Source organism: Cricetulus griseus, assembly GCF_003668045.3.
Source record: "Cricetulus griseus strain 17A/GY chromosome 1 unlocalized genomic scaffold, alternate assembly CriGri-PICRH-1.0 chr1_1, whole genome shotgun sequence".
Classification (NCBI taxonomy): Eukaryota; Metazoa; Chordata; class Mammalia; order Rodentia; family Cricetidae; genus Cricetulus; species Cricetulus griseus.
The window spans coordinates 103,940,334-104,227,956 of record NW_023276807.1 but is presented as its reverse complement, the minus strand read 5'-3'; the positions used below and the strand labels follow the sequence as shown (position 1 = coordinate 104,227,956).

Here is a 287,623-nt window from a genome sequence, read left to right as displayed (position 1 = left end):
GCTGTGCACACTGTAGAAGATGTGCAAGCAAGCAGGAGTCTGAGAAGCTCTTCCATCTGCCCAACCTCCACTAGGCACAGGGCCTTCTGGGAGGCGTCTCCTGCAAAGGTTTATTTTCACCCATGATGGGATAATTACAGGGAAGAGGGGAAGAATCAAGTGTCAGGAATCACAGACTAGAGAAAACTCAGCCTGCTTCCTCAGGTTCCTCTGAAATCATGAGCGTCTTCTTGAATGTGACTGCAGTCACAGGCCCTGGACCAGGAGATGCTTTCCATGACACTAGCTCACAGACAGAGCAACTTCCAACCAGAAGTGCTCTCCATGGCCTTGACTGGCCAACAGTCCACATGCCCAAGATGACTCTTTCCACTGAGCTGTGGCTACATGGAGGCCTCCTCTCCAGGGCCCAGTGAGCTGTGACCTCTGCTATGAGAGTCTACTGCATGACCATCCCATCACCTTACTACCCTGGTCCCCACGTGGAAGGATTTGTCTTCTTTTCCTGTACCCCCATCTCTTGTTCCAGGGACAGAATTCTCCCCCTCCCCACCCTTCTTCTGGCTATAGGCCTGGAGGGGTCATCTGGAGAGCTGAGGGGACCTAAGACTGAGAAGAATGTTCTGGAAAGCAGCTATCCCTATCCTGCCACCACTGTTGCTGCTGCTAAGTTGGGGATATCCTTTTATTGCTCTCAGGTGCCCAGAGATGAGCCTCAAAGGACCCTGGGGTAGGCATGAGTCCCAAGACCAGCTGGCTCCCGTCTAACTCCTTGACCTCTTTTCCCCTAACAAAATGTAGTGTTCGCCAGTTTTAGTTTAGGTCTACAGACAAATTTGGCTGAGCCCTCCTCAGACAGGCCATTCCCCATTCATGACATCTTACAGTGGTGTGGCTGTCTGCTATACCAGTAATGTCATATGGAGGCCCTGGCACTGGCTGACGCCTGATGTTGATATGGGGGTCCTTCTCTGTGTGGAACACTAGGGCTTGGAAAAGTGTCCTACCCCCAGTGCTATGTCATGCAAATCAGCCTCTAGACCTGCCCCAGGCTCCTCCTAGCCATGCCTTCCCAATTTGAGGACCAGCTTGCCAAGCCCAAGTGGAGGTAGCCCAAGCAAGCCTTGGGATGGGGAGAGAAACGTGGTGGAGCTAAGGCCACATGACTGGGCTAGTTGTCAGAGGAAGGTTCCAGAGTCTGCAGGAAGAAGGGGAGTCATGCCTTCCTAGTCAACTAGCCAACCACACCCTTTCTAGAGCAGTGACAACCCTAACTCTTCTCCCCTATATCTCCCAATGGACCAAACCTGTCCCTTCTGTCCCAGGGCCCTCTGTTCTCTCTGGTGGATACTGACCACTCTCTGCTGGGCCCTGCCTCAGAGTGCTGCTCCCACACTGCCTGAAGCCCTTGTTCAATCTTGGTATTGGGTAGCTGTCCCCAAGGAGGCACAGGCCTCTCTGGATGGGCAAGATCAGCCTCCTGGGGACAGCTTGGCCTCCTGCAGTGCTCTTTCAAATTGACACAGGTCCTGGTCACCTCCTGGGCTCTTCAACAATCTCTCTACCCCTGCTCTTCAGTATCTGTCCTTCCTGAGACTTCACTGAGCTTCCTGCAGGAGATGAGACACAAGGACATAGTGCCACCTCCAGAAGGAACAGAACAGAACCTGGTGCTGCAGAAGGAAAGAGAGTGTGTTGGGATGTGCCTTTGAACCTGAGTGTTACCATGGAAACCACTCCACCATAGATAGGGGCAGTTCTCACTTTGTAAATTGGGGCACTGAGGTTCAAACTGAGCAAGGGTCATTCAAGGTCAGTGCAATAGTCTCTGTTGATTGTCATCTTGACAGGACATATACTCACTTGGGCTTGCCTGTGAGGAATTGTCTTGATGGTGTTGACTGAAAAGGATTCGTCCCTAATGTGGATGACACCATTCTATGATCTGAGTCCTGGGCTGAGTGAGGAGAAAGGGGCTGAGCAGCAGTGTTCACATCCTGCTACCTGACTGACTGCAGTGTGAGCAGTCCTACAGCCCTACAGGCTTCCATGATGTAGCCCGCTGTGCCCTCAAACTGTGAGCTGAACTGAACCCTTCCTTTCTTGAGTTGCTTTTGGCATGGTATTTTGTCACAGCAAAGGAAAAGTAGCTAATACTATCACACGACTAGTCAGGATGCAGAGAGGCAACCCCTGTACCCAAACATCAGTCATGTCAGATTCCCAACCCCTAAGTGGCACCCTCGGTCATGACTTAGAGAATGAGGCCAACGAGACAGAGACGGGAGCTAGACACTGACCTGACTCAAGAAGCTGTGTGGCTTTGTGCTGGTGGGTTTCCCTCTCTGGGCCTGCTTCTTTTGTGCTTGGGCCTCCTAACTATATGAGGATGATGCTGACCAGGTGGCATGAATTTAGAGCCAGTACCTAGTGCCCAAAGGTACCCACCCACGTGGCCTCCTCCCCTAAGGGGCCACCCAAGACTCCATGTGGGAGGACAGGCAGCTGAGCAAGGAGTGGGGAGTGCCAGAGGCATTATTGTTTCTATAGCAACCCAAGCTGCTACTCACCTTCTGCAGCAGGAGCTGGGGGCACACAGGGAGGAAGAGAACCAGTACCTTCTCATTCCCTCCTAGAGAGACGGGCCTGTGGCCAGAGCAGCCACTGCATGGACATGTGGTGGGGTGGCCTGGGTGCCTGTGGAGGAATTACCTTGACTTACCCAGCATCCTTTGCCTACTGAGCACAGAACAGTTGATCTAGCTTCCACCCTCCTTACAAGCTTCCCAAGTGCCTCCTCTCCCACATATTTATCCTAAATTTTTAAGGTGGAATTGGACCTCATGAGAGCCCAGATGACTTACTGGGCACAGCCACAGGGACCCACCCAAGCACCTGCCATCTGGGGCTCCCAGGGCCACGTGCACCCTAAGGAAAGGTCCAGCAGAGTAGAGCCAGCCCCTCCTAAACCCCACTCGGGTGGATGAGTGGACAGGTCCATAGGAGCTGAGGCTATGAACCAGGGCAGAGAAATGGCAGGAAATAGCTGGCTGAGAGGCAGTGAGCTCCTACTCCATGGGAGCATTCAACGATGCTGACTGTGGCTGCACATAGCAATGTCACTTAGTGACTGCAGGGACAAGCACCTTCTTCACCAGCCTCCATGGGGGAGGTCACACTTTCAAAGGGCTAGTAGCAAGAGTCCAGGCCCTAGGTAACAGTGGCTCACAGAGCAAGGCCAGAGGGAGATCCATAGTACTTTCCTTACCAGTGCAGAGTCTCTTGTTCCTGCTCCAGGGACCAAGGCTCCCAGCCCCTGCTGGCTTGCAAATGGCACATAAGTGTGCAGGCACCTAGCCCAGTATAGACACACCATGCATGTCCTTGGCAGATGTTCCCCCATGCCTACAGAGCTGGAGGGTCCCCCATGGCAAGTCAGGCAAAGCCCATAGGAGATGCTGAGGAGCAGGGGTGCTTCAACTCCAGGCTTGAATCTGAGGCTCCCATCTCAGCAGACTCCATCCAGCCTGATGGAACTCGAATTCACTGTAGTTCAGCTCAGTTCAGTTCAGCTCAGTCCAAATTCAACTAGACAGCGATCTGAATTTATTTCAGTTCATTTTAGTTCAACCCGATCAGAATTCAGCTCACTGCTAACGTATGTGCCAGACCTCAAGAACTGATACTTGTCGAGAGGTATCAGGCAAGAACCCCCAAACCTGGACAGATCACTGGCTCCTCCATCCACCTGTCTGGACACCTGTCTGCCTGCCTGTCTGCCTTCTGTCTACCCCCCTACCTGCCTGTCCATCTGCCTGAGAAGTTCATGGACTCCAGCCCACTTGTCTGTCCCTCCCTGAAGCTTCTTTACTGCTCCCCAGTCATCTCTTCCTCCATCCCTCCTCCTCCATTCCCTCCACAATTCCCTCCCTTTTCTGTTCAAACCTCCTCCACTTTCCCTCCTCCTCCATTCCTTATCCTCCCTCTTCTTTCCCCCTTCCACTCCTCCTCCTCCCCAGAGGCAGCACCTTTTTATCTTTTTGTTTGTTTGGTTGGTTTGTTGTTGTTGTTGTTGTTTTTCAGACAGAGTTTCTCTTTGTAGCCCTGGCTACAAAATGAGTCCTGAAACTCATTTTGTAGACCACCATCTGGTGTCATCCTTCTTTCTTGAGACAGGGTGTCTCACCTGCCTGGAATTCACCAATTAGGCTAGACTGACTGGCCAGGAACCGTTCTTTCTCGGCCTTCCCACTCTGGATGACAAGCAGGAGACACCAAACCTGGTTTTTGAAAATGTGGATTCTGGGGTCAGGGTGTAGTGGCACATACCTTTAATCCCAACCCTCAGGAGGAAGAGGCAGGCAGAGCTCTGTAGTTTGAGGCCATCCTGGTCTACATAGTGAATTCTAGGTCATCCAGGGCTATGTGGAAAGATCCTATCTCAAAATAAATAAATATATAAGCAAACAAAATAAAATTTAATAAAACGTGTTCTGGGGAATTCAACTCAGGTCTTACAGACAAAGCTGTCTCCCCAGGCCCAATAGTTCCCCTATTTCTCATGAGTTGTTTTTTGTTTTGTTTTGTTTTGTTTTATGTTTGTTTGTTTTTGTCTTCTTCAATAACAACAGAGAGTGTCGTTATTTGTTTTTCTTTTTTGATGGATTCTTCAGAGCCTAAGACCAGACCAGGCACTTTGGAAGATCTCGGTAAATATTTCCTAAACTAACCAGTTAACAAACAAAGAACAAGTTAGAAGGGCTTGCTCTGCCAGACCACAGCCATTAAACAGTTATGGTCTCACTATGTAGCCCTGGCTGTCCTGGAGCTTATGTTGACCAGGTGTGTGCCACCACATCAGGTCCAATGCAGGTAGCTTTGAGCAGGACTAGAGAACAGAATGTCCAGAAGGGGACCCTGCCACTGCAGAGTAACTATGAAGGTGGGGGCAGCTGCTGTGCCTGGAAAGGGCTCCCTTGACAAATGATGGGACAACCAACAGGCTCTCTTTACTCAAACACAAAGCTCGAATCTCACCAGACTGAATTTAAATTTAAAAAGGCAAAAGTTTAGAATGTAAAAGCAATAGAGGAAACCATAATCTCAGAATGGGCAAGGATTCCATAGCAAACCACAAAACCACTAACCCTGGCAAAATGATTAATCAATTCAGCTCCATTATGGCAATAACTTAAGTTCATTATTGCCCATTATACATTCTTGTTTTTAAATGCATACTGAAATATTTACAAATAAATGCAAAGGAATTGACATTTTAATGCAAAAGGGATCAAAGTTACGGTGATAAAAACATGGCACTGAAAAGAAGGTGAAAAGAGAATTACTACCCTCTTCTTATTATAACTCAAATAACTACCACATGTACAGCAAGAGGATTGCTACCCTAAATATATAAAGAATTCTCACAAATCATCAAGAAGGATGAGAACAGAAATAGGAGTTATAGAGTGGAAAATATAAAAAATAAATGGTTACCCAATATTAACTAAAACACCATACAAATTGACATCAGGATGAACTGTCTTGTGAAGCTTGCCAGGCTGCAAAGATATATATATATATATATATATATATATATATATATATATATATATATATATATATATCCCAGCCAGTTTCCCCTCTTCTCTCCTGCCAACCCCTCCCTCCACCCCATCCCTGTCCCCACCCCCCCCAATCCACTTATCCTCAGTTTCTGTTCAGAAAGGGACAGGCCTACCATGGATATCAACAAAATATGGCATATTAAGTTGCTGTTAGACTAAGCACCTCCCGATGTATTAAGGCTGGGCAAGGAGACCCAGTATGAGGACTGGCATTGCAAAAGCCAGTAAAAGAATTGGAGACAGCCCTGTTCCCACTGTTGGGAGTCCCATAAGAAGACAAAGCTACACAACTGTCACATATATGCAGAGGGCCTAGGTCAGCACCATGCAGGCTCCCTGGTTGTCCAGTCTCTGTGAGCTCCTGTGAGCCCAGGTTAGTTGATTCTGTGGGTTTTCTGGTGGTGTCCTTCACCTCTCTGGTTCCTATAATCCTTTCTTCCCCTCTTTTGCAGGATTCTCCAAGCTCTGCCTAATGTTTGACTGTGGATCTCTGCATCTGTTTCCATCAGTTTCTGTATGAAGCCTCCCTGATGACAATTGGACTAGGCACCAATCTTTGAGTATAAGAGTATCGTTAGGCATCATTACATTTGTTAGTATAAAGCGTGTGGAGAACCTTGGTGAATTCCCAATGTTGACTGAGGCGAAGAGACAAACATACCAGGCAGACAGAGCTTAAGTGAGAAGTTTTATTAGAAAGGGGAGGGAAGGGGGAAGGAAAGAGAAAAGAAGTAAAGAGACATAGAAGACAGAAGAGAAGAGGGAGACAGGAAAAGTGCTGTCTGCCCCAGAGGAACAGCAGGAAGGAAAGCAGGAAAGAGAGCAGAAAGAGAGCATAGGTGGCTGAGGTCTTTCTTTTAAAGGCGTCCGGCTGACCAGGGTCCTGCCTGAGTGCATTCTGCCAGATGACAGAGGTAGGCCAGCATAATGCCTGAATCCTTACAACACTGACATTTTTTTTCTTCTGTTGTGTTTGATTCTATACTAGGTCTCTGGATCATCCAGCCTGTAGGTCCTGGTGCTCCAGGCAGTGTCGAGAGTGGACTTACTCTCCTTGCATGGGTTTTAGGTTAGACCAGTCATTAGCTGGCCACTCCCTCAATCTCTAGGCCACCCTTACCCCAATCTAACCATTGCTCATGTTCCCATCCCCACCTGCCCACAGTCCACTCACCAAATCTATTTCTCTTTTCCAGAGAGATCTGGGAAGGCCCCCCTGAACCTTCTTTATTACCTAGTCTCTCTGGGTTGTGGCATAGTTATCCTCATTTTACAGCTAACATCCACTTATGAGTGAGTACATACCATGTTTGTCTTTCTGGGAAAGGTAAGCCATCTTAAGGAGGGGGAGGGCTGTGAGCTTGACGTACATTGGGGGACTTATATACAGTTCTGGGAGTGTGGATTACACAACAGTACACCTCCAGGGCCCCACAACCCCAATTATTGAGCAGTGAGCTGAATCTTTCTAATAGGATTTGCTGAACAGCCACCAAGTGCAGGACACTTTCAGGATAGCCTCTTGCTTAACCATCAGAGCCATTTTTACAAGCAGAGGAACAGGGCCATGCGGAAGCAGAGTGGCCAGCAGAGATCAGCCTGCAAAAAAAAAAAAAAAAAAAAAAAAAAAAAAAAAAAAGTTTGAATTCATAGCAAGGCTGAATTCCTGGCCAGGCTGTCTTCACACAGGCACAGTGGTGGTGGCTGCAGATGCCTTGATGGGTAGGTGCTGAGGGAGCCAGGCTTCAGGGCTCCAGAGAAAAAGCTGGCTAGTTATTCATTCCAGAAGCAGTGTGTAAATACATCACTCAAACATTCAACTCTTTCTCAAGTGGGTCTCACACCTGTCCCTTTGTCCCCATGAGCAATAATCAGCCTAAGTGGAAGCTTGTAAGAGGCTTGCTAAGCCTCACAGGAGCCTGTGCTGCAGCTCGTCTCCTTGTGCTGGAGACTTCCCTTGCAAAAAGCAGAGAGGCCACTGGCATTATTAACTGTCAGAGCTGGAGAATGACCCCACACACAGCACTGAGACTCTACAAGAGAAAGAATGCAGCGCCACCCAGAACTGGGCCCACAGGAAATGGGGTATAATACCCCCATCTTCCTCCTGAATCTGCATAAGCTGCGCCCAGTGGGTGAGACTCTCCCTGCACTTGGGCTGCACTGTCAGAGCAACAAGCCTCCATGGTGACCCTGCTGTGGAGCACCTCACATGGCCCTGAATGCTGGGTGTAATGTCGCCTGTTACCTCAGCACTCCAGACTTGGGGCTACATAGATAGAGCTTGAGCTCACAAATGCCTGTGAGTTTGGAGGTTGCCAACTTCATGGCACATCCCCTAGCTGGGGAATGGCCCCGTCAGTAAAGAACTTGCCAAGAAAGCATGAGGACCTGAGTTAAATCCTCAGCACCCACATGAAAGATATGTACCTAAAATTATAGCCCTGAGGAGGTAGGGACAAGCAGATCCCTGGGCTCCCTGGCCAGCCAATCTAGCCTAAGAGCAACCACCACCACCCCAGGTGCCAATGGGAGGCTCTGGCTCAAAAAGCAGAGAGACAGCATCTGAGAACAGCCCAGCCTCCTACACACACACACACACACACACACACACACACACACACACACACACACAGAGAGAAGAGAGAGAGAGAGAGAGAGAGAGAGAGAGAGAGAGAGAGAGAATCGTAAAAGAGAGCTGGGACAGTTTCCAGGCTTCCCCATGCCAGAAGGCCAGTGATCTCTGTTTTTGAGCAGTAATGAAACTCTGACATCCAGTTTGTTGTGTGAAGTTTTTAGACTAGAATCACAGAGCACTAACCATTCTTCACAGCATCCAATGTTTCTAGAACCAAAGCTTGCAATCTGAATAGTGCAACTGTACCCATTCAGATGCAACTTGGTGACTTGATGTATGGTAGGTTCCCTGTTAGGGACTATGTCTCAGCCAGAAGTGGGAAGTGTGAGGATAGGAACCTTTCAGGTGTGGTGTTCTCTAATGGTTCCACTCACTGGGCCAACTTCATTGACACGCTGTCATCTCCCAGCCTAGCAGGCCATGCTCAGGCAGCCAGCCCTTCCTTTCAAGATGGGAACCCCCCACCCTGCCTCTGCTTTCTCTACAAGCCTCAGGCATTGGGTCAGAAGACACACTCCTCACCTGCATCCCTCAGTCACAGCATCAGGTACCCTCTCTGCCTCGGCTGCTCTGGCTGCTCCGGCTGTTCCACTTCCACCCTGACCTTCTGTAGCCATGTCCCCAGGGCCCAAGGCACTCACTGCCTTGAGTGTGTGCTCAGGTCAGAGGATAAGTTTGGCTGTCATTCCTCAGGAGTCATCCCCTGGAGTTTTTGAGACAGAGTCTCTCACTGGAACTGGAGCTTGACAGTTAGGTGAAGTTGGCTAGCCAGGGAGCCTCCCTCTTCAATGCATACCATCAAGTCCAGCTTTTATGCAGGTTCTGGGGATCTGAACACAGGACCTCATGCTTGTACACACGGTTTTCCACCAGAGCTATCTCCGCAGCCCCTTATTTCCCTGTTATACACTCCATGCCCTGTAACATCATTTATAGTCACTGACTTTCCAGTGTATTCCCGTTTGTTATGGAGGTGACTCTTCTCCTGTGGAATGAGGCTGAGTTTCTGGCTTGTGTTTGGGATCCACATCTGTACCCACAGAGGCGGGTTCTGAGGTTTGCTGACAGATTTTGATATGACTCTAGCTTCATGAAAATGTATTGGGTAGTTTTCCATATCCTTCTCTCTGGAAAAAATTTACAGAGCCCTGATGTTTACAGCATTCTCTGAAAAACCACTGCCCTCTCCCGCCCAAAGCTGTGGGAGGAAAGAACTGGGGTCAAGATTTTTTTTTTTCTTGCCTTGAGACAATCTTGATGTGGCACACTTTCCAAGGAAACCTTCAGTCTGTCTGAATTCTCTTTATTATAACCATTTTGTGCCTGGTTTTTGTTGTCCCTTTTCTGTTTGCTAGCTTAGAATTTGCTTTTCTTTGTTTAAATTAGGTGTGTGTGTGTGTGTGTGTGTGTGTGTGTGTGTGTGTGTGTGTGTGTGTGTGTGTGTGTGTGTATGTATTCACATACATAACCCTACATGAATTCTGCTCTTAAGCCTAAGATAACTCCACTGACTTCTGGTCTGACCCTCATTACCTCCTGGCCTTTACTTTCCAGGCATCTTCTGGCATTTGTGGCTGAGAACAACTTTCCACTCCTCTCTGCAGGGTGCAAAGATTCAACTTCAGCTCCAGCACAACCTTCCTGAGTCTTTCCAACTGACGTTGAGTAGCCTTGTCCTCTAGGACAGTTCTAGCTCTAGATCATATACCAGTAGTTGGTTGCCCCAGAACTTGAAAAGAGCAAATTTGAAGACAAGGACCAGGCCTGCCTGGAAAAGGGCACTGTGGCTCCCTAAGAGTACACTCAAGTGCTGGGGTGTCTGTGTTCCATGTACATACTCACTGTGGGGTATTCAACAGAAGTCAGTCAACTTCCTCTCAGTCCCTAGGGATTAGATTCCATGTGAAACTGTGTGTGAGAGCAGCTACATAAGGGTTCGACAACCTAGGCCTCTGCCTAGGCCTAATTGGCCTAATTGTGTCACCATTACCCAACTCTGACTGTCCTGTGTGGCTTGATTGCTGGGCAACCGTATTGGAAGGCTGATCCTGCCAGTCTCCTTCCACCACAGAGGGCTCACTGGAAAGGGAAGGGTAAAACTGAAGTTGTAACATTCCAGTCACAGAGATACAAGATCTAGTGGAGACAAATTCATGCTCAGGATGTGTACTGCCTGCTCTAGGCCAACCCTGTTGCTATCATGGTTCTCTGTGGTCCCACAGATGATGTGTTCACAGTAGTGGCAACCCACTCAGCATCATTTGTGAAGGAACCTCACTTGACCCAGAAAGCAATGTGGCTCTGGTTCTGCCCGTGGATTCCCCTGTGCCAATGTCTGCCTGAACTCCAGCTAGCATAGAAAGGGCCCTCTTAGACTGGTCTGGAGCCCTTCCCCTAGTCCCTGGATACTAGGGCAGGTGTGAGCACTTCCCTATTAAGGATGCTTGCAGGCAGTCATTACCTACCAAGGGTTGTAGGTCTGATGATCTGAGCTCTTCCTGCAGGAAGCACTGCCAGGTTCCTTCTGGCTTTTAGTACCATCCAGCTCCAAACCCAAGCAGAGGACTTGCCAGTTTTTATATCACGAAAGAAACACTGAGAGTTCACAGTGAACTGTGGTCAGGAAGGACAAGGGAAAGTAGCAGACACTCATAGCAAGTACCCACAACAGCTTGGGTCTGCAGGATAAAGAAGCCAGTGATTGGTGTCTGTATTGGCTGGTTTTGTGTGTCAATATGGCACAAACTAGAGATCAGGGACAAAGGAGCCTCATCTGAGGAGATGTCTCCATGAGATCCAGCTGTAAGGCATTTCCTCAATCAGTGATCAATGGTGGAGGGCCCAGCCCATGGTGGGTGGTGCCATCCCTGGACTGGTGGTCTTGGGTTCTATAAGAAAACAGGCTGAGCAAGCCAAGGGAAGCAGCACCCCTCCAAGGGCTCTGCATCAGCTCCCGCCTCCAGGACCCTGCCCTGCTTGAGTTGCTGTCCTGGCTTCCTTTGGTGATGAACAACAATGTGGAAGTGTAAGCTGAATAAACCCTTTCCTTCCGATGTATTTTTGGTCATGGTATTTTGTTGCAGCAATAGAAACCCTAACTAAGACGGTGTCCAAGGGTAAGATGGGGAGAGGGGTGACAGGAGGTAACTTTACTGTGCTCAATACCACAAATGGGATTTGAAGTGCTGGGCATTTATTCTGGAATGATTCTAGAGGGGAGGGGAGCAGAGAAGAAAATGAAGGAGTGAGCAGAGCATTGGCCTTTACTGCTCCTTCCAGTTTCCAGGAACTGTTGGTCACAATCCTACCTGCAGTGTCGTCTCCACACAGCCTCCTGCACAGCCTTCTCCTCTATCACAGCCCTTCTCAGAGGTCACAGCTTTCTGCCCCATGCTATCTCCACACCGACTGTGAAGCACAGGAGCACAGTGTCACAGCGATGAAAAGCAGCAGATTCAGCCCCTCTGGGACAGAAAGGAGTCTTGCAACAGTGTGCAGCCTTGAGGTCCTAAATAGAGGGAACCATGGACCCCACCTCTGTTCTCCTTCTAGGAACTGAAGCCAGACAGAAAGACAGGGAAAATTAAGGGGATGTGGCAGGAAAGAGGTACCCATTCCAGAATCCAGCAAAGAGTTGGAACACCAACTCAATTGTCTATACAGAGTGCGTTTTTCTAAAGAAAATGAGGCTGTTAAAAACAAGTAAACTGTGCTTAGTCAGAGTCAGAATGTCCATGACCTTGGGTTTAATCCTAAAACCTCTCCTCTTAGCCCAAAACCCTATTGATGTACCTCATTAAACCACCTTACAATTTATGAAAACAAAATTTCATAAAGAAATAGTGTAACCAGCTCATATTTTCAAACTTTGCTTTGTCTTTAAATGGTGGCTATCACATCCTTTGAGTAATGTAACATTAAAAGCCACAAAGTATCTTTAGCTGTTGCTAGGACACACAGGGGCACCTCTACTGAGGAAGTCCAAGGTCTGTCTTGGGTGCATACCGTTGTCCTTCCTTTAAGGGCCCGCTCTCATGCTCTGTCTCTCTCTAGCTCTGTGCGTGCATGTGTGCCTGCTTGGGTGTGTGCTCGTACACATGCTTAAATTTCAAGTGCTGAGACCGAAAAGGTGGCCAGGTGGTTAAGAGGATTTGAGTTCAGTTCCCAGCATCCTTCTCAGATAGCTCACCACAACTCCATGGGGATCCAACACCTCTGGTGTCCATAGACACCAGCTCTTGTGTGCACATACACACATACCAACCTACACAGAGAATTTAAAATAAAATAAATATTTTTTGAAAAGAAAACCTGAAGTGTGTACTATGATGATTAATACTTATTGTCAACTGGGATCTAGAATCCCAGACGAGACAAGCCTAGCATGTCTGTGAAGGAGTTTCCAGGTTAGGGTTAACTCAAGTGGGACGACCCACCCTAAATGTGAGTGGTACCTTCTCCTGGGCTGGAGTCCTAGACTGAATAAAAGGGAGAAGGTGAGCATTCCTCTCTCTACTTCCTAAGTGCAGATACAATGTGGCAGGGGTGCCACTCCTTCCTCACCATGGTGGACTGTGTCCTTGAACTCTGAGACAAAACAAACTCTTTTTCCCTTAAGCAGCTTCTGTCACACATTTTGTCTTAGTATGGGGCACGGTGACTAATACATGGGCAGTCCTTTGCCTCTCCTTAGACCTGCAACTTTGCCTCATTCTGACTCACACTGAGGAAGTGAGAAAGGCAGCTTTACCTGGGGGACAATCCCAAGGGGGATCTCCTTAGGCTACCAGCAGCAATGATGGGTAGCATCTCCTTGCCATTGTTGACATACCCATGATGCCAGTCCAGCTAGGAGAAGCATGACAGGCAAGCCCCTGACCAGCACTTCACAGGCTGTAATTGATATCAGAGAGACTGGAACCCCAGGCACAATAACTAAGTGCCATGTGGGGTCCTGGGACAGAAGAAGGACAGCCAGAGTGTAAACACTAAGGGACTACAGTTATTCACACCAACACCAAGACTTTGGCACATGTATCACACTGTGTCATCACAGGGTACTGGGTGTGGGTACATGAGAACTTTCTAGATTCTTCTCAATTTCTCTTTAACCTAAAACCAATTTAAAGTAGCCTATTCAGAAAGCAACATAGCCATACTCAAGCCATTCTAAAAAGGTAGTGGGCATACATCAAAATGAGAAAGCCATTTCCCCCTTAGTGTTAAAAAGTGAATGTAGGAGCCCAAGCCAGGATGAATGCAAAGGCACTCCTGACCCCAAGCAAGAATCAGGCCAGGGAGAACAGAGACCTGCGAGGGTGAAGGACAGTGAACAAGGTCTAGCTGGCAGGGAGGGTTGTGGGTGGGCACTAGAGGAACAGAGAGGGGATCTCAGAGAAACCGTGATATGAGTCACAGGAGCCAGGAAGGAACCGACCTCTTTGAAATGGCATTGGGAGTTCATGCCACACTACTATCAGATATCAAATACGTTCTGTTGACTCCATAAATGAAAAGTGCCGCTTTGGAAAACATGTTTCCCAGCTGGTTACACTCACAGAGTGATGGGTGGAACATCAGGATACTCTACACCAGCACAGACCAGGTTAGAGATGGGAAAGGGGACATCAAAAGTGTGACAGGGCCAAGGAACAGACAGTGCAGGGTGAGGAAAGAGAACAGGGTTATTCTTGAAGAATGATAGTGAGAATGTTACAGAAAAGCAGGAACAAGTCTTCCAATAGCTGGACTGAATGGGTGAAATGTTAAAGCTCCCAAACAGAGACATGGACAAAGAACCAAAATGCCTTGCTATTAGCTGGGAGAAGCCAGGAAACAACAAATGATTAAATGTTAGGGAAAGCCAGGACCATCTCATATTTTGTGCTCAATCAAAAAACTGGGAGATGGCCCCTGAGATGTGTGAACACAGTCCTTTCATTATTGATGATCCACTGAACTGGAGTAAGAAGACCCCTATCCCCACCCTAGTGACCATCTCTGGCTTGATGCCACTGGTCCCTGAGAATTACACAGTGTCTCAGCATCCCCTGCTCTCTAGGGGAAGCTCTACATTGGTGAGATCTCAGGTGGCCATGGACCTTCAGCATAGTTCAGACCTAGAGTGTCTGATAGAAATATTGTTCTAAAACAACCCAAAGTGAGAAACTGCTACAGGGTGGAACCAGGGTCCTCAAAACACCAATTGATTGTAGCTACCTACACACATACACACACACACACACACACACACACACACACACACACACACACACCACACACATACACAAACACACAAACACACACATACACACACAGACACAGACACACACACACACACACAAGCGCACACACACACACATACACATACACACACACACATACACATACACACACACACATACACAAACACATACACACACAGGCACACACACACAGACACACACACACACACACACAAGAGAGAGAGAGAGAGAGAGAGAGAGAGAGAGAGAGAGGAAGACAGAGAGAGAGATACGTCCAGGTCTAAGGCAGAGCCACATACATACATATACACACATACTGAGTGAAGTGTTGAAGTGTCCAGGTATGTGCACACACATGTACAGACACACACACACAGAGAAAGGTGTCCAGATCTGAGGCTGACACACATACACACATATACAGCAAGGCATCCAGATGAACCACACACACTCACTCCCGAGGTGTCTAGGTCTGAGGCTTACACACACACACACACACACACACACACACACACAGGTGTCCAGGTCTCTAAGGCTGAGTCACATACATATACACACATACACAGAACAAGGTGTCCAGGTCTGAGGCTGACACATACATAGCAAGGTATCCAGATCTGAGGCTAAACCACACACGCACGCGCGCACACACACACACTCGCTCCCGAGGTGTCTAGGTCTGAGGCTGAGCCACCATGCCCTCCTGGCGCCAGGGTGCTCCTCCTCCCCTCATGCATTATTCATCTTCCCTACATCAAAATGGCTCATGGCAAACTCCTGTTCTCAGAAAACATTGTTCAAAAGGCTGGATTAGATAAAAAGTCTCCGGGCAGCCACTGTGAAAGTGATGTGTGTTTGTCTAAATTATTTAGAGGGAAGGATACAGACTTGAGGGCAGGAGGCCAGGATGTTCAGCTCTTGTTCCATCAGCTGAGAGCTGCAAGTGAGAAAGCCCATGTTCAGGCTTAAGGGGGGATCACCATTCAAAGATGCTTGTAACTACAGAGGAAGAGCCATCAAGGCCCGGCAGCAGGAGCATAGCCGGGAAGTTCTCCAGGAAGCCACACTCAGTGAAGACCCAGCCCTGTAGGAGGAGACCAGAGCTGCCTGTGAGACACCTTCCTGGGTCCAGGGAGCTGAGCTTGGTCATGCCGTGAGGTAAGGGAAGTGCCCTAGAGCTCTTGCGGGAAGACCATCTAGAAGACAGGCTCTTCATGCTACGGATGCTATGGTGAAGTACAGCCAAAATCCCTGGGGCTCCTGTCATAGGCCTTAATGTTCCACATGGTCCTTTTACAGATGGGGACGTTGTGACCCAGAGGGCAAGCCTGGGCACTAGAAGAGAAGCACCAGCCTCTTCAGTTCATACACACATCTGGGGGAGAGCAGATTTTATCTTGTATCTGTACCACCTCTGCCCTGGGGTATTCCAACACCCGATACACAGAGTGACTGCAGGCCAAGCCAAGCCAGACCTGGAGCCAGGAAGTGAGACTGGGGCTTCACCAGGAGTTGTCACCAGGGGCCTGTGTGCTGAATCTGACTAAGGAAGGCTTTTCAGTATCCTACAAAGCCCAGGACTCTGAGGCACTCATTTAAGCATCCTGAGGTTCCCAACCCAAAGGACATGAACTCTGTCATCTAGAGCCCTGGGACAGGGTTGGGATGTTGGCTGAGCCTGCCTACTCGGTGGACAGAACCATGGTGAAAATTGTTCCATGAAGCAATAGGGAAATGGTGGCAGAACCGAATCTCCTTCCAGCTCATCAAAAGCACAGGCAGGGAGCTGGGAGCACAGATCAGTGGCAGAGCTCTCACTAACATGTGTAAGACCCTGAGTTTAATTCCTGGAACTGGGAGTTTGGGGGGCTGTGATCAGAGAGAGTTGGGTGTGGGGTACACACCCACAATCCCAGAACTCAGAAGGCCAGGGTGCAATGATCGTGAGTGCAAGGCTAGCTTGGGTTACCTAGCAAGATTCTGTCTCAAACAAACAGCAAACAAATGGACCACCATCCCCACCTAAAACAAAGACACCAAAATAACAAAACTAAACAAAATAACCAGGAAACAACAGGGAGAAAAGCAGGTATGGACGTGGAGTAGGTCCAACCTCAGCACGGACTCGGCTATCTGGAAGAAGACACCAGGGTGAAAGGACAGACTCATAGATCCTGGTAGGCGCCAGTTGATGAGAACTCAGGTCCCTCACCTCCCTCCTCACCCCCTTACCTCCTCATCCCCTCGCCTCTTTACACCCTCATCTCCTTGCCGCCCTCACCTGATGCCTCTGAAGAGGGAAACAGAGCTTCAGGATCCTCATTACGACCTCTGTACAAATAAGAATCCGAGTCTCCAGTGGTTGGCTGAGGTCCTGGAGCATGAGGGTGACACCATAGCCTCTGTGGCTTCACAGTGAATTTTATTTATTGATGTATTTATGTTTGAGGAAACATCTCGCTACTTGATTCCAACTGCCCTGCTATGTAGACCAAAGTGGCCTTTAACTCACAGAGATTTTGCTTGCCTCTGCCTCCTGGGTGCAAGGATTCCAGGCATGCACTGCCACACCTGGCCCACAGTGGATTTTATATGCCCTCCCTCCCCTTGCTTCCTGGGCCCTGCCTCCATAGCTCCCTGCTTCCTCAGTCCCCAGGTAAGCAAGAATATGTCCTCAGCTCCTTCTGAAGCTGAGGGGGTCACCATGGGTTCACCATCCTGAGCCAATGTCACACATAGTGAATGAGACAGCAGCTTCCCCCCTGTGCCATACTGGGCTGAGTCTGTTCACAGTCACTCAGCAGTGTGGTCTGTGTGCCAGTTCAGCATGCCTTCCATGGGGCCACTGCATCTCTACCACATGTCCTTAATGCCTCAATATAGTAGGGAGGCTGGTTTGAACCTGTTCAGCATCCTGATTACATACTGACCTGGCATAATCCACAGATTCCTGTTTCTTCACCTATGGACTAAGTCACAGGGACAAAGTAGAGCTCCACTTTGCATCCTGTTACTCAGCCCAGACCTCTCCCTCAAGTGTCCTGTGCCCAGCCCCTAGTCTCCTCCAACTGTGTATGAGGTCTTCCAGAACACACAAGCTGAACTGCACTTAAGTGCCAACAGCACTACACTTTCTTCACATCAGAGGGGACCCAGGTGCCCTTTCTGAGTTGTATGCACATGAGACACAGGAGCAGGCCACCCGGTGAAGGTCAGGTGAAGAGCCCTTTATTTTGTGGTAATCATGAGCAGGCTCTCCACCCAGGAGAGAGGTAGGGTAAGGTTTATAAAGCTAGAAACCACAATCCATCACTCCAGAAGCAACCCAGGAGTAGAAGTTTCAACAGTTCAGTTGATTAAAACAATTTGTTTTATGTTGTAAACAATGGGCCTCCTAAAGCTGGAGGTGGAGCTGTATGAGAACAGCCTAGCTAAAACTAGGACAAAATGGAGTTACTTGGGGCAGTTCAGTCAACCACTCTAAAGAAGAGGATAAAGGAGTCGATGCCATCTAAAGCCCTTCTCTGGGAATAAATCCCTTCCTAGGAGACAACATGGAGCATTCAGGAGGCCCCAGGTCAGTGCCACATGGTAAGACAAACATCCTGGCATTCTTCTCAGAGCCAAATCCCTCTTCCTTCAGCAGATGAAAGGAGAAAATGCTCGACAATGAGCAATCTGAAAGATTAATGCTGCTGACTACACAGCCTGCACCGGAACCAGCTGTCACTGTCTCATCTTTAAGCAAAGAGGTCTAGACGCCAAGGTCTAGAGAGAATGTCAGGGACCTCACCCCACCCCACCTGGGCTTCTCTCCACAGAGGCATTCCTTGTAGTATCCACCTGGCTTCTACTAATGCCTGGGGGCTCACAACATTGCAGCAGCTTAACCCTGAATCATACTAAGATTGTCCTCAGGATGGTGAAACCCAGTGGCTCCCACTCCCCAAGAAGTTTCTAGAGGTGAGGTTCAGGGTACCTTGCTCCCCACTTCTTTGGGAACATTCACCTATAGAAGTGAAACTCTAAAACCTAATAATTACATAGCAGAAATGGCAGCCACAGGACTCAGAGCCAGCTAGTCCTCCCTGCCCCATGCTTGTGTAAAATCTCCAGTCCAATTCTTACCCTGAGTTCACACCGTACTATACCATCCCCATCTCACAGATTAGGAACACCCAGGCTCAGAGTAGCCATGATGTTATGCCTTCTCTTATAATCAGCATGAAATGTGGCTCAGGTTCCCTGGCTGGCTTGATGCCAGAGCTCATGACTCTTTAAATCTTAGGACCACTCACCATTCTTTAGTCCTCCTGAGAGAGCCACAAGCAATACTCCTGCATGTATGTGCAAGTGTATTTCTCCCACACGAGGGGTCTATTGAAATCAGGTTGTGTCCTGCTCTGAGTTATCCCATATCTTGTAAAACAGTGGGTTTTCAGACTATGCCTTGTCTGTGAAACTACATTTTACAAGTAGTTTTTTACTCCATTTTAAAGATGGAGGATGACTGTATGCCTAAGTGGATACATGGATGGCAACATCATCTACCTGCACAAACTGATAAATGACTATTCCTGGGAGTTGAAAGGAAGTAACCCTACAAGTTCATTGAGGTGAATTAAGACTGTGGGGACACATGAGTGTATTAAGATCACACCAGGGAAACCAAGTCCAAGAATATATCAGATATCCATGAGGTGGTGGCACACACCTTTAATCCTAGCATTCAGGAAGCAGAGGCAGGCGAAACTCTGTGAGTTCGAGTCCAGGCTCCAGAGTTACACAGGTCTCCAGAGCAAGTTTCAGGACAGGCTCCAGAGTTACACAGAAAAACCCTGTCTCAAAAAAACAGAAAGCAAAACAAGACAAAAACACATCAGAGAAAACCAAAGAAAGGCTTAACTTCCTCTCCTGGACCTCATGAAGAGGCAGACACCTGGCACTATGGTGGTTATATAGGGAAGGGCTTCTGCCACAGATGCCAGACAGGCCATCTTATAGGAGGGAGCTACAGAGATCTTGGGTCATTCATGCAAATGGGAGGCCAGGGATAAGGTGGGTCACTGCATGCTCCTGGCTCCTTGCTGGAAGATGACAGGGCCTTGGAAGATCAGTGTGGTTCAGAAAATGGCTAAGGTATTTGGACATGGTGGTAGTACATACCTATAATCCCAAGACTTCAGAGACTGAGTCTAGGAGACCATGAGTTCAGGCTAGTAGGAGCTACATGGTGAGACCTTGTCTCAAAAGCAAAATACCAGAAACAACCAAACAAAACACAGGTGGCCTGGGACTTGCAGGATAAGAAAGGAGAGTGGAAGCCAGCCTGCCAGCCTCACTCCTTCATTGCTTCCCTCTCCTGCTTACTGACCCAAAGCACACGAGGGCTCAGGCTCCCCATTGGACCTCACTGGGGCTGCCCAGCCCTGGGGAAATGACCATGACTCTGTGGAGGCAGACTACATTAAATCTCCATAGTGTTACTTTCTTGCTAGACCTAGGACTGGCAGCTTCCCCACTCCCACCCCAGCTCCCTCCTAGGTACTACGGGATGCTAACTAGTAAATGTCAGTCAGTCATGGAGCAAGCACCAGATGTTTGCTGATCTGTGTACCTACCAGGATCCCAAGCTGGTGAGAAGATGCTTCCTGCTCAAGCTAGATTTTAATATTTAGATGGAAAGCTGGGCTTTAATTTTTATTGGGGAAGAGATTTAATTCCCAGCCTTTTAGAAGTGTTCAAGAAAGCAGAAAATGCCTCTTTTTACAGAGAATATTGTACTTTGAATCAAAATGAGTGTCAATTATCTTAATGGCTGTTACATAAAGTGCCTGCTTAGTCATTTCTTCAACTATTTGTCTGAAATAGGGAATTTCTCCAGCTCATGGGGAAGACTGAAATGAACTGAAAGGCATTTTCACTCTCAGAAAATCTACAGTGGGTGGCTAGGAGTCCTGACACCCCAGTAACCACAGGAGTAGCACTGATCACAGTGTGGTGGAACCATCCAAATGTTGTCCCTGTCTCACTACTAAGCCTGAGAGTTTAGAGAATGGCCGTCCACAGCAGGCAGTCCAAACACATTAGGGAAGGAGATACCACAGCCTAAGGCTGACCAGGTCCTGACCCCAAATTTAGCACCATGATCATGCTGAATCCCCTGGAATCTCAGCCCTACTAAAGTGGGACAGCCTCCATTACCAGGGCCTGTGCTTGCTTCGTACATGGAATTTCATCACAGAGCATGGTTTGGTTTTGAATTCCATGCACGGAGACAGATGTGGGGCTGCAGTGATGAGGCTGTTTTGTGTGTGATGCCCTGATGGACTGGGATGCGGTTTAACTGGTATTTTGGCCAGCAGGATGAATAGCCAATTTGGTTCCCCTGCAGCTGTAGCAGCTGCCAGGAAGTTGGACAATGAAGAACCCAAGTTTAAAACGGATGGAGCCATGGTTAGAGGGACAGTAGTCACACAGGCAGCTACCACAAGCTCCCAGGGTGACTTGAAGTTCAAAAACACACATCCTTATCTCAGAGCACCTGGAGTCTCTCAAGCTCAAGGAAAGTGACAGCTCTATATCTGTCCTTCATTTGGTCAAGGTCTGCCATGTGTCTGTTGCTCATGCTGGGTTGTTCCATAGCCCCAGCTGGGCCTTGAGGCTACTCCACCCAGCCCACCCCAGAGCCTCTACTGCTCTGTGGACATACGCTGCCCAAGATGCCTGCTTGGAGAACAGAGTCAGTAACCCCAGAGCTATCAGTACAGAGGGACAGGGCACAGAAGCTCTCCACAAATGGGATTCCACTCTCCACACACAGCCTTTACCTAACAGTCTGGTAGGAGGTTGGGAAAGAATGTAAACCACAAATCAAGCTCTGTGGTAGACCACCACAAGCAGAGCCACAGAAGGGCTGGGTATCCAGGCTGAGGGCCAGCCTCCAAGGAGGAGTGAGGAGGCCTGGAGGATTGGAGTCTGATCTGCTGGGATGCAGGGAGTGAATTTCAAGTGAAACACTCAGTGCAAGCAGGAATGGCAGAACTGAAAATCTCCAGAGCTCCGTTCAGATCCTGGAGGAGAGGGTGTCCTGGTGAGTATCACAGAATAATAACAATAACATGGGGAAGCCTCAAGAAGAGGTAGAGTATGCCAGGCCTTACTGGCAGCCTGTACCTTCAGGCTGCAAACTGAAGGCAATGGAGGCCATGGGAGAAGTTTGAGTGGTGTGTTGTCCTGGTGTGTCTTAGGGTTAGCCAGGGCAGCTGGACTATCCCACCAACAGCCACCAGAGGGAGAGGATGAACTCCAAGTTAGACTCAAGAACACAAGACTGAATTCAGCTAGGCATAATGGTGCATGCCTTCCCAGGAGGATCTCTGTGAGTTCAAGGCTAGCCTGATTTGATAGTGAGTTTCAGGAGAGTCAGAGCTAATAGGAAGATCCTGTCTCAAAAAAAAAAAAAAGAAACAAACAAAAAATAAAAATATGAGACTTCACGGGTGGACAGTCTTTTATTATTAAACTATTCCCACCTTGGCGGTTTGTCAGAACTCTGCCTTCCAACATATTCGAGGCACTGTCTTCTAGAGGTTAGCAGGGGTAGCCAAGAGCACCCTCTTCCTTGTGCATATTTTCAACTTGGTCTTTTAACAGATGCTATGGGGTTGAATCAGAAGGCTCGCAAGGACCCTGGCTTCCTGGCCTGGAACCCAAGATCCTGGACTCTTCAGCCACCCACAGATGGCATCCAGGTTACAAGACATAGGGTCGGAGTGTTGAAATGTAAAACAGAGATTATCTTCCCTGAGTCCCCAAAACAGCGTGACTTCTGGACTCAAAACAGTACAAACTGTGGGTTTGTGTACAGGTACACACTAAAGTGTCATGTGAGATGTGACCTAAGCATGAGAACCTGGTATCCTCAGGTCTAGGAAGCCAGTGTATAAAGTTCATCCCTGATTTCTTACCTCCAGCCTCTTGCTGTCCCTTTCCTCTCTCACAGAGATCCCCTCTATCCTCTGTTTTTCCAACCTCTAGCTCTTCACAGTCCCATGGCCTTCTTTCCCTCTCTCTGTCCATCACACCTTCCTTTCCTACATCACCTCTTTCAGTCTTAGTCAGCTACTGCTGTATAACAAATACCTCACAGCTTAAAATGCTAACCCTTTATTCAGGAAAGATGGCCAGATAAGAAGTCAGGGCCCAGGAAGGGATGGCCACCACATCCCTATGGCATCAAACGGCTTGCATCTCAGTTTTCTGTGAGAATTTTTCCTGTGGCTGTAACTGGAGTCTCTTGCCACACTCTCACACCTAGGCTGCCTCAGGTCCTGCTTAGCAGTAGACTGGGGAAATGGCCTCAGCAGACCCTGTATCTGATTGTCATTCCCCAGGCCACTGTCTGCCCATGAATGAGTTAAGCTGGGTGGTGAGAGCAGAGAAGAGCCATGTGATCAGCCTCACTAAGTTCCTGAGAAGAGAAGAAACTCAAGTGAAATAACAAAAGCTATTTCTCTACATTAGATGGCAGACACCTAAGGAACCCACCTAAGGAAAGACAGACGGCTAAGCCCATCACTAAAATAAACAGATGGATGGTTGATGATGCATCACTGGGATGAGTGGAAGGATGAATAATGGATGTATGGATGAATGGATGGGTACTTGGTGAGTGGATAGATGATGAGAGTAGGAATGGATGGATGGTGGTTGAGTAAATGGATAGACAGCAAGATGATAAGTTGTTGGGATGAATGACTGGTTGGTTGGTAGATTAATGGATGATAACCAAATGAGTGAGTGGATTGATGGGTGATGACTAGGTAGATGTAATGGTGGATGGATGATGGGTTGGTGGGATGGGTTAAATGATGATTGATAGATGTGTAGATAGATAGATGGGTAGGTGTATGTATAGATCATAAATGTGGATGGGTGAATGGAGGAGTGTTTGTGGGTGGGTAGATGATGGATGATGGATGATGGATGGGTGGATAATAGGTGGATGAGGGGGTCAATAGGTAAGGAGATGGATGGATGGATGGATGGATGGATGGATGGATGGTGAGTGGGTAGGATGGATGGAAAGATACATGATGGACCTATGAATGGGTAATTGTTGGGGAACTGATGAATCAAGGTTAGATGGATGACAGTAGGTGGGTAGCTGGATGGTAACCAGATGTATGGTGTGAGAGGTAGATAGGTATGGGAAAAGGGGGACTGGTGATCAACCATGTTAGATTCCAGAGAATGTCAACACTTGAAGTTGCATTTCTCCTCTAAACCCTGCCTGAGCCAGCTTTCCTCCAGCAGCCACACTGTCGCATGTCCTCACGATGCATTATTTTGTCTTTTCATTAGAGTGTGGAGGCACAAATACTGATTAGGGCCTGCTTCTCAGGTCTGTCTTCTGTCAGAGGCTGCAGGGAGCCCAGCCTTGGTGGCTGTTTCTCCCTCCCTTCCCTAGCAGACGCATTTGGCAGGAGTGGATTTTGTCATTTTTCTTCACTTGGGTCTGTATCCCTGGGTAATAACCAATGCTTACAGGAAAGCTGGAGTCCTCAGTAATGATATTGAAATCAGATCTCTGTGCACAGGCTGTACAACAGGCTGTGAAGGCCTCGCATGCTGATGAGGCTGCTGGCCTGACCTGTTCATCTGGGCAGAGGGGTTCCTGTTCAGCATCCCCAGGGCCTCTGTCCTCCACCTTGTCTTATAGCCACAGTCTAACTAGAGTGAGAAGGTGTCCCTTCTCAGGGCCTGAATGAGCCTGCCCTCATCCACATCCTGATGGCCACAGGAAGGAAGAGCCTCCATCAGCTATGGGGTGATCCCAGGAAGAGAAACCAGAGTGTGGTCCTTAGGAACACTGCCCAAGAGAAACAGAAGGTGCAGACCCAGAGGAGAGCCACCCAGGCACAGCAATCACCTTCCAGAACACTATGGTTCTGGAACTATGCTCAGGAATGACTGCGTCTGGGACTGTCTACACTCATGCTGCTGCTTTGTTTGGAGAATTTTCCAGCACATAAGAGCACTGAGTTTGCTGTCACCCTCTCCATGCCATGAGTTTCTGTTCCTCCTGTGCATTTGGTATGTTCTATTCTCTGGTCAAATCTGGCATCCCTTAGAGGTTCCCAGTGTCCCTTCAGCAGCACCCCTTGTGGGGAAGAGAATGAAGCAAGAGTGGCAGGCTGGCAGTTGAGACACTGCCCCCCATGCTAGCTAGGAAGCCCAACACCACCCCACTGCCCTCTCCCCGGCAGTCTTTGTTCCATCCCTTGCTCTCTTCCTGATTGTGTTTTCAGCTTTGTTCATTTTAGAAAATGTTTTCAAAGACCCAGCTCTGGGCTTTAATTATCATTTCCTTGGGGCTTTCATTTTTGTACTCGTTAACTTGGGTTTGGATAAACTTGCTTCCTTTGTTTCTGGGGTATGGCCACTCCCTATGTGCTGGGGCATTCTGGGCCCCTTCCTGCACTGCCTGGGGTGGGGAAGGGAGAACAAAACCTATCTTATTTCTGGTCAGCCTTGTCTCTGATCTTTTGGATGATAGCTGACACTCCCAGAATGAATCACATCAGCATTCAGTTTCAAATGTTTTCCCAAATCCTTGCTTTTAAGTTTTAAGCCTACATCATAACACATGGGTCATCAAATCTCACACTGCTTAACCACTTGGTCTCTAATGGTTTCTGTTCCTACCTCATTGGAGAGTTGGGTGGGAGCCACTTTCAGATGGGAAACTCCCAAAAGGACGATGACTGGCACCTCCCTAAACCAATGACAGCCACTCTTGGGAGTGGGCCAGAGTTCCAATGTGAGGTGAAGCCTTTGTCCACCCTGGGTGCAGAGTGAGCAGACAAGGAAAACAACAGTGAGTGGGCTCAGCTCCCTGATTTCTAAGAAGTGGTTATCTTCTACCTCCCATGTCACCTAGACCCCACTCCAAGGTGCTACCTGACCCCAGGAACAGCATCTGGGTCTGTGGTGTTGTCAGCCGCCAAGATGCACTTGCTAGGGGATGCTAGAACACACCCAAAGATGCCTCTAAGTGAAAATGCTAATTAATGCAGCCTGTCAGAATCTGCTTGGAGACCTTTTAGAAAGAAAGGTCTTTAGAAAGAAGGGTCAAGACAACCTGAGACAGACACAGTTGTCTATCCTGTGGCAGAAGTACAGGCATTATACAAGTAATTAAAAAGGAGGAATTGTGGAAGCACACAGAATTGACTTCATTCCATTGTGACTTAAGGTCAGAGAGTCTTTACCTGCCCTTGTTCAAGGAAATCTTTTGCCTTCTACCCTTCTATTGATGGGGATATAAAAGATCTTTGAACAATAAACTTGGGCTAATCCTGGTATTTACCAGGTGCCCTCCCAACTCTATCTCTTATATGTTTCTTTTTTTAAATTTTATTTTAAAGGCACTCATATTTACATATCCATTCCCTCCATTCCCTCACCCTCCCATCTCCCATGTTCCTCTCCAACCCCCCCCCAACCCATCTCCCAACTCCTCCCCAGGGATAGTGAGGCCCTCCACGGGGGACCATCAAAGTCCATCATATCATTTGGAGGAAGGCCTAGGCCCTCCTTGCTGTATCTAGGCTACAATAGTATCCCATCATAGGGAATGGACTCCCAAAGTCCATTTGTGCTCTAGGGATAATAACTGACTCCACTGTTAGAGGTCCCATAGACTGCCTTGGTCTCCTAGCTGTCACCCACATTCAGAGGGCTTGGTTTGGTCCAATGCTGTTTCTCCAGCTTTATGACTAGGGTCTCTATGCTCTCAGTAAGTCAGGTCCACTGTTTCTGTGGGTTTCTCCAGCCCCATCTTGGCTCCTTTGCTCATCCCTCCTCCCTCTCCTGGATTCCAGGAGTATGATTCAGTGCTTAGCTGTGGGTGCCTGTTTCTGCTTCGAACAGCTACTGGATGAAGGCTCTAGGAATGGTAACCAAGGTGTCATTATAGGGGAAGGGCATCGGTGGCATCCTCTCCACCACTGCCTGGCTTCTTAGTTGGGGTCATTCCTGTTGATCCTCTAACATTTTCCCTATGCCAGACCTCTCTCCAAACCAGTACTGTCTCCCTCTGTCAAGGCATCTTGCCCTCCTCTATTCCTCCCCTGTCTCAGTCCCCTTGTTCTCCTCCCTGCTCCCCTTCCTTCCTTCCCACCTCCTTCCTCTCCCCGCCCCATGCTCCCACTTTGCTCAGGGTTTCTCTCAATCCACACTACTCCTTCCAAGCATGAAACGACAGGCCTGGCTGGACTGGACAGATGACCCTGCAACATGGGTAACAGATGGCACCCAACCCTAACCATAACCATAACCATAACTGTAACCATAACCCTCCAGCTGTGCCAAGGGAAGGAGAAGCCTTAGTCATGAGATAAATGAAAAATAGGTCCTTAAAGTCCTCGAGCTGGGCATGGTAGCTCATATCTGTAATCCCAGTTGTGGGGGAGATTTACATGAGTTTCAGGCCAGCCTGGACTAGAGACCAAGACCTGTTTCAAAACAAGCAAGGAAAGGAAAAAGAAAAGGAAGCAGTCCTCACTCTAGTTTCAGGCCTCTGAGCACAGGCAGGGCAGTTCGGTCTGCTGGGATTTTCAGATCTTTGCATCTCCAGGCTGCCCGCCACAGTGTTTGACGGGACAGAAAGCACTGCTGCAGAGGGGAAGGCAGACAAAACTGCTTGCTGCTAGTGAACGCTGGATCCTGAGTTGGTGAATTTGTGGCCAAGCCCAGCAGGTTCCAAAGCCTGGCCTGGCTGATGATCCACAGGCACAGCTGGATACAAGCATCCTCCTCAACCCAGGCATCAGCTCAATATGGTCCCTCGACATTCGGGCCACACCCTCTCTGTAGCTCTTGAGACGTATGCTTGAGTTCCCCATGCTTCCAGAACAGGCTTATTTGGGCTTGCCTTTAAGAAGCTCAGGTTTATAATGTGGCAGCGTGCTGTTGCTTTGGATGTGCAGGAGGCTCAAGGGTTCATTTTGGGAGTGTTTTTCAGGTGACAGCACTATTATTATGTCAGTGCTGTGTTTTCGTGTCTGTCCTTTAAGCAACACATTTGGGCAGAAGGGCTTTGTAGGCACCTAGGGTCTCCTTTCACCTTCTCAGGGTACAACAATCTTGGAGGTATCCCTTTGGTTGATGTCTTCTGTGAGCTCAAGGTGATCCTCAGCTACAATGGAGTTTGACCAGCCTGGTCTAGTGAGATCCTATTTCAAAGAGGAGGGAGGAGAAGGGACAGGAGGGGAGGGAATAAGGGAGATTCAAACATATACAGAAAGAGGGGGAGGGGAGAAGGAGGGAAGAGAGAGAAGCTATTCTCACATACCACCTCTCTTCTAGATCTAAGAATCTAAGATCAAAGAATCCACCCAGGTCTTACCACTGAGTCTGGTAGCTATACCACTCTAGGCTCTGCCAGCCATTGTCACAGGGTCCTCTCCAATGTTTCTATGTCCTCTCTTTTCATAGGTATTAGTTATTGGATGAGGGTCCCCGCCTCGTTATAACCTCATGTTAACTTGGTAGCATCTGCAATGATTCTGTTTCCCTAAAAGGCCCATGCTCCTGGCTGAGGACTTGAGCACATCTTCTGAGCAAATGCAATTGAACCAGCTATGCTTGGAGTCAGCCAAAGAGGTGAGCACACCGCTCAAGATTATTTTTGCAAATGGTTTGGAAGATAATGGCCACCAAAGGGAGTGGCACTGTTAGGAAGTATGGCCTCATTGGAGAAAGTGTCTCACTGTGGGGGTGGGCTTTGACTGTCACTCAATGTGACAATCAGTTGACTTCCTGTTGCTTCTGAGTCAAGATGTAGAAGTCTCAGCTCCGACACCTGCATGCTGCCATACTCCCCTCCATGATAATAATGAATAGAACCTCTGAAACTGTAAGGGAGCCATCCCCATTAAATGTCTTCTTTATAAGAGTTGCCATGGTCATAGTGTCTTTTCACAGCAATTAAAAACTCACACCAAGACACAAATGATAATTGTGAATGATGTGTGTCTGTGAGTCCATCAAGCTAATTACCTCCCAGACCTCTCATTTCTGTGGCCAGGACATCTGAAATTCACTCTTTTAGTAATTTTGGACATAAGGTTCCAATATCTCTCCAAATCTTCAGGGTCCACACCAAGGGGTTAAATGGTCTTGGGTGTTAAGTACCTGAGAAGAAATCACTTCTGCACTGAACATGTAGTCTTTTTTTGTCACTATGCCTCTAATCCTAATGGAGCCCACACTACAACATCCAGAGATAGTTTTAAATCTATGGGAGGGTGTGAGGAGAGTGTCTCCAGCAATGCTTCACCGTGTTATTTAAGAGGCCTGAGCAGTTACAGATTTTGTGATCTACTGAGTCCTGGAAGTATCCCTGATAGACACCAACGGACTATGTACATTACTGACCTGTAGCTACCAGCATAATTTGCAAGGGTGACAGCACAAGGACTCAGAAACAAATGCCATGTTGGGGGAGCCTCACCCATCTCAGTGCTTCTGCCCGTGGAAATGCCGGAGTCCGGGCACAGCTCTGCAATGTTCTGTGGGTCGGCTGCTCCTCGCTGAAAGGGAAGTTGCAGGCAGAGTGAATGGATGTGAGAGAGCAGCCTGCACTGCACTGGGACATTTGTGCTCTGGGCATCGCTTGGGGCCCAGCACTCAGGGCAGCTTGCCAAGTGCATTTGTCAAGGAAGAGGATGCTTGGCTACTCAGAGGCTCTTGATGACCCAGAAGCATGCTGAGGCCTTGCCAACAATGAAGGGACAGGGAAGGAAGCCAAGGCCAACAGCCTGGCTGAGCAGAGCAGCCCTGACAGAGACTACTGTGCCTAGAGGTCTTCAGAAGGAAGACTGTCTCTCTTTCAGCAGCCCCTGGAGCATCTGGGGCCAAATGCAGCAGGAAGCTGTGTGGCTGTACAGAGCCAAGAGTGCAGGTCCCCACAGAACCTCTGGTCCCAATTCCCAGGAACTTTGCCTCCCACCACTTTCCCATGGGGTGAAGGCTCAGAGCAGAAGAGCTGCACACAACACCCTGGACACTTACTGGGTGTTATAGAAGGGATTGTGGCCCCTCTACATTTCATGTTGAAGCCCCAATTCTAGCATCAGTTGTTCACCACTCTGCTGGAGTCTGCTAGGGTCCCCTCTGCTTTCTCACTAGCTTCTTTCCACAGACATGCCCCAGGTCACAGGTTTCATCAGAACCCATGTTATGACCAGAGACAAAAGCTAGTATTACATAGTTGAGTCTCCTTGACTGGAAGTAGAGGTAACACGGGAAGACAGCGAGCATTACCACCCATAGAATAACAGTGCCTATGGCTAGCATTACCATAGAACCTTGGGCCAGGGGAACAGAGTGCAGAGGCAGGTTCAGGTGGGTCTGATAGAGGCCAGAAGCCTAGGAAACTGAGGTGTCGCCTCCAGACAGATGTCCAATTGACAGATTTAGAGGCAGATTTGGCTTCTCTGTCTGATCCTAGGTGGGAAGTAGAGACAAACATGGGATATCTGTTGAATGATATTGCAGACCACTAAGCTCCCTGCAATGGCACCTGCCCTTCTGCAAGGCTGGCAGGGGCAAGTCTCTGGCTGCTTAGAAGACTGGACTGGGTTCCCAGGAGGTGATTATAAGTCATGGTCCAGGTGCTGTCTGACTGGCAAGGCTTCTGTCCCTCAGTCCAGTTCCTGGCCTGGCTTCTTTCTCACAGGGTATGCCCCTAGGAAGATTGTGGGAAATTCAACTGAACGAGAAAGCAAATGTGAGCTCCCAAAGGGAGTTAAGGCCAGGATTCCATCCTCAGAGGTACTGTGTGGACCCAACCCTCAGACAGGCAGATCACACCCATACTGTTCTGGGACTGCCAGCCCTGGATCTCCAGCCCTAGGGAATCCACAGCACAGGTGATTCCTGGACTGGTTCACAGCTCCCCTCCTTCCCTAGGTCTCGACTCATGAAGAGGTCTGTTTGTCACTTGAGGTGAACTGGCCGATAGGGTGGTAGGTCAGAAGAGTGTTCCCCCAACCACAGGATACAGGTTAGAACAGAGAATGGAAGGAAAGGATGCAGAAGAGAAGAGCAGGTTCAGAATGGAGGAAAGGGTGCAGAACAGAGAGGTGAGCACAAGATAGAAGGATGCATATGGGAAAGCAAGTACTTTGGGGGCAGGGCAGGGGCTTCTAAGGAGCATGAAGCTAGGCTTTGGGTGCCCCTGAGGAATCACAGAAAGCAAGGACCCTCTCCCAGCATTGGGAAGGATCAGTGTGCCTAAGCAGGAGTTACGGGTCATGTCAGAAGGGTGAATGCAGGCCTATGAACTATGTAACAGAGATGGGACTGACACAGACAACAGGTGCTAAGAGCAGACCCAGGCTGGTCTGTGGAGAAAAGGGAGGCTGGGGTCAAGGATGGAAGGTTATAGAGGAGTGTTAGGGGTAGTTAACAAAAGAGGGGTGTGCTAGTGTTATTCTGTTGCTGTAACAGATACTATGACCAAAAGCAATGTGGAGTGGGGGTTATTGGACTCACACTTCCAGGTCACAGTCAATCGTTGAAGGAAGTCAGGCCAGGAGCTCACTCGCAGCCAGGGAAGTATAGCACGACAATGGACACTGCTGTTGGCTGACTTGCTCCCAGACTCATGTTTAGCTAGCTTCCTTCTACAACCCAGGACCACCAACCCAGAGAATGGTGACACCCACAGTGGTCTGGACTGTTCTACATCTATATCTAATAAAGATAATCCCCACAGACTGCCCACAGGCCAATCTAATCTAGGCAGTTCCTCAATCCAGGATTTCCTCTCAAACGACTCGGAAACCAGCAGTTCTCAAATTGTGTAGCACAACCCCTTAAGGGTCGAATGACCCTTTCACAGGGGTCCCCCTAGACCATTGGAAAACACAGATATTTACTTTACGATTCATAAGGGTAGCAAAATTACAGTTATGAAATAGCAACGAAAAAATTTTATGACTGAGGCTAACCACAACATGAGAAATTGTATTAAAGGATTGAAGCATTAGCAAAGATGAGAACCACTGTTCTAGACTACATCACCTTGACAAAACTAGCTATGACGAAGGGGTGCAGCAAGAGAGACAGCATCCCCAAGTCTAGAAAGCAGGAAGAAACATGGACCATCTACAGTGTGGTGTGAAAGTGGGGACTCCAGGGGGCTTGGGCAGAGAAGGACAGAGCAGCCTTTAGGAAAGACAGAGAGAGAGATGAGGCATGGAGAACAGGTGCCACTCTCTCACTGCCTCACACTCTGGGTGGAGTCTAAGAGGGAGCTGAATAGGCAGATGGGCAGATGGATGGGGACAGGGCTTGGGGACTGCTAAGGAAGGAGTGTCAGGCAGTTGATAAGAGAATTTCTGTGTCTCCTTGTTCCAAAAGGAGAGGAGAGGGCAGACTAGTGCTAATAAGCAAAAATCCAGCAGTATACAAAGAAAGCTAAGAGCCCAGGGAGATGGGGGAGGGAGAGCTGAGGTTGGCTAAGGGAAGTGCCCCCAATACACACTTGTGGAGTTTTCCCACACATGAACACGCACACACACACACACATACACAGAGAGAGAGAGAGAGAGAGAGAGAGAGAGAGAGAGAGAGAGAGAGATACACACACACACACCACTCATATGTGTGCACATGACTATGCATGCTTGATGGTAAATGCAGACGTGTGTCTATGTGCACCCTTAACACCATCATATACTTTGTGTCCACACACATGCACACATACATGTCTGCTGAAAGAATCCTGCTTCTGGCTTCCCAATATCAACCAATGAAGAAAGCAACACTCTACTGAAGCTCCCAGAGCCTAAGGCAGGAGAGAGGCGCCCTGAACTCCGGCTGGAGAGAAGAGGGGGTTCTCAGGAGGGAGAATGGGGGTGTCAAGGACTGAGAGTCAAACAGAAACCCAAATATACCACAACCTGAGCCAGGGAGCAGGATGCAGGTGTCAGCACCTCCCCTCCCCCTCAGAGGAGAGTTGGGTGGGGCAGGGGACTGAGGATAAGAAACTACTCTATGAGCAGCAGCTGGCAGCCTTGTGTGGGGCCCTGACTTAGGCCTATTCTGAGCTAGTCCCTCATCACCACTCGGGAATTCATGACGCACTGCCCTCCTAAGAGTGCCAGCGTGAACTTACTTGGTAGTTCAAGTGAGTTCAGCATGTTTTGGAATTTTTTTTTAAGTTTTGAAAAACATTTTAGGATGCCCAGGACAAATTCCCAAACCAGCATCCAAGGTCTCAGCTTCCCCATCAGTAAAACGGAGGGTGGATGATTTAGACTCAAAAATTGTCTTCAATGTGCCTCCTGGAAGGAGGAAAGTGAGCTTGTTCTCACTAACATGTGAGGGAATCCATTGTCAGAAACTTGGGTGTCCAGTGTTTTCAGAAATCAGTCAGGGAATCATGAGTGGACAGTGGGAGGGGGCTTAAAACTGGGAGCTACCAGGCTGGATGGTCGCACACACTTTTAATCCCAGCACTCAGGAGGCAGAGACAGGCTGATCTCTGTGAGTTCGAGGCCAGCCTGATCTACAAAGTGAGTTCCAGAATAACCAAAACTACACAGAGAAACCTTGTCTAAAACAAAACAAAAGTCAGGGAGCTACCAACAGAGGCTGGAGCTTCCCCCCAGCTCCTAGCAGCAGGAGTGCCTCATGTATGAGGCACGAGAGAGGACAGGCTCTGCCTGGCTCATTGCCTCCTAACTGTGTGTGACATCCCTCTTGGGACCTGACTTTGCTCCTCTTAAGATGGTACCAGAGAGAGTGATATCCTCATGGTGGTGGTGGTGACAAGGAGACCCACTGGAAACATCAGAGGTTCTTGGGACCTAAGCATGGTGTAATGTACATTATATTTACATTCTATTGGTCACATGCTGTTTGAGCTGAGTAGCTGACTCTGAAAGCCAATTTGCTTCCCTGCCCCTTTTCAGTCCAAAATATGTTGGTCTTCTGCCAGGTCCCTTATCTGAGGATAGGCTGCCTCCTCAACTCTGTGATGGGGCAGGGGGCAGATAACAATCAGTAGGGAGTTAAAAACATTGTCCTTGGAGTGCTCAGCTCTCAGTGGATGTCAACCCCTCACCTCAGGCTTAGGGATCTATGTAGAAAGACTGTAAGAGTCAGAGGTGGTGGATGACTCCAAAGAAATGGTGTCTTCCAGACATGCAGGACTGATGTGCATACGAACTCACAGAGACCATGGCAGCATGTACAAGGTTACAGAGGTTCAAGCCAGACAGTGTCCCACCACTGACAGGGGGACGTGGTCCTGGGGTCCCACCTCTAACTATGAAGCTATTTGCAATGGATACCTGCTCAGAAAGGAAAAATCGGTTTTCTCCAACAGGCTCCATGTCCAGGAGTAGTTGTCCAACACAAAACAAGCTTCATGTTTTTGTTTTTTGTTTTTTGTTTTTTGCAGGTTTTTGTTTCCTTTTAGAAGTTTAAGGGAGGTAAGGAATATCTGGGAAGAGCTGGGGACAAGTGAAAGCCATAGTCAAGATATAATGTATGAAAAAAGGGAAATAGGAGGCTGGAAGTGAGCACATCATGGAGAGATAGATAATCAGGATCCCTAGTTATTGCCTTAGTGTCCCCAGTTAATCTCTGCTAGATGTAGTAATCCCCCAATTTGACACTGTAACCTTTGTTTGCTCTCTTGGTCAGGCTACACCAGCCACCTGAAGGAAGCTGTCATCTCGTGACTTGATATTTCTCTCTACCTGATACTTCTGACTGTCTGCCAGTTTCTATTTGCTCTTTAACTTTTGCTTGCTAATTGCTTGATAAACTCATTTATTCAAAATTCAAAATGTGGCAACCAGAGATCACAGAGAGCATATGGCCTTAGTTTAGTGCTGGGCACTCATTCGTCATCATGTTGTTTCCATCATTCATGTGTGTTGGAGGGGAGAGGCAGTCCCCCGCAGCTCACAGCTCACACCTGCCACTCTTATTTGCATTTTTTAAAAAGGTGCTGGCTTCAGGACACACTTAAGCATACACAGTCCATCTGTTTTAATGAAACAGTACCTTAGGAGGTTTCTAACACATGTGGCTGCAAAAAGCATCAGCTTCCCACAGTCTGAAGCACTCTGCTCCTTTCTGACTATTCCATTCTTCCCATTTTGCACTGAGCTAGGATATGGGCCACTAAACATGAAGCAGAGGACTCAGCCACCACACACCATTCTAGTGTACATGAGGTCAAGCCTGGCCAGGAGCTAGGGACTCCCCCAGGGTGTCCTGCTAGGACCTCACACTGCCTGGCCAGCAGCACCAGCCTAGAGCGCCATTCTGTCATTCTGCCCAGTGAGAGCCAGGCACGTGGAAAGAGCAGTCCTGAGAGGCCAGAGATGCTTTTCATGGGTTCCTGTAGGTCCTTAGGGTGATGTTAGCACGAGGAGGGCAGGACCCAACCTTATTTACATTGTCACTCCTCTGAACCTGGAGCAGGACCCTGGATGCCCGATTCCCATGAGTGTGGCAATACAAACTGATAAATGTCAGGAAGTGTAGAATGGGGCACTTGAGAGACAAGAGACAGAGCTGTGACTTCATAGGGCATCTAAACACTCTGAACCTCACAGTTTCAGGCACGAGTGTCTGCAACTGTGACCACAGCAGGCTTCACAGGGACAGGATCACAGAAGCCACCATCTCAAGTCAAAGGGAAAGTTCTTGACAGCATGAAATAGCATTCACCACCACTTACAAGCCGGAGCTAAGCTCAGGCCCAAGGCAAACATGTGCCAGGCTCAGACTCCGGACTTCAATCCCATTTACAGAAGTGCTGGGACCCAATGGTTTTGTTGGGATCCCTGTTCTCCTGGGAATCAAAAGAAACCATGCCATAAGAGGAATTTCTGAGGGACCAGAAAATGTCAGGCACTGGCACTTTCCCAGCTGTCTTCAAATACCCCGAGGGTGGAGCAAACACCCAATGCCAAGGACAAGGACAATCAGAGGACCTGGGAGAAATGCCATGAGCAACACAAGTGATAGTGACTAGCTCGCAAGACTCCATGTTGGGAGTCCACCTGCTTCCATGTGCCCTGGACAAAATGTCCTCAAGGAAGGAAAGCCTGGAATCTTCATCCAACCCTAATGCATAGCCATCCAATTTCTGAGAGAGTGTACCCCATCCACACAGCCTGTTGGGCCCCAAGCAAGAAAAGCCATTTGGGAATGAGAGTGAAGGTGGTTAGAGGTTGTCTTGGCTATTTTTCATGTCAACTTGGCACAAGCTAGAGTCATCTGGGAAGAGAAAGACTCAGTTGAGAAAGACCTCCATCAGATTGGCTTGTGGGCAACTCTGTGGGGCATCTTCTTGATTGATGAGTGATGATGTGGGAGGACCCAGCTCACTGTGGGCAGTGCATCCACTTGACAGGTGACCATGAGCAAGCAGTAAGCAGCACTCCTTCATAGTCTCTGCTTCAGTTCCTGCCTCCAGGTTCCTGCCTTGAATTCCTGCCTTGACTTCCCTTCATGATGGACTGTAAACTGTAAATGAAGGGGAAAAAAACTTTATTTTTTGCCATGGTGTTTATCACCGCAATAGAAATCCAACTAAGACAGATGTAGAGAAGCAGGAGAGGAAGGAAAAGCCACACACCAGAGGGAGAGAAAAAAGATGGCATCAGAGGAGGCGTTTGTGAGGCACAGAAAAATGTCATCCACAGCTCTCCTCCTCGAGAAGAAACCAAAAATGCCAAAGCCTCTCCACACCACAACTTAAGGGAAGAGAGACTCAAGACATCTAAGGGTAGCATGGCCTCTTTCCATGCTGGGGCTCATGGAGAACTCAGAGACCTTGAGACAGAAGAGGATGAGTGAGCAGGAGGAAACTGGAGAGACAAGACAAAGCCACAGAGAAAGCTGCAGAGCGTGAGCAATAAGAAGGCAACAGCATCAGAGTCAGAGTGGATGAGCTGAGGCCATTCCTGAGTGACCTGTGCTTACTCCTCAGGGCGATATGGGAGAGACATGGCATCCAATGGGCATATGCTTCAGCAGAACCTGAACAAAACCTAGACCAGAAAAGAATCCCATGATATAAACAAAGAAAAGTTTTCTGAATGGATAGGTTTGTGTGGTGATATATTATTTATGATTTATTAAACTTGCCTGGGGATTCAGAAAGCAAAGTCAGCCACAAGAAGCCAGGCCCACACCTTTAATTCCAGCAGCCAGAAACTAGGAGGTGGTGGTACACGCCTTTAATCCTAGGACTCAGGATTAAGAGATAGACAGATCTCTTTGGGTTCAAGGCCACCCAGGAATACATGAGATTGAATCAGTATACAAGATTAACACACCACACACACACACACACACACACACACACACACACACACCTTTAATCCCAGCACAAGAGGGGTATAAAAGATAGAAGCAGGGTCTTCAGTTTTCAGTATGAGACATTCATTCTTCAGCCACACTGAGGAGAGATTACAGTATGAGGCTTGGTGAGAGTTTGTGGAGACAGGATCAGCCCTTTCAGTCTCAGGTAGAGGTAAGAATCTAGTGGCCGCTTGCTTTGCTTTTCTGATATTAAGCTTAAAGCTTGAACCCCAGTATCAGTCTCTGGATCCTTTTATTCTTTCATGTTACAGGCTTGAGATTGCAGAACACGAGATGGAGAATAGAAAAGGTACTGACTTCAAATGGCAGGTGTGGCCATTTCTGGATCATGGGTTTGGGGGAGACTGCTTTCTTTTTCGGTGTTCCTAATAGCTTGAGCTCTTCCAAGGAATACATTCTGATTTTAGAAAATATAAAGGAAAGAAATGAAGACAGTGATGGGGGAATCTCAGGACCAATCTTCACCAGACAGCCTGAGAGCCACAAGGTAGTACAGATGACCAGAGAAGCCAGGAGTTTTACACCATTTTGGCATGAACCCTAGGTCATCCCACCCACTCAAGTGGAGCTCTGTACTTTGGAAATAACAAGAGATGGGATCATAGCTAGTTAAGCTGCAGGTCACAAAGAGTGTAAAGAAGACAGAGAGGTCCAGAGAGGTCTAGAAAGAACTTGAGGTAATTAAGACATCTCGTTCCCGTTACAGTAAGCTTAGCCATGTACCATACTTGGGAACACTTCTGAGGCACCATTCTTTTTTCTTCTAACTGTGTCAGGGCTCATTGGCTGCACTATACCCCACCCCTGTGTGCGTTAGAGAGAATAAAGTTGTATCAAAATGCAGTCACAGTCAAGTAGGTGTTGTATATGGCTGTGTTCATGTATCTTGATAGAGTTAACTAGTGGCTACAGAGACCAACTACTCTACAAAGCCTGAAACACATATCATGTGAAGTTTACAAGTCCCTGGCCTACAGACAGACATCAATATGTCTGCCATATAATGACAGGATCAGGTAGTTTGAACAAGATCCCTAATGACCCTATGACACTGCTACAGAGTGAGCTAAGCCTTGCCAAAACTCTATTAAAGCTCATGGATCTTTAAACCCGACACTTGGCCACATTGTTCTGTTCTCTATTGATGAGAACCTAGAAGAGATAGGGGAGTCCAACTCCCCAAACCAACAGCAAGTCCCATACTTTCATGAATCACAGAGCAAGTGTCTCCACATGTCTTGTGTCTTGGGGACCTCCTTTGCACTTCCCTATTCCCAGCCCTGCTTGCACCCCAGTGTAAGCAGGCTTATAGTGAGGGATGGTGAATGGATGGTTGAACCGACAGATTGATGAATGCATGGAAGGGTAATAAGAAAGAAGGAATGAAAGAAAATAACCTAGATAGAATAGAATGAATGACTAGATGGATGAGTGGATGGGTGGGAGTAGGGTGGATAGGTAAAGGGATAGATAGATGGATGATTAGATAACTGGACAAATGACTGGATGGACAGATAGATGGACAATTGATTGATGGATTTGTAGGTGGATGGATGGATGATATAGACGGACGAGTGACTGATAGGTAGACATATGAATGACTAGACAGCTGGATGGATGATGAACAATTGAGTGGTTAGGTAGATAGACAAGTAGATGGGTGGATAGAATATTATATATGGATGAATGACAGAATGAACAACTGGATGGATGGATAGGATAATGGAGGACATGAAAGATAGAAAACAGCTGGGACTTGCTCAGCAGTTAAGGCCATTTACTGCTTTTGTGGAAGACCTTGGTTCAGTTCCCAGAACCAATGCAGTGATCCACAATCATCTGTAACTCCAGTTCCAGGGGACCCAACACCTCTGATCTCTGGATCCAGCCTCTAAGGCACACACATGGTGTACACACATACATGAAAGCAAATGCTCATATACATAAAAATTGTTTTAAAAGAGAGTGAAGAACATTTGAAACACAGATGCAGGTAGGCATTCACTCCCAGGGTCGAGTCAGCTAGCACTGGGTCCTGCTACAATTTGGATCTTAGATGCTTCCCATGTGTGAAGGACTAGTCCAAAAACCTGTGTTCCTATTGGAAGATGGTAAAACATTTAGGAAGTAAAGACTATGCAAGGAAGCTAGGTCACTGGGAGACATGTCATGGATGGGTTAATAGAAACAGACCCCTCCCTCTCTGCTTCCAGCCAGACATTAGGTAACCAGGCCCTCTACCATATGCTCTTGCCAATATGCAAAGCCCAAAATTGTAGAGGCCCAAAGCAATAACCCAACTAACTATGGACTGATGCTAAGACCCAAAATAAACCTGCCCTTCTTATGTGGTGTTCAGTCATCTCAGGTGTTTTGTCTCAGTGATGGGATGCTGAAGCAGGCCAGCCTTACATTTGGAGCCCTGGATGTCTCTCTTGCTTCACTCCACTCCTGGCAAAAAAGAGGAGGCTTTGCCTACAAAAATAAACTGCAGAGTTCAAGGAGACGGCTCAGTGGGTAAAGTGCTTACCATGCAAATATAAGGACCCAAACTTGGATCCCCAGCACCCATGTAAAAACCTAGGTTTGGTAGCACCCATCCATAACCTCAGCACTGGGTGCAGAGACAGGTGGATGACCAATCAGTCAGTCTAGCAGAAATAACAAGCTCCAGATCAAATTCAGTGAGAGACCCTGTCTTGAAAAATAATAAGGTAGAGAGCAATAGAAGAAGACACATGATGTCAACCTTTGGCTTCCAGGTACGCACCCACAGGTAAACATGACTGGAAAACACACACACACACACACACACACACACACACACACACACACACACACACACACACACACACACAGAGAGAGAGAGAGAGAGAGACAGACAGACAGACAGACAGACAGACAGACAGACAGAGACGGAGAGACAGAGACAGACAGAGACGGAGAGACAGAGAGACACACAGAGAGACAGAGACAGAGAGAGAGACAGAGAGACAGAGACAGAGAAAGACAGAGTGAGAAACACTTTCTAAAAATGGCTAATTGCTGCTGCTCCAGCAAGGCTGAGACACATCCTGGAGAGGTGTCCTGGGGACTGGAAGCAAGTCCAGCTCCAACCTTCACCCTGTGCCCTGCATAGGTTGAAGAGAAGGTCCTGGCTGGTGACTATTGTTTATTTTAGTAGATTCTTTTCTTTTTGCTGGCATGATTCACAGTAAACAATACAAACATGACACATCTCTAATCCAGCACCATAAATAAGGGGCACAGCCAAAGTGGGGAAAGCTGCCTTTGCCCTTCTCCCATTCCCTTGCCTTCAATACTCAGGACTAGGGATGAGCCATGGTGTTTAGAGGTTGGCTAGACAGAAGCTTTGACAGAAAACTAAAGGCCCTCAGGCATTCCTCCCATCAGCTGGTCCCTGACATAACATGGGCTATGCCACCTGTCTGACAGTCCTGAGCAGGGGAGGGGCCAGCCTACTTTGCTCTCATCCCCTTGCAGGCTCTATCAAGGAGACCATGGACTCCACATTGCCAAGCTGAGTCTGAGGTCTCACCACCACTCAGATTCATAATCCCACAGGTGACCAGGGCCCAGTTGGTGAGGCAGCTCATGGTACTGGAGCCCATCTCATCAGAGTCACCAGAGAGGGTAGGCCTGCCCTGAAACCCACCTCTGAGCCATAGCCCATAGAGTGTGTAGAATCCCAGGGCTGCTAAGACAGGTTAGGGCCTTTGTCCCACTCTTGCTGATGGGGTGTCTTTTGACCAAGTGTCTGGAACCACCCAGCTTTCTAAGATACAAAAGCCCTCCCAGCCTGTGCTGTGTGCATGGTCCCAATGGTTCTTCACTGGCCATGCCCTTTCTGCTTAATCCATACTTCTTACTGCTTCAGTGGTCCCAACCTCCCTGATCAGTGTGGACAGCAGCTGGTACAGACCTCATAGAACCCTGAGAAGCTCCAGTATCCCTAGAGTGGTCAGCAGCACTGGGTCTGAGTATGGAGCCAAGGGTCTCTCTTCAGGTCAGGTTCTGGAAGTGATGAAAGAAAGGCCCACATCTGGCCCATGAATAGCCCTCCAAGGGAGAGTGTAAGCTCAAGACCAAGCTGGGGTCTCTGTGCATGGAGGGAAACTGAGGCTCAGACAAGGACATAAATCTGGTCCCAGCATCCTGACTTGAGAGTCAAGCTCAAGGTTACAGATGATGTCAGGGGGGAATCTAGATACCAGGTCTGACTCAGATGTCTCATTGTTGGTCCCCAGGCAAGTGGCCTCTCCTGGTGTGATTGCCTCCTCACATCTTGTAGCGCATGCCTTGTAGGCATCATAAAAGCCATAGGGTTGGAGTTTGTGGAGAGAGCTGTGCTCCGGGAGTATGAGGGATGGCTGGGCCATTCCCTGATGACTGACTGGCAGCCTGGAGCTGGCACTGAAATCTCCATGCCATACTTAGACAAGTCACTGTCCTCAGGAATGTTCCTGTTAGTGGCTATCTCTCTAAGAGACCCTTTCTCTCCCCTACAAGCTGTAGGAAGATGCCCCTTAAGGTTACCTGGACAGCATAATGAAGACCCACACACTGGGGAGCCTCAATTAACACAAATCTTCCCATAGGAGGCAGAAACATGAGGTAGAGGTATGAGTAGCCATGCCCTGGAGGGCTTCAGAGGACAGATCTTCCTACCTCTTGCAGCTGCCAGAGGCTGCAGGCATCCTTGGCTATGGTTGAACTGCTTTCTATGAACATTTGTATGTCTGCCCTACCTCAGCATCTTTTCTGGACACCAGGATTGTGTTCGCACACACCCCACCCCTTCCCCATCTAGAATCACACTTTTTTTTCTTTTTTGGTTTTTTGAGACAGGGTTTCTCTGTATAGCTTTGGAGCCTATCCTGGCACTCGCTCTGGAGACCAGGCTGGCCTTGAACTCACAGAGATCTGCCTGCCTCTGCCTCCCGAGTGCTGGGATTAAAGATGTGTGCCACCCACGCCCGGCCGAATCACACTTTTTTTTAAAGGACCACATGCAACACAACTGCAAAGAGCCCTTTTCCAACAGGTCACACTTTCAGGCTCAGTGCTAGAACATGGCTTTTGGAGGTCAGCAGTCAGCTTGCTGCCCCACCCACAGCCCAAAGGCAAGATCCACCCCACAACTAAGGGCAGCAGGTTCTGCAATCCTACCCATTCGTATGTTTTCCTTTCTGGTGGAGTTGGTGTCACATCCCCATGATTTGACAATGTTCTTCACACTTGCAGAAGTGCAGACCAGCTAGTGCTGACAGACTGTCCCCCAACCCATGCATGTCTCTGTATTAGTACAACAATCCAAGGCCAAGATAAACTAATTAGCATTCCGCCTGCTCTGAGAAGGGTCCTTATAGTGGGAAATTACCAATAGGAGTCAGGTAGAAATATAAGGGTATTTAATAGGGAAAAGCCTTACTTACAGAGCGACCCAGCCAGCCGGCGTGGCAGCAGTCTGTACAGCAAGTCCAAAAGAGAAACCGAAAGCGAAAACGCAGTCACCCTACGTCCCCTGACCACGCCCTCGCAAGCTTGTCCCTACAGGGCCTCTCTAGGGATGCCTTACTACACTCTGGACACCTCAGCACAGTGACCATCCCACTTCACAGGTAAGAAACTGAGGCTGAGGAGGTAGCTCACAGATGCCACCTGGTGGGGACAGGTTTCAAAACCCAGTCAGTTAGTTTCTACTCCTCTGGGAGCCAGCTGCGCCCATGGAAAAATCAGCCTCTTGCAGCAGCATAGCTGATGGCTTCACAGGACCAGTGGATATTGTCCACCAGAGGAAAACAGCACTATTTCCATGTATCTCTTAACCCTGGTGAAGCACCCACAGGAATCCCACTCATTTGGAATGGACAGTGGTGGGCAGCCTGGCCCCTAACTGCCAGACCCCAGCTGCCTTCAGAGCCCCAGACTCTGGAGGGAAGGCAGAAAGGTGGTACACTCCAAGCCAGCAGAGATGGCTCCAGATGACCTTCAGCCACTACCACCCCTTCTTCGGGACAGACTAGCCCTCTTATGCTGGGCTTTGAGGTTCAGCATCCACATCGTCCAGGGGCCAGCCATCAGGACACTGGCTTCACTCTGGAAACCGATCAGCTCAAAGACAAAATGACAAAGTGAATTCTAGTTTAATGGCTGAGCAGAGCGAATGTGCCTCACAGTATTAACCTTTTATTTTGTCAGTTTGAGGGGGAAGGTGAGGAAATGCAAACAGTGTTGGCACAGTCCCAGGTGCGGGAGCCTGCATACCAGGGTGACAGCAGCAGAGCCAGGGAAAGCTTGACAACAGCTTGTGCCTTTGCTATCTTGTCTGGGGTTTGCCACCTCTCACTGAGCAGATGGAAAAACTAAGGCGCAGGTGGACATGGCCAGTCACAGTTGCAGGGCCAGGATCCAAAAACGAAGTCAGAGCTGGAAAAGGCAAAGGGCTGGAAGGCATTACACACCTCTACTACATTATGCAAATTAATGAAGATCCCTCCCCACGAGGGCCCCATGTAAAAAATAGCACATGCATGTGTGAGAAAAGATGCAATTATAAGAGGAGGCAGTGCTATGCAAATGACCTGTAAAGGGAGTTCAGGAAGGTTGAGTTGGGGGAAGAACAGAGAAGGAGAGCATGAAAGAGATACCTTAAAAGAGGGAGCCATTATGGGCTCAACGAGAAACCTGGCACTAGGGAGATCTCCAGGAATCCACAAGGATAACCCCAACTAAGAATCTAAGCATTAATGGAGAGGATACCTTAAATGCCCTTCCCCAATAATGAGATTGATGACTACCTTAAATGCCATCCTAGAGCCTTCATCTAGTAGCTGATGGAAGCAGAAGCAGGGATCCACAGATAAGCACTGAGCAGAACTCCTGGAATCCAGATGTAGAGAGGGAGGAGTGATGAGCAAAGAGTCATGGCCATGCTGGGGAAACCCACAGAAACAACTGACCTGAGCAAGTGGGAGCTCATGGATCCTAGTCTGACAACTGGGGGACCAGCATAGGACTGAACCAGGCCCCCTGAACATGGGTGTCAGTTGCTGGGCCTGGACAGTCTATGGTCTCTGGCAGTGGAACCAGTAATTATCCCTAGTGCATGAATGGGCTTTAGGAGCCCATTCCCCATGGAGCGTTACTCTCTCAGCCTAGATACATGGGGGAGAGTCTAGGTCCTGCCCCAAATGATGTGACAAACTTTGGTGATCCCTCATGGGAGGCCTCATCCTCTGCCCTGATTTTGGGGGTGGGGGGTGGGGGGATGGTGGGGAAAATGGGAGGACAGGAGAGAAAGGGAACTGGAATTGGTATGTAAAATAAGATTGTTTTTAATTTAAATAAAAATTAAAACAAAATAAATCCATTCTCAGAAGAGCCTTTCTTTTCCTTCTCTTCTTCAGATCTGTCTCCAGTCTAATTCTTTGTTCCAGACATAAGGACCCAGAAATCTCAGTAGATGTGCTTGGATGTGCTTACACCTGTAACAATGGCACCATCTTAACATCCTCTCAACATTCAGGGCCAGACTGGTGACAGGGGCCTGCCTGCCCCAGCTGCCAGCTCTACCATCCTCGACAAAAGCAAAAAAAAAAAAAAAAAAAAAAAGGAATTCAGAGGTCAGAGGTGGTGTGGAAACATTGGTCACTGTAAATCAGCTTTCTGTAATGCTACAAAACACCTGAGACAATCAACTTAGGAGGAAAGGGGGTTTGTCTGGACTCATGGTCTGTTAGCTGAGTGCTCTGGGCCTGTGAAAGTACAGTTTGCTGTGGAGGGAGCATATGGCTGAGGAGGCCACTCACACCCATTGGCCAGGAAGCAGAGAAAAGAAAGGGAGGGGCCCAGAAATCCCTTCAAGGCCAGTGACCTGATTCCCTCCCACTAGATTCCACTACCTCCCAATAGTGTCAGGAGCTGGAGGCCCTGCCTTTAGCAAATGGCCTCTGGGGACATTATCCAAAGCACACTGCTCCCCTCTGTTACAGTGGTACCAACATAGCTCTGACCACATGTGTCCAGCATGGAACTGGGAAGTTAAGGTAGAAGGAAGCTCCTCTGTCCCTCCATCTTGGCTTCAGGTCCATCTACAGTTTGATGAATATGCCAATGTGAGGCCTCATAAACCCTAACTTTTGGGAGAGAGTGATTTGAGAAAGGGAGTCTATAAATCACCCAGACTAGCCTTGAACTCACAACCCCACTACCTCAATCTTCCCCGGTGCTGGCACACATCATCATACTTGGCCAACTCCAAGCTTTGTAAGGCCATATGCGACTGGCAGATTGACAGCCTTGCTAACATCAGCCACCGTGGGTCCAGGACTCAGGATGGAGAGTGGAGGTCTCCACATCTGCATGGGTTCCCAAGCAGAGGGTACAAGGCATGGGAAGCAGAGATTTCTGGAGCATGTCAGAGAAACCACCTCAGGAGAAATGGAAAACTCAGCTTCAAAGCTACAGCCTCACATGGGACCATCCTCACAGACACTAAGCAGTGGCTCTCCAAGGGGCTATGAGCAAACACACTCAACAAACAGGATCTGACTTACAAAGAAACAAAACCCCAGCCACACTGTACAGGCCACATGGGTGGACAACAAGCACATCATGTTAGGTGAAGCCATCCAATCATGAAAGACAGATCCTGTAGGATCCCACTGATAGGAGGTCTCCAGAGTTGCTGAACTCACAGAGTCATGGTATGGGCATTTCTGAGAGAGAAACCCATTTCATTGTCTTTACAATGGTCATATATGGACTGATGGTGGTTGAAGCTGTTCCCATCAGTTATTGAGGAGCATAAGTGAGATTGTGGGAGGATCCTGAAGGGCGTTCGACAAATCAGGGCAGGTAAAGTAAGCCTCTAGCTCTCTGGGATGCCAGAAGGTATCCCACTGTAAACAATGTTAACAGTCTTGTTTGACAATCCCAGAAATGTCTAGAAAAGAAATGAGTCCTGCTCAGGGTCACATTCATTCAGACCTTAAGTCTGCTTCCTTGCTGTTTTAACATAAAATATCTATATAAGGAAAGAATGTTATGTCTTTGCCCACAGCCTTCACAGCTGTGCTGGAATTCTTGACTCTCAGATGAGGCTTCAGCCAGTCTCTGGGATGAAAGGCTCTTTTCCCTTCCCATTTCCCCATAATCTTCCCTGTCTTTCTATCCTGCCTGGAAACCGTGTGCTTCAGGAACTGGAGAGATGGCTCAGGGGTTAAGAGCATGTGCTGCTCTTGCAAGAGGACCTGAATTAGTTTCCCAGCACCCATGCCAGGCAGCTCACAACCACCAGTAACTCCAACTCCAGAGTATCCAACACCTTCTTCTGGACTCCCTAGGCACCTGTAAACACACACACACACACACACACACACACACACAGAGAGAGAGAGAGAGAGAGAGAGAGAGAGAGAGAGAGAGAGGGTCACATACACCTACTCCTAACCAAAAATTAAAAATTCTACTTTTTTAAGAACATATGAGGCCATGGTACCTGTGCATGCCTTTAATCCTAGCCTTTGGGAGGCAGAGGTAGGTAGATCTCTGAGTTTGAGGCTAATCTGGTCTATAGAGCAAGTTCCAGGGCAGCCAAAATGTGTTGGTTTGAATAAGAATGGTCCCCATAGGCTCATATATTTGAATGCTTCAGCATCAAGAAGTAACACTACTTGAGAGGGATTAGGAGGAGGATATGTGGCCTTGTTGGAGGAAGTATGTGACTGGTAGGCAATGGTGTAATTAAATTAAAATCTCAGTGTCAAGTATTGGATACCTCCTTACAATAAGGATACCTCCTTATTGGTCCCAAATGTGCCACAAAACAATGCAGGCTCTTGCCATTGCTCATGGTTACCCACCATAGCTTGATGTTAAGATCCTATTGCTAAAGACATACTTTGGTAGCAGGGCATAGGGAAGTCAGGCCAGAGCTGACCTAAAATACTCCCTCCCTACAGTCTAGCTTTCATACTGCTGGAAGCTTTCTGTGCAGGGTATTGGGTGAGAAAAGTTATCAGTGGTCTTACCCAGCAATCATCTTCTGATTTACCTGAAGCCTGTTCCACAGGAGGGAATTCATACCTGGCACTGTAAGCCATGTGAAAGCTCACGGCTGCGAAGGTCATTGGCCCTAGGGGATAATCTATTACTGTTGTTTTACTACATGGGCATGTTGTCAAACTACCTTCTAAATGTTTGTTCTTATAGCCATAGATTGCTGCTGCTCTCAACCTTGGCCAGAGAAGCCTTTATCTGCAGTAGACAGCAGTTAATGCAGAAGTTGATAACTGGTCAAGGTGCTGAGAATAAATGACTGAGCCCTAGATGGAGCATTTAGCAACTCTGCCCCAAAAGCTTGGTGAATAATATATCAGTGAGGAGCAGAAAGAATTAAGGTCCAGAGGATGGGAAGAGTGCTGTGAAATGCTGATGCTGGGACATGCATAGCCACTGCACACAAGAACTCCTTACAGCTATGATAACCTCCATGACATCAAATCAACAAGATCAGTCATCGTTCCAACCAGCAACAGGAATTAGATTCAATAGGCTACCAAGAATGGGTGGAGGACATGATGATGGGAGAGGATGTTTCAGGGGGTATCAAGGGGTGTAAGGGTGGGGTTGGAGTGGATATAATCAATGTATACATGTATGGAACTGTCAAAGAATAAATGAAAGAAGAAGAGGAGGGAGGAAAAAAAAGAGGAAGAAGAAGGAGAAGGAGGAGGAGGAGGAGAAGAAGAAGAAGCAGAAGAAGAAGAAGAAGAAGAAGAAGAAGAAGAAGAAGAAGAAGAAGAAGAAGAAGAAGAAGAAGAAGAAGAAGAAGAAGAAGAAGAAGAAGAAGAAGAAGCCTAGAGGTCTCTTCCAGGGGGCACCCAGGTTCAGTTTGCAGCACATAACTTCCTGCTTACAACCATCTGTAACTCTAGGTCCAGGGTATTCAAAGCCCTCTTTTGGCTTCTGCAGATGCTGCCTGCATAGATATGGTGCACATACATATATTCAGACAACATTCATACACATAAAATAAAAATAAATAAATCCTTAAAAAGAAGAGGAAGAGCTGGAGTAACAGAGGAAAATACCTGGTCAACCTCTGGTCACACATGTGTGGGCACACACACACACATACACACACACACACACACACACACACACACACACACACACACACACACACACACGGGGGGGGGGTGAATACTATAAACACTGCCATCATAGCCCATATTGGCCTCAAACAACTCACATTTACTGTTTCCCCCAATAGCTTCCAGAGCCCGGGCATGATGCTCACACATGATGAGACCCTTTAACCAGACAGTTCTCAGAGCAATATTCTTTCTGGTTGTTCAGCTGGCCTTGTGCCTCAGAGAGCATCCATCTCCATGCTTGCTAGTCCTCACTGCTGCACCTGTGCCAAACTCTCCCAGTCACTAAACCATTGGCAAGCTAGGGCCCACTCAGGAGCAATTACTGAACAAAATGTTTTCTTTTATTCCTTAAAAAAAAACATTATGCAGAGACATATAATGGCCATTTTTATTGCCAAGACACTTGAGCAATGGCTTTCTGCAAGCTGAGGATGACAGCTGATATTTAGTGACATGAGTCACGGGGTTGTTTTTGCATCCCAAAACCAATCGTCCTCCCAGGGACAGAGAATCCGTCAAAAACAGCATCTGACAGACAGTGTTTGTCAAAGTCTGCCTCATGTCATCTCATTATATTCTGCATCATGTCCCAAAATTGCCATATGCAAAAGATCTCAGTGGCATAGGATTAGGTATAAATACATAAAATGAGTAAAAGGCTTCCTGCCTTGTCAGCTTTTGTTGCTGTGATAGGAATATCTGAGATCAGTGACTTAGGGTAATTGCTTATGTTGGCTCACAGTTTCAGAGGCATCAGCCTGTGACTCATGGACCCACACTGTGGGTCTAAGGTTAGCAGGACAATGTTGCCAGTCATGGTGGCTAGGGAACAGAGGGAAAGACAGGCACACCTTATGCGACCCATTTCCTAACTAGGCCCCACCTGCCAATAATACCACTGTTTTATGACACCATCAAGAATTAATCCATCGACTGGCCACAGATCCCAGAATCCATTCACTTCCCCAAATGCCCTGAGCCCTAGGGAACAACTCAGATTCAAGCTGTCACAAAGGCTGTGCTGATGCTACCCAAATCTGCAGCGATTCTTCCACAGTGGAGATTGTGTGTCGTGTGTCATTTCCCTTCCTTCCTATCATCCTTCCTCTTTCTCTCACTCTCCTAGTCCCCCTCATCCCCCTATAGTTTTCATCCACATGTCTTTGTCTACTCTGGTATAATTAAAATAGCACAGTCTGGCTGGGGCTGATCAACCTCAGACACTGATTTCTCAGGGTCTGGTGTCTGGCATTAAGGCATCGGCAGATCTAGCCTCTGGTGAAGACCTTGTTGCTCCCAGCCCTCTTCCCACTGTATCCTCACTGGGTGAAGGAGTGGGCAGCTCTGGAGCTCCCTTATGAAGACACAGCTCCCATCCTGATGTTTCTACCTCATGGCCTTATTGCTCCCAAAGTTCTCCCTGGGGTGAGGATCTCACCACATGAGTCTAGGTACACTGGCTCTCAGCAGCGGTGTGTGTGTGTGTGTGTGTGTGTGTGTGTGTGTGTGTGTGTGTGTGTGTGTGTGTGTGTGATGAGAGGACTGTACCATTCAATCTGAGCTGGCCATGGTGGAGCACACCAGTAGGCAGATTACTGAATAGGATGAGTTTGGGGCCAGTCTGAGCTACATCTTGGCCTGGACACCTGTAATCAGCACTCAGCATTCAGAGGCTGAGGAATTGTTGTACTGTTTAGTTTTATGTCAGCTTGACACAGGCTAGTCACCTGGGAGAAGGAACCTCAATTGAGAAAACACCTCCATAAGATGGGGTTGTAGAAAAACCTGTTGGACATTTTCAGAATTAGTGATTGATGCAGGAAGGACCAGCCCATTGTGGGGTAATACCAACCCTGAGCTGCTGGTCCTGGATTCTGTAAGAAAGCAGCTGAGCAAGCCATGGGCAGCAAGCAGCACTCTTCCATGACCTCTGCATCAGTCCTGCCTTGAGGTTCCTGTCTGGCCCAAGTTCCTTCCACGACTTCTTTTGATGATGAACGGTGATATGGAAATACAAGTGAAATAAACCGTTTTCTCCCTAAGTTGCTTTTGGTTATGGTGTTTCATCATAGCCATAATAACACTAAGACAGGAATTACTATTGCAGTCAACCTGGTCCGCATAGTGTGTTCCAGACCAGCCAAGGAAACATGGGGAGACCCTGAAAGAGAAAAAGGAAAGCATGGCATGGTGGTGCACACCTTTAATTCCAGCACTGGTGAGACAGAGGCAGGTGGGTCTCAGAGATTTGAGGCCAGACTGGTCTATGATTTGAGTTTCAAGCCAGCCAGAGTTACATGGTGAGACCCTGGGGTGTAGCTCCCAGATGTGCTGGATCATAACTCCAGCCAGTCCTGCCCTCCAGAGACTTAGGACCACTGCCCATGGGAGGATAACTATCCCTGCCAGCCTCATCAATAGCTTTCCTGCAGAAAGGAACGGAGAAACGGTGGACATTGGCTTCAAGGTACCCCGCCCACTTCTGTGCACTGACTCCTTTTAAGTTCTGCTGGAAACAGCCTGGGCCTGACTCCAGGAGGCAGGGCACTGTCTAGGCTCTCCCACATCCCTGTTCCACTCCTCTCATTCTCTTGTTCTGAGTAAACTGTGATTTTGTGAGAATGGTATTAAGAACACAAAGATGCTGGGAGAGAAGTAAAATAGAGGCCAGAGTCAGTCTGTGGTGTGGTGTACTTAACACAAATACCAGGTGACAGGAGGCAAAAGGCATGGTGGACCCCAGCAGAGCTCCTGCCAGGCTTGGTAACAGTAACAGGAAAGCAGTGTATAGGTCTTGCAGAAAGGCAACTATGAATGTGGCCTTGGAGCCAATGAATTGGTCAAGCCTTCTGCACCCCAGGCCTTTCTGGGAGACAGGACAGAAAGTGTGTAAATAGTCCCTTCTTCTCTCAGAGACCCCCCTAGTCTCCTGGTTGGCAGCTCTGAACCCCATGTTCTGAGCCCCATGTCCCTTGCTTGTACAACACTCTGGATAAGTTCCCTGCTCCCCAGGCCCATCCTGGACTCCAAGAACATGGAACAGGTCACTGTGCCTACCCACTGTAACCCACCATCATAGCCACTGCCTTGGCCCAGGAACCCAAAGAGAAAGAGTTTGTTTTCCCCTAGAACAAGCTCTGTGCTTACATGGTAGTCATCAGACAAGGTCCCTTTGGAGAAAAGAAGTCACCTGTCATGCCTGGAGTCTAGATGTCCATGGACCTGATAAACTTCATCTCCAGTGTCTGGGCCCGCCCCACAAGCCCATCTCCAGATGGCAGTAGCTCCTAGGAGCAATGAGGCTTTCAGCATCTGGCCCCCTCTGAATGGTCTGTCTGCATCTAGCTTTGGGTTCAACAAAGGCCTTTAGTTCCAGTCTTTTCAGCGCACATTGAATCCACAGCAGAGTTAAAAGTTCCAGTGCAAATCGGACCCAAATGATTACAGCAAGGAAAGGACAGGGTTTCAAAAATAGCAGTGGGTGCGAAGACTGACAGATGCTGCACATTTGACAGGGTGAATCATTCAGTGGCAGCTTGGTCCCCTAGGATGAGTGTGAGTCACACCCATGAGGGGCTGCCTGTGCCGAGTCCCAGGGAACAAGGTGGACACAGGTTAGCTTCAGAGTGAATGAAGGCCTTGGGAACTGGAGTTGATGCCCTGGACAAAGCTGAAGTATGAATTCTGTCAGAGCTTAGGAGCCAGGCAGAGCCAAGGTGGCATCAAGGGGACCAGGTTTGTACACCATGGAAGTGAGGCTATCTGTGGAAGGATAGAGATCATCAGAGCATGGCAGGAATACAGAGCTGTCTCAGTGACTGTGGTAATACAGATACTCACTTATTCAGGGACACTAGCTTCACTGGCTCAGCAGGGAAGGTCACAGCCTCAGAGAACACAGGGTCTGAGTCCCAGGAGCCCCTGGGCCCCATCAAACTGCTGACTAGTTCCTGAGATCTGGGATGACAGACAGCAGCAGACAGGAACATCTTGTGGGAAGGCAGTGGGGACAGGCACAGGCAGGTGTTGGCCAGATCCCAGGGGCTCAGAAACTCCAGCCTATCACATCCCACATACAGCTGGACAGCAATCAGCCCCAGCTGGGCCAGTCCCAGGGTCTTGTTTATGAGATCTATGGACAGAGGCTTCAAATAATAATTCAGCCCCTTGCTGGTCAGGGAGTCCAGATTGACATGGAGGTGGCAGCCATGTCCCTTCTGAGGTTTAACAGAACTTTCCTGCCTGTCCATCTCTGGACTCCTGCTGGACCTTGTCTGAAGGCAGGTCACTTCAGAGCCTTTGACCATGACCTCACATGGCCTCCTCGACCTTCTTGCTTGTTTGTCATGGGATGGATGTAGGGCCCACCCAAGTGATCCAGGATCTCGAGACCTTTACAGGTCAGTCACATCTGCAAAGACCTTTCTTCCCCAGTGAGGTAGTGAGGCCCTGAGACCTCATTTGGACATGTCTTTGGGGTCTACAGTTCAGCCCCTTCTGAAGTCCTGGCCTTCTCAACCAGCTGAATTCCCCTAACTCCACAGATAGGTCATACTCAAGTACCATAGAGTCTGTTTTGAGCCACTACCCAGCACTTCTTTGGGCCCAAGAAAAGGGTTTGTCCATAAATGACCTTCCATGTTGGTGAGAGTCCCATGCCTCCTGAAAAAATGAGCCTTTTGCCTGCCAAGGTTTGTAGGGCTTCATGTTGCCATGACAAATGTCCAAAGAAGTGTTCAGGATTGGGCTCCTTACCAGCTAGGTGATGTTAAGGTAGTGTCTGGCCCCTCTGAGCCAGTCTGCCCCTCCATTAAGTGGTCATGTTGCCATGCAATCCCCTATGGTGGCCAAGAAGTTGAATAGTCAAAGGCATAAAATGTCTGAAGAGCAAGTGGGAAGAGACTACCACCCAGGGTAAACAGGGTCTGGGGACACCTGAGCAGATAGGCACAGCCATGGCAAGGAAGAGAGCTGTTGTTTCCTGTGAGTCAGGGAGGGGCCAAAGTGTTGGGCAGGGGTAACAGAGAAGGACGGACAGCCTCAGGAGTTAGCTCCAGTGTGCAAATGTGCATATACACACACATGCACACATAGAGTCATACACACAGAGTGAAAACACACACATACACAAATGCATGCATACACAAACATACATGCATGCATAGTACCCACAGAGATAAAGCACACAGAGAAAACACAGACTCATTAATACACACACAGTACATGCACAGAGAGGATTCACACACATACACACAGTACCTACACAGAGAGGAAACACATACACACACATGCATGCACACACACACAGAGACACACATGCATACATAGCACACACACAATTCATTCTCTCTCTCTCTCTCTCTCTCTCTCTCTCTCTCTCTCTCTTTCTCTCTCTCTCTGTGTGTGTGTGTGTGTGTGTAAAAACTCGGATCTTCTCAGGATGGCTGGTTCTCGAAACTGAGGAAAGGAAGTAGGACTGGCTTTGAGAGTCCAGTTAAGACTTGGGTGGGGTGTGTCCCAAAAGGAGTTGATGCCTGGTTCTGACAGAGACTCCTAACTCGAGGCACACATCTTGAGAGGAAGCAGAGGAGTGTGTTGAAGGCTCATCCTCAGCCACTGCAGAAAGATGTCAAACATCAGAGCAAAAGTCTCCTCCCCCCAGAGCTGATGGGATAATTGTACGGTCTAGAAACGTGCAGCTATGAAAAGTGTGGGAAGGAGGGCAGGTCAGCTGCTCCTCTCATCATTGTGACACCTGACACAAACAGCTGTGAGGAAGACGGGTTTTATTTTTGGCTCTCAGTGTGAGAAGGTCTCACACCAGCACGATGCATGACATGAAGGCAGGAGTGTGAGCTTACACGATGGCAGTCAGGAAACTGATCAGTGGAACCTGGATGGGGCCAGAACCACAACTGTAGCACGTGGGTCCTCCAGCGAGGCCCTGTGCTCACTGTTTCCCACAGCCTCCCCAAACAACACTGCCAGCTGGCAACCAATGTCTGCATATGGGGCTTGCAGGGGCATTCTACATTCAAACTATACAAAGGGATGTGGCTGTTCTGGGGATACTGTGGGTCAGGCATGAGATGCCGAGGAGCCGGCCTGCTGGCATCTTGACCTTTATTTTGAGTCATGAGTTGCTCTTGGGTAAAGCCAGAATGGTCTGTAACAGAAACACTGGCCATCCATGCCACCAGGGTTTCCTAGGACCACAAGGGGACTAGACCTTCACCCTCCCATAACTTCTGACTGCCTCCTGTAGAAGGTGAGGCCACAAGAGGACCACAACCACAGCTTAGTCAGGTGACCCCCCCTGCCTGGACCTGTTTTCTCATCAGCTCCTCTCTTATCTGCACCTCTTCTCATAGGCTGCCCTAGAGCCACTAAAACCAACTCCACAGGTCACTGTTGACCTGTGGTCCCAGCTGCCAGGGAGGATGACGCTCAGCAAAGCCATTTCAAGTATATGTGACACAATCTGGCCTGAAGGCCGTCTGGATCTGACACTATCCTATGCTGAGATTCTCAACCCCACCTCACCATCTTTGTCAGTTCCAGGCTGGTGCCATCTTCCAGCCCCTCAGCTTCTCAGGCCCTCAACTTCTTCACTACCCCCTCAGCTTCTCCCCAACTCCACAGCTTCTCCCTGGCCCCACAGCTTCTCACTATGCCCTCAGATTTTCCTCAGCTTCTCCACTGGGGCTGAAGAGGAGGGGGTGGTCCCCTCCCAAAGACTCCACTTTTACCCCTCAGCTTCCTAAACCAAAACCCCCCTGGCATCAGGCCCTACCTAAGCAGCCCCCCGGTTCCCTTCTCCCACCCCATGCATCAGTCAAGACCCTCGGGAGTCATTCTGACCACTTCCCTCTCTTTCTCAGCCTCCAACCCCTGAAATGTGTAAGTGGATCCATGCTCCCCGAAGTCTTCCCTGCCGCATCTGGTCCTCCTCCCAGGGCTCCACCTTAGAAACACCAACTATGACTCAGAGCCTCAGTGGGCTCACCATGGCCTCCTAATCCCACTGGGAACTGGGTCTGCACCCAACACCTCCTGCCATGAAGCCCTACTGACAGCACACTTCCCATTCTGTGCTCTACTGTTATATCCAGAACAACTCCCTGGGTTCCCCCACACACACTCTTGACCACTGGCCTTCCCCATATCTCCTAGGCCAACATGTCCTCTGCAAACTCCACAGCCACTGTCACAAGGAATATCCCCACAATGGCTTTAAACAGATATGATGGGAATCTTGCCTCACTACATGCTAATGGTAGTAGTGGTCTTAACTGTGGTCTTCTCACCTCTAAACTCAAGAAAAGAAAAACAAAAGACAGGCTGGCTCTGAAGACTCAGGAAGGTTCCATGAGCCTCACCAAAGGCAGAGGTTGGGACAATGTGGAGCTCATTGGAGGGAGTTCCCTAACCTTACAATCCAGTCATGCATGATTCAAGACTTCACAGGGCAGCTGTCACTTCTGCAAGAGCCTTGGCTCCCTGTCATCTTGTAAACACCTTGAGACACTATGCCTTCCCGGGACACCACTCTCAGGGTTTTATGCAGCTGATGCATGGCAGAATCCCAGGAAACCTATGAGGAGCCACATTGGAACTGCTTCTTTCTCTTTGGTTTTCTAGAAAACAGTGCGTGGACTTGATTGCTCTTCATTTGTGGAATCCCCCTGACCTGGCAGCGGCTCTGTGACCAATTTCCATCACACAACCATGGCTTCTCAGAGGCTCTGCTTCTTCATGGAGCTCTGGGAGTGTCTTTTGAGAACTGTGTCCTTGTCCTCCAAGTTGAATTTATCACCCAAACTTGTCCCGTCTTTCCTCATTAAGACACCAGTGTTTGTGGGTTTCCACAGCGGCCCCTTGTCCCTGATTCTGGCTCTTAGCCTCTCCCTCATTCCTCTTCTGATATGGATTTTGTTACACTTCCACAGAGCCATCTGATGATTTTGATGGCTTCCTCTGTTGTTTCTGTTTTCTTTTCTTTACTGTCTATTCTTGCTTCATGATTCTAGTTCTTCTGACCACACTGGACAGAACCTGTTCATCTGCCTTCCTGCTCACCAAGGTTCATGGGACCCATCTCCCTTTCTTTTTTTCCAATTTAGTTATTTATTTTAATTACATTATTTTATTCATTCATGTGTAAGAGGGGAAAGGAGAGAGAGAGCAAGCATCTGGAAGACGTGGAAGTTAGAGGACAACTTTCATGAATTCATTCTCTGCTATCACTGTGTGTGTCCTGGGAATCTAACTCAGGTCACTGGGCTTGGTGGCAATTGCTTTTACCCATTGAGCCATCTGCTGACCCTTGGTTTATCTTTTATTCATGTGTAGTGTGTACATGCATGTGTGCAAGAGAGAGCGAGAGATGATGATGTTGATGTATGCAGGTACCTTCAGAAGCCAGAAGGACTCATGTCTCCCAGAATGGGAGTTATAGGCAGTCATGAATTACCAGACTGGAGCACTGAGAACAAAATTCAGGTCTTCTGGAAGAGTAGCAAGTGCTCTTGTCCACTGAGCCATCACTCCAGCCCCCGGCTCCTTTTCTGATACAAAAGTTTTAATGCCACGGAATCCCCTGAGAATGGTGCTCAAGTTCCAGTCTTCAAATTTCTAGCTGTTACTCAGTTCAAAACCCATTCTAACTTTTCTCTCACACTCTCCCTGACTCCAGTATGGAAATGTGTTTGTTGTTTAACAAATATTTATTGATTTCCCAATACCCTGTGGTGGTAAAGCCAATTTCTCATTTAATCCTACTGAGGACACCTGAAATGACTTGAAACATTATGAATCCCTTAGTCTTGTTTTGTGACTGAGGACCTGGCCTGTTGTGGACAGGACTCTGCATAACTGCTGAGCAGAGTGCCTTCAAAGTCACCAGAACAGTCCTTGCTGATCTCCTGTCACTTGTACCCATGTTGGGAGGCAAGCATTAAAACCTCTGATTATGACTGCATTTCTTTGTCTTTCGAGCGTCTCTTGTTCCCCTGCTGCTGAAGGCTCTGGTTAAGCGAAGGCACACTGGGTCAGGACAGCTCCACTCTTAGGTAAACTGGCCTGGGTGTTATTGTGAGGTGACCCCTGTCCCTGCTGATGTTCTGTCGTCTGAGACCTTTGCTGCCCAGCCTTGAGTCACCAGTCAGCAGTCATTGGCTCACAGCTGTCCTCTGTTCCTCAGAAGCAGCTCTGGTGACTGTCGCCTCCGTTTTGACAGCTTCTCACTGCTTAGTCACACTTAACAGTGACTACTGGTTGCTTCCAGCCATGATCTTGCCAACTCTAGCCTCCATCCCTGTCTTCTTTGGGGTGAGACGAGCTTTGGTTAGGTTCTGTCCTACCTCTTCTGCTGGTCTATAAGCAAGCTCATCTTGATTGATGGTGTAAGCAGCCTCTCTGGGCAGTGACCTGGTTCTTACTAGCCCTTGCCCTCATGGAGGGTCTCCATGCTAAATGACAGTTGTGTCCTGAACACCACAGGATCATATGGCCTCCTAGAATTGCAGTTTTGTGTGATAATATATTATTGTTTATGATCTAATAAAGCTTGCCTGGAGATCAGAATGAAAAGCTAGCCACAGCCATAGAAGCCAGATGGTGGTGGTGAATGCCTTTAATCCCAGGACTCAGGAGAAGACGCAGATGGATCTCTGTGAGTTCAAGACCACCCAGGGCTACATGAGAGTGAATCAGAGATCCCTGCACTAGAAAGGAATATAAGACAGCTTAATGTCTCATGCTGGATTCACTTGGCAATTAGTCTCCAGCCATGATGAGGAGAGGATTGTCCCAGCCCTGGTAGAGGTATAAAAGCTCTCAGCTGACTTAGCTGCTTTGCTTTTCTGATCTGATCTTCAGCTTGAACCCCAATATCTTTATCTTGGTTTTTACTAGTCATATTACAGTTTTGTTAGTTATTCCCTATTTCACCATCTTGGCTGGAAGTGGAAATCCTCTTAAATCCTCTCTCTCTCTCTCTCTCTCTCTCTCTCTCTCTCTCTCTCTCTCTCTCTCGTCTTTATTGTTGGGTTTGGGGGGTTTTGGGGTTTTTTGGAGACAGGGTTTCTCTGTGGCTTTGGAGACCGTCCTGGAACTAGCTTTTGTAGACCAGGCTGGTCTTGAACTCACAGAGATCTGCCTGCCTCTGCCTCCCAAGTGCTGGGATTAAAGGTGTGCACCACCACTGCCAGGCTCTTAAAATTGAACTTGAGTGAGCTGCTTGCCACCAGCATTCTTTAAGAAACACACCACACACACACACACACACACACACACACACACACACACACACACACACACACACCCTTTAGCCACCACCTTCTTCCAGTCTCCCTTTAGACCTCAGCTGCTTGTGGGCACCTCCATGCTGCACACAAGTGTGATGTTTTCTTACTCCACAAACAGCTCACCCTCTGCTCCCATACCACACCAGACCTGGACTTCACCAAGAGTGTAACCATGCCCACCATCTGATGCAGGGCACAGTAAATGCTGAGACTCTGTGGACTTGTTTTGCCAAGTTAGCTGACCTGTGTGATCTGGGGTCTTTCCTGGTAGAAAAAACAAACCCTGTGGGAAGCAACACACCCTGGGTTAAGTAGGCTCCTATGTGAGTCCCAGGTTCACAAGGTCCCAGCTATGGGAGCAGGAGGACACAACATGAGAGCTGACACAGGGGTCAGTGTGCAGGGGCCAGCATGCAGGTGTGCAGGATAAACCACATGAGCCCCAGTCAAGTGGCCTGAGAAGCTTCTTCATCTGTATGCCATCACTAGGGGTCACCTCCCTGGGTTCCTCTGCAGACCCAATAAGCTAGTGTGTGTTGGGGTCCCTTCCCTGCTCTCCTTGGTTTCAGCTTACCCAGCTCCTCCCGAGGCCTGCTCTGGACCTGATGAACAGGCATATGGCACAAGCATTCGAGCAGTAAGTGACTGGACATGAGAAGTGACAGATTATGGAGGACTTTGGCAAGGAGTAAGGAAGCACTGTGGGAAGAATGATGGGGAGGGCCAGTCTGAGTGACTGTGTAGCCTGCTTCACAAGGGCTTGGGCACAGACTCTATGGGAGTAGCTATGGTCACACTTGCCTGTCATAAAAACTGCTTTGTGGCTTCCATTGATGAAGATGGGATGGGGGAGGGGGTTATTTGGGGTGATGGCTGGGAGGAGGGAACTTGTCCCAGAGGAACTGCAGACAGGGATGGGCACTGATTTGGTTGCAGGCAGAGACTTCTTTCATGACAGCTGTGATACTGTGAAACACACACACACACACAAACATATATACATACATACATACATACATACATACATACATACATACATATATATATATATATATATATATATATATATATAGTAAGTATACGTATATATCCTCTTCCTTGCCTTTGGCACGACACCTCTAAAATCTTTACAATTTCCAGAGATGCAAGAGTATCTTGAGTATCAGTGAGGTAACTGGTGGCTGGACTATATCTTCAGGATGTTGTTGGTCATGAGAAAGACCAAGAAAGGATCAGAGGCCTGGGCATTGAATCCTTCTTCCTCTTAGAGGCTGAGCAAATCAGTGTCAGGGGCAGGATGGGTGGATCTCCCGGTCTCTGATGTAATCACTGGGGCTTATGAAATGAAATTACAGGAAAACCCAAAGCAGTCTCCTGTGAATTTCAGGCTGTCTGAATAGCTTGGAGGTATCTGGGATGGGACCTTACTTTCTCTCTTATCTCCTTTGCAAGATCATTAGTGGCCAGGGGATAAAGATAGGTAAAATGTTTCCCTAGGGTTTGAGACCTGCTCTAGAAAATTAATCCTGGACAGGGAACCCTATTTGTCAATTATTTATGATACAGAAGGGACTGACCCTCACCCTGTAATCCTTGGCACCACCTCCAGTGGGTAGTGTTGGGACTGTAGCAGATGTGGGGCACTGCTGGGGGGTTGCTGGATACAGTGGTTTGGTGGCCAGGCAAAAAAAGGAGCAATAGCTTGGTTTTTTTTTCCTTGTCATTTGCAAGGGTTTGTGGTTCACCATTCCAGGGAAGAGGCCAGTCCATTGGTCTCCGCACCTCAGGTAGCTCCCTGGCCTCCTCCTCCACTGTGGGGTTCAGATCCTGGGAGCTGAGTTTGTTTTGTTTGTGCCTGAGTTGAACATGCCTTTTAGATTTATGGAGACAGGTTTACAGACTACAATTTCACAGCTTGTTCCTAGAAATGATTTTATTTTGTTACATAACACATAGTTGGCATCTTTAGACACAGGGAGCAGCCTGCACTCACTCTAGGCCTGCGAGCTGTGCCTCTACCTCCTAGATCTCCTCTGTCTGGACCCCATCTCCAGCTTCTAAGGTGGCTCCAGGCAGAGAGCCTGGTAGGCCCAGGCGTGTCTCAGTCAGAGCTCAGAAGTGAATGGGAAGATCCCAGGGGAAGCAGAGACCAGCCCCTCAACTCCTCAGCAGATGAGCCTGTCCCTTTGGGTGTGAGAGGGCAGGAGACTGTATAATGTGGGTAAGGGGTGTGCTCAATGGAAGGAGAGGGGCAGGAGGCAGAGGGTCTGCACACAGCTCTCAGCATCACAGTGCTCTGAAGGAGGGACACTGCCTGGCAGTAGAGGCATCTGAGTGCCCTTCAGAGTACCCTGTTGTCAGCTCCAGCCTCTGAGACCAGCTTGACTAGGTCCCCCTAGCCAGTGCAGCTCTGATGGATAACCTAGGTCCCCCAAACCAGTGTGGCTCTCTCTCTCTCTGATGACCTAGGTCCCCCAGCCAGTGTGGCTCTGATAACCTAGGTCCCCTAGTCAGTGTGGCTCTGATAATGTAGGTCCCCCAAGTCAGTGCAGCTCTAATAACCTTAGTCCCCCCAAGGCAGGGCAGCCCTGATAACTTGGGAGGCAGATAAGGCTCACAGAATAGTTTGTAGAAAGGGCCACACAGGGGGCTGGAGAGATGGCTCAGTGGTTCAGAACACTGGCTGCTCTTCCAGAGGACTGGAGTTCAATTCCCAGCATCCACATGGCGGCTCAGCTGTCTGTAACTCCAGTTCCAGCCAATCCAGCATCCACACATGTTGGGAGCCAAGACATATATGCAGTCAAAACACCAATGCACATTAAATAAAAATAAACAAATTATTTTTTAAAAAAGAAAGGGCCACACAGGGTTAAAATGATAGTGACTAAGGACATGTTTGGAAGCCTCCATTGTGCCACTAAAGTCCTGTCTCCAAGTGTCTTCTTGTCCCAGAGCATGACCCAATGGGTTTAGTCATGAGTGGACACTGTCTGTCTTCAGTAGTAAGGGAAACATGGAGATTCCAGGAGAGCAATAGAAAATGTTTCAGGCCTAACTAGTGACTATGGAATGAGCCCCAGCCTACCTGCTCTAGGCTGTCACAGTCATGGCTTCTGAGTGCCTGTCCATCCATCACCCAGCCCTACTGGAAAGACCTCAGGACACAGGGTGACAGTGCTGTGAGCTGCTAACAGAGAGGTCCTAGAAGCCCACAGGTACCAGAATAGCCATTCTGGGGAACCAGTTACCACCAAATCCCATCATCCAGGGTGGGAGATACAAATGGGTACACCAGTTACCAGCTCTTTTTAGCCCACCCCACTGGTCATTGTGGGCCCCCATCTTCAGATAGCAATAGTCCAGGGGCAAGAGCATGGGACACAAGAGCCTCCAGATGAACAGCACCCAGCAAGCCATGAGTAATATGCAAAATATCAGGGCTGGGACTATCTTAGGCTACAGTAAGCAAAACAGAGTGTTAGCAGCAGGGAGACCAGACCATCACTGCCACCAGCAACCTGAGGGGACCCCTGCTCCTCAGGAACCTCACCCAGCTGCTGGATTCTTGGCTATGCTGTAGAAAAGAACTTCAGGACAAGCCTGGCAGAGTTTACTGTGTATCTGGAGTCATCTGAGTGAAAGACCCGCTCGGAATGCTTCTGCATGCCCCCTGCCCCTCTGTCTTCCCTGCCTGTGCCGGTGCTGGGTGTTCTCTCTGGAGCAGGCGGGAGGAGCAGTTGACTGAGGGCAGCGGGGACTGAGCAGGGCAGGGCCAGGGTTCGGCCAGGGGCTGGAGAATGCAGCGCAGGCGGCACCTGGAAGGGGAACTTGAGCTGGGAGAGCAGCGGTGCTGCTTGTCCAGGAGCTGCGAGCGGGGAGCCGCCTCCAAGGCCAGGGACACGGGGGCCGCGGAGCTGCCGGGGCCTCCCAAGCCTGCACCCCGGCAGGGCTCACGCCCCCGGCCTGCCCCGCCTGGCACCGCGCCTCGGGGCTGGGGCCGAGCAACGAGCACCAGGTGCGTTGGCCCGAGGGCGAGAGCACCAGTTAGGCCGGCCCGGGGCCCCGCCCCCACACCCCCACCTGATGAGAAACACTCTGTCCCAAGGTCTCCGCCCCCAAGGTCAGCCATCTGGACGCGGAGGGGGGGGGGAATTGAGTCTGTTGTACCAAACACCAGACCTTGAGAATATGCTGATCTGGAATGGCTCTGTGTCTCATTTGAACCATCCAATAGAAATGATTCTGTATTTCGCCTCATTTGAAAGACTCTGTGTTTCACCTCATTTGAATGACTCTATACTTCGCCTCATTTGAATAACCCTGTATAGCGCCTCATTTACATTGACCAATGGGAATAGCTCTGTACAATGCCTCATTAGAATTATCCAATAGAATCCCTGCTTCTAGCTTGTGCCTTTTTCCCTATATAAGGACCCCTTTCCCTTGGCTCGGCGCGCTTGGCCTCACAGAAGCTAAGTCTCCCGGGTACCCGTATCTCCAATAAAGCCTCTTGCAGTTTGCATCCAAGTTCGTGGTCTCACTGATTCCTGGGTACGGGTCTCCTTCTACGAAAGTACCTCTTCGGGGGTCTTTCATGAGAAAAGAACCACACAGTCCCACATAGGCATGGGCTCCTTAAGAGAAAGTTATGCTTAGGGTCCTTTGTGGAAGCTAGGTAGGTGGTCTGTGGTTTTCTCAGTTATATTCCTTAAAGCACGTAATTTACAAGTTTTAAAGATGAAGCAGAGCTTAAAATTTATACACAGGTTAAAAATTAAGTGAAAATGCACATGCTGGTTTGCTTATTTTTTTCTTATCTTAAAAAATGTACTAAGCTGGTGAGATGGCTCATCCATTAAATGCACTTGTCACCAAGCAGAATGATCAGAGTTCAGTCCCCAAGATCCACGTGATAGAAGGACAGAAACAGCTACCCCAGGTGATCCTCTGACCTCTACATGTGTGATATGGCTAGTGTGTCATGGAACATCTCTGTGTGCGGGTGCATACATGCACATGTACACACACATACAAGTTAATTTAAAAATAATAATCTTTTTGTAATTAAATTACAAGGAAGTATTTATGAGGAGCAATGTTTGGACTTAGGAATGATATGGAGGTACTAATGCAGTTCAACTCTAGGCTGTAGTCACCTGGCCCTCAGTAGACAGAGCTCAAGCTGAGACCAGGTTGTGCCCTGTTCTAGGTCACTCCTTATCACATGGTACAGTGGCTTTCAGGCTGTGCCCTCCTCTGGGTGACTCCACTTTACAAAGAAACATCTGGCACCATTTTGAGAGCTAGTGCAGAGGCAGGATGGCGCTGCTCCTTATTCCCATGTGTAGCTGACATCACATGTCCAGCACTACTCACAAGACACAATCTGATGCATAACTTACTACTGTAAGCAGGAAGTATGTATCAGTTACTTTGCTGGTACTTTTCTTTTGCTATGACAAAACACCTTGACCAAAAGTTGCTTAAGAAAGAAAGAGTTCATTTTGGCTCACGGTTTCAGAGGGTGCAAGCCAGTCACATGGGGAAGGCATGGCAGCAGGAAGCTGGGCTAGGTGGCCACATTTCATCCGCACAGAGGAAGCAGAGAAACAACAGGAAGTGGGGTGAGGCTATAAACCCCCAAAGCCCACCTCCAGTGACATACTTCCTCCAGCAGGGCTGCATCTCCAGGTTCCAGGGCTGGAACCTCCCACTAACTGAGAACCAAACTTTCAAATACATAGTCCTTGGGAGGCATTTAACATCCAAGCTACCCAGAAACTCAGGAGCGTAGTGGGGATGGCATGCACACTTGAAAGTATTGCATTCATTCAGGAAAATCAAAATTAAGAGCTTATCAAACACTTCAGACCAGTGCACTCCCCTGGACCCCATAAAGAAAAGAAAATCTCACCCACCTGTCATCTACCACCAGCGAGCACATGTATCAAGGGACCAACAGGCAGAGAACTCCCGATTGTCCCAGAGACTTCATCTTATCTCGGACGTCTTCCCCACTGCAGCCTTCTTGAATTGCCACCAGTCTCTCCGTCCATCTGTGCTTCTAAACCTGGGGTTGCCCTCACTCTACCATCCTGTCCCTGCAGCTTTATTCAATGCCCAGAATCCCTGCCTCCAGCAGCTCTCAGGCCGGGCTGTTAGTGTGTTGTCCAACCCTGGCAATGGCTCTCTGCATCTATCAGCTCCCTGCCTCTGGAGCTCCTTGGACCTCCAGAAATTCTCCTGCAGTCTCTTTAACCCTTTGAGTATATTCTGTAACCTAATCATACATACATATATAGATATATTTACTGTGTGATGTGTCATGTGTGATCCGAGAGTTCATATTAGTAATTAAGATTAGACAAAAAAAAAAAAAAAAAAAAAAAACATGTTCTCCTCAGTCATCGATCAAGGAAATTGGAGACTGCTTGGCACATTGCCCCAGAGGAAACCTGGAAGCTTGTGGACTTACTGTTATTCAATTAATTTTGACACTGGGGGAACACACAGATGTCCCTTTATTTCCACCATGCGCATTCACGAAGTTTTTATAGTTCTTAGCATGCTTTCCCAGGAGGTTTTTAGAAAAAACAACCATTCCTTATATCAGCAATCTTGGCCTTAATGGGTTGTATTGAAGTTCCTTGGCTCTCCTTCAGCAGGAGAGAACTCTCCATTGCTGTGTTCCTGAAGAGCTCACCTGACTCTTATCAGGGTCACCTCGGCTCACAGAGCTGTCAATGAGGAAAAGGGCCTTGGGGGAATTGCACACTCTCATCTCCTCAACCTGGGCTGACCAACAGTGGAAGCAGCATGCTGAGCTGACTCTAACCAGGAGAGCCACCTGATGCCATGACAGCACTTGACATGGTGGTTGTTTCATGATTCTAACTTCAAGAAACGAACCCTACTCAGCAAGGACAGAGCAAATACCAAGAGCCAGGAGAGTGGGTTCCTGCCTGAGCTGCATAATGAGAGCTGTTGGGGCTTGACACAAGTTCTTCCCCTGATGTTCTAGAAGCTAGAAATTCAAATTCAAGGTGTTGACAGAGCCACTTGCCTTCTGGAGCTCTGAGGCGCCTTCCTTTTCCAGCCTCCAGGAGCTCCAGGTGTTCCTGGCTCCTGGCCACATCCCTTCTGTCTCTACCTCTGTCTGCACATGGGCTCCTGCTTCTCTGCAACACTGTTTTACTTTCCCTCCTGTGAGGACATCTGTCACTGGATCAGGGGCCAGCACAAGCCAGTTCCTCATTTTTACTCATTTCATCTGCAAAGATTCTATTTCTAAGTAAGGTCCAATGAGTTTGAGGGATACAGCGAATCTGAGCCAAACTGGCCCCCACATTTCTGTACTTCTTATGCCAGCTGAGAGCCACCGGGGGCCGCCACCATGCTCAGCTAAGCAGGAACCCTGGGCAGAGGTCCTGGCAGGACACATAGTGGCTGGAGGCAGAGACTACTTTCTCCTCTTCCTCTTCCTCCTTTCTCTGTGCCTAAGGAAAGTTGCAGATGAGTATCATTTACAGGTGAACAAGGACACCCTGGGGAAGCTGCTCCAGCAGTGGGGAGGGCAGGGAGGGAGCCATTTGCATGCCTGGTGCCCATGGAAGCCAGAAGAGGAAGTTGGATCCCCTAGATCTGGAGTTAGAGAAGGTTGTAAGTGCCATGTAGGTGCCGGGAACTGAACCCAGGCCCTGTGGAAGAACAGCTGGTGCTTTTAATCTCCTCAGCCCCCCAGCTTTTTTCTTACAGCTTAGTGGACCCTCTGTCACAACTCTGACCTCCCAGAATTGCCATGGCCATAGCATCATGCCCGCATCTGGGTCTGCTTTTCTCTCCCAGCAGACTGGGGGCTCTTGGAAAGTGGGGGTCAGGAATAGATTCTCCCTGTACTCCTGAGGAAGGCCTGGCTCAGGATGGGATCCAGGGAAAAATGCTATGGGGCTCATCTCAGAGTTGCATAGCTGAGTCAGCACAGCTGCTGGGACTCCACAGTTAAAACTCTGTCTGGGGAGTAATTCTCTTTCTGCTCTGGCCCAGTTATGTCCCAGGTTTTTGGGCGAAGCTGCTAAGTGATGTTCTGAAGATCACTGTGGTAGCAGCTGATAGCTTGCAGCAAGCAGGAACTCCCCCAGATGCTGCCTGGTAACAGCCCCATGTCACAAGGCCCCTCCTCACACCCCCTGCCTCTGCCTGTGCCACCTCTACAGCTTGGGGCAAGAGACCAGCCTGGATGAATCCTTGTGTCCTTTTCAGTAAAGACAGGACTGGTGTTGAGATCATGAGTTCATCTGTGTATTAGCACATGCCAGACTCAAGTGGGGATGCCAGAAATGGGCTCCCTGGATCCAGACAGATGGTCCTGAGGCTGCTGCTTCCACCAGCTAAGTGGTCTGTCTGGAGGCAGTCATATCCCTCAGCTGAACCTCAGTTTCCCCATAATTTACACCTTCACCAACTGAAAGGATCCAAAGACATCAGCACAAGAATAATCTAGAAACTAAGAGGGGTAGGGTAGCTGAGAGGTTATCCTGAAGCTTGGGTCATGATAAGGACAATTATCCTCCATCCTTAGACATCAAGGATTGCAAGATAGACATAAGAGGTATGTGTGTGCTCGTGCACACAGACCCATGATGCATTTGCACACATGCACACTCACACTAACCAGCTCTCTAGAGCTAATAGGTGAGAGCCAGCCTTCCACCAGCCTTGCCTGGCCAGCATGGAGGGAACCCCAGAGAGGATCCAGCATGTCTAGGAGTTAGGGGGCTCCCACCCCAGAGCACGGTCCTGGACCAGACCAGCGTACTCTAGTCAGAAGGAGGTGGGTCAGCAGATGCCCCTGCCAGAGCAAAACCCCTTCCATCCAGAGGAAGTGGCTGTCAGTGCTGGGGGAGAGAGGCAGCTCAGGGACAGCCACACACATGAGGAAAGGTCAGGAAGGCCCCAAACTCTCTCAGTGCTGGAGGGAGTCGTCCAACAGCCTCCGAGCATGGGTTCCCAACCCTTGAGCAACTATGCAGCAAAAATGACTCCAGTTTCACCCCTGAGTTCCCAGGCAGCCCAATCTCTGGCTCAGAAAGCTGAGGAACACCATTTCTGGGCAACCAACGGCCACCTAAAGTGCCCTGGCCACAGTGGTCTAAGCAGGGCCACTCCCTGGAAGTGCATGCTGGTTCCTCATTCCTTGGGTCAGGACCCCTGCCAGCAACCAGGAAGGGATAAGGAAAATGAGTAGAAAGGCAACATGTCCCATCCAGATCCTATAAGCATGAGGTATAACAACCAGGAAGACTGTATGGTGGACCTGCTCCTGCTTGGACTGTCAGCTAGGTCTCTGACTACCAATCTGCCCACCCAACAGCTACCACTACAGCCCCCAAGCCAGCTCTCCACACATCCACTTAAAACCTGCCAGGTGCCCTCCATCAGCCCTAATCAACCCAGTCCATGCTGTCACCCATTATGGCCACATTTTCCTCCAAGCATTCCCACCCACATATACACACAAACCTATCCATTCTCATGTGTCCAGACAGACACACCCCCAAATAACATGAACGTGCAATCTGTCCATACAATATTCTAAAAACTAACCAGTCACTGTCACAGTACCCACCTAGTGACAGTATGTCCATCCCACCACCAAACAGTCCACTGATGCACTCAGGTACCCACAGACTCATGCACCCCAGTTTCGACCACCAGGACAACCATCTACTGAAGAACACAGGAGCATACAATTAATGCACCTCACCATTAGCCCAGGAGGTACCCATCCTCTCACCCACACTCATTCAGACAACTGTCACCTTTTCATTCAGATAGTTATCCACCCATCAATCTATGTCTATCCCATACTGAGCCATTCATTCACCCATTCTGTTTATATACCATCGAGAACCTGCTTTTTGTTTGTTTTGTTTTGTTTTGTTTTGTTTTTCAAGACAGGGTTTCTCTGTGTAACAGCTCTAGCTGACCTGGAACTCCCTTTGTAGACCAGGCTGGCCTTGAACTCACAGAGATCTGACTGCTTCTGTCTCCTAAGTGCTGGGATTAAAGGCATGTGCCACCTTTGCCCAGATCAGAACCCACTTTTAAAGCCTCCAGGTGATTAGCAGACCTTGTCCTCACTGAGCTATCTATGAGAACAAAATGACCTGCTTTTCTCTGTGTGGCATAAGGCAAGCTCTCTCAAGCATGGACAGGGTGAAACATGACAGATCCCATGAAGTCTTTGGAATCAGTAAACATCAGACTTTAGCTGCATAAATGAAAAACTGGAAAAAAATAAAGATAGCATCCCTAACTGCAAATAAAACAAAGATGCAGCTGGGCTTGGTAGTACGTTCCCGTCAACCCAGAACTTAGAAGACCAAAGCAAGAGGATCAGGAATTTGAGTCCAGCCTGGGCTATAGAGCAAACCTTGTCAAGGAGGGAGGAAGGAGGAAGGGAGAAAGAGGAGGACAGAGGGAGGGAGGGAAGGAGAGGGAGCAGAGAAGCAGGTGAAACAGGCACTGGGCAGACAAGATGAAGTAAGAGAACAAAAAGAATAACCACAGACATAATAGAAGAAAACTTTCCAACCCTTGGAACTGAAATTCTGGGAAGATTGTAGAGAGCAATAATAGAGAACAGTGTGGGGCAGCACCTCCATCTCATGAAAAAGATCTGTGAAAAATTCAAAAGCAAAGATAAATAGATTTTCTTAAATTCAGCTAAAATTAAGCCTAAATCATGTCTTCCACTGAAAGGTACCTGGAGACTGTGGGATAATTGACCATGGTATACCAGGCCTGAAGCCTTCCAGCCATCTATAAAGATTCCAGAATGATGCCCATGACCCCATTCCACAGGAGCAGCTTGACCAAGGCACCAATTAAAGGAACCACTCAGGGCAGTCTCTAAAACAGTGCCTGCTACTGGGGATCCTGGAGCTAGAGAAAATAGAGCTACAGCAACTACTGGGAGAAAGCTTGCAGCTGACACAAATTTAAATAAAATTACAACAATGCCAGCAAAAAAAGAATGCATTACAAAAGAGTAATGGATTTAAATTTGAGGCAAGATGGTTTGTAGCTCTGTGGAAATTAATGCACCTAGAAAGGAGAGAGTGGGGAAAGAAAGGAGAGGGGTTGACTACTGTTTCTTGCAAAGTGGAACCCAAAATAGCTGCTTGGATTTTGATTATTAACTAAATAAAGATTAAGACTATTTTAAAAATAAGAGTATAATCATGAATAGGGAGGGGAAAGACAGGATCTACAAGATGAAGAAGAGAAGGGTGGGGGCTGGGAGGGAGAGAAACAGCAACTTGGGCAATTTCATCCCACAACCTCCCACCTGTGAGAGACGCCATAAAACCAAAGAACTCAGATGGTTTAATATGAAAAGATGGTGAAAATCAAGACGGTTGATCACAGAGCTCACATCACAAAATTGAACTGGCAACAAAAAAGCCTGGAATATTGAGGGTCCTTCTTTATTTTCCAAATAGAGGTGGTAATTAACATTTGTGAGCTAATTAAGCCACAAAAACACACACAGCAGAGGAGAAGGAGAAGGAAGAGAGAGGGAAAGGACAGACAGACAGACAGACAGACAGACAGACAGACAGACAGACAGACAGAATGTAATAATTATTACAAACACAGCCCCTGTCTACCCCCTTTTTATTCATATTTCTACCCTTATTTTGGGCTGAAGGCTGAGACAAATGAACCAGGCGTGTGGTAAGAAATGTGATGCACAGCAGTGCCAGTGCTGCAGAGAAGAGGCCTGGGTACTGCAGCAGCATCACACACAGTTGTTTAGATGCAAAGGAAATCTCAATAAATATTTAAAATGAAATTTTACACAGCTCCAGTTTGCCTAACACAACGAAGCTACAAATAATAAACATGAAAACAAAACCCAAAAAGATCCAGTCACTTAGAAAAGTAGGGGTTTCAAAGCAAGGCAGATATCAAATAATATATTTGTAATAAAATAAACATAAGGTTGTCCCTCAGGGAAGCATAAGAAATGGAGCCAAGACTGTAATTAGGCCCCATCCATAGCTTCAGCAGCTAATGCACTTTTTAAAAGTACGGCTTGGCATTCACCTTGAGAAACAGGGAACACTTCTGGTTTAAAGGGAGTCTGGCAAGAGACTGGCACGATCAGCTTCACAGGACCTCACAGTCCTCAGGGATATGAATGACAGGAAAAGAAACATTGAGATCGAGCAAACCCTTCCTCCTCTATGACTACATGCCACAGACAAGGGCAGAAAGCAAAATCACCTGACAGGGATGCCAATCAAAAGTTTTTAAAGGGGATGGAGAGAGGGCTCAGTGCTTAGGAACTCTTGCTGCTTTGGCAGAGGACCTGAGTTTGGTTCTCAGCACCCACATCAGGCAGCTGATAACTGTCTATCACCCCAACTCCAAGAGATCCATTGCCCTCTTCTGGCCTCCATGAGTGCCTGCACAAATGTGGTCATACCCACACTCAGACACATATGTACACATAAATAAAAAACAAGATGAATCTTTGTAAAATACCATGTCAAAGACCTGGGAGGTTCCCCGACTCCTCGACCTTGTGAGTCTCTGACAAGGGCCTGGGCTCCTTCCAGTGACAGATCCCTGCATGGGGCAACAAAATACATGACACCTTCAAAATTTTCAACATGCAGAAGGGGCAGGTGCTACAGCGGGAGGCCAGCTCTGACTGGGAGGCTGAGGAGCACTTCAACTATACTTGCCAGGCCAGCTCTTGGATGGGTGAGTTGTTGTGGAACATTTCTCTAACTATGCAAAGGTGTACTGCTTTTGCTCACATTGCAGAATATTACTTTAACTATGTAAAAGAGTGTTTGTTTTGTCTGTGCTACATTTGTTTAACTCTGTAAAGATGTGTTGCTGTTTCACTTTGCCTGCCTAAGGTACCTGATTGGTCTAATAAAAAGCTGAATGACCAGTAGCTAGGTAATAAAGGGATAGTTGAGGCTGGTGGGTAGAAAGAATAAATAGGAGGAGAAATCTAGATTGGAGAAAAAAGAACAAAGGAGAAAGAGAGGGAGATGCCCAGGGCCAACCAGCCAGACAGAAGACAGACACAGAAAAAGCAGGAAAAATAGGACAGAAAGAAAGAAAGAAAGAAAGAAAGAAAGAAAGAAAGAAAGAAAGAAAGAAAGGAAGGAAGGAAGGAAGGAAGGAAGGAAGGAAGGAAGGAAGGAAGAAAGAAAGGTAAAAAGCCCCCGAGGCAAAACATAGATGAAGTGAAACAGTTTAAATTAAGTTCTAAGAGCTAGTGGGACAAACATAAGCTAAGGCCAAACATTCATAACTAATATTAAGTGTCTGTGTCTTGATTTGGGAGCTGGTTGGTGGCTCAAAGAGAAAGCCAATCTTTGTAAAATTGACCAAATTGACCAGGACCAAAGAAAGGCCAGTGCTGCAGGAAGAGATGAGCCCAATCTCAGGCTTTACTCTTGGGAAAGTACAGGCTGCCATGGAAGCCAAAGCCTGGTGGGGGCTGAGACACAAGGCCTTTTATCAGCCTGCAACTCCTCAAACAGCACCAGCCAAAGACTGGGCTTGGCCTGAAGCCTGCTCATGCCAGCAGGTGAGGCCATGTCAGTTCCTGTGTTTCTTCTCTCAATGGACAGCAGGAAGATGATATACCTCTTTGCTCCTTGGCCCATGTTCTTCATGATTGAGCCAGTTCTGGGTTGAGGGTGCCCTCTTCTCTCAGGAATATGATGAGTTCTCTGGCAAAAGACCTGGATGCAAGAAATATAATCTGTATGTCACCTGCCACACCAGCATGGGTAAAGTTGGCATTCACCCTAGGGGCAGCAAGGATCCATTAGCAAGTGTCATGGGAAAAGGGTGGCAGAGCAGAAATCTGGGGACCAGGAGCAAGACCAGCAGTCACCATCCTGGAGGGATATGGAAGCCTGGATCAGAGTGATGGCTGAGTGAAGGACATAAGGAGAGGTGCTTAGAAGGCAGGGACCTCTGTATTAGAGAATGGCTGGAGGCCAAGTGGTGCAGGCAAGGCCAGGAATCTGGCTGTGCTATGGGCATGAGGAGATAGAGCATAGGCAAAATCAGCAGGTGATGTGAGCAGCCCTGCTCTCTGGTGGCCTGGGGCACCTGCGTCTGTAGTGGAGCCTGCACTATGTGTGTGTGTGATGGGGGACATGGGGGACAGTGGTAGTAGTGGTGGTGCCTGCCCAGGACACCATGCCAGGGCATGTGGGTCTCAAAAGAATCCTAGCCCTGACTGCCTCCTCAGAGAAATCAGCAGTGAGTTTCCACAGCAACCTGAAAGCCAGCTAGTGCTCACCCAGCAGCCTGACTGCCAGATCCTGGGTGGGCAAGGGAAGGTGCACACAGGTCCCCGTCACTAGGGAACATACAGCTTGTGTGCCTGTGTAGGCTCAGGTAACAGCAGGGTATCCACAGCTCTTCATTCAGTCTCATGGGAAAGCAGAGTCCAGAGCCAGGGGCAGTGGCACTGTCCTCTCTGCCCTTGTTACCTCTGTACACCCAAGGCCCTACCCTCCATACATGTTCCCAATCCCCAGAACCACTGCATGCATGTACACACACACACACACACACACACACACACACACACACACACACACCTTTAAAATAACTCAAATAGTTTTTATGTCTATTTATGGCCAGATAATCCCAAGTCTTGAGAGGTCTATGAGACTCTGGGGTTCCCCACTTGCAAAATATGACACAGAGAGCCCAATGTTCTCAGAGCATCCCTTTCATCAAAAAGAGTCCCCCTTTCTGCCCAGTTCACATAGACCCAATGTTCCTATAGAGTTATAGTCATTTTTTGACCATGTTTCTTGCCAGGCCTCTATCTTAGGTTGCTTTCTACTGCTGAGACTAAGCTCTGACCAAAGCCAAGTTGAAGGGGGAAAGGGTTTATTTGTCTTACATTTCCTTGTTACAATCCATCGGTGAAGGGAGTCAGGGCAGGGACACAAGCAGGAGCTTTAGAGGCAGGAACGGAAACAGGAGGAGTGCTGCTTACTGGCTTCCTCTCCACAGCTTGCACAACCTGCTTCCTTATACCTGCCCAGAGATGACACTATCCTTACTGGGTTGGGCCTTCCCACATCAATTGTTAATCAAGAAAATATCCCTGCAGACGTACCCACAGACCAATCAAAAGGAGGCTATCCCTCAGCTGAGGCGCCCTCTTCCCAAGTGACTCCAGTTTGTGTCAAGTTGGCACAACTAATGGGCACACCCCTAGCACTCTCCCAGGATTCCTTTCTCTGTCTCAGCCATCTGCACTCTAACCATCCTACCTCTTCAACCCCTGGGTCTGGTGCCTGAACCATTCTGTGAGAAGTGCCCCAACACAAAGGAAGATCCACTGCCACCCCCCTCTCTTCCTGGTCCTCATACCCTGCAGAGCTTCTGACCATAGCCACTACCCTCCTCTGTCATGCCCAACCCTTGGTGCAGTAACACAGTGCAAAGTGGGCTTTGCAGGCCAGCTCTAAACTCAGGGCAGCTCTGGTTTGGAAAGGTCATCAAGAGGAGGTTGCCACACTCACCTAAGAGCCAACAAAGCTCAACATGCTCTTTATAGATGCCTTCCAGACCCACACAGGGTCATTCCTGGTAGGAGAATTCATAGAACAGGGACTGACTGCTGTTTGGATAGGGATCAGTGTGAGGAAGAATGAAATACTCACATGGATGGGTGGAGAATGGGCAGATAGATGTATGGTGAACGGAGGTAGATGGTGAGTGGATAGGAGCAGATAGATGATGAATGGATAGAGGATGAGTGGCTAGATGGAAAGGAGGGTCGGTGGGAGGATGAATGGATCATACATAAATGATAAATGGTTCATGTGTGAGGAAACACTTGGCAGTGAGTCCATCAAAGACCCAAAATGAAGCTGAGTTCCATCTGCCCGTCTCAGTGTGGTCCATGAGTCCATGATAGCTCTGGTAGGGCTGCTGAGCTGTCAGAAACTCCTCTGAGGGAAAGCTAGGGGCTAAAGGAGTCAGGATGAATGGCTGAATTTCATCTGCTCATGTATTTCTGTATTACAACATGGCTGAGTGTGTGTGAATGTGTGTGTGCTGATGTGTCTTCGTGGGCATATGATCATATCTATGTGCCTTGCCCATGTGTGTGCCTGTATCTGCATGTGTGCATGTGCGTGTGTGTGTGTGTGTGTGTGTGTGTGTGTGTGTGTGTGTGTGTACCTGTGTCTGGATGTCTCTGTGGGAGCTCATGCATCTTGCTGGCTCTCTGTGTCTGTATGCATCTGTCTGTCTGTGTCTATTTGTGTTGGTGCCATCTTCACACCCCATAGCTGGGATACCTGCTGTGTTCCTCACAGGTTTCTACCAGTGCTCAGTGCTGGTAAATGTTTGGCAATTGGCTGTCAGAGCAAGGGCTGGAAAGCCCTATGTCTTTCGTATAGGGCTGAATTCCATGAATCAATTGCTCCCAACACTCTCCACTAATCTCAACTCACTCCACCCAGAAGGCAGAGTTGGTGGTCAGAACATGTCCCACCTGGTTCCTGGGTATTTTGGCCTCGGCTTGGCTCCTTGTCTGACAAGACTATGTCACCCCATTCTCCCTTGCTCACCCCATTCTCCATTGGCTTCCTGCCCAAGCAGCTCCTCCTGGCCTCAGAGCCTGTCCTGACTGTGCAGTCAAAACCAATCTAGACAGTTCTTTCCAGCCTGACCCATTTGGTAGGCTTCAGAATCCTAAGTGAGTGTTAAAGGGCAGAGTTGTGCCAGCATGTGCTTTAGCCCAGGTGGAAGGTGTTACCCTGGCCATCTTCCCCACTGTCTCCTAGAAGCCCCCCGCCACATATCAGACAGTAGTGCTCCCCATGAAGTAGATGGAGAAAGCAGGATCCTGAAATGGTGTCACCATCCATCCATCATCCATCATCCATCCATCCATCTATCCATCCATCCATCCATTCTAAAACCCAAGTCTATTCTCCTTCTGGATCCTGTCTGCTGTGCTAGATGCAGAGCAGCAGAAACAGTGGCCCAGCCTCACACAGAAAGACAGCCTTGACTCTGACCAGCCCATCCACATGAGAGCAGGAACACTGGGTTCTCTGTCCCTTGATCACACAGATAATGAGTGTGCCTACTCTCAGCAGGGAGGCAGGTAGACCAGGTACAAATGGAGGAGGGCCCTCTCACTGCTCCATGTCCACCTTCCTCTTTTGGGCTAGCATCTCACAATCTGCACTCACTTGGCTGCCAGCTCTGCCGCCTTAGCCTACCTAGGTGAACTTCATTCTGCCCTCCCTACCCACCCACCTTCAGTAGCCACCTTTTCCACTGGGGTGGCCTTATATTTCCTCCCATAGCCCTCCATGTCTCCTCAGACCTGGAGACCTATGCTTCTCTCCTCAGCCCAGGCTGACTCTGCCCTCCCTGCCCAGGCTCTGGAGATCTTGGCTCTTCCATTTATATGGGTCTCCTGGGCCAATGTCCTCTGGGGAAAGCAGTTGTCATTCTTGTTTTTCCACTCTTCTCCACATACTTCAAGTGCTCAGCATGTCCAGGAAATACAGGAAGAGCCAAGGACCAGGCTCCAACAACCAGGCATTGTGGAAGCAAGGCCACAAGTGAGGAAGAAGCCAGGCTGGAGGTGGCTGTGGGCACAGAGGAGGAGGGAGGGAGGAGAGGAAGGGGAAAGCCTTGAACTGTGGATCAGAGAAGGGGTGGAAGTCAACAGGAGTGGTTGAATATTACAGTAGAAGGAAACTTCACCGGGAAAATGGATATAACCAGACCTAAGAGAGAGGCAGTCAGGGAGCCAAAGGACGGGGAATCGTGTCTCAGGCAGTAAGTTCAAAGGACTGAGGCAGAACTTTTAGAAAGAAATCACCTAACAGCCAGAAACTAAGAGGTGAGTGGGTGAGGCAGAATCTATAGAGGCCATGCTGAAGAGATGATGGCCAGCTGAGAGACTTGCTGAACGCCTAAGAAAACTCAGCAGACATTTTGACTGACTGACTGGCTGGCTGGCTGGCTGGCTGGCTCACTTACTCGCTCACTCACTCACTCTCTCGCTCACTCGCTCATTCTCTCATTTATTCTCTCCTTCCCTCATCCAACCCCTTACTTGATCACTCCTCATGATCCTGGCTCCCTTCTCTGTCCCTCACAAGGCTGAACTTGGGGACATGGAGGACATGGGTATAGATGTGCTTTGACAGCATCTCTGGGGGCTGGAGAGATGGCTCAGAGGTTAAGAGCACTGACTGCTCTTCCAGAGGTCCTGAGTCCAATTCCCAGCAACCACATGGTGGCTCACAACCATCTGAATGAGATCTGGTGCCCTCTTCTGACATGAAGAACACTGCATATAAGAAGGAAAGAAAGAAAGAAAGAAAGAAAGAAAGAAAGAAAGAAAGAAAGAAAGAAAGAAAGAAGGAAGGAAGGAAGGAAGGAAGGAAGGAAGAAAGAGGGAGGGAGGGAGGGAGGGAGGAGGGAGGGAGGGAGGGGGAGGGAGGGAGGGAGGGAGGAAGGATGGGTGGAAGGAAGGATCTCCGTTCTGTGGGTGGGGTAAGGTGCCTCTGAAGCAGCTCCAGCTTCCATCACTGTGGGCCCCTGAGCACAGGACTGCTGAACTTCTGCCATGCCCAAGGAATGCTGAAGCTGGCCTTTGAGGTGTGTAGGGATGAAGGACAGGCATACCCTGCCTGCCCCAACCCAGGAGCCCCAAAGAGCACTGTGAACTGTGCAGTGTGATCAAGCATTGTCAGCTGGGATCACACTAGCAGCAGGGTGACTTTGGCCATCCAGCAAGATGCCTCACAGGAGTTGCTAGTACAAGACCTCTGGTAACCTACTGGGAGGACAAGACAAGAGGGGTTTGCTGGGATCCAAGGTCTAAGGCAGGACTGTGGGGGATAGAGACCAGGCCTGGGATCTTCAGAGAGCCTGGGATGATGGGATCTTGAGATCATAGGTAAAGACAGGTGAACTGGGAGGGGCCTGGTGCCTCCATAGCTCTCCCAGAAGGCCCATGCATGGATCCTGGCATATCCAGCTACCCTACCAGGCTACCATAGTGAAGTAGTTGGCTCCTGGTCCCCCATTATTCATTGCCCTTGGTCACATGTCCCTTGTCCCCACATGGTCCCTTGTGCTGGACCATGAGGGGTTTGGAGGTTGCTCTGAGCTGCAGTCTCAATGTATAAATCCTGCAGACATAACAGGATGAGGATGGAAGTGGCAAGTGACAATCAGGCAGCCAAGGTGCTCGGTCACCACTCCAGACACACCTTGTCACAGCACTCCTGCTGCCACCCTGAGTAGTCCTCTGCCGGGTGGGCTCCCTCTGGCTTCAGCTTCTGGCCTGCCTGGTGTCTAGAACCCTCTTGGTGAGACAAACTCAACCATGGCCCACTTGGCCACCTTTGCTTTCCTGTTGGGTGGAGGCCAGGTCATCTGGCCCCTTCCCACTTCCAATTGCCTTGGCTGTGAGACTGGCCCAGTCCCTGCCTGAAATCTGGCCTAGACAGACCCTGCCTTCAGGCATCTATCAAGGGTCTGCCAGGCTCTGCTGGGCCCACCTGTCTGACTGGTCACTTAGGCTCAGTGGTTAGCAAATATCTGGTACAGCGGGACAGGCAGGCGGGCTGAATGCCGTCACCATGTGTGTGGGGCCAGACTAGGGACACAGAGGATACATTTGGAGCAGGCCGCCTCAGACTCTCTAGTATCCCTTAGATATCTGAGGGAAGAATGGAAGGTTTGGAACTGAAGGTGGAGAGAGAACTTACCCCACCCAGGAGAGGGTGATTTTTGACCTCTGCCTAGAGGAGAGTGTTCCTCTAAGTTTAGCTACACCTGGACTTTCCTCCCAGTTGTCCTTGTCTGATGTCATCAGGCTGGGGCAAAGAATAATGTACCCCGGTGTCTTCTGCTAACCCTAGAAAATAGATTGGGCCAGGATGATCTGGGTGAGTGAAAGAAAAGCAAGTGAATGAATAAGTGAGTGAATGAATCAATGAATGAGTGAATGAACGAGTGAGTAAATACTGAGTGGATGGGGGAATGAATGAATGAATGAATGAATGAATGAATGAATGAATGAATAGTGAGTGGATGAGAGCATGAAGGGTATGTGAGAGTGAGTGAATGAGTGAGTGAGTGGTGAGTGAGTGAGTTGAGTGAGTGAATGAGTGAGTGGATAAGTGAGTGAGTGGATGAGTGGATGAGTGAATGAGTGAGTGAGTGGTGAGTGAGTGAGTGAGTGGTGAGTGAGTCAGTGAGTTGAGTGAGTGAGTGAGTGGTGAGTGAGTGAGTGAGTGAGTGAGTGGATGAGTGAGTGAGTGGATGAGTGAGTGGATGAGTGGTGAGTGAGTGAGTGGATGAGTGAGTGGATGAGTGGTGAGTGAGTGAGTGAGTGGATGAGTGAGTGAGTGGATGAGTGAGTGGATGAGTGGTGAGTGAGTGAGTGGTGAGTGAGTGAGTGAGTGGATGAGTGAGTGAGTGGATGAGTGAGTGGATGAGTGGTGAGTGAGTGAGTGGTGAGTGAGCAAGTGAGACAGCCAGTTCACATGAGATAACAAATTGTCTGTTCAGAGATGCAGAACCAGCTCTGGGTGACCCACCAGGCTCCTGGTAGGAGACTATCCATGCCCCACTCATGCAGCCTTCATCACTGACATACTGCCAACCGGAGACTTTGCCCCAGGTCCCTCTTGCTACTGTTATTTTGTACAGATCAGGGGAGAATTGGGGGTACAGGAGATTACATCTTCTGGAAGACTCAGCAGGATTGGACCAGGGGTCCCAGCCTTGGAAATAACACTTGACCTTCTGCACAAATACCCACATCCATTCTATCTCCTTCTCCCACAGAATCTTCCCTCTGCCTGGAGGGACTTCAGACTTCAGCACAGAGGGCCACCTCTCCCAGGAAGCCTTTCCTGACTGCCTCTCCACCGCCACCCCAGCAAAGTCCCTTCCAATGATAGTTGCTCGCTTGTTGGACACAACTTGTACCATGCATACCTCTGCCTACTGGTCACCCACTGTGTACAATGGGCTGGCACCCTGCTGGTGGCCCTGATGGATTTATCCTGGTCTGAATAGCTCCCATCTTTGGGTGGCTGTAAGTTTCCAAGCCCAGCCTTCAGCCAAAACCCTTTAATTAGCTCTGTTTGTTTGGGCTGTTTTTTGCCCTTTTAAAGTGAAAATAGTTTATTTTTAACATATGGATGTTGTTGCTTTCTTTTTAAGATGGTGTAAAAATAAAAAAGCTCTGGCATGCTTTTTTTTTTTTCTTGGCCTGTGTGTCTGAGCAGCCTTCTTCATCAGACACCCTGGGCTCTTTCAACCTCACCCCCACCCCACCACACCCCCACCCACAGCAACCACTGCTCCAGTGGCTTCTCAAAGAATTGCTGCTTAGGTGTAAAAGGGTGTGTGATGGAGCTCTGGAAACAAACCAAAGGGGCCCAGGGGAACCCCAGGGACAGAGGCCTATGAACAAAGCTAAATGCTCAAGCTGTCAAGTGGCTGCCACAGCACAGAGCCCAAGGGAACAGCCCTGCCTCTGCCTTCAAAACCACAGGGCAGAAGGGACAACAAAGAAGGGAACAAGGAGAGGAAACAGAAGAGACAAGAGGCCAAAGAGGGGCGGCTCCTGAGCTGAACCGTGAAGGTTGAATGGCATGGGTGGACCAGCCAGGCCCAAGATGGGGGCCACAGGGCCAGCCCAAAGTGGGAACAGTGCCCTGGCAGTACCAAGCATGGTGAAGCATGCTTGTAGTTCCAGCCTTCGGGAGGCAGAGGCTGGAGTTTGAGGCCAGCTGGGATACATACATAACAACAAAACAAAAAGACCCTGATGGAGGTAGGAGACAAAAGACAGGAACATCCAGGCCAGAGAAAGGGTCAAGGCCATGCACACACACAAGGCCCTCATAGCTAATAGGGTGACATTCACCTGGGAATACATAGGGTAGGTGCTGGAGGGAGTGACTGAAGCACAAACACAGAGGCCTCCTGATACTACGGTCTCCAATGTCCCCCGAAGATACCTGACTTCAGTAGGAAGAGCACACACCAAGGACAGCCATAGCCATGTTATTAGTGACAGCACAATGGATATGCCTCCGCTGTCCTTCAGCAGATGACCAAGATTCAGCCACACAATGAGGCTCTTAGAGCAGCAGGGACATGAGCTCTCTGTGTGCCCTCACGCTATTTTCTCTGGGATATTGTTCAGAGAAAAGCACAAGCCACAGACTGAGGTGTGCAGAATGCCACTGTGTGAGAAGGAGAACATACCTGGCATTTGACTTCTGCTATGACAGACACTGTTGGCACCGTCCAAACACAGCCATAAAATCTGACAGTATGTGACAGGGAGTAGAATATGCTCATATTCTACCATTTTCTGCCCAGAACATTTCTTAAACATTAGAAATGAAGGTGGCCCCAGGGAGACACGGTGGTACTAGTGAATAGAACAGGGGGGACTAATGAAGCTGGAACCCATGTGCAGAAGCCCTGAATAGGTTGGGGATTCTGATATGTGCATAAGGGCCCCCCAAAGTCCTCTACACAAAGCTGCCTGAGCAAGGGAACATGGAGCAGATCTCAATGTGTTCTGGGGGCAGGGAGCAGTCTGGAGGGTGCTCAGTGCTGAGACACTTGCACCCTGGCCAGTTAGCCCCCAGGTACTCATCAGGAAAGCCAGGCATGAGGAAGAGGCCACAGGCCACAGAGCAAGAAACACACCAGTTCCTCCCCCCTAAGAAGCTGCTAACAAGGCAACACTGACCCCGAGGGCAAACAGCTACCAGCAGGACTCACTGTAGCCAAACCCAGACTACAAGGCAGCATCCAGCAGCCCAGGCAGAGGAAAGACCAACTGTGAAGGCCCAGAAACCGTGAGCATGACTGGGAGGAGAGCTGCCCAAGAGGGGCACTCAGAGATGTGGGAAGTAACTTCTCTGGATAGGCTCAATGCAGAACAGTTTTTCAAAGAATTCAGAAAACCAGATGGTCACAATGAGAGAGCAGATGGAGGCTGTCAGCAGAGAAAAGCAGTGCCCCAAGAACAAAATAGGAATTCTAACCTGCAAAGTTCAGTATCTAGAATGGAAATACCACTGGGTGGGCTGCAAACAGCAGACAGTATGGCTGGACCACAGCGGCTGCAGAGGGCCCGCTCAGAGTGCGCGAAGCCACAAAGCCATGGGCTGAATCCACATCACTAAAAAACAGTTGGTGAACTCACAAGACAGAGCAGTGCAAATGATCCCATCTTAGGGATTCAGAGAATAAAGTCAAGTGTGTTGTGGACCGACCTCTGAGCAAACTGCAGCTAATCCTAGACTGGATCTATTAGCATGCTCTCATGGAAATGGGGAACTTAGCAGGTGGCAAGCAAGGCTGTATGCGAGGTATTGCTCCTCCCAGAAAACATACAAGCAGTTAGTAATTGCTGGTGGGGAGAATTTCTTAAGCAGTGTAACCTCCTGCAAGTGGACCAGCACACATGTGGAGGTCAGCAGACAAGTTCCAGGAGTTGATTTTCTCCTTCCACCATGTGGATCCTGAGGATTGAACTCAGATCATCAGGCTAACACATGTGTCACTGGTATCTCAGAAGGAGAGGAAATAGAGAAGGGATCAGAAGGAATACAAGGAATCATGACTAACATTTGCCAAGTTGGTGACAGACACCAGATCACAGAGCCAAGAAACCAGAGAACCCCAACAAAGATAAGATACCAAGAAAACAGTGGCATGCCTGCACATATTTTAAAGCTACTGAAAACCAGAGACAGAAAACCTTCAAGGCAGACAGCAAGAAAGGCCATGTTATCTACACAGAAACAAAAGCAAAACTTTGTGCAGATTTCCCATCGCCAACTGTGCAAGCAAACACAAAAGAGAAACCAGCCTTCCCCAACAAACCTGGGGAATCCACTCAAGGGAAAAATGCTTCTGCCTTCCAGACAGGGAGGACGTTGAGTGGAAACACTAGGAACTGAAGGTACTAGAGAAGGAATCATGGCAGCAAAACAGATCAATGTTTTATTTCAATTGCTTTGAAGAATACCTGAGTATTGAGGATATGTGTTTACAGCAGAGGTCAGACTCCATGCTAGCAACAGCACAAGGACAGCAGGAAGGGAGCCCTGGTGCTGCCCAAGGAGAGACATGATCTCCTTTGATTGTCTGCATGAGACCTGCACAACACAGGCCTTTTACCAGCCAGTTGAGGCCCAGGCCTTCCATGAGGGTCTATAGACAGGTAACAGTTAGTGGTAGAAAGAGACAGCTTCTTTTTTCTTTTTGAAGACAGACAGGCAAGTCACTTACATGTTTTCTACACTATAGAATACTTTATAGAGAAAGTTTACTGACCCAATATCTAGAAAAGTAGTCCTTGTTCCTAAAGGAAACTCCTTCTGATATGTTTGCTGGATTCTGGGGTTACTGACAGAGTGTGATCGAGGCCTCCCCCTCTCTGTGGATCAGAAATACCTCTGACATGGCTCTTGAGCACTTAGTAACCTGTAGTCTGATGCCCTCTACCTCCCACTGTAGCAGTGACCTGTGAGCTCCTATCCTCTCCCTTGCTCATTACAGTCCAGGCTTCAGTCATGGTCTACTGAGGTGTCCATGTGAACTCTGGGTAGCTGTAAGAAGACACTTCTATAGTGGTGTAGCTACTGGCAAGGTGCCCAGGCTCCTGTAAAGTATCTCTAATTAAACTCATGGGGGTGGGCATGAAAGTAGAAGGATATCTACTTGGGAAGAAGGAGACAAGGCTGTGTAGAGGGCGGGGGAGCCGGGTGGCAAAAAAAAAATGTATGAAAATGCCCTAATGAAAAGCATTGTTGTGGATAATTAATGTATGCTAATAAAAAACATTTTAAGCAAGCATCACTGGAGAAAAGGAACTAACTTTAATCTGAAGCTTTCCATCTGGAAGGAATAGGGGTTATTCTCACCTTAAAGACACTAAAGAGACATACCAGTGACCAGTGTGTGACTCTTGTTGAGTGCTGGTCACAGGGACATGAAGGACTTGGAGACATGGCACATTCTTGTAATCTGAAGGGTTATTACATGAGCTTGGAGAATTCGTTGTTAACCCACTTCAGTGTGAAAATGGCTCTGTGATTCTGTGGAACATGATCTAGCTTTTGGCAGAGGTGAACTGAAGGGTTAGGGGACCAAGTGCCACTGTCCCTGATTCTTATAGTGCCATGCTTTGCAAGACCCTGGGGAAGGGAAGGGTTCTTCCTTTCACTAGCTGAACCTGAGGGCGAGAGTGAGGGGAAGGTCGGTGCTGTTGTATTATTCTTCCATAGTGTTCTACCAGCATGACAATTTTCATAATTAAGAAAAATCCTCTAATTTCCCACAGATCAGATTTCCAGGAGGTGCAGCCATCTGGCGCATAGGCATATGCCCAAAAGCAAGCAAGAGGACTGCTGAGCAGCCAGCCATGCCGCCACAGAGCCCGGCAGGCTGAGAGCTGTGATGGGCACTTACTGATGGAACTAGCATCCACTCCTTTTCCATCTGCTCTGACTTCCACTAAGAGATCTGCGTGGTTTGGAGAGACTGACTCCACCCCAACTGGGACATTCTGTGCCCCCAACCAGCAACTCAAGGACACTGTGTACTCTGAGCCAGCCCGGTCATTTCAGAGTGGGCATGAATGAAACTGCCACCACTCTGCAGGTGCCGGCAAACAGCCAAGAAGCACAAGGACCTAAGACAAAGTGGAGCCCAAGGGTACAAGGTTGGTTGTTGGGCACTTTGGAAGCTCCTAGCATGCTTCACCTAAAACCTTCTTCAAGCCACTTATTAATCTGTGACAAAAGCTGACAGTCACTAAATGATGACACGAGGTCCTATGATTCTGTAGGAGGTGCCTGCCAACCCTCACTGGCAGGCTGAAAGTAGGAGACTATGTTACATGTACGTACGCACACACACACACACACACACACACAGAGAGAGAGAGAGAGAGAGAGAGAGAGAGAGAGAGAGAGACCACACACACCTTAAAAATGGCTACTCTGAAATCACCTCCTAAGATTTAGGAGTGTCGATCCTGCAAATAAAGAGTTGAAAGGGCAGCTGTAAGCAGGCACACCACCAACAGCATCTAACAGCAAGCACTGACGGCACGCGAGCAGATGGAGTCCTGGCGAGGGAGGGAGCCCAGATGCCCAGCCACATGCAGAACTGGGGAAATGCAAATTAAAGCCACAACAAGACGCCTCTTTACGCCCACTGGCTGGCAGAACCCCCAAACTAGGATAATATCAAGTGCTGGCAAAGACATCCAACACTAAGAATGCTTCCATGGAGCTGGGGTAGGGAGGGGTGTATGAAATACACTAAGACAACAACAATGCACGTGTCAGGGCATATGCATCCATGTGCGTGTGGATTACAGATCTGCGCACGTGTTTATATGCAGATGCACAAGTCTATAAATGTGTTACATATGTACATGTGTAAGCATACTAAATATGGATATGCACAGGTATGCTTATGTTGTATATATGGATGTGTCTGTATGTGTGTATTAACACATAGATATGTGTATGGATCATGAGTATGTATAAACAAGTAGATATGGGTATGTGTACATGTAAGTATACTCATAGGTATGCATATATGTTATGTGTATACGTGGATGTGTCTCTGAACAGATGTGCCAAAGCTTCAGCAGCTATGAATCCGCTTGGAGGGTGTGCAAGTGACCTCGCTGTTGTAATCTTCCCATTTTTCTGTTTGCTTGAAAATTATCAAACAGAAGCTATGGGTAAGTAATCTAAAAGAAGGCAAAAAGAGAGACGGGTTATGCACAGAATCAGCGAGGAAAGTGCAAAAGAAGGCAGAGCCATAAACTAAGCTGTGTCTGCCAGTGCACTGGATACAATGGACCAATTGCTCTTTTCAAAGCCAGCACAGGGGCCAACAAGATGTCTGGGTGGGTAAAGCCTTTGTCATATGAGCCTGATGAGCTGGGTTCAACTCCTGAAACCCATGGTAGAAAGAAAGAACTGTGTGCCATGGAATGCACACACACACACACACACACACACACACACACACACACACACACACACACGGACTAACAAAAATCATTTTTAAGGCTGTCTTAATGTGGATTCAGTGGGTAAAGGTGTTTTCAGTTCAGGCCTGATTATCTGAGTTCCATCCCAGAACCTATGTAAAAGTGGAAGGAGAGCTGGGCAGCGTGGCACAAATCTTTAATCCCAGCGCTCAGAAGGTCTCTGAATTCCCAGGCCAGCCTGGAATACAGAATGAGACAAACCCTGTCTCAAAACAAAGCGGAAGGTGAGACAACCAAACTCAACAAACTGTCCTTTAACCCCCATACATGTATTATCACATGTCCCCAGGACACACATCATGCACATACACAAGTCCTCATGGTTGCAATTTAAGAAATGCAGCACACAAGAGAAGGAGACAGGGTTCAAGCAGAGGGGTTTTTTATTAGGAAAAGGGATCATAAAAAGGGGAGGTGAGGGGGGAGACCAGCCTCCGGAGACAGGAGCGAGAGGAGAAAGGAAAGGGGGAGAGAGAGTGAAAAGGAGAGCAGAACAGAGAGAGGGAGAGAAAGAAAGAGAGAGGGATGGATGGGAAGTGGGCAGAACCCTTTTAAAAGGTACATAGTGAATATGCACAGGTGGTGCTCTTTTTTAAATTTTTTAATTAATTTGTTTCTTACAGGTGGTGCTCTTTGTGGCTGCAGCTGAAGGCGTATCCTGTCAGAACCCCAAGGACAGGCCAGTACAGATGCCTGAATACTAACACTCACAAGCATGCACACACTTACACAACATACACACTAATAAAAATAAGTAAAATAAAAGAATTTTAAGAAGAGTTGCTGTGGTCCTCTGCAGCTGTCAGAGAGAGAGGTGCACGGTGGGCAGACTCCTACCAGTTGGCATATTCAGGACAGTTTTCTCTACAGTGACTAAAACTTCAAAGCCAGTGTTCATAAGCTATGACACCTCATAAATCACTCCTCACTGACCCTGGGAAAGCATAACTTCTAAAACAGTCATCAGAGTCAAAGGAGAGATATGCATGATTTGGCCTGGTCCCTTTTGCTTGAAGTGCATCAGGGAAATCGAGTGGGGGTGCAGGTGTATCAAGGAAGTAAAGTGGGGTGCAGATGTGTCAGGGAATAACACCTGAGAGGTCAGATTACCAGGCAGTGTCAGTTGGGAGTGCAGGTGCATTAGGAATTGGCAGCTGGCAATATGGGTACAACAGGAAATCTGGAGAGCAGGTACACCTGGGAATCCCCAGGAGTCCAGCTGGCCTTCACAATAAGCAAAGTTCACCATGACTATAATGATCTTCCTGGCAAGCCCAGAGGCCAGAGGTGGTAAAACGCCATCTATTGGACACTACACAACTCAAGGCTGAGTTAGAATCTATATGGATGAATCCATCTAAGATCATACTACTAATGTATGGTACTCAGGTAGATGAATGGAGGGGGTAGATGGAAAGTAGAGAGGCAAATGGTGGATGTGTAGAGAGATATATAGGAGAGTGGATGGGTGGACTTTGTGGAGGTGGGGCTAATGGATGGATGGATGGATGGATGGATAGAAATAGGTGGATAAAGCAGTTGGTGGGTGGAGTAAGTGGAGAAATGAATGGATGGGTAGATGCACTGGTGGTAGGTAGGTTGGTGGGTGGATGGATGATGGATGTGTGGGTGGAAGATGAATGGGTAGATAAGAAGGTAGATGGATGCACAGATTGGGGGATGGATGGATGGATGGATGGATGGATGGATGGATGGATGGATGGATTGGCTGGGTGGCTGGAAAAAAGTGGCATTTACAGTTTAAAAGACTAGCATCCTCAAAGAACTCTGTCAGAGGTCCTGGGTACCCAAAGTTGCTTTATAACTCTTCTCCCTCTGTACTCAGTTTCCCCATCTGCTGCCCCAAGGTGCCAAATCATTTGGACTGGTTAACCAAGCCTGTTTCCACTCTCTACACCAAGCTTAGGTGTCTGGAGTCACTCTCAGAGACACTTGACTTGTACCACTTGATGCCAAGGTCACCAGCCTCTGGCCAGCACTGCCCTCTTGGGACAAGCTCAGACTGAGAAAAACCCTGGGTACTGCTGCTGGTTGCCATGGGAACCCTTCATCCCTTGTTTTTGTCCCCAACTGATTAAAGAAGGAGACTTGTAAAATGACAGCACGTTACTGGGCCTTGTCTCAAGCCAGCTCTGATTTATCCCTGACATTTCCCAAGAGCCAACTAACCTTTCTGCCACAAATAGACTGATGTAGGTTCCTCAAGGCAGCCTAGCAGGGACAGAGTCCTGTCTCAGAGGAATTGGGGACCCAAGGGACATAGAAAAAAGTAGCTACATAAGGATAATAACCAGGCCAGAGAACAGGCTGTCCTGTGGGGCCAGGCCACTGTCCTGCTGCACTGTTTCTGAGCAATCCCTTCTTTCTGGCTTCTCCTGGCTCAGCCCTGAGGACCCTCAGAGGCCACAGATGTCTGCCTCCATCTCTGTTTCCCTGACTGAGGGTTGGGGTCAGAGAACTGAAGCCTGTCCAACCCCATGTTGAGATCTGACGACTGCTTCATCCCCCCCACCACACACACACAGCAAATGAGGGCTCCTTCACAGGGCTCACATCCAGATACTCCTGAGGCACTGAGGAAGGACTGAGTAGGGAGGAGCCCTCCTCAGAGCCATATCCTCCAGCCCAGCTTCTCCAGCCATCATCTCTCATGACTGCACCTCAGTGAGGGGACAGAAGGCTGTTCCTCTCAGATATGAGGCAAGTTGCCCTATTGAGCTGGCTAGTTGTATGACATAAGTTAGAATCATTGGCAAGAGGGACCCTTAACTGAGAAAATGCCCCAATCAGACTAACCTGTGGACAAGACTTTGGTGCATTTTCTTGACTGATGATTGATGTATAGGGGCTCAGTTCACTGTGGGTGGTACCATCCTTGGCTGGTGGTATTAGGTGCTATTAGAAAGCAGGCTGAGCAAGCCATGAGGAGCAAGCCAGCAAGCAGCAGTATCCATTGCATCCATTGCTCCTGATTCATTTCCTGCCTCCAGGTTCCTGCCCTGATGTCTCTATGACCTGAGAGTTTTAAGATGAAATAAATCCTTCCTCCCCAATTTGCTTCCCTCCTGAGGCTGTATCAGGTTCAGAAACCAAGCCCAACAATAGCACCTTGTGCAGGTTCCCTGGGGTGGGGTGCTGGGGCAACATGGAAGGCAACAGTGCCATCTGCAAGGCAAGAACAGGCACTGGGGACTTTTTAAATGACAGCATCAAAAGGAAGCGGGTAGTACAGCATTCACAGCTGTCTCTGGGCCTGAGGACAAACAGGAGAACTGCCCAGAGATCTGGAGAGGCCCAAAGGGTGATAGGGGAAACTATGGTGACACTAGAGAGACTGCCCCATGGGACAGATGCTCTCCAATTCTGCAGCCTAATCTAGAAATTCCTCCAGAAAATGGCCCTTTTGTTTAAACAAATGTGCTTTTGTTTAAAGGGTCAGAAAATAGGGGTACGATCCCAGATAGCCCAATTTCACACTTTGACATCTTCCCTGCCTTCCCAATATAAATCAGGAATTTGTCGTGGGAAAGGCAGAGATGGACAAGTGAATCAAGCCAATCCTGCGCCTCCCTCCCAGACTCTGGCTTCAGCATCCAGATAAGAGACTGTAACCCTAAAAGGCACAGCTCACTGTCTACCAAACAGCCTTCAGCTGGGCCTGCTGAGGGAAAAGAGAGTCTGAGGTCTCAAACAGGACACCAGAGGCCTCTGCCAGAAGAGGGCAGCGCTGAGACAGAAGTCAGAACCCACCAGAAGCAGCTTGCATTGTTACCAAGGCTAGCAGAGGCTGAAGTCAGGCAGGCACTAAGGGTCTGAGGAGAGGGAGGGCTGTGGGGGCACTTCCCAAGGGGTGAGTGACTGCACAATGAAGAAAGAAAGAAAGGGTGGTTCCACAGCCCAGCCCAGCAACTCTCTTGGCTGAACCCAACCATGTTTACTCTCTCCAGGTGCAGGCTTCAGTCTTAGAGTGGGTCTTGGCCTACCTAGTCTGGGCCCTTGGTTTTGCCAGTAAGGAAGCAAGGCTCAGGGCACCCACAGAAACAGTAATGCCAAAAGGGCCTACCTTATGGTATCCTCAGCCAGAGCCACCTCTAGTGCCCAGTCAGCATCCCTCTACCCACACCCTCTAAGAGGCCCTTTCCCCAGCATCTGAGATCCTCAGCTCCCAGTCCAGGCAGGCAAGTTGATAGGCCTCTAGAAGTTTCTGTCACCCTTGCCTTCAATGATGGGGAACATCCTAGGCCCTGCCAGGTCCAAGGAAGACTCAGCAAGGCTACTGGGTGTCTGCAAATGAAGTCTGTACCAGAGGGGTCCTGAGCATCTCAGGGAAGGTCCACTTCAATGGACCTGCCATGCTAAGCATTAGGGACTTGGCCACTTAAGCTTTCTGCAGCTAGGGGGTCCACAAAGGTAGGTCTCTGGGAGTAGACTGTCTCCCCTCCAAAATGTACCCTTCCTGCTGTAGGCCTCTGTGTTGGTCAGATTTCTGCCATTATAAATAATTACCTGTGCTAGAAAGGTGGCCCAGCAAGTAAAGTGCTTGCCACACAACTATGAGGACCTGAGTTTGAATGCCCAGAATGCACATAAAACCAGACCTGTTGTGGAATATTATTTTAAGATGTGTTACATTTGTTTATGTTATGGAATATTTGTTTAATGATGCAAAGATGTGTTCTATTATTTTATGTTGCATTTGTTTAACTCTGTGAAACTGTGTTGCTTTGCCTGTTTAAAACACCTCATTGGTTTAATAAAGAACTGAACAGCCAATAGCTAGGCAGGAGAAAGGATAGGTGGGGCTGGCAGGCAGAAAGAATAAATAGAAATCTGGGAAGAAAAGAGGAGGAGTGAGAAGAGCAGGACATCAGGGGCCAGCCACCTAGCTACAGCAAGCCTCGGAGTGAGAAGTAAAGAAAGGTATATAGCCCGGCCATGGTGACACATGCCTTTAATCCCAGCACTTGGGAGGCAGAGGCAAGTGGATCTCAGTGAGTTCAAGGCCAGCCTGGTCTAAAAAAATTAGTTCCACGACAGTTACACAGAGAAACCTTGTCAAGAAAGAAAGAAAGAAAGAAAGAAAGAAAGAAAGAAAGAAAGAAAGAAAGAAAGAAAGACTAAAACAAAAAAGAAAGAAAGAAAAAGAAAAGAAAAGTAGGTTCTGGAGAAATGGCTCAGAGGTTATGAACACTGGCTGCTCTTCCCATGGTCCTGAGTTCAATTCCCAGCATCCACATGGTGACTCACAACCATTTAGAATGAAATCCGGTGCCTTCTTCTGGTGTGCACACATAACTTGTAGGCAAAACACTGTAGACATAATAAAGAAATAAAATTTCTAAAGAAAGGTATATAGAAAGATAAAAGCCCAGAGTCAAAAAGTAGACGGGATAATTTAAGAAAACTAGGAAGAAACAAGCCAAGCTAAGTCCAGGCATTAATAAGTAAGAATAAGACTCCTGTGATTTATTTGGGAGATGGATGGCAGGACCCCAAAAGAGAAAAAAACCAGAGTAAAGAGTAAAAATCCAACTACACAAGCCCAATAGCACATGCTTATAATGCCAGCATTCCTACCAGGAGATGAGAGGCAAATAGAAGAATTCTTGGGAGACCAGAGACCAGCTAGCCCAATCTTTGCAGCTTCAAACAAGAGACCCTGTCTCAAACAAGGTGGAAAGCAAGGACTAACAATGGAGAGTTAACAATGGGAAGAGCAGCCCCACATGCATGTGCTGTGATATTCAGACACATATACACAGAGAGATTTTTTTATCCCATTTTATTTTTTTGCAGATTTTTTTATTTGAATTAGAAACAAGATTGATTTACATGACAATCCCAGTTCCCTTGTCCCTCCCGTCCTCCCCTACCACCCTCCCCCAACTAAAACCCTATCTATCACATATCCTTTCTGCTTCCCCTGAATGGTGAGGCCTTCCATAGGGTGTCATCAGAGTCTATCGTATCCTTTGGGATAGGGCCTAGGCCCACCCCCATGTGTCTTGGCTCAGAGAATATTCCTCTATGTGGAATGGACTCCCAAAGTCCACAACTCACAGAGAGATTTTAACTTAAGATTTAAGAAAAAAAAAAAAACCTAGAAAAGTTTTCATCAGCTCAGCTTTAGGGTCTCTAGCCCCTGGTTTGGGTATGGAAAGGTGTGAAGGTGGGCTTGGGCTCCCCTCGTGGCCAGTATTTTAGTCACTTTTCCCATAACTATAACTAAATAGCTACAGGAGCAACCTAAGGAAGGGACCATTTATTCTGCTCATGGTTTCAGAGGGTTCAGTCCACAGACAGGTGGTTCTGTGCTTCTGAGTCTGTGTTGAGGCAGAGCATCGTGGCAGCAGGAGTGTGCAGAGGGCATCTTACAGGGGCCGGGGAAGATTCATCCACCACAGTCCTACATCCCCCAGGTAAGCCCTCCTCCTTCTCACCACCCCTCAATAACACTGCCATAGTATGAATTAATTCCCCTCAAGGAATTAACCTGTTGATTACATCAGATCCCTCACAGTCTGGTAGACTCTGAGGCTGCTCCGAGATAAACCATCACAACCAGGAAAGGAGACTGGGTCCTAGTACCACCTTCAAGGGACACCAGCCTGCACACCCACCTCTTAGAGTTTGTAGCACTGCTCTGGGGGCCATGAGCTTGTCATATGACCTCTGAGAGAGAGTCAACATTCAATAATAGCACTACACAGCCCTAGAGCCTATGACTGAGGTGGCAAGCAAGCAAGTGTTTTACAGAATAGCAAAGGTGGCCAGGAAGTCCCCCCACTTGGTGGCAGCTGCTCCACTGGGTGTGGTGATGCACACTGGTAGTCCTGGGGAGGGAAGGTCACAGGCTCCAGGCCTGAGGTACATGTTGAGGGCCTGTTTCAAAAAAATAAAAAGCAGAGTCTGGGGCCTGGGTGTAGCTCCACACAGAATGTGTGCAGCATGCATAAGGTTCTGGGTCCTATCTCTGCCACCAAACAGAAGGGAAAAGGTGTCTTTGCTTCCACCCTGGATGGAAGCTTGGCCTGAAACCACTTTAGCAGACAATGCTAACTGCGGTGCCACAAAAACATGGGAAATGCCTGTGCCTGAGGTTGGCTCTCCCTTGTTCCTACAGAGCCTGGGACACCTCTGTCTGTGTGAAGGTGCTAAGGCTGGTCCCTGCAAGGAGAGACTCCGGTCAAGCTGTCCTCTTGTCGCCAGCTAACACAGGGCCCAGAGACAAGTAGTCATGGAGAACAACCATGTCCAACTGAGCCATCAGCTGACTCTGAGCACCAGTTATTTAGACAAGCTGCCCACTTAATCTAAACCATCAAGAGGGGTATTCCAGGGTACCAAGCCTCCCGAGCATCCAACTGAGTCAAAGCCAACTAGTATAGACTCTCCCAAGCTGCCCACACAGGAGCTGGGTGGCAAAGCGTACCACTAGGAGGGACGGACACTGCAGGGTACTGGTTAAACACCCCACCACCCTCTTTATCTCCTCCCCAAACTTTTCCACCACACCTCCCTCCATGACTGCAGGACAAAGAGGCCACTCCATACCTTCCTTCCAAACTCCCCTTCCTTGTCTCCCCTCCACACCTTCCCTCCTCACCTCTCCTAAGCACTTCCCTCTTCATCTTCTTTCCGCCCCTCCCCTCCATCTCCCCTCCAGGCCTCCCCTCCATACCTTCCCTTCTCATCTTCTATTTTGCCTCCCTCCCCATCTTTCCTCACCTCCTAGCTTTCCCTCCATGCCTCCCCTTCAGGACGTAGTGGCCACCCCACACTCGGCTTCCACATCCCCTCACTGAAAGCTCAGTTGCCAAGTTACTCAGCAGAAGAGTCCCACGCTATGACATAAACATGCTGCCACTTGACGTCTGCCATGTCTTCCCAACCAAGGACAGATGGTGTAGTGATTTTTCATTTCCCAGCTCTTCAGTGAAAGCACTGGAGAGGAAGGCAGTGGGAACAGCAGGTGGAGAGGGAAGGGCACCCCACTCAGCCATGCTGGCACACTGAGCACTCAGAAGAGGTGGGAGGTAGCTGCAGCCAAGAGAAGCACACGTGGGCACAGGGTCTTGGGACAGGCAAACCTGGGCTACTGCCTGGCTTCCTAGGGTGAGGTCCTCAGCACACCCATCACTCAGGCTACCAACCCTAACTGCTGTGTCCTAGACCCTTGATCAGGTGGGGTGAGTACATAGAGACATTTGGCAGGAGGGAGCCCCCTCCCTGCACAACCGCTCACCCCAGGAGCATGCTCCCAGGCACATCCCAGCTCCTGTCTGAATCCTCACTGCAGTGCTTCTGTCCCTAGGCCTCTCAGGCTCAGGCTGCCAACTATTTCCTCAGGGCCAGGGCCTGGCCAGGACAGAGAGGGCAAATCCCAGACAGCAGGGGACAGCACAAATCCAAGGCAGCTTAGAGCTGGAGGGACAGCCCCCACGTCAGCACCAGGCCCCAGGCCTCTAGGGCTTCAAAGGTCTAGGCATTGATTCATACATTACAATCAAGACAGACACAGAGAATGGGGCTCCGAGCAACCACCCCCACCTATGCTTTGTTATACACATAATACAGCTGGCCCTCCCTGACACAGGTTCTGAGTCTGAATTCAGTCAGCTGAGACTAAAACCTTTATAGAAATAAAATGTACTCCTAAGTCAAACATCTGAGAATGTCCTGACTTAAACACTCCTTAAAATCACAGCACCGATGTTCACTCAGTGCTGGTGTCACAGTAGGTCCCCCATTGAGACAGCTTGGAATCTATGGGAAATGGATGCAGGTCAAACAAGATATTATCTCTACAGAGGTCTGAGGATTTTTGGTCTCTGTGGAGGGTCCTGGACCTTGTAACTCCTGCGGAGTGACTGTTTACATGTGTAGACACATAGGAAGCAGCTAAGTCAGTGCAACACAGATGCAAGAACACCATAATATAAAGCAGGCACTGAAGGGGCTGGAGAGATGGCTTTTCCAGAAGGACCAGTGACTGCTTTTCCAGAAGGACCAGGTTTTGATTCCCAGTGCCCACATGGCAGCTCAGAACTGACTGTGTCTCCAGTTCCAGGGGATATGAAACCCTCACAGACAACATGGAAGCAAAACACCAATGCACATAAAGGAAAAAAAAAAAAACACAAAAAAACAGGCATTCAAACTTCTCAAATATCTCTTCCAGCTACAAGTGTGTGTGCATAGTGTGTGTGTGTGTGTGTGTGTGTGTGTGTGTGTGTGTGTGTATTACACACAAGTGTATGTGCCTGTGTGTACACATTGATGAGTGTGTGCTGGTGTAAATGGCATGTGCGTGTGTGTGTGTGTGTGTGTGTGTGTGTGTAGAATACACTAATGTGTATGTGGATATTTTGATCCAAGATCCATCATAGAACACATACTGCTTGGTGGCCAGGGCCCTTGGGATCCCCCTCACTCTAGAACACCTCTTCTCCCCCAGTGGCATTGATAGCTTCAGTAGAGCCAGTTCTGGGGGGTTCTGTCCCACATGGGATTCAAGTTAGACTTCTGGAGAGCCAGCACTTGGAAGAGCCACCATGTCCCTGTCAGCTCACCACACAGGAACACTTGACATCTGTCTAGCTGTGTGCAGGTACTAAATGGATGTCTCTGGGTATGTGTATCCCCAATGTAGAGGCCCCAGTGCCCTTCATGATTCTGCCACAATTTCCTAGCCTGATGATGGCCATTGCTGAACAAACTGCCTGTCCCTTAGCTCTCACTGTGGGGTTTCTAGGTTTTCTAGATTGATTTTAATAGCTCCCACACAAGGAATAGGAGCGAAATGGAATCCCAGAAAAGCCCACAGAAAACCAATAGCTCCTCACAGAGGCATGGGAATGGGTATATCTCTTTGGCTCTGGAAGCTCTAGAAGAACAAGGAAAAAGTCACCTAGGGAGTTCTGGCCACAAGCCTGGGTCTGCAGAGTGGCACACAATTCATACTTGCTGAGTGACCCCCTAACACCAAGCCACAAAGCTTAGCTAACAGCAGCCTTGACAACACAGATTTTTGGCAGAAGGGAAAGCAAACAGTTTCCAGAGAAAAATATTTGACATTCTGATCTTTAAAGTTCCTACAGATGGAAGTCCAAGGGGTGGGATCACTGTGAGATGCCACAAGGAGAAATCTCAACATAAGCCTATAGAACCAGATCCACAGATGGGGGTTGCACAGAACAAGAAAATGAGTCTATTTGATTTGATTAAAGAAATAGTGTGTGTGTGTGTGTGTGTGTGTGTGTGTGTGTGTGTGTGTGTGTGTGTGTGTGTGTGATACAGACTGTTCAAAACTCCTAAGCATATGTAAATCAAGACTCGAAGCTGAAATTAGAAACTCAAATGGGTGAAGGAGAAGATAAAAGCTAGCTGTAGAGAGAACTCAAGAACTGGAGGACAGACTTGAAGAAATCACTCAGAAGTCAGAACAGAAAGGCAGAAGGGTGAAAAAAATGAGAGACAGACAAGAACCGATCTGAGGGACTCTCCATGACTTCTACTGGGGGTGATAGTTTATAGACTGATCTGAGGGGCTCTCCCTGAGTTCTACCAGGGGTGATGGTTTACAGAGTGATCTGAGGGGCCCTTCCTAAGGAGTTCTACTGGGGGTGATGGTTTACAACAGGCCTCTGTAAGGAGACCCTCGGGGTAGTTTGAATGTGAAATGTCTCACATGGGCTCGGTTGTTTGAACACTGGCTCCCCAGCTAATGGTGCTGTTTTGGGGTGCTGCGGAACCTTCAGGAGATGGAGCCTCACTGTGAATTACTAGGGATCACTCACTGTGAGTTACTCCTTTAGGTTTCATAGCCCAACTGCACTTTCTATTTTGCTTCCTGACTGAAGACACAATTTGACCAGCCACCTCACACTCCTGCCACCGTGTCTTCCTCACTATTACCCTTCACCAACTGTGAACAAAATAAACCCCTTTGTATGCTGTTTTGTCATGTTTGTTTGTTTGTTTTTGCCAAAGAAATGAGAAAAGAAACCAATTCACTCTCTGCGGACACTTTCCCTTCGGAGGACTCCCCAGAGAGACCCTCCTTGGAGAGCTGGTCCTGGAGAGAACTATAAAGAGAACTTTTCTGAGGAGAACCACCATGAGGAGCTTTGGGAAAAACTCCCCGGTGAGACCCATCCCAAAAGATAAGCATGAGACAAACCTCCTTGTTGTAGAATATTACTTTAACTAGGCAAAAATGTGTTATGTTTGTTTACGATGGGGAATATTACTTTAACTGTGTAAAGGTGTGCTACATTTGTGTCTGCTGCCTTTACTAAAGATGTAAAGATGTGTTAGATTTGTTTGTGCTGCATTTGTTTAATTATGCAAAGATGAACTGCATTTGTTTCACCTTGCCTGCCTGAGGCACCTGATTGGTCTAATAAAGCATAGTTGAATGGGCAATAACTAGGCGGGAGATGGATAGGCAGTGCTGGTGGGCGGAGAATAAGTAGGAAGAGGAATCTAGGCTTGGAAGTGATGAGGAGATGTCCTTCTGTATATATGTTTCTCTTATTGTTGACGAATAAAACACTGATTGGCCAGTAGCCAGGCAGGAAGTATAGGCGGGACTACCAGACTAGGAGAATACTGGGGAAGAGAGAGAACCTCGAGAGAGACCTCACATAGTTAGGGAAGATAGGATGCGCCAGGCGTTCTATGGTAAGATAAGGTCATGTAGAAATGCATAGATTAATAGTTATGGGTTAATAATTAAGAGACAACTAGCCAATAAGAAGCTGAGCCATCAGCCAAACAGTTTATAATTAATACAAGTCTTTGTGTTTATTTGGGGCTGAAGGGCAGTGGGACCAGGCAGAATAGGATCCTCTGCCTAGGGAGAGAGAAGAAGGAGAACAAGAAAGAGAAGAGAACAAGGGAGAAAGAAAGGGAGATGTCAGGGGCCAAAAACCAGGCAAGCCACCAGCCAGACAGGAGGAAGCAGGAAAGTAAGACCTACAGAAAAAGAAGGAAAGAAGGGGAAGGAAGGAAGGAAGGAAGGAAGGAAGGAAAGAAGGAAGACAGGCAAAAAGCCCCACAGCAAAATGTAGATAAACAGGCTAATTTAAGAGAGAGAGTTTGAAACAAGCCTAAGCTAGGTCAAGCATGTGTTACTAATAAGAAGTCTCTGTTAGGTTGGAGAGATGGCTCAGAGGTTAAGAGCACTGGCTGCTCTTCCAGAGGTATTGAATTCAATTCCCAGCTACCACACGGTGGCTCACAACCATCTGTAATGAGATCTGGTGCCCTCTTCTGGCCTGCAGGGATACATGCAGACAGAACGCTACATATATAACAAATCTTTTTTTTTTTTTTTTAAAGTCTCCTTGTCATGATTTGGGAGCTGGTTGGTGGCCAAAAGAAAGCCTGTATAACTCCTTAAGGAGAACCTTCTTGGAAACACCACTGTGTAGAATTCCTAACTGGGGAGAGTTCCCTGAGGCTCTCCTTCAGGAACCCCCCCCCCTTCCCGACAAACTCTCCCTCCATGGAATGGCCTCCGTCCTGGCAGACTTCCCTAATGACACTCTCTCTAAGGACACCTCACTGAAGAGATATACCTCAGGGGACCTGACTAGAATTCCCAAGATGAGACCTTCCTCAGGATACCATCCCTGAGGAGACTGTTTCTGGGGGCATCTCCTTGAGGAGACCCCCTCTGAGAATATCCTGGTAAGTACACCCAAAGAAGACAGGCCTGCTTTAGGAGACCCTTCTAGGGGAGACCAGTCTGAAATAGTTCTCCTTTGGGTATTTCCCTGAGGAAACTCCCTGAGGAGATCCTTCTGAGATCTGTCAGAAAAGACCATCTCCATGAAGTTTCCCCCAAGGAAACCTGTCTGAGAGACTTTCTAAGGTGTTCTCCTGAGGAGAACTTGTCTGTGGACAGCCTCTATAGGGAGGTTCCCTTAAGTTGTGGGAAGGAACACCTGCTCATGAGTCCTACCTGTGGATCCTTGTGAGAAGATTCTCCATAACAAGATGTCCCTGAAGAGATGGTTATGAATACTTGAATACATAATGTCCTCCCATGGCTCGTGATGAATGCTTAATGCCTAACTAGTGCCACTATTCTGAATAATTCTGGAAGCTTCACATCTCTGTCTCTGTCTCTCTCTCTGTCTCTGTCTCTCTCTCTCTCTCTCTCTCTCTCTCTCTCTCTGTGTGTGTGTGTGTGTGTGTGTGGTGTGTGTGTGTGTGTGTGTGTGTGTGGTCTCCTTCCTCTCCACTGTGAGTTAAACAGCTTTATTCTTTACACACTACATGATGTTCTGCTACAGAATAAAATCTCTGGAACATGAGACAAAATAAATCTTCCTTTTTTTAAAGTAGTTTGTCAGGTATTTGTGTTGCACGGATGAGAAAAGCTAACACAGAAAACTGATACCCAAGACTTGAGATCATTTCTGTGACTAAATCTGAAGATATGGTTTGTGAGTCTTTGGAGCTGATATTTAGAAGAATATGTCAATGTCCAAAGATGCGGGCTTGGGAAGCCCTACAATGCTGGCAGCACAGCTTCGTGGGTGATGTTAGTGGGAGCTCAGAAGAGAAGAATGCTAATAGAAATGAACAGAGCTAGAGAGATGGCCCAGTGTTTAGGAGTACTTACAGAAAATCCACATGGCAGCTCACAGCTGTCTGTGACTCCAGTTCCAGGGGATCTGATGTTCTCTTTTGGCCTCCATAGGCACAGGCTCACATGTAGTGCACATACATATATGGAGAGGCAAAGTACTCATACATAAAAATGAAAAATTGTTAAGATAAGAACTTATCTACATTTCCTTGTGTCTTGAGCTCTTGAGTGAGACATAATTCAAAAATAATCGATTCTTGGGAACAGAAAATTTCAAGACAGCATATCATAAAGCTGTTGTTTTGTTTTGTTTGTTTTTGTTTTTTTTCAGGCACCCAAAATGTATGTTTCTGGACCATGGGAGCATTTACCTAGATTTCAAAGGTCAGAGAAGCCTAGAAATGTATAGCAAGGTCAGGGTCCCTGCAGGCATCTCTTGCGGGCATTGCATGAAGTCACAAGAGTAAGTTCCTAAATTTCAGTGGGAACTCCAGGTCATTAGAAATGCCAGGAACATGGGGATGTCTTTTGAGAGCCAGGGCAACCAGTGGTGCCAGCCGAGGAGAGAGGCCCGTGGATACAAATCTCAAGGCCATAAGAACAGGGCTGCCCATGCCTGCTAGAACTGGCATCACACTACAGAAATCCTGGGCATGGATGGTCAGGGTGATGTTTACTGTGTTGGGCTTTCGTATTGCTTTGGCTCTTTTGGAACAGGGACATTTACATTACTGTGTACTTGAAGTATGCAACTTATGGGAGATATTAACACACACACACACACACACACACACAGAGAGAGAGAGAGAGAGAGAGAGAGAGAGAGAGAGAGAGAGAGAGAGATGCATTCACAGTGCCCTGGATTGGTTTTCTACTGCCATGATAAACACCATGACCAAAAGCAACTAGGGAAGGGAAGGGCTTATTTGTCTGACACATCAAGCACAATTGACCACTGAAGATAGTCATGGCAGGAACTCGAACAAGAGCAGAGGCAGGAACCATGGAGGAAAGCTGCTGAATTGCCCAGAGGAGACACCACCCACAGTGGGCCGGGCCCTCCCACATCAAACATTAATCAGTAAGATGGCCCTGCACACTTGTCTATAAGGCCGATGTGACAGAGGAAATCCTTCAGCTGATATTCCCTCTTCCTGGATGACTCACTCTAGTTTGTGTCAAGTTGAAAAAAAAAAAACTAATCCACATACACAGATTTTTTTCTGCTCAATTCTGAGAGGAAACTTTGAACTTAAACTTGTGCACAATGTTGAGAATTATTTTTTTGGTTGTGAGCCTAGCCTTTAACGGCTGAGCCATCTCTCCAGCCCAATGTTGAGAATTATTAAGACTTCAGATCTTAAGGTCTAAAGAGATGCACAGTGATCAAGAGCACTTGCTATTCTTCCAAAGGACCCAAGTTCAGTTCCCAGCACCTATGTCTGGTGGCTTACAACCTCTTGTAACTCCAGCTCCGTATGAGCTCCATCCAGACAGAACATGGCCATCATTCCAGACATGACACTCATCTGTCAGTCCTCACTCCACACGCTTCAGAGTTGCCACCATGGACAGTGTGACCTCTTCTGCAACTTCGTGCAGTGTCTCATGAGCCTGGTTTGTCCTGGCATTCAGGGGCCAGCTGACATTGTACAGTAACACACTGTAGTAGTACTTTCTCTTCCCCAAACCTGCCAAAATGAGAACAAAGACCCAATCCATCATTCATAGTTTTGGGAAAGTCCTTAAATATACTAACCTTGTCTTTTGGCTTGTGTGGCCTCACTCATTGCTAACTGTTTTTGCTAATTGGAGTGTGTCAACCAGGATATGGCTTTTGTACATAAAAATCCAGGAAAAATAAGGCGCATGGCCACACAATTTGGGCAAGTTTCCTGTGTAGCCCACTGGTCAATGAATAAAAACTTGGTATTGCCGGGCAGTGGTGGTACACACCTTTAATCCCAGCAGGTGGTTCTCTGTGAGTTAGAGGCCAGCCTGGTCTATAGAGCTAGTTCCACAACAGACTCCAAAGACACACAGAGAAACAACCCTGCTTTAAAAAAAAAAAAAAAAACTTTTTATTACCTTGCAACAGGTAGAACTCACTGTATAAACTGCAGTCCCACACTATTTTCCTGGGGTACACAAGTATGTACACACTAGGGACCTGAGGTGTTGATATAGAATGATTAATCCAGGGCATTCCGTGGCACAACTGCTGGGTTTTAAGTGCTAAAGACTTGATCCTTTGGGCACTACACCCTAAAACTGAGCATCATGTAAGGGAAGAAAGTCAAGTTAGCATCAGACTCCTGCTCAGCATCAGTCAATACTAGAAAGAAAAGAAATGATGCTTCTTTATCAGAATGGCACTTGTCTTGGGTAGAATTATGCTCTCCCACACCCCCCAAAATTATGCTTGAGTCCTAACCTCTGGGCCTGTGAATGTGACCTTATTTAGACATGGGTCACTGCAGATATAATCAAGTTAGGATGGAATCGTGTTCCATATGGATAGTCCTAGTCCCATACACCTGTTGTCCTTCCTTATGAGAAGAAAAAGGAAAGCCACAGACACAGAGAGACAGGCATGTTGATAAGCAATAGGACCCAGGAATGTGTATAGTAGCACCCAGTACCTCCAGCTAGAGAACACAGCCCTGCTGGTATTTGGTGGTGGAGCTGTGGCCTCCAGAAGGATGAGGGGATAGAGTTTTGTTGGTTTTAACCTCCCTGTTGTAAGACTAGGTTAGAAAATCAACACAGTCCTCATGGGATGAAGGTGAAGTCTTTACTCAGCTCTCCTGCTCAGCTGTCCTCAGGCACAAAGGCTGCTGTGAGGTTTCATGTTTGAGGTCATGCACATGGATTGGAGCCCATGTGCACATGTTTGAGGTCATGCACATGGATTGGAGCCCATGTGCACATGCATATCCCTGAAGAGGAACCCTCCTACTACCAGGGCATGGTAGCAAGTTTAGAAAGGGTTGGCAGCAATCACTAAATGTAATTAATTACAGACCAAAAAATGATCAAAGGTAGGGACGTGGACTGCTGATGTGGCCTGGTGATAGAGTGCTTGCCCAGCATACATGAGGCCCTGGATTTGATCTCCAGCACCAGAAAATAAAAGTAAAGATGAAATAAAAGAGCATAATAGAAATTGAATAAAACATTATATAGTCCAATGATACAGGAATCAGTAACAACAAAACACAGAAGGAGGTGGGACACATTTAGCCACTAGAGCTCCTTGATGACTGCCAAAAATTAGAGGATAACAACATGGACAAATGGAAGAAACCAGATGGCCAGTTTATAGCACAGACCGAGCACTACAGACAGAAGTGATTAATGGAGGGGAAGTGGGGGCTAAGAGTAACAACTGAACCTCCCCCAACACACATCAACACACACACACACACACACACACACACACACACACACACACACACACACACACAATGCCTAGACAGGTAAGCCTGGGACAGGATGAAATGACTGCCCAAAGAATAGTAGGGCAGGCACAGCCAAGGTGGGCGATGCACTTGGCAAACTAGGACTTTACCTACAAGTACTAAGCACACACACCCCTCTTCTCAACAGTGCATAGCATTCAGCTACATGCATACCCCTCTCTAAACAATGGGAAAAGTTTCTCTCTTTTCTAGTAACCACCAAACAAGTTTCTATTGTACGTATTCCCAGCACGTCCAGTAAGAATGTAGCAGGGCCAATCTGGCCTGAACTAGTTTTGAGCATACATAGCAAGACAAACTGGTCCTTGAAGTAAACTTTTAGGGAAAATCCCCTATTTAGCATCTTGCATTTGCCTAAAGTCAGATGAATTGAGGGAAAGAATATGTGCATCGAGCAAAATCAAAACAGAGAACTGTCCACCCTACACCCCTTAGCAAACAAACTACTCCTTCTCCTGAACCCCATAAAAGGAAGCCCTAAAACAATAATCAGTGGCCTTGAGTATTCTCTCCCATGTGGCCTGGTCCCTCTTGACAGAAATAATTCTCTTTTTTTTTAAGTTGTAGTTTATTTTTATCTATGTATCTGTGTCCGTCTGCATTGTATGCTGTGTGTGCAATGCCTGAAGAGACCAGAGAGGGCGCCAGATTCCCAGGAGCTGGAGTTAGTTACAGGGGACTGTGAGCAGCCCAGTGTTGTTGGCACTGGGAATTAGACTTCTGTCCTCTGCAAGAGTGGCAAACTCTCTTCATCACAGAGTCAGCTTTCTAGGCCAAAAATGAAGAAAAGTAGCTATCTTACTAAGCTTTTCCTTCTGGGGAGTTTCATCTGGGATGTCCGTGTGTGTGTGTGTGTGTGTGTGTGTGTGTGTGTGTGTGTGTGTGTGTGTGTGTGTGTTGCATGTGTGAATGTGTGTGATTTCTTTCTGATCTGTATTGATTTGCTGTGAGCACAGTTTCCTTGTTACTTTGTAGTCACTTATGAGCTTTTGTTCCAATTCTTTGAATAAGAGCACAAAATCCTGGAAACAGAAGCTCAGGCCCAGATCACCAGTAACATGACCATGAACAGACATGCAGCAGCGGGTGTGCTGCCCCAGCTGTAACCAATGACATTGCTCCCCAACTCAATTTAAACCCTTGACCCCCATTTCTCTATATATGATACTCAGACAAATAACATTGAGGAACCCATGGGAACTGTCTCTCTTGCATGGAACCTTTGCACCATTATACCTTCAGGGCCCAACGACTGTAGAGAGTCACAGACCTGAGAAGAACCAGGCATCATCCCTACCCCCAGACCAACTCTGCCAGGTCAGCTGGATAACCTCAGAGCCAACGCTTCCTCTCCAGGGATATGTTACAAAGGCGGAGGAGCTTAGGGTCCAAGACTCTGGGTAAAGGGTTCAGATGCAGGTAGGAGGCTGGACCCGTACCTACCAGGGCCCAGAGAATGGACTGGCACTCTGTAAGTGGAAGATGCTATGGTTTGGGTCCAGTTGACTTGCTACACTGTATCTCTCCAAGGAAAAGAGTTCCCAGCTCATTTCCAGAGTAGCCACTCAGAAAATCCTTGATGACAGAGCACTGGCTGGCAGTCTCAAAGCACCAGAAGGGATGGGAGGCAGGCAGATTCCAGATCAGTTTCCTGAGACACACCTGGTGCCCACACCCAGCTGCCTTTGTTTTAGATCAGAAGGCAGTACAGGGCACAGGCTCAGACCACAGGAAAGGCATGAGCCTCTTGAGCTACTACTCAGCCCTGGGATTAATAGATATCAAATACAGCAATTCAGAAACTTAAAAGAAACACAGGTAGGGGGCTAAAGAGATGGCTCATTAGTTAAGAGTACTGGTTGCTTTTCCAGAGGACCTAGGTTCAATTCCCAGCAGCAACATGGTGGCTAACTCTGTAATTCAAGTCCCAGTGAATCTAATACCCTCTCTGGCCTCTTCAGGTACAGTGGTGCACAGATACACATGTAGCCAAAACACTCATGCATGTGAAAAATGTTGGAAAATGAAAAGAAAAAGACACAGCTAGAATGAGGAAAAAGCCAAAAGGTTCTAATGGTGAGATGAGGGACCTGGCTTACCCACTCTTCTTGCCCAGATCCTGGGGGAGTTTGGGGGCAGATGTTTGGACTCTGCCCTTTGGAGAGGTGCCAGGGGAGGTCGGTCCCTCTGTCTTTGTCCCTGTCCCTTCTCAGATTGACTGTGCTCTACCAAAGCCATAGGGACTCTCTTGCAATCAGATCATGTGGCCTTCTCAGTAGATACAAGAGAGTATTGGATATAATTCAGGTTTTGTTCTTAAGAAAAAGCATTACCCATCTAGAAAAAAAAAAAAAGACACATTGTCCCTCTGATAAAGTCTATCTGGCAAAAGCCACAGGCAATAATCACAGTTAATGAGAAAATGTTGAAAGCTCACGGGGTGAGATTGGCAAGCAGACAAAGATGCCCGTGAGTCAGCTGCTGCCCAATGTCAGCCTGGACATGACACACAGCTCAGGGATCGAGTCAGGGAGAGCCTGTAAAGAAAGCAACAACAACAACAATAAAAACCCTTTATTCAAAGCCCATGTGGCTGTTGACAGCAAAAGACCCCAAGGAATCCACGAGAGATTAAAAGGAGAGATTAAGAACCAAGGTTGTAGACAAGGTGATGCAATTGGCTCTCTCTGCTCATTAAACTTGGTTGGCCTGACTCCACTGTGGTGCTCAGCATGTCCTATGGTGTAGGGCACTGCAGTTACCTAAAACCCCTGGCAAAAGACAAGAAGAGGGTGCAATGCAGGAAAAGAAGAGGCAGGAAAAACTGAATGGAAGGAGGGAGCATTGGCAGAAGCCAGAAGTGGCAGTCATCACAGTAGCAGGAAGTGCCAGGAAGCCTGCTTTTCTTCAGCTCCCGAGGATGAATAAAACTTTGTTATTGTGGGGAGAAGTGTGTATGTTGGGGAAGAGGTGAAAATTCATTAGGAGTTTAGCAAACTGATTGGATTTAAAATCCATATGCCTGATTCTATTTACTTCTCTGCTATTAGCAATGATGTTAGAAAAGAACCATTTGGAATCCTGAGCTGGGGAGATGGCTCCATCAGTAAGTAAAACAATAGCCCTGCAAGTATATGAAGATTTGAGTTTGACCCCCAAAATCCTGGGTTTAAAAAGCTGGGTGGTACAGCAGGAGTTTAGGGGTGCTGAGGAGGCAGAGACAAGCCCTGGGGCTCACTGTCTAGTCCAGCTACCCTATTTTATAACTCCCAGGCCAGTGAGAGACCCAGCCTCAAAGCACAAGGTGGATGAATCCTAAGGAACAACACCCTACTCTGGGCTCAGTGGGGCACATCTTAAATCCTGGCACTCAGAGGCAGAGGCAAGCAGATAGCTATGAGTTTAAGGTCATATGGTATGCATAGTAAGAATCTGTGTAAAATAAATAAATAAATAAACTTTTTTAAATGAGAAAAAATAATTGAAACACAACATACAGTAGAAGGCAATAAATATTTTGAAAATATTGGCAGAGTGGGGCAGTTTGCAGAATGAGCTGATGGCCTGGGAAGGCTGTATTGAAGGTGAGATTTAGGAGACTCAAGAACAGCTAAGACATTCTAGAAGTGGTAAAAATGATGTGTGTTTTGTGGTATATCAAGGTGTATTTACAAATCCTTCATATTGAAGACAGTGTGGAACTGGGTGGCGAAGCCTGAAACACCAGACGAGGAGAAGCCCAGCCCTTGCTCATGACAATCAAGGCAGACACATATGGGCAAAGAATAGACTCTGCAGGGAGTGACTGTGGACAGCAGGTCTCTGATATAGGGGAAAGTGAAGTTGTTCTCTGTCCTCAGAAACCAATGTCAGGGACATTGAAAGGCAAAACCATAGTGCATTTAGAAGATAGTATTTTAAAAAATGTGTTCATGACCTTGAACCTGCAGAGATTTCTTAAAGGTGCAAGAACCAGGCATGGCAGCCCATGCCTTTAACCCCAGCACCCAGTAGGCAGAGGCAAGTGGATCTCTGAGAGTTCAAGACCAACCTGGTCTACCATAGTGAGTTCTAGGACAGACAGGGCTATGTAGAGAGACACTGTATCAAAAGGCAAAAAGAAAAGAAAAGGAAAGGAAAGGAAAGAAAAGAAAAGAAAAGAAAGAAGGAAGGGAAAGGAAGAAAGGAAGGAAGGAAGGAAGGAAAGAAGGAAGGGCAAGAAACACCAACAACTAGAGGAAAATGCTGATAACATCAAGTGTATTAAAATGTCTAGGTTGGAGGTAAAGCTCTTCGCATGTGTGCTTCAGGGCTTCAGTGCTGCACTGAAGAGAGTTCGTGTTGTAATTTATTTTAAAACATGGTGAAGAGAAGTCACGTCATGCAACAAGGCTCACATAAGAGGTTTTTTGTTTGTTTTGTGGTTTGGTTAGGTTTTTCGAGACAGGGTTTCTCTATAGCTTTGGAGCCTGTCCTAGAACTCACTCTGTAGACCAGGCTGGCCTCAAACTCACAGAAATCCACCTGCCTTTGCCTCCTGAGTGCTGGGATTAAAGTCATGTGCCACTGCCACCACCAGGCAGGAGGTTTATTTGAAGAGGAGAGAGAAGGAGCAGAGAAAGGGGCTGAGAGGAGGCAGAGACTGGTCCCTGGGGACAAGCGTAGTGGGAGAGAGAAAGAAAAACTTGGGAGGTAAAGCAGAATGTATCGAATGTGCACAAGGGGTGCCTTTAGTGGCTGCAGCTGAGGACATATCCTGTAAGGACCCAAGGGCAGGCCAGTACAGATACCTGAATACTAGCAGAGAAAGACAGAGGGAGAGGCGTATCTATGCATCCAAGAGAATCATGATTAGAATGAGCTTTCTTCCAGGATGGGAAGTGAGGCTACAGCAACACTAGCGTCTACTGAGAGAACTTCCCCAAGAGGATGGCAAGAGGCAGGAAGAGGCTAAAGCACTGCCTGGGAGCCTCACAGCCCAGCTAACTTAAACAGTTGACACAGAACAGGGTCACCCTATTGTCATGGTCAATTTGAAAATCAACAGCTACAGATTAAACCTGCAGCAGATGTGACTCTGGATTACCAACCCAACAAGGACAGTCCGCTAACACCCTAGTGGATAATAGGTTATCCATGCTCCCTACACCCTGCCACAGCTGGAAGACAGTTCTGAACTATCTCCCTGTGCTGAGGAAATGCAAACTAATGACCCAGAAATTCCATTCCTAGGTCAACAAATACTATAGAGGAATGCAAACTCGTGCACACATGTCAGTCCTTCGCAGCTCTGCTGACAACTGCCAAACGGCCCAAAGGTCAGACATAAGCCCAAAGCCCACTGTGAGTAGAATGGATAAATGAATGTAGTAGGCTCACACAAAGGAATCTCATCTAGCCTGGGAATGTATGAACAGGAGCGATGTGACACAGAAGTTCCACAGACCGGACATGGACAGAAGGATACTTTTGTCAGAAAGAGTAAGTGCAGTGTAATTGTTAGTATAATGTTCAAAAGCTGTCATCAACATTGTAAAACCACAAAGAAGCAAAAGGAAGTGATTAATGCTAAGGGGAACGGAGGGAATGGAGTCAGGAGGGGCCCAAGGGGGCCAGTTATGTTGTGATGGGCTGATGCCATAGGACTAGTGACCCATCCATATGTATGTGGATTACACACTTCCTCATGTGTCAGATTTTACTTTACATGTTTTCCATGTCCTGAACATGCCTGTTATGTCCTTTGTGCTAGAAGCTGGGCTACCTCTCTAGTCCCCTACACCTGATCTTGATCTGGCAGAGGCCTGTTTGGGGCCTGGAGGATGCACCCATACCTGACCCTTGTTGAGTGAGTGAATGGCTGTGGATAGATGGAGGGTTGAGCCATGGCAGGGAAATGGGCTCTTTTATTGTGACTGTGAGAACTCCTGCCAGTGCTGCTCTTGTGCCAAATCTTGAATGAGAATTTTTTCCACATGAGCCACTGCTGCAACCTAACAAGAGGCTTTGGGTGGACTATCCCAGCCTTTACTGTACTGCTGTCCAGATGTAGAAGTAGCCCTCTGAATGTCAAGCCCAGTCTCTCTGTGAACTGAGGAGACCCCCAGTATATCTATGCATCCCTGTGGCGGGAAGCAGACTCAGACCTCTTGGTAGTTGCTTTCCATTCTCAGGGCTGACCGCTAAGTGGCCACCTGCTGAATATTCCAGCCAGATGTCCCATTACATTCCTTCTTAAGGGCTTCTGTTATGCATGAGAGTCCCAGGACAGACCACGTAGACTAAAGGGAGTCTGGCCAGGAACCTATGCCCCACTGCACCTCAGCACCTAAAGGTCCTAATTCTTGCCCCAAACTGTGAGGCATCCTAGAAATATATTCTGTTAATATTACATTGCGTCTTCTGATTTACCCAGGAGCCTTTCAGTAGAATCCTGTCTGCCTTAGAAAGGTATTAATGATGCTTCTGTTTGTAACCAAGTCACACCTGCATGCCCATCATTGTTTGTGAGCTGCTTTCACATCAGTGCCTTACAGGTGACCTCAGAGCAGAGCTGGGAGGCAGTCCCATCCATCTGAGAGTGAGGTGTGAGATGTCACAGGGCGGTCAGTGCACTGGTGGAACAGCACTTCCAGTGCCTGGTGTGGGATCCCCTGTAGGGAAGCCGGCTATAGGTCATGGAGTGATAAAATTGTCGGCGCCTAATGTCAGCCACTTAGCATTGCTTTTTGTTTTTGATACACTGGCCTTGCCTAGCACAGGACTGACCTCCTTTGTTACTTATTTTGTAACTTTTTTGTTACATTACTTTGGCTCACAGGAATCGCCAGGAATGCTTGCCTAATACCGAGCAGTGAACTGTAAAAGGGCCTCCGAAAGGCAGTCTTGGCACAGCTGGCGAAGTGCCTGCTGTGCAAGTCTGATGATGGCCTATATTCAGAGCCTGGAATCCACCAATAATTTATACAAAGTTATCTTCTGGCCTCTACAGGTGCAGCCTGGCACACAGAGGCCCACACATACACATCACACACATGTAATAATAATAAATTAAAACTTTAAACTGAAAGAAATGAGGATCCTGAGCTAGGATGTAGCTCAGTTGGTAGAGTGCTCGACCTGCACATACAAAGCCCTGGGTTCCATGCCCAGTACCACATAAAAACCAAAGGTAGTGCATGCCTGTGATCCCAGAACTCCAGAAGTTCAAGGTCATCCCCTCAGCTACATAGAGAGGTTTAGGCCAGTTCAGGCCCGAGTTCCTATCAAAAAGCAAAACAAAACAAAACATAAAAAGTTTTCAAATAAATAAATAAAGAGTGTGAGGATCCAGGTAGGAGCAGGAGGCAGGAAGAGAGGCAGGAAGGAATGAGAGAACCCACAGGGTATTCAGCCTCTAGCCTGAAGAAGATCTGCTGGGATAGGTTCAAATACTGCCTGAGCCTGGAAATGGTTTCACCTCCTCATCTTTAATTTCATCTGTGAATCTGTAAAATGGGGTGTGGGCAAGCCCTTACCAGATGTTCCTGAGCAGAGCACCCTACGCTGCTTGCTCTTTGAGCTGTTGCAGCCCCCACCTGTGCAAGCTGCAGGCCCCATCATTATACCACTATAGTATGACCTTCCTAGGGCCTCAGAGTCACTCTTGTCATCTGAAAAGGGGCCTACAGTGTCTATGTCCTTTCTTTGCTGAGCCCCTGCTTCTTGGGACAGGAAGTCAGCCCTGGTGGAGGACAAATTTCCCAAGGGAACAGTGGCAGGCCACTGGCCCCACCCACCCACCCGGGGCCCTGACAGTGGGGAGCAGTCAGAGCTAATGTAACTGCAGCTTTGGAAGTGAGACTCATACAGAAAAGACCTAAATAGCTGTCTCCTCGGGGGAGGCTGGGAGCGGGGGAGGGCGAACTCTCACAGAAACGTCAACTTTTTTAAAAATATGTTTTCAGTAATTGCTGTTCTATGTCAAGTTTCAGCCTGGTGGGAGTTTCCTGTCAGAATTACTAAGTAGGTGTTCCTAACAGACAAGATAATCACCCCTGTGTAGGGGCGAGATGCTGAGCACTGATCTGGATCCCTGTGCCCAGGTGAGGTGCCTCCTGGGTCTGCTAGAAAGGGCTGTGCAGGGACAGAGGAGGCAGTGCACACCAAAAGTGGAGGATGCAGGCCACCCCAGTCCCTTCAGGACTGTCTTGGCTGTACCCTCAACATCCTGGGGAGGAGGGATGTATGTTCTGAGAGGCCTGGAGGAGCCTTCTCTCCCCACCTCATCCAGCTCCTCTCAGCAGCAGCAGAGTTTACCTGGGTGATCTCTGGACGTTTCCTAATCTAAGGTTAAAGAAGTCACTCACAGTCTAGTTCTCTGTCTTACTGTCACTGGGGACCTTGGGATTTTGTTGTTTTGTCTTATTTAGATTTCTTTTTATGTGTATAAATGTTTTTCTTGCATGTATGTCTGTACACTAGGTGCTTGCCTAGTACCCAAAGAAGTTGGAAGAGGTCATGAACTCCTAGAATCTGAGTTACAAATGGTTTTGAGCCATTATGTGGGTGCTGGAAATTGAAACCTGATCCTTTGTAAGAACAGCCAGTGCTCTTAACCACTAAGCCATATCTCCAGCCTTGGAGACATTGGGGCAGTTGTTTGTTTTTGTTACAGGATACAGGATCTCACTAGGTAAAAACTCTGGTTGACCAGGAGCTTGCTATGTAGATCAGGCTGGCCTCAAGTTCACAGAAATCAACTCTGGCTGCCTCTGGAGTGCTGGTATTAAAGGCATGCACCACCATGTCCAGCATGGCAAGTTGTTTTTGAGAAAAGGAAGCATACACTGTGACAAACCTGGAACAAGAGAGGAATTTATCATTCATCCTGCCATCTATCCATCTATCTACCTACCCACCCAACCACCTACTGTCTATCTACCCACCCTCTCCTGGATCCACCTATGTATCTTATCTATCATCTATTCCTCTCTCTATCCACCTACCTACCATTCATCTACCCATCCATCCATCCATCCATCCATCCATCCATCTGTTCACTCCATAAATTCATCTATCTACTCATCCATCCCTCCATCTATTTCATCCATCCAGCTACTCATCTCTCAACCAGCTCTTCATCTACATGTTCATTTATCTACTCGTCCATCCACTCATCTATCCCTCATATTCCTTTTCTGAGCAACAGAAAACAGCTATAGAAACGCAAACCCTACCCTCAGAGAACACACAAGCTAGGAGAAGGACGACACAGACAGAAGTCCCAGAGGAAGATGCATAAGAAACAACCATACAGTCTACTGTGTGGTTGTGAGAGAGGAGTGGGTAGCTTGCAGTTCAAGATCATCAGAGGAGATCCCATCAGGGTTTTAGAGGCATCATCCAGGTGAGACTTGAAATCAAGGATCAAAAATGTAGGAGTGCTGGAGAGAGTAAAGCTATCTTTTGTATTTTAGGTTTTAGGTTTTTTGGTTTGTTTGGTTTTTTTAAAAATATGGAATGCTTCATGAATTTGTGTGTCATCCTTGCACAGGGGCCATGCTAATCTTCTCTTTATTCCAATTTTAGTGTATGTGCTGCAGAAATGAGCATTTGGGCTTTTTTTCCATTGTTGTTGTTGGTTTTGTTTTGATATTAGTTTCTTTGAGTCATAGTTTGACTCTTTAGTGCAAACTAGCCTGAAACCCACTTTTGTAGTCTGGGCTGCTCTCAAACTCACGATCCTACCACTTCAGTTGTTACAAATGTGCACCTCTACCCCTGGCTTGTCTTTGAAAGATGAGACAGCATCCATTTCCAGTTACAACAGGGTCAAGGGAGGGCCCAAATGTTGGTGGTGTAGGAGGTACTGCTCATGGCAGGTCATGAGGAATGTGGGAATTATAGAGTACCACACGTCACATGTCACTCATTATAAAGGGGCCTGTGGCACCCACCTGGGGTGGGATAATAAGGGGTCTGAGGAGACATACAGAACTGTGTGAGATAAGGGGTAACTTTGGGGACCTTTACTTAACCCACAGAGGGAGTAAAATCATAGAAAGATTAGTGCCAGGGTTTGGATGGTCTTATTTCCAGGATGCTCTGGGTCCTAGTGGAAGGATGGGAGCTGGAGAGAGGTGCTAAAGACCTGAGACCCATATGTCTCCAGATGACGGACTGGCAAAGGATAGGATGGTTCTGGGGTGTGTCCGATGCCTTTCTGCCTGCCAGAGTAACCACTCTCAGCTGCTCACAGCTGTCCCTCTTGGGAACTGCCTTGGCCAATGGCAATAGTCTAATCCTTCCCCATAACCCAGTGGGGCAGTGGCATGAGATACTTATGGCCTTGGTCTTGAGGTGGGCTGACTGGGAGGTATGTTTGAGTCTCCTGGGCTCCTATGTGATTAGACTGAATCCATGTGGGTCACAACTTGGAATTTCTTTTTACTTGTAGGAGTCTTCACTCTTTGCTCCTCCCTCTCCCTCTCTTTCTCCCTCCCTTACCCCCTCCTTCCCTCTCTCTTTCTTTTTGGGGAGAAATGGGTGGTGGCTATTTGGCTTTCCGGTAAGGAGCTGAAGGCTAACTTGGGCATTCTTTCTTAAAGTTTAAAAATACAGACTAATGGCAATGGCAGTGTTTGATCTGTTTGTGCCTTGAATCGACTCTATCAGCTCACCCTCCCATTACCACCCTCGGGGATTCCTCTTACCCCTCCCTTCAATACTTTCCATATTGAGTCTGGTACTTGTCTGCCTCTGATTTATTTCCCTACTTTGGTGGAGCATATGTGTCTGAAATATATTTATTAACCTTATCTCATGAAGTTCTTTCACATTTTCTTAATAGTTTGGCTGAGTATAAAATTCTAGGTCAGAAGTCATTTTTCTTCTAAATGTGAAGCTATTGAACTACTTGTCTTTCTCTTCCTTTTATTTTAAAGACAGAGTCTCATGTTGTCCAGGCTATCCTCAAATGCACTCGAGATATCCTTGAATTTATGATCCTCTTGTCTCCAATACCCAAGTGCTGGGATTACAGCTTCTGTATGCACAGTTCATGCCAAGCAAGCACTTTAACAACTAAACCCCTGCCCCTCACCTGCTGCCTTTCTATTTTAAGTATTGTTATTGAGAAACCTAAAGACAGTTTATAACCTATTTATTTTTTTTATATTTTCTCTTTTAAAAAATCGGCTTGTACAAATTTTTAGCCTCCTACATTGCAGACTTTCACAGTAACATGCCTGGCTGTGAGGTTTATTTTCATTCATTCTAAGACTCACCCCATGGTCTCTCTTCATCCCTTTGGGATCTGGATAGTGTCTTAAATTATTAATTTTGTAGTTTCCTAGTTCCCATTTTCTCTGTGCTTTCTTGGGGGTAGGTAGGTACAAACATTCTAGGGGGCACACACGTAGCCATCAGAGGACAACTTATGGATGGTTCTCTCTTTCCACCATGTGGATCCCGAGGATTTGAACTCAGGTAGCATGCCTTGGTGTCAAGCACCATTACCTCCTGGGTCATCTCACTGGCCCTCTGTGCTCTCTGAAGCTCCTGATAATCAAATAATAGGTCTCTTAGATTGGAAATCATTTTTTTCTTCCTGTTAACCATCTCCTTGTAACTTCCACCCACTTTCTCAGAGTTTTCTTCAACAATTATTTAGGTTTTAATTTCTGCTCTCAGTTTGTGGGTTGAAAGCTCTTTCTACTCTCTACTATGTTGTATACATTCCATATAATTATGTGTCATATACATCCATGACTATGTGTGTGAATTCATTCCATAGTCTAATAGTTTCTGTTGTCTCTTCAAAGATAACATTTCTTCCCATTTTCTTTCACTATGTTTCATCTCCTATTTCCTCGTGTGTTTGTGTGCTTGTTTGCCCTGCTCTGGGCCAAAGCCCAGGCATGTAAGGCTCCTGGTTTGACCTTGCTACCGCCCTACATTCGTCCTTTCTCCCAGTTGCTTATCTGAGGTTGTCTGATTCTGTCTCTCTTTCCAACTAGGAGCATCCTTCAGCTTTAGGCATCCTAACCTGACTGCACAGGGTAAAGAGTGTGACATTTAAAGGCTGACAGGAAGCTACTTCCGTGGTCCCCACCTCACTGTGGAGTCTCTGCAGACTAAGAAAAAAGCCCGAAGTGTTCCATCCTGACATCCCCTCTCCTTTGAGAACCTCGACATACCATTCCCAGCCTACAGCACAACCAGGGGTTCCTAGCAGTGAACCCTGAGCAGGGGGAACATAACTAGCCTATCAGCCAGCGGCCTCCCTCTGTGAAGGTGAGGAGCCTGGCTCCAAACCACCTGCAGTGCATCTGCCTAAGACTGGAGCAAGGGCAAGATGAACTTCTGTCCTCTGGAACATTTATGCATTGTCAGGCTTGTTACAGTTATACTAATCTAAGCAAATAAGCAAGGGTAGTTAGTACATTAAACATTAACAGCCAAGCAGCTCGAGACTGTGCTTCTTCACAAGACACAAGACAGAGGACTAGGGACTGGCTCCACGCTATTGTCTGAATCAACCAGAAAAAATAACTGAAGCAACAGCCCTTAGGATCTCAGACAACTGGGAGGTAGAGAAGGATAGATCTCTCTGAGTTCAAGGCCAGCCTGGTCTACATAGTTGAGTTCCAGGGCTACCAAGTGAGATCCTGTTTCATCTCAAAAAAACAAAAACAAAAAAGAAAAACAAACAAACAAACAAAACCCTTCTCTTATCTGAAGGGTAGATTTTTGAGGCCAGGCATAGTGATGCATACCTTTAATCCCAGCATTTGAGAGACAGATTTCTATGAGTTTGAGGCCAGCCTGGTCTACATAGTCAGTTCCAGGATAGCCAGAGCTACATAGTGAGATCTGTTCGAAAAACAAAACAAAACATCTCAGAAAACAAGTGCCAACTTCCGCAAATCACCAGGATTCCAGGCATTCTGAACCCTTGCTGAGGAAACACAAGATACAGCATAGAACTAAAAAATAATTTTTAAAAAAGCACTGACTCTCCCAAAGTCCCCTCCTTTTGTCCTCTATGTCTCTCCCCATTGGAGACCCTTTAGGGTCATAGTCACCAAATGACTCTTTTGCCTGTCCCTTCTGGGCGCTAAATGGTGCTCATGCCTGTACCAGACCCTAGGACCTTCAGCACCAGGCTGTCTCCAGGCCAGGCCACACCCTCAACAGTCTGAGCACGCCTCATTCTGTCCACTGGATTTTCTTTAGGGCTGCAGGTGGGAAGAGACAAGGCAGGTGCACAGTCTTTCAAACGGAAACCGCGCGTAGTGTCCCAAAGACTAAGCTGAGATAGCTGCTCCCGGGTTTAATGACAAAACCCTCTCCCGCCGCGCTTCTTGCGTGATTACATGAGGAGTGGGGCCGCGCAAGAGGGTGCAGATGAGACAGAGCAGCCCCAACCCCGACCGCAGGGCCCGACTTTCCCAGCTTCCCCTCCTTGGAGGAGCCCAGGAGCCCTGCTGGTGGGCTCTGCAGGCCGCGCCTCCTGGCCGAGAGCACAGAAATACATCGGCACCATTGCTCGCTGCAGGCTGTAGACGGGCGGAGCCAGTAGATGGGGTCAGAGACCGAGAGGTGGGCACAGTCGTAGGGGCGGAGCTTGGAGGCGGGAGGGATCCCGCGGAGGAGAGAGGCGGGGTCTGGAGATGGGCTTGTCTGGTGGGCGGGGCTACGGGTGGGCGGTCCTACACGACCAGGTCTGTCAATCGGCGAGCCTCAGGCTCTGCAGAGGGAAGATGGCGCCGCAAAGAGAGAGGGTCTCTATGCTGCCTCGGCTCCAGTTGTTGGTGCTGCTGTTCCTGCCGCTGCTGCTCGTGCCCCAGCCCGTCGCCGGCCATGGCGGCAAGTACTCCCGGGAGAAGAACGAGCCCGAGATGGCCGCCAAGCGCGAGACCGGGGAGGAGTTCCGCATGGAGAAGCTGAACCAGCTATGGGAGAAGGCCCAGCGGGTGAGTGGGGCCGGGAAGATGCTAGGGGCCAAGGGTGAGGAGCTGCTTGTGAGCAAGGGTCCTGGTCAAGGGTCCGGCGTGGCCTCTGGGCTGGAGGCAGCCTGCACCTTGTACTGCCTCCCGTAAGTGTCAGGTGGGCCACCCTGACCTCGCAATAAGGAGACCCAAAGGCCCAAGAGGAACTTGGTGCTGGCCTTATGGAGGGCTGTGGTTGCCTTTAGTGTAGCTGGGGACCCCAAATGGGTAATACCTACCCTTCTTCCAAAATCACTTTGTCTAGAAAGCCAATTTTCCAAAGAGCCAGTTATTTAAATGGAGTAGCCAGGTGTTTTCTGCCTGGGGTCTGGCTTACAAGCCTTTTCTTTTATCTGTATTTACCTTTATGGGAAGAAGAAAAGCAGATGACCTGAGATGTGACAGTACAGGATAAACAGAAGTCTCAGATGCTAGGGGAGCTGGTTAATTTGGCTGAAGCCTTTCCCAAGGGGGTGCAGCGGTGCAGGGGGATGACACTACACAGTTGGTAGACACTACACAAGACCAGAAGAATGCCTATCAGATTTAGCAGATAATTTTATCTGATTCTCTTCCTTTTGGAATGGAGATAGCAAGAGCCTGAGGGCTGGCCTGGAACTTGGGTCCCCTCCCTGATTGCTATCCTAAATCAGTACTTAGGCTTTTGTTTTGGTTATTTATAAATAGACCCTCCTGGCCACAGTATCTTCCTCCCTAGCCTGAAGAGGGTCACCCTTTAGCCCTCCAGCTTGAACATTCCTGAGTTTGAGAGGGTAGTAAATAATTTGCAAACTAAGTGTGTGCTTTAAAGAAAACAGTGGAGAAACTTTGGCCCTGGAGGATTAGGATGGAGAGGTAGTTGGGAGGTTGGCTTCTAGGGCAAAGGGAGTCAAAGATTGTTGGGGAAATGCAGACTGGTGCCTATAGATCCTGGGATCCTTTTTTGTTCAGAAGCTGGCCCCAAGTCCTCCACCTGCATGTCCAGGTGACTTTCTCAGACCTACTGTGGCAGGTCACCTGTCATTCTGTGCCTGTATTGTCCCTGGGTCCTTCGCTGCCATATCCACTGATTATGTCTTTCCTGATCATCCACAGTTCCTTGTCTGCCCCAAGGTTGCTCTCTTCATCCTGTCTAAGCCTTGGACTGCATGTCCTTCCAGCCCTCTATTCTTAAAGCTCTGCAATTAGGGGACTTTCTGTTAAACAGAGGGGGGCAGTCTTCCAAGGGACAGTCTTTAGGATGTCTTTTTTGTGCTCCCCACTTCCAAAGAGCCTAGGAAGGACACAGGTTGAGTATTGCTGCTTTTTCTTCAGACATGGAGGCTTCCAGCTGTGTCCTAGCTTCTAAGTCACCTCTACTTAGGGGGACTGAACCAGGTTCTTATCGTTCATGTAAACATTTGGAATTTGCCTTCTGTTCCTTCTGGATGAGTTAGTTATCAGTGCTGTCATCTCCCAACTCACCCCCACTGCTTTAGGGCTTTTAGGCCCTTCCTGGGTTGCAATCTGTTAGGGATTCTCAATGATCTTCCCTCACCATCCAGGGAGGTCTCATCTTTACATAGTTTGTGTTTCTTTGTTTTCCAAATACAAAACTACATTGTAGTGAATGGAATATAGTTTATCATATATGAAGCCAAAGAAAAGTTGTGGCAGAGCTGTTTGTCTCACCCCATTTCCAGTCCACCTTTAGAAGAACTGAGGCCTGTCTTGAGACTCCAGGGAGTGGAGTGGGCTATGGGAGGGCTCTGCAGAGGCATAGAACCCACCTCCATCTTATGCAATTTGAAGCTTGGGTAGGGGGGTCATTGCCTCATGTCAGTCTAGCCCTTCATGCCCTGCCTCTGGCATTACGCAGTTCCTGTTTCATAGACATATTTGGGATGAGCTGTGAGCCATTCAGTGGGGGACTTGGGGCACATCCGTCATGCCTCAGTGCTGTGACATGCCTAGCGTGTTGCAAGATGAAGACTCCTGGGCAATGTGGAGAGCAGAGGACTGTCCTTGGATTTGGGGGTAGGGGAAACTCTGCAGGTTGTTACACATTCCCAGAAACCCAGTTTTTCATCCTCTTAGAGCGGCCATGTATTCAGATGACAGTAGTTGACTTCTCGGATCCTCAGTCCTGATTATTTATTTATTTATTTATTTATTTATTTATTTAAGACAGTAGTATGCACAAGGCCCTGGATCTGGGTACTAGTACCTCAAAAAAATAATAATAAGATTTTATTGGGAAGTTTTTGGTAAATTCAGTCTTCTACTCTGTAGTGGTTCTTTTTCTTCTCATACTTCCTGTAAAAAAATTTCATTTCTTCACCAAGTCCAGCCCTTCACTGGTATACCCTATACCAGGTACATAGCTTCCAGTGTCAGAATGTGAAAGTGTGGTGCCCTGCTGCAGGAGGCTGCAGACAGCTGTGGGCTTCTTATTGGCCCTGGGATTTCCAGACCTTGCCTCAGCTGCATCTCTAGCTGAGATCCTGACACAGAATGTTGGTCCTTGAAGTCCTTGTGTGTCTTGTTGCCCATCTCTTATCACCTGTCACTCCTTTCTTCTTGAGCAGCTTCATCTGTCTCCTGTGAAGTTGGCCGAGCTCCATTCTGACCTGAAGATACAAGAGAGGGACGAACTCAACTGGAAGAAACTGAAGGTGGAAGGCTTGGACAAGGATGGGGAGAAAGAAGCAAAACTGGTCCACAACCTCAATGGTACCTTCCTGTTCCCATGGCGGGTGCAGGCACCAGCCCCAGGCCAAGTTGAGGGAGGGGGATATTAGGACATTAAGTGCAGCCTGCAAGGTGGCTCATCTGAGGACAGATGCCCTGGGTCATGGTCAGAGTCTCTGCTGCTTTCTGAATGTTTGGAGGCAATCAAGGCTGGGGACTTGATACATTGATTGATGCCCAGGCAACCAAAGGCTCTGGAGCTGTTTGGCCAGGAACAGGATATAGGATGCTGCCAGCCAGGTGAGGAAGCAGGTCTGATCTCAGAATGGACTGTGCTGCCAGGGCAGGGTTGTGAGCTTCTCCTTGTTGTGGACATTGAAGATGGGCAGAGCTTTCACATGCCCTATGCAACGGGCATACTTATGAAAACACACTGCTGCCCACATGACCTGGGCATGTGCTGCCTCTAATGGTAGTCCCTAACTGAGTTGAGTACCTGCCATGAGACACCACTGGAATGCAGGGTGGTTATAGTTGGCTGGCACAAGCAACTGAACTGTACCCAGGGTTCATACAGGAGGCTTCTTCAGAACTAGCCCTCAAAGTGCCCACCTTAGGCCTGATGCTGAATGTGGAGTTGGTCCCCCAGGAGAGGAGGCCAGGAGCTTCTAGAAGGAAGTAGGCAGTCAGCCAGCTCTGCAGAGATGGGGTTGGACTCAAAGATAGAGGAATGCAGACTTTTTCAAGGAAGTGGGCCAGTGACCATTCTCTGCCACTGTCCTGGGTCAGAAGTAGTTTCTTCCTGCTAGGCAGATTCTGGCCACACTCAAGTAGGGCAAGGTTGCTTGCGTGATGCTTTCTTTTCACTAGTACGGGTAGCCTGGCAGCAGACCTAACAGGACTTGGAGCTAACACCTAAAGCTGATGCTTCTAAGCAAGCACTTGGTAGATGGGTATTTACTGATGCTGGCCACCCTCTGGCTGTAGTCCATGGGGAGGGGGGGTCCCTCACTTTACTGCTCAAGTCATTGTTGGTGCTGATCCCACACCTGGAGGACCAAAGTGCAGAGTACAGACCCAGAACCTGGGGGTAAGAAGCAGACGCTGCTGGTACTCACATAAGGGATTAGGCCCCCTAGCTTTAACCAGCTCTACCCGAGGCCAGGCCAGATCCTTAAGACCTAGTCTCATGGGAGCAGCCTCAGTTCTTGTGCAAAACCCCACATGGACTCAGTCCTATGGGGCAGTGATCCTGCTGGTCTGTCCAGGGGCCTGCCAGGGCTACCTTACTCCCCCCTGGGTGGGCCTGGACATCAAAGAGAACTATGTGAGACCTCTTCCAGCTCAGCTGTCTGGGATTCTATTTCATACAGAGCACAGCACTCCAGAATCCAGGATCTTGCTAGGTTTTGCTTCTGAAAAGTCTTGAGCAATTTGTTTATAGGCCCCAAGTGTGACAGAGCTCTGCCCAAACTCCCTTTCTGCCTCTACCCAGCTCAGTTACCCAGGTTGTGGGTGACAATAGCAGCTCTTTTCCATGGTGGCAAGCAATGAGCAGACTTGGGCTGGGTGTAAAGCTGCAGAGGCAGTGCCAGGCACTGGCTCTCTGAGGCTGAGAGGTATCTGAGAATACTGATTTTACTACATTGCCCCAACTGCTCCCAAATTCCAAGGTTCAAGCAACCCTCTTGCCTAAGTCTCCCAAGTAACAGGGATTACAGGCACCAGCCGTTGTCCACTTATAAAATAGCTTTGTACAGTCTAAGAGTCCAGATTGAGTCACAGTGTATGCACCCACACTGCCTGCCCAAGGATGCTTCCTGACCTGTCAATAGAAGTGGCTTTTCATGGTCATCGAGAATGCTAAAGACACATTGTGACTGTGGAGCAAGGCCATGTGCTCACAAACTAGACAATGGAATGCATGCCTCACAGAATATTATCCCAGGTTCCAGGAATTCAAGCTTCCAGACAGAGTGAGGCACCTTAGTTCTTAAGACTGGGAAAAGGGTAGATATCCCCCAAAGACAGGTAAAGACTGAGCAACAGGGGCACTTGAAGGACTGGCCATGACTGAAAGACCACAGCAGAAAGAACGAATGGGGTAGGAGCTGGGGTCTACAGTATTAGCCATGTGGCCACTGATCCATTAGCGCATGAAGACCACAGTGCCGTATGGAACTGCCCAATGAGAGTTGTGGGATAGAGGCCCCAGGGAAATGCTGGGGATCAGTGGGACACCAGCTTGGATATGACAAGATGATACAACAGAAATTCTGTACCTTTCTAAAGAAGACAGGGTCACAGGTGAGGGGCAGACATACATGCAGGCAAAACACGGATGTACATAAAATATTAAAAATAAATAATTAAAACAAACGCCCCTTCTCTAGTCATCTTGGCCAGGTACGGACTGGATGGGAGGAAGGACACCCAGATGGTGCACAGCAACTCACTCAATGAAGACACCCAGGATGAGCTGGGGGACCCCAGGCTGGAAAAGCTGTGGCACAAGGTACCACTTGCCTTTTCCCCTTCTGAACTTGTGCCAACCTACAGAGAGTTAAGATGTGGGGCTGTGGGTGCTCTCTCTGCTATCATCTTGCTGCCAGTCCTGCGGTGAAACCTGATGCATGGGAACCAACTCAGGCTGTTGGCTTCTCCATGAGACATGATCTGTCTGTGCTGTCCTAGTTGGCCAACAGAGGCAATCACTGCTCCTAGCTGTCAGGACTGCAGGCATCAGACAGGCCCTTGACACACAGGTGTCAGGTCAGGCAGCTCTGTCTCTTTACTCTGTCTCTGGTTCTGGCCTATGATCCTGCCTGGGAAGGTGCTCCTCAGCTGTGTGCAGATGTTGGTGTGGGTTCTTGGTGCTGTGATTTGGAAGGTGGGCAGTGCTGGGTCTGGCCCATCTTTGCTTTGGAGTGCAGACCTAAGCAGAGAGCACAGGTGTGGGGTGGGCAATGGGATATGGCAGTGGTTCAGTGCTACAGGCTCACTTGGTCCTGCTCCTGGAGTAGCCTGTCTGGGTTACACTGATCTGGTCCCCACTGGACCATGGAGATGGCCCTGATGTCCTCACCATCCACAGCCAAAAGAGTTAAGCAGATGTAGGTACCTTCCTCAGAGTCCTCCCTCTCCCTTCTCTGGCCAGCCCTGTCAAATCTGGGGACATGAAGGACAAGGGACACTGCCCATCAGGAGCTTCCAATTTGAATTTTTTCCTGGTGCACCTAGTTGAGATCACAAGGCTTGCAGAGGATGAGAACAGCCTCAAGCTCTTTGCCCTGGAGCAAGGATACTGCTGATAGAACCCTGAACTCCTTAGGGTGTGCTGATGACAATACAGGGATGGTCACCCCAGGCTGTTTCCTCTTAGGCAAAGACATCAGGGAAATTCTCCAGTGAAGAACTGGACAAGCTATGGCGGGAGTTTCTGCACCACAAAGAGAAGATCCACGAGTACAATGTGCTGCTAGACACACTAAGCAGAGCTGAAGGTACGCCCATCCCTACCTGTGCTGAGCGGTGTTCCGAGGTTCCTAAGAGTTGTGGGAGGGGTGGACAATTTTCCCATGTTTCGACCCATGTTCATGAATACAAACAGGTTTTGTACCAGTTGTAATGCCAGTACATCTGCACACATGAAAGGTTGCTTCTGGGGTGACTGAGGTATCCTGATGTAGCAAGCCACCTCTTTAGCACAAGCCAGCCACTATCACTTCTGACTGGTGTGACCTTGCCAAATAGGGGTCCTGAGAAAGAACCATTGAGGGCCATGGAGGTCGCTGGGGCAAGCCTTTGGGTACAGATGCTAAGACATCCACCTTAGATGTTTGTGTGAGAGCCAGGTTGCAGAGGCATGGCCATTGGATGGACTCAGGGCCATCTTAGCCACTAAGACTCCAGGCCTGGAGAAATCCTTATCGGACATGGTGTGTCTTATTCCACAGAAGGTTATGAGAACCTTCTCAGTCCCTCTGACATGAACCACCTCAAAAGTGACGCCCTGAGCAGCAAGCACAGTGAGCTGAAGGACAGACTGCGGAGTATCAACCAGGGCCTAGACCGCCTGAGGAAGGTCAGCCACCAGGGCTACAGTCCTACCACTGGTAAGCCCTTGTCCCCATGTGCAGGTTGTGCCTGCTGATGCCTGATGGGGAACTGTCTGCTTCTATTTGTGGCGGGCAAACTGATAGACACATGCTTAGGGGACAGGTACATGGACCCAGGATTGCCCACGAAGGACACATCAAACTCAGTCCTTGTCTGTGTTAAAGAGTGGCCTGTTCTGGGCCCCACTTCCTGGAGCTGTAATATAAATGTCTGGGCTGGGGACTAGAGAGATGGCTCAGTGATTAGGAGCACTGGTCTCTTCCAAAGGACCCAGGTTCTATCCCCAGCACTGACATGGCTTTTCACAACCACCTGTAACTTCAGTCCCAGGTGATCCAGTGCCGCCTTCTGGCCTCCATAGGCATTATGTCTGTGATACATAGACATACATGCAGGCAAAACACTTATACACATAAAAATTAAAATAAAGGTTAATTATTTTTAAAATGTCTGAGCTGACCTTCAGCCCTATCACCAAAATTGGTGTGAAGTGGTACAGAGTGGCCTCCAGTTGGTTGCCCCATCCAGGCTGTCTTCAGTCTTGATAATCTCACACAAGACTGTCTCCCCACTCCCCATCCCCTTGCCAGTGCTGGCCTTTGGCCCTTATATCAAGCAGGATGGCAACTTCTGCTGCAGTGACAGTCCCACCCTCTTGGGACTTACAAAGGTGCTAGGGCCAGGCTTGCTGTCCATCCTGAGGCTCTAGGCAGTAGATGCCTAGTTTCATCCCTAAACACAGGGGCAGTAACCAGCAATGGACAAAGTCTTACTTGCACAGCCTCAGGTAGCATGGGCCCAGGCAGAACCTCCTCCACCTGGGGCAGCACCTGCAAGGCCTTACAGACATGGTATGTACTCTTGAGGGCCTGGGCTTGAGGCCTACTATGAAGTCATAGCACCCTGTCCCAAGACAGCTTGCTATGGAGGTGACCAATCTTCCTTGTACTCTTGTTGGGATAATGGGACTATATAAGGGAGTCTGGCCATGGTCAATGTGCTGGGTGTCACCCCTTTCTCTAACCACAATCCTGCCCCGTAGTTGGAATTTTTTCTTTGGGCCACTAACCAGCTCCCAAATAAAGACACAGAGACTTATTAATTATGAATGTTTGGCCTTAGCTTAGACTTGTACTAGCTCTTTTAACTTAATTTAATTTAACCCATTTCTATTAATGCACACTTTGCCTTGGGGCTTTTACCTTTCAGTCTGTATGTCATACTTTCTGCTTCCTCCATGGCTGGCTGGCCCCTGGTGTCGCTTTTTTCTTTCTTCCTTCTTCCCCATCCCACCCCCAGCCTAAATGCCTCCTCCTACTTACTCTCCCTGCCTAGAAGTCCTGCCTTTATCTTCTTCCTCACTATTGGCCATTCAGCTTTTTATTAGACCAATGAGATGTCTTAGGCAGGCAAGGTAAAACAGCAATACATCTTTACATAATTAAACAAATGCAACACATCTTTACATAGTTAAGTATTCTGCAACACCACCCTCCTAGGGAGCTGCATCCAGATAGTCCCTTCGCTTCTCCCACTGGTCTGCCCGTTCCTAACCCCTACACTCCCAGGAAAACTGGGTCCCTTGAGTCCTAGGCAGGAAGGGCCCTATGCAGGACTAGGATTTCTGTTGTGGCTCAGGGTTAGCCAGAGGCCATGGAGCCTTGCTGGATAGCTGTGTACCCCAGAGGTGGGTTGACATCAAGGGAACTAGAAGGTGAATGGCCAAACCCCATCCTCAACTCAGTGATACCTAACCCTCCCCAATTCCCAGCTGGTCTCCATGGCCCTGTCACTCACTGTCACTTCAGAGGCATGCTGATGGTCCTGGCCAGGTGTAGCAGGTGATTCTGAGTCCAGGGGCTGTGACCCCTTCACCGTGGGCAGTGAGGTTACCATCGGGCTACATCTAAGCTGGTGCTGTTAGAACAGAACAGGTACTTAGTTCTCCCAAAATGCAGCACACACACTATTCCCTCCAACTGACAGGCCATGTGGGGGCCCAGCACCAGGGTGTGTCCTGCCATGCTACCTACCCAAACTCTGCTTTCTTGCAGAGTTTGAAGAGCCCCGAGTGATAGATCTGTGGGATCTGGCCCAGACTGCCAACTTCACCGAGAAGGAACTGGAGTCATTCCGGGTAAGGAAACAGGGAGGTGAAGCTGTGTCACCTTCTATTGTGAACTCCATCTCTTTTGGGTCTCCAGTGGGATCAGGCTCTCTGTTCCTTTTCCTCATACTGCAGTGCCTTCATGGTTTTCTTCTTTTTAACTTCCTAACCCTGGCCTCTGCAGCTCTTGTCATCCCAGCTGGCAGCCAAGTGGTAGCAGGTGGGCACACACGTCCCATGCCAGCAGTCTCAGTGCCTCCTGGGTGTGGCATCTGGCTGTGAGGGGGAAGGGTGGATCCTGCCCAGCAGAGTGCTATGAGGTGCTGAGAGGGACGATGGCCAATGTGTGAGTGTTGTAATTTTAAAAACGCTGTGGAGAAGTCACGCCATACAACAGGACTCACATAGGAGATTTATTGGAAGAGGAGAGAGAAGGAGCAGAAAAGGGGTCAGAGAGGGAGGCAGGGACTAGCCTCTGGGGACGAGAGAGGTAGAAGAGAAAGAGGGAGTGAGGGAGAAAGAAAGATAGGAGGTGGGCAGGGCCCTTTTAGAAGGGAACATAGTGACTATGCACAGGTGGTGCATTTAGTGTGGCTGCAGCTGAGGGTGTATTCTGTCAAGGCCAAGGGCAGGCCAGTACAGATGCCTGAATACTAACAGTGAGGTGTAGGCAGAGCTTCAGGAGGCCTAGAATATTGTCTAAGCTGAGCAGGATTGATAGTTAGTTGCTGTTTAGGGTAGGATGGGACATCTTGGGATCTGTATAGTTTGATGAGGCCCCCAAGTTCAAGGCTCCTCCAGTGTGTCTGTGCCCAAGGAGCTCCAGGGGTAGGGGCTTGTAGAGGCTGCCACTGACCTCCTATGGGCACTGGACCTGTAGAGTAAGAGGGAGCAGGCAGGGGAGATGCCAGCAGCAGGAAGCCTTTGAGAAACAAGGGAGTCCATGGGAGGCAGGACAGTGAAGTGGACATGAGCCTTTCCTCATGGAGCTTGAGCTTTTGTGGCCCTGGGAAGAGACCTTGGATCCCAAGATCCAGGCTACCTCAGTCATGATCTCATGAAGACAGAAGATGGGGTAACCACTAGGAACTGGGGTGATGGGCCTGTTGGGGAAGGAGAGGGCAGAGGGTACAGAGCACCTGTGGTAAAGCTCATCCCTGGGCATCAGCCTGATCATGGGGCCAGGAAGGAGCTGGATGCTCAGTAGGCAGGGCTGCTGTTTGCAGAGACAGCACGCCTCAATGTGGTAGGTGGGAGCAGAGTCAGCATGGGAAAGAAAGAAGGTATCCAGGGATGAGAATACAAAGGTCCCTGCTGCCACCGGGTTCTGGTGGACAACCCCTGTTTAGAGGTTCTTAGCAGTAAGCATGTAGCAGTTCTCAGGTATTCAGCCTGGTGGTTGCCGGCAGTGGGCAAGACCATTGCTGGACAAGAGACAGGCACCTCACATCTCTGTGTTGGAGGAAACTAAGCTGTTGACACCTTCTAGGAGGAGCTGAAGCACTTTGAGGCCAAAATTGAAAAGCATAACCACTACCAGAAGCAGCTGGAGATTTCCCACCAGAAGCTGAAGCATGTGGAGAGCATCGGGGACCCCGAGCACATCAGCCGCAACAAGGAGAAATATGTGCTGCTGGAGGAGAAGACCAAGGAGCTGGGCTACAAGGTGGGCCATGCCGTCCCTTCTACCCCTCTTTGTCCTTGCACCCAGGCCTGTTAGCCCTATGCTTGGGTCTCCTGACTCAGGGAAACACAAATGCAGTTCTGGGAGCTCTGAGTGGCCAGGTGCTCAGCATGGCAGACTCTGGCACTGCCCACAAACATGATGCCTGTAGACATGAAGGGCAGCAAGCATCACAGCAGCCAGGGGCAGGGAGCTGTTTCCTGGCCTGCTGAGGTATGGGCTTGAATCCCAGGCTAGCCACACGCAGGGTGACTAAGATGTTCTGCAGAGGTGGTGGAGTCACCAGGAGCCCTTTTGGGAACAACCTCTGGGTTAGTTGAAGCTGAACAATGCAAATAAGCAGAGGCACAAACAACTACATGAACCGTCTCCACAGATTTCAGGAAGCCCCAAGGAACCATCATCTTGCCTCTAGAAGGACCTGGGGCTATAGACAGCATGGGAGAGACCCTCCTGTACCTTCTCGAGTTGAGCCATAGGGTGTGTAAGCTATGCAAAAATAAGTAAAATCTGAGAAGTTAAGTGGCATAGACACACCAAACCATGCTATATGGCTGTATATTGGCAGAATAGCAGGAGCCCAAAGCCCCAGCACTCAGAGGTCATCAAAGGTTACCATAAGGGTTTGGGGGTGTGGTTCACAAGGCTAAAATCCAAGCACATTCTCAGCTGCCTCTGGATGCCAAGGGACTTGAAGCAATGTGTGAGGGGCCCTGTGAATCTGAACAACAGACTGGGGGTGCTGGGGCCACAGGGTATGCTTGGAGACCTGCCAGAAACTGACTCCAATGGAGAAGGTAGTACTAGCAGCCTCCTCTTTGACAGAACTCATAAAAACCACAGATAAAGCCTGGCCCTGGCAAGCCACTAAGGTTCTTGGTGCCCTTGTGGTGCTAAGGTGTCAGAAATGGAGTTCTCTGTGAATCCCTGCAGGCATCCACCACTGCGAGGAAGAGTTAACTGTCTTCATGACCCATCACAGGGTCTCCTAAAAATAATAGGGCAAACAAAAGCCACAGTGTCATTGTCTTTGGGGATGATCTGCTTCCAATTTTTAGTATTCCTTGTGCTTTTGAGTCTTAATGACATGTTTTAGAAGACTATAATGGAAGATGAGCGAGCATGTTTAGTATTGGTTTTCAGCTGTCTCCTGTGATCTCATGAAATGGCAGGCTTACCATGCTGTCCCCCACTGACAGGTGAAGAAGCATCTGCAGGACCTGTCCAGCAGGGTCTCAAGAGCTCAGCACAATGAGCTCTGAGGACCAGGAACCACCAGTAGCAGTCCAGAGAGGCTCCTGAGGACACTGGGAGCTGTCAACATTTCATCTGCATGTGTAGACCTGTGGTAACCGGTGTGGCTGACCACAGTGACGTGGCAAGGAGGATCCGTGGACACACCAGTATGATACTGCCATGGTTGGCAAGGACTTCTTTTCTTTCAAGCAAGTGTGGCTGTCACCATCCTGGTTGAGAGCCTTGGTTACAGCTACCAGTGAAATATGACTGTTCTCCATGCTGCAGCAGCACAGTTTACACTGAAATTACATAAATCTGTCACTGGAAATGTTATGTCCAGAGTCCTTAAATACATGGCGGAATTTTGAGCCATCCGGTTCTTGCCTAGTATCTTGATGGATGGGTCTGCTTGAGTCAGAGCTGGCACCATGACAAAGTAAGTTACAGATGAAAGGAGGAGGGATGGGCTAATCTACCCACCTGAAATATTTCCCTCAAGCTCCTATCCTCTCTCTCTCTCCACTGCTCTCCCCATTTCACTCACCCTCTCTCCCTCCCCAGATAAGTGAGATTTCAGGAAAAAGATGACAGAGGTCAAAGCCAGCAGGTTGCAGGGAGGGGCATTTTCTGTCTCCCAAAAATATCAGACTCAGTATCTGATCCCTCACACAGGATAATAGTCAAAGTGACCTCTGACCCTGCAGCTAATCCTGGAAGATCAGGCGATTGGATCTCACCCTAGCAGGAGTACACAGTTAAACTTGTTTATAAGAATATCAACGCTGGAGAGACAGCTTAGTGAATAAAATGCTTGCTCTGCAAGCTTGGGGTCTAGAGTTCAGATCTACAGAACCATGTAAATACCTTGTGGGTGTGTTGGCCTGCCTACAATCCCAGCACTTGAGAGGCAGGAAAAGAGGACAACTAGGGCCAGCTGGCTAGCTATACCAATCAATTAACAAAAGTAGAGTATGATGGAAGAAGACACCCTCAGTTCTGATGTGTGCACACTTACATGTATACCTATACATAAGTGAACACATGCAGACATTCATACCCTGGCAAAACTTCCAGGACAGCACATAAGAAGCCTGCTGGTTAAGGACAGCAACAGCAAGGAACAGCAGGCCACAGTGGCTCCCTCACCTACACAGTGTGTGCCACTATCCAGGCCAGCTATGATGTGTCCCTTTCAGAACTAGTAAATAATATGCCCAGAGCTCTCAGCAGTGTCTGAGGCCCAGAGAAGTGCCTGTTGCTAGAGTCTCAGCTCTACCTCTCCAGTTCTGCCCAAGACACACACTCGGGTAGGTACCCAATGAGCCTCCTATGCCACACACACGCCTGGCATGATGCTGGGCCCCAGACACCAGGCTCAGAGTCAACTGCAGGGGGAATGCCTGGCTATCAGAGATGCGAGAGAAGGAGATGCTCCATCACTCAGGTTTGTTTCTGTCCCTAGAGCCAGAGGTCATGGCTGCATTCTCCTTAGAAATGAGCATGTTGAAGTAAAAGGTGTTTGTAGCAGCCCAGCGAACCATCTCAGTGTGAGTGACACAGGGCCCATAGCTGAGTCAGGAGCAGATGTGACCAGTGCAGGAGCTGCCTGCTCCTCAGAGCTAGCCTCTGGGTATAGAATCGGAAGGCTACTCCTGGATAACTCAGGAGTCAGACCCTACAAACTGCTTACTGGGTGTGACTCATATAGCAAGAAAACCTCAAGCTACAAACCTAGATGAGGTGGTTCTGGCTAGCAGTACTCTGCCACCTAGCAAAAGGGACTAAAAGACCTCAGGGTAGCAGGTTAAGGCATTTTCTACCAAGTCTGGTGACCTAAGTTCAGTCCCCAGGGACTATCTGATAGAAGAGGACAGATTCCTGCAAGTTGTCCTCTGACCACACATGTGCTTGCGCAATAAATAAAGTATTTTTCTTCAAAATGTTCTTCTGGGAAAGTGACCTGTGTTCCTATTTTTCCAACCCAAAGGTAAGGTCGCATGAGCCCAGGGTAGCTCACAGCTGAACCCAAGACAGCCAGGCCTGGGGGTGAGAGCAGAAGGGGGCCAACTGATGGGGGGAGGAGTGGCATCGATGCTGGGTGGCCTGTGGTGAGACATACAGGGATGCATGTGTCTGAATGCAACCCCTAGATTCAAGAGAGACATCTGCATTGAAAAGAGTGTCTTCACAGTAAGGGGAGATGGAGCGAGCCACTTGGCACACTGGGGGAAGACTAAAGTCACCTTGCATCATGCACAATGTAAAACGTGCCATAGCCCAGTATGCAAACCATGCTGATAGATGGCCAGGCAGTGGTGGCACACACCTTTAGCCTCATGAACCGGGGGTAATGGTGCACGCCTTAATCGCAGCACTGGAGAAGTGGAGGCAGAAGGATCAGAAGGTTGAAGTTATCCTAGGCATGTGAGACCTTCTGTCCAAAAAGGAAATATGTACAGTGCATCAGAAAGGACTCCTTGCCTAAACTGCACAGAGAATTGTCCAGCAAAAGGATCATGTAGGCTCTTTGCCAGTGAAGATGCCCATGTGGTCAGCAGCATGGGAAGGGGCGCTCAGCATGTACGGGTGATGAGGAAATGCAGATTCTTCACTGTATTCCCCTTCCCTGAAATGGCTGAGCTCAGAGTCCCCAGGCCCGTGTGTGTGTGTGTGTGTGTGTGTGTGTGTGTGTGTGTGTCTGTGTCTGTGTCTGTGTCTGTGTCTGTGTCTGTGTCTGTGCAATGGTGAAGCCTTTTTAGATTTGAACACAACCATACAACCTGAACCGGCACTAGCATGAATGCATGCTCTAAGAATGCCATAGCAAGTTTAGTCATAGTTGTCCCAGCTGTAAGCAACCTGATTGAGCAGGAGTTCAAAACACATAATGTATGGTATATTTGTGAGCTGGGAGAGTATTTAAATGAGCGACTTGATAACATGATGTGTGAATCTCAGCACTTTGCTGAGCTAACATAGCTGAATGCAAGACAAAATGAATCTCTAGAGATGGGTGCCAAAGCATCAGTTACACACCATCCATCTCTTCAGTTGCTGATGGAGGGTGTGCTCCTGAAGATGGCAGCTTAACTCAAGAAAGAAAACAAAGGGCCCAGCCCAGGAAAGGTACCTAAAGGCTGCGAGATACCAACAGCCACTAACAGTAAGCCCTTGACTGGAATGGTTCAGAAGCTTCTAGAAGAGATTCAACAACAAAAAGGGTTTTGAAAAAAACCTGTGTTGGGACATTTTGAGATGAGATTACACAACTTGAGAGTTGACCATGTGTAAATGGTGAGTCACAGAAGATTGCATTCCAAGGAGAACTGCAGTTTAGCAAGGCGGGAAGCACAGTGACGTGGGGCATCACCCTAGAGTTCTGTCACTTTGGATGAGCACGAGGGCAGGCCTGACCTAGCTGCATATGGGCAGTAAAGGATGTGTGTGTGCAGGTGGCACTGGGCACCCGCACAGTCCATGTGGAGGATGGATACGCGGGACCTGGACTGACAGGTGGCCACAAGATGGACACTTCACATAGTAACGTAAATACAAGAAATCTTAAGGCAGTTGAAAGTGGAGGCTGGACAGGGTTGCTATCTTTAATAACAAGTCTGGATCTAGGGGCTGGGCGTATGGCTTAGCAGGTGGAGTGCTTACTTAGCATGCACGAAGCCCTGGTTTGGTCCCCAGTCTCATAAACTGTGTGTGGTGTTGCAAGCCTGTAATCCTGAAACATGGGAGATTGAGGCAGGACTATCAGAAGCTCAGGTCATCCTTGGCTACACGGTGAATTCAAGGCTGCCCTGAGCTACATGAGATCCTGCCTCAACAACAACAAAAATCTGACTTGAGAATATCTGACTTGAGAAGCATCTCAGATGAAAACAATAGCAAGTGTCTGTCTATGATGTCTTAATAAGGAACCTAATGCAAGAAAAAAAAAAAAAAAGATCAAGCAGGCCATGCAGAGGGGCTGTTCTGAGGCCATGGAGCTGCTGGAGTGCCTGAGAACCTGCTGCTCCTCTGAGGGAAATGAAAATAGGACTCTGACAGCACTGAACACACCCTGATGGAAGGAAGCACCCAGTCCTCTAGACACTCATTACAACTTATGAATAAAAATCTGACAGAAGCTGGGCGTTGGTGGCACACGCCTTTAATCCCAGCACTTGGGAGGCAGAGGCAGGCCAATCTCTGTGAGTTCAAGACCAGCCTGGTCTACAAGAGCTAGTTCCAGAACAGCCTCCAAAGCCACAGAGAAACCCAAAAACCAAAAAAAAAAAAATCTGAAGAAACCAAAGATATGCACCTGCTAAGCCTGGTGGAAAGTATACCACCCACCAGGAGGCAGCATCTTGCAGCAGGACAAGCCACCTGAGCCTCCACACCCATCAATAACGCCCAATGGCTCACCAAGGTCCACATGCACAGTGTGTTAACAGATACACTGAGTCACAGTGATATCAATGGCTTCTCACAATGATTGATAGCAGATGGGCCAGGGTGGCAGTATGGCTTCTCAGTGTATTAAGAGCAGATAGGCAATGCCTATTTAGAATGCTATTTTCATAAAATAAAAATGTTGACATATGTGTATGGTGTGTATGTATGTTTACATGTGTGGGCAGATAATTAGAGGTTGCATAACCACATGTGTGTGCATATATGTAGAGGCCCAAAATTAATACTGGGTGTTTTTCAATTATTACTCAATTTTGGGTCTCTGACTGAACCTGGAATTCACCATCCGCCTTATCTAGCTAGCCAGCTCCCCCACAGGAAGCCTCCTAAGTGCTGAGATGATAGGAGGGCTGCCACACCCAGCTGCATTTTTGTGAGTCCTGGGATCTGAACTCTGGTTCTCATATTTGTTCTACAAGACTCCTGACTGTTCTAAGAAAACACACCAGTTTACCCAGGCTGGTTCAAGTTCCTGACAATCATTCGGCCACAGCTTCCCATGAGCTGGTATCACAGATGGACCCACCACACTCATTTCCTAAGCATTTAACTCCCTTGAGACAGTCATATATGAGGAGCTGTGGGTATTGGTGTCCTTGGGTTAGCCAGTGGACACATGTGGGTAGCATGGCCTACCTGCCCCTTGAGCTGGATCCTGAGTGCCTAACAGCACCAATCTTACACTCTTCTGTGGGCCTAGATGTCCTGCAGGGAAAACCTTGAAGGAAACCTTCCCATCTTCCCCACCCTGGCTGCCTCCCAGGACAACCCAGTCCTCTCCTGCCAGCTCTCCCAGGATGCTCCACACATAGACATGCCTCAGTCCGTTGCACTCAGCAGCCATGCACCCACCACATGCTCTCGAGTGTTGTCTCCAGATCCTCACTCCACTTGCACACTCAGAGTTCCATCTACAGCTCTGTGCCACACTGATAGATGAGATCCGCCTCCAAAATAAGAGTGCCCACCTGACATGTGTTCCCAGGCACAGTGGGGGGCAGGCACAGGAGTCCTGTGTGAGGTGTTGGTGCCTGATGGACTGCAGAAGTAGGTGCACTGCTCTGTCAGGATCTGTGCGTACAAGTCCTGGTCCCAGAGTCCTCCCAGGACTCACTCACATGCCAACCAGTGCTGGGCCTAGCCTAGAAATGGGTTTGGGTACACAGCCCAGAAAGGATCCAAGGCAGAGTTCCTGATCTGACCGGAGAAGTCAGGATGAGATGGCATCCAGAGATACAACATGAGGAAGGGGTACAGGAGGACAGCCGAAAAGGCAGTGAACAGGGCAGAGACAAGGGACATCTGTAAATACCAACATGGCACCACCATATTGTAGGAAGCCGGTTCCTGCATTATAATGCTGCCTGAAGACACCAAGGTGTGAATTACTTCACTGGCGCTGGGTAATCTCCATTCCTTTGATCTCTGCCTATCCCGTGGCTCATTTTAGCCTGAGGAGCTAAAGCCATTCATAGGGTAATACGTCCCAGGCGGCTGGTCAGCCTTTTATATAGGGATGGTTTTCTTGGTTCAATGTCTCTGCTCAGTCTCTGCTCAGTCTCTGCTCAGTCTAATGCATTAAAGCTTGTCTGCAGAAGGATCCGAGTGTCCTGCGTGTATTTCTTGCTGGCGAGGAATACAGAGCGGGCGCGGGACATATGGTGCCGAAACCCGGGACGCTTAACATCTCCAGCACCACAGAGACCCCTTGTCTACAGGGCGGATTCAGAACTGCAGGATGGTAAATTCGGAGAGGTATGATTTTTCTGGACTTTGGCTTGGGACAATCTTAAAGAAGTCCAAAATTACATATCAGAAACCGAATGTAATGAGAGAAATTCGGAGAGGTATGATTTTTCTAGGCTTTGGCTTGGGAATGTTGCTATTGTGGGAGGTTAATATAGAAGCTTCTATGCTTTTACTAGGAGCTATTTTGACTTTTCTCACTGTTGTAGCAATCTTAAAGAAGTCCAGAATTACATATCAGAAACCGAATGTAGTGAGAGATGGGGCGCGCCTAACAATAAAATATAAGAAAAAAGGACCTCCCGGGATGTCTAATGACATGGGAGTGTATGTAAGAAGAGAAACTACAACGTATAAGAAAAAAAGACCTCCTGGAATGTCTACTGACAAGGGAGTGTATAAAGCTTTAAATCTTGATAGCTCTAATGACTCTAAAAGCTCAAGAGATAAAGTTTTAAAAGGAACAGCTCAGCTGGATGAGGAAAAGACAGAGAAGGAGGGAGAGAGAATGGGGAATGGCCGGTCACACCCCGGTAAATTTAGGAGAGATGAGGAACCTAGCCTCTGCCCTACAACGAAACTGGAAGCCTTGGAGCTGAGCAGCTCAGACTCTGAGATTTTAGACTCTAACAAGAAAGCAGAGCTAGAGAAAGAAGCAGCACGGCCAAAAATGCCAGCGGGTGTGCTTCCATCAGCACCCCCACTATTTGGAACCGACTCCTTCTTACCATCAGAGGAGCGAAGAAAATTACAGATGGCTTTCCCAGTCTTTGATAGGGGAAAAGGCCATGCCTGCTATTCAACACTTCTTAAAGGCCTGGAATGCCTGGGGCTTTAAAGCCTCATTTACATTAACGCTGGGGGCCATACCGAGGCCAAGCGTCTCACCTCAAAAACTAAAAGGCCAAAAGGAAATGGTAAAATGGAAAGATATCTTAACTGATTTTTGGAAAGGCCCGGATCCTATTCTCATAAGATCCAGGGGAGCGATATTGTGTTTTCTCACAGGATGAAGAAAATCCTCTGTGGATCCCAGAAAGACTCACCCGAAGAGCCTCTGCAGACCTTCAAAAGTCGAAACTCCACCCTCTACCCCCGGGAGTTGAGAGCCGCTATTGTTATCCAGATTAACTCCTGTCCTTGGCGGAGAGATGGCAAGGGGTGGGGGTAATTGTTCGATGCAGCCGTTTACAGATTGCTGTTATTTTTGGCTGGTCTGTGAGAAAAGGGGTGGGTGTAATTGTTTGATGCAGCCGCTTATGGATTACTATTACTTTTGACTGGCATGTAAGCTCCAGGGCTCAAACCAAGAGATCATCCAAGCGCTTATATTTTGGCTAAGCGATAGGCCGCCGGCCAGACAGCTCTTGCACACCCGGAGCCTAGGCTCACTGCACAGGGTAGAGTGTCTGGTTTGTGCAGCCCCAATGAGGGATGCTGAGCAAAGGCATCGCACAGAGTTGCCTATTATACAGGCTTCTCTGGGAGGTACGTTGACCTGCATAAGGGTTACCTGCCCCGAGATTTCCCTTTCCCAGAAAAACGGCAGAGGACAGGTCGAGAGTACTTCGGGTCAAGCTAACAGCCTGATGGTGACTCTCGTACACAGTCTTAATGTTTGATTTTGGGAAGGTCAACCCCTGCCTCTATCCCTCAACATATGGGTGACCTATTTGCTTGTAATAATATAAAGCCTTTTCATTAATTAATAAAAAAAGGATGATATGTAGGAAGCCGGTTCCTGCATTATAATGCTGCCTGCTGCCTCTATCCCTCAACATATGGGTGACCTATTTGCTTGTAATAATATAAAGCCTTTTCATTAATTAATAAAAAAAGGATGATATGTAGGAAGCCGGTTCCTGCATTATAATGCTGCCTGAAGACACCAAGGTGTGAATTACTTCACTGGCGCTGGGTAATCTCCATTCCTTTGATCTCTGCCTATCCCGTGGCTCATTTTAGCCTGAGGAGCTAAAGCCATTCATAGGGTAATACGTCCCAGGCGGCTGGTCAGCCTTTTATATAGGGATGGTTTTCTTGGTTCAATGTCTCTGCTCAGTCTCTGCTCAGTCTCTGCTCAGTCTCTGCTCAGTCTCTGCTCAGTCTCTGCTCAGTCTAATGCATTAAAGCTTGTCTGCAGAAGGATCCGAGTGTCCTGCGTGTATTTCTTGCTGGCGAGGAATACAGAGCGGGCGCGGGACACCATATACTCCCATCCCTGAACCCCTTGACCCAGAAGCTGCAAGATATTGGTCCCACCCAGTCCAGGGCAGAAATCACAGATGAAAGGCATCACAGCTTTGGAAAATAATATGGATTGTTAAAAATATAACAGTAGAGATTTAAAACAATTTATCCGACTGGCTGGAATAGGTCCCAACAAAATGGCAAGTAAGAACGAACAGTCCTGTCCCCACCATGGTCTTCACCTCAAGGTACAGGGCCTGGCTCAGTAGCAACACCGCAGGAAGAGATGGGTAGGGGGTGCTGCAGAGCCCTAGCGGCAGAGCCAATCAGTGGTATGGCAGTTGCAAGTCTGCCCCTCTGCAGTACAGAGCTGGTTCAGAGTGCTCTACTAGTATAAGCTGTCGTCATCATGGCCACTCTTCCAGGATGGGTAGTGCAGCTTGCATTCCAGGCCAGGGAGACTGTTTCCAGTTTCCACTGGTCAGCTGTAGCTGCACTATTGTAACAGGTACTGAGGCTCCCAACACCTGGAGATAGGTGCCTTGGTACCCCCACAGCCTAGAAGAACTTGTTCAGGCCAAGAGAAGGGTCAGTCTTGGGCACCAGTGAGGCTAGAGGCCCTGATGGCAGAGAGGAGGCTGCATGACTTTCACATACTGGAATGAACTGAGATGGATGGGCCCAGAACCTTCAACGGCTCATTCCAAAGCACAAAGACCAGCCACTGCCTCCATTGCAGCAGGAGGCCAAGACTCATCCTCCATCACTGACCACCAGAGTACACAGACCGGCCAGGGACCCTAGTCACAAGGGCCGTCACCCACAAAAGGGTAAAGATGGTCCAGCTGGCCAGGTGCCCAGCAAGCTCTAACCCAAGTTGCAGCCTCAGGGCCCTTTCTTCCGCTGCTCCAACTCTGGCAACCGTTCTTCCCGGGTCTGTGCATGCCGGACCCCCACGCGATGTGCTGTCTCTGTAGCCGTGATGTCAATCTGGGCATAGCGTGAAGTGCTGGCTCCTGAAAGCAACCCACAGTGAGTGGACCCAGCAGGAATAGCTCCCAGCCCAGACGCCCCTGGCCTGGTCTGCAGGTGCATCAGGTGATAGGGCCAGTGGGCACTCTGATCCATTTTCATTCTCACCTATCCTAGTAATCATGTCAGGACCTGGGCAACAGCTCTTGGGGCAGGGGCTGAGGGTCCTGGATGTTTGGAAAGGTCACTTGCAAGCTAGGAGAAAGGGTTCCCTAGCCAGGGCTGAGGTAATGGGGCTCAGGCCCAAAGCTACAGTTACAACTCCCCTATGAGGCCTCCCTGTGGGAACTCACCTCGCACACTGCCACTGGCCCCTGGGAACTCCAGGCCCATGTAGTGCAGCTGCAGTCTAGAGGTAGGGCTGATGGGGATGTTCACATAGGTGGGCAGCTCACTACGTGGTCGTTCCAGCCCTGGGCTGTCAGCAGCCATGGGCCCTGGAGATCCTGTGGAGAGAAGGCCTCTGAATCCCTGAGATGTAGCTGGGAGCTGTACAGCTCTCCTCTCCCAAGGCCACTCAACAAAGAACTTCCCCATCCTTCCTGGCCCAGTCCCCTCCTCCCACCTTCTATCTCACCTTGGAGACATCCCCAGTTCTCCCACTTCCCATTGGCCCAGTGCTTTGATTCTAGGATTCACACACTACCCCCTCCCCATCCAGTCACTGACCCTTATGGACCCCACAACACTTGGAATAGAGGCAGCTTAGACACAGACAGGCTGGTGAAGTCCTTGCCCCATAGCACATGCCAAGCCCACAGAATCCAGTCCTGGGCTGGGGCTCAGGTTGGGGGCACTGAAAGCACCACAGGTAAGCTTGTTTCTACTCCTCATATCCAGAGACAGGCCTGGCTCTGCTTGTCTGTCCCAGGATCCCGACCACCCAGCCATGTCCCTGAAACAGCTCCATCTGAAAGATTCAGTCAGCGCCTCTCCCACTCCTCCTGCTTCCTGCCACCAACATGCCTAGTGTGGAATGTGGGTGGCAACAGTTTGCTCTTCACAGAGAGACTAAGGCAGAGAGACCCCAAGTTCCCAAGTCACACATCCATCAGCCAGTATGAGACCCAGGATTGTGTGGGGTACACCTCGGCTATTCACTGAAGCAAGCCCGAGCCCCCAGACTTGGGGACCCCACGCCAGACCCCCTACTACACAGTACATGTCCTTGGAGGTTTTAAGATCCTTGTACTGTCTAAGCTATGGTGAGACTCAGCTGCTGCACAGGGCCAAGGGGGAAGTCCATTGCTGGCCTCAGATCAGTGGCTTTGCTTGCTTGCTCACAGAACATTCTGTCTTAGCCCCTGGCAAACATAGGCAGGCTCAGGTTTTTCAATCCCCAGAAAATCTCTGATCTGAAGCAAAGGATTTCTGAGACTCATGCATTTGTAGCACAGAGAATCCATCATAGCAGAAGAAAACCTCCCCAAGGCTTAACTGGCAGGGTGGAGGGAAAGCTAGTGTCAGCCAGCACTGCCTGTCCAGGCAACAAGGCAGAGCCCACAGCAGGCCTTCCTAGGGTTGGGCTAACAGACTGGAGAAGGGGTTTGGCTAAGGGAAGGAGGAGAGGGGATGGCGCATACTGGGGTCTGGGGCCTGGAAACTGAAGAAGATGGACCTCAGCACTAAGCCTTTGAAGGCCAAAGACTGAGAGCTTCGAGCTGCGAGCTGTGGCTGGGCTGGGCTCTGTGCTTCAGTGGGCTTGAACATGCTCCCTGAGTCTCAGCACTCTGGGATTCAATCCATTTTTTTCAAGATGATCTGGACAGGTGAGTTGAGGAGGAGCAGGGAGAAGCAGGAGAAACCTGAAACCTAACTCAGAGACATAGATGAAAAGTTCAAAGCCAACTGATATCCAAAGTCAAAGGCCAGAGGGTGCTGTCAAGATGGCATGAAGTACCTCCTCTCCAGATAAACTCACTGTCCTTCCAAGCAGACATGACCAGCTGGTCAGGAAGGTGTGGGTTCACTATGCCCCATGTCCTTCCTGGTACTTTAATTCAATTTTAGCTTTGGCTGCATCATTGTAAGACTAGTAAATACTTACTAGAACAAAACAGACAATGGGATATTATTGCCTGACTTTTCCCTCCCACAGCTGCAGGACCATAACCAAGCACACCTCTGTTCCTAGTCTGGTCCAGAGCAAACCCACATGTCCTTCATCATTTAGGGTCCTACCTTTCACAACATCCCACCCTTGCCTTCAGAGGGAGAGGGACCTGTGCTACCCTCTCCATCTTTGCCTCTTTGGTCCTGGGGTAGGGTATCCATTATATCAAAGTAAAATACTGGCATCCTAGTGAGGTGGTAGAAGAGGGAGATGTCTAAACAGTGAGGGCCACCCCTGTTACTTCATGATGTCAGGGAAGACCCTGGACCATAGGCTCCACATGGACCCAGCATCCGGGCCGAGCATCCCAGACAGAAAATTCCAGCAACAGATGGGATTGGGCTCTCCTGTTGGCCAGTGTGCTGACCCTGCCTGCCTGTGGCCCCATCCACTGCTTTCTACCCCACTGTCCTTGGGTCTGATTGGATTCTATCTTACCTACAGGGTTTGGCCTTCCAAAGGCACCAGTCACCTCTGAAAAAAAAAAAAAAAGACCCAGGGATCTGTGGCACCCATACACAAGTAGACAAGGCCAGAGGTACCCTTGGCCTCCAGCCACCTGGCCCAAGGCCAGACACCCAAGACCTATAGCCTCTCCCAACCCTCCCAGGTTGGTCCAGCAACCTCGAGCCTTCATCCGCTGACAGCCAGGCTTCTTCCAAGAAGTCTTCCTTGCTTGCTGAGTTCTCTGACATTCCCACCCTTCCACAAACCTGTCCTGAGGATATGGAACCTCTGGGGGCCATTGCTTCCTTGTCCACTTGCTATCTGATACACACTTAGGTCTTGGAGCCAAACCCCTCAAATCTGATTCCTTAGCTACAGACCATGGTCCAGCTGTTCACCTGGCCACTCCTAAACAGGCCATCTAGTCATGCCCCAGAGCCATGCACCTGTCCTTAGCTTACCACCTCACCCTGCTCACCTGTTCCAGGCTCCCCAAATGCCACTGTCCATACCCCTCCCGTCCAACATTGCTACCCCTTAACTCTGAACCCTTCATCCCTGCACGGTGAGTGCTGGGGTCCAAAGCCAGGTGCCTACCTGGATATGTCACAGTGAGTCCAGAGGGTGATGTAGCCATGACCTAGACCAAAAACAACAGGGATTAGTGTGTACATCGCACTCACCCTTTGCCCTGCCCCCTGAACCACAAGAAATAGAATGGTAACTCCAAAAATGGCATAGGTCTGAAGATCTGGACAATCTACAGATTGGAGGAACATAGCTTTATCCTCCAGACCCTTTCATTCTTAGACCCCATTGCCCTGACCACCCAAGCAATGGTGGTCAATGTCAAAACATGACAGTCCAGGAGACAGCTGAGGCCAGAGGTATTCTGAAGACGTTTTTTTTACAAACAAGAGCCCCCAGGCTACTCCCTTCTAGCTTATGGTTCAGCTAGACCCTACTGTCCATCACCTGAGTATCACATGATTGCTGAACAGCATGGCTACGCGGCCCACGGTGACCAGTGTTACTCTCTGGCTCTGGCATGTTGCCCTATACCTTACAGCGCCTTCCTGGGACAAACAGTCACCCAGCCCCAGAATGAGTCCTGGGTCTATGCTTCAGGGCAGAGCCTGATCAGGGAATGTGAAAGGAAACAGTTTAGAGTAGCTGCATGGGCAGGTGGGGGAGGATGAAGGCCATAGCTGGGCGCATTTGCTGTCTCATGCGCAAACTACCCCCCTCAAGCAGGGAGAAAGTGGAGGCTGAACCTGCCAGGGCTCCAAACATTCCAGCACCCGTTGTAAAAGGGCCTTTCCTGAGCAGGTAAGTGTCCCACAATCCCAGCGACTCTAAAGGAGCAACTTGGTAGTGAGGCCTCGTGGGGGTAGGAGGGGGGCAGAAAAGGGAACATGATATCCAGCTCTGTTCAGGCCAGCTTGATAGTGATAGTCACATGCCCAGGATACAGGCAGGGTACATGGTCTGCCCTGAGTGGACCATGTGGATCTGACGGCATTACCATTTATAACAGAGCCCTGGGCAGCCTTGGGGACGGCTGGTGACCCTGGGTTCCATGTGAGACCCTAATCACTGACGCCTTTGCAAACTGCTGGGGCTTCTAGTGTCAAAAGGGATAGACTGGCACAGGAAAGCCTGGGATGGTCTTCCCCTGGAGACCTTCCACTTGATGTCCGCCTTCTCCCAGTGTACTATGGTTCTCCCTTCCTGAAGTGAGGACTTCTTGCCCACAGGCCAACCTCCATCCACCCAGGTCCAGGGCCCAGGCCAGCTTGCCTCAGGTAAGGGTGGACATCCAGGCTCCAACAGTATGGATTCAACCTTACCAGATCTGCCCACCTGCCCACTCTGCCTGCTGCAGAGAGGAGCCATAGAAACAGAGAGGACTAAGTACAGGGAACAAGGGGCTCAGGCCAGAGAAGTGCCTGCCCCTCTGGCTAGCCATCCTGCTAGCTCTCTGGTCCTGGGAATCTGCATTCTCAATCCTTTTGTAGGAAGAATGCCCGGCTCTCTCTAGTGAACACACATCTGCTGGGTGCTTACACAGGATCTCATCAGACCCTTGGGCCAGCCCATGAGGTGAGGACGGTTACCCATCAATAGAGGAGGAAACTGAGGCTCACAGAGGTAGTGACTTTCAGGGTCACCCAGTCAATGGGTATTGAATATGGCCAAGCCCCAAAGCCTGCTCTTCCCTACACAGCAGCTTGGGGGAGCCAGGCTCACAACTTTCAGCAGGGCTGCCAGCAAGGATGGAAACAGGCAGGCAGGGAGGTGCTGCTCCCTGGAGCTCTCTCTGCTTGGGTGGGGTGAGGTGTAGGGGATGAAATAGGTTGGGTTAGGTCAGGGGTTGGGTGAGACTGAGCTCAGAGCAAGCTCTTCATGGGGAGTGAAACACACGCACACTGATCATGGGCAGCCCTGGACCTGAGTCTGAATGACCACTGCTCACCTCAGTGTGGTTTTCACAAGCCATATGTGAAACACACACACTATATGCTCACCACCACACCACACACACACACACACACACAATGTCCCCAGCCCCAAGGCTATCCAAAGCCACCTGTCCTCTTCCCCACATCCAAACACCCAAACCAGGCTGAGGGCCAAGCCCCTGGAGTTTCCTCAGTCCCAGGCCTGGCGGGGAGGTTGGCCAAATGGAACAAGGCAAGGCAGTACAAAAAGATAACTTTATTTCCAGTTTGAGAATGTATTACAAACAGATTTTAAATATGCAATAGAGCAACATGATTGGCTGATAGTGCAGGTACAGATGGAGGCATTTACAGGTGAGTTGGCCTGCCAGGTCGGAACTGCAGGTGCCAATGGAGGGACTCAAAGGGTGGGCACAGCCACACCGACCCTCTGACACTGGGAAACGGAGCACCTCTGCTCTGTGCAAGGGGGCACACAGCCTGGGATGGAGACACCCGAACACAGAGCTAGGATGACCTGTGGGGTAGGGCCAGAACCCCCCAAATGCCAGTGGAGCCCTGATTTCTTCCACCTGGTCCTGGCCACCAGCTTCCTGGTCCCAACAAGGAGGCACAAGGGAACACTGCTGGGGGGGTTCTGCGAGAGACCCTCCAGCAAACTGATCTCAGGAACCCAGGGAAAACTCATGCTGCACACTCTTGTCAGGCAGCCCATTTCTCAGAGCCCTCCAGGAGCCCTGGAGCAGGCTGGAGTGCAGAGGGGGTCAAAGTCACAGACCCCTCAAGTCATGGAGCCTCCTTAGCGTCAGTTTCCTCCCCGTGGGATGGGACACCGACCCCACCTGTGGGTGCTGCAGGGTGAGATATAAAGCAGATCACATATAGACTGTGTCTAGTCTATGGGCTGCATACACAGAGCTGCTGGCTCACAGAACTAGGGAGTCCAGAGCAGCTGTGGTAGATTAGATTTTGGGTAAGAAATGTGTCTGTATACTGCAGAAATGACCAAGAATGACAGAGGGTCAGTTATCCAGGAAGAATGCAGTGGATCAGGCCAAGCATCACTGTCACTGAGAACTGACCCCAACCATGGATGTCTTCTACCCCCAGCAGTGCAATACATGGCAGGAGCCCATGTGCATAGCGCCCCCATGTCTGATCCACAAGGTGAGGACTGTGGGAGAAGCTGATCAGTGGCTCTCCTGACCCCAACCTGTCCAGCCTCCGTCACTGGCAGCCATAGCACCCACCTAGGGGAGGACAGCCCTGTGGTTGTCATCCTGCCCCTGAGGCCCTTGCCACAGGTCTAGTGGCTTCTCAAAACAGCACAGAGCACCCCCTCTACAAAGAGGCTAGTGACCCTCCTCTCCTGTCTGGAGGAGCCGTATCCAGCCTTTGGCAGCAGTGGCCAGCCTGCTATCTCAGGGAGGGGGCTTTACCTTGAGTCCGCCACAGACTGAACATGACAAAAAGAAAGCTGGAGGTGGCCCTGAATGGGGGCTGCCTGCTTCCCAGGACTCGCCAGGGGATGGGCTGGGCAGTGTGGCTTCACTGCCTGGGCCTTCTGTTGCCTGTCCCCGCCGTCGACTGGAGGGGGGTGCCTGACCACCCAAGTCCGTGGCTGAACTGTGGTCAGGGCCGCCCGGAGAGGCTGGGCTTGGGTCTCTCGGGGCCTGGCGCAGGCTTCGAGGTGTGTCATAGTGGTGTCGTAATGAGGTGGGCACCTGGTACTCAGCCACCCCAGGTGGGCAGGCACACAGTTTGGGCTCAGGTGCACTGGCTCCAGGAGGCAAGCTAAGTAGAGAACCAAACTCCTCTCCAGCCCGCCACACGTCCAGGCTGCTGCCAGCATAGGATGAGAAGCTGCCAGAGTAGGAGGAGTGGCTGCCCGTGGCAATGCCACTGTCAGAGGAGCTCTGGCGGCCAACTTCCTGTAACTGTCGAGGCCGCAGTGGCTTGAGGGGTGGCCTTGAGGCTCCCAGCATGGCTTCTCCAGGACCCTGGGCAGCCACCAGCCCTGGCCCTTCCTGTGATGTGCTGGCTGAGGACGAGGACTGTTCTGGCCATGCAGTGAGCCGGCTGCTGGCACTGATGTCTGAGTGGCTGGCCTCGGAAGAGGAACTGGATAGGCTTCGATCATCCCCTAGACAAAGCAGAAACTGAGGCTGCTGGGGGAGTCCAAGCAGGTGAGGGGGGGTCTCCAGTCAGCATGCTATGACAGTTCACTTCTTCCTAGCCCCTACACCTGGAAGCTGGAGCAGGAGGCCGGCATCCGTAAGGCAGCCCCTTCTTCATCCAACCCCTGGCCCACTTTCAGTGCTGTTTTAGAGCCCCTATTCCTTCCTTACCCCAGGCACTTCCTTGGTCCCAGTCTGACTCTCTCCATTTGGACTTCACCCTCACTTCTACAGTCCCCTTTGAGGCAGGTTCCTATTTACAGACCCTCCATGCTGTATATCTGTGACCCAGCTTCTGGGCTTCCTCTTCCTCCTCTCCCAATCCAACTGTTACGACCACCATCCTGGCCACTAAGACCTGGGGCAGCACATCCTCCTTTACCATCCCAGGTATGCTCACACACCAGCCTGCCTCATCCAGCCTGCCTCCTCTCCTCATGGGACTGTGAGCCTCTGAGGACAAGAGCCTGCCTGGGATCAAATCTTGTCCACAACCCTCCCATCCTGCCAAGACTGCTTTGTCTCACTCTGTGAGCATGGAAAAATGAAACATGCCATCTTTGCTTTTCCTCTCAGCCTGCCTGGCCTAGCTGGCAGGGCTCCCAGAGCAGATACTAGAGGCGAATCCTCCAAGGAGTTAAGAAAGCTTATTGCAAGCTTGAGAGTCCCTGCTTCCAAAGGGAAGGACTGGGAAGGGAGAGGACCACTGTCCCACTGTGCACCCCTGGGAATGATGAGAGACACTAGACGGTACTTCTCTGGCCTAGGTAGACCTGGAACAGTCTGCCTGCCAAGCCAGCCTCCATCCCTCAACCACAGCTGCTCCTGGCCAGGCTTCCAGGTTCTTCCATCCATGTTCCAACTGACAGTAGCTGTAGAGGACCATCTGCTCCTGAGAAGCCAGCTTAGTTGGCCCCTGAGCATTTTGTCAGAAAATATACAGTGAAACTAAATTGCAGAAGGCTTGGGCCTTGCCCAGGCCACATAGTTAGTGGGTGGGGAAGGGATTCAAACCCAGGTCACACTTGCCATCACAGCTGCTGTTAGCATTTGATGTGCTTAGAGGACAGTGTGTGGCTGGATGAAGGGAGAATAGATGGATAAATAGGAGAAAAAAGAAAAATGCAGGAAGAGGGGAGCAGTGAGTGGCTAAGTGGATGGGTGGCAAAGGATGAATAAGCAGCAGTAAGGATGGATGGATGGACGGACGGACGGACAAGAGGGAGAAGGCATGACTACAATGTATGGCAGCTACCTGCACTGGTCAGAAGGGTCATGAGTATGCATATATGGAGACTCCAACAGCCCATGCAGACAGATTGCTGCCCAGCCTGGAATGGAGTGGGCAGGCAAGTACTCAGAGGAAGGTCCCTGAAGCCCAGACAAAAACAACCACTGACTCTACCTCCACTGCCTGGCCGGCCGGAGTGTGAAAGCAGGCTAAGTCGCTTTTCCAGCTGCAAGGCTTCCAGTGCTTCCTGGGCAACACGCTCCTCTGAGGCTGAGGGCCCTCCAGGGCTCAGGTCTGTGCAGAGAAAAGGATCAGCGAGGCAACAACCATCCCTGCACTCCATCCTTACACCGACAGGACACCTGGTAAGTCTAGAACCTTCAGAGCCAAGGCATCCTGAGCTAACCCCTAGGAGGCTCAGCCCTGCCCTGCGCCTTGGCCCAGCTGCTGGGTATCAAACACAGGATACCCAAACCAGCCACTCAGGCCTGCTAGATGCCCAGCCTAGGTCTCTCTGTGAACAAACCCCCATCTGCCCACCCCATGTTCTTGTCCCTGTGCACACAATCCTGAACTGCCAGCCTAAGTCTGTTCCTGAAGTTGGTCCCCTCTCTGTCCAGCATAGGTACCTGTCTGTGTATAATCTGCAACTCAGGTCCTTGACCCCAAGGATAGGCACACATCTGCCTAGGTCCCTGTCCTTGTGGCCCTCTTCCCTGCCCTCGCCAGGTATGAGCCTCTCCTAGCTGATAATGACACCCGCAAGGACCACAATTCCCCTGATCTTGATAATGGTACTTCCTCAGGGAAACTTTGCCCAGCCCTAGCTCACCACACCCACTCCTCAGGAGCTCCACTTTGGTCTGAATAAAATGTCTCCACAGTCCTGTTACTGCCTGCAGCTCCCAGGGTGGGTGGGATCTCTTCCTGGCCCTTCATCATCTGCTGTCCCTGAGCCATACCACTATGGGTGACAGTGAGCAGGAAGGTTGCCACCCTGTCCTCCCCAGGCCCCCTCCCCTGCTGTCATTGCTGGGGTGCTCATGTGAGGCCCTCCTTGCCCGTATCCACACTGCCTATGTGAAGCCCTTGACAATGTCAACATTTGGCTGAAAGGCAGCCAGACCGTGAGCAGTGGGGACCTGCTCCTCTGGCCCTGTGCGTGTTGCCTGCACAGTCACTGTCATGTAGAAAATATACCCTGTAAGGAAGGCCTCTGGCCATCCCTTTCTAGCTCACAGTAGCCTCCTTCCTTCCTTCCTTCCTTCCTTCCTTCCTTCCTTCCTTCCTTCCTTCCTTCCTTCAGAAATACTTTGGAGCACAGTTGGCCCCAGAGAGCGGGGGGGGGGGTGCCCCTATGGTTGGCACCTCAGCTATGGATGCCAAGCCTCCAGCAGTGGTGCACCCCAATTATAAAGGGCCACTGAAGCATCATGAATGCTGTCCTCAGAGCAGGAGTTCCCCCCTCTAGGCTCTCTCTGGTCTTCATGTGGAGGACTGAGGCCTCAGTGGGTTTGATCCCAGTGAGAGTCCACACAATAGCACACCAGCAAACCTAGACAGTGGGGCGTGCATCCCAGGAGCCCCTCACAACACGGAACTTTAATGTCAGACCATCCACAGAGTCCTTGTCCACCCACAACCCCTCCCTACATGGGTCAATGCTGTAGGACTCCACAATTGCCCTAGCTGGATGCTGACTATGATCCACACAGTTGGCATGCTGGAGTGATCCAAGGTCCCATATACCTCAGCAGGACACCTAGGGTACAATGCTTGCAGACCCAGGCCCTGGTAGCGGCATTGTTTGAGCACACCCAGATGATCTGATAAGGACAGATGTGAAGAAGGTCTGGGTACCCCACCAGTCCAGCCAACCACCAACAGTCACCAATGGCCCTATGTAGGGACAGCCTATTCCCTGCCTGTGTTGGGGCAAAACTCACTTCCAAGATGAGCCTTTATGCCATTCTCTGCCCAGTGTTGTGTCCAGTACTCCCTTCACCAAGAACCATTTAAAACAAAAGGAGAGTGGGTATCCCTAAAGCCTAGGTCCTGCTTCCAAGCATACCAACAGTGGCACATACACCAGGGTGAGTTGCAGGGAGAATATGCTCCAAGGAACCTCTAAAAATGTGTGTCTCTGGGAGAAAAGCATGGTGTGCCTCACCCCTACTCTGATACCCAAGTGGCTCACTGTCATTTCACATTGTATATCTGCAACTGCAAGGTAAAAAAAATACCAGCAGGGGGCGCTGCAGGAGGGCTCTAACCACAGGGAAAGCCTCAGGCTCTCCAGCAGCTATCTCACTGGCTGCTGGGGGTGGGCAAGAGCAGATATGGAGGGCCTGGTGCCAGTGAGTGTGGCCCAGCATTTAAAACTGTGTTCTCTACCCTGCTAAGATGGCCATGTAAGGACCCAGCAGATGGGAGCTTTGACCATTTATGTGTAGTCACACTTGGATACTGTCTTCATTGGGAAACTTCTACATGAGGCCCCCAACTCAGGACCTGCCAGAATCTAGGGAAGTCCATCCTACTCTGGGTTCATCAGTGCCAAGGCCATGAGCCCTTTAGCTCTGGCAGCACATCTGGCCAAGGTGCCCTTGGCCACTGCAGGGACTAGAGGTTCGATAAGAGGCACATTCTTTGGAGCCTACCCCAAGTACATCTTGAAACCCCCATACAAACCAGATAACCTCAGAGTGGCTCCTAGACCAAATGCCAGGCTTAGACACCATGGTCCTGACCCCTAGCAGAGACTGATCAGCTATCCACATGCCAGTGACCTAGAGCCAAGCTCTCTCTCTGCTCCCTCCCCAGGATCTTGGGCCCCTTACTGTCCAGCCCCTGCAGCTGTGGCTTACCTGGATTAACCAGAAGGCCACAGGCCCTGGTGTCCCAGTGGTCCATATTCATGGAGGAGGGGCACCTGCTGGAGGGCCAGGCCTGAGACATGCCAGCCGACCCCCCTTAGGAACCCCAGGGTGTATAGTGGCTAGAATGCTATAGTCCCAGGACAGTGGGCTCTAGGGTTCTTAGTTGTGGCTGGCAAAGGGCAGGCTACCTCACTGGGTTGATGAAGCAGGTTACCAGGCCCTGGACCACCAAGCATACCTTTCCCTGCCACATTTCCACACACACCTGGGAGAACAGGCCGAAGCCCAAATGGGCCTTTGGTCGGGGAGATGCCTCGGACAATGCAGTCAAACAGAAAGCTGATCTGCTCTCCCTCAGCTGAGGACAAGAAGAAGACTCCAGCCCCTGCAGAGGAAGGACAGAGAGACACAGTGGTCAGCCAGCCCCTCAGGGGTTGGAGAGACACCCAGAGTAGGCCTGTGGTTCTAGGATTGGGATGCAAGAAACCCGAGCAATCTCCAACCCAAATCCAAATGATCTTATACAACTTCATGAAGCTATACCCCCAGAGCCCCAGACCTCTTGTGTCTCTTCTGCTTCCTAGGGAGATCTTAAATGCTTCACACACAAAACCAGCCAGATCTATACCACCACAGCCTGCCTGGAAATGGCCCAGGGCAGCAACCTCCTCCACCTGCAACAATGTGTCCCCGGCGTGCTGAGTTGAGTGCTGTCTCTTTAGCAATGCCTAGGGATGGGTGGGGAAACTTGTGCCAAAATGCCAGCTGGGTGCCCTTCCCAGACAGCACCACATGGCCTGAGAACAATGGTCCCATATCTCATGACGGCATCCTGTCCTAACTGCTCTATCCAAGACCCCTCTTCTCAAAGGCTCTTCATCAACACACTGCATGCACCTCCTGTGGGCAGACATGCAGGCCAGGCTACCCTCTGCCCTCCAGGCTCCCTCCAGGCTTCCCAAGGCTCTTCCACCAGCCTGTGCTAATGACAAGGGAGGCACTTCTGGGATGTTTTCTTGGGTCTCCAGGAGCTCAGGCTGTCAGTCACCTCAGACCCTCACCCAGGGCTGTGCCAAGTTACCTATGGATGTTTGTCCCATTGTGGCACAGTGTGGTACACCCACACCACAAATGATCATCTGTCACTCTGACCAGTGCAGTGTTCCCCCACACTAAGAGTAACCTCTCCTTTTTCTTGGAGGTCAAAGGGTAAAGAGCAACCCCTGAGGTAGCGTATGTCCCAGAGCTGACTCTGACCCTCCTGCCCACTCAGCAGAAGGAAGGAATGCTGTGCAATCAGCCCTGGGGTCATTTGGGCAGAGGGACCACATAGGTACTCAAAGCCCGTGTGCCCAGAGAGGCTCAGAGTGATAAGTCAGCAGGGAGGGTACCCCGAGGCCACCTGCCATCAGGCACCAGGCCCTCCTGCTGGGCCATGCCTCCACCAAGGGTGAATGAAATCCCTCCCTGGCTGAGTGAATGAGAGAGCTGCCAGGCTGGCTGCACCCACCTGCTGAGCCAAGGCCATTGGGCTGGACACTCGGTATGTCACCACACAAGAATCTCTCTCTCTGCTCCAGGCCTCTGCCATTGCCCAAAGAAAGGCAGGCAGGGTCCATGTAGGAGGACTCTCAGGGACAGAAGGCAGGGACAGCTCTAAGACTGGAGAAAGGGGTAAGATCTGAGAAGTCCCCTCACTAAAAGTTCTGCAGTTCTGCCTCTAGGTCACATTCTGTCTTTGCTGACTATGAAGCTATGGATTCCAGGGACTCAGTTAGTACCTATGCAGGCATGACCGCCCAGTACACACAGGCAATGACAGCACCTCTGATTGCTAAAGCTTTGTGTCATCTTAAACCACATGGTATAGCAATGCCATTCTTGTTTTAAAGACAGGCAAACAGAACCCAGAGCAGGCAAGAATGTCCATGACCTCAGGCAAGAGATGGACTCAAGCCTAGGGCAGAGGCCACTGGAACATTGCCCAGCACCACTATACTGGTTCTACACTGGGAAGCTGTGGACCAAAAGAAAGGTGGGACATGGAGCAGAAATGAACAGCTATCCTGAAGCCCACCCAGGAGGTCCCCTCTAGAGGCTCACTGCCTCAGAAAGGCCCTGGTGGATCTGGTAGATGGGCTCTGCAAGCCAAGAACTCTGCTGGGCCTTGGTTAAGTGAAGTATGCTCATCAGGCTGGCCACTGTCTGCTGGCCAGTTCACACAAAGCATCCCATACTTGCTCCCTGTCTCCATCTACCACCCCACCCACTGTAGGGCTCAGTCAGTCTGGCCCCAGCTCCCATGGAAGGCCAGGCCTCTAATCCTGAGCTTACAAGCAGCTGGCAGAAACTGCAGGACAATCAGTCCCCCGACTATAAAAAACCACATTACCGAAGGGAGTGGAGCCGGCCTGCATTCCACCACGGCGTTGTCGTCTGAGGAGTATCATGCTCCCCCAGGAGATGCAGTCAGCCAGACAAGGAACAAAAGTCCAGCAGCTATCAACCTAGGCCCCAAATGCCTATCTGGAATCCCTCCTAGCTCCCCATCTACAGCTCTGAAGGACAACCATCTTCAAGGGCTCAATAACCTGGGCCCTCAGAGTCCAGGGATGAGGCCTCCCTGGGGGCACATTTCTATCTCCTACCCTGTCCCTTCTGTCTTCCTATCTGCCCAAGGCTCTCAGAATCACCCAGGGCTCCCTAAACATGCCTGCCTCACCAAGCATGCCTCCGCATGATCCATGCTCCTTAGCCTGTAATGACATCCTTTAAGATGTCACCTTTTATTAAGTCGTTCCAAACTCTGACCTCACCCCCATCTACGGAAGCCAGGTGCTCATCCTAAGATTCTTTCCCTTCTGAAACAGACCTGGTGATGCTTGCTCTGCCTCACATCCTTTTCCCTGTCTGTTGCACTGAACTCCAGACCAAGCACCGTGTGACAGTGGCCCCAATGACCTCTCAGGACCTGCTGCCAGAGGAGCCACCCTTAGGTAAGAATACGAAGACACCTCTGGGGACTTACTTCTCTGTGTTGCTTACTGGCTTGTAGGTTCCAAGAATGGGTAGATCCCATTTTCCCTGTCCATGTGACTTCCCAGCCAGGAGGCTAGATCCCCTTTCCTCGCCACCCTGGGGGCCAGTCTGAGCCTCCTCTGAATAGTACAAAGTAACAAAAGCAACACTCTACTCTTCCAGTTCTGGGATAAGAGAGCCTGGCACCACCCCTCTTGTAACCATCCACCACATAGAAAAGCACAGCTATTCTGCTAGTAAAGGAGGTCCCAACAGGAACTGTGGTCCCCTACCAAGCATAGGCCCTACCACCATCCTGGTTTCTACTGTTCGTGTGACCCAATCTGAGGCCACCTCACTGAGCCCTGCCCAGAACTCCGACCCAGAACTATAGGCAGTAGAACAGACACTACACTTGGGGTGCTTACTACATACCAATGGGTAGTACAATGACCCAAAGATAAGGAGCCAGGAACTCTTGGGATGTACCAGCTTTTGCACTAGTAAAGAATATTCCTTGACATCACTATGACAATGACCTCTAGATATACACACGCTTGAAAATGTCTCAAGCTTGGCCCAGCAGGGACCAGCATCTTCCTGAGCAGAGTGAGGGACATCAGTTAAAGACCCTGTCAGCTTGTTACTGGGCACCATTGACAACACCTTCACAGACCCATAGAACACACTGCGAGCCTAGATGAGGCCACTCCTTCATGACTCCCATTCCTCTGCCTACTTCTGCTCTCTTGCACCCACTTTGGTCCCTGGAGATTCCTGCTCACCTCTGCAGCCTACACCAGTACAGGATTCCGATAGGCCCTGACTCTTCTGTTTCATGAAGACCAAGCTGAGGTCCTGGTCCTCAGGAGGAGAGTGAGCAGCCACGCTCAGGTTGGGCATGAGGGGTCCCTTCCAGATCTCAGCAAGGGGAACCCCCAAGCCCAAGATCAGGCACTCTATTTGTATACAGGGTCACCTCAGGAGGGAGTTGCATGGTGGGGTTGACAGTTGCTCTCTTATCCAGAAGAGGAAGTCAAGACGTTGGGCTCCATCACAAGTGTTCTGAAGAATTGCAGTCAGCCACACACCATCCATCACTGGCATCCCCAAAGAGTGAGGTTTCTGTCTAGGAACCTAATTTCTTTTATATAGTAGCCTGAGCTTAAGCATGAAGTCTCCATGTACCCCAGAAGGTCACATGGCCTGTTTCAGAGGTCAGAGGACACTGCCTCTCCTCTTTCTAATAGCTTGCAGCAAACCAGACCCCAGAGGATGCAGATGGTGACCGCTGACAGCTGGCAATGTCTGAATTACCTAGCAGCTGGTCCTGCTCCCTGGCTCCCAGCTTGGTTCCTACTCTGCCCAAGAAGGCCTTTTGTTCCTCAAGAGGAAGAAGGGCTGGCACGTGGCGGATGGAGGCCTGGGGTAAGAAGCCAGCCCCACCCTGCCTCGGGAACAGCTGCACAGAGAAACAGCAATACATGAGCTGGGCCATTTCTGCCACTGTCCCCACATGGCCACATGTGGCAGCCCATGCCTCAGTTCCTCTTCTTCAAAATTGAACTAGGGTGAAAGCCCCAGTGGGTGGGGCCCCATGAGCTAGAGAACATGTGAGCACTTAGATGTCCCTCTCAGTGTCCTGCAGGGCAGCTCTCAGGAAGCCCACCATGGCCGCCTGGAACTTGTATGACAGCAGATACCACATTGGTGGGGCCTGGACTCACTCTGTATGCTGGTGTCACTATATGACTACAAAGGTAGAAAGTCCACTCAAATCCAGGCCAGCAGAACCTGCAAAGCCAGTAGAGACATGACCATGGGCCTGGAGAATCGTGACAGGCAGTCCCAGGGGCCCGAATCAGTACCAGCCACTGAATGCAGAATCTTCTCTGGAGGCCACAGGAAAGTCCCTACAGATGGCCACATCTCTTGAATGTCACATCACCCTACTGAGTCAAAGGGCCTTTGTACCAAATGCCTCCTGTCTAGGACACCAGTATCACTACCCCTGCTGCCCATGAACAAAGCACTAGAAAGGCATTGGGCTCCACAGAGCCAAGGGTCCTCATCCCAGCCCTGATCCTGTCACCCCCACCTCAGCAAGAGGTCCTGCCTTTCCCACAGTTGCTATGCAGATGGCGCTCCTGAAAACCACCAGCCACCCTGCTACGGCTACTGTGCTGCTAAAGTTCTCACCAGAATCTTCTAGGACCCACTGGCCCTTCCAGTCGGTACCATAGGGCCTGGTCATTCCCAAGTACCCAGCAAACACTGCTGCAGTGGCCCAGCCTGGGTCAGCTCTCCAGTCTCTTGCCTTTCCCCAGGACTCCAAGTCTCTGTGAGGACCCATGATGTTATATTTTGCTTCTGTGTGTCAGAATCATACATGGCTATTACATGCTACTTGCTTCTAACCTATGTTTGCCAGATACCACCAAAGGGGACTACAACCTGTCTCCAGTGGCCATAATTGTAGGTGGAGGGATACTGGGGCCAGAGATGATGCCAAGAAGAAGGAACAGTCCTGAGCACTTCCTGGGGACTCTAAGGCAATCCCATTGAAGGAGGGCCAGGATAGGCACAGTACCTGAGAGAGAGCCACCAAGATGATCTGACCCAAACTGGGGAACAGCCTGGCATCTTCCTGCTGTCTGACACTGAATTCTTAGTATTAGAGGATCCTGCCACTCTGGGGGCACGGCATGGAATTAGTCCTGAAAAGCCTTGCAGTGGGAGCAGGGACTTCCTGGGTTAATTCCTTTCTCCAGAAACTTTGCTTGTCCTTAATGTCAGCTTCACCTGTTCTCCCCCACAGGCCTTTCCTTCCTAGTCTTCTAACTCCCGGGGTGTCCTTCTGCTGCTTGCCACTGAGCCTGTCCCAGAGCAAGTGGCCTCAGGACCTCTCTTCCCCACCAGGTTCCTGACATCCAGCCAAACTAACAAGTTTGAGTAGATGAAAAGCAGCCTTGGGGACAGGGTCACCTCTATGCTCTCTGGAGAGCAGGCTAAGGCAGAACCACAGGGCATGTTCTAGAGGGGCAGGGCCAGGCTGGGGTCTGTCCTCAGAAAAGAAAGAGAATGTTAATTCTTCCAAGGTCTTCTGATAATGCCCTTTAGCCATCTGTCCTCCAAGTTAGACATGGCTAAGTCATATGCACCATGACTCAATTTTATAACCATCATGGCTAAACGGTGGCTCCCAAAAGACGTGTCCACATGTATATATGGAAAGGGTCTTTGCAGGTGGGCTAGGTTGGATGTGAACACATTACTATCCTGGCCGATCCAGGAGGCCCTACAGCCAGTGATAATCCTCATGAGAGAGAGAGACATGGAGATACCATCTGGGACACCAGGAAGCAAGCAGTTAGTGAGGAAATCAGAAATAACCCCAGAGGCCCTAGAATAAGAGCCTTAGGACTGTTGACCCCAAACTGTGAAGGAGCCAACTTCTATTGCCTTAACAACTCCAGCCGGGTCTGTAGTCAACTCCAGATGCCTGCTGCTCCATGAGTCACACTGGGCTGCAGTTCCTTTCCTGGGTCTGCCCACATGTAGGGCAGATGCATGGCCTCCAGCCACTTCTTCTGCCCACCTGCCTTGTGCCCCATGTTGTGTCAGGGAGTCACAGCTTGGCTGTAGCAATTTCTATAACCAGCTGGGGCAGAGCCAAGCTTGTCCCTATTGGAGAACAGAGCTGTAGAGCACCTGTCAGGGACAGAAGAGTGGGTTTTCTTCATCCCTCCATACTGACCTTCCCAGAGAGAGAGGCATCATTCCAAGAGCCCTGTGGATACACATTCAATCAGGCCATGCTGAGTTTGACTATGCTATACAGGGGCTGAGCCCAAACTCTTAAACCTCATAGTCCAGCATAGGTCAAGTTTACACCCCTGACAAGGGGAGAATGGGTGGACAGGTTACAGAGTCACCACTGCCTGACCTAGGAATTCCACTACTCAAGTACCGGCCTCTGACAACAGGGGCTTCCAGGCCTTGATGCAGCACCCAACCATGGTCACCACACAGCCTTTTCCAGCAGCTTATGAGCCAAGTAGGATTTGGTCTGGAGGGAAAGAATTCCCAGCAGTGCCAATGCAGCAGGACCCAGACTAGCTGGCTCCAGGCACACTAGTTCCAGGCAGATTCCTGAAGTTGACAAGCTAATTCAGGACCTTGCTCAGAAGCCTCTGGTCAGCCCTGAATAGCTTACCGCAGACACAGGGAAAACACAGCAGCCCAGGTCAGATGCTTGGTTTTACTAGCACTCAGTGCCCAGGATGGTGACAAGCAGAATGGAGCCCACTGGCACCAAGAGACCAATCAGTAAACTCAGAGGGTCAGGGAAGAATGTACAGCAGGTTCTAATACACTGGAGCCCAGACAAAGTGAACAGGCCTCCACAGAAATGGGTCCTCTGGCCCAGACCACCTGAGAGGCCTGCCTGGCATAGAGGGTGTGCTGGACAGGACCATGCCTAACCTGTACCTGGGAATCCCACAGACCGAAGCAAGGATTCTGCCCTGCTCAATCGGAGTGACTTCAGGAACTCCCAAATCGAGAGGTTCCCAGAAGGGAGAGACCACTACATGACTGACTGGCCTGTAGTTCCCAGCTGTCCAATGACAGAGGGGACCCACTGGCCATCCCAACACCCAACCACAACTGGAATCCCCTATTCTTGAGACCTGACAAGGAAGAAGACTGAGCACCACAGCTGGCATGGGAAATGGCTGTACTTACCACAGCACTGTGATGTCATGCTGCCACAGTGCTGTGATGTCATTGCTGCCATCGTACTGTGATGTCATTATACCATAGTGTTGTGATGTCATGTTGCCATAGCACTGTGATGTCATGTTGTTATAGCACTGTGATGTCATGTTGTTATAGCACTGTGATGTCATGCTGCCATAGCACTGTGATGTCATGTTGCCATATCACTGTGATGTCATGCTGCCACAGCACTGTGATGTCATGCTACATCTTTGTCCTGGGAGGAATGTTGCCTTGCCTTATCTCCTCATGTATCCCTTTGCTAAGCACCTCTCAAAGGTCCCCATGAGACTGCCTCCCACTCAGAAGCCCACTGTCTGCTCCTAGTATCCAACAGAGACTGTGTGGCATGGCATTCATCTCAGCCCTTTGTAGAATATGGGGTCCAGGCAGCCAGTGACCAGCACAACACATATCTATGCCATCCCAAAGAGAGGGAGACACTACTCTCAGATCCCCGTGGATACACATCCAATCAGGCCTTACCAAGCCTGGCTATGTCAGATAGGAGCTGAGTCCAAACTCTTATATCTCACACTCTCCTCACAGCCCAGTATAGGTCAGGTTACACCCCTGACAGGGGTAGGATGGATGAACAGGTTACTGGAAGTCTCCGCTGCCTGACCTAGGTATTACACCACTCAAGGTCCAGATTTCTGGACAACAGAGGCTCCCTAGCCTTAATACAGAAATTAACTATAGTCATGTCAGCCCTATGAGGCCAGGTTGCCAGGAGAATGATCACCTTGGGCAGTCAGCACAAATGTGTAGTGCAGTTGGCCTCTAAGTGGGGAGAAGGGCTCTGTCCCCTTAGTGACTGCAAGTCTGTACTTCACCACCAAGTACACAGTCTTCAACTACAGAATCCATGGGACTTCACTCATGCATTTACTGTTTGTGTTTTTGTCATTCTCCTTGAACAGAAGGAACTCTGACACGGTGACCCCATACACAAGCCACACAGTGACACTTTGGCTGATTCCCAGGATCCCTCAAGCTCCCTCCCATCCTCAGAAACAGCCAAGGTCCAGACTCAGTGCTGAGTGCCATGCCCAGCTTGAGCGACTGCAGCCCTGTTGCTTGGGGACACAGCCCACAGCCTCCTGTCAGGTCCCCAAGCTAACATGAGTAGGCTAGTTAGCTCAAGTGTCCCCAGTATCCCACACACACAGCATACTTACAGTACCCACACCTGGTCCCGCCTTCGAAGATGAATCCATTTGGCACAGCCCCATAGCGACGGAGATCAGACAGCTTCCACTGCCCCATGACAGCTGGAGGGATGTCTCTAGCCAGGACGAGGATGTCATTGCAGAGGTGGAGAGTGGCTGGACCACTCTCCAGCTTGGTGCCAGGAGCTACCGTCACATGGAACCTATGCACTGAGGGCCAGACAGTGGACAAAAGGGCATTACCAGGGGGTGGCTGAGATGGGGGGAGGAAGAGTATTCCAGGGTCAGGCCAGTGACATGCCCTCACAGTCACTCAATCAGGAATGAAGGACAAGTGTTGGGAAGTGCCAAGGATGTTATTGGGCCCCACTTACATCCTGCCTATATTCCAGGATCTTCCTTAGTCAGAGGTAAGTCAGTCTTCTGAGGGGAATGGCCACTACCGTGCTCTCTAGTATCTTTAGGGCAGGTCCCATGCACTAAGGCCACTCCTTGAGGAGACCCTTTCCATCAAGGCAGCCAATGTGGTCCAGTTTCAGAGATGGGAAAGCAACACTCAGGAGGAGTGAAGTATGTTTCACCCTGTGTCCAGAGCAGGAGGCCATGATTGGCAGATCTGCCTGAGACTAACATGGCTCAGAGGCAGCTAGATGCTGCCATGGTCTTGTTCACTACTTCAGCTCTGCTTTTTGCCTTGAAAGCCCTTATATGCACAGCCATAAGTCAGTGCCTTCCCCCCCCACTCTCCTAAATCACCCCATATCAGAAGGCAGCCCATGCCTGTGAGCCAGTATCAGCCTGTCTGCCTGCAGGGCCTGTGGGCCAGTCCCCTGCCCACTTCATCTCCAGACCCCAGAGCCAGAGGGATCTGAGTAATGATGCCACCTGGTCCTCTTCTAAGTTGAGGCCTTGGATCTGTCCTTAGCAAACCCACCCTTGGGTCTACAGGGTTCTGTCAAACCACACCAGTTCTCTTTTGTCTTCTATGGAGAGGCCTGGGAAGCTCACCACCTTGTGGGATGACCCCTGCCTTACCTGGATGAGGGAGGGGCTGCCACCAAGGTATGAACCACCACCAGAGAACTCTCTAGAAAGATGAGGGCTTCTATACTAACACTGCCTGTCCTGTACCTTCACTACACTGTCTACACCGCAGCTCTAGGACTGTCTACCAGGCTCCATTGTTCTTGGATGGATTACAAAAAAAAAAAAAAAAAAAAAAAAGCTTCCATCTCAGCTGCCTAAAACTCAGCCTGTGTGGGCAATGTGTTTTATTTATTCATTTATCATCATCATCATCATCATGTGTTTTGTGTGTGTGTGTGTGTGTGTGTGTGTGTGTGTGTGTGTGTAGATCCACACATGCCACAGTGTGCCTGTGGAGATCAGAAGACAACTTTGGGTTGTTGGTTCTCTTCTTCCTCCCGAGCCTCTGAAGTTTGATCCTAGTGGCTGCCAGGTTCTGGGGTGATACAGAACATGTGGGACACCAAGGGTGAAGTCGGGACTACCCTGGTTAGTTAAGGGTCCCAGTTTTAACATGGTCATTTTAGCGACTTTAATGGCTATGGCACTGTCCCCTAGCCTGAGCACCCCTGGCTCTTTCACTCTGAGACATCCACCCATTTTCATATTTCTACAAGATTTCCTGGGGTCTCGTCCATCTCTGCAGCCCACTGGGGCATCAACTCAAAGCCTGAACTCATGTCACTTACCTTCACCCAATGCGTAGCGGATACGGGTGTCCCAGGCACACATGGCCTCATGGCTGTCAAAGCCCAGCATGACAGCCTGGGACAGGCAGATGATGGCCAGAGTGTGGGCCAGGCCCTCATAGGGCAGGGCAGGCTCCAGGCCACAGATGTCCTCCAGGGTGAGGCTGCTGCGCTCCCGCAGACCCTTGGAGCGTTCACACCTGTCCTTGTAGACCAGCATCAGCAGGCAGTCTGTCCAGACAGGCAAGAGGCCATTAGGGTTCTGCCTGCACTGCTCACTAACCCCACCCTTACCACTGTCCCACAGTACTGCTGGATAGAGACTAGGGTTTGAGGCTGACCCTGAACAAATGATTTACCCAGCTCAAAAGAGCAAGCCCAGCCTGCCCCTGCTCTGGGTATGAGGCCTACCAGGTATTCATCCCATCAGGACCCCAGGACCCACTCTGAGCTCCACATTTCTGGCCCCCTTTTGCCCAGCTGGTGTAGTATGGTGAGTGTGTCTAACCTGGCTACAGTGGAGAGGTCTGAGGTTCTCCAGAGCAAAGACATCTTGGAACTCGATCCCAAGATCCCATCTGCCTTGAAGTTGTCAACATTGCCATTGCACTGCATCCCAGGGGTGTCACTCCCTGTGTGGCCTCAGGCAAATCTTCCTGGAGAAGCTGGGTAGTCTGGTGCAAGCCATGCTCATACCTTCCCAGCTTCTATAGCCACCATTATCCTTAGTCAGAAGGTCCCCCAGACCCCAGGCCTCTACACCAGTAGCACCAGGACCCCAGGATGCCTACCTGTGAGGAGGGTGCAGGCTTACGGGCCTAAGGCAAACACTACATGGGAGGCAAACACCTAAACACTTTTCGTGGGAGGCAACCCTAAATAGTGTGTAGTGCCCAATGAATGGATATATTGGGCTACACGGAAGAGAAGATGGAGAATGCCCCATAAGGACCACAGAGCAAAGCCTCGAACCTCTGAAAGCCAGCAAACAGCCTCAGCAAACCTATACAACAACCCAAATCCCAACTGTGACTCCCAGAGCATCTGTGGTTTTCCTTCCTTCCCTACCCAGAGCCTGAGAGCCAGGATCATGGAGGCTGAGAGCAGCTAGCTTTCTATGAGAGCTACAAAGTCTCTTCCTCTGCTACCCAACAGGGTCCTGTAGTGGGCAAGCAGCCAGGCAGCATGTTCACCAGTAAGCACAGCTGAGTGCCATTTACCAAACCAAGGAGGTGAAGGCCAGAGTCCCAGGAGCTGGTGTCTAGCCTCAGCTGTTCAGCAAGTAGCTACAGACTACATGAGAACTATCTCTAAAAGCAGGTAGGCCCTCTGCTTCCTCCTGCTTGTGGCGCTCAGTTGTTTCTCCTGTGCCATGCCTGTGGAATATTCCTTTACATTCCTTGTGTGAATATATGTCACTGTGATTGGTTTAATAAAGAAGCTGACTAGCCTATAGCTAGGCAGAATAAGGTTAGGCCAGAGCACCAGACTAAGAGGATGCTGGGAAGTAGAGACCAGGTTCTTGGGAGTAGCAAGGAGGCATGGAGAGAAGCAAGATGAACTTGCCACTGAAAAGGGTACTGCCACATGGCAGAGCATAAATAAGAAATATGGGTTAATTTTAAAATGTACGAGCTAGTTAGTAACAAGCCTGAGCTATTGGCTGAGCTTTATAATTAACAATAAGTCTCTGTGTGGTTATTTGGGAACTGTATGGCAGGACGGAAAAGTCCTCCTACACATGCCTGCCTGCTGTCAGGATCCTCAACATGATATTATGGCAATGAACTAATGAACTCTTTTTTTTTTTTTTTTCCAGACAGGGTTTCTCTGTGTAGCTTTGGAGCCTGTCCTGGCACTCGCTCTGGAGACCAGGCTGGCCTTGAACTCACAGAGATCTGCCTGCCTCTGCCTCCAGAGTGCTGGGATTAAAGGCGTGTGCCACCAACGCCCGGCTGGCAATGAACTCTTAATCCTCTGAAACTGGGGTTACAGTTAAGAGCCTGTCTTGAGTCTCAGGTGAGACGTTAGACTTTGGACTTTTAAACAGTGTTAGAACTGAAAGTCAGGGGAGACTTTTGAAGTTGGACTAAATGCATTTTGTATTAAAATATCACAAGTCTGTGGGTGTCAGAGAGTGGAGTATGGTGTGAATGAGAATGGCCCCCATAGGCCCAGATGTTTTAATACTTCGTCTCCAGTTGGTGTGTTATGTATCAGAGAAGTGGGTGATGGGCTTTGAGGTTTCAAAAGACACTGCCATTTTGAGTTAGCCCTCTCTGGTTGCTGCTTGTGGATGCAATATGAGCTCTCAGTTTCTGCTCCAGCACCATGCCTGCCTGCCTGTTGACATGCTCTCCACCATGATGGTGATGGACTACCCTCTGAACCATAAGCCCCAAATAAACCTTTCCTTCTGCTAAAACAAACACACAGGGCAGGGTTTCCACTTACTGTTTGGGAACCTGTGCTTTGTTTATAACCATAAAAAATGGGGAATAATTCCCAATGTGTGTGTGGGGGGGGCAGACACTTGCAGAAATCCACCTGCCACCTCAGGGATTCTGGCTCAGTTTCTCTCAGATACAGGTGAGAAGGGCCTGAATGACAGCTTCACTGGCACAAAGCAAGAAACTGGGCCCAGAGGGAAGTAAACCCAACAAGGCAACAAAAACAGAATGTGCTCCTCAAAAAGCATCCCCAAACATACCTAAGAAATGAAAACCCAGGGGACATACTTGGGGGTTCACAAAGGAAATCATGAGAACAACGGGAGTGAGCACAGACAAGGCCCTATATGTTCCCAATGTCAGGATGGCTGGGGCAGAGGACACCTCTCCCTTCCAACTGTCAACTCATGTCCTGATCTGCAGGACTGCAGGACCCCACTTGTACCAATGCCCTGAGGACTGAATGTGGGCAGATGTAAAGACCCCACATGTAGTGGATGCTTAATTTGTGCCCACATATTCCCATACCACTTTCAGCCTACATGGCTGCCTGCTGAGATTTGTGAGATGTGGCCAGTGCGTACCAATGACCAGGTCCACCATGGCCAACTAGCCCTGGCTCCTTTCACCTCTCAGGTCTTGGCAGGCAGGACTCAGAGCCCCAAGTCCTTCATCCCCTGAGATAGTGGCATCTAAGCCAACATCCTGCTTCTGTTGCTGCCTGTAGAGGCTGACCTTGCTACCCACCCAACAGTCACACTGGCCACCCTGGCCTGGCCCATACACCTGGCTGTCCTTCAGGCCTCAGTGCTGTCATCCTGTTGACCTGCTCAGCCTCCTCCAGTGATTGTCTGCAGGCTACGCTCATGATAGAGACTCTGACCATTCCCTTGCATCCCACTCCACCTCTGCAATCCCAGCATCCCCCAGCATAGCTGTCAAGATAAGCATCTACGCCCTTGTTCTAATTCCTTAAGCTCAAATGGTATCTCAACCTCTACCTGTGCTAGCATAGAAGAGTGTTCAACTTTCATCCAGAAACAGTCTGCTGCTTCAGGGACAGCAGATTGTCTCCCCTTTGTTCAGAATGCTAATGTTCCCAATGATAGGATCAAGAATGGTGTCAATAAACTTTTCTTTAGAATATCAGACGTAAATATCTCAGCTTTACAGGGATGGCGGTTTCCATCACAACCACCCAACTCACTAAGCCCACAATGCAGCATGGGAAGGCTCTGGAGGCTTCTGGTGACTCCTCAGAAAAAGGCAGTGGGCTGGGTTTGGCTCATTTCTACGCTAGGGTAGAATTTGTTCACAAGTGGTGCTAAGCCTGTGTTTGATTGGTTTAAAGAGCCACTAAGAAGGACCTCATATTTGGCCCTGAGACCTTATCCATAGTGGACTGATGCTACTCTCAATCTGTCTGATCTCTGGGGACACAAGCTCTTAACCTGTGCCTCAGGACACTGAGAGTCAATGAGTCCCTTATTTCATCTACAGGGCCTGAATGGTGGCCATTTTCAGCCTGGGGGCCGTGGGGGACATCAGGGAGAAGATTAAATGAAGATTGAGAGACAAGCTCCTCAGTTATCCTGGGGACACTGATACATCCTCAAATGAGACAGAAGATAAAGCATGAGAAAGGACATAGGCAGGGGGTGGAGCCATCAGATCTTAAGACAAGGAAATCCAGAGCCACTAGGAGCAAAACAAGGCAGTGAGTATCTGGCCCTGCCATGGCTTAATCTCACTCTTCTGCCCCTAGACCTGCAGAGGGATGAACATCTGATTCTGGAAGCCAGTTTTGTGGTGCTCGGGTTTCCTAGTTGCAATTTCAGGAGGCTAACACAGGCTTCAAGACAGTGTCTGCATTTTCAACAGAAATAGGACAGGGTGACATTCAATGTTGCAGGAGGGGCTTCTGAACTGGCTGCAGAAGCCACGGCTATTGCCAGTCTTCAGCCTCTGGCAGTGGCTCCATGAGCCTGCACATGGAGGCAACTGGACAGGTAGCTGAAAAGGACTCCATTGAGGCAGGCCTGAGTGCACACCAACTGTTCCAGATGCCCCACCCCTACCTTGCTATCCCTATTCTGTCACCCTGTCCCATCTCCTATGCAATGGAAAGAGACACTGTGACAAACCAGCCAACAGCTAACTGTCAGCACGGTACTGTGTGGAGAAGAACTGGTAACATGATGGTGGTCAGGGCCCTCCTGAGTATGTGGGGGGGGGCGCTCAGGGATGAGCAAATAAATGAACCCTCAAGGACCCAGCTTAGCAGCCTTACAGGAAACAGTCAGGACAAAAGCCCAGAGGTTTCTAGAGAGACTTGAAGGACTGGGAAGATAAGAAGACCAAGTCATGGGCAGTGAGCCAGGAAGGCTTGATGTCCAGAAGCTAGTGCTAAGAGTAGTGAGCACAGAAGGCTGGCCCAGCCTTGGCTACTGCATAGAGAATAGACTCACAGTGACAACACAGATTCAGAAACTCTTGTCCCATAAAGGTACACCTCTGGCCTGGAGCATAGGAAGAAGTAGCCTCGCTGCCAGCTCTCTGAAGCTGGCCCAGTCCTCCAGGCAGGAGGCACAAGACTATCTCTAGGTCAGCAGCAGGACACTGAAGACCAGAGGATGGCTCCTGGGATGTAGTGGCAAGAGGATGCCTGGGGAGGGCTTTCGGGGATACAGCTGGGACCAGGGTCTTTCCTAGACAGATGAGGCTAAGAAGCCCATTGGGTGTTGACTGGCCATGTGGACAGGCAGTTGGAAGGCATCTAAAGATGTAAAAATAACCATGGAGTTGTCATGAGCTCACAGAGGCCTTCACAGCCAGGGCTCGGGGCCATGCAGAGGGCAGGGGGGACAGGCAAAGATGAAGCCTCTGGGAGGAGGGATACACCACAGGGAAGACAATGACCAGGCCTGGAGGCTACAAGAGACAGGGAAAGTGGAGCTAGGAGGATGTGGAAGAGAATGGCAGTGCCGTGGGGTGGATCTAGTCCTGTAGGTCACAGTGACCTTGAGACAGTACCCTCAGAAGATCTGTGGATAGGAGTAAACAGCAATCTGGGATCATCCTGAACCTGGGGATGGGGACAAGATGGAGTGTGAGGCTCCAGGTCTGAAATTTATCTTAAGAAAGATACCATGTCCACTGTGCCACATAGGTGAGGGAGACTCATAGATAAGAGTGTGTACATCATGGAGCATCTGGGGCTCAGCGCTGAGGCTCAGGTCCACCTTCTCTCCTCCCCAGCCACCCTCCAGCAGCCGTAAGAGCTGAGTAGCCAAGCAGAGATCAGCCTAGAGTGTCCAGCTAAGAATAAAGATACTTAGGGAAGATGTGCCTCTCTGGGTCACATAGTGCAAGAGCTGAATCAAGCCTTGAACCCACATATTCAATTCCCTGTGATGTTCCCACAAAGAGCAATGTCTGGCTACTGTCCTGCCCTGTCTTTGGCCTTGGGCTGAGGTGTCACTCCATCCCACTGGGAAGGAGGCAGAGGTCTAGATAACCCGAAGCCTAAGGTGCCAACTCAGGGAAAGATTGGGTCAACACCCATGGGATCTCAGTCTTACTGAAACACATCTGCAATTATCAGAGCTACCAACTTCAAGGTTAGGGTTTCCTAAGCAGGGTACTGGCTGGCATGGGATTCCATCTTCAAGACTCCCTGTCCCTATGAGTGAGCTTGAGGCCTCTGCTGTCACCATGAACATGTGAGTGGGATGGTCTCCTGCAAGTAGAGTTCATTGAACCTCTCTAGGAAAGTCATACCCTTGCTGCCTAAGGATGGTGCAGAGCTTTCAGGAATGGAACAAGGCCCTGGAGAGAGATGGGGCATGGAACCTCCCCCACCCATGTCTGGATCTTGGCTTCTCTGCCAGGTCCAGGACTTGGGTCCCTCCTGGTGGCTTTCCCAAGCTGATAGGCACCCTCTGAGGATGCTGTCCAGCTGCCTATAACCACTACCTCCATGGGTTGTCTGGAGCACTCCATCAGGAGACCATACTACTGAGAAAGAAGAGAGGCTCAGACCCAAAGTTCTGGTCTCAGTGAGCAGCTGGCCATGACAGAACTCAGAGCACCCCTCTCCTGAAGGTCCTGTCCAGTGGGGGAACCCAGATGCACACCTTTCACCAGGCACAGTCATACTCTATGACCCCACACTGAGACAGGCCTGGTGAAAAGAACTTCACAGCAGTTGGCCCGTAGGTGCACCGTGGCCCAGTGGTGGTACTGGGAGCTACAACTTTTTATTCTTTTGCTTAACCTCTTCTGTAGGGAGACACTGTAGTCCTGCTTCCTAGTAGCCCCTACAGGTGTGCCTGGCCACGCCCATGAGGGCGTGGTCAGGGGAGGTCGAAGATGATGCATAGAGAATTCTTAAGAGGCCACGAACACATGGACCCTTCTCTCTCTCTGGCCATGCTAGCTTGTGGCCTCTGGGCACACTCTGGCTTGCATTTGAGCTGGTGTTTATCTGAATAAAGAAATCTTAGCCTTACGGACTATGGATCATCTTTGAGTGAACACAGCACTCTTCCTTCCATGAACCTAACACTATGGAACACACCTCTGATAAAAATTGTTTCCCCTTTTCTGCCTGCTGAACACTTCTTACAGGACAGCTGCCAGTGTTGGCGGTATACAGAAGAGTGAGGACATGCCGACAAAGAAGTCTTTGCTCTTCAACCTCCTGGTCCCTCTCAGCTACCTCCCATGAGCCTCTACAATGGAAGTCACAATTTTAAAGTCAAGGATCCCTTGATTTCTTAGGAGAAGAAGACAGGGCCTTCCTCTGCCTTCCAAATCAGATCAGCAGAGTCCAGACCACAGGCCCTCAAGGACATAGGTGTCAACCTCCATCTAAAGGGGGGCATGGGTGGGAAAGGGAAGAGCCAGTCTCCAGTGGGACAAGACAGGGAAATGGGAGAAGAAAGCCACAGTGGGGTGGCTATGGGCTGTGTAGCTCAGGAAAGGTCACAAAACACCCAAGAGGCAATGGGAGACCAAGTAAGCTCAGGATGGACAGACCCAGAGAGGCAGGGCCACACCCTCTACTCTTGGTCACCCTCCAGTCACCTTCCACCCCTAACAAATTCCAGCCCAACTTCAGAGCCTCCTCTGGGGACAGCTTGTAATCCAGGTTCCTTTGCCAGTTCTGCCCCTGGGGCCTCTGGCCTGCTAACTGCCTGGCACAGGAAGCTCTTGGATCCCAACAGTCAGTGAGCACACCTCAGGATGCTCTTTGGGGGAGCATCTATCCTAGGAGCCTTCTCTATGACTCCTCAGCAGCTGGTCCAGTGTTTTGCACGTGCGTCAGTCTATAATGGTCCTACTCTCTGGCCACAGCTCATCAAAGCCTCTTACACTCCCTGTGGCCTTTACCACTCTACAGATCCACACTCCCAATTCTGGCAGTATACAGGGCCCCTTCCTCTACCCAGTCTCCAGTCTCCAATCTTCCTCTCCTAGACATCCTGGAATCCCATAGAGCCATAGAGGTTCCGGACTTAAAGAATTGATGAAGACACCAACAGTCTGTGGAGCCAGGGCCCTTGTGGAGCCAGGGCCCTTGAGGAACCAACTGAGGTCCAGGCAAAAGGAGACTGAGCACAAAAGCAGCTAGAGCATGGTGCCACCCCTACTGGGAGCTGACAGACACCCAGCATCCTGGAAGTCACTCAGGCTGCCTGCACATGTGTGAGGCACACATGCCCCCACCCAACTTCCGCTACAGACCCCTGGGTGCCTGGGCCAGCTCCAAGGCACCTGTCTCCTGAAACAGCTGCAGTTCCAGGCTGGAGCTGCCGAACTGCCCAGTCTCCTGCTGGCCCTCCCCATACAGAGGCCACAGATCCTGGTACCAGTCTCTCTTCCCAGAAGTGTGCCTCCCCCAAACAAAGTAAATGTCACTTTTCTGGGACACAAAAGTAGTATTCTTTCTGCCCTTGCCCTACCTGAGAGTGTGGGATTGGGGAAGGGTGGCACTGCCTGGGATGCAGCTTGGGAGCTCATGATGCTAATGTTTTCACCGGGACACCTATGCCCTCATGGCACACTCTGGGGTCTGTCTGCCTGGTGCTCCATGGGGAGGCTGCAGCCCCTCTGGGTCTCTGCTGGTCCAGGAAAGGGGTTGGCCCACCCATGAGCTGGGACCCCACAACTCCACACTCGAGACTAGATTGGGCTGTGTTGCGGGGTGGCCAGGTCCCAGGGTCCCGGCGCCGGAATGGCTGAGACTCTCCGGTTACCGCTGCGGGGCCGGGTTTCAGCGGCTCCCCCGCTGCTATTTCGGGCGAGCTGGCACCTCGGCCACGAGCAGCAGGGCCCGCAGGATCCTGCCGGCTCCCCGAGACCCGCCGCCCGCCGCCCGCCGCCCGCCACCCCCCCGCGGCCCGGCCGCTCACCTGCCACCGGCGATGGCTTGCGCAGCACCAGCCACCTACTCTTCCACTGCGGAGACAGGACAGCATGAGAGGCCGCCCGCGCGCGCCTGCCCGGCGCCCCGCCCCCACCTGCGCGCGCCCCCGCCCTGCGCCCCCGCGGCGCCCCAACCTTCTTGCCGTCCCGCAGCTTGACCTGGCCCTCCACCAGCGCTGCCTCGGTCATCTTCTGTCATGGTTCCCGCCGCCCGCCGCGCCCTCTCCACGAGCCCCGGGCGCCCGAGCCCAGGGTCACTTTCAAAATAGCTCCGGGAGGGCCCAGGGTTGCGCCAGGAGGGCGGGCCCGGCGCAGCGGGCGGGGCGCAGCGACGACATGGGGACCTGGGTGCCGGGGAGACTGGGCGGGGCGCCCCGAGGCTACAATCTCTAAGACCCTGGCAAAGCGCAAGTCTATAGGTGGCAGTGGGCTTGGGCAGCCTCTGCACTCAGCTGGCTACCAGCTATCACTGCTCCTGCCAAGCCTTCGACTACTACCTAAGACCACCCGAAGCAGTCTCTCAGGGAAAGAAATGCAGCCTGGGGCGGGGTGAGGGAGTGGGAGGGTTGGGGGTGGGAGAAGAAATTGGCAGTTTCCCAAAGAGAAGGTAACTGTCCCAAGACAAACCCACAGAAGACTTTGTGGCCATGTGCCTGCTCAGTCTCTGTTGTAGTTTGGCTTCAGTGGCTTCATCCTTTGCACCTGCCCTTCCCCCACCTCATGGAGCCAGGAGGCACCCTTGATGACAGACCAACCTAACACAGCCCTGGCTGAGGACATTCCCCAGTCCCTAGGCCTTCCCCACCCCCCAGAGGTAGACATCATCCGGGCAGATAGAGGAAACGGGTGTATCCACTTTTTTAGGTCTTGTTCCCTCTTATTCGACTGAGTATCTGGCAGAACAGACCTCTGTGCAGGTGGCCGCCAGGGCCAGAGGGGTTCACTGTCACCTCATTGCCCCATGTCTCCCTGGCTTGTCTCTCCCCTTTCTGAAAGCCAGCTTGCACCAGCCTTGCAGCCTAGGTGGCTATGCTGCATGACAACAGCCTTGCCTAGTAGCCCCTGCCCAGCCAACTGGCCTCTGAGCCTCTGGAGTTCTCTTCCTCACACTGTTGCTCAGGCTTGGGTCGATTAAGGTTTCTATGAGCTTTCTGAGGCCACCCCAAGTGACCGTGGAGGCTAAGTGCTTTGTCAGGCCTGTGTCATAGACTCCCCAGATATACGATCACCTTAAGACCCCAGGAGACAGAGAACAGCCACAGTTGGGAATTGACTGCATCCAACAAGATCAACTCAGACAAGCAATGAAGCCCTGTGTGTTTGCCCATTCCAACCCCCAACCCCAAGGAGCTCTGGACCAGGTGGAAAGGGGTTAAGGGCCAAACTATGTACTCATGCAGTGTGTGCTAGTCTTTACTCCATCCCGCACAGACTCCTCAGGCTGCTTCCTATCTGCTCCATACAGAGAAGCAGAGGGTCAGAGTAGCTTGAGGAGTCATGGCCAGGACTGATCCAAATGCACTGACCCCAGATTGGCAGTCAACCTGGGAGCCTTTGCCACAGCCCCTCCAGGGAATGTGGAGGACAAACCTCAAGTGGACCCCAGGGCTGATTTTAACGTTTTCCTGATGTCTTGCTGAGGCCTGATGCAGGGAGCGGGTACCTGGTCTAGGAAGGAGCTCTGTATGTTCCTCACCCTCCATCACCTGTGCCACACATCAGCGCCTTCCACAGAACAGTTGCTGGCCACAGAGCCCCATTCATACTCCCCACACATCAAAGGCCCCTGGGGACTGGCTCAGGACAGCCGGTATGGAGTCAGTTGGGGATTGTAGCCATGGCCACATCCTCCAGCCCAGAAGCTTGGCACTTTCTCTTCCCTGCAGGGAGGGGACACGTCCGCTGCATTCCAAGCACTGGCCTTGGCCCAAACTCCAGCCACGCCTGGCAGCTGCACCTGCTCCCACACTGGCCCCGGAAATGCGGGCGCCATGGGGATAGACAGCTTCCTTCTCCCACTCTATATGACCCAGAGGACAGCACTGTGGTCACCAAGGCTACTGAAAGGTCAGAAGAACTATTTGCCCAGTAGAGAAGGAGGTGGTCTGGCCAATAATTCTGTGACCTTGACCCTCTCTGTGCCTCAGTTTCCCCAGATGTTACAACCAGAGTTGCTGGAGCTCTACATGATGAAACTATCTCTGGCCACTGAAGCAGCTGACCAGAAGGATGTCAATCCTCTTGAAGAATCAAGATGACAGCTGGAAGGAGTGGGGAGACAGGAAGGCACAGTCATATGTGACACAGGATGACACTCAACCCCACACCCCTGCCTGGCATTACTGCACACTGGACACCACAGGGTTTTAAGAAAGCTTACAGCTGTGGTCACAGCTGCACCCCTATCTGAGCTCACAGCCACAGTGCTGCTTGCTGCTAGAGACTGTGGCCAGCTAAACGGCCACTACAACACCCCATGACCACGGGATGCCACTGTTTCATCAGGGGCTCTGCAGCCAGACCTCTGAGGTACTGTACTTGCCACTCACCAGGCAAGAGCATGCACATAATCATGTGGCTTGAACTTCCTGTTGCAACCTGGTTTGTTACCATTGCCAGGGGTGACTGCATATGCTAGAGGCTCTCTAATGATTAGTTTACACACGCGGGGGGGAGGGAGGGAGGGCAGGTGGCCTGCCTGACGTGGTATCTCTTGGTGACTGGAAATGCTGGACAGACACACTCCAGGAGGCTATGGCAGGCACCAAGCCCCATGTCCACCTATTCACAGCCCCATTATCCCCTCCACTGGGTGTATCAGTACAGATGACTCTAAGCAGTGGGAAGTGGAGAGAAGTAACTACCACTCCTAAGCCCAGCCATTAGATGCTCTATGATATCATACAAACATTTGTCACTAGTCACATGATAAGGGAAAGTGTATTATGGCCCGGTCATCCCCCCACCCCAGCTCCTCAGCCATTTGCTGACATTCTTACCCCCACGTGACCATGCAGACATGAAGCCTATAAGGGTATTTAAGGTAAATGAAGTCATACATGGGGCCCTAATCTGATAGGACAGGTGTCCTTATAAAATGACAAAGTGATCCCAAAGAGTACTTTCTCTTCTGCACATAGGAAGAGCCCCAGAAGGATCCAGCAAAAAGGCAGCTGTCTATAAGCTGGAAGGACCTGTGAGCTGGATTTGACAGCTGCTTGATCATGGAGGGGGCTCTTAAATGGCCAAACAATTTTTTTTAAGGAAATAGGCTCATTTAGTATGCTGCAAAGTAAACAGGCATGGCAGTAGCAGAAGATGAAGAGCTGCCTGCTTACATGTCTGCTGTCTATGTGCTGCACTGTCAGGGCAACTGCTATGCTTTAGACCTGAAGTGGCTCCCAAGGCCCACATGTTAAAGCCAAGCTCCCATTGCTATCGGGAAGCAGTGGAGCCTTTAATAGCAGGAGCCTGAGAAGGGTCTTCAGGCATGGAAGGGCATACCATGACGGCACCAACAGGGCCCCAAATTATTTCCCTTTCTCTTTTGTGTCTCAGCCTTCAAGAGTGGATTGCTTTGCTACGTATATCTGCTGCAAGCTCAAAGGAAATGAGGCCAGTCATGGACTTAAAGCTCCAAAACCATGAGCCCAAGAACCTCTTCCTATAAGCTGATTAGTTCAGATTGTTAATGACAGCCATTGAGGCAACTAATGCCAGAGGCAGCAGAGTAAGAAAGTAGCTGTGCTAGGGTTTGAACGTGCTGACCTATGATCATCCTTTAGAAATGCAATACTCAAATTCCTAAGTTAATAGCATTTGGAGGTAAGATGGGGTGCTAATTAGGATTAGTGTGATCATGGGAATGGGACTCCTTGGTGGAATTAGTGGCTTTATAAGAAGAGAAGGAGCTCTATCTCACTCACCCTGCAATGACCTGAAGGGGATGCTGTAGCCATGCCTGCTTAGGGGCTGGCTACAGGTGTGCCTGACCACTCCTGCAAGGGCGTGGTCAGGGTGACCTAGGGAAAGTTTAAGAGTGAGGGATGCTTACATGGCGGCCTTGCTTTCATGTTCGGCTTGCTGTACTTACTGCTGCCCCACCCACCGGCTGGCTAGATTGCTCTGTAAGTAAGGCTTTTCCCTATTAAATTCCCTTGTATTTTTATCTGACTCCATATTGGCAATTCCCACATTAATGGCCTACACCACATAGCACTGCAGCATAAGGCCTCAGCAAGCACCCAGCAGATGCCAGAGCCACCCTCTTGGACTTCCAGACTCCAGAACTGTGAGCCAAACTAACCACTTCATAAATTATCCAGTCTCAGGTATTCCATTATAACAACACAAAATGACTTAAGACATCTGCAAACAATTCCTTCCTTACACTTATACCCCTTAAAATGTGACCACAAACCACCTCCCCGCCACACACACACTAAGAGATGGACTTCTTCTCCACCCTCTAAATCTGGCTTACTTTGATTAAGCAAAAGCAAAGGAAAGCTCACATCCACTTTCCCTTTTGTAGTATTGCCAATGTCCTGTGAGCAAGCCCAAGCCAACCCGCTGGGTGATGAGATTCAATGGTCCTCCCACCCTGGGCTCCAGCCAACAGCCATCCAGATATTCCTGAGCTACAAAAGCCTGCAACCCACTGATAACTTCATAGTCTGTACCATCGAGGGACCAGTTCAGCACAGAAAACTCACCCTGCAGAGCTGAGCCCAGAGTATCAACCCTAAGAACTGTGAACTAAATAAACAGCTGTGGTTCCATATCACCAAGTTCTGAGTACCCTTGTGGTACACAAAAGGCTTTCTGAAATAATCAGTTGTCAGTGGAGGACACCAGACTTATGGATCTCAGGGACCACTGTAGAGATGAAACCCAAACCACTGAATTACCATGAAAACCCTATGTCAACAGGACCCTAGCACATAGAATCAGAATGCAATGATCTCACCTCCACATACATGTCTAGTACTTCATACCAAGGTCAGACATTATAGAAACCATTGCAGCAGGTAGTAACCTACAAAATAGCAAAAGTTACAACAGACTGCTCAGTGGGAGCAATGGAAGCCAGGAGCCAGTGGCATGGCTTCCAAATAATGACAGAAAGTAACTTCAGATTCAGAGAGTAACAGCTGCAATTCAGTGGTAAAAGAATCCCATTGCCATGGCCAAATGGGACCCTCAAAGTCCATGTGCTAGCACCTAGTCAAATTTCCATGTTTCTGATATCTGGAAGTAGAAGATAATTGGAGCTAAATTAGGTCACAAGGATGGAGCTCTTTAATGGGATTAGAGGCCTATAAGAAGAGGGGAGACTTGGGGCTGGAGAGATGGCTCAGAGGTTAAGAGCACTGACTGTTCTTCCAGAGGTCCTGAGTTCAATTCCCAGCAACCACATGGTGGCTCACAACCATCTGTTATGAGATCTGGTGCCCTCTTCTGGTGTGCAGATATACATGGAAGCAGAATGTTGTATACATAATAAATAAATAAAATCTTAAAAAAAAAAAAAAAAGAAGAAGAAGAGGGGAGACTCAAGTCAGCAGCTTGCCCTGTCTCGACATGTGATGTCCTGTTCCATGCTACAATGCAGCACAAGGCCAAATGCCAGCCTCCATTCTTCATAACTTAGCTGGTGTCATCACTAGTGTCAACTTGATACACACCTATCATCAGCTTGGAAGACAGAACCTCAACTGAAGAACTGCCCAGATTAGATTGGTTTGTGACCATTCCTTGAGGCATTTTCGTAATTAGTAATTGATGCAGGAGGCCCTAGCCCACTGTGCATGGTGCCAAACCTAGGCAGATGAGCCTGAACTCATAAGAAAGAACAAGCAAGGAGGACAAGCAAGTAAGCAGAGTTCCTTCATGGTTTCTGCTACATTCTCCTGCCTTGAGATCCTACACTGGGTCATCTCATTGATGGATGGCAACCTGAAAAAAATGAAACACATCCATTTCTTCCTATGTGGGCTTTGGCCAGTGTTTTATCACAGCAACATCAAACAACTAGGACAGCTGGTCTCGGTGTTCAGTTATAGCAACAGAAAAAGAGCCGAAGCATCCGCATTCAACTTTGTGGTAATAAAAGTGAGATTTAGACAAATTTGCTGCTGGTTTCTTCAGCTCTTAGTTGCCATGGGGTTCATCTTCACTGTTAACTGGATTTGGAATCCCTTAGGAGATGCACCTCTGGCCATGTCTGTGAGTCCATTTCCAAAGAAATTTAACTGAGGAAGACCACTGTGACAACTATTCTTGGTTGTCAACTTGACTACCTCTGGGATTAACTGGAATCCAGAACAGGAGGGCACACCCGTGAGAGATCTGTTTTCTTGGTTTGAAGTAGGTGGACCCACTTCTAGTCTGGGTCTTGAGGCAAGAAGATCCCTTTCTAATCTGGGCTACACTTTCTGCTGGAAGCCTAAGAACATGGAAGATGGAAGCTCTTTGCCTGCTTGCCCTGGCCTTGCCAGAAAGTCCATTTCCTTGCTGCCATTAGAGCCTACTTCTTTGGGATTCCAGCTTAAACTAAGACCAGCTGAGACATCCAGCCTGGCAGACTGAAAAATTACTGGACCCTTGGACTTTCTGTTCACAGCCAGCCATTGTTGGATTAGCTGGACTGCAGCCTGTAAGTCATTCCAATAAATCCCCATGAGTGTGCGTGTGTGTGTGTGTGTGTGTGTGTGTGTGTGTGTGTGTGTGTGTGTGTGTGTGTGCGTGCGTGCGCGCGCACGTGTGTAGAGGGGGGAGGAAGATTCAGTCTATAAGTTGTGTTATTCTAGAGAACCCTGACCAATACAACCACCCTGAATGTGGGCAGCATCATTCCATGGGCTGAGGACAAAGGAGGGGCCAAAAAGTGGCTCAGCAGTTAAGAGCATGGGCTGCTCTGACAGAGAATCCAGATTCAATTTCTAGCACCCACATGGTGGCCAACAAACATCTGTAACTCCAGTTTCAGGGGATCCAATGCCATCTTCTTGCCTTTCTAGGCACCAGGCATGCACATGGTGCACAGACATGCATACAGGAAAAACACTCATCACATAAAATGATAATAAAATAATTTTTAAAAGAATAAAATGAACCGAGTACCATCATTCTCTCTCTGCTTCCTGACTATGGACACAGAGCAACCCAGTTCCCTCTGCCACGCTTTCCTGCCACCATGGACTGTACAGGAACGAACCATGAGCCAGAGAGCACCCTCCCTTCTTTTCTTACTTTACTTCTTCCATTTTCTTGTCACAGCTACAAGAAAATGATACAGTTCATTTAAAGTCTAAATTTTGGAGGACACACACTCCAGGCCAAGTATGTCTACAGATGCATTCTACCAGCTCACAGAGAGCAGATCATCCCAATCACACCTAGAATCTCAGAGAATTTTGAAGAAGGAATGCTCTAGAACTTATTATGTGAGTTATTTAAAGGACATAAGAAAAATGATAAGCAGATCCCACACAAATACATAAATAAATCCAAAACAAACAACAAACAAACAAACAAACAAAAACAGAAGCAGGATGTGTCTGCCACATCACAATGGGTTGGTCCCCTGGTAGGACAAATTCAAGATATGATCAAGATGAGAGGACCAAGGATGGCTTGGCATCCCTGGATGGCTATGGAAGGGTACAGGTCCATACACCTGGGCCGTTCTCCTTGGTTTACAGGTTACTTTCTCCCCAGACCCCAAAACACTCACCCATCTGTGAGTACCTGTGCCCTAACCTTCTCTTCCTGTGCTGACTCCAGTCACGCTGGGCTAGAGCCCATCCTAATTGTCATCCAGGAAAACCTAAATCAGCCCACCAGCTCCATTGCCAGTTGACTTAAAGGTCACACAGATGGGGACTTGCTGTCCCTGTGCTTCCATAGAGCAACCTGGACCAGTAGACAAATGTCAGCAACCAGCTGGCCACTGGGCTTCTGTTGCCTGGGTAGATCACACCCATCTTGTCTGACTACACCATCCACATTTCTGGATACAGTTCTAAACTATACAGAACCCAGAGCTGAAGGCCTGGGTCCTTCTCGAAGATGCGCTGGGAGAAGGCCCTGCTGGACCAGTCCCCTCCAAGTCTCACAGGATGTCATGAGAGTGGGATGAGGGTCATCCACAGAGAACCTCCTGGTACTTCAGGTAGCAGTAGAAGGACTTACAGGTGGGTAGTGAGCCCACAAGCTGAGCACTTGAGGACTTCTGGGTGGGTTGGGGCAAAAGCATCATCCAGAGTGAACATACTCTAGGTGGGGCATGGCTGCCACAGGAATAACCGACCGACCACAGTGTGCAAAACTGCAGAGGGAGAGCAAGAAGAGCCTCAGGCCATGCAGGGAGGACAGACGTGGGAAAACCTGGTCCCAGCTAGAGACACGGAACAAGGTGCCATCTGTTTTGGGCAGACAGCTGGCCTCTGCCCCATCCTAACCTGTTTCCCTCACCTGCCCCAACTTGTATTACAGCAAGTTGCCCTTCCCCAACCGGTAATGAATTTTCATGCCAGAGACTCTGAGGAGCTTTGAGACATACCTAGCTCCCCCTACAGCCCACAGGCTCCACCATACTGCCCACTCTTTCTGACCCCAGAGAGAGAATAATCTAGTTCCATGTCCTGCCTGGATAGAGGCCAGCCTGGCTCCTACGTGTTTAGTACCAGCAGTAGCCAATTACTCTAATCCAGATGTGAGCCCTGCTCCTCTGGTCTCCTTTAGAGCTGTCACAGATAATGGGAAACTGTTGGCCAGGCTGCCATCTTGAAGCTAGGTGCACATCCTTGTTCATGGCCTGGGGAACCAGACTTGGCTTCTGTGTCCTGCCTTAGATGCTTAGGGTGCCTGGACCTGGCCTGGGATAGGGCCTAGAGGTATCTGACTTTGCTGGCCCACTGGGGCCATCTTTATGATGTGGAAGATTCCTATCCATACTCAGGAGCTACACTGGCTTCAGGCCCCACCACTGAAGCCACATCATCTACACTGAAGGTCCAAGTCATGGCTTGGGGAGGCTAGACAAAAACAGCTGCCCAGCTGGAGGCAGTGCCATTGCGAAGCCAGGTCCTTGGAAACATTTTTTTTTTTTTTTTGAGATACTTAGATTTTTATTAGCATTCTAAATAAAAGCAATCACTTGAAATAAATTAAAAATAATAAAATTCTTTCTTGGAAACATTTTTATTGTCAGTAGTAGACAGGGACTTGTGAGCAGTCCCCCCACCCACCCACTGGAGGGAGGGTCTCAGGAGGCAGCTGCTGGTCGCTTGGGTGGTCGAATTCGGTCATTAATCCAGTCCACATAATTGGATACACGAGTGTAGACTCCTGGCTTGTTGAGTCGCCCACAGCCATCACCCCAGCTGATGATGCCATACAGGTAAGCCACACCATTCTTCTCACAGGCCAAGGGCCCACCTGAATCCCCCTGGAACAGAGACTTGGCTCAGCCACACATGCACCAGCAGCCAGGAGCCCAATTCAGGAGCACATGGACTTCCAACCCTGCAAATGTCCTGAAGAAATAGACCAGCAAGAGTCTCCACTGTTCCCTGAAGACAGGATTTTCAAGGCTGACTGCCTGAGGATAGGTGACAGGCATTTCTGAAAAGCACGGCCTCTCTTCCTGACCCCAATCACTCAGGAAGTCATCTCATTCTCAAACTGTCAGAAAAACTATCTCATTTCCACACCACAGCCCTGATGCTACTTCACGAGGTTCACATGGACATTGTGGTCCCAGCATACCAATGCCACTGCCAGAAATGCCTCCTCATGGCCTGGCACACTTCTCTACATCTCTTAGACCAAGTGCAACAGCCTCTTCCCCAGGAAGCCCTCCCTGATTACCCCAGAGTCAAGCCCCACCCACTCTGCCACTTCTCACCTGTACTTCATCAGAAAAAAGATTTGACCTCTGAGGCTCAGTTTCCTTACTTGCTTAAAAGGCATAAAGCAGCCCCTTCACATTGAAGCAGGTTGACATGTAACCATAACCTTGGTGTGGTCTATAAAGCCCTTGACAAACATTAGCTATTGATTGACTGCTTGATTGCTGAGTACACAAGAGAAATCTGGGCAGAGAACTGTACCTTTGAGGCCTGATGTTGCGTGGATAGCCCTGTTGCCTGGACAGTGGGACTCTATCTGGCTGCGTGTGATGTTGGGCCTGTATTTGACTTAGTTTCCCATCTGTTTAGAGAGTTTTCCTCCTATTGCAAAGATGCCCTTCAGGAAGTGCCAATTGGTTCACAGTGGGTGGACTTTCTGTCTTAGGCCCTTGAGCTCCCTAGGGGCCAGGAAATTCCAGTAAGACCCCATCTGTGTGGTCCTGGTGGGGGCCTGGCAGTAGCCTACCTGACAGGCATCAGACTTGCAATCGAAGTAGCCGGCACAGAGCATGTTGGGGCTGATGTCAGCACCATACACTTCAGGGCTGCTACACTTGTGGTCAGCAACAAGAGGGACCAGTGCCTCTCGCAGGGAGCTGGAATAGTCACTCACATCTGTGGAGTACCGCACTTTCAGGGCAGGCAGGATCACACTGCCTTGCCCCCTATCAGGGTGGCACTGGGAACTGCTCCCCACTCACTCTCATCCATGTGGCCCCAGCCAGCAATCTGACACTTGTGTCCTGTAGGGAAGGAGCTGCCTGCTTCAGGCAGGCAGATGGGCTGAACAAACTGGGAGCGGACAGCACAGCGGTCCCCCTTCTTCTTCAGCCGAATCAAGACTGGACAGGAGAGAGGACAGAGGTCAGCCCAGACAGTGAAGCACACACTAGATAGAAATACATGGCAGGCAGTCCCAGAAAATGGGCAGGGGCAGGTGGCTGGTAGCCTAAGAGGCCAAAAAGGAAGAACAAGATTCCTCCAGCACCTCTGACCTCTGACTTCTGTTTCCCCTTGTGTTTGCCTGGCTCCTACCTTCGTCTGTACTCTGATTTGGGGTACAAAACCACACCCCCACCCTGCAGAGGCCCTGAGCTCACCAAGGTCATGGTCGCTGGGGTTGAACACCGAATACAGGGAGTAGGGCACATACTTCTCAATGCCAAATGTCTGTGTCACGTCCGTTGTGCGGTTGAAGAAATGCTGACCCAGGACCACTGTGATGCTGTCCCTGGGGGGACTGCACAGGAAGTTGGTAGGAATTGGGCACCCAGCCCTCTCCTTGACACTATCATGTGTCCCCAGCCTTGGTCCTATACTTGTTGGTCATGGCCAAGCAAGAGAGTCACAGCCCTGGGAAAGGTCTGCACAGATGTTTTTTGTTTTGGTTTGTTTTGTTTTGTTTTTTTTCGAGACAGGGTTTCTCTGTTTGGAGGCCGTTCTGGAACTCGCTCTAGGCTGGCCTCAAACTCACAGAGATCCACCTGCCTCTGCCTCCCGAGTGCTGGGATTAAAGGCGTGCACCATCAACGCCCGGCTGCACAGATGTTTTTAACCCATGTGACGGCAAAGTCAAGCCTGACAAGGATGGCGGGACCACAGTGGCTCTGGCTCAGGAGCTCTATCTTCAAGGACAACTTCATTCCTGAGCCAGTGGGTCCTCAGGTGAAGTCTGCTCTGAGGATGGGCCACATGGGTGGAGATTTGATCTGCCTAGCAGCCCTGCCCCAGCCTAACCCAGCCTGCAGGGTCCCCAGGTGCAGCTGCTTTGCCCTCTAGGAGGAACTGCTGGCACTTTTCTCTTCAGTCCAGTTAATCTTGGTGTTTCAGGGCTGCAGTCTTTCTGGGTGGGGACATGAGTGAATCTCAGGCCCTCATTCCTGGGAGCCCATTCAGTGGACTGGACCTTAGTTTCCCTAGCTGTGCAGTGACCCTGGAGGTTCTACTACACATTGCAACCAAGCACCCTGAGTGAGGTGAACCGAGCCCAGGTGAATGCCCCTCAAATACCTAGACATAGGCACAGGGTGGTGTATGGGACATGCCCCAACTCTGGCACCTTATCTATCCCCACCCCACTACTGTGCTCTTGGAGAGGCAGGGTTTATGCAGGTGCCAGGACCACACCCACCACTCCTCCTACACAGGTGCTCAAGGTAGCTACAGGAGATGCCCACCCTTGTGCTCCGTGACTACCTCAGTGCCCAGCACAAACATCAGGCCACAGTGTGACCAAAGATGTGTTAGGGAAACAGAAGAAATGGTCAATAGAGGGAGGGATGGAAGTGTGCTGATGCTGGGTAGGAGTAGGGTAGGGCACGGGTAGGGGCCCATGGGATAGACAGAGGGTAGGGACATGGCATGTGGGCGGTCCCTGAGGACAGGTGGCTGAAGGCAGAATGGAAGGGTGAGCATGTGGAAAGGGAGAGAGGGCTGTCTGTCTGGGTGGTGGTTGCCCTGGGGTTTGGGCCAATGTGCTCACTTGTTGGAGAAGCAGTGGGCTGCAGACACTACCCAGCAGGTGTGGACAAGGCTCCCAGCACAGAAGCTGTTCCCAATGTAGATGGCAGCCAGCCAAGGGTGTGAGCCAGGCAAAGATGATGAGCCACCAATGATGCGTGGCCTCAAGAACGTCCTCTTCTTGTGCCTCTTGCCACAGGTCGGACGTGCAGTTGGGGCTGACTCAGTCAGGGTCACCAGGACCTCCGGGGGTTGGAACTGGGTTCTGACCAGGGATTCTGTGAGTGAAGGTCATCAGTTCACACCCCTGGGTTTCCCTAGAGACAGGGAAGATCTGGAGGCATCCTACCTGGACCCATAGCCCAATTCCTTAGGCCTAGTCCTGCTCTGAGCAGTCACCCTGTGGCCTTTGTCACCTACTCTACAGAAGGGGAGAGTATAATGCAGGCTACAGGTCTTGGAGAGACCAGGTCACCTGGTACAGAATGAGCTCTGTCTCTCCTATAGTCTGGGACCCACTACATACCCAGGATAGCCAGATATTCCCAGCATGAGATCCTTGGGGCACAGGCCTGTGAGAGCTGACTACCACAGGGTACCACTGAGTCCCTTCCACTGACCTCCTGTCTGAGGGTCCTCAGGGAGCCACCACCCCTACTCTGCCCCCAACCTCTCAGGGTGCCCGCACCACAGGCTCTCAGGTGGCAATACTCCCAAGACAGTGCGTTGTCCTTCACCACATAGCACCAAGGTCTCTCGTCCTTGTCTGGGTTCCTGGGGCAGACAAAGGAGTCACACCACCACTCTCCCTAAGGTACTACCCTAACACTCAACGGGGTGGGCACCCACACCAACACCAGAGCTGTGTGCTTTCTCAGCAGACCCTGGTGGGAACTCTTGACCCCACCCTCCCAAGAGACAGTGTTGACCCCTGGGGAGCCTGGGGAACCACTCTGTCCAATCCTTTGCCCACACAGAATGGGTTATAGTGGCCATTAGATGCTGACCGACAGTAAGCGTGAGGGCCCAGGCCAAGCAGGGCAGCCGCACCCACTGAGTCCACATGGAGCTCCTGGTAGAGCAGATCAGAGTTCCAGGCCAGGCAGCTCAGGCCTGAGGCAGTGGTGCTGGCCACACCACGGTACTCTGTACCATTTTCCAGGATGCAGAGCTCTGAAGGAACTGTAGGCACAGAGGGTGCAGTGAGGACAAGCCACAGAAAGCCCCCGCACACACCATTACCACACAAGACTAGAAAGAAAGTGGCTCACCAATGTTGCAGAACCGCCCAGCATAGCCCAACGGGCAGGCGCAGACGCTGGTTCCCGTGCCCACAATCAGGTGGCAGGTGCCGCCGTTCAGACATGGACTGCTCAAGCAAGCTAGGGGAGAGCTCAGAAACTGAACCTGGTCTCCAGGGACTAACAGGGGACAGAGCTCAGGTCTTCCCCTGTGCCTTTGTTGTTGGGGAACCTTATGCTTGAGTGAGGAAGGGAGGGGCACCTTCTGCTAGAGGGACACAGCTCACTACCCCCACATGCCATGCTACCCTAGGCCTCTCTGAAGCTGGCCATGACATACCTGTGTGGTGGGTGCCTTCACACCGGGCCTGGCCCTCAGTACAGCTGCATTGCTCCACACTCCCCTTGCTCACATGGGCCCAGTGGTCTCCCACCTCAAAATACTCATAGCGTGTTTCATCAAAGCATTTCTCTGCAAGTCACACAGTGTTCCCAAAGCACCCATGCAGGTCCCTTCCCCCAGGCAGGCACCACCCACCCCAGCCTGGACTCAGTAGCTACTCTTCCAGCCTCCCAGAATGGCTCCACTCCTGGGCCCCGAGGTCCTCTCACCTGTGCCACAGTCCTTCCCTGTGAAGGCCAGAGGGCAAGCACAGTGGTAGGACACATAGTCATGGGTACTGGAACATGTGCCCCCATTGAGGCAGGGCCCAGAAGCACAAGGATCAAGGACAGCTGGGTACAGGCAGGAAGGGACATTATGGGTAGTGGCCCGAGTCTTTGAAGTCCCTCCATACCCCTTGCCTCTGGTGAACTCTCAGGCTACCCTCTATAGGTTACTTGGGTGAGCAAGTTCCCATCTCTCAATGCCCCCCACCCAGCATCTGAGAAGATGTCTTGTGGCTCTGTGGTCCACACCCTACACATTTATACATATTCTGCCCGGCCACAGGGTCCCTCCATGTGCCCTGAAGCAGCACATAGTTTGTTCTTTTGGACTCCTGGTGCTTTCCAGGGTCTGTCCAAGGGACCATGTATGGTTACAGGGATAAAACTCACCACAAGAGGGCACCCTGGTACCATCAATGGCCATCAAAGCCATCCAGGGTATAGAGAGGCCACATCCTGTCTGGGTGAAGCACCCTCTGGACTGAAGGCTCTTTTGTCCCTACATATCCCCAGGCTCGGAAGGATGAAACTCACAGACCACCCTGGCCAGGGTCACCACTATCTCCACCCTGGTCTTTGACCCCTATACCCCCAACCCAAGCACCCTGTCAAAGCCCTTCCTGGGGCTCAGGCTAGCCCCTCCACACACCAACCTGGACCTTCCACAGGCAGGGTGGCCTCTGCACAGTAGCCCCAGGCCCGGTCCCGGTCATAGTTGTGTGTTGTAGCACACCTGAAGGGCCGAGTCTGAGGATGACATAGAGTCCCTGCCCAGAGCCCCACCCATCCCTGCCTAGGCACCCTGGACACCTGATCACTAGATCCACCTGCTTGGTATTGAATCCTACTAGCTACAGATCTCATCAAGGCCCACTATGGGAACTTGAATGTGATCCTCGGCACCTGCCCCACCCTGGGACTCACCACTTCCTGTAGGCACTTCCCTCAGAAGTACAGGAGTGCAGCATGCGGCCACCATAGCGGAAAGGGAACTTGCATGGCTGCCCGGACTCAGTGAGCACTGTGTTGGGGTACAAGTGGCAGGGGTCAGGGGTTCCCACAGGGTACTCCACCCCTACCCCATGTCCCACTCCTCTTTAGAAGCCTTCCAGTTGCAGTGTCTGACATACCTTGTCCCCCAGGGGGGGTGTTGGAGGGAGGGAGGAACCTCCCACCTTGGGGTCCCTCAGTCGCTGCCTCTGGAGCACTTGCTATTGAGGTGTTGACATTCCCAGAGGTCACAGGGATTGTGGGAGTCATGGGGGTGGCTGTTACATTAGGTCCTGGGGGCTCCGTATGGTTCTAGGAGCCCAAAGGGCCACAGTGGTTGTCAGCATGGGACAGTCCTTCATACTTGGACTCCACCAGTCAGGTATGCACACAGCCCCGAGCCTCCTTGGAGCAGGTCCAAGGGACAATGGATGTCTCCAAGACCTGCTCCGGCCATTCTTGCCCAGTTTGAGTGGTTCAACAAGCTAGCCTAGAGTCACAGGCCCCCAAGTCATTCTGGTCTTGAGATTTAACCCTGGAGTCAGTTATGGGGTAGACAGGAACAGCTGGAAACACTCAGAGGTATCCTATACTCCATCTCAAACAGATGCAAAAGAAGCCCTAGGGACCCCACACTCACAGGGCCTGTGCTACTCATGGGGCAACAGGAGGGTCCTAACAAGTTCAGGCCCCCAGGCCCTGCAGGTCAGCCTAGGCCGGCACCCCACCTCTCTGTGTGAAGGACAACTTCACCCCCACTAGGTTACCATACTAGACTTCTAGCCCCCTCCTCACCCTTACTCTGGGGCCCTCCCCTCTCTCTGGCCTCTTCCCAGGAACCCTGAGTGGGTATAGGGAGCCCTCGGCCACATTGCGAGGGAGAAGGTCAGTGCTCACCCTGCCAGCTTGGGGCTGGGCCCCCCGAGGCACCACCAGCAGCAGCAGGAGCAGCAGGAAGGGACATGGCCTGCGTATGGGACAGGGGCTAGGAACCCAGGCCCGTTGCCCCATGGCTCCTCCTGAGCTGGCGAGAGGGGCAGCAGGAGCAGAGTAGCCAGGGAACATGGCCAGAGCAGGTGGGGTCAAGGCTGCAGGACAATGATTAACCCTGCCTCTAACCCACATGCACCCTGCCAGGATCCTCCTGACATGGCCATGGCTCCACCCTGCTGCCCTAGCTCTGTCTTCCCTGCTGGGGAAGCTGTCGTACCCTAGCAAAGGCTTGCACTGCTCCTGGTCCCAACACCACCCTCAAGTTTCAGCCTCTTCCAGGAAGTCTTCCAGGGTGACTTAGGCAGGTCAGGGCCAGGCCTCCCTGGCATCTGTGAGTCCTTTACAGGAGCCTACTGCATGCAGGGCCTGGAGGCTCCAGTTCTTCCCAGCCTGCCACTGACTCAAGGTAAAGATGGTATTGTCCCCAATCTACAGATGCCAATACAGGGTAGAGGGTCCCTCCTCTGCCAAGGGCCACATAGCAGCTAAAAAGAGGAGAAGGTTGCTTCCTGGGTCAAGTGCTATGACCAGTGGCCTCAGAACAGTAACTCTCTCTGCTTCTCTACGTGTCTGCTTGTCCTAAATCTGGAGTATGCAGGACCCCCAGATATGCAACCTTACCAGACAGTCTGGGCATTCCTAGTAAGCTTTCCTAGTCCTGTGGGCATAGCCTACATGACTCAAGTTGGGCAGCCCCATAGCCCTGTGGTAGCAGCCAGGCATTGGGAGCCCTAGGCAAGCAAGCTGAAGCAGAAACCTTACACCCATGCCTCTAGCTGTGCAGATACCAAGCAGCATCCAAACTTGTTAAAGTACGTGCAAGAAGCATGGTGGGTACTGAGGACATGATGGTGCCAGGGCATGATGGTACTGGGGAAATAGTGATGCTGGGGCACATTGGATACTAGGGTGAAATGGTGAGTGCTAGGACATGGTTGGTACTGGGGACAGAGAGATGCTGGGCTGCACATGATGGGGAACCAAGTATGTTCTCTGAGAAACCTTCCAGCCAGCCCAACTCCAATTCCAGAGAGGGTTTTGGGGTAAGTCCCTCAGCAGTGGGTGGCTCAGTGCTGGGGCGTCCACTGCGGCATCCTAGGTCTATGGCGGTATGCCTTGCAGGCTCAGCCCAACACCACCCAACGGCCCTTCACCTCCATCTCCTCACTGATGTCCTGCCACATCAGGACTTCTCATTCTATAGCCAGGGTCGCTCCTGCCTTAGACTTTGACTACTTGGCTCTTTTGCTAGACCTTGTCTACAGTCAGTTTTCAACTCAGATGTCCCTCTCTGGAGACTATCCCAGGTTACCTGAATGAGACTAGGGTAGGGCTGCAGGGCCAGTGGTAAGAGGACTCTACTACACAGCGGAAACAGCGGGCATGAGTGAGACCATAGTGACTCCACTGTAGCTCTCCAGCAAGCCCTGACCTCAGATGAGACAGAAGAGCACAGATGTCCAAGAACCCCAGGTCATCTGCAAGGGGCAGTGAGAATGGACAATATTGGGGGTGTAGCTGGCCTTGTTATTCTCAGGGTAGTCTGGAGCCCATACATCTGAGTGTAGAAGGGGGTTCTGACCTTCAGCTTCCAGGCACAAAGCTACCTTCTCCTTGCAGCCACCTCATGGCCAGACATCATTTCCTCCTTGGGATTCTTTCTTCCTGGGGCCATGTCCAGGAGTGAGGGCTCCTGGGGGTGGTGGTAATATGTGACACCAGCACTTAGCACAACACAATACATGGCAGGTCTTCAGAAACATTTTATTGGGCAAAGCCTGAATGCCAAGGTGGGCTGCGTGGAGGTGTCTGAATCCAGCCCCTGTGATGAGGTTGTCCCTTCAATTCCTGTTTTAGCTCCTGAGGATATTGTGGCTGAGGGGGCTCCTCCCAGGCCCCTGAGGACCCATTGTTGAAAAACAGGCCCCTGCTGCCTCAGTCATGTCCTCCCCCTCAAATATCCATATGAACACAGAAGACAGTGCACGCTAGAGCAAAGAAGATCAGAATAGCTTCAAACAAAGGTGGCATGGTGTGTGCTGGCCTTGGGCCTGGTAGGCTCACCTGGGATGGGGCTCAGGCCAGGACCATTTGCTAGAAAGGGTCCATCAGCTTTCACCCTCCTGGGGCCCAGCTGCAACCCCAGGATGCTGCCTCCCCACCCAGGAGACACACCCGCAACGAGGTCCACATCGATGATCCTGTTGACTGGGAGGCTTCCGCTGCCTCGGGCCCTGCCCCCTGTCACAGGGAGAAGAGAGGCTGTCACCTGCTTGGCTCAGCTCTGGGCTTCCAAAACCCCCTATCATCCCTGCACAGACACCAAAAACACCCCCAATCCACTCCAGACAAGATGATCTTGAGCCATAAGGCATGGACCTGGGCAAGAGGGCTGAGAAGGTCAGAGGGCACTCAGAGGCCAACACCTCCAGGCCAGCCACCATGCCTGTCAGGAACCTCCACAGATGATTCCCCTAATAGGCCACTTCATGGTGAATGGCTCTGATGGCAGGCAGTATCACCATCTCAGCTGGGAGGCTCATGAATCACAGGCTGTTCTGACATAAAGAAGGGACCCAGGTCTCTGGGGACTGGGGAGCCCTGGGCAGTCCTTGGCCCTAGTCCTTCCTGTCATAGGACTTTCCTACGCCTGTACACCTGTACCCTGGCTTAATCTTCAGACTGCTCAGGGGGTCTCACCCACTAGGAGGGCATCTCACTAGATGCTGGCCCTAGCAACCCCCTCTGCCCACCCACCTGAACACCACTGATGCATGTTGTTCCCTCTGTTGGGCATCCTTCCATGGTCCTGTTTGGATAGCCCTCCTCATCTTCCAGGATGACAGCTAGACTCCTTCTTGACAGGCTTCTAGTGAGAATGCTGAACTGACTCCAGGCCAGGGCTGGAAGCCCGGAGGTGGGTTCATCCAGTGTTGGGCTGGAGTGGCCAGGATGGCTTAGGACAACCCAAAGGGGTAGATGCACCCTGGGGTCCAGTGTCTCAGAAAGGGAGGCTGTCTCTGAGCTCCCACTGAGACCCCCTCATGGTCTCTTCCTTGCCCCAAGTGAAACCCAGAAGCACAGACCCAGGTCACCTACTTAGGTTCCCAGTACCTAACCTTCACCTGGAGCCAGTATCACCCTGTTTCTCCTGGGTGCTGTCTGAATCCTTTAAGTCTTGGAGAGCCTAGGATACTCCCATAACAGTTCTCCCAGCCTAGCTCCTCTAGCCCCCATCCTTTCTTAATATTAGGGTCATTGTCACCCACAAAAACTCCTCCTGGTCTGTAGTGCCCCCTGACTCCCATGTCACCAATACCTGCTCCTCCCTTTCATGACCTGTTGCCTCCATTGTCATTGTTGCTTTCTTGCTGAGGTCCTTCTGAGCTCTCCTCACCATTCTCCTCTTTGTTCTGAATGTCTATTCCATTGTCCCAGCTGCCCAAAACTGCCTTGGAAGTTTCTAGATCTCAATATGGGTTTAGAAATCCTCACTTCAGGACTGCCTTGATGCATCTAGTTGGCTGTTCATGGGTCTTGCAAGAAACTTACCCATCTATTTTGGATTGGGGTGATATCCCCACAACCCAGTAATAGTCTATAGGGATTTGGGGGTAGCTCCATTTGGGACAGGTCTCAGGTCCCTGCATTGTACTATCCTGAGCTCCTAGCCAGGGATAGTGCCAATAGTGTTAAGGCTCTGAGGGAGACCCTGAGTACCCCACCTTTTCTCTATAGACTGAGATCAGGAGAATGTTCTGCAGAGATGGATCCCCATTTCCCCCCACCTTTGGGAGCCCACAGGCAGAGTGGTGCCACCCTGCCAAAGCCCACAGGGGACAGACTGGAGAGTCCCATTCTAGGCCACAAGAACCTGGAACATGGGATTATATTCTACCAACCACCCCAGACTCAGTTTCCCAAACTATAACAAGAGGGCTTGCCACTAAAGGTGAAGATTTTGCTCCTTCCACAGCACAAGTCCCCTAACAGACACAGGGATTTGGGGTTTGTGATGGCTCAGCTCCTCTGTGGACTCCAAAGCCCCCTGGACTCTTCACATCTCACCTTAACCTTGGTCCAAGCTTCCAGAAGTGGCTTCCATGAGGCCTTGTGTAGCAAGTTCAGACTTATACTCAGAGGTACAATGTCTCTGCTAAGGGTCCCCAGCTCATCCTTTGACAAGTTCGGGGGACACATGAAGAGGCTCATCAGCCAGCTGGTATCAATACCAGGGTGCCAGTACACAGTGTGGGTAAGACTGGAACTCTTCCAGTCTGCTCTATGGTCACACAGCAAACATTCTGTTGGGGCCTGCTGGGATCCAGTCTTGCCCCTACCTATCCTGCTTGTCATCAAACCTCCATGGCTCCAAATGGCATGGCAGTAAGATGTATGTAAAGAGGCAGGCCATCAGTCCTCGACTAGTGGACACCATTGGGGCTTTTGTGTAGAATGCCATCAGGTTCTGAAAGAGCCAGTGACCCACACAGGCACAAAAGGCCAGTGTGGTCCCCTCCATCCCTGATTGGACACTCAGGAAGAGACTCAAATCTCCAGTAGCCCCATGTTCACAGAAGGGAATAAGACATATTTTCTGGGGATCAAGGAAGTGTACCTCAAAAGGAGAGGTACCCTTACACTTCTTGCCTGCCCAGCCCTGCCCTGAAAATGTGGCAAGTCCCAGCCAATGAGTCAGACAGAAACCACATGCCAGGACCAGCCTACCTCCACGGCCCCACAGAGCTTCCTAGGCTGGGAAAAATGCATGGGACCCCACTGGTTTCCAGGAGCCACTGGGCAAGGTTAGTCTCAGGCAGCAAAGTCCACACCACACCTCCTGGTGCTACTTCCCTGGGATTCTCGGTGAGAACTCAAGCACCCAGACCAAGGCCATGTCAGCATCTCATTTCCTGCCCCCTGGGCCACCCATGGGCCTTTCTCCTTGGCACACTGGTCCTTGGCTAACCTGTCCTATCAGGTCCACTCAGCCACTCTGACAGGGTCTTTGCCAGAGCCCCAGAGACTGGGAACTACCTAGGCTCTTCACTGGGAGCCTGAAGCTTTCTTTTGCCTATCTGTCAGCACTGGTGGCATCTGTCACCCCCCAGGCCTCTTCATTTACCTGTGGATATTCTCTGCCCCAGCTGGTGCTACCTTCTCTGGACTGGGCATGCCTATCCCTTCAGTCCATCCTTAAGGTTCCATGCCCCATAGCTAAGTAAGGTTGAGGGTTCACCCCCTTAAGATGCACCCAAAGTAAGCCCTCTCTCAGGGTCCAGCCCTAGTTGCCTGTCCCTCTTCCCTTCCTGTCTCCACAGGGCAGGGATACTGTCCTGAGCTATGACCCCATACCCTCAGGATTGTGTGCACCACCTGATCTTGATGCCTCCTGCCAGGGCCTCCAGATGCTCCTAGAAACAACCCAGGCATAGGTGAATCACAGATGCAGAAAAACCTGGAAGGAGGCAGCAAAGAGGACCAGAGGCCAGGGCCCCATCCTATCCATTCCACAGTTCACACAGGGGCCTGCCAACTCCTGGCTTCTCATGGAAGAGAATCATTTAGTGTTGCTTCTGGCTCATGACCCCTGGTCACTGCCTGCCTTCACAAAGACCTCAGCTCAGGATCAGGGCTGTGACAGGCAGGGCTAGATTACAGTTCCTTATTCTACAAACACTTCCTGGGCCTTGGGCACATGCTCCCCTGTGGCTAGGGTGGACAGTGGTGCAGGGTACACGGTTGACAGGGGATGGGGGAGTCTAGAGGATGATACCTAGCAAGGCTGGCATACTAGGGTAGGGGCATTCAAAAAGCCTCCCCAGCAGGCTTAGGGAGGGCCTGTGTTGGAGGGGGTAGGGATGGGGAGATTAGGACGAGGGGGCAGAAGTGAGCATGGCTGGAGGGTGAGGCCCTTGTAACTCAGGTCTGGAGTCTGGAATAGTACATACAACAAGTCCAGGGTCTTGGGTATCAAGAGGAATCTGAGATCCACTTGATACTAGACACTGGACAAGATCTGGTACCAGAAGGGGTGACCCCTGGCAGGTAGCTTTCTTGGTAACTTGGTAAACTTACCAGGGTCAGCCCCAGGGGTGAGGGCTGAGCTTCCAGGGTACAATTCCCTTGAGGACATGAGAGGTGCTCTGGGAGCCATGGGAATAGAATTGGATGGCACTTGCCAAGGACGAAATGTCTCCTACTGACAGTCTGGATGGAGCTTGAGTCCAGCAAGGCTGTGCACCCTCACTCCAAGCTCAGCAAGTGTGACACCATGCAGGGCTGGGGAAGCACCTTGGCTGGGGTAGGCAGATAAGCCTGACACAGACACTGCTGGCCACAGAGCAGCAGTCACGATATCTTTACCTCCAGGGTGAGGAACTGTCACAAGACATTGTCCTAAGCCTCAGTCACCTCTGGATGGGTAGGCAGAGGAGTGAAGAGCTTTAGTGGGGAACTGAGCTGGCAGCCCCCACACAGCTACTGTGACATGACAAGCTCCTGAATGGCTCTGTGAAGGCCCCTTCCATAAAGGATCATGGCTCAGGCCTTTGGTAGCCCTTTGGAGCTATTTCTTGGGAACCTCCTGTGGGTCTGGGCTGAGGTTGGACAGGAAGCTCAGCCTAGCCAGGTATCCCTAGGAACCAGGCCATCCACCATGGGCTTTGAGGGGCTCACTGATCTGTCCTTAGCCAAGACCTGAGTCTGGCCTCCAGAGGCTGTGCTAACTAGTGGCCAGAAGGTGAAGACGAGGCAGGCAGAGGCAGGGACCTTAGGAGAACAGGTAGGACAGTGGCACTATAGTCCAGCCATGGTAAAGAAAAGGGCAGCAGAAGAGTCCAGTCCCTGGGAAGAGAACCAGTCCACCCCCCCCAGACTCCACACTACTGTTGGCTATGTGCACTCAGAGCAGAGAGTGCTGAGATAGGGGTGGGGTTCTTGCTCTGTGACTGCACTGTGGTTCACAGCTCAGACCCTGTCACCACAAGCCCACTTCTGCAAATCTTCTTTCCTCCTCAAAACGAAGTGCCCTCAAGGCAGAACCCCCCCCCCAGGAAACAGAGAGATGTACAGGACAGGACTCAGGTGCTGTCATACCGCCACCCCACCCAGTGGCCTTCTTCAAGCCCCCAGCATGTTGGCAGGCCAGCAAATAGATAGAACTACAGGACCAACAGGAATGATCAAAGCAACTCACATAACTGTGAGGGGAAATTTCTAGACTTGCCTGCAGGAACTTCCTGCTTTGGAGGACCTACTCCAGGCCCCTGCTTCCTTTGCAATGTCTTTGTAAAACAAAAAACAGAGCAGCCCTCCAAGAGAGCTGAGAAGGAAGTTTTCCCAGGCTGCGGACACTTATCTGCTTTTTCCTATCATGAAGGAAGTTGGGTATTCTGTAGTTTCCTTTATCAAGACAAAAATATACATGAAATAGTGCATAGAGACACTTACATGCTCGCGCACACACACACAAACACACACCCCTATCAAAGTGTCTAGAGTGTTGGTGGCTACATTTCAATGCTTTTCTGACTGGATCTTGGGGCCAAGGTGGCCAACATATTCCTAAAAGCTATCTCACAGGATTAGTGAGAATAGTTGGGTGGATGTGGGGCCTTCAATCCCCAAAACTGTAAGTGGCAGTCAGTTGGCCACTCCTGCTCAGAAGGGCAGAGAGGACCCTAACCTGTGTACCTGAGGGTGCTCTAATATATAGGCAGCCTTCTTCAGCATTTCAAACCGTCTCTTCAGCAAGGCACTCTCCCACATAGAGAAAGCAAGTTGAACAGTGGAACCATACCTCACTGCCTCCTCCTCCATGCGGGGGGGGGGCACTGCCTCCAAGAAATGGAAAAAGTTATTCGCACCTATAGCCTTCCAATGATACTGGGGACTGGCTGGTGGGAGTCACAACAAATGTGCTACAGCCAAAGCCCCCCAGTTCCTCTCCTACTGTCATCTCTTCCAGGCAAAGCCCAAGGGCCCTGCTTTCCTATCTCCTTGGGCAGCAGAGACTCACTTTTTACAAGTCTAGTATCACCCCTGCTCTTCCCCCATTAGCACATCCAGGGCATGCCAGCAAAGGGCATGCCTTTGGTCAGGCACCATACTGGGTGCCACTGTCCATGTGCCCCGTGGGTAAACTACACAGCCTACTCACACTCCACATAGGACACCAACATCTGAGCTGCGAGCTAGTGTGAGCAGAGACAGGCTCCACCGCCATCCCAGAGAGGGAAACAGGGCTTAAGGAACCAACCCCAAGACCTCTGCTCTACTCACCTCTTCTGTGGTGGAAGTGCCCAGGGCAATGGCAAGAGCAGCTGTGGAGAGCACAGGCCTGAGGTGGGGAAGATCCTGCCAGGAGGCAGGATTGGGCAGGGGGATAATTCCATTCTCACCTTTAAACTTCCTTTCTTGGTGTTCCTATCACAAAGCTGTGTGTGGCAGGCATGTGAGAGGACTTTGTGAAGGGAATGGCTCTCTCTTAAAATCCAGGATATTTGGGGCTGAAGAGATGGTCCAGGGGTTAAGTTGCTGCTCTTGCAGAGGACCTGGGTTGGTTCCCAGCACCCATATGGCAGCTCACAACCATCTGTAACTTCAGTTCCAGGGGATCTAACACTCTTATGGCCTCTGGGAGCACCAGACACATATGTAGTGTACATACAAATATTCAGGCAAAACACTCATATACACACAAATTAAAAAACAAATCATTTTTAAAAGTCTTATTTAAGGTAAATCTACTAGCCGGGTGTTGGTGGCGCACACCTTTAATCCCAGCACTCGGGAGGCAGAGGCAGGTGGATCTCTGTGAGTTTGAGGCCAGCCTGGTCTCCAGAGCGAGTGCCAGGATAGGCTCCAAAGCTACACAGAGAAACCTGTCTTGAAAAACCAAAAAAAAAAAAAAAAAAAAAGTAAATCTACTTAATTTCTCCAAAATAGTTAAGATATAAAAAGAATCATCTATACTTTAATCCTAAAGAGAAAACCCAGTCTCAAATGAGGAAGAAAGGAGTTTCCAGGCAGTCCAGTGATGAGCTCTAGAGTTTATTACTCGGAAGAACAGAGTCAGAACACAGGTAGAACTGTAGACAGGCAGCTACAAAGGAGCAGAAAGGAGGGGTGTGGCATGACAGAGGTGCCCAAGCATGCACGCAGGGCCACTTCATGGCACCTCGTGCTTCCTCATAGGCTGTATCCTCACTGGGTGGGGCTGTGGAGTCCAGCCCACCATGTGTACCCTCCCAAGTGCCCAGATGTGTGAGTGAATGTGGAACATGCATCGAGGCCTGAAAAGACCCGGCCTAGGAAGAAGGGCCTGGACGGGCACCCACATTGCCTGCCACAGGTCACAGCCAGGCATTGGACAGGGACAAGAGGAAACATGCACCGAAAGGCTCGTCATTGTCATGGTGGGGACACTGAGCACAGTGGCTGCTGAAGCCCCATCTCCACTGTGTGGGATCAGAAGTATTCTGGGTGGGCCTAGAGTAGCATCCCCACTACTTAGTCACACTGTCTCCCTCCACACACACTGGACTTCAAGGTTCCACCAAGAGAAATGTCTGGACACATCTGAGGCCAGCCAGTGAGCAGCAGAGCAGCAGTGACTGCCTAGTGCAAGTACACAGCCTAGCCCATGGGGGCAGTCAGTAAGTCCTGGCTGGCCACAGAGGGGCTGGTCCTTGTCAGCATGGGGCCTTTGTTGACTGGCTCAAGACAAAAATTATTTTCTTTTTTTTTTTTTTCTATCTTGAAGCTAAAACACTGAAATGGCAGCAAGGTTTTAAAGGCAAGATCCATATTCAGACCTGAGCCTGTACAAGGTGTCACTGGATGTGGGTTACCATTCCCACAGCACGTTCACAGGAACAGCTCAACATGGTGTATCTTCCTGAGCCTTAGGGACCCTCCCAGGGAGACTGAACCTTGGCTGCCACCTGCTTCCTTTTCAGAGAAGGCAAAAGAGGCCCCATAAATACAAGAGAAGGGGGCCATCCCTCGGACGTTTCAATACACAGAAGTAAAGGAGGGGCTGCCTGCCTCAGTGTTCCTTTTATTAAACATGGAATGGAGCAGCCGTGGGCAGTAAGCAGGACAGATCAAGGGTGTAGAGTCAGAACCTGGAAGTACCTGGTCTTGTAGGTCCTGGTGTGTCTTGGGGTATGGGGGCTGGCGGTAGCAGCGTGCAGTTGGGGCTGCTGATGTCCCCCTCCCCCATCAGGGTCAGGTCAGCCACCTGCTCATCCTCCACAGTCTGGATGGCCCCAGCCTCCACTTCTGGCGATAGCCTCCTCCAGGCCTGTGTAGGACCCTCCTGCACAGTGGGCATGCAGGAGGGTTTTGTAGGCTTCTCTCCAAGTTGGGTGGTCCCAGGAGGCCCAGGGGGGCTGTAGGCTGAGCCGGGGCTATGGGTGGAGCCAGGGCTATGGGTGGAGCCGGGGCTGTGGGCGGAGCCTGGACTGTAGGCTGAGCTGGGGCTATGGGCTGAGGCAGGGCTGGTTGCTGGGCTGTCACTGTAGTTCTCCTCTGTCTGAGCAGCTCCTTCCTGGATGAGGCCTGTAACAGCTCTCTTGCTAAAGCCCTTGACTGGGGCTGGGCTGGACAAGGCGAGTTCTGAGGAACCAGAAGGTAAGCGAAGAAACTCAGGCAGCACCAGGTCTTCCTTTCTTAGCAGCCCACGCTGGTCATCGGCTCTGTTGCTCTGAGCTTTGGAAATGAGCTCAAAAAACTCTATTGGAAGAAAACCCACAGTGACCATATTTGAGAGATTGACAGATGCACGCTTCAGCTGACCACTTACTCTTACCAGGGGCTTCTGCTTTCTTGAGCCACCACTGGCAGCCAACAGAGTATGAGGTCAGCCACACTACTTCACCCACAGAGCCAAGGCCAATGTCTGGCTGCCAGCCCCCCTGAAATTACACTGTCAGGCCTGGGCCTGAAAACACCCCTCTATTTAGTAGGTGACAAGCTTGCCAGCACTCAATAGGATGCTGCTCGTACTCTGGCATGTATTTTGTTCATACATGGGGCCCTTTATACCTGAGCATAGATGAATTTGAGGTGTAAGTAATGGCCGGAGTAGGGCACGACAGAGCCAGGGCCCAGCTGCACTGCAGACCCAAGTCAGGAGATGGCTAGCCTGTGGAAGGCTGAGAGAAAGCCTTAGCTGCGTAGAATGGAGAGCCATGAGATCCACCTGGCTCCCAAATTCATTGCCTCTGCACAGAAGGTGGTGCTCTGGGGCTGACCTACCTGAAGTTCCCCAGCCCGGGGGCCAGAATGGGCACTCTGGGCTTGGCACCTGCCTGGCTTCTTCACTGCCTGATACAGAGCCTTTTCTTGTCACCAGGCCCTGTGTAGTGTGACTCAAGTTCACCATTAAACCACAGGGGTCTAAAATTTCTCTAATATCCTAATGGCTGTAATCCATAAGGAGTCCAACATCTTCCCTGTCAGTGGTTCTGAGAAGTGCATACACTCAAAGTGTGTGTATTCTATAATTGCTTGGTGGTCAGAGTGACCAAGGGAGACATTTAATGGTTCTATGATGAAAAGGTTCCAGGGTAAGGGACACATCCCACCCCTATGGCCCCCAAGTCTCAGGGGCACCCTACAGAAATCCTGGGTCAGGGCAAAACAGGCCTTTCTCCAGCCTCCATAGTCAGCATAGTTCAGCAAACCTGCAGCCCTCTCAGGCCTAGGACTTTGCCCTCCTCCCTTACACCTGGCTCCTGCCCCCACCCAAGCTGGGCCCCAGCTCATGTCAGGGTTTGGGTGATGGGGGAAGGGAGCTGGTTGAAAGCACACCCAGGGCTGTTGGTCTTTGGTGGGCCTCTGGCTCTCCCCTCCTAACAGGGGCTTTAGAGAAGCCACACCAATAGCCTCAGTACAAGGACAAGGCTACAGACAGGGCAGAGCAGGGTTAAGGACTGTACTGTGCATTTACTGGAAAACACGGAAGTTTTAAAAAGTACACATACCCTCTGCTTCGTCCAAATTAATTTTCTGATATTTTTTTTTCCCAATCTTTGCAATAGATTCTTCTCTCTTTGAAAGCCGGGGATCCCTAGCACTTTTTCCATTTTCTCCTCTTATTTTAATAGAGTTAGACTTGCCTAGTGTTCTCTCCTCTCCCTGCATCAGAAGGAAAGTCAAGTTCTACTGCATGTCAGCACACGGTAACATTTCACTCATCAGTACACTAAAGGCCCTGGGGGCCCAGGCATGGACAGCGAGTCTAGACACACTTTGCATATCAATCCCAATAATGGATTAACACAATAGCATTTATGGCCCACCTACCCACCCAGGACAAAACAAACCCCAAATCTGGCAGCTCACAGCAAAGTGGAGACTGAACCCCAAAGGGATATGAGGACAAACACCCACAGGGGGAGGTGCACAATCCTGAGTAGAGCCTCAGCCAGCCAAATGGGCAACAACAGGTACAGGAGCCTCAAGAGGTGGAGGCCAAGGGAAAGGGGCAGGGACAGTGTGGGGCAGGCGGAAGGGGAATTACCATAGCCGAGTGGTTTCTGGGGCTGGAGTTCACAGCTGAGCTTTGTTTGACAGGAGCACCTTTCTGTTTGTCTGTGGACACTAAACACATGAGACAAGCTTATGACCAGGGCTCACAGTGCCCTCTGAACAATAAACACAATTTGCTGTGTTCTGTGAGAGCAAAGGCATTCTCCATCCCTTATCTAACATGCACACACAGGCCAGAGCCTAGCTTCTCTCTGCTTACCTGATGTAGCTGGGAGAATGCAGTAGGGGCAGGAGGGAGGTCTGTACATTTACTGGGACATTGGGAGACTGCGATCGGAAAAACTCATGCCATATACCATATACACATGTTCCTTTAGAATCTGACATTAACCTCTGCCTTTGCCCCTGTCAAAGTGTAGCTGGCTTTGGTGGCATTGAGTCTGAGGACCACTGTCTGGCTAATCAGAATCTTAGTCCACAGCACCTTGTAAGCCTGCAGCTCCCCTCACTTGTGCACAGACCTACTTGCCAGCCTTGGAGGAAGCTTCTGAGAACCCACCAGGCAAAGCTAGTTGCCTGCCCGATGGAAGCTGTGCACGTACAGCACTCAGTCCACCCATACCAGGGCCAAAGTGTATCATGTCCTAGAGTGGAGGATGACTAAGGAGGAGGGTATCTCCTCGGTAGAGAGGCAGAAACAGATAGGGACTGAGTGCTGTAGCCCAGGCCACAGAACCCATATCCGCTAGGCTGCCACAGGATGGAGACCTGTGCTCCTTCCCAGGCCCTGGGGGCTCTGCTTTCATAAAGCCTTCAGGAGTCATTTGGGCACAAGCCCTGGAAAAAACTTAAAAGTTACCTGGAGTAGCTCTACACAAGAGACCACCACACAGATCACCCCTCCTCAGCAGCTTCTACCACCCAGACAGTCCTATGGGCTATAAGACAAAGTACCTGTCCCGTGGGTTTCCTGTACTAGTGCCCTAAATTGTATGGGCCCCCAGGGCTTTGGTGAGGACTGACTGACCAGGTTAGGACTATGGCTATTAAGGTATTGGGTCGGTAAGAGTTGTGTGGTCCACTTGACCTCACATATGAAGAACAACACAGCAGGCAATGTTGAGTGTGCAGTGCCAGTGCCCACTGGACAGGACCATGGCCATTTTCGTCCTCACTGCCTGTTTCACCTGGAGGAACAAATCTCAGAACAGGGCACTTCATTAAAGATAGGAGACCTAGAATAGGTTGTTGAGGCCTTGGGTCCCTGCTTTATAACAACAAAAGCCTCTAAAGAAAAGAGCACATTCTGGTACTTTCTGCCACATAAGCGACCTTGTCTGCCACTCTTTCTATAGCTGAGAAGACATGCTCAAGGGTCCAGGTCCTTCTTCCACAGCCCTGCTGCTCCTTTCCTAGTAGGAGTCTGGGTTGGGAACATGAGAGGTAAATTGCCATGTGAGGGGCCACATGAACAGATCAGTCTGTCCATGGTGTGGTTATGAGACAACTACTGGACCACCGAGCAGCAGGCTGGGACACCACCTTACCTTTCCCTCTGCAAGGATCCCTCTCCTCCAGGATGACCCGCTGTCCATCCAGACTTGATATAGGGGCACCAAGGTCCAGGGGCTCCTTCTCCCCACTCTAGAGGCAGAGATGATACAGTGAACCATTTCATTTACCCAGATTGGAACTTTCTGGAATACTTGCTTGTAACCCAGCCACTGACAGTAAGACTAACCCAGGCTTAATGGAGCCTCAATCCAGCTGGCTGACCTGTGGGAATATGGAACTTTGCGAAGTTGGTGGAGCAGGTCTTTCAAAGGTCACTCAAAGGGGAGGCAGAACAACCCAAGGGCAAACTGGGAACTCTCAGCCCCAGAAAAAAAGGTTGATATGCATGTGTTAGCACTCAGTAACTTCATCTGGCTTCTGCTCAACACTGCTCATAGTCTTCATGATGGCCAACCTAAAGCCTTCACACTGATCCCCAAACTGCCCTGAGGGGGACCCCGAAGATAGGCTGCAGGGAACAATCTTAGCAGCTCTAGGTGCTCTCTGTTCAGGATGCTCTTCCCCTCTTTTAAGTGGTTTTGCTCTGCCTATGAGACTACCACAGCTGTAGAAAGGGGGAGAGAGAGCCAGGCTAGGTCAGTCTCTGCAGGCACATTTCTAAGCTCCAAACTGAGCCCACAGTGGGGAAGTGGTATCAAGTTACCTGAAGCTTGAGCCTGTGAATAATTAAGTTGGTTCCTCTTGTTTACTTCAAGGCTCTTAGACAATTCTGAGGACAATTTCAGGGAAAATTAAAAATTTAAGAATACTTGAAATCTCAGCCCAGTACAGTGATCTATGCCTGTAATCCCAGTACTTGGGAGATATAGGCAGAGGATAAGGAGTTCAAGGCTAGACTGGGCTTCATGAAACCCTGTCTCAAGAATAATCAAAACAAAAAACCCTGATAATCACAGTTTGGATAAAGTTGATGGGGAAGGCCTAGCAGATGCTATATCCCAAGCCACTGTGAGAGTCAACACTGCCTAAGGCCAGAGCCATCCTAACTGGTGGTCCATAAACACCCATGGAGTCAGGAAAGGGCTGGGGAGGGTCTGTTGTCTTCTTCTTCAACCTCACCCCTGCAACAAACTCCCTCTCACAACAGGGAGGGCGCAGTCCAGTGTGCAAATGCATGTGAAACTGCCATTCGGTGCAAGGGACAGGGACAGGGACCTGTGCCCTGGCAAACTGCACATCAAGGGGGTACTGGCTGTACGCTGTTTTCTTGTCACACCTGAAAATGGTGGAGATGTTTCAAGGTGTTTATTGCTTCAATTTGGTTCACCTGAAGCAAATATCAACCTTTTCCATAATGAACAATATGTCAAAAATATTTGACAACAGAGGAGATGGGCAGTAGAAGGACTGTCCTTTAACTTAGGGAGGGCAGGGACATGAAATAAGATACAGTGTAGATAATAAAGGGCAAAGTGGAGCACAACCCTGGTGGTAATGCTTAGACTCCAAATGACACTCACCAGTCTTACCAGCAGGCTACCCAGGTCCAGGCCATACTTGGCTACCACCGGCCGTAACACTTCTGTGACAGGCTTAGTAGGCTTAGCCTTGAGTCCCACTGACCGGTTAATTGGAACGAGATCCAGCCTGGAAGTAGGATAGGGAAACACTCACAAAACATCCAGTTCTGGCTCCACCACATCTCAAGAGTCCCCTCAACACAACAGGATTCCACAGCTTGGGGGCCCCAACAATTCAGTCCCATACTGTAAGGAACACTCCTTGCACTTGGAAGCAAGTCCATGAGGCCCTTCTGTGATTTAAAGCAGGGCTGATGGGTGTGGTTCTCAACCTTCATGAGAGAGAACTAAGCAGTCAGGTTACTGCCAGGTACCCACTGGGTAGAGATTCCTGCCTCTTTCTCCACTATGATTTTAGAGCCAAGCAGCCCATGTGTGGTGCCTGTCCCTTTGCCAAGAATCTGGTGGGGCACTGGCATTCTTTTATGGCCTGCTGTGGGACAAGTACATGTTCATTGGGCAAAAACCAGAGATTAGCACAGAAGTCCTGAGGCTCAAAGTATGGAGGCTCCGGAGTCTCCAGAAACCTGTACCCTGTTCTCTTACCGAAACAAAGTACGCTTTTCCAAGCGCAGGTCCCTGGTGGCCAGGATGCTGCTGTCCTGATGCAGCACCAGAGGCTGAGGAACAAAGACACCAGAGTTAACGTGGGAGCATGTGGGCTTGACATGTAACAGCACACAGCTGCAAGAACAAAAGAGCAGTTTCAAAATTAGCCTGACACCCTCTAGACACCAGGTTGTGCTGCCGTGAACCCACTGACCCCCTGGGAGCCTCCACTTCAGCTGCACTGCTTCACAGACAGGGGTGGCAGTGGTGGTGGCAGGAGTGGGTACTAACAAGGCCAGGAGAAAGGGAGTGGACAGGACCAGGATACTGGTGGCTCACTCCTGCCTGGCACAGTACCTTGTCTCCGCCCACCAGGAAGAGGTCCACAGCAGCCCCATTGATGCCATGCCGCTCACACAATCCAGACAGGATCTCTTTGATGGAAAACCCGGACTTTACAGCAACCACACAGGATGTCCCATCTGGGAGGTGGACACAGCAGTGTTTGGCAGCCTTATCTCTCTCTAGTGCTGAGATCCTGCAGGCCTCTGACTGTAGGGTAGGGAGACAAGTGTCATTGTCAAGAGGTACAGGTACCTCCTGAGGAAGAGTCAGCCTGCCTGGTCTCATGTGCCCAATAACCTGCCTGTCCCTCGTGCAGTTCCACACACACACAGAAACTCAGAATCCACCACAGGGCATTCTCTGACCCCAAAGCTGATGGTTTAGTAGGGTTTGGAGGTCAGGGCTTGGGAAGGCAATGATCTCTCAAGTATGGTAAATACATGGCTTGTAACTGAAGTATGGCTGCTGTCCTGTCAGATGAGATCACCCTTCATACTGCTGTAGTTGGATCAGTCTCACTTTGGGAACCCAAGGCTGTGATAATGAGCTGCCCACAGGCCTGCAGGCTGTCCTAAACCCCTCCAGTCACAGCATTACATGCCTGTCCTGAGGGTATAGCTATCTCATTATCATTACTGCTTCTCCAGTGTCTGAAAAATCTCTTTGCCTATTACTTCAGGAAAGTGGCCAGGAGGGTGAGGACTGACTGCAGAAAGGGCCTAAGGACTCCTTCTCCTAAATCTGTGTGGCTTCTGCCATCAAGTGGCTATTTCATTCCTGGCCTTGGAACCTACCCAGGAAGGACCTGGCAGAAAGGGTAGAGTCAGTTCCCAGCCTAACCTCTTGGTCACCATGGGGAGGAACCTAGGCTGGCCACTGAATGGCAACAAAAACATGCTCCGGCTGGCCCCACTGCTCTGGCCCACAGCCATAGTCATCTGTGAGCTGTGAGACCAGGGGACTGGAGGCTTAGCTGAAGCACCCCAAGCACAGGACCACCACCCAGTGGACACTTAGGTACTGGCACTTCATGTTTTCCAACACTAAGCTGGAGTATTGGTGGCAATAGGTAAATGACTCATGGTGGCCTTGACAGGGTATTTGGAGTAATGAAAGAAATAGCCATCTACCATCAACCACCAACCATTTTGATGGACAGTTACAAATATCATGATGCTGACAACCAGCAAGGTCTTCCAAAATTCCTATCAGGCAACAGTTGAGGCAGTAGCAGGTCTTGAACCCTACCCAGCTCTCTTCTCAACACATTAGCAAAGAGAAGGGCAAGCAGAATGCCCTGAAGATACCTTTAGAAGTAGGTCTAGCTTTTAAGTGGTAGGAGGCCAGCTCCTAGAACCACACAGGCAGACACAAACACTGGAATGTTAGAGTCAACAGGAGGTCTGAGCATCAAGCCTAAGACAAAGACCTGCTTCAAAGCATACTGTGTGCTCTTAGTGGGAGTTCAAGAAATATTAACTACATCACGACAAAAGAATTCAAGAAATAAACTCAAGGCTAATTTTAGTCCATACACAGCACCCAACCCCACCTACTAAACAGTGTTTCATGATGCCCTGGGAATCCTGGGCTGGGAACCCTGAGGCCTAGGAGAATCTAGGTCAGTGTTCAATCCTGGTACCCTGTTTATGAAACAAATGCTGGGTTCTTATGAGCCAGACTTCTCATCTACCTGCTGGTAGGTATAGCCTGTGACCCTTGGAAGGAGAGGAGGTGACCACTCACCAGGTCTAGGCTCCCTGCAGAAGACACAGAGCCCTGGGACTCCCGACGACAGAGGCCTCCATTGGCATGAAGGGCATCTTGAAAGATGGGAAAGACTGGGTCAACCAGAAGCCACAGCTTCACAAGCCCTCACTCAGTAGAGAACCCCTACCTCACCCCTCAGACTTGAAAGACACGTTAATAAGGATGGAGATAGCAAAACATCAGAAGCCCTTCCAGGAGCCACTTTGCTCCAATGAGATTTAGTCAAACAGTTCCCTCACAGCAGAGGCCAAGGTCAAGGCCAAGAAGATCACCATTGTGGGGGCCCTGTAGGACTCAAGGCATTGCCAGGTACCAGATAGCAGGGAGCAATGCTGCACAGCCCAGTTTCATGTCCCTGTATGAACCTGTCTTCAACTGAGCCATGATTTCTATCTCCAAGTGCTGTGTTGGATCTGAAGAAGACTGCCCCTGTGACCAGCTGGCTGCCCATTGTACTGGTGACTCATTTCCCATCTTCTTCCTTACAAACCCCATTCAGAGACAAGCCCAACTCTCTAACTTGTCCTAATTATAATCTAGGCTGGCCTATGCACCATGAAAGGGCTTAAATATTGTCCCATGCCAAAGTCGGACTGACACCCAGGCTCCAGGGTCCAGTGACCTGCTCTGAACGAGTGGCCTCTCAGGCATATACAGACCTCATACCTGTCTGAGTTTGTTTCTGAGCTCCACTGAAATCCCCCACAAGCCTGCCAGGTATGGAGGCCTGCATGAGACACTCTCCCCATCTCCCAGTGCCCACTCACCAACACAATGGCTGGTATACATTCACTGGCACAGGCAACAAGCTATGCCTGGTCACAAGGTATAGCATGCTTGTGTTTGTTTCTCTTTACTTGATTCTGTTTTCCAAGCTTTCTACTGAAGCACCTGTTACTTTCATAGCAGGAAGGAAAGGACCCCAGTCAGCCAAATACCCTGCATTAAGGAGTCTCCAAGAAGTTCTGGTGCGGGCCTGCACTTATCCCCAACTCTGTAGGCTGGCTTATCCCCAACTCTGCTGCACAGTCAGACTCTGTGACATTTCCTCATTCCTCTAGACAGCTCTTGCTATACCTCTGCCTGCCCACCATGGCCTCTCATGTCACTATGGCAGCCAAGTACCCACTCACAACAGCATGGTCTGCATCCACATACCATGGGCATGGTCACCATGGTCCTTCTTCTTCTGGGACCGCCCGGTGCTCCTGTTCCTTGACCAAGAGAAAAAGGCCCCTTTGCGTTTTTTCTCACAATCCTCATCCCCCACATCCTCATTCAGGGATCGTCCTGATTTCGATTTTCCACTTAACTGCCAGCAAATAGAAACAACAGTTAAGACACTGAAATTACTTTAACATTACATGAAACACTAAGGAGCCTGGATACAGAGATCTGAAAGGATTCTGAGGAATAATCTAGATCCTTCAATTGGTCAAGGGCACAATCCTGACCCTCTCTTTCACCACTGAGGTGGCCTGGGGTTAGGGGACCAGGAAAGGCCTTGAGGGTATCTGTGTCCTCCATGTCCCACCCCCAGCTGGTGAAGGGATGAGCCAATGCAGCCTCACTCTCACCCCCACAAGGGCTGGCCCAGCACCTTTTTTGGTGTGGACACATTGGAGTGGTCGGAGCTGATGCTGTGTTTTGAGGCTGGGCTGCTGGGGACCTGCTGGGAGTCAGGGAGGGTGCGTCCTTCCACCTCTGCCAGGACACATTCTTGGTACAGCTGGGATTTCAGAAAGCGAGTATAGCTATCAAACTTCATCAGGTTGAAAATCTGTGGAGCAGATGCCATGCAGCACAGTTACAGAAGGGATTGAACTCCCCAAGGCCCCGGGGTAGTGCAGGAGATCTGCACCCATGAACAGGTGCTATTGTGGAAGGGTGTCACTTCAGTCAGTTCTTCCAGGGCATTCTGATGTCAACTGTCCAGGATCCTTCAGACCTCTCCTTTGCCACTCTAGTAAGAGTAAAGTCATAGGCGTTACCTACAGCCAGAAGCATGGGTAGACTCAGGCCTCCAGCTGCAACCTTAGCAGGTCTTCATTTCCTAAGGGTTTGGAAGGCAATTGTTTCCTGCAACCCAGTGACACAGCAGCTGTCAGAGCTGGGGAGTGTACTCTTGGTGAGCATCACTGGGTCAGATCACATGATCTTCCAAAATTAAGACATAAACATATAAGTAGGGTACTATGTGAATCATGTGATTCAGCACTCAGAGGCTGAGGCAGGAGTACGGTGAGCTTCAGGTCAGCCTTGGTGAGCTATACAGTGAGACCAGACAACAACTGCTAGTAATACAAAGTCCATACCACGAGCATACAGACAGACCCAAAGGAGCTGTGATGGCCAGACACGGAACACTTTGAATGTACACTAGTGTGGCAGCAATGTACATAGAAATAGTACTCAAAGTTTTAAATCTGGATCTTTCTCTGGGCTGGTACAATGCAGTACCATCCTCTCTTGGATGCTATGAGTGACACTGAACTCTGGCTCCAGGTAAATCATGAAACCACTGACCTTTTATAATGTGTCGTGTTGAAAAACTGTTGCTGCCATGTGCTATAGGTCAGGGATGTCCAATGCACTTAAAATATTTTCTCTAAACATGGACTGATTGATGCACATCTGTTATGGTTCCCGTGTGGAGGTTAGATAGAGTACAACTTGCGGAAGCTGGTTCTCTCCTGTCACTATGTGTGTTCCAATGACCAAACTCAGGTTGTCAGGCTTGGTGACAAGAACCTTTATCTGCTGAGCCATCTCACCAGCCCAGCGACTTTTGATAGATAATATTGTCCTCTACTTTGGTTCACAATGGGGTGCAAGTCTGTGGCACAGGCTTCTTGTCCTCAGCTCTACCGAATCTTTTTGAGGCCAGAGGCCAGTGGTCAGATGGACTCCTCACCATGCCCACATTACCAGAAGGCCCTTCTCAGCTGAGAGCTCGCTGCTCTGAGAGAGCCCTGAACCCCAAGCCCTGGCTGGAAGCCCCATAAACTGCCCTCAGAGTCACCTGGAGCTGTTGTTCCTTGAACATGTCGGGGTGGGGGGCATTGAGAATGTCATCTGCCAGCTGGGCCTGGCTGTCAATGTTTACAGGAGTGGTGGCTTTGCTGCACAGGAATTTACTGAAAATCTCCCGGGCCCTGTAAGAGAGCTGACAGGTAGAAAGTTCTGAGCAGATCTGTGGACACACACCAGCTGGACATGCATTTCCCACTTGTGTCACTGGCATTCCCAAGGCTAACACTGCTTTGGGGTTGGAGAACTGATTCAATGGCCCAGTCTATATTCTGGCTTTCAAAGGGAAATATAAAAGAATGAGCCAGGAAAAAACTCTCAATTGTCTCCTCTGCAAGCTTCTGAATGGCTGTTTTGTAAGGGCATCAAAAACAGAGGTGCTAACTGGAATAGGCCTCAGAGTAGGATCCACCAGCAAGGTGTGAGCCACAGGGGAGGACAGGAGTGCACAGTGCTCAGAGCACAAGAAAGGCATGAGGCCACTCTGTGAGGACAATTGTTATTTTGGGGACATGCCACAGGATATGGCTGGAGTGGTCCTGGGGCAGCTTGAAAGGAGCTGTCAGGCTGACAGGGAGAGGGTACGCTTTGACTGAGTGCTTTTCTGAGTCCCCCTCCAGTGCTGTTCCTTCCTCCCAATCCCAACACCAAGTACCACCTCTGCCAGACTCTGTGACAGGACATTTATGCAGACTATGTTTAGGCAGGATTAAATGTCACACACTTAAGTTTTTATTTGGAAGCAGAAATGTCATTTTTTTTAAGTCACGTAGGAGCATCCCTTGTCAGCTGCTCAAGCAGAATTTGATGTAAGCCCTGTGCCATCTGACCCCCACATAGCCCCCTGCTCTGAAGAGCAGTTTACCTCTTTTTTGTCATGTGCAGGAACATGACTGAAGCACTCACAGGCCTGCCAGAATAAAATGTTTTCTTCACTGAATTCCTTCCGTAGAAAATCCTGAGGGAACAGATGGAAGAGAGCAGTCATCACTCCACAACCCTCCATGCTGCTGACCGCCACACCCTTACCGGGGCCTTCTTTGCCTACACAGTAGGCACAGCAGTATAGGTAACTTTCAAGAGGGCCTGGAAAGCAAGCACAGAGGCTGCCCAACATCTCTGAGGGGAGCCATCTGCCTCACAGTTCTTTTCTCAAGAGCTGGTTGTCCTTTTTTCTTTAAGACATAAATTTTTAGTTTCTAGTTATCAACAAAATCTGACATCATGTCATCATGACACTGTCCTACACATGTTGCTTGTATTCATCCCATTATCCTCACTTGTTGCCCCACACCCACACCCAGGTCCTTAAGAGTTGTACCCGTCAGAGTGTACTTCCAAGGATTTTGAAGAAGTTCCAGCTAGGAGGATGACGCACACCTGTAACCTAGCACTCAGAAGGATGAGGCAGGAATATGAGTTCCAAGCCAGCCTGAGTAACAGAGTGAGACCCTGTCTCCAAGCAAATCAACAAACAAAGCTAAGAAACTCTGATGATTCTGGCTGTACAGACATTTGTGGGGGGGGAGGGGCTTCAGGAAACCCTAAGTCAGGGACAGGCCAGGAAGGAAGGGTGAACCAAGGGCCTCTACAAATGCACAGCCTACTCTGAGTCTTGGGCTTGGAGCAGATGCTGGGATGGTCACACCCCTACAAGGTGAAGCACAGTCTTTGATGTCAGAGATGCCCCAGTGAGCTCAAGAACCCTTGGCACAAAGTGTTGATGCCCCTCCTAGTACTCCTTTTACTCACAGAGAAGTAGCGAACACCAATGGGGTCCTGCAGCAGACGCTCAAATGACACCGCCCAGCTGGCGACCCTCCTCTCACGTAGGCGCCGGCAACTCTGCACACTGGGGAGACTGGCATTGCTGCTCAGGCTGTTGTTGCTGATGCAGTCCTTCAGGTCAGCTCCCGTCAACTCTGCAGGATCAGCACAGACACACCTGCACCTCTCACCTTTCTGTGCCTGCTCCACAGGAGGCCACAGGTACCTACTCAGCTCTATTTTTCACACTCGTCCAGTCAGCGACATGCACTGTACCTGAAGCCTAGCCAAAGGCTCTCTAGACATCAGACACAGGAGTGAAAAGAACACATCTCAGCCTCACAGGGCTATGCACATGTGCATGCACAAACTCTCTCTCTCTCTCTCTCCTCTCACTCTCTCATAATAAGCTCTGATCATGAGAATGAATCAGAGAAGCTATTACCTAAGGGGCAGAAAGCTCGATGTTGAATATACAGCAGGGAGGTATTTACAAGTTTACAAGTGCACCACAAAGCAAAAGACCCTGAGTGAAGTTCAAGGAGAGGCTTCAGTTGGCTCCACCACCCTCCTGATGCTATCTATCTGATGCAATTTGGAATCCATAGCTCATGGCTTGTATACTTTTCTGTGTGCAAGGTACTTCTCAGTGGAAACATTAAGCCACAACATCCAAATTGAGTATTTAACCATGTGTCCTCTGGTAGCTCATTCACTGGTGATCCCAATACAGGAAAACATTACAACTCAATAAAGAGAAGGAGGGATGTCTAGGAAGACCCCATCTGTCACCTTGTCCACTGGATGAAGCAGACCAGGGATGAGAGGAGAACCATAGGCTACTAAAGAGTTGTTACACATGTTGCCTCTGGTCAGACCCACCACCGTGGGTAGGCAGGACAGAAGCCGTACTGGGCTATTCTGTCAGGAGGCCCCAGGCTCTGTAGCAGAGGTGCAGAGCCTAAGGTGTCTTTCCACATGGCAGCACTAAGGAAATGTTGCTATGTCACACCAGGCACCTTCATCTGTTCTGAGCACCTGCTGCCTGGTACTCAGGATGCCCTGTACTATGGCCAGGCCACAGGACAGATTCATGGGGACAAGTTAGCAGGATCTAACTTGAGGTAAGTCACTGAAGTGCCCTTCCTAGCAGGGAGGGGAGGAGGGGGAATAAAGGGACTGGAAGCAGCATGGCCACTAAAACTTACTGATCACACCCAGTCCATAGGTACACTGAGAGCTGCCACTGAGCCTACAACTCAAAATGGCATGCAGATGGTGTGCAAGCCAGAACATAGAGGATCTTACAACAGGAAGCCCAGTGCGGACATTACAAGTCTAGAGGAAAGTGACCCTGAGGGCTAGGAGCCAAGCCAGGGATGAGACTATAGCCTTCTAGGACACCTCCCTCAGATCAGCATGGCACCCAGATTCAGTAGTGGGCAAGAGTGTTCAAAGACAGCCAGCATTCAGGTTAGAAAAGACAAGGGAGAGACATAAGAGCCACATGCTAACACCACTACAGACATTTATGTCAGAAGAAATGATACTGTGAGAACAGAACTTATATAATCTTAATTTTTCTTTGACCCAGCCCCCACCACTGTCTGTGCACCAGCCACTGATCTCCTGAGGTCTAGAGGAAAGGGCTTGGGTCAGAACACATAATAGGAGTGCCACCCTGCTCTTCTGGAACACTGCTCAGCAGGGTGGCATGGTCAGAGCAGCTGGCACTGAGTAGGGCTGTTTCACTATGTAGCTCAGCCACCACACACACTATGTGAGCACCTCACACACTTTCAGTGGGACTGGGACCCCACAGGGGCTGGTTTTCTGAAGCTGACCTATGTCCAAAGACCACAGAAGATACTGATTTTTTCAGAATGCACATTTAAGTCCAAAATAAGTCCTGATAGAGGTTTCCCAAGAGCTACTCAAGCAGAGTGTGACAGTCCCAGTAGAAAAACTAAACAGGAAGTACAGGAAAAGGCAGGATGGTTCCACCTAGTTACACTGCACATCACGCCCATCCCCGCTGTACACCACGCCCATCCCCTCTGTACACCACGCCCATCCCCTCTGTACACCACGCCCATCCCCTCTGTACACCACGCCCATCCCCTCTGTACACCACGCCCATCCCCTCTGTACACCACGCCCATCCCCTCTGTACACCACGCCCATCCCCGCTGTACACCACGCCCATCCCCTCTGTACACCACGCCCATCCCCTCTGTATACCACTCCTATCCCCTCTGTATACCAGGTCCATCCCACTGTACACTACTTGCTATAGCACTATACAAGCAGGAATGTTTGTTTTGGGAAATGTTTTGTGAAAAAAACCAGACCTATGCTTGGAACAGAAGGCAAAGTCCAGGAGCAGATGAGGAAGAATGAGGTGGAGGTGGGGACTAAAACCACATCTGAAAAAATTCAAGCTGGGCTCTTGTTTCCAGAGCCTTCATAGGGCCCAGTGATTCAGACGTAAAATGAAATTGGAGAAAAACTGAGAAACCCAAGTGAGGAGAGGCCTGGAAGGAAGGTCCCATGACATGAAGCACAGCAGTATCTGAACCCCATATGAAGTACCCAGGCAAGAGGCTAAGGGTGACATAAAACACACACGGACGGAAGGCTGGTTCCTTCCACACCAAGACACCCACACAGACAGATGAGCAGAAGAAAGCATGACAGGTGTCAGGCTAAATACATGGGCATGTCTCCTCTCTGCAACCTGCTGCTGGTTCAAGCTCCATACCTCTCTGCCTCACTCTGCTAAGGTCATGGGCTTTGAACAGACAGGTGACAGCCCAGCAGATGTGAGGACTTGTGCATCAAAGAAAGTGCTTACACTTCTCGGTACATAGGAGTCACACTATGCTCAGTGCAGGCTTTTGTCAGTCCAGGCCACCACAGAAAGTGAGGGTGCTGATGTTGCACCTCACTGCATCTTCTGTTGATGAAGCGACCTTCACCAAATCAAGCACTGAGCCCAGCAGAGTGAACACTGTAACTTCCCCCTCCAGCTTTTCCTCCTGAGGCAATGAAGTCTGAGCTAAAAACTGAATAAGGACCAGAAGTTAACTCAGGGAATACAGAAGCGTCCTCTACACCAGGATGTGTACATGCAAAGGCCCTGTGGCAGAAGATATGTAGCACACAATTATGATTCAACTGAGCAGCAGAAGTGCTAGCAGGCCATATGGGTACTTTGGAAATGTGATCTTCACCCCAGACAAGGGACTGGCAAGGTCCTTGTGCTTCTCACAGTAGAGAGCTGCCTGGAGGACAGGAAGGCAGAGCAGGGAAGGTGGGACTGAGTCACCAAGCTACCCATAGACCATATGACCCTACAAGGGTGATGAAACTTGTGCTTCTGAATTACAAGGTACTTGTAGCTCCAGCACAAGTTTAGTATGAGAAATGCTCACTCTGTGACAACGGCACCCAAGTGCTGAAGGAAAAATGGCCTAGTCCTCCATGCAAGCCTGCAGACCTCCCAGCTTGCTCATATGCATCTTGTCCCTGCCTGCCAGCTCAACAAGACCTTCCCATTCCCTTAAACATCCACGTTCCTGTGTGCCCACCTTAACTACAAGGGGTTACTGGTACCTAGTACTGCAGCAGGAAGTGTTGGGTTTGTGGTGGGAGTGAACCTGTGCTGTTTGAGTCAGTAAGTGAAAGATGACCATTTTTATAACCTGACACAAAACAATGACTTTCCAAGACTCACAAGTCAACATAATACTATAAACTCTAATAAAGAAGGAATTGTAGCAAATGACTGCTATGGTGAATTCCACTGTGTCACTGAGTGTCCCACATTGTACTGTCTGCCAGGATTCCTGCCTGTGGGTCAGGCTTGCCCTTGGGTCTCTTAGGCATGGACATTGGGCACAGAGGAAGGCAGCACAGCACCAAGCAGGCACAGCTCAAGTGGCAACAACAACAAGTGGAGAGTTGACACCACAGGAGATGAAGGGAAACGGCCTATCTCCTGGCAGCTGGACTAGAGACCCACTCTGGTGAGATGCCTGGTTAGTAAGGGGAGAGTTTCCATGGTTGCAACAAAGCACTTCCCCTGGGTCAAGAGGAAGAGTCTATGCTTTGATAACACCTCCCTGGGGCTGTGGGAACAGGGACTTGGCCTTGAGTCCAACCCAGCATAGGGACCCAGACAAAAACAGCACAAATGCTGAGGTGACACTTTAGCCACAGTGTGCTACGACAGGTCACACACATGCAAAGGCAATTCCTGAATCCACAAGAATGCCATACAGTGTTCTTTTAAACAGAGCTCCTAGTGGCTGTTTTGATCCCATTGGGGATGCAGGAGGCTGGCAAAGCAGAGGCGTAAAGGCAGAGTCCGCTCAGAGGCTTGGCACAGGTCGTTCCTGTAGGCTAAATATTAGTGCTTTTGACAGGCTACACAGACAAGTCCCTTCCCCTTTGCCATCCATTTCTGAGTTCAGAACCCCACACCATGTTCCAGCACTCACTACTGGTCACATAGAAAAGAAAGTACCTTCAGGGTAAGCCTGACCCAGGACAGCAGGCAGCAGCTAGTGGCCAAGGAATTCCTTGAAAACACCTCTATTCTTACACCAAGTTCAAGGCCAGGGCAGGAGGCTGCCACATGTCAGGCCTGAGACTCACTGGCCTGCAGGGAGCTGCCTGCCTGGTCCTCTAATATTAATCACTTGAGTGAAATACAGGCTGAGTTGAAGAAGACAGGCATGGTGGCACCCATTCACCTGCAGTGTGGCTACAGTGGGTATGTTCTAGGTGTTTGTAGTGATATGGGTTTTCTTCTTTCGGTCAAGTGCTATCCTGGTGAGAACATGACTCAAGTCTGTGGCAGATTTGCTGAAAGCTGGAACAGCTGCCAGCACAGCTATAGAGATTGCTTAGAGAGGTAGGTTGTAGGTTAGAGATTTCAGTAATTCCTTGAGACTTAAAGAACGGCCTCAGCCCATTCCCAGCTCGCTGTATCTCTCATCCAAATCATAAGACTAAGTATTCCAAATGTTCAAGTCTCAATTCCAAGCCACGTGGCAGCCCATCCCAACATAAGACCCTCCCGACGCAGCAAACATACCTGAGGATGCACACGTCAGCCTGCTCTGACACTCAAGACAAGTTGACAGACAGATGCGGGACTTTACCTGGGTAGAGCTGATAAGAGCCACTGTGGTGCCATCTAACCAAATACTTCCAACCATTCACCGTAAACCCCCCTTCTGAGTCCATACCAGGCTCAGCCTGGGTGGCCTGGGGCAGAGGCTTGGGCCATGGGTGCTGAGGACATGGCTCCTTAGCTCAGCCTTGGGGGTAGATGAATTATTGTGGGGCCACAGGGACCCTCACAAAGGCAACCCTCAGCCTTCCAGTACTAGCTGCTGGAGAGGCCCTAGAGCCTCACAAAGCCCCAGAGGCTCATGCATAATACACAGCCAAGTGCCTGCTACAGAGGCCTGAATTATTCACATGGGCAGAGACACTGTTCTCCCAATGCTGGGGAGGAGCCATTGTGCAGTTCATTAAACAGCATCAGGGAAGAGCATGAGAATGCAGAGCTCCTTGTAATAGTTATGCAGTGCTGTCATATTCCACATCATCTTGAATTTAAAATCTTAAGTCCCATAAACACGAGATGTATATTCTCAGTGAGAATGACTAAAACCATGGAGTCTCAAGGGTATGCACTTAAGAAACAACCAGCTTGAACTCAAACAGTCCCAAAGCAAAGTCTGTAACATAACTCAGAAAAGCCCAAGGGGCTGGGAGCAGGGCTGGAGCTAGGTGTGCCAGCTTTGGAAAATAAAGCCTTTTGCTGCTGCCCTCAGGAACTAAACTGGTGCACAAACAGAGGTGGGGAAAGGCAGAGCCCTGTGAATTCTCCATGGTGTCTGAGGTTGGAACTTCCCCAGGTAGCACAGGTAAGGGTTAGCAGAGGCTATTTTCAGCTTTCTGGCCACAGTCCCCAACAATTCCAAATTTGGTCTCCAAGACATGCAAGGGAAAGGATATGACTGGCTCAAAACTTTGCTATCCAGACTGGATGACCACAGTCCACTGATAGGTTACTTTGGGTGGACACTCTTCCACAAACACTTAGGACTCTGTTGTTCCAATAAAAAGGTCATCAAAGCAATCTCACTATTGTCCTCTAAAACAAACCTGTGAAAGTTTAAAAGGAAGCCTCGGCTGTGTCTCCCATCCTTTAGAACACTTCTTTACCTTCAGTGTCTGAAGGAAATACACCCTTACCACCCATGAGGCTGCCACTGGAGGCTCACAGGAGTCTTGCTGGTGTGAGGGTAGGAAGCAGGAAAGGGACCCCAGTCTCTTCTGGGCCCATCCTCTCTCTGGCCCTCCTACCATAGCCTTCCACACCTGCTCCAGGGAACCACCAGGGTGTATTCCCTGCTAAGGCTTTCTTAATCACCGTGCTAAAAACCAGAACATTTACCACAGCCTCCAATTCCACCCACCCTGTCTTTCACAGTGCCATCCCCTGTCTAGGACTAATGCAGGCACCACCCTCTCTCTGCACTGAGACCTCGGTGGGCTGGAGGGTTTGAAGTCAGCCATATTATTTTGGCTTGTCAGAATGTTGGGCAGAGAAGCAGGTCTTGCAGGCAGGCATCTTTCTCTTGGGTACACCATGCCAGTTTGAGGCATGATCCTATAGTCAGGGCACCAGTCTTCTGCACTGTTACTCTTTCCCCTCAGAATACAGGTTAATTCAGAAATCTGAAATTCAAAATGCCCCAAATCCAAAAATTTGGGATGAATAAAAAGATACTTCTACACCTTGTGTCATGTGACAATGTGTCAGTCACCTGCAAACACACTAAAGTACTGAGTAAAATTACCTTTAGGCTCTATGTACATAATGAATAAATGAATAAATACGGTAAGACCTATGTCCCATCCCTGAGAGATTTCATTGAACATATGTGAATATTCCAAAACCCAAGAGAAAAAGTCAGAAAACTGAAATACTGGGCCCAAGGATTTTGTGTAAGGAAGCCTCAGCCTCCCACACTAAGGCAGAAAGTGTCTCATATTCACCGAGCTGTGCCATGGTCTCAGTCTCCTGAGATGGTCTCTCATGGCTATACTGGTTTTCAGTTGGTCAGCGGCTTGCTCTCAGTGGTCTGATACCTTTCTTCTGCATGCAGTCCTCCAACAGGTGGGCCTGGTGTCCCTGTGCATTCTCCACACACTAAGCACTGATGGGAAACAGACACATACCTGCAGGCCCACTGTGTGCTTTCCCTGCTCAGCCCAGAAGCTGGTCTTTGGGTATCTATCACTTCCTCTCTAGAAATGGACAGCCTCCTTTTCATGCCCACACTTACTCCCTCAACAAAAAGCAGCTCATCTCTCTGGAGTCCTTTGTAGAGGACACTCACAGCAGAGTCCCACCTTCATACCTTGTTGTGCTGTGTAGTCCTGCCACCTGCTCGGTGAAGCTGCTGCCTCTCTGTGAACATGTCCCCTTCATTCCCACAGTGAGTCTTATAACCACAAGGTCACCAGTGTGAACAACTTTGGCTCTGGGATAAGCTAGGCAGAGACAGAGCACAACATGACCTTTCTGAATCTAGGTGACGTGATGTGATGATCACATGATCCCTTATGTCTATATCTTGACTTTCTTATGGAGAGAAAGTAAGACCTGTAGGGCTTGGGGCCCAAGAACACAATAAGGATCCCAAGCTACACATCCAAGTACTGGAATTGTGCCAGAAGCTAACACACCATCAACAAGACAGACCTTTAAACTACTGGGAAGGCCAGGTTTGCATGGAAGTCCTACATGACATGGGGAAGATATCCCTGGCCTCACCCCATTTCCTGTCACAATATGTAGATCTCAGTTCTGTCACCTTACTCCAAGAGTTGCTGGCTAAGAGCACTTCATTCTCATTGCCAGCAGGGTGACACTTTGTATTAAGCAGTGAGGACAGGCCTAGCTGCTACAGACTACACAGTATAAACCTGAGGGCATCCATTTGGTTCCTCACCCGAGGAACCCACGACCAGCAGTGACAGATCCTGATGATAAGCAGAATGACACATTTTGAGCCCCACAGGACCTCCTCAGAACACAGGCCCCAAACTGCTGGTCGAATTCTACAGGTCCACTGTGAAGGTGAGGCTTCTGAGGTCTTGGGCTAGTGGTGGGTATTACACCACAAACTCTGAGGTGGCATCCCAGTACTCTTTCCTGCCCTGCTTGCTCCTAGGCATCAGCCAGTCAGGCTTCATAGTAGTCTTACAGGGAGTAACAAGGCCAGACAGTCCTTCAGAACTGTGCTGGGATCACACGATTATGCATACTTCAAGGGCCTGAGGGACCAAATGGGAGAAACCCAAATGCTGTCCTGAAGCTAAGACCAGACCCATCTGAGCTCAGCAGAACAAACTCAGCATGTGAAATGACACAGTGTTTCAGGAGAGGAAATGCCAAGCAGATGGGCAAATGCCAAGAGCTTTCAGGGCCATGAGAGTGGGTAGAACAGGAGCTGCCAAGGGTCAGTGTGGGAAGTGGTGGGAGTGAATAGTTCCTTCATTTGTTACACTGCATTTTCAGGATTCAGTTGAGGAGCCATCAGCTGCCACCACGAGGGTCACTGAACTTCAGGACATGCCAGGAAGGAGCAGCACCTCTTTCAAGTCCTGATCAGACTCACACACTGGCTAGAACCAAAAGAGGGTCACATGATTTAACTGGCTAATTCTTTCTCCATATAGACTTATTTCATTTTGACAAATAAAAAATTGGTATCATGTAGACATTCTCCTTTTATGTTCATATCAATGGTCACATGTGAACCAGCCACCTGGCAACAGAACCTGGCTGAAGGAGAAGACAGACACACAGCCTAGAACATAAGCTCAGGGATCCAAAGGCTAGGGTCAGGAGGAAGGCTCTGGAGTCACATGCCTACATGGAAGTTAGAGGCGGGGCTTCACCTTCCACATAAGCCATGTCAACAAGGGTGTTCTGGCTGTTCCAAGTGTAATGACAGAGCTAACTTTGTAGGATGTAGTGAGCGCCACTCCTCACTGGAGAGCCACTTAACCTTTCTATAAAACCCTGGTAATAACCATACACCATCATCACAGGAAAGTTGTGTCAGGTACACAGTAGGCACTGAATGATGTCAACTAATAACTGGGTCATGCTAGTCCTGAACATCAAGTGAAAGGACGAGCAACTCCAGCTATGTACCTGCAGTGTTAAGTCATGATTCACAAAATATTTTCCCCTTAAAAATTTTAAATATAAATCTAAAACTTGTGTTGGTCAGTATCTAAAATCATCCCCTCCTAACACAGACATAGCATCTCATCTAAGGAAGGCCCTACTTTCTTTCTGATGGACTCCATCAGTTCTGATGGCCAGGTGTTCTGCTTTGGGTTTGTAGGCACATGATGCCAACTGTGAACTGTGCATATGCAGTTTTCTCCTTTCCAGTCCTAAAGGCTCTCTTTTTTGTCTTTTTAGTCTTGGCTAAACCTAAAACCTAAAGTTACTGAGATGTGGACATGCTCGTGTTATTCCCTAGCTCTAACAGAAATGCTCTGACTGTGGAGATAACAAATCGAGCCAGGGCTTGACTATCAGCGGCTACTTTGGGCTCCATAGTGTGAGTCATTTGGCTTCATTCCTTCTCCACTGTGACAGATTTGCTTGTGTGCCTGCAATCATCTCCCCTGAAAGCAAACTGAAAACATGGACTCGGTCTGCCCACAAATATAGCCGAGTGTCCATAAGTATTGTGAACAAAGCAGAAACTCAAAACCCTACCCCCCACACCATGCAGAAAAGCAGATTCCAGGGGCATCCAAGACTTAGATGTGAATAATAAAATAGTAATAATTTTACCTTCATGGTCTTAGGGAGGGTGGAGTAGAGTAAGACAAAAGTGCTACTGAAAGGGGAGATGGCCACTGGGACTGTCTTAAAAACTTTCTGTCTTTAGAAGATAGCACTGAGAACCAACTGCAGAAGGTTTGTCTGCATACCTTCTCAAATGTTATTATACCTTCTTTCATTTCATTATCTACAAAAACACATAAATGCAACTCACATATAAGCTGTAATGGTGTGAAGGAGAACTGTCAGTACTGCAGTATTCGAACACCTGATGACATTGTTTCAGGGGGGGGAGGTTGTTGAACATTTGGGAGGTGAAGCCTTACTGGAGGAAGTACATCACTGGGGACAGGCTGTGAGTGTTCACAGTCTTGCCTCACTTCCTGGACTCTCTGCTTGATCTGAGCTGTCAGCTTCTTGTTCCTGCAGCCATGCCTCCCCACCATAATGGACTCTTATCCCTTTGAAACTGTAAGCTAAAATAAACTTCTATAAGCTTCCTTGGTCATGGCATTTTATCATAGCAATGGGAAGGTAGCCATATAAGATTAACATAATTAATTCATTCAATCCAAGAATCATTCCAGGATTTATTATTTTTTCAGTTTCCTACTAATCAACTAACAACAACATAAAACAGCCAAATGAGAAAACACAAAAAAGCAAGCAACAAGCGCAAGCTTGTTTGTTTTAGGCAGTTTCTGGGATGGAATGCAGGGCCTCAAGCTTGTTTGTCAGGTACTCTAAACCATCCCTAAGCAAAAGTCTGGACTGAGTATTCACACACACACAGCCCAAAATCAAATGGCCACATACAAACCCTAGCAGCCATGATGAACACAACAGGAAACTCTGAGTAGGTGGTTCCTTAAACATTGCTGAGTGATGTTCATACTGGAAAATGGAGAGTATCTACCACATACACCAATGGCCAGATGTCCATGCAAAGACCTGTACAGGCAATGTCTTACAACATCGTTGTGATAGCTGAAGTCTAAGCCAGTTTAGACGATATAACCAGGGGCAAGAGCGGACAGTGGCCATTTAACAAAAAAAACAGGGCACGGTAGCCAGAGTGAATGGTAGCTGACCCACAAGCTGAAAGCTCATGTTCACAGAAAGTAGTCAGGTACCAGAGAACACACATGGCAGCATTAGTCCAAGTGGGTGCAGCAGCCAACTGTCCTCAGTGGGGAACTGGCAATGTTCTCCCTCTTAATGATGGTGTGTGTACTTTTCAGTGTCTAAGTTACTTTTCAACAAAGAAGTTTTCATTACTTGAAAAGCTGTGACTAAAACTCACCTGCCTGGAGCAGGTAGTGCTATGAACTGTGCAAAGTGACATCTAGACATGTTCCCCCAACACAACATAATTTTACATAAGGGAGTGAGCTCTCTAACTGGGCTTCTGCTGCTGGCAATCTTTCTCAGATGCTGTCTATATGTTCAGTTTGGCAATTCAAATGAGTCAAACAAATGGGGAAGTAGTCTCCAAAAGAAAAGAGGCTGTTATGTTGGACACAAATGGCCTGTGTGTGACCAGGTTGGGGTGGAGACAACAAAACAGGGACTGTGCATGTGTTTTAATTCTTAACAGATCACATGGTAGGGATGAGATGTAAGTCCAGAGTGGAGATGGCAGGGGCAATGTGTCCTGGGAACTAGGCAGAGGCTCAAAGGATGGTGCCCCAAGAATGGGTGCCTTCCTCCCCCAGTGCCAGACATTTCCCCAGTGAGTTGTAAAGATCCTGGCATCAATCACTGTAGTCCCATTAATGTCAACTAACTTGAAAGGATGCCTTTTTAAAGACAGGAAAGCCATCATTAGGTCATGAGTCTTAGGTTTTGTTTTAAAACATTTACATAAAAGCCTTCCTTCCCAGAGGATGTGGTAAACTGTCCCAGAGATACGCAGTCTGTAAGACCTTTGCAGGCTGGCCCCAATCCCTTCTTTTCAAGGCTCACCAAAAAGTTCATGTTATTCAACCATTATGTGCCACCTATGCCTCAAACCCTGGCAGGTAAAGTCACTGGATAAGAAATAAGCACATGACAGTACCATCTAGCTGACCTCCATCATATTCAAAGCTGATATGGGACCTTAGGGAGCTCCCATATCCTGTCCACAGCCCTGCTCAGGTCCTGAGAACAAATGGTGGTGCCGACTCCCACCAGCCTGTAGCACAGTGGAAACGGTCCTCCTCTCCAGCCTTGAGACCTTGCAGGCCTCTGCCTTCTGTTTCCGGATCCAAAATGCAGAGACACCACACAGCACCCGAATTACAACTGCCACTCACTGAGGTGAGGGCTGGAAACACCGGAACCTGTGGGGCCCAGTGTTGCTATTTAGGCATGCAGCACCACAACTTTTCCCTTATCTAAGGTGCCAGGCAGACCGAGAGCCCTCCAAGGAGGTGAGCCCAAATATTCTACAGTGTGCAGAACTCTTTCAGGAATCCCACACTGCTCCCTGGAGAGCTGGGTAGGACACCAAGAAGCACCAGAGTGTAGCTGGAACAGTGACATCTCAGAAGATGGGTTCTGGTGTAGTCAGGGTCATGACCACTTCATTGTGATGCTCTCTGACTTTCCATGACCGAATGCTTTGTAAAGGCAGACAAAGTAACAGACGGGCAGGCAGGCAGAGCTTGCTGATTACAGAATGAGGTATCAGCTCTGAATGAAGGAGGAACTGATTGCTTCCCATGCCTGCAACATGTGGGATACAGGATACTCCAGGCACACTGTGGTGAGACCCAGAGCTTCATGCTTCTAAGGGCAGTGTTAATCCTGTGGGATGAGAAACCATGGGAGCTTTGTATGGAGCTCAGATTTTATTCTGAATTTTCTAAATCACACTCCACAACAAGAATGTGAAAGTATTGCAATCACAGCATGTTGGTTATGATGGGCTGGATGCGACTGGAACCCTACTACCACTTAGCAATAGAAAATTAAGCTAAAGGTACATAGCAATGATCCTTGGAAACTGGACCACTGTCACTCCTGATGGGAAAGCCATCAAGGAAGTGTGTGCTTAGATCACCCCATTTACCAGGAGGCATGCTGGGAACTCCAGCAGAAAAGAGCCACCACAAGTGACACTTCATTGAGCTGAAGAGACAGATCAGAACTAGAGAAAGCTAAGGGGCTGCAGCAGGCAGTTCAGACACAACTGATGGAGAGGAAGGTGGGGACCACTCAGGACATCTCACTACTGACTCTAGGAAGCGCATGCTCAAAGGAGGCTCCAGGAGGTTGTAGGGACTGGTTTGGAGCTATAGGATGAAGGCTGCCAGCCCTTGCACAAGTCTGGGGAAGTTCCAGATACAACCAGTTCTGGTAGGAATCCCTGGAGGGACTCCATCAAGCTATGAACATAAAGACTCTTTCAGGAGGGGTATCCTTCATATGCCAAGTCTGGAAAACACCTCGGTCAAATGACAAAGGAACTGCAGAGCACCAAGTAACTAACTCTGGGGCAACTGCCCTCTGTGCCCCACCACATCTCTTAGCAACATTCCTAGCAAGTGCCAGACTGGTCCAGAGACCCAGTCCCCTTGTTATGCTGCTCTTTGTCATTCCTTCCTATTCATTCCTGTGAAGATCCTCATACGTGTGCACTTAAGATCTTCATGTTTTTTCCTGTTATCCAGTTCTCTAGTCAAAGGTTCGATGGTGCTAAGTGCAATGTCAGGGAGGATAGCACCCCTGCACAGCTCTTTATCAAGGTGTAAAAGAGCACAAACCCCAGGCATGTATTACAAAGGCTTTTACAAGTAAGCATACTATGTCAGCTCCTCTGAAATGGAGTGTTGGGACATACGCAGGAAGCCCCTGGGCATCACCTCCCTGACTGTTCCCTCCTAGTCTCAGAGCCAGGCTCATGTTTCTTCTCTGCCTCAGACCCCCACACAAGGCTCAGTTCCACTGAGTCCTGTTCTCTACAAATCTAATGAATGCATTCCCTGGAGAGGGGAGGGTGCATAGCTGCCTCCGGTGGGCCTCTGAAGACAGAGGGGAACCAAGAGGACCTCACTCCCACTCCAGTGCACTAGAGACAAGTTCTGAAAACAACACACCCAAGGTTCCCACAAGTAGAAGAGGGGGAGGAGGGCAGGTGAGAGGAAGGAGTCACTGGCTTTATTACTTTTGAACTTTGCTTGAAAAAAAAATTCACAACATAGTTACTAATAAAAACTCCTTCCAAATGTCTTGTAAAACCAGAAAGAAATGAGTGTGTTGGGAGGCATCTTGGCAGAAACCAAGTCTGCCTGCTTTCCCAACAGTCTACAGTCTGTTTGAGTTTTAAGTCCAAAAAAAGCCATAAAAAATGTGAACTACTGAGCCAAATAAAAGACTCTGATTAAATCACCTGCTTGGACCTCACATGCTACAAATTAACATCCCATTCCAGCTAGTTAGTTAACAGTTTTGAAAAGTACAAGATTAGGCTGTGGTGCCATGAACCACCGAGTCATGCTGCACAGTAGCCAAGGTTCCACTAAGGCTCCTTTCACGTCCCTCATCTCTTGTGATTTTATAGACAGTGGATTTGCCTGCCAAGAATCATCATAATTGCAATGCTCCATATGTTGAAAGTGAATACAACCTATCTCCAAATCCTTGTGGCAACAACAGCTGGCCCTTCATCACTGAGCAGCATCTGCATCAGCTCAGCACACCTGTGGTGTGGACTACTGAACTACAGGACAGAGATGCTACCAGGCTGGAGCAAAGCCAAAGTTACCAGACAGGAAGGAAGATGGCTTGCCTGAGTGCAGCCCTGGGCAGACCCCAAATCTTTACCCCACACCTTAGGGTGAGGATGAACAGTTAAGAAGTGTCTGGGAGTGAGGAAGACAACAGGCAGGAGCACGTGGTCATTCCCAGAACATCCAAAGGTAAGGATAAGTTTTTCACAGTTGTTTGAGAGGTTAGGCAGCCCTCCAGATCACAGAGTTGGAAACTGTAAAAACCAAAACTAACAGGAATGAGAAGACTGAGGGAGCCTAATAGCCTCCTCAGGGAGGACCTGGCTGGGCTTCACAAGGAGGGAGGGTAAGCAGATCTGGCCAAGTCCACAAGCACCTAGCACAGGCCACAGAGACAAAAACATGAAACAAAGGTGCACCCATCACTCTCAGCAGGCAATGCTAGTCCTCATCAAATTTGCTCAAGTCTCCAGGATAGAGACTGGGGAGTGGCCTAGACTCCCAGAACTTAGCCTAGTGTCCAGGCCAGCCTGGCCAAGCACCCAGGCCAGCCTAGAGTCTGGACCAAGTATAGACAAATACTTAGCCCAGCCTAGCCCAGTGTCAAGCACCCAGAGCCCTGCACCCATGGAGCACAGCAGGCTGAGAATGGCTCTTAGCCTGATCCTCTCTCCCCTTAAGTCCCACTGAGAGTCCCACCACAAAGCAAACCTATAATCAAGCACATGACAGCCACACAGCTGGGGGACACTCACAGGTCACCTTCTGTCTACTCTGCACTTGAGCAGAGGGTCAAAGAAGAGGCCACTCATGCCCATCCTTCAGATAAGAAAAGGGTAAAAGCAGAGAAATCCTAACCTAAAGCCTAGCAGCCTGGAGAAGGCCAAGACAGACTTGGAGTACCCTCTGGAGTTTGGCCATGTGGGGGTGCTAGACGGAGTCACCCACCTGCCATTCAGGTGGACATTTCCATCTGTGCTCCAGGATAGGACATTTGCTTGACTGAGTTTAAGAGCATTTTGCTGCTGAAAACACTTTCAACACCATTGCTCTAATCCAGCTTTCCAATGCCTGGGCTAATGTCACTGAAGATCACTGGGGCCCAGATCCCATGATCCTCTCACCAAGCTTTCTCATGCCAGTCACTGGCAGGAAAGATCAGAATACTACTCAGAGAAGGGGCAGGTGAGGTGGGCGGACAGGAGCTGAATGACACCAGGGAGAGCACAGTGGGAGGCTGAGAGACTTGGCGCGCTGGAGGACCATGGCAGGGTCACTGAAGGCTAGTCTGGGACAATAGTACACTACAGCACTGTTCAAACAAAGTGGTTCCAAGTTCGGTGTGGGCAGCTACTGTCCTGTGAGAAACTGCAGAGGACAAGCACAGTGTGTGTGTGTGTGTGGGGGGGCGGTAGAGGATAAGGTGTGCACTGTAAGACCTGAGGAGGCAAAGCCCCAGTTCTTACAAAGGACCCATGGGTGTAGGGGCAGGGAGTTACAGAGTTGAAGGGTATGACATGAGGACATGGCGAATGGCAGATTTTAGGACCAGCTGGCCTGCAGGAGAGCTTAGGAAAGGTGTCACACAGATCCCAAAGCCACATCCACCCACTGACTTCACACTGTTACAGTCTGACCATGCCAGGATGCACCATGCTAACAGTCCTAATTTCTTCCACTCCAGACTATTTCTCTGGCATATCTTAATTATTTATTTGTGTGTGTGTGTGTGTGTGTGTGTGTGTGTGTGTGTGTGTGTGTGTGTGTGTGTGTTTACAGAGATCAGAAGACAGTTTGGGGGAGTTGGTTCTCTCCCTGTACCACATGGTTCTAGGAATAGAATTCAGGTTATTAAGCTTGTATGGCAAATGCCTTTACCCACTGTAAACCATCATGCAGTCCTTCTCTGGCATAAATCAAAGAGTGCTGCCCTCACAAGGACTCTGAAAGCTAAAAGAAGCTTGTATCTGTGTCTGTTAGTGAGAAGCAGGTATAACCAGAGGCTGGGGGAATCCTTCCATAGAAAGGAGGGGTTCTGACTCCGACCCAGGCAAGAGATCACAGCTGACTACTACCTTTATTGTTTGCCCTGTATTGCTTTCTCATACCTTTCACAGACTCCTCTCTCTCTAAGTTCTGTGTATGTCCTGCTCACAGGGACTTGCAAGCTGCCTACATGCTAAAAGTGGCAGTAATAATATCTCTAATGATCTGTCTGCTGTCAGTTTACTTCACACACCAGAACTACTAAACAGGAAAGGCACACCTAAATGTCCTCATGCAGCAGAAGGTGGTGTACCCTTCTAAAAACACCAAAGTCGGGTGGGAGGGGAGATCCTGGCACAGCTGCTAATATGAAGTTAAAGAGCTTAAGCTCCATGGGAGCACAGAGGAGGCACCATGGGAACACAGAGGTAGTGTAGAGGTAGATCACTGCAGGAGCATAGTGGTAGGACATTGTGGGAGCACAGAGGTGGGGCATCATAGGAGTGAGACATCACAAATGACAACGTGAAAGCCAAGCCTGTATCTGAGGTGGAAAACTCCTTTCAGTTCCAGCATCAACAGTGGGACTCTCATATTTATATTCCCCCCTCCTCTCCCTCCCTCCCTGTCACTCCTCCCTTCTTCCCTTCTCCTTCTCTGAGGCTGAGATAAAACCCCTGGGCTCAAGCATCTAGGTAAGCGCTCTAACCATGAGCTACACCCCAGCCCATACTTGGTTTACACATTTTCAAACTTCCAGGTTAACCTGGTTTTCTGTTTGGACAAGTTTTCAACAAGAGGATCATCAGGAAGTCTCTAGATGCTAAGGATACTCCTCTAGGCAGGATCTGCTAATCTAGGGACGGTGTGCCCTCCACAGAAGGCCAAGAGCAGGCTCAGGCTGTGGTGCAGTGGTGGCCTGAAGCCCTTTCCTGCTGAGCAAGTGAAAAGCACACTCTGAGCAAAATCATAAGTGGCAACTGCCCAACTTCCTTAAAACAGCACGAAACGACATGGTAGGAACATATGTTACCAAATGTTACATATGGCCTGGAATGACAGCAAAGAGTTACACTATGTCAAGGGCATGGTTAGCTGGATTCGGGACACTTCTGAAGGGTATGGGATTTCCTAAAACCATACCCAGGCTGGATGAAGAGGCAGCCATAACCCCAACTGGGCACAAATTGAGCTGGGCCCTCATCTCTGCCTGCACTTGGAGCACATTTTTCCTACAGAAGCAATGGGGTGCTGCGGTTCCTAGGCACCATTTGGGAACCTGTCTATACTGACCAAGTCTATAAAATACCTTTCTGTGGGAACATTCAAGCTTCTGCCTAGCCCTTCTCCACAGGTGCCTTGGCACAGCATGGGGGAGCAGGAAAGTGCTCCTGGGGCCTGTGGGAAATGGAAGGTCTTAGCTGGATCAGTAGGCTGAAGGACAGGGCCCTTCTCCAGGCCTGAGCCCCAGGGACCTCAACTGGAGTGATACTTACTTCAGTATCAGTGTAATAGCACTGGCCTCCTGGAACTAACACACAGACTTAGTCAAACAGACTCTTCATTTTAATCTCATAATAAAAAGGAAACCAAAAGTAGAAAAATAATAAAAGCATGAGAAGTGACAAAATAAAATATATCCGGCTGTCTAGCAGTTGCTGAAATTCCCTGCCTCCTGCCATAGCAGGCCCTCACACAAGAACAGAACACAGCCCTGTGGCCCTAGGGTCTGAGGTGGAAGAGGAGGGGACAGAGAGTGTAAAGCCCCCAGGGACAGGGGAATCACCTGGCCAGGATACCACTTCCTCAGAAAAGGCACAGGGGGTTCCCATTCTCGGAAAGGAACCTTCTGAAACCTATGGCACAACTTGAGATGCTGGGGCTGCAGAGGGCTGGCTTCCCCAATTCCTAACAACAGGGAAGAATTTTGGAAGGTCAATAAAAATATTATTTATTATTAAATTGATGGATGATGGAAACCTCTCAGGTATATAAATTTCCCACACGAATAAGGGGCTGGCACTAAGGCTGGGAACCTGTGTTTGTGGCCCAGGTTTGGCTGCACGTGTGTCCTACTTCTTTTCTTGTGTTAAGGAGGTTTTTCCTGCTCCTGGCTTAAGACTGATTAAATGGCAGGATCATTATTGTACATAACACAGGAAATACAACCCCCTTTATTCTAAAATGTATGCTTCTAACACTGGTGCTCAGGCTCCCTGTGGTCTGTGTTCCCACATGAGCAGGTCTGTAATTCAAGCTGTATTCCCCTCCACTCCCCCATTCTGTGACCCCCCACAGAGCTACGAAGGCCAAAGGCTCTTCCTGCACTTTCCTGTGGGACAAGGGAACTGGCCTGAAGTGGCAGTTGTGAGGAGAGACGACAAAAGTTTCTAAAAGTTTCTACAAATGATGCCAAGTTCTCTGTCGTACTAAGAATACAACATGCATGAGGAATGTCTAAATGAAACTCTCCAAATAGTTTTAGGCAGTTTTTTGTTGTTGTTGTTTTTTTAAACACTGAATAAAAACCAGGGATTGTATCAGAGAAATGGAGTGAAACCTGGCTAGTGTTTTCCTTCCTGGTCAGTCCTACTAAAAGAGCCCTGTACACAAAATGTTTTAAAGACAGAAAGGTTTTGATTTTTTTTCTTCATCCCACACTCTCATCTACTACAATTTCCTTAAGGTAACTTCCAGAATGACTCAAATTCAGCAAGTGCTTTGAGAGCTGAACTTGCCCGTTTGGAAGCTGGATGTACAAGGGATCAGCAAGCATGTTTTTGCTTGTTGATCACAGGCATGCAGGAGCATGAACTACAGCCCAGCACACTGCCAATGCCGACTATCACAGAGTTTCTATTGCCATGTTAGTCAAACACATGCCCAAACCATCGGGAAGCTACCCCAGCCCAACTCCAACTGAGACCTTCCCACAAGGGAAAGGGAGGAAAATCATCTTTCCTGAGTACATCAAATGGCAAATACATTTTCATAACTTGAAAATGGCAATAAAAATAAAATAAATATGACTTACCACCATCAGACACAGTTGCAGACTGAAAAAAGAGAGAGAGAGACATGAGTTAATTAATTACATCTCATGACAAGATTCAGGGAACAGCACTTCACTTCCTCCATTGAGAACACAACCCAAGGTCCCCAGAGACTCCCAGCTACCCAGGTAGGCTCTGAGAAGTAGACAGTGAGTCAAGCCTTGGGGCTCCAACTCCGCCCCAGCTGGTGACTCCCTGTAAGAGGAAGTTGCTGTCATTTTCACTTGAAAAGAACAAATCCCAGCATGTCTGACATCACAGTCTTATTAACAGCCCTGTGATACCAGTTTAAGACTGATGCCCCAGTGAGAGCACCCTGCAGGGGCAGGGGCTTGCTAGTACCAGACACTTGTCAGTTCAGGTCCTGTGTACCCACCAGTGTTACCTCCACCCCAGAGTGGGACCTGGGGTGTGAGAAGGCAGGACACAAAGTGTGTGTGTATCCCTAACCACACACTCCCAAAATTGAAGAAGAGTGGCCACTACAGGTCCAGGGAAAGGCTTGGAGCAGGGCAGATAAAAAGAGTGTGTGTGTGTGTGTGTGTGTGTGTGTGTGTGTGTGTGTGTGTGTGTGTGTGAGTATGTTGGGGGGAGGTGCTAAGAACTACTAGGCAGAAAGGCTGATCCTCTAGGAATAAAAACTGTCAGTTCTCTGAGGGAGCCTAGCCTGGCCTCATGTGGACACTTGCTATTGGTCAATCAGGTGGTAAGTGGTCCAAGATAGAAGTCAGGAGGGAAAGGAAGCTGGATAAGAAGGCAGGCATCCCAGAGGCAGCAGGGAGACCCAGTTGGTGAAGGTGGAGCATGGAAGAGCCATTGTAGCCTGTGGTTAGGATCCTGGCTGCAGTATGGCTCCTCTCCAAGAGCAGGCAGGACAACAGAGCACCAGGGTGGCTCAGAAAAGGCACGTGACACATAGCAGGTCCAGCACCATTATTTTCATGTCTGCAGCATGCCAACATACCAGAAAAACTCCCCTCCTGTGGCCTGGGCTATAGTTGGCCCTATAGAAAGCTTCCTGGGCCCGTGTTCCCAGGCTTCTACCATTTTGTCTCCCCAGGATTCTACCATTTTTGCTATAGCACTAAGGTCTCAGCTGAACAGGACTTCTAAGGTGCAGGCAGCCAGAGGACAGATAGTAAGTGAGCACAGCCTGGCTCATCATCAGATCTGGGTATCCCCTAGGCATGTTGCAAGACTCATCCAGTAAAACAATCTACTCAGGTAGTGTCCAACAGACACTCCAGTGGCAGCCAACAGGAACACCTAGAAACCAATGGTCATAAGATACTATCTACTTTCGCCAAGTAAGTCAAAGGACATATGAAACACAATCCACCAGGGCACCTGGATTTAGGCCCTTCCTATCTGACTCCACATCCCACATCCAGGCCTACCAGGCAGCCAGCTAGTACTTTCTATCCACCCTGGCTGAGGGGCTCCTATCACCATCCTGCTATGATACATGATGAAAGACTCAACGGGCCCACCTTGATGGCCAGCCTCCACCTATGGCCAAGAGACTGTCATGGCACATAGAAAGAAGTCACTTCTTACTTTGACTGCTATAACCTGTGATGGGTTTGAACCCATAAAAACCCAGGTCTAAGGAATTCAGGTTTCCTTGCCACCAAGAGGGTACATCCAATTCATTTTTAATTTATGTATATGGTTATTTCACCTGCCTGTATGGCTATCACCATTTGTGTGCCTCAGAGGCCAGAAGAAGGCATCAGATTGTTTGTAACCCTGGAACTGGAATTACAAATGATTGTGAGCTGCTATGTGGATGCTGGGTATTGAACCCAGGTCCTCTGGAAGAGCAGCCAGTGCTCTTAACTGCTGAGCCACCTCTCCAGACCTTTAGCCACTTAACTGTCACCTTGTTGGACATCTATAAGCAGTATGAGACCATCCTGTATGCTGACCTCCTTTGTAGGTTGGATTTTCCAGCCATGGCAAATCATCTGCCACCATAGTATGAGGCTGAAAGGCCCCAGAGCCAGCTGCTCTTCCTGGGGACTATGAGTATGATAGTTGTGCACATTCAGAAATCCTGTCAATCTTAAAGTCTAAACCTCAACAAGGTGTCACCTTGTGTCACTCAAGACAAATAGCAGGCCCTCAAATCATAGCAGACTGGACACAGATACCAGGAAATTTCAACATACAGTAGAATCCACAGTTAGGGAAGCCTAGGAACAGGGGCTTGGAAGCCAAAAACAGGCAGTGAGAAAACGGCCTTCAAGGACCAATGCCCATGAAGAAAAGGACAGTAGGAATGAGCACAGCGCTGTATCCATCTGATGAGGGTTAGGGTAAACTTTCAATTTTTAAAACAGTTTTAAATTTATAGGGAAGTCAGTACAGAGATGTGTACTTTTTAATACACTACTGTCAAAAAAAAAAAAAAAAAAAAAAAAAGCCAGAGTCCTCGAGAAAGAGAAGACAGCCAGGGGATCAGGAGCAGTAAGTAAAAGCCATGGCCACTAATGAGGCAGCCCTGGGCAGGCCTGGTCACAGTACTGCTACCCACTCTATCTCACCTGAGACGCTCCACTCACTTGGCACAGTCCTCAAGGAGGCTGTTTGGGGCAGGCATAGGGGATAATACTCTTGGAAGGAGTAGTGTAACTCCACCTTCAGGAGCCCCCCATATGTGCAACACCAGAGTGCAAACTCTGCCACACCCTAGGGAGGCCCACAAAGGCCAGAGTCAGGAGAAACATGAGCTGGATGGCTCAGCAGGTAAGAGCACTGGCAGCTCTTCCAGAGGACCCGAGTTAAATGTGCAGCACCCACAACTGTCTGTAACTATAGTTCCGGGTGATCTAGAGCTCTCTTCTTCTGACTTCCACATGCAAAAGGCACACACATGGCGCACAGGCATTCAAGTAGACAAAATAGTCATACACATAAAATAAAAATAAACAAATCATTTTTTAAAGGAGTCAGTAGAAACATCAGCAGTTTCATATACTAGAATGATCTCGACAGAATGAAACAGGCACAAAGCCATGGAGAAATAAATGGTGTCATTAGAAGAGGGAGGGAGAGCAGTGGTCAGGATGAGGGAGCAGGGAGGGATGAGAGCAGGGAGGGATGAGGAGGCCCAGGAAAGGGAAAGAGGCAGGAGCCCCCAAATTGTTCCCCTTTTTCCTTGGGATTCATAACAGTCCCAAAAGATGTGTCTCAATGGTAAACCAGTCATCTGCAGTTCAATGTGACTTTTTACATTGTGAATTCCAGAACATTCATCTCCTGGGGCAGTTGAGGGATGGAGCGTTCACAACATGGGCTCAGCATAGCAGTCATACTGTGCTGCCAGCACCTGATTGGGCTGGCCTGTGTTCCTGAAGGAGGGAGAGCAGGAGGAGCCAGAATAACCAGAGGTGTACCTCATACTCCTGAGGGCATGGGAAGGAGGACACTATGGGCTAACTGTGAGAAGTACAGTCACCTGTGGTGAGAAACTGAACACCATGTCATCAGTGCCACTGCAAACAATGCAAGAGGCTTCCACAGTACTGTCACAAGTGTGTCACTTTCATTGTAAAACATTTAAGGCAACTATCCATAAAGGACTGACATCAGTCAATTGCCCTTGAAGGATGCGGTTATGGCTTTCTTATGCAGATAAAGACTATGCATGTCTGAAGGGCACAGCACACTATTTAGATTACATTCTCATGACAGCATAATCACCATAACCAGATAGTGTATCCTTACCTGACAAGGTATCTGTGTGGACAATCTACCTTCAGCCACCCAAGTGTGGGCCACATCAATGAGCATGGGCATCCCTGAGTCCACAGCACTTTACTGATAGTTGTCGCCCTGGTCCTACTCCCTTTACCTCTGGCAACCACTGCTCCACTCTGCTTCAGGACCTTGGCCCTTTTAGATTCCTCCATGCCAGGAAGACCATGGGGGATCTGTCTTTCTGTCTGACAAGCTTCAGTCAGCCTAAGATGTTGTGGCTCTACATTGTCACAAATGGCAGGTGTCATATATACACACCACATTTTCTTTATCCATCATTCATTGGTCATCTGAAGGTACTTGGGTTATTTCTGTATCTTGGCTATGTGGATAATGCTGCAATGGGCACAGCCATGGTGCTGTGTCTCTTGTCTAAGTTTCTAAGGAAACTCTATACTGTTTGAATATTGACTACACCGATTCCCACCATATCAACTCTCACCGTGGCCTACAGTTTTGCCCTTTAACAACCATGAGGGCAGGTGTGAGGTAGCATCATACTGTGTTTGCATCTTCCTAGCGAAGGGCACATGTGACATGGTCCAAACATGTTATTCAGAAAACCAGCTTCTCTGCTATTTTTCAAGAAGGATTTATTTATTTTTATTTTTTGAGACAGGGCCTCATTATGCAGCCCTGGCTGGCCTGGAACCTACTATGTAGACCAGACTGGCCTCAGGTTCACAGAGTCTTTGCCTACTTCAGACTCTGCCTTTGGAGTGTTGAGATTAAAGGCTTCACTAATACACCCAGCCTATAAGTAATTTTTTTTTTGCTTTGTTTTGATTTTTTTTTCCTTGTTGCTATTGAGCTGTTTGAGTTTCTCACATATTTCAGTTACTAACCCTAATTGGGTACATAGTTAACAAATACTGCCCCGCCAATGAGATTGTCTTTTCATTTTGTTGACATTGCCTTTACTGTAAGGAGTTCCTGGCTTGGGTTTCTTTAGTAGTAGACTGTGACCTGGAAGTGTAAACCAAAATAAACCCTTTCTCCCCTCAGTGGTTACTGGTCAGGGTGTTTTATCACAGCAGCAGAGATCAAATTGGAACTGTGTATTATGTGTATGTGAGCATCTGAGTGTGTAGCTCTGAGTGTCTGTGTGTGGACATGTGTACATCTGAGTTCGCTGGTCCTAAAGGGATATATACTTACCTCCCACAGAGGGGTTACTCTGAGGACTGCTAGTGGCTAACAAGGAGTCAGTCCTTCCCTGCTGGCTGTATGCTCTATCCCAATGTGGGTCTATTGCCCCAGATCACACAGAAGTCCCACCAGGCAGGCTCCCTTATCTAGTTAGTACACTGGCACCTCCTCTGAATGGCCCCTACTTGCTACCCTTTGTCCATGTTTGGACACCTGGCCATGTCTTGTCTGCTCTGGGGATCTTTGGCTGTAGAAATCCACAGACCTCCAAGGAGGCCCAGCTAAGGGCTGGGCTGCACTGCTGACCTGGCATCAAAGCACAGTATTTGTTGCTACAACCTACAGCCTACCAGTTTTGTTTTTTTAATGTTCTTACACACAGTACATAGTTGCACAAACACAGTAGAATACTTTTCTTTTTTCCTTTAAGTAAAGGGACAGCTGGAGAACATGTTCACCTAGTGCAAGATGGAAGAGGCACACATCAGGTGCATGCCTGGAAGTTGACGAGAAAGAACTTTTGTGATCCAAGAGCCAAAGTAGATGCCAAATCAGTGGGAATTTCTAAGTTGTTTCTGCTTAGAGCTACTTAATGAGCAGGACCTCAGAAGGGGGGATAAAAAAAAAGATTTGGAATGTGGAGTGTGCTTGGAACAGTGGAGAGACAGGGAGGGAGGGAGAGATTGATGTTGTAAAAGAGCTTTTCCATTTTCAATCAAAAGATATGGGGATCAGGGAACTAAGGACAACATCTCTGTTTCTCTCACTGCTGTGAAACCTCAGAAGATTCTGAGAAGCACTTAGTCCAGACAAGTATTGTGGCATGGTGGCATGTGGCAAGCACTACACAAACACAGCACACTCAGTGTCACATCTGACTGAAATGTCCTCCTGCAGTGATCTTAGTGGCAGCAAGCACCCAGTCCTTTGTCCTGGTGCCCCTCACTGTGAGTCAGGCAAATCTCCATCCCTCTCCCAGCAGCCCCTGCTGTGTCTAGACACCACCTTGGGCTCTGGTAATTGTGAGGCAAAGGCCACAGGCAATTTCTGTGATCAGGATGGGTAGTATGTAGGGAAACACATGCTAGAATGCTCACCCTCACACACAACCATGGCTGACCACCTGTGCCTGAGGTGCCAGGCCCTCCTTATGAAACTGAACACAGAAACACAACCCACATAGCCCCTCAAGGAAGTCCCTGTCCACAGATCTGTCAAAGGTCCACAGACTCCAAGCATGGGATCAGCACTCCAAGTAAAGTAAAATCAAGGGGAGGTGAGAACATGTGAACTTGGCTAGGAGTCTGAAGGTCAAGATCACAGCTGCTGAGTCAGAGGGCAGAGGCTAACCTTTCCGGAGCTAGGGGAGCAGATATAGGGGTGGGATATAAATCAAGTCTGACGGAGCTCCCAGGTATCCAATGGGGAGACAGGGATATGTGGAGGGTTTTGTGGCCCAGTGAGGCAGTGAAGGCTGTGGAGGTGGGGAGTGGCAGTGTGTAGGTGACTTAGTTTCAAGGTCTGGAACAAAACCTGTATTTACGAAGACAAAGTTAGGGATAGCATCCTTACATGGTGGAGGGGATGGACCTGCAAGACCAAGATGAGATGGTCTTTGCTGAAGCATATTCTTGTGACTCCCCACTATAATGTCTTAGTGGGTGACTGCCAGGTCACAGCTTGGACTCACGTCAGCAGGACTCTTTCAACTGTTCATCAACCAGCTTTACATTATTTCACTTTTACTTCTAGAAAAATATGTCCCTAGACATCTACCCATATGTGCCCACATACATGAATTTTTCCTATTGCAAACAAGTTGTTCATGTGAACATGCTGAGTACACTAAATGACTTGGCCATGCTTTAAGAACTGGCTGCTCCATGCTTTCTAGCATTTTCAATCCCACAAGCAGCTGACCAGCTTCACTTTGCTTGCACTTCAGAACACTGTGGGTCTTGGCACACTCAGCTTGTCAGAACATCATTTCAGGGCCCTACAATAGGTAGTCCATGGCAGATGAACAGATAATTTAATTTGACTAAAAGAGAAACTCAAAGGGGGAAAAAGATTCCACAATACTCTCCAAGCTAAGCCCACAAGGGCTCAGCAAAAGCCAGGCAGAGGCAACCTCAAACACATCGCCTGCTTTTCTCACGTCCCACGGCTGCCACCAGCTGAGCTGCACTCATCACTGCTAAGATACCCACACTGTCAGTCTCACTGCTGCCAGCCACAGCCCCTCATCAACTCCTAGTCTCTTTTCTTATAGCACAGGCAGTATGAGGACAAGGCAGAAGGTTCCAGACATAAGAGGCAATGGACACTGGAATCTGAGCCACCCCTCATGCCACATAGCCCAAGTCCCCTTGACACTCTCATCTATGCTCTTCATTTGCTTACCAAGTCCCAACAAGCCTCTGACTTCACAAAACTCAAAGGTCTTTTGCTGTGATATGGGTACAGCTACAGCCATATAGGCAACAGAGCCCCCAGCAGGAGCCTGCTCACCTCTCCAAGGAGACAGTGGGCCTTCCACACAACCCAGAAAGAAAAGTCACATATTTTCTTTACAACAGGACCAGTTTCATTTTAAAATATTAGACAGCACTCAATATACCCTAATGACCACTCTCCCACAAGGATGACCACATGGCCCAACCTGCTGGTCCTGACATCTGAGGCCTGAGGAAGAGGTAGTTATGTCTCACCTGTGGGATGTGCGGACTGTTGCCTCACCCTACACAGGGCCTTAAATGCTTCTGGGCACTACTGCCACTCCCTACAGACCACCAAGGGGGAGGGAGACCCCGGAAGGGAGTTGGCAGATTGGAAATGCTTCATTCCTATGATAACTCTTATTTCTTTGGACTACAGTTTTGCTCTCCTTAAGTAGTTCCTACCAGTGCTCAGTATTACATTTTATGGCCATGCAGTCCAGCACATGTACGGCAAAGGGACACATGTGTTCCCAATCTACATAATCTGAGGAAGCCATGGTCAGTGTTTCTAGCCACTAACAGACTCTTGGCTCTCTGGGTCTAATTCCCATTCAGCTGTCCCTGTGACCCAACAGACATGGGACAGGACCTAGCAACAAATAGAGAGCTCCTTGCCTCAGGGCAAAGACAGCACAGCTGCCTGCACTTTCAGAAAGCTGCAGTGAGCATGTGCACAGGACCCCAGCACTGTTATGAGCCCCCCCCCCCACACACACACACTTTAAAGACAAGCTATCTGAGGCTCAGATGAAAGAGGGATTCTCTTGGGACCTGGGGTTTAAGAAGTCTCTCTATTTTACATCCAACACCAAGGGGCTAGGGAGCACCTGTCCCAGCCCCCAGCAGAGGGACTCAGCTGGCCAGTGCCTGGTGGGAAAGAAAAGGTGCAAAGCAGGGAGCTGTCACTACTTCAAATATGACCATGCCACTTCAACATACTCAACCTAGTGGGAACTGTTCTACCCTGGAAACCCAGCCCTGACCTATGAGACCAGTTCTGGCTCTGAGGCAAAGGGAAGGGTATGGCCACCCTCCTGTGCACTGATGTCTACACCCACACCTGGCACTGACATTCTAGCAGCTTCTCCTCCAGGAAGTGTGAATAAGATATTAGGAAGAAAGATTAAGCAATTCCCAGGAAAGGAAAAGTTGGAAATCAGTACCCAGAAATTAATGACAATTTTCCATATAAGCTTAAATTTATTTTTATCTTCCTATCAACATGAAACTGTCATAAAAAGAAAATTCTTTTTTTGTCTTCTCTCAAAGTTTTTTTTTTTAAAACAAACCAATCCATAACACATTCAACTCCATACACTCCTATAATAACCCAACATTAAACTCTAGTATTTGTCTGTATGTTCCTGCAGAGCCAATTTGTTATATTTTGAAATGTGAGCTACAAGCTAGCAATTTAACAAGAAGAGAAATGTTAATGTTTATCCACTTGAAACTCAGTATTTCAACAAAACATTCACTAGCATTTTTAAAAGCTGTTAGAATTACTATGGGTAACTAAAAGAAAAATGTTGGTTTTTTGAGACAGGCTCATAGGGTACAGGCAGTATAGGCTTCCAAGGGGTTAGGAGGGGCCAGTGTCCCCAGCAGCCAAAGAGATAGCCCTATACTGGGCTGTGGTCTGAGTCCCACACTCACCCATGGAGCTCACTCTGCCCTAGCTAAACAGCCCAGCCCTGCATGGGGGCTGTGGTCATTGGTCGTTGGTGTGGTAGTCACTCCACGGCTCTCATGACCCAAGGAAAACAGCTTCAAAGTTTACACTTCAAAGCACCTGGAAATTCCACAGCTACTATTTCCCGATCAGGTAGAGATAAAAAGTAACCCGCGTGGATGCCAAGCTTTCTTATGGAAGTCCCTCTGCACAACACACGCAGCAGGATCACTTACCTGCTGGTCAGTAAAAACGTCCGAATCATCTGACAGCCCCTTTTCCAAATTCATCTTAAGACAAGAAAACGCCCATAGCGCGCCAGGCAACTGGATCTAAAACCCCATCCAATACAGCAGCATGCCTGTGCATGTCAGAAAAGTTCAGACATTTCAGTTCCATGTGCTCCCTTCGTCACCCATAGCAACAGGACACTGAGGAAGCTGTGGTCTGCCAGGGACTCAGACTCTATCTTGATCGACTCATACAGAAGAGCCATTTATATATAAATCACCCTGTGAGATCATTTTTAAAGCATTTCCTCTACAGAATCTGAAGAGCAACACTAGCTGATAGGGGCAATTTCTCAGCACAACAGCTGCAGAGAAATTGTGTTTTAGCGGCGTGGTATGGTTTGCAACCTTAATTACAGTTGCCGCTGATTCTATTATAAGCCTGCTCCATATGCATGCATTTCCTTGGTGGCAGCCAGCAGGATCTAGTACATTCCTAAAAACCCCTCCACCTCCACGCAGCATCTGTGATACATGATTGGCTGTGTTTGCTTACCAAGTATGAACAACGGAAGAATGTGTGAACTTGATGGATCCTGGATTGTGAAAGGAAGAAGGGGTGGTGGTGGTGGAGAAACTGCTGCTATAACCTGGGTCACATTGCAATATTACCTGCTGCTTCCCCAAGACTTGGTCAACTGCTCACCCAGGAGTCTCCACGCATCATGGTCTAGCCAACCAGGCTCTACAGTCCTCCATCATCCTAGACCTTTGGGTTAGGTGGGGGCAGCCCTAGAAATGACAAGTGGCAAGGCCTTGGGTCTGTGTCAGGCCACAAGATAGGAATGCCTAGGCAGTCTCACCTTTGCTTTTTCTTCAAAGAGATGTATGACCACAAGGCCAACATCAAGGGGCTGAATCCACAACACCTTCCCTTCCCTTCCCTTCCCTTCCCTTCCATGTGGAAGCTACAGTGATTGCTGACCAGAATGAGAACCTATAATAGCTCAAGTCTCTTTAGACCAATGGCTTCTGGGGGAGCCACAGTCAAGAACACAGGAACAGAGCCAGTGGAAGCAGCAAGGGATAGGTAGGGCTCACATGCACCACCCTCATCCCCACTCCTAGTACAAGTAAGGGTTGCTAACACCCAGATAGGGGGCTTACAAGGGAAGATGCAACCAAGGGGAATGAATCCCACAGCTAGAGATGGTCCTCCCTCTGCAGAGCTGCTCCTTGCTGAAAGGGAGCATCACCTCTGCTCTGTGAGCAGCCTGGAGGTTATGGCCAGTCCTATGAGTCAGTCCAATGACTACAAGCCACCGGGTGCTGGGAACTATCTCCATGCCAGAGAGTCTAAGTGACACACAGCCATCAAAGTGACAATTGTCTGAGGGCCTAGCACTAATCTATAGACTTTTGGAAGGGGTGCTGAGGACAGCACATCCTAGTCCACAAACCCTCCAGACCCTAGAAACACCTATGAATGATATAGGTGCACATATGCCCGTGTGGACAGAGGAACCTGCTGGGACTGTGGGAGACAACCCAGCCATATAACACTTAAGAACTTGAGTCAGAAAGTTCTAGGTGCTTACTTTTATTGTCCCAAACAGAAATGCTGCATCCCAGGTATGTTCAGTCAGGAATGAGAAGGGAAGAAAACAATGGGCTCTTATCTGTATGGATGCTGTGGTTCAGCCACAGGCAGACTGGAGACTTAAGGCCACATTCTCTCCTCTCCTCATACCTGCTGTTTGGCCTAGCCTCTGTAGCTGATGAGGTCATTGCTAAGGCTGAGACTGGCCTCTTCGTCTGAGGACAGACTTAGAAAACAACCAGGCTAACATGCAGGACTCTGTGTGGGTCAGGACTCAACAGCAGGCCATCCTGCTGTTTCCTGACCCACACGTGCTCTGAGTAAGGACTGATTAGTTGCCTGCCAGATCAGGGCCCAAGGGTGACAGATAACAGTGGCAGTAGCCAGGGCCTCACATGCCTTCCTGCCTTCTGCCCACTCCCAGGGTTAGGAGATAGTTTTCAAGTCTGGGTCTACCAGCCCCAATATGGCTCTCTCGGATGTAAACCTATGAGCAGTTCAGAAATAAGAAGTCAGAAAAACAGCAGTTGAGGACCTCACCAAGACAGTGAGATGTGAGCAGAAAGCACTGGGCACCAGCTCAGAGTGACTCACTATCCACCCTCTAGCTCAGGCCAGCCGACTCCCACACCAGCTACCTGGAGTTGGGAGAAGAATGAAAAGCCACCCCATGGCAGATCAGTAAGTGTGTGTGGGCTTGGTCAGCCATGGTATCAGGTGAGTACCCAGAACAGTGCTACCTGCTTAGACAAGAAGTACCTACTAACCGGGCAGTGGTGGCACACACCTTTAACCCCAGCACTTGGGAGGCAGAGGCAGGTGGATCTCTGAGTTTGAGGCCAGCCTAGTCTACAAAGCTACACAGAGAAACCTTGTCTTGAAAAACCTTTAAAAAAAAGTACCTACTAAGTGCCCACAGGAGCCCAGGCATTGCCTCACTACCATCTTTGCCCTAGAGCCAGCATGTGGAATAAGGAAGTTGGATCATACAGGGATGTAGACAAGGGGCTGGACAGAACCACAGGGAAAACAGGAAAGTGACAGAATTATAAGTGGGAAGAAGATGAAGACCAAGTGGAAGTGAGAACTCATGGGAGGTAGGCCCCAAAAAGTTCTAGTGAAGACAAAGGGCTTCCCCAGCCTCCCACTCTTCATACAAGCATTGCCAACAGAACAGCCAGGCTGAGTCCTCTCCACCTACCAGCACCATCACATCCTGCTCTTGTCCACTTTGTCAGAGCAGGCGCACCTCCCACTGGCCTGACACTCTCCACAGCTTGCACCTGCATCATCAGGTTCTGTTGGCGGCTGTGTTCCCAGAGCTAAACAGTGTATAGAAATGGAAGGGCCCCAGTAAGCAGTAAATGAATGAGGAAATACTCCAGGCAAAGAGATCCCCTATTGTGTGTCTCTGAGTGACTAAAGAGCCATAATTCCCCATATAAAGGAAGGGAAGATAGGAGTATCAAAGACGAAACTAAGCACAGTTTTCTAATATAAATTCTGGAAACAGGAAAGGACAGATTTAAGAAATAAGAAAAAAAGTTTAATTTTGAGTTGTCTTCAGGACCATCCTAGAGAAGGTAACACTCTGCAAATACCAGCATTTCATGTCAGGTTGCAAGTGGAAGCAACCAAACCTGACAAATGTCAAGAAGGTACCTTCCCTTGTGTCCTGTCCTGGTTTTCACTTGGGGTTTTTGCATGCTTTGCTAAGGATTGTGAGTATGAAGAACAAGGAGAGTAGGTTGGGCCTACAGATAGTATCAAAGCACCCACATAGGGCCTCCTCCCACCACATGATGGCTCTCCAACATCTGGAATATAGGATTACTTTTGATGGAGGCAAAAGTGTGACTTGGGTGCCCCCTGCTGCCCAGAACCTGCCATTGCCAGTACCAGCAAAACAGTACTGGTGTCACAGCAACAGACAGCTCTTCCCAGGGCCACCAACAGATCCCTTGAGTGCTGGAAGGTCAAGGAGTAGGGGCTAGAACACCAGCTTTAGGCAGGGACAGAGATCAGGGCACATAAGACAGTCAGGCTTAGCCCATGACTAGGATAATGTGGGAGCCAAAGGAAGACCAATGCCGAGGCAAGAGTGATTGTGACTTCCTGTAATTCTATCACTCCAGAGGCAGAAGCAAAGGAGTTGCTACAAATTTAGAGCCAGCCAGGCTACATAGTGAAACTTTGTTTCAAAAAACAAAACAAGGGCCATCAGGACAATAATTCATTGGATAAATGTACCCACTGAGCCTGATGAGTTCCATACCTGTAACCCACACAATAGGAGAGAACTGAATCCCACAAGTTGTCCTCTGATCTTCTCCACACTCATGCTGTGGCACAAGCATGTACACACACACACACACACACACACACACACACACACACACACACACCACAAATTCACTCACTCACTCACTCACTCACTCACTCACTCACTCACTCACTAATTCATTCAATTATTTAACTGGCTACTAAACAATCCAGAGCCACAGGGAGGTAGACAGGGTTTTATCCTGCTATAGCCCTATAAGCTCTACCTACACAGTTACAGAAAACTCAAGAGCAGAACACAGCAAGCTTCTCTATGAAGGGCCCAGAGGACACACACTCAGCTTTACAAGCCATTCCAACCCTGCCTGAACTACCCAATGCCAACATAATACCAAAAATAATAATAATAATAATTAGAATTAAAATTTTTAAAAAAAGAACAGCTGAGATACAGGCCTGGGTGATGTAGCTATGACTATTAACTGGGCTCCAGCCCAGAGCATCAGCTTCAGCTCCCAGAACTCCACAAACACCTTATATGCATCTTGCCCCCAAGTCTATGGCTGCAGCTTCATGGAAATATGACAGCTTCCTCTAGATTGCATTTTGTCCAGCCCAGGACAGTGTCACCTGAACTCCCAACGGCTGTGCAGACTGTGGGTCCTTCCCTCTTGCACTGCCCTCCAGGCTAGTTGCCAGGTCCCTATCCAGCTTCAACTTGCTGGCCAAAGGCCCTTCTAAACATAACCACACTAAGTTTCCAGGGAGTGACTGCATATAAGCTCTCACAGGCAGAGCCCTACTGAGTCGTAAGCAAGAGTATGGACCATCCATACCTAGCCCAAGGGCAGTTTCTCTCCCCTAGCTCCCTGCTAAAAACTTACCCAAAGCTCTATCACACCAATAATAAGATCCAAACTTTCACCCCAGCCCTCCCTGTCCTTCAGACATACTGCCTGTGACCTGAGTTCCTTGTGGTTGGTTCCCTCTCCTTATGGAAGGCTTTGGTATAAGCCCCCCTTCTCAAAATAGCCATGTCCCACTGTTCAGCCAGACAGCCTGGCTTATTGTCTCATTTTACCACCCTGCCTGTTCACTGTGCCACATGTGGATAGCAGTTCTCTGGGCTCAAATCTCTCCTGAGCACCTCACTTCCTATTGTGAATGTCTTCACAGTCTGGCAAGAGCCATCTGAGGAGTCCATCAGGGCCCCTCCCCAGCAAAAGGATTGTCCCAGTTGTACTTATTGACTGTTTACATACTCTCACGGAGGGGTGGGAAGGGTCACAAGCCCTCTCACCTGAGTATCCTGTCTCTCCCTACCACCTGGTTATGCAACTCTGCTTGTTGCACATGGTATGAGGAACCACATCCCTTTAACTAACCCTTCATCTATGCTCTGTAAGGGAGCATAGTCTTAGTCAGAGTTACAATGGCTATGATAAAACACATGACCAAGGGGCTGGAGAGATGGCTCAGAGGTTAAGAGCACTGACTGCTCTTCCAGAGGCCCTGAGTTCAATTCCCAGCAATCACATGGTGGCTCACAACCAGGTGCCCTCATCTGGTGAGCAGATTTACATGGAAGCAGAATGTTGTATACATAATAAATAAATAAAAAAGACACAAATTAAAAAAAAAAAACATGACCAAAGCAACATGGGGAGGAAAGGGTTTGTTTGGCTGATACTTCTATATCACTGTTCCTCATCAAAGGAAGTCAGGACAGGAACTCAAACAGGGCAGGAACCTGGAGGCAGGAGCTGCAGAGACCATGGAGGGGTACTGCTTACTGGCTTGTCCCCAGGTTGGCTCAGCCTGCTTTCTTAAAGAACCTAGGATCACCAGCCCAGGGATGGCACCATCCACAATGGGCTGGGCCCTCCCCTATCAATAATTAATTAAGAAAATTCCTTGCAGGCTTGCCTAAGTTCCAATCTTTTGGAGGCATTTTCTCAAATGAGGCTCCCTTCTCTCTGATGACTCTAGCTTGTGTCAAGTTGACAAAACTAGCCAGCACAGAGCCCAATAACCTCACTGGTTCCCCAGAGTGAATTTCGGGGAAATACAGTCTTGGCCTGTCATTGGGACCTTAGAAGAAGGGGCTAGATAGTGCTTACATCTTCACCTGGGAAGGGATTTTAGCCCCAGTGTCATTCAAAGGAACAGTGTGGGATGACAAGAGGCTGCCCTACCAGCCAGCTCCTAAAGTCTCCTGAAAGGGACAACTGACTAATATGCAATCAGGACTTGCCTGTTAGGGCAATGTCCTGGCTGTAGTCCTCACACACTTATGGTCTTGTACACAGTACACCTGGCTTCTTGCCCCAGGTTCTAACTTATAAAGGAAGAAATACAGGAACTTTGCCATCTCCATGTGGAACAAGGACACCCATATCTCCTGAGTATCTACTAGAGGACCCAGTACCAAAAGCTCAGCATGGGATCATAGGGTGCACTCAGGACAAGACAAGTAGACAGCCAAGAGACCTCAAGGTATAGTGACTGCTGTGGACACTAATGTCACAGTGATCAGAGCCAGGCAAGGCCTTGGAGGATGGCAAGTCTTTCCTCATACTTCCATGGTGGCCCCACAACAACTACAAGACTTTAATAGTGTGAGTTTATTCAGTGTGAGCAATGCCTCTTACTGTTGTGGAGTATTACTTTAACTATGTAAAGGTGTGTTATATTTGTTTATGCTGTATTTGTTTAATTATGAAAAGATGTGTTGCTGCTTCACTTTGCCCACTTAAGGCACCTAACCTGTCTAATAAAAAGATGAACAGCCAATAGCTAGGCCATAGAGGGATAGTGGGTCTAGTGGGCAGAGAGAATAAGTAGGAGAGAGAAAATAGAATGAAAGGAGAGAACAAGAGGGAGATGCTCAGGGCCAGCTAGTAAAGCTGCTGCCAACCAGCCACATACAGAGCAGGACAAATAGAATGAAAGAAAGGTAAAAACAAACAAACAAAAAAAACCCCAAGGCAAATCATAGATGAAGAGAAATAGGTTAAACTAAGTTATAAGAGCTAGTGCGGGGGTGCTGGAGAGATGGCTCAGAGGTTAAGAGCACTGGCTGTTCTTCCAGAGGTCCTGGCAACCACATGGTGGTTCACAACCATCCATTATGAGATCTGGTGCCCTCTTCTGGTATGCAGATATATTATATAATAATAAATAAATAAAACCTTTAAAAAAAAGAGCGAGTTCGACAAGCATAAGCTAAAGCCAAGCATTAATAACTAATATTATGTCTCCGTGCCTTTATGTGGGAGCTGGTTGGTGGCCCAAAAGAAAGCCTGATACATTTTATTTCCCCAGTGCACACAGATCTATGGTTTTCAATGTAAGGTGGTTCCTGACCACCTCTTCACAGCCAGGGATCATCACATTTCAACCTATGGGTGTTGTAGTCAAGGAGTGTTGAAGATGAAGCTTCATGGGGTGCAGGTCTATGCATCCCTTCCAGCTGCTCCATGGCTATGCCTTCCCTGAGCTTCAGGCTATGCTGAGGCTCCAGCTCAACTTACCTAGTCCTACAACCTCTCATCACCTGGGCCAGCACAAAGTATTCAACTCTTTCAGTCACTAGTCAATCCTCAGGACCAAAGCTGCTCCAACCATGAGGGTCCATAGTGTACAGGCCTCAGCCAGTGCTGGCTTTCCTTCCTGGCTGCCAGCATGCCAGGCTAAACACCACCAGTAGTGCAGCTGCTTCAACCCAGACTTCCCCAGATATTTTTCCTTCCTGTGTACTTTGGTGAGTCTGTCTCGTGCTTCCTAGAATCTACAGGGTTTTGGAAAAGCAGAAAATCCATACATGAACAAGGGCTCCTTGATAAATTATCAGAGATGACCGGTATCCCCAGCACCCTTAGGAAGAGCTTTTTATAAGCACCTGTATCCCTATCTCTTGGCTCCACAGACAGAAAAGGCCACGTTAGGGATCCCTGAGTCATCAAAGATGCTTACTTGCTGGTAAGGGGACCTGATGTTTCCTAGGTTGCCTACCCTCAGCCTCACCATCCCACTTCTCACTGCTCAAACTGCCACCCAGACTCAGGAGCTGATCTGCAAGCCAGGCACAGCAAGACTTGGTCTGAGCAAAACAAACAAAAAATCAGTTCAAATGCCATCATCAGGCTGTGAAGATGGTTTGGTCAGTCAAGTGCTTGCCTTGCAACACACCAGGGCCTGAGTTCCATCCCCAGAACCCATATTTTTTTTAAAGCTAGTTATGGTGACATATTATGACCCTGAAGCCCCTGGAGCCTGAAGCTGGTGGTTAGTGAGATCCTGTCACAAAAAGAAGTTATACAATGCATAAGGAATGACACCTGAGGATGTCTTCCAATCTCCACACACAAGTGCACACACAAGCACCTACATATACACAAAAGGAAAACACAAAGCCTGAAGCAGGTCTTAAACTGAAAAGTGTGTGTGTGTGTGTGTGTGTGTGTGTGTGTGTGTGTGTGTGTGTGTACTGAGATGGAACCCAGGGTCCTGCACATGCTAGGCAAATACTCTATCACATGATAAACACATACAACTGATACAATTCTATGTTAACTTAAACTTGAAAAAGAATGCATGCATTGCATCTAGAGATCATTTTCTAGCTGCGTTCATAACTGACTGTTGTACAGTACCCATGTATGCAGCAACCTTGCTAAATCTATGCTGAGAAACTGAGCTATCAGTTGGGATTTTATGTGATAATTTTTTGTTGTTGTTGTTGTTTTCCCCGAGACATGGTTTCTCTGTGGAGCTTTGGACCCTATCCTGGCACTTGCTCTGTAGACCAGGCTGGCCTCTGCCCCCTCCCATCCCCAGTGCTGGGATTAAAGGCGTACGCCACCAATGCCTGGCTAAAAACAGTGGTTAGATGCCACGAGAAGTAGGTGTCAATGCCTTAACCGTATGCCTGTTGTTAGGCCCAAGGGCCTCGTCCATCCTTGTTAAGGGGAGTGCTAACTTTCTCTCCTTTCATACAACACCTGTGATAATTTTTAATCACTTGAGAATAGTAACATTTCGTTTCTTTTTTGCAAGCATTCCACATTTTTTATTGTTTTTATTTCCTGTGTGTATCAATTACACTGTCACTACAACTTTAAATAGAAAGGCAGGCACTTGTGTGTTGTCCCTGTCCCAAAGGGAAAGCTTAGTATGATGCACATCAGGCCAATCTGAGAACTGTGGGACCCAGGGGCTCCTTTCCACTCTTACATTGGTAGCTTGTTTCATTATATATGGGTAGTGAATTTTACCAAATGCCTTTCCTGTCTATTGAGAGATATGTAATTTTTTCTGCCTTATTGTTTTTTGTTGTTTTTTGAAACAGGGTTTCTCTGTGTAGCTTTGGAGCCTATCCTGGCACTCGCTCTGGAGACTAGGCTGGCCTTGAACTCAGAGATCCGCCTGCCTCTGACTCCCAAGTGCTGGGATTAAAGGTGTGCGTCACCAACGCCGGGCTCTGCCTTACTGTTAATGTGGTAAGTTACACACACACATACACACACACACACACACACACACACACAGAGAGAGAGAGAGAGAGAGAGAGAGAGAGAGAGAGAGAGAGAGAAACAGAATTAAAAATTTAAATAACAACAATGTGTCCCTAAAATAAAAATTGCTGTACTCAAATTGCTAATATCTTGTTTAGGATTCTTACATTTAGTATTAGCTATCTCCCAAATTTCTCCTCGGAGTTTTTGGTTCCAAGGTTATAGTGGCCTCACAAAATCAGCTGAGAGTAAGTACTCCCTTTATCTACTGTTAGATTAACTCTTTTAACCTTGATTACTGCCTAGCTTCTGCCTCCTATGACCCTGTTCTATGGCTCTTGTCCAACCTGAGATGACATTTCACTTTCCTTGTTTGCACATTGTTGGGGCTGGGGAGACAGCCCATGTCAACAGGCCTGTCACACAAACACAAGGACCTGAGTTCAGATTACCAGCACCTACATGAAGGCTGGGGCAGAGTGTGCTACATCTTCAAACCCAGTGTTTGGGAGGCAGAGACAAGCAGATCCCTGAGGCTCACTGGCCAGCCAGCCAGCCTAGTCTGTCTGTCTTTCTGTCTGTCTGTCTGTCTCTCCCTCTCTCTTTCTCTCTCTCTCTCTCTCTCTCTCTCTCTCTCTCTCTCTCTCACACACACACACACACACACACACACATACACACACACACACAGAGAGAGAGAGAGAGAGAGAGAGAGAGAGAGAGAGAGAGAGAGAGAGAGAGAACAACTTTAGGGAGGAAGATCACTTGGTGCAGTTGCCGAGGGTCACAGCCCATCACGGTGGAAGTAATGAGTGTCGGAAGCTGTTCACACGGTGGTAAAGCAAGAATTAGAGTGTAAGGGTGGAACCATGGACAGGTATAACCTTCAAAGAGCCACACTGAGGCCCTAACTTCTGCCTGATGGAGTCCATGACAGCTTCCCAAAGCAGAACTAACAGCTAAGGACCAAGCATTTAAAACTTGAGCCTATGGGGAGTGTTTCAGACTCAAAACATAATGACAGTTTTTGCCACACCCTACACATTTAGGCAGGTATTTTCATTACCATTCAGTTCAAAACACTTCTTAATTTCCAAGGGGATTTCTTCTCTGAGCTGGATGAGTTAGCAAGGCACAGTTCACTGAGCTGCCAGGTGCTGCTGTTTCTAGTCTGCCTGCACTGGGATTAAGAACAGGCCACGCACCATTTGTCACTTCTGAGACTTATTTTATGGTCCAGCTCATGCTCAGCTTTGCAACCTTCCAAGACTGTGTGACAAGAAAGCACTAAATACCAAATCACACCACTAGGGGAAAGAGATTAATGTATCTATGGGGACTGAGCATAATCAAAGCAAATGGTGGAGTAGAATCAGCACCATCCCATCTCTGTAAGCCAGAGCTCAGGTAGGCAGAGCAGGTGGGAGACAGAACTCTTGATTATAGTACAATTCCCGCCCAGAGGGCAGAGCAAGGTGTTCCTGGGCACCAGCTGGTTGGAAGCTATCAGGAGACAATTAAGAGGTCCTTATGACACCAAAGCAAGTGTCATCAGCAAAAATTCCTCAGTTTTTCCCTAATGTTCAACTAATTACCAATAAAATGTGCCTCTGCATACCTGTAGAGAATTATCTTGGTTGTATTAAATGATGTGGGGAATCACATCTTTTTTTCCCCTGAGACAGGGTTTCTCTGTGTAGCCCTGGCTGTCCTGGAACAAGTTCTGTAGACCAGGCTGACCTCAAACTCAGAGACTGATCTACCTCTGCAGCTTTTGGGACCAAAGGCATGCTCCACCCCTGCCCAGCTAGGGAACCCCATCTTAGTCAAGGGTGAGGCCATTCCCTGCAGAGGATCCTGAACTGCATAAAATTGGGAAAGCTAGTTGAACACTAGTATGCAGACATTCACCACTCCCTGCTTCCTGACTGCAGATTCAGTGTGGTCACTGCTTCAAGCCTGCCACCTTGTCTGCTCTGCTGTGATGGCCACAATCTTAAGCTGTGAGACAAAGCAAACCCTTTCTACCTGAAGTTGCCTTTATCAGAATACTCTGTCACAACAAGTTGAAAAGAAACTCAAATAGTCACAGTACCAGGACAGTATGCTGGGAACATGTGCAGCTGTTCCAGGCCAACATCAATGCTCCCACCCTGTCTCAGGACAGTCAGACATAATCTGAGTCCCTGGATCATCACAACAGTGCAGGGCTCATGATACCATCAAGCAGGAGGTACATAGGCCTTGGTCCAGCACTGGAACCCTGGAGGGTAGGAGACAGACCTGAACTCGGGGCCGCCATCAGCAAAGAGGTCAGAAGTTTGACTTCCCTTCCTAGGGAAGACTGTCATTACCACAGACCTCTCACCAATCACAGAGAAGCTACTGGAGGCTTGTCTGGGTTCTAGATGCTGTCTCTCCCCTGGGAACATAGCTCAGACCCTTCTGTACATATTATGTTCCTACTGCTACTTCCTGCTGCCAAAAAGCAGCTCCTTGTACTGCTGGCCCAGATGAACAAAGTTTCTACATGGGACAATGGTCAATTTCCTGGCACCAAATTGTCCATGAGTGCAGTACTGGTTCTTTCCTGGGGTAAGCCCAGTAGCATTCCAGGAGAGACAGTGTGGATACCCACCCAGGAAGGAGCAGGCTGCAGACTCCATGTCACTCACAGCCAGGGCACCCACTCCTACAGCCACATGGGTAAGTGTATGCCACCAGTGAATGGGAAGAACAGAGGAGGATATAGAGAAGCAAATGGATCATCTCAGGCTGAAGTGGGTAAAAAACAGATGTCCAGAAGGATCAGATTGTGATAGGGTAGCCTGGCCAAATTTGTGTGTCAGGAGAATAAGCCCAGGTAAGGCTATGTAAAGGCTTGTGAGGACAGGGGATGCAGCTGGAAGACCTCAAGCTAAAAAAGATGGACAGGGAGGGGAGGAAAGCCTCAGAAAGGCAGGAGAGAACAAGAGCATGAACAACCTTGTCCTATATGACTGTGTCCACCACAGATCATCCCTAGACCAGCAGTTGAGTCCTTAGAAGGACAGGGCTGACCTCCAGCACTAGCCAGCAAGTATACTTGCTGGCTAGTGCTGGAGGGACTGGGTAGCACATGGCAACAGGGGCAGCACCATACATCATCCCATGAGACAGTTTCAGTCCCAGCTGCCTGCTGACCACAGACAGCTGTTTGACATGTGGCCTTCAGGGAGGGGAGCTGCTCTCCATCTAGCCAACAAAGTGACACCTCAGCACTCTGCTGTACTCTACAGCAGCCCTGCTCACCAGGCCCAGCTGCACCCAAGGGTTGTGGAGCCCACAGATGCAGCGACTAGGAGAAAACTCCTAGCATACCTGCTACAGCAGCCAAGGAAAGTACAGATGGACAGGGTTATTTGTAGCTTCTACACTTTGAAATCTTTAGGAGAAATTCAAAAAGATTAAATAAGAGGCCACCCATGTCATGAAAAGCCACAGCTTCACTGCCATGTGATCCAAGAAGTATTTCATAGCTGGTCTGCTGTTGGGCTTTCTATCTGTAAAGATGCCGTGTCAGCAAGACATGCTGGCACAGGCCTTCAATCCTAGCCCTTAGAAGGCTGCAGCAGAAAGGTTGTGAGTTCAAGGCCAGTGGCCTTGCTGACAACCCCCCTTGTTGTGATACTCTGAAGATAGGAGGGACAGTCTTGGAACACCAGCCCATGCTTACTTCCTATTGCTGACAACAGCAAGACCCAGTTGCTGATCAGCAGGAAGACCCAGCATATTCCTAGAGATGAAGAGAAGCAAAACAATAGCCCAAACCTCTACAATGGTTTCTCAAACATCCACCATGAAGCATATACATGCTCAGGGCTCAGACCACTGAGGCCTTCTTCTCACACAAGTGCAGACATAAGTATCCCTGGCAAGAACCCCTGCCTGGAGGCAGGCTAGCCATAAATCCACCTTCTCATAAGGTCTGGTAATGCCATGAGGGTCCCCAGGCCCAGCCAGACCTTGCCTCACAGCCTCTCATCTAACATCAGGAACTGTCTTTTCTCTTCTACATCATGGAACAGTCCTGCAGCTGGTTTCCACTGTCACCTGGCCTAATGTGCAAGCAGCCACTAGGGATATACATGGACCCCTGCCACTCAGCTCTTCCACTTACAGAAAAATTCTAGCACTATCACCGTGCAGAAGAAATGTATACGAGAACACTCATGCGGGTTCTTTAGGGTAGACACTTCATCCTCCCCAGTGTGTCTATCAAGACAGAGTCTAATAGCCACAAGTTTATAACACTATCCCACATAAAACCATAGCATAAATCTTAAGAACAAATGGGCTGTGTTTTAAAAGTGGTAGAATAAGGCATAGATGACAGAATTCCTCTATGTCTGGCAGAATTCATAAACGAATAAAACCAGCAACATGATCTGTGGATGGTAATGACTCAGGGAAGGGACAGGAAGAGTACAGAGGACCTTGGAGTGCTGTCAATGTTCTGTATTCGCTGTGTGGGCTAGGATGGCATGGCATGGCACAAGTGCCCACACATAGAGGAGACCCTCCTGTCAGTGCTGCTGCATTGTCATTAACAGCAATGCACCCATAGTGACCACAGACTGTGATAAGTGCTCAACCATCACATGGTGACAACTGGTGTACCATCATCAGGATCTGTACTTTCTACTCATTTTCTATAAACCTAAAACTTCCCAGAAGAATAAAATCTATTCTTAAAATAGCCTTTGATCTGGCTGATCAGGTCTTTGGGAAGAAAGAGAAGTGGGTCCTACCTCAATTGCCCCACAGGATTAAATACACTGCTCTCTGATCAGGACTCCCCAGTGAGGGGGACTAGGTGACTCAGGCACTTTGAGTGATAAGAAAAGTACCGGTACATGCTCTGGAAGCCCCTGCTAGGAGCAAGAGTCCAGGGGGCTCCCAGAAGGGTAGATACAAATCCTTAGAGAGGAACAGAGGGGAAAGAGTGGCCAAAGCCCACAGTGGTCAGCAAGTCCAATCCACCTACCTCAAGATCATCCAGCGAACGCGTGATGCTGAACCTCCTAGACCTTCCAAAGGACCTTCGAGTTGAGGAGCGCTGTGATGTCTGGGCCACGGCAACTCCTCGCCCTAATTTTGAGCCCTAAACACAAAGAAAAAGATGTGTTAGGTTTTGTCCTTTGTGCTCCACTGAAAGAAAAGCCAAGCCCAGCAGCACTGTGGGAGGTTCAATTGAAGTCATTGTTTGGTACATTTTAATTAAAATATTTACCACAAAATATACAAAACTGCAAGAGTCCTCCAAGGATCTTTAGCTATCTGCTGATAGTTACCAACTGTGTATCATAAATGATAAGGCCCGCCCTGCTTTCCCAAATCGCACACAGACAGGCTGTCTCAGGGAGGATTGATACCGATGGCTAAAAAGTGGAAGCATGTGAAGAGTAATTCAGTGTGAAGGTTGTCTTCATCACACCTGTGCTCTCATGTCATCTTATAATTGCTAAAGAAGCTAAGGGTGCCCTAACCAGTGTCTGAAGATCATTCCAGCAAAAGGCTTGTGTTTCTTCCTCCAGGAAATGACAGTGCTGTGCTGCTATTTCTTCCCAATTCAAACATCCCCTCCCGGAAGGAGGAGGGGGACTCAGAAGACTTAGGAAGTTTAACAAGATGTACACGCCTGTGAGGCTGATAGAACCAGGCTTATGATCTGGAGAAATGGCCTAGCGGTCAAGAGCATTCATTCACTGCTCTTCTGGAGGACTCCAGTATGGATTCCATCACCCACAAAAGGGGGATTACAACCACCCATAATTCTGGTTCCAGGGGATATGACACCCTCTTCTGGCCTCCACTGGCACCCCCACACACTACACACACATACACATTATAGAAAAGGGGCAGGGAAGAGCGAGAGAGTGCAAGCAAGTGGGCAGGTCAGCTGGCTGGGACAGTTTAGAAAGTTGGAAGGACTCACAAAGCCTCTGAACACCCAAGGCTGTGGAAGCAGTGAACTGTTACATAAGGAGCTCCCAGGATGCAGCTTTCCTGAGGCCTGACTCATGCTGGAACGGGCTTCTCAGTGAAGCAGCTGCCCTGTAGTAATGCTCACCAATGGTTTTAAGACACCTCAATACACTTACCAGTACGTGGAGCTCGCCTTACATCATTCAGATCCCCCAGAGAGGATGCACTGGAAGATAGTCTTCAGACATTAGCATTCAGCAACACAAAATTCACCATTATTCAGTAGTGCTAAGCACATCAATGTTAGCAGCCATTACCTCTATCCATAGCCAGTTCTCACCACCCCACATGGAAACTGGCCCCATGTCTGCCTTTTCTGTCTGATAATGGTCACTCTGGGACCTCGTACCAGCAGAATCACTACATCCTTAACTTTCTGTGACTAGCTTACCTCCTTGGCTGTAATGACCTCAAGACTCATCCTTATTGCAGCATGTCAGGATTTCTTTACTTTTGGGGGATGAATTCCACTGTATGAAAAAGCTATGTTTTCTTTTTCCATTCTTCCATCCAAGGACACTTAGGCTGCCTCCACATCTTAGCTGCTGGAATAATCCAGCTATAAACGCTGGTATACAGACATCTGTTCTAATCTCTGTTTCCAATTCTTTTGGCTATACCACAAGTGGAACTGCTCGACCATATGGTGATTCTAGCCAAAAGAATGTTAAGGACTTGCCACACTGTTCCTCGGTGGCTGTTTTACTGTGGATTCCCACAAGCAGTGCACACAGCTCTAATTTCAGAAGTCCTATCCAGGACCTGGTACTTTCTAGTTTTGACAGTGGTCATCCATTGGACTGAGGCGTGTGGCACTGCAGTTTTGAGGATCAGCTGCCTGTGACTGATGGGGTTGAGCATTTCTCACATGCTTTTGGCACATGAATATCTTCTTTGGGAAGGTGTCATCTCGGCTCCTTTGCCTGTTTTTTTAAATCAGGCTTTTGCCTTTCTAGGAATTCCATGTGTGCTGCACCTAAGTTCTGTCAGATCTCTTTGAGCATTCTCTCCATCTTAGAGCCACTTTCCCATGTTCTTGATTGGTACCTTCAATAAGCACAAGTTTGGCATTTTGAGATAATATAATTTCTATACCTTTCCCCTTCTTTGTTGCTGGTGTTGTTAGAATTTAAAATTCCTAACCCTAAGTCTCAACCCCAGTCGGTCAGGGACTTAGTCTGTCCTGGTAGTACCTAACTCTGTCCTCCCACAGTGCCAGGGACAAATCAGGTGTTCACTCAGGCTTACCAAACAGATGCTGAGCAAGAGCTGGCTCTAAACAGGGACCATATAGACATCAGAAGGTTTTCCAGAAGCAACAAAGGATTCTGAGAAGATTTGTACTAATAGGTTTGCTCCTCCTGACATATCAATCAGGGTCCCCATGAGGCATTTTAGTAGAGAGAACTCTAAATGTCGAGCAGCTGATTTAGTGGTACGGAGAGAACAGCACAGCAGGGTGTCCTGGAGGAGGAGGGGGACTGTTCACACTGAGCAGCTCAAGGAGGGACCACAGAGCTAGGACTCAGATCTTGGGACCACTTAGATTCTCGGAGGATCAGAGGTGGCACCAATGACCTGGGAAACCCTGAGCTGGACTCACCGAATGGAGGGGAGGAAACAGTCCCTAGGGATAAAGATTGTTTTGATTGTGACATCTCTGTCCTGCTGGTTCACAGGAGACACAAGTTAGAGACACTTTGGAAGAGAAAATCTCAATTGAGAAAATGCTCTCTAGACTGGCCTGTGGGAAAGCCTGTGATGCATTTTCTTGATGGACTGTGGGTAAGCCCAGCTCACTGAGGGCAGTACCATCCCTGGGCTGTGGTCCTGAGTGCTATAAGAAAGCACCCAGGCTTTTGAGTAAGCAGATCCCCTCCATGGCATCTGTTTCAGTTCCTACCTCCAGGTTCCTGCCTTGAGTTTCTGCCTGACTTCCTTCCATGATGGAGTATGACCTGAGTGTTACAAGCTGGAATAAACTCTTTCGTCCTCAAGTTGCTTTTGATCATGGTATCTTATCACAGCAATAGAAACCCTAATTGAGACAAACAGGGTCTGTCCTTGGCCTGGAAGTTCACCAAGTTGGCTAGGCTGACTGGCCAACAAAACCTAGTGATCTCTCTGTCTCTATGTCCATCCTGTCATTGCCCGAACTGAATTCTGGGGATCTGAAGCACTTTACCAAATGAGGCCACCCTTTAGCCCTATAGTGTACTTCAATGCATAGACTGCTTAAGAAACTACCCCTGGTCACTGTGAGTCACCTTTCTGAGAAGGAATAAAGTTCAGGGCTTCTACTCAGGGGAGGAATAAACAGCTACAGAGGAAACGAACGTGCTTTAAACGCACGTTTAAGCACAATGGCAAATTACATCAGTTAGCAAATATCTAAGGGCCAAATATCTGTCAGGCAAGGCCAAGGACCTTTAGAGGAGAAAACAAAGTATGAACTGCCACACCAAAAAGGAAGAGAAGGGACTAAGGAAACAAACCACACAGCCTTGAAAACAAAACAAAAGGCAAATAGCAAAAGGGAAGCCTGGTGCCTTCCAGAAGCCCAGGACTCATCTCTCCTCCCATTATATGGATGGACCACATCTGCAGATTCCTTCTGATACCACTCATATACTAACAGAAGAATCTCAAATTGAATTAGGAAAGAAACCCAACTATCTGCCTCCAATTCAGAAGTGGAAACATTAAAGTAAAAGAGAGTGCTGGCTTAGACAAGCAGGTGTCACTGGTAATAGCTTGATGGCTTTGCTAATAATGTTCTGCAAAATAACCCAGAGCTGAAGATGTAACCTAAGCTGTGGAGCCCTTACCAAGCATATGCAAGGACCTGGGCTTAATTCCTAGCACTGAAATGGGGGTGGGGTGGAGTGGAGGTTAATATGTAAAAAGGGGAGGAAAAAAAGGAAGAGAGAGAAAAACACTTAATTTGATACAACATAATTTATTTTATAAGAAAAAATATCTACCAAACCAAAAACAATGAGAAAAGGGGAAAATTATGGAAGAGTCTCACAAACACAGATTTAAAAATTCCACCAAAATATTAGCAAACCAAATCCACTAGCATATGAAAAGCTCATTGTGCTGAGCTGTGTTATCTTGGGAATGCAGATGTGGTCTAACATTTGAAAATCTAATGAAGAGGAGGAAGCCCACACAATTTGATGGATGCAGAACACTCAGAAAGAAAAGCTAAACCAGAACACCCATTGGTGTTCATATTAACAAAGGAAGAAAAGGATCTTTCCAAACTCAGAGAGCTGGAAAAAAATAAAATAAAGAGGCCAGGAACCAACTGTACTTTAATGCACCCCCGGAGGTGGCAAAATTTTAAATTTATGGTCTACCATTACTAATAGCAACAAATTGCATAAAACAGCTAGTAAAGGGGTGGCTCAGTGGGTAGGTACTTGCTGCCAAGCCTGACAGCCTGAGTTTGATCCCTAGAACCCACATGGTGGGTGAAAAGAACCAACTCCCAGCCAAATTGTCCTCTGACCTCCATATACATGCTGTCACTCCTCCACACACATATACATACATACATACATACATACATACATACATACATACATACACACTGTCTTAAATCCCCACCCCATGTCAACTTGACACACAACCACATTTCCTTTAAGCCATATTCTTCCACCTCCTGTCCCTAAAGTCTCACGTTTCTTTCATAATATAAAGCATGGCACAATTTTAAAAGTTTCCATAGTTAGCCCGGAGAGATGGCTCAGTGGTTAAGAGCACTGGCTGCTCTTCAGAGGATCAAGGTTCAATTCCCAGCACTCACATGACAGCTCCCAACTGGGCTCTGACACCCTCACACAGACTTACATGCAGGCATATGTACAAATGCACATAAAATAAAAATAACCACAAAAAAGAGGTCTCCATAGTCTTTAAAATTCCAACACTTTAAAATAGCTAACTATGAGTGCCTCTAAAATAAAAAAATCAAGTTATATACTTTGAACACATAATAGCACAGAATAAATATGTTTTATTCTAAAAAGGAAGAACCAGGGAATAAAATAGCCACACCAAAATAAAATTGAAATGCATTAGGTGAAATACCAAATCCTACCCTTCCCATTCAGCATGTGAAACTTAGAGCATAATCATCTAGCTCTAAAAGGCTGGGGTAGCCCTGGCTCTTGAGTTCTGCCAGCTGCAGTACCTACAGCTTCCTGGCCAAAAAAAAAAAAAAAAAAAAAAAAAAAAAAAAAAGCCTACAAAAATTGTCTCATCCCAGTTCCTGTAGAACCATGCTCCCCCTCTGAAACCTATTAAGCTGGGCCTCCATTGTCCATGCTTCTCTCTGAACTCTTGTCTTTCAAGTTCCTACCAGAACAGCCTATTAAACTCTTCATACAGCATTTAATGGCTTTTTAAGCCCAAAGTTAGAAATTCTCCCACATTCTTCCCACAAAACAATTTTAAAGCCACATGGTCATGATGAGGCTTATCACAGCAAGTACCCAACGTTGGAACCAATTTCTGTCTTAGTTTCTTCTCTGGTCACTGTGATAACATACCCTAACCAAAGACACTTAGGGGAAGAAGGGTTCCTCTTAGCTCACAATTTTAGGTTACAGTCTAACTTGGTCAGGGTTTCTATTGCTGTGAAACACCATGTCCAAGGCAAATTGGGAAGGAAAAGGTCTATTTGGCTTACACTTCCACATTGTAGTCCCTCACTGAAGGTAGGAACCTGGAGGCAGGATCCAAAGCCCTTGATAAACTCATTCTGAAGGGCTGGAGCCCAATAGAAACAAAACCAAATTTACTTCTGAGCGTCAGTTCAATTGCATGGGCCTCCTAGGACTCCCAGGCTCCTTAAAAGCATCAAGACTAGCCTAAATTAGGACACTGGGGTGTGATTTTCAAACAAAGTTGAGATGAACTACTTCTTTACTAAAATAGGTGAGAGGATAAACTCATTGCTAGATGTCCTCCACAAGGAACCTTCCCCTACCAGATTCTATTCACAAAGTCATCTTTGTGGCTGGGGAGATGGCTTAGTGGATAAAGTGCTTGCTGTGCGAGCATGAGGACCTGGATTTGGATCCCTAACACTCACACCCACTTTGAACTCCAGATCCAGGGGCTATAATGTCTCTGACCTCTGCAAGTACCTGCATTCATGTACATACCCCCACACACAAATGCATACACATAACTTAACATAATAAGGTAAATTAAAAAAAAAATAAGCTAGATGTGTGTTTGTATTCCCAGGAAACAGAAGGCTACCAGAGGCCTACTGGCCAGCCAATCTAGCTAAAACAACAAGCCTTGGATTCAATAAGAAATCCTGCCTCAAAAACATGTGGTAGAGAAGCTATTAAAGACCATCCAACATGAACTACATACACACATATACATACACATGTGCACACTACACACACCACATACACACACATACGCGCACACTTACACACACATTGAAAAGTTAACTCTAAAAAATTGTAGAAGAGAATAATATCTAACCTTAAGGTAGTAGAATTTTACTACTTAAGACACAGATTATACATATGGCTAAAGGAAAGCCAGGAAGTTCTAGGAATCCAAAAACACATGAAGGAAGTGAAAGGAAGCAAACCACAGGCTGGTGTGTGTGAGCACACGTGTCTGTAAATATGTAGCTCTACTATCATCACAGGGCAAACAGTCAGGCATCTACAGTCCTGGCCTCCCAGAAGACACAACCTAGCAGGAACATAGGCAAGAAGTGTGAGCAGATGCACCAGCAAGGAGAAAACACACACCTTTATAATCAAGGGAATGAAAGCATAAGCCACAGTGAGCCACCACTACAAGTGCTAGGGAACCATAGTCAAAAGCCCAACAACCACACCTAGACATGGGCAAGAATTCCCATATGGCATTAATAGCAATCTAACAGAGGGATGTAGAGGTTGTTCAACTAAGATTGTATGCTGCCCCTCCAGATGACTCGAGTTTAGTTCACAGGACCGGTGGAAGGCAGTTCACAATTGCCTGTAACCCCAGCTCTTGGGAACCCAGTGCCTTCTTAACAATCTCTATTCACAGATGTGCACACTGGCAAAATATTCATGTGCAAAAGATAAGAAATCTAAGAAAACTAGGAATGTAACAGCTGTGTGTGTGACACATTTACACAATGGGACATTCATATGGTGGAAAGGTGATCAAGCTGAAGCCACACATAACATCACAGGGAAAGCTTTGAAGTTGTACTGGGCTACTACAAACCAACTGGCAGACTCTTGCAAAGCATCCACACACAGTGGAAGGGCAGCAAATGTCCATGTTTGGGAAGCCAATGGCTCAGCTGGGGCTGTTCCAGCAGGACTCTCAATAGTCTTCCTTCCTGGAAACCAGACAAAGAAGAGGGCAGCAGGCACACCCATCTGCATTCCTCCACCTCCAGGGCTCCTCTGCAACCCCAGGTCCACTAACTAAAGGCAGACACCATCCTAGAAGGCTGCCACTTCAAGGATCTCTGATACATTAATGGTGGGGTGGGGAGGGTACTCAGAGCACACATCTCCTAGTAAGGGAACACTGGCCACCTCATCCAGCAAAGACTTGGGGTGGGTACTGGGGGCAAGACAGCTCTAAGAGTCTCAGTTGACACAAGAGATGGTCACAGATACCCTGCTCAGGGAAGTGTTGCCATAGGGCTTTTTTTAGGTGTGATCTTTGTTGAAAGTACCAGGAGAAAATATTTACATCTCTATTGAAACTTCCACTCACACAAAGAAAAACTGTACAAATCTGTTTGTTGAAGGTAGAGCTCTCTGGGCTTGGTCTCTGTAAGTCCCTCACTGCTGGACCACATGAAGGAGGAATTTACTTCACGACTTTTGTTGTTTTGGAGTCAAGGTTTCATGTAGCCCAGACAAACCTCACTATATGGCCTTGAACTACTGACCCTCCTGCCTCCATATCCTGAGTGCTGGCTATCACTGGCTTTGTTCTTTGTAAAAGAATCTTTAGAGGCCAGCAAGATGGCTTAACAGTAAAAGCGCTTAAAAGCATACTTGATGATCTGAGCTCAATCCCCCAGTTCTTGGTAGGAAAGAATCAGCTCCAAAAGCTGTCCTGTGACCTCTAAATGTATGCCATGGCATACATGTGTGCATTTGTGTGCACATTAACAATGATGATGATAGTAATAAATAAAATAAAAAGCTTTAAATTACCTAAAATAATTTGTTTTTTTCTAGGGAAACATTTTAGTCACTAAGTTCACATTTCCATCATATATGGATACAAGATGAAAAGTATCATATACCCACCCTCTTTGGCTCTCACTGGTCCTTACTGTAATGGTTATTACTAGTCTTCTTGCTGAAATTCTTTTGTTGATTTGATGTATGTGTATGGGAGGGGAAGGAGGGGGTTGAAGTGGGAATTGATGCAGGTCCTCACACATTAGGAAAGCATCCCACCAATGCATCACATTCTCAGACTTCTTTTTCCTTTCTGAACGCTGTAGCCTGACCGGGACTTGAAGGGGCTGTCCTCTTGTCTCGGCCTAAGAGTGATTGGTTTATAGGCCTGTGCTATCTTCTGTTGCATTAACTAACATGCAGACTTGAGATAGTTAGATGATTCAGCAGGTTAAAAAATCACTCGCTGCACAAACCTAAGAAGCTGAATTCAAACCCAGAACCCATAATGAAAGAGAACTAACTCTCAAAAGTTGTCTTCTGACCACCACATGTGTGCTGTAGCACAAGTATGCATGACCACTTGTGTACATATACACAATTAATTTAAAAGCTGAAAAATTAAATGTGGATAGTTAACAATGGCTTGAGGACATCAAAACCTTTACACAAGAAAGGGATTTAAATGTACATTTCTGTGACCTTTGGTTTTCACTTGGCTCAAGGAGTCCTTCCATTAGTCACACTGTCCCTCCTCATGGCTGACTGCACACTCTCTTGAAACCCCACCACGAGTTATTGGGATAACTCAAGCTCTACCTCTATCTTCAGCTAACACACCTAAGGATTCAGGCAAGCAAGAAGGTTAACTTGCAAATGAACCCACATTGCATACAATTCAGTTTGATTGACGAGAGTGGTGCACACCTTTAATCCTAGCACTTGGGAGGCAGAGGCAGGCAGATCTCTGTGAGTTTAAGGCCAGTCTGGACTACAGAGTGAGTGCTAAGATAGCCAGGGCAGATACACAGAGAAACCTATCTTGAAAAAAGAAGGAGGAGGAGGAGGAGGAGGAGGAAGAGGAGGAAGAGGAAGAGAAGGAAGAAGAGGAGGAGGAGGAGGTGGGGGAGGAGGAGGAGGAGGAGGAGGAGAAATATTCAGTTTGATTCCTAAGCCCAAATGATGTCTAATGCAAATTCAATCCATTTACAAGAAGTCAGCTGATTTCAGTCTCATCTGTGATAGCCTACCACATTATGTCTGAGTCACTCTTGGGTGTGTTTCATGCCTATCCCTCACAGCTTGGTGGATTGACAGGGACAGTCATGTAACTGCTGCTTTAATACTTCAGAGCAAGAGACCCTACCTATCATGACATCGCATAGAGTGAGACCACTGCCTGTCATGAGCCATCTTGTTCCTCTGCAGATCCCATTCTCCCAACATTATTCTCACGTCTGTCAGTGGGTATATTTGGTACTATCATTCACTGCTCTGGTTCTGATTACTTTAGGAGACAGAGATGGCCTCCATCAATCCCAGGAGGATACTACCTATCACGAGCTGGTCTGTGCTCACCAATAACCACATGTTGAATCTTAAACCTAGAACCTCAGCACATGGCTACACTTGGAGACAGGGCCTTTACAGAGGAACCCATCAAATGAGCTCATTGGGTAGACTCTAATGCAGTATAATAGGACACAGAGGAGATCAGAACACACGGATGACTCTGTGAGGACATATGGAGAAGACAACGACTCCACTCAAGGCTGGCCTCAAAAGGAGCCAACCTGACCACCCAGGTCTGTGAGGGAACACACCTCCACCATCAGCCCACACAACCCTGGCACAGGTCCCTATACATCCACACAGGTATGCACCCTTGGGCCCCAAGGAGGCTCTCAGACATCTATGGTCCGGGACAGTCCTATCCACACACTTTACACATCAGTGAAAACATTTCTCTGCCTCCTGAGACCAAAGAGAAGGAAGGTTTGCTTGGCCATCGTGGAAGCCCAAACCAAGTAGGGACCTCTCAACTCTAACCATCTGACTCCTTGGGTCCTCTCAAATACCTCCCTGATGTTTCAGCCAATGGAGGTGAGAGGGGTCCACTCTCAGGGTGCATCACCAACCTTGCATGGGAGTCCAGCAGCTAAGTGAGATGGTGAAGGCAAGAACACCACGGCAGGAAAAGCCTTGGGCTATGGCAGTCCTGGCTTTAGGGTTTTATGAGCCCCAAGCTTTCTGACAGCTGTCAGACAGCAGGCCCAAGCCCAGTTTGAAGTGTTAGTGTTGCAGCAGTGGCAAATGAAATAAAACCCTATCTAAAGGAAACAAGAAGTGGCAGGCAGCCACCTGAACTGCCTGAAACATTTTAACAAGTGTCCTCACAGGCAGACCCCAGAACTAACTTGAAGGTTCTCCCCCTCCCCCACCAGGCTGGACACTATCAGGGCCAGCAAAAGGTTGCATTGCAACTCAATGGAGGAAGAAGAGATAAAGTCAGGGCTCTTCTGAGAACTGGATGGGTAGCTGCAGACTGAGGGGACTTGTTCCTGCCTGGGTCTGAGACGTCATGGGTTGGATCCAGGCAGGAATTTGTTCTGGCTTCTAGACAGTGAGACCACCCACCACTTCAGAAATCTGCAGGCATAGCTGCAGGCCTGCTCTGGAAGGGGCAGCTCCTCACTGGCATCCCAGGCCCTGGGGGGGAGGGGGCTTTGAGCTGCAACCCTTCTCAGCTCTTGGCTGGCAGCCTGTGGCTCACCAGAGATCAAACTTGTTTCATTTAAATCCTATGTGGCAGTCTGTTTTACCTCATTTCAGGTCGATCCCTAATCGACAACCAAGTACCTCCAACCTGTACTCTTTGCTGTCTGTTCACTTCATTCTCATCAAGTGGGGACAGGAGACAACTGCCTTACTGGCTAAAATACACTTGTACTCACTGCTTATGTGACTGCCCAGACACAGCTGCTCCTGATCACAGGGATCTCCTTGGCCAAGGTTTACTCAAAAGGAAAAGCTAGGGAAGTAGACCCCCAAGGGTGTGTGGGGAGAGAAGGGTGAAGATAGCTACAAGATATTCCTAGGAACCTAGAAAGCTGCCATAGGGATGGGTACAAACTCAGTAAAGACCTGAGAAAGCCCTCAGTTCTCACCTGAGAAGGATGAGAAGGCTAAGACTGTCTCAGGCATCTAAGATTTGACATCTCTGTTCCATCATGGGCCAGTCAGGAAGCTAACCAGGAAGACACTTGATGGGTGCATAACAAAGAATATACCCCACACATTCTGTTCAAGGAGGCCAATTAACAAACAAAAGCAGATAAATAAGAACTCTGGGACTGTCCTGGGGGGAGAGGGCACTCTTACCATGAAGCCTGCCTTCCAAGTATATTGCACTGCTCTGTCTGGTACTATAGAGAAGGTATGACACGAACAGAGGATGGCCAGGTAGGGTGTCATGCCAGGCATTAAGCACCAAGCCACCCTTCATGGCAAGCTTCTGCTCTTGCAGATCACCTTGGACCTTGCAGATCGCCTTGCCCCTGCCCACAGGCTTGACATTCAGCACTTCCACAGAGGCACTGGAGGGGGCATTCAGGTTAAAGTGTCTGTCTCTTCCAAGTGGTAGGAGTAGATCTTCATGCAATGACCTTGACAACATTTCTCTTATATTTTTGGTTGTGAACCTAGCCTTTAACAGCTGAGCCATCTCTCTAGCCAGACATTTCTCATAGGTACAGCCCCTACAGTTCAGCTGCAACTGCTCTCCCCCACTTCCCGGGGTCTCTCTATCCCAGTGCTCTCACCACCTGCTGCTCCTCACAAGTCTCTCACCCTGCAGGGCCTCCTCAGAGTGTCTGTCTCTTTCTTGTCACTCTTCTAAACCATGCCCTTTTCTGCATTCATCATCTTGTCTTCTTCTTTTAACTCAGTAGCTTCAGGTCTTTCCTGAGTTACCCTCATACACACTGAGCTTCCCTGATGACATCATTGCACTGTGTTCTCTATCCCCACCAGATCCTGGCTGGTCTAGCTGCCTTCCAGCAAGTGATGGACTTAAGCCACTGTTGACAAGAATCAGCAGTGCTGTGAAACCTGACCACTGGCTATCCACAGCCTCCAGCACTGCTCCCTCCCTTCCCAGCCTCTCCTGTTCGTCTCATTTCCATGCAGTTCAGCCTTCTGGCCTCCCCTCTATTTCTGACAAACCCCAAGCCCAGCATAGTCCTGTCCTTTATTTTCATCTAAAGTTTTAGGACATAAACTGAGCATGCCTAGAGGCATGTCTCTTCTACGAATGTGCTCCATAATATTAAACAGAGCACGCTTAGGGATGTGCTGACATTCTCCATATAACTCTCTAGTCCCCTGTGCTTCCTCTGCTCAAGAGAGCACTACTTAGGGAATGCCCCTGTGTTCTCCTTCCCTCCTGAAGATAACACACTTCTACTCTTTGCTGTCTGGGCTGTACTTATTTTGGCTTTGCATTCACCAAGACTGGAATCCACTGCATTCAGTTATAAAACCTCCTGCTAGAACAACCTGCTAAGATTTGATTTGATTTTCAGAAAGTGAAAAAGAACTAGGTTGAAAGTCAGTACAAGTACAACTTTGTGTGTTTGCTTTAAATCTACACTTAGCTGAATCTCTTAACCCATGACCATCTAGGGAGAGAGCACCAGAGTCACCCTTCCTTCTCAGATACAAGTCATAATGAACAATCACTACAGCTTACAGGGGCTCTGAGACAAATCCCCACCAATTGACAGCCACCGCCTTTGCTTTACCCCCTGCCCTGACCAGCTTTTGGAAGGTAAAAGAGAAATTTTCCACTACTAAAACCAAAATATGCATCAACACAGAAACTGCCTATAACAACAAGTGTCTCTGAGAACAGCTTCCCAGAAACAAGGAGGTAAATGCTGACAGAGCCAAGCTGTGGCCAGCACACCCTCATCTCACACAGCACCACCTTCACTGAATGGAGTCCTGGAGCAAGGGCTGGTTTTCTCTTCTTATGTTCCAAACTTAGATCCTACAGGAAACCAAAGGTCCCCAAGGGACACTGACCATTGACAAATCGGGTTCTCTGAAGCATTGATGTTCACATGGCCCCATCAGCTGCAGGCAAGGAACCTAAGACAGCCCAGGAATTTACTAGGGAGATCCCCAAAGTGAGTCATCCCACTGTGTTTCTCCAAGCCTCTCACTTCAGACGCTACAGTGACAACTCGGGATCATTAATAAAATGGTTTCAAAGGAGCTACAGGAAAGGAGCCTTCCAACAACCATCATAGCCAGCAGCTAGAGGGAGGGAGGTCCTACCAAAGCTGGGAGAAATCACCTTCTCTCGATTATTACCTGTCTAGCACAGATGCCCTGACAAGACCAGTCAGAGAACGGCCCAAGGCCAGGGTCCAGACCAAGAGAGAAGTTGCAGAGCAGGACAAAAGCCTCAGTGCAGGACAGAGCAGATTTGTTGTGACAGCTTGCAGAGGCCACAAGGCTGTGAGTGGCAACTGGCTATGTTGCAGTGAAGCCATTCCTCCTGAACTCCCTCCAACTTACCTTTTTGTCCTCTTTGGTCTTTCTAACATTTCGATGAGGCCCAAAAATGTTTTGCATTCCAAAGGCCTTCCTGGACCAGTCTCTCTTCTGGGTACTCAGTGGGGCCTGAGCAAAGCTGCCCTCCACCCGGTATCGGTCTGCAGGAATCTTACTCATGGGAGGGGGCAGTGTGCCGCAGTTGACACTGGACCACCCGTCAGTAGAGTCTGTGTAGGACTCCTGGTCACTGGCATGTCCACACTGCCACTCTTGTAGCACATGGACTGGAAGCCACCTCTGGTTGAAACCACAGCTGGAACCTGTAGCACCCCTCTTGGAAGGGGGTACAGAACTCCTCAAGGAGGCTGGAGGGACCTCTATGTGAGAGGCAGGCCCCGAATGCTTTAAGTCCCAGAACCTGTCAGTGTGGGGGCTGGTTTCCAATGGGGAGCCCACCTCTGGGTCGTGGCAGAAAGCTCCATTCCAGGGTGCAGCCCAAGGCTGTGAGCCTCTCCCACTCACACCTTCCCACCCTGGGCTATTGCCCTGACCATGCTTGCTTGAGCTCCCACCCAGGTCAACTACAAGCACCCTGTTGCTCTTCTCTTCCTGGTTGAAATTGCCAATGCCGCTGTCACTATTGCTGCTGGTGCTGTTGTTCTGGTGAGCATCAGCATCCCCATCTAGAAAGGCACGGGCCCGCACGCCCTCAATCAGCTCACCCATGTCTCGGTATAGGACAGAGATGAACTGAAGCACCGGGAGGGAAGATGCTGGGAATTCCAAGCAGCCACTCGTGTCTGGGTCAGCTGTGCATGCAAACCCAAACCTTCGTGCAATGCCTTGGTGAATCTTGTGATGAAACAAGTCTGGGTCCACCATGAATACGTGGCAGGACGTCCTTAGGGCACCTTCATCCTCCTGTGCCAGGCCTCCATCATCATTAGTCTGCATGGTCACCAGCCCGAAGAACCGCCTGTCGTCTGGGCACACTGCACTGAATGCCAGCTTCTCAGCAGGGTACTCTGCCACCACACCAGCCCTGTCAGTGACCAGCTGCACACAGTCATGCATGACCTTCATGGTCACCAGTGAATGGATCTTTTGCTCAGCCCGCAGGCGGCGCATGCAGCCACGAATAGCCTGTAAACTGTCATGCTCCAGGTTGGAACTTGTAGAAGGGAGCTCGATGGAGCCCAAATAGCCCACGACCATGGCAACATTTAAAATACTTGCATCTAGTCCAAAGTCATCATGACTGTCCAGCCCCACGGTGAATACAGAATCATCATTGATAACTTTTGATATCTCTTCCTTGGAAAGCATGCTGGGATGTGGGGCACAGAGGCTGTCCTGGCCAACATCAAGCCGTAAAGCAGCTGACTCAGATAGAGACCTCTGCTTCAGCTTCAGTGGCTCAGGGCCACTGGCACAAAGACTTGGGCTTTCAAAAATCATGTTGAAAATACCACCAGATTGTACCTCTTCCACAACCCTCTCTGCCCTATTTATACCCAAAGCTTTAGAATCAAGTTTAGGCCTCAGCCAGCCTTTCCCCTCATACAGGCCGCCTTCTTCATCACTGGAACAGGACTCTACATGACTGGTGCCCTCACAGATTACCATGTGCAGAACTCCAGAGCATTTCCCAATTAGTTTCACCACATCTTCGTGTGAGGCTTTCTTCACATTAATGTCATTGATGGCAAGTATCTGGTCTCCAGCCCGGAGGCCCACGAAATCTGCAGGGCTGCCCCTCATGACACAGCTGAGCACACAGGGTGCCTGTCCTGACAGGGTAAAGCCGTAGCCAGCTCTGCCTCGGGCCACTTCCACGCTCCGCACTCGAGGGGGCACAGGGCCAGGCTGCCGCTTCCCTGGCTCCCCTGCCCTGTACATCCTGGTGCACCGTCAAGGCCAATTGCATATCCCACTATTCCAGGGATTCCACGTTTCAAGGAATGTTCGATGTTTCTGGGTTTTTGTCTTGAAATGTTGCCCTAAGGAGGAAATACAAATACCTTGTTATTAAAGATCCCATATCTCTAACCTTTTATGTCATTACCTGACTCTACAAAGTAATTCATAAGAGTCTCCACAGTCACCACATAAATGTCAAGGTGAAAAGCAAACAATCAAAATTTGGTGGCTCTGATGCTGGGCTAAGAACCTGCTATCAAAGTGGAAAGCTGTGGTCTCCTCCAGGGTTCCTGAAGAGGATGTACACAGAACAGCCTGGAGGCCTCTGAATTCAGCCTGGGTAGAAAGAGGCTAAGGTGCAGGCCCAGGCTCCCCTGAAGGCTCCATGGAGCCTCTTATAAGTCCAGTGTGAAGAACAGGGCCTACTGCTGTCCTGGGGTCAAAGGCCCAAAGATTACCCAACTCTTTTATCTGATCCCAAATCCCCTCTACAAAATGTTCTCCCATATCCCATGACTCTCCCACAACTAATTTATTTTGAAGAAAGCACTATGCTAGGAAAACACAGAAATACGAAACAACCTCAATCAATAAAATCATGGAGGTCATCCAAGAGAAGAGATAAAAAGAGCAATTGAACAAAGCAAAGCAATGCTGTTCTGACTTACTTATTCCAGAGGGCATGACTTCAGAAAGAACTGGTGGTTATTAAAATCCAGGCCTGAGATTCTAGGATATGTTGCCTTATTGGCTGTAAGTCTTAGCCTTTAATGGCTGAGCCATCTCTCCCAGCTCCTTGAGGGTATTTTTCAATCAGCCTTAAGAAAATGTACCTAATTTACTCTAAAAAATATAGATCACTGTAGGAAAATTCTATGCTTACCAGTTAACACCAAATGAACTGTAAACTTGAAAAAAAAAAAAAACAGACTAATGTTAGGGTCCCCCCACACCACCCAGGACAGTGATCCACAGGATTCCTGGGACTCGGCACAGAGCACACCCAAGTTCAGATTCATTACACTGAAGGACTCAAGGTAAAGAGCAGAGGGAAAGATACACAGGAATGCCCAAGAAATCAGGCTCTCCCAGGGAAATCACAAGGACACACTTAATTCCCTCTAACAAGGAGCTGTGACAACATGCATATGTGAAATGTCCAAGCAGGGGCCCAGCAGAGACTCAGAGTCCAGGGTTGTCTCTACTGGTGTCCTCTGTACAGTATGTATAAAAACTCCAGTCTCCCAAAAGAAAAGCAAGTATAGACATAAACCACATTGTCTACAGAGCCAGCAGAGGCACAAGGAACCTTTCCCACCAGTAGAGGCAGATGCCGTCCCCGCATGCAGGCATCTCTTGGATGGGTGTCTAATGTTGTGAGAACTCTACTGCTTAAGACTCTTTCAAGATTATCTTTAAAAACAAAACAGGGGTGGTGGAGGTGGCTCAGTTGGTAAAGCACTTGCTATGTAAACACAAAAGGCCTGAGTCTGATCACTAGCACTTAAAAAAAAAAAAAAAAAAAAAAAAAAAGTGGGCAAAGCAATGCATACCTGTAATTCCAGGACTAGGGAGAAAGAGACAGGATACTAGGGACTTATTGGTGAGGTAATGCAGCCTAATTGACAAGCTACAGATTCAGTGAGAAACCTCATCTCAAAAAATAGGATGGAAGCCAGATGGAAGCCTAAGCCCAACACTCAGGAAGCAGAGGCAGGCAGATTGTGTGAGTTCAAGGGCAGCCAGAGCTACCCTTGAAGAACCCCCCTCTCTCCCTCTCACACACACACACATGAGAGAGAGAGAGAGAGAGAGAGAGAGAGAGAGTAACTGGCTTCCATATGCGCCACATGCACATACATATATTCGTGTGTATGTACACACTACATATACAACATACATCACACATACAAATAGATATCAATACACATACATCTATAACCATCATACTCAGAAGACTGAGGCAGGAGATCTCTATAAGGCTGAGGTCAGCCTGGGCTACAGTATGAGGCCCCATGTCGGGAAGAAAAGGCAGTACAGTAGTGGTTGGAATGTGAAGATCCAAACTACAATAGTGAGCTTGGGTATTTGCAGAATACGTCACTGAATTAATTACTCTCTTAAGACATTCTTGTGTCTTGAGATAGTTTCTAGTAACAGAATTGAAAGCAGATTCTAAATGATTTACAGACACACCAAGGCTAAATAGCTAGATGAAGTGAAGAGCATCAGGAGACTGTAGGAATGGTCCTGACAGCGGGAACAATGACACACAGGATGCATGTTTGAGTAGAATAACTTTTGATACACAGGTGTGAAGAAAAAACAACTTATCTATAAAATATGACATTGCTTAATATCTAAGTTTAACTATCATAGTTTAACTATTTATTACTCATTAATAAGATGTATATTGAAGCTGGAGTAAACTCCTATATAGAAATGATGAGCATATGAAAAGCCCTGGGCTCCACCCCATGCTGAAGATGACCAAGAAGCTGTTTTAAGATCTCACTGGATCTTCTCTGAGCAGTGATGAGCAGAACTGGGTCCCTAACACATTTGCACTGTAATGCCCACAACTCATGCATGACCCCTCTCCAGCCACAAAGCCTGGCAAATGAGCTCAAGTTAAGGATGTTGAGATAGGGAGACAGAGTCCTGATCATTCAGGGGAGCTCCATGGAGTCCTGGAGCCCAGTGAAAGGGATGGGAGAAGTATCAGTAAGTTAAGACAGCATGTGCATCTGGAGGACCCAAGAGTAGAGCCCAGGACATAAGATGGAGGCAACAAAGCCTCCAGGAAGAATCAGCCCTGTGACACCATGACTTTAGCCAGGTCACCAGACCCACAAGTCACCACATGGCAAGCTGTCAAGCCACAGCCTTATAGTTTCTTGTTTTGGCAGCTCCAGAAGCAAACACAGAGACTGAAGAAGGGGCACAGCACGGGATGGTCTGCCTGGGACAATGCTGACCATGGTGTTACTGTGAAAGTCAGTCATCACTGTAAATTGCTCCAGGACCAGAGGTCAGCAGTACCAGGCTGTCCTTCAGGACCAAGAAACCCCTTGCTTCTCTATACAAGAGTCTATGGAACACAGAAGGCACTGGGCCTGAGACAGGCCCTCCTCAGAGCCCAGCCCCATCAGCGAAGATACTACCAAGACTCATTCTCTAACAGGACCTACCCCCAGCAGATCCACATCCACCTCTTGCCCTCCCCACAGCAATCACTTCAAACAGCCACCTGGCACCACCTATACCAACATCTACATCAGGCACACACCAAAGACCCATAGCTGCCCCACTAACAATATGCCACAGGTACAAACTGGTGGTCCCTAACCTCCCAATTACTGTAGCAGCCTGATACCAACCCTAACTCCTAGTCCCTTCCTGAAGAACCTTGTGGAGGCCCAGGCCTGTCCTCCTGACCCACCAGGACACTGTGCAGAGGTAGGATCCAGCAGGTTCTTAAGCCACATGGTTGTCACCAAGCAAGGCACAGAGCAGCAAGGTGAGAAAAACAGCTCCTTTCTGTGAAGACCTCTCAGCCCACAGACTAAGGGGCCACAAGGCTTCTGCACTCAAGGACACCACTGACTTCTGACACCTGCTGCTTCATGAATTACTCCCAAAGGCAGTGGTGACCCCGCCCTTGGCTACAGATATCCCCAGCTGTTGTCAGCCATGGAGTCCTTCACCTACTAAGGAATCTTCTGTCTGCTTCTTCTTAAAGACCCAACTCCTGTCTAACTGAACTCCAAGCCCCCACTGAGTTCTCAACAACTTGCTATAGCTGAGTAGTGGAGGCTCACACCTTTAATCCCAGCACTTGGGAGGCAGAAGCATGTGGATCTCTGAGTTCAAGGCCAGCCAGAGCTATACAGAGAAATCCTGTCTTGAAAAACAAACAAAACAAAACCAAAACAAACACCTGCTGTCAACACACAAGCCACATACATGTCTTACACACAAAGCCACCCCTCCCCTTTCTCTCCTCATTTCTCCTCTGTACCTCTCTCCCCTATTACACATCAGCCTCCTTAGGAAATTCAGACCCCAGGGCCTCAAGCTGTCCTCACCACACTTTCCTAGTCATGGCTTTCTGACACTGTCTCTGCTACAAGGCATCCCACCCACCATAGGGCCCTGGGTTCCCTCTCAAGTCCTTTACATCATTGTCCCCAGCCCTTCAGTATCTCTTTGGTCCCCTCATTGTGCTCCCAGACTTCTGAAACCAGGCCCTCCCTTCCCTTCTGGCTGCAGCTCATGGCTGGCCTCCCTCTTGCAGCAGCTTCTCATTCCCCTGCTCCTTCTGCTCATCCTCTAGGCATGGGTCCCAGCTGTCTCCTCATCCCCAGGGATTTCCACTCCATGACTGGTCTCCTATATGCTCATCTCCCACAAGCATACCCAACCACAGTCCCAGCCAAGTCCAAACACCCTCAGAGGCAGGGCCAGCTCCCCAGATTCAAAGAAGGCAGCCAGCCCACAAGGGCCACGGAGAGAGCAATCCAAAACCTTGCCAAGGACACAGATACCAGAAGGTGTCACCTTAGGATAAAGATACACAAACAATGACAGGCCGCCACAATAGAGTATCTCCTAAGCCCAAAACATGGAGCTGCACGGTGACCATAGAGCAGAGCAAAGGGAGCCAGAAGCTTGGAGGCCTTGTCTCTGAGCTACATAGGAGAATGAAACATAAGCAGGGTTTGTCTGAAAGGGGACAGGAGGGCCCCTACCTCAAGGGCATGTTTGGGGTTTTCCAACTTAAATTGTAGGTTTGTGTAAGGAGAGAATTCTCTTCAGTAAACCCTGGCCGCAGCTGAAATTGAAGCCAGGTGACAGCATCTGGGAGAATGTCTGGCCTTGTGTGACTTTTTCAAAGGGAGGGGAGCTAAGAAAAAAGGAACCCAGAGAATAATGGGAGGGATCGAAAAGACAGGGCCCCCCACCCTACCCTGCAACTCAAGGGACATGAGCTGTAGTGAACTTCATTAATCCTATCCAGTCTCTAAATGAGCAGCTGGTGGCTTGGATCCTAGGAAAGAAAAATGGTTAGTGTGTACCAATGTGAGTTAGTTGGTTTAGAAGTTAGTGGGTCATTCCCCAGAGTCAAAGACAGACAAGGAGCTCTGTGCTCAAAAGTTCTAAGGGAACATGTAAAGTGCCCCATAAAACAGAGAAAAAGGACAAGACTGTACCACAGACAAAACTTAAGCTGAGAGGACACACAACTTCAGCTGCCAAACCTATAGGACCAAAATCTCCAGACCCAGTCCACTAACACATCAGGCTAGCCCTCCTCACACCAAGCATCTGAGTGAGTGAGCGAAGCTTTGCCCATTCCTAAGACATAAACCTGTGGTAACCAGGGAAGTGTGACCAGAGAGGGCTGCACCTCCATCTTGTGTCCCCATTGGGATGTGATGTGATGATCCAGCTGGGCCTGCAGGCATCCAGATGAGATCTGCTCAGATTCGTACAACACCAGGTAGTTTTCACCATCTGTCAAGGATCATCATCGTACTCAAAGACACCAACTCTGGTTGCAGGGGACAGGTAGACCACTGTGGGGGAACCCAGCCCAGCCCAATGTCCTCACACAGGCATCAGCAGAGAGGTGGCCAGATTTGTCAACAAACTCACGACCACTCCCTAGAAACACTAAACAGACTGGTGCCCTGTGCATACTGTCCCCAGGTTGGCCAATTTGAGGCAGCTCGGTCAAGGATATGAATGTCAAGAATCCAACAGATACCCATAATGCTCTACAAGCCCTGGCAAGTGTCATCTGTCTGGATGCCCCCAGTATCCTAGTGGGACATGGCAGGGTCCCAAATGCCCCAGGGAAGTCGAGTACCCCCAGTCTGCCTTTCTGAAGGCTGCCTTCTCAGGCAGTATGCCCTGCCTGTCATCCCAAGGGCACCTCAAACAGCTTCACTAAAAGGAGCAGGCTGGCCGGGCAATGGTGGCGCATGGCTTTAATCCCAGCACTTGGGAGGCAGAGGCAGGCAGATCTCTGTGAGTTTGAGACTAGCCTGGTCTACAAGAGCTAGTTTCAGGACAGCCTCTAAAGCCACAGAGAAACCCTGTCTTGAAAAACAAAAACAAAAACAAAAAAAGAAAAAAAGAAGCAGGCTGCTGTGCCCACATCTGTCCCACACATCAACACAAGAGCTTTCTCCATGCCAGGCATGAGAGAAACAACAGGAACAACATGGGGAGCTCACTCAAGGAGCTGCAGGTCCTGTGCAGAAAAGAAAGAAGGCACCAAGCAGAGGGCAGGAACATGGTGGCTCCACTCCTCATCACCTACCCACCTACCCTGCACCCTCTTCTTGGAACACTCTTCCCACCTCCCACTCCCAGGGCCACTATCAGAAGCTCAAACCCCATGGGCTTGCTTCCTGCCCTTGTGTACTGGTACATGGATGTGTGGCCACGGTGGGAAGTTTCTAGAGGTACTGAATGAGACTTCTCCCCCTCAAACCCACATTAAGGCATAATTCAGCAATGCAACAGTATTAAAAAGTAGTGGGACATTTAACACATTAGGCAACCCTGCAAAAGTAGTAAAACTGGTCTCAGGAGTGAGTTTCCACCAGAGCAGGCTGTTAGAAAGGGTATATTTGGTCCCTCCCTGATGGCTTCTTCTTGCTTGTGTTCCCACTTCTGTGGTGCTAGATTGTCATGGCCATGAGACTGACCATGTGCCAGTCAGTAAGGGCTAGTCAAATTTGGAGAGATACACTAACTTCTTGACCTTATAGAGTACCCCAAGGTTGGGTACCTCTGTTATAGTGGCAGAAAGAGATCTATGGCAGGGCCTTTAGCTGGTACCCTATGATCTAGAGGGCAAGGCACATCCCTGCCCCCAGAGGAAGCTCTGCCAGCAGCTTCTGAGCCAGAGAATGAGGGGTCGCTCCATAGTCCTACTTCGAAGTGGAGAACCTTTGGGAGATAGGGCCAACTAGGGGAAGCTAGGTCATTAAGATATACTCAGGTTTGAATGCAAAATGTCACAACGACCTTATATTTCAAACACTTGATCTCCAGCTAGTGGTGCTATTTGGGAGGTTGTGAAACCTTTAAGGTGTGGGACTTTACTAGAAGAAGTGGGTCACTGGGGTGTGGACCCTGAGAATTAGCCTGGTCCAGTTCCAGCCTGAGCTCTCACCTCCTGATCTGCACAGATGTAGCAATCTGCTGTGCAAGCTCCCACCACCAATGATGCCCAGTCACCATGCCTTCCACACCACATTGGACTGGATTCCCTTAAACCAACCATTAGCTAGTCAGCCTCTCCTTCCTGGGATTGCTCTGTCAGGTATCCTATCTCAGCAACAGGGAAAGTAGTGAAGGGGTACCAGAACCCCAGCTCCTACCAGCCTGTCCTTCACGTCCTGGCTGCCATGAGGTAAGCTCTGCTTCACAGTCTGCTCCCCTCCAAGATGTACTTCACACAAGCTCAAGCAATGAAGTCCCCCGACCAAACACATGCCCATATCAATCACCCGGGATCCTGATGAGCACACTTTCAGAAGGAAACCAAACACCAGAGGACTGACAAACGCCCTGGCACATTTCCCAGCTGCCCATAGCAACAGGGCCTTCCAGTCTCCAGGAAAGGAAACTTGGGCTGCCTCATTCCCTACTCCCAACTCTTCACCCATTACCCTGTGCCCAACCCAACCAAACACCCCCAAAAGTGCTGGAAGATGACCGGCCAGGGACACAAGAGCTCTCCAAGTTAGGCTGAAGTACAGTGATATATGGCTGGGGTCAGGGCAACTCCCTGCTCCCTGCCAGGTTACCTGTACTGGTTACCCTATAAGACAGGCACATGCTGACAGCACTGCCTCTCTAGCTGTCCCAAGGTTCAGCAGAACAGACAGCACCTCTATCGTTGGTCACATCTCCAGTAGGGTATGTAAACAATGGAGGGGTATGCAATGCACAGGTTTCTCAGCTAGGCAGGCAGGATGCCCTGCTAAAGTCCAGTTACGCCAAAGAAATCTAAAGGACTCAGGGAGGAAGGAGGATGACAACTTCCAGCCTCCTGTTCAGCACACTATGTCTACCACTCCCCCGGAACACTCACCTGATCTGTCTCTCCAATCCACACCCTCCTAGAAATATATTCATCCTCACACCCAGTCCTACTCTGCCAGCCACCATTCAATGACACCTAATGCTCCAGAGTCCCTGATTGTGAGAGACAGCCAGTGAAGCTGTCCTATTATGTACATGGTCTAAACAAGACATCAGAACCCCACTAGGGACTCTGGGAAAGGGGGCCTCAGGAAAACTGAGGGATGTGATTCCACACCACACAGTGTGAACAGGGATTATCTCAAAGGCCATAACTCAGGACGTATGAAGTGCCAACAAGGAGATCCACAGATCCATCAAGTTCCTAAGAAAACGATGGCAACAGAACCACCACCAGATGGAACTAAAGAGGCAGAGGGCCTGGGGGGGGGGGTGGAGTGGGCACTGGATCCTTCAAACCCTCCTAACAGGAAGCAGGTGAAAGTGTCTCAACTGTAGAAGAGCACATTCTAAGAAGAGAGACAAGACTGGGAAGTCTTGGTGTTTAACAAGGAACCTGCAGCCATTGCCAGTCCAGACTTCAGAGTGGCCACAGCTCTGACGCCATCTCATCTCCCACTTTTATTCACACTGAGCAGGAAGGCCTGCAGTGGGGACAGCTTCACCTGACATTTGCCATGGGTATGTGCTGGCAGGTTGGCAGCCTATCCCTTCAGTTTCCTCTACATATGGAGATCAACTGTTCTCCGGAGCCTTTGTCAGGGCTTCATCTGCACCAAAGCCAACTCAAGTGCTAGATTCTGACCTTCTATTGCCAAGGAATGGCCACAAGGAACACATTTTCTCTGTCCCAGGGCTACTGGGACCAGCAATTGACAGGGAGAGGTGACCTCTGAGGTTGCCCCATAACCAGGCCTCCTATTCTCCTGCCCTTAATAGTACTCTTGCCTTGGATGTAAAATGGACCTAGTGACTCATTTCAAACTACTAAAACATGGCAAAAGTGATGAAGTGTCACCTCCAAGGTTAGGTTACAAAAGGACTGTGGCTTTTGTCTTGCCCTCCCCCTTCTCTCTTACTCTGAGGGAGATGTCAGGTTGTGAGCTTCCCTAACTAGACACCCACATGACAGGGAGCCAACACAATGGGAAGTCTGCCAGCAGCCGTATTAGCAACCTTGGAAGAGGATCTTCTGGGGCCAGCGACTGCCACAAATGAAACTTGGAAGCAGCTACTCCCACTGCAACTAGGACTGACAGCTAGATCCCAGCCTGTGTGAGCCCTGACAACAGAATCATGCTGTGTAAGCTACTGTGCTGGGGACCTCCAGCTGTTCAGCAGTGGATGACCAATGTCATCCACAGAGAACACAAAATGAAAATACCATCACTTGATCTACCATCACTCCACAATAAACACACACACAACAGCATTGCTTATTCCTAGGTGGCCAAGCATGTACAGGTGTTTTTTTCACACAGGTTCCCTAAAATTGAGTCTGTGACAGGATGACAGGATAGCCAGGCTGCAATATCAGAGCTATTCCAACAAGCCAAAGAACTGGCTGGGAGTGACCGCCACTGGACAGCCACCTGATAGCTCAAGATCTCATCATCCAAGTCTACTAATCAATTGACAAATGAAGAGATGAGATCAAACACACCATGGATCTGGACCTCCACTCAGAGATGGTTCGCAGAGCCTGCTGGAAAGTCCTTGGCAGCTCATGTGCCCAGTGTGTTTGAGAGAAGCTCAGCAGTCACTGCACTGTCAGTGCACCCAGGGGCTGATGGTGCAGCCCTGCCTGGCTGAACAAGAAGAGTCCCTCCCCTCCCATGCTCTTCTTGAGGCAGTGTTCCTCCAGGGTCTGCAAAAGTCAATTAGGCTCCAAGAAACCTGAGGTCAAACATTAGGGTCACACAGTTGGCTCTACTCTTGCATAGCAAGCCCCTTCTCCCAATCCCAGTCACAAAAAGACAAACATGGTATGTGCTCACTCATATATGGATTTTAGACACAGAGCAAAGGATTACCAGCCTACAATCCACACCACCAGAGAAGCTAGGAAACAAGCAGGACCCTAAGAGAGACATACATAGTCCCCCTGAAAAGGGGAAAAGGACAAGATATCCCAGGCAGTCTTAACACCAAAGATTCAATATACTGCTAAGCAGCAGCATAGAAATTAGGCATTAAGAATTCCTTTAAATAGTGAATCTGAGTTCATCTTAGAACAAAACATTTCAAAGGAGAAAGAAGAAGGGATAGTAGAGAAGAAAGTGAGGACAGTCATCTATGGCCTGCTCCACTTCTCCAAATACACACTATCATCACAGCTGAGGACTGACAGGCAGAGGGATCAGAGGCAACACAGCTAGGCTAATGCCACAGCTGTCACATGAAACAAGCTTTAAATGCTGGCTGAGCTATCAGCCCTCAGGAGACAAGGCATAATGATCATGGGTGGCTTCCACAGCCCCTCCCCAGAGAACTCACACGTGCTCAGCTCAGATCCCTGTTGCACCCTCCAAGTACAAGCTAAGCTAAGGACCCAAAGAGCGATGTTTCCATAGAAAGTAGAGCCAGGACTCGTTGCACACCCAGGGACCCCAGAGCAGAGACCAGGAACACAGAATGTCCAGAGGATGGATGGACCCTGCCTCTAGGCAAAGCTCAACTCACACTTACCTGTTTTCAGATGAAAGTGCAAGGCCACCAATGACTAGAACACTTAGAGATCCAAAATGCACCATTTCACATTGCCTAGGTTCACCCACTACATAAAGGGTAGTAGAGACCCCATTGTCTGCATGCATGCAGAGCCTCCAGCTACTCACAGGATCACAATAGAGGTGAGGTGAGAGAGCAATGCCACTGCAAGGGTGAGGGAACACAAGAATGGACACTTCATCTTGTTCTCTTGGGATTCTACACTACAGCAGTGCAGAAACTGACAGTGCCAGTTTCTGCAGTGCCCTCACAGGTAGAGGATACAATTTTGGGCATGAAAGGGTGCCATGAGCCATAGGAGCCAATAAGGGCCTGACTGCATGGAGTCTACCTGCCAGAGATCAAAGACCTTCAAATGCAATAACAGCAGCACACTGACCCAAGAAATCAGCAGAGGGAGTACCCAGCCTCCATTACTACTCAATGAGACCCCACAGCCAGCTGAGACCAGGGCTGGCCTTGGGAATGGATGATATCCAAGCCAGCCATAGTCTGCTAGGTAGAGTCCATTTGTCAACTCATGCTTCCTGCTCTTGGCAACAACCTAGGTTTCTGAGTTTCAGAAAAGTAATAGGACACACAGAAGCCACAGCTTGTCAGGACATGTGTACTCACTGTCAACGGCTCTACAGTGGCAATTCTGATCCCAGAAACACATAACCAGATCCAAATTTTAGAAATATTTAATAAAGTAAACCATCCCAATTTTCCATTTCATTTTTATTTGATGTTTTCTTTTATCTCTACTTGATGTTTATTTCTGTTTGTGGTTTTTAAACCTGTGCAAAGTGAGTCTTGGAAAGCAGTTGACTGATTTCACAAACAAAAACATGAGACACATCATTAGATGCTGTATAAAAGACAAACAGCTTTTTGGCCTTCCAGTGTCTCAAACACTACACAGAAATATTTTCTCTGACAAGCCCAATGATAAAGAGACAAGGCTGTTCCCTGGTACCCAAAGTCCCACCCAAGGAGCTTGAGCTTCCTGCATCCTGGGGGCACCCTGGGGGCACCCTGGTCTCCTGTTTCTAGCTAACTTTACTACAGTTGCTTCAAAACTGTCCCCCACAACCACTACATAAAGGACAAAAGAGTAACTGTCTAGAATTCTATACCCAGCTAAACTAAAAAGGAACTAGACAGTAAGAAGGATGGCTTCAAAATCAGGAGGAAAGGTTCTATGTTACTTTTCTTAGCTACCAAAAAAGTGAAGTTTTAGCAAAACAAGGATGGACCTCAGATCAGAAAAGGAACCTGGCACACAGGAACACAATACAGAGCAGTATACCACAGGCAACCCCAGTTGACAGCTCTGTGCAGATCTTGAGACTTCAGAACATACTGGAGAATGGTCTTCCAATACCACCAGCTGTGGTAGTGGACTAACATGAAGATGTAATGAAATTCGGTTTTGGTACATCAGTGACAGCAAGCTCAATCCACAAGTGCATGATGGGAGTTGTGCTCCAGGGCTTTGCTCAGCTCACTGATGGCAGCTGGTTTAAGCAAGAGGCCACACTGTTAAAAGGGGCATGGAGACATGGCCCAGCGGTTAAGGGCTCTTGGCTCAATTCCACACACACACACACACACACACACACACACACACACACACACACACACACACGGAGACATGGCCCAGCGGTTAAGGGCTCTTGGCTCAATTACACACACACACACACACACACACACACACACACACACACACACACACACACACTTTTTTTTAAAAGATGGGACATGGGGGAGAATTTGCTGAGACCTGAAGACTCCACCTACCTAGGGTGGCCCTTATGAGTTGGGCAAGTAGCACAAAATACCTGTTTGAATTTAAAACCCATGGGTTAGTTCCCAGTGAACAGGTGTCATGGAAGGAAAACTAAGACCATGGCTCAGAGATAGATGAGCAATGTCCAAAATACATGAATGTAGCAGACAGTGTGCACATGTATGTGACTGCCTGAACAAAGAAGGGAGCACATGGGGATGCCCTTATTACAAAGCTGGGGACAGTGGAGTCATCAGAGAACAAGGAAAGGAAACAAAAAGGACAAGTGACATTTTCCCCTTCTCTTTCATTTAACTCCAGACCTTTAAAGACATTGAGTGGGGTCACTAACCAGGTAGTTCCTACCTGGAACAGATGACTTCTCCATGAGAGAAGCTCGGAGCCTCTAAAACAGTAGCCTCTGAAAATCAGAAGCTTGTTTGCTTTGGGGCTTGAGGTTTGGGGACCTTTTTAAAAGATTCTGGGTTTTATTTTTGAAGGGAAGGTTGATTGTTTTTTAAGACAGGGTTTCCCTGTGTAGTCCTGGCTGTCCTGGAACTCAATTTGTAACCAGGCTGGCGTCTAACTCAGAGGTCCACCTGTCTCTGCCTCCCCAATGCTGGGATTAAAGGTGTGTGCCACCATGCCCAGAAAGATGGTTTTCTTAACTATGTGTACATATGTGTATATGCTCATGAATTTCAAAGCCTTGGGAGGCTAGAGGGATCCGTTCCTATGGGACTAGATCTACAGGGAGTTGTGAGCTGTCCAAGGCAGGTTCTGGGAACCAAACATGGGTCCGCTGGTAGAGAAGTACACACTCTCAACCACTGAGCCATCTCTCTAGCCCAGTGATTTTTGTTGATGTTTTGAGACAAGGTCTCACTTGGCCCAGGCTCAGACATCAAGCCCACCACCATCCTCCTGAGTGCTTGGGTTACAGGCTACTACTCAGCAGATATCTGGAAACTGTAGTTTTCATTGGATTGTTGGAGGAGTAGGAACATTCACCTCCCTAAAGAGAATAGAACAAATGGACACTATACCCTCTCACAGCTGGGCATTATTCATCCAGAAACACTTCCACGGGGCAGTGAAACCACAAACTACTGCAGTCCTTACTGTGTAGGACCCTTGGGTAGACCCATGTGCCCCACCCTTGGGAAGATGCAGGACACAGCTGTCCTCAATGAGAAGAGGTAAACACATCAGGGGCTTTGCAGATGTAAGCCAAGAACTTTGAATCTCCTGGCAATCCTAAATGTCTTCAAAGACTAAGGCAGAGGGAGGCTTAAGACAGAAAAGAAGGCCATGTGATTCTGGAACCAAGTGCCATGGATGTCCACCTGACATAAGAAGTAAGGTGATTCTCACTAATCCCCGAAGGACATGTGGCCAATGAGATCCACTGCACATTTCTGGCATCCAGAGCTATGAAGAATAAACTGTTGTTTTAAGTCTCTAAGTCTCTGCAACATCTCAATAGGAAACTAAAGCAAGTACTGACTAGTAAGTAAATGTTTGCAAGGTTTCCAGCAATCAATCCCTCTCTCTCTCTCTCTCTCTCTCTCTCTCTCTCTCTCTCTCTCTCTCTCTCTCTCTCACACACACACACACACACACACACACAATTAAGGGCTCTCAGCCACCCCATACCATCATTGTGCACTTGCTGACAGAGCAAGGCACGAAGCCCACAACGAAGGCAGCACCCTCCCTCAGCCAGATGGAACCAGCTTGCTGGGCCTGTCTCAGATACAGATGTCAAATGACAACAGGATTAAAACTACAGAGCTCAGCCTCAACCTCTCCCACCTCTGGGATCCTCGAAGGACCTACTGCAGCAGCCAGTTCACCAGGCTCAATGTCACCTCTGTGACCACACACCTTCCATCTTAAGGTTGTTGTTCTAAACATAAGGCAAAAAGTGAGCCAATCCTTGACCCTGGGCCCTGTCCTGTGTGCCACATAGAACCACAAAGTGCCTCCTGTCACAAGCTGGCACTCAGTGATGCACTGCAACTTGGTCCTCTCAGTATGGACCCTTGCCTTCTCCTGACTCCTGCAAAGCCTGGAACATGCCACTCCGAGTATGAGGACCTTTCCTCAGCACTGGTATTTGCTGGCCTCCTCTGCCAGCTCTCCAGCTTCTCCTCCTCCCTGTCAAAGGCAACCCTCCTTCTGAGTCCCCCTGAGGGTAGTTTCCAAGTAGCTTCACAGAAATGGCCTTGCATCTTTTAAAGGCACCTGCTCCCTGCCCTCACCACTTCAAGGTCCTACCCGAGAGCCTTACCTAAGCCATGCCCCTCTACCACCATGACTTTCTGTCTCAACAGTATCCCTGAAGCCCAGGTCCTGTCAGACTGACCTGAGTACTTGGTACTTGTCATCCAGCCCCCAAATAAAAAAGGTGTAACATTTTTATTTCAGTTTTTCCACGAAAAAACTTCATACTGACAACTGTGCTTCCTTCAGAAACTTTTAAGACAATCCCTCGATTCAAACTTGATTTTGCCCCTCTCCCATTACCCACACACACCAGTTGCTTACTGTAGGCTCAAGGTTTTACTCCCAGGGTGACTTCCCTTGTACCAGCTCTCCCTCCATGGGTCTGAGCCCATTCCAGGAGCCTGGGCCCCTCAATCTGTATTCTATGGGTCAGAGCCCCTCTGTCTACACTCCAGGGGACTGAGACACCCCCACCCCCGCCCATCTACATTCCACAGCTAAGTCCCGTCTACAATCCACAGTCCTCCCCCCCCCCCCCGGCTATACTCCACAGGTCTGGGGTCCCTGTCTACACTCCACGGGCCTGAGCACCTCTGTCTACACTCGACAGCTCTGAGCTCCCTTGTCTACGCTCCACAGCTCTAGCCCCTCCGTTTATACTCCATAATCCTCGCTGTAGGCTGCCCTGTGTTCTTGCCCTACATTTCCTCAGTTCGGGTCCTTGGAAACCGTTTCTGCCCAAACAATGCAACCGCGGGCTGTTTTGGACATTAAATTCCCCTCACTACCGGCCGGGCCCGCTTCTGAGCAGGGTCAGATCCCGCAGAGTCCGGCGGGCTGCGGCCCGTGCAGAACCTGCACATCCGGCCCGTGCGGGACCCCGGCCGCTGTCCGCGCGAGCAAGTTCCCGGAGTCCCGCGCGAACAAAGAAGGCGCGGGCGGCGCCCGAGCACGGCCCCACGGCCGCAGGCGGACCAGCCCGGGCCGTGCGGGGGCGCGCGCTAGGGAAGAAAGACGCGCGAGGAGGCGCGCCGGCCCCGCTCACCTACCGGGCCGCCGCTTGCTCCCGCCGGGCGCCCACCGAAAGCACCAACGGTCACCGCTGTCGCCGGGCCGGGGGCGGGGCTCCGGGAGGGGCGGGGTCCGACCCCAGATAGCGGAGCTCCCGCTCCTAGGGGCCGAATCCAGTCATTGTAGGGCGGGGCCCAGGATCTAGGGGGCGGGGCCGGTGAGGGGCGGGCCAGGCCGTTGTGGACTCGGTGTCTCCGACCCGCGAGGTCCAGTTTCTGGGGGCGTGGCTCCAGGAAGGGCGGGGTCCAGTCAATTTGGAGGGTGGGAATAGCGGTCTCGGAGGCGGGGTTCACTCAGGATCCAACGGGACTCAGGGTTTTGGAGGATTCAGGGTTTCGGGAACCGGGTTTGATGTGGGAGCGGGTCAGACCGTTAGACTGCCCAAGTCAGGGACTTTCAGGGTCCCGCTTCTGGGGGAGGGGCCCCTGGAAGGGCGGAGTCCAGCTATTGGACAGCCGCTCGGGGACCGACGAGGTCCAGTTCCCAGGACTGGAGTGCTCAGGAAGTAGGGACATGCCCGAGACAGAAGACCTAACGGAAAACACAATCTCCTGGGCAAAGGGCTAGGCAGGGGCGGGGCGGGCCTGCAGGCCGGGGTGGGACTTCCGCTCGGTAGAGGAGGTATTGGTCTAGCTGTGGGCTTGAGTTGCCCCTTCGAGCTGCAAAAGCCAGAAGGAGTTTTTTGTTTGTTTGTTTGTTTTGAGTGGCTGCAGAGGGCTCTTCGCATGTAGAGAAAAGTGATCACTTCGTCATCCTTCAGGGCGCAAGGCACCTTGTGAGGGGTGGGCGGGGAGTTGCTCACCTGCCACGACAGAGGTGATCCACCTGAGAGGTGTGCCTTTGTGATGGAGAGAGGTGCACCTACCCTGCTGCAAGAACACCCAGGCTATGATGCAGTAGTTTGCAAACACTAGTTTTCTAGCTCCTTCGCCCAACGTTTCCAGAACACTTGTCTACCCCAAGGAGACCTTCCTTCGGAGAAAGACGACAAGGCGGGATTCCCCTTCACTTCCCAAACTGTCTTCCTGGGAAGCACAGCTTCTTCGTAAGTTTTCATTCCCAGGTAGTGGCTAGCTAAAGTACTTTAAGAAAACAGGTCACTGGGCGTTTTCTTGAAAGATCCACATGTTAAGAAAAAAAAAAAACTTCAGTCTAGGAATTCATTGTCTGGGCCCTGTTTTTCTCAAACACTACCCCCAACCTGGCTCAAGCTTCTTAAACTTGAGATTAAATCACCACGGAAAAACCCACAGCAATAACCTTCAACATTCGCTTCCTCCCTTAAATCAGGAAATGTAAGTCATGGCTAGTAGCCCCTCCAGTGCTTCCAGAAGGACAGCAAATCCCTGGGTTCTGGTCTGTGTGCAACTTCAGGTTAATGCATTAGTAGACACATTGGCTGTCGATGTGTCCTGAATAGGAAGCCCTGTGACATTGGGCCAGTGGCGATAGCATAGACGCTGTTTCTGTGGATGCGCTGTTCTGTGGATGTGGTACCACCTCATACCTCTTGTCTTGGCCTCACCCACCTCCTCAGAATCTCTCTGCCCTTTCTTTCTTGGCCCTGCTTCCTCCTCTCCTGTCTTTTTCCCCTTTAAACATTTATTACTGATTCATTCTCCAGTCTTCAGCCAACCCTTGCTACTTGGCACAGCCCCTGTACTCTTGGGTGGGTGGGTCACTGAGATGCTAACAGTCTTCCTGATGCCTGTAACCCTGATCATCTGCTCCCCAGTGGACATAAACTATCCTGAAAGTACAGAGAAGGGGGTAGGGGGAAGGCAGGGAGCCTCTGCTCCACGACTAGGCCAGAAGGAAGCAGGTCACAGGCAGGGCCCTGACTACCAGAGCTGTGGGTGGGGCCTAGAAGAATGGACAGCAGCCCTCAGAGAGGTGGTGAAGGATGTCCAGCACAGGGGACTTGTTTGCCTTTTATTTCCTGCACACTAGCCTGGCTTCCACATGCCTTATACTTGGGGTAGGAACAGGAGGAGAGCTTAAGGAACAGTCCCCAAGGGCCTGGGATCGTCAGGCTGGTGGAAAAGCTGATCACAATGTGGAATCTCTACTTTTCCAGCCAAGACCCTTGTGTGGTCATGTATGAGCAGATCATGTGCAGCCCATGTTCTTCTGTTCCTTTACTGCTTTAGGTTGCCATCTCTATGATTTGTCAATCTTGGGTAGCTCCCTCCCTTACAAGGGCAAGCATGCAGAGCCCAAGACAGCCAGAAATCAGTCACCTGTCTGAATCCTCAGGCAGGGAATGGTGGCTTCAGCCAAGGTGACCACATAAGGAGCCAAGCTGGACAGCTTTAAGTTTTGAAAGATGGGCAGGGAGGTGGCTGCACAGTGTATATGTGTTTGATGTCAATGAACTGGTGATGAGGATGTTGATATGGAAACCACATGGGGGTTCCTCAAAACATTAAAAATACAACCATGTCATCAAACAATACCACTACTGGTATGTATCCAGAGGAAGTGAGGTTAGTATGTCAGACAGCGGTACTCCATGCTCATTGTAACACTGTTCACAATAGCCAGGATATGGAACCCACCTATAAGTAGGGGGATAAAGAAAATATGGGATTATAATAGCATTCTATGCAGCCTTGAGAATGAACTAGAGGACATCATGCTGAGTATAAAGACAGGCCTAGAAAGGCAATACACATGCCTGCAGCTTTGGTCTGCCCTGCTGGGGCCTCCCATAAATGTACTTAGCCTTGTGGGTGCCCAGAACTTTCCCCTGCCAGAACAGAGCTGTTACAAGTGCATTGGGGAAAACCTTCCCCTGGAGCAGAGCTGTAACTCTTTCACTGGGGAAACTTTCCCCTAGAGGAGCAGAGTTGTAACACTGGGGAAACTTTCCCCTGGAGGAGCAGAAACACAACACTTACATTTGGTCCCTTGACTCAGATAGGCTCTCCTGGTGCCTATACTGTCCCTCGGGGTCTGAGCCACACTGGGACCCTATCCCTCATCTCTGGACCACCCACAACAAACTCCCTTTGGGCTCACCAATCACTTGGCATCCCATCTACCAGTGACAATCAGGTAAAGTTTACTCTTTGGTCAGTGTAAACATTTCCCTGAGTCTGAGGAAGTGACCAATGAGTGTTTGGAACCCCTATTGTACTCTTAGAGGAGGAGGTACCCCCCAGCCAAGGTCTGTAAGGTTACAGCTGGCCCTCTTCTCCTGACCCTACACCCCATCCTTAGAGCTGCAATCCTGCAGTCTTCTTAGGCCTGACTCCTGTCTTCCCTAGAGCTGCCACAGCTCCTCTAGGCCCTTGTGGCTTTTGAAACTGTTACCTGACCCCTTCCTGTGGATTACACACACACACACACACACACACACACACACACACACACACACACACAGAAACCAGTTTCCATCTTTGCCTTCTGGCCTCTATGAAAGCCCTGGTACCAGTCACCAAGGGGAAGTCACAGACCCCCATTGAGTACAGTGATGATCCACTGAACAGCTTGGTTCTCATTGGGTCCTCCCTGAGTCCTGGGGATGCCTGGGACTACAGGCCTCATTGACACTTTCCTTCCCCTCTCTCATCCATGGGAATGGTGCCTTCCATACCCTCCCAGTCCCCCTTGGGATGCCTCTCAGAAAACCTCCAGCCTCTACACCTGGCACCCAACCTGAGGGGATCTAAATTTATTCACTTTTCCAATCAAATTTAGTCTCAGTACCCCTTAGATAATTAATCCAAATAGCTGCATAATGGCACCCTAGATCTTAATATTATTTGGGACCTGTACAACTTCTGTGAGTGATGAGGGAAATGGAAAGAGATTCTCTATTTCCAATAGATAATCTATTCTCTATTTCACCTCCACTCCAAGTTCTCTCTGTACTTTCTGTTCCCATACTCAGTTCCTTCTAGCTAAGAAGTCAGGGTCAGGGTGTTTTTCCTTATCCCCGGTCTTAGGATCAAGTTAGGGTCAGGGTGTTCTTTCCCTGACCCTTTTACCCTACCCTGTCCAGATGTCCAGCAGCCTCTTCCCCCACCCACCCCCCAGGTCCCTGTGCTCTGCTGAAGATGCTGCTCCACCTATTGGCCACCTCTTGTCATCTGCCCACCTGTATAGGCTCAGCTCTGGGGTTGTCCTCTGGAACCAGCTGTTATCCCTACCCCACCCATAACCTTCCTGGGCTATATGCCAATATAAGCTGTATGCCTATCGATAAAAATAAGGCAGCTGTGCAATACTGTCCCCCAAAGTCACACACATACAAATACCCAGACCTCAACTGTCAAATGCTTTTGAACACCAGTTCTGTGCAACAGTTAGGCCTTGAGGATACAATGTCCATACAAGCAAGCATAAGACTTGAGGAGCTGCAAGTGGCTGGTCCACCAGGTATGTTTGCCATTCATGCTCCTAGCAGAGCCCTTGATAGGAGGGACAAAAGTTGGGGAGCAGATTTGAAAGCAGGTACAGAGGCCACCCCATAAATGACAGCCAAAGGTTTATTTGGGACTTGGCAACTTTGAAAGTGGATAGGAGACATGAGGGACTTAGAAAACAGTAGCTAAGAACCCTAAGCCAGC

At 49.2% G+C, this 287,623-nt stretch overlaps 4 protein-coding genes, 1 long non-coding RNA gene and 2 other non-coding genes across 15 annotated transcripts; 1 reads left to right on the top strand and 6 right to left on the bottom strand.

The window, feature by feature from the left end:
- Positions 1-34,565: 34,565 nt before the first annotated feature.
- Positions 34,566-42,427, bottom strand: LOC118239723. Its single transcript, XR_004772563.1, has 2 exons — positions 42,395-42,427; positions 34,566-36,077 (listed from the first exon to the last, which is right to left on the bottom strand). It is a non-coding gene; the product is annotated as an uncharacterized LOC118239723 (long non-coding RNA).
- A 69,766-nt stretch (positions 42,428-112,193) lies between these two features.
- Positions 112,194-112,297, bottom strand: LOC113830901. Its single transcript, XR_003479512.1, has one exon. It is a non-coding gene; the product is annotated as a U6 spliceosomal RNA (small nuclear RNA).
- A 4,107-nt stretch (positions 112,298-116,404) lies between these two features.
- Lrpap1 (LDL receptor related protein associated protein 1) lies at positions 116,405-128,874 on the top strand. Of its 2 annotated transcripts, XM_027387125.2 has the most exons (8): positions 116,407-116,661; positions 119,244-119,388; positions 121,740-121,861; positions 122,729-122,849; positions 123,303-123,461; positions 125,520-125,602; positions 127,062-127,238; positions 128,456-128,874. In XM_027387125.2, exons 1-8 carry the CDS (start codon positions 116,449-116,451, stop codon positions 128,516-128,518), a joined length of 1,083 nt encoding a protein of 360 aa, XP_027242926.1. In that variant the 5' UTR covers positions 116,407-116,448; the 3' UTR covers positions 128,519-128,874. The 2 variants fall into 2 exon arrangements, with proteins under 2 accessions (XP_027242927.1, XP_027242926.1); XM_027387126.2 differs by lacking the exon at positions 123,303-123,461 and having other exon boundaries at positions 116,405-116,661.
- An 8,906-nt stretch (positions 128,875-137,780) lies between these two features.
- Dok7 (docking protein 7) lies at positions 137,781-168,988 on the bottom strand. 4 transcript variants are annotated; one of them, XM_027387127.2, is made up of 10 exons: positions 168,935-168,988; positions 168,787-168,832; positions 159,921-160,151; positions 158,215-158,415; positions 149,502-149,621; positions 146,532-146,651; positions 144,389-145,092; positions 141,085-141,127; positions 138,221-138,373; positions 137,781-137,911 (listed from the first exon to the last, which is right to left on the bottom strand). In XM_027387127.2, exons 1-10 carry the CDS (start codon positions 168,986-168,988, stop codon positions 137,781-137,783), a joined length of 1,803 nt encoding a protein of 600 aa, XP_027242928.1. The 4 variants fall into 4 exon arrangements, with proteins under 4 accessions (XP_027242928.1, XP_035308437.1, XP_035308438.1 ...); XM_035452546.1 differs by lacking the exons at positions 137,781-137,911; positions 138,221-138,373; positions 141,085-141,127 and adding an exon at positions 148,605-148,625 and having other exon boundaries at positions 144,371-145,092; positions 146,532-146,627; XM_035452547.1 differs by lacking the exons at positions 137,781-137,911; positions 138,221-138,373; positions 141,085-141,127 and having other exon boundaries at positions 144,371-145,092; positions 168,959-168,988.
- Positions 168,989-178,070: 9,082 nt separating this feature from the next.
- Hgfac (HGF activator) lies at positions 178,071-185,087 on the bottom strand. The gene is made up of 14 exons (XM_027387132.2): positions 184,974-185,087; positions 184,217-184,388; positions 184,011-184,107; positions 183,740-183,819; positions 183,030-183,152; positions 182,758-182,889; positions 182,448-182,558; positions 182,184-182,358; positions 181,865-181,950; positions 181,199-181,454; positions 179,817-179,956; positions 179,418-179,558; positions 179,183-179,331; positions 178,071-178,253 (listed from the first exon to the last, which is right to left on the bottom strand). Exons 1-14 carry the CDS (start codon positions 185,085-185,087, stop codon positions 178,071-178,073), a joined length of 1,959 nt encoding a protein of 652 aa, XP_027242933.2.
- Positions 185,088-186,812: 1,725 nt separating this feature from the next.
- On the bottom strand, positions 186,813-283,180 carry Rgs12 (regulator of G protein signaling 12). Of its 5 annotated transcripts, none has more exons than XM_027387131.2 (18): positions 283,028-283,180; positions 265,286-267,264; positions 251,518-251,634; positions 227,760-227,781; positions 208,112-208,281; positions 207,225-207,317; positions 206,352-206,495; positions 204,930-205,109; positions 204,488-204,641; positions 203,306-203,382; positions 201,572-201,766; positions 201,212-201,285; positions 200,606-200,732; positions 199,118-199,214; positions 197,602-197,681; positions 197,063-197,216; positions 195,210-195,809; positions 186,813-187,310 (listed from the first exon to the last, which is right to left on the bottom strand). In XM_027387131.2, exons 2-18 carry the CDS (start codon positions 267,161-267,163, stop codon positions 187,084-187,086), a joined length of 4,389 nt encoding a protein of 1,462 aa, XP_027242932.1. In that variant the 5' UTR covers positions 267,164-267,264; positions 283,028-283,180; the 3' UTR covers positions 186,813-187,083. The 5 variants fall into 5 exon arrangements, with proteins under 5 accessions (XP_027242932.1, XP_035308527.1, XP_035308526.1 ...); XM_035452636.1 differs by lacking the exon at positions 197,063-197,216 and adding an exon at positions 196,122-196,248; XM_035452635.1 differs by having other exon boundaries at positions 283,024-283,149.
- LOC113830904 lies at positions 245,851-245,978 on the bottom strand. The gene has a single exon (XR_003479524.1). It is a non-coding gene; the product is annotated as a U6atac minor spliceosomal RNA (small nuclear RNA).
- Positions 283,181-287,623: the final 4,443 nt, after the last annotated feature.

Coding starts and splice junctions, on each gene's coding strand:
- Lrpap1 (XM_027387125.2), top strand. CDS start 116,449: ATGGCGCCGCAAAGAGAGAGGGTCTCTATGCTGCCTCGGCTCCAGTTG. Junction 119,389..121,739: donor ACTGGTCCACAACCTCAATG/GTACCTTCCTGT, acceptor CCCCTTCTCTAG/TCATCTTGGCCAGGTACGGA. Junction 122,850..123,302: donor CACACTAAGCAGAGCTGAAG/GTACGCCCATCC, acceptor CTTATTCCACAG/AAGGTTATGAGAACCTTCTC.
- Dok7 (XM_027387127.2), bottom strand. CDS start 168,988: ATGACCGAGGCAGCGCTGGTGGAGGGCCAGGTCAAGCTGCGGGACGGC. Junction 141,128..144,388: donor CAGTCTGTGGCGGACTCAAG/GTAAAGCCCCCT, acceptor TTTTTGGTCTAG/GTCATGGCTACATCACCCTC. Junction 138,374..141,084: donor ACTCACTGTGACATATCCAG/GTAGGCACCTGG, acceptor TTCTCTCCACAG/GATCTCCAGGGCCCATGGCT.
- Hgfac (XM_027387132.2), bottom strand. CDS start 185,087: ATGGGGCAACGGGCCTGGGTTCCTAGCCCCTGTCCCATACGCAGGCCA. Junction 182,890..183,029: donor AGGGAAGGACTGTGGCACAG/GTGAGAGGACCT, acceptor TGTGACTTGCAG/AGAAATGCTTTGATGAAACA. Junction 181,455..181,864: donor TTGCCACCTGAGAGCCTGTG/GTGCGGGCACCC, acceptor CTTCACTCACAG/AATCCCTGGTCAGAACCCAG.
- Rgs12 (XM_027387131.2), bottom strand. CDS start 267,163: ATGTACAGGGCAGGGGAGCCAGGGAAGCGGCAGCCTGGCCCTGTGCCC. Junction 201,767..203,305: donor CTGCAGGGAGCCTAGACCTG/GTGAGTGGTCAC, acceptor CCTACCCTACAG/TCAGAGGCCTGCAGGATCTC. Junction 200,733..201,211: donor GAAAAGCGTACTTTGTTTCG/GTAAGAGAACAG, acceptor TCCTACTTCCAG/GCTGGATCTCGTTCCAATTA.